The following is a 260,595-nucleotide window of genomic DNA, read 5'->3' as shown; positions in this document are numbered from 1 at the left end:
GGAGGCCACACGCAGGCTAAGAAGATGGCCCAGCAGTCACTGCGTCGCAGGCGATGACAATATACAGGTGGGAACTTGGGCCCACCGGGGTCACTGAGCCACCGAGACTCTGCAGCCCTGAGATCTCTTCCATCCCCACACTTTCACACAGACTCGGAAATGGGGGAAGGGAGGTCATTGTCCTGAGACTTCCTCTCTCTGGCCGGCAGAGCTCTTGGGGACCCCATTGTTCCCACACAAAGGGGCAGTGATAAGTTGGTTGTTTGCAGCTTCTGGTGCCAGTGAGAGAGGCTGCCTCCCTGCCCTATGACCCGCCGCGCGGGGTACCAGATGATGCAAGGCCTTGAGCTGAGCTCCCCGTTGGTGGCGGAGGAGGGGCCGGGTCTTGTACCTGGGTCACGGGTCACAAAAGCGGCATTGACGGGCTGTGGGCAGGCTGGGGAGGCCGCGAGCCAAGCCGGACTGCAGCGGGCTGGCACAGGCCGCTCCCGGGTCCGTGAGTGGCCCATCCCCTTTTCTGTACTCAGTCCCACCCTCCTTGCCTCCCCTTCCTTCCCTGCTGCCCCCGCCTTCCCTCTCTTCCCTCTCCCTTTCTCTCCCTCCATCTTCCCCCCCTCCCCTCCCACTCTCCTTATTCATTATTCATAGACAGCAGCCCGTGTCTACTCCCCACTGCCCTTCCCCTCCCCTCCCCTCAAGAGCCCTGCTCCCCCGGGCTAGCCCCTCTCTGGCCTGTGCTCCCACCCCGGCACCCTGCACCCCTCATCTACAGGTTAGTCCTTGCCTGGTCCGCTTCCCGCACCCCTCCCCTCTCTTCATCCAGACTTACCTGTCCTGGGTCCCAGCGCCCTCCGAACCCTGCAGGGTGTGCGGCTTCCTTTGAGCCCAAACCCTTGTTTAGTGAACTGAGTTCCCTGGTTGATCTGAGCTCATCTGGGCTGATGTATCCACTGGAGTCAGTGACTTAATGTCTTATCCCTCTCATGTCACAACTGGCATTATCGGGGCTCTTCCTGGCTCTGATCTTGTGGTCATGAGTCTCGAAGATGTTCCCAACTTTCTGTCTCCCCCACTTCCTCACTAGCCTAAGCACCCTTGCTCTCCTAGGGACCCAGCAGGTGTTCTGGCCCCGCGAGCCAGGTTGGCCAGGGATGGACATTATACTCTGGCCCAGACCTCCTGTTCTGTGCCCCCTTCTCTTCTGGGCACCTGGTGTATACCTCTGTCTTTGCTGCCACTGCCTTTCTGCTTTCCTGCGTTGACCAGTGGCCTGACAAACTAGTCACGCCAATCCTATGGCTTCTGGCTTCACAGAGCTTCTATAACTTAAATGGCACAGCGCACGGGACAACGCTGGTCTCAGAAAAGTGGCATTTCTGCGAGATGGGCAGGTGGATCGGGTGACTGCCTTGTTCAGATGAGTCTTCGTGTACGGCCTCATGATCACCCTGCATTGCCCACAGAGGGGCCCTGTCTTCTTCCATCGGGCTAGAGGGGTGGCTCCCGAACGTTTGCCTGGTGAAGGTGTGCACAAGGGTAGTGAGTGATGGAGCCTCACGTTGGCACCTGCGTGCCCACTGCTTGTCCCTGGGGTCAGAAGGAACGTTCCATATGGGCAGAGATTTTCATCCATCTTGTTCTGTTTCCACAACAAACACCTACATGGGTGTTTGGCCTAGAACTGGCATCCTCAAAATAGTTTTCGAATCAGTGAATGTATCAGAGCCCCATAGCTCTGATAGTCTCCCCAGGAGGCTGGGGGCTGCACCGAATGGATTCTTGGGGTTCCCCGTGGATCTCCTTTGTGTGGGTTTTCTCCTACAATCAGCAGGCTGCTTCTAGCTCCTTGCCTGACAGCAAACCTACTTTCATGACGGCGCGGGGTGTTTGGGCGGCTTTCGTGGCCCTGTTGGGTTTGTTCTTTACGATCTCCTATGAAGCAGGTAGAACTAACCATTCTCAGCCATTCTAGAGAGGGGACACTGAGGCTTGAGGACATTAAGCGTCTTTCCCAGAGTGACAGAAACAGTGAGTGACTTCAGAAGCCCAGCCGTGGCCTTCTGCCTTGCTTCCTGCATTGGGGGCATCTGTGAACATTGAGGCCGTGACTGGCTCCGGAGGGTCTTGAGAGGGTCTTACAAACCAAAGCCGGGAAGATCTTTCCACCCGAAGGAGACAAATATCCTCTTAGATTTAATGCTTATTTATTTTTGAGACAGAGACAGAGCATGAGTGGGGGAGGGGCAGAGAGAGGGAGACACAGAATCCGAAACAGGCTCCAGGCTCCAGGCTCCGAGCTGTCAGCGGGGCTCGAACTCACAAACCGCGAGATCATGACCTGAGCCTAAGTCGGACGCTTAACCAGCCGAGCCACCCAGGCGCCCCCCTCTTAGATTTAAATGCGTGACCTCTGGGGCCTTAGACTTTTTCACTTCTTTATTGAAGTAAAATACACACAAGAATAATTGTTTTAAAATTTACATTTTGGTAGCATTCACTGTATTCACAGTGTTATGCTTTATCACACCTAGGTAGTGTTCCAGAATATTTTCATCATCCCAGAAGAAAAGCCCTTTCCTGTTAGCCTCCCCCGCCGCCGCCCCCAAGGCCCTGCAACCACTAATCTGCTCTGTCTCTATGGATTTGCCTGTTCTGGGCATGCTCAGTGAACCCAAATGAAACTGGACAGAGAGGCCAATGGGGGGGATGGCCCTGGGAATGAGAGGCAGCCGACCATGCTCTGCAAACCCTGCCTCAAGTTCACTGGCAACCTGCCGGAGGACTCTCCTGGCTGGGCTGTGCAGGTTAGATATAGGTCCCCGGCCCCTCCTGCCTTTCACACCCCAGGCTCCAGTCTGTTCATCCCCGGTGCTGGTCGGCTCCAGGCTTAGCGTCCAGCTCTGGGTTCCCTGCTTGTGTTTTCCCTCCACCTGCCACGTGGAACTTTCTGAAGCTCATTAGAACCTTGCCCAGGTTCTGATCACCGAACTTCCAGCACAAACCGTCCGTGGGGCCACAGGTTCACGAACGAGGGCTCGTGGGGGCGGTTACAAGAGTGAACTGCATACATTTGCGGGCTTTTCAACTTTCAGTAAGTGTAGCTGTGAACCCCATGATAACAATTGCCATTATAATCGAGTGCATTGGAAAAAGCAGTACAAAAATGGGGCTGGCCTGGCTTGTCTGCTGGATAGCTTCCTGTTTCCCTGTGAGTTTCAGGTGGGAACCGTGGGCCTGTCTTACGCGGAGCCCTATCGGGAGCCACAGCGTTCCCAGCCTTCTTGCCCACCCCGCACACGGAGAGGAGTCGGGCTCGGCACCACCCGTGTGTAGTCCGTATTTAACAGGATTCAAACCAAAGACGGCACTTCCTCCTCACCCCCCTCCCCACATCCTGTTTCCAAGTGGCTTTGAGGATAGAGCCAGCTTCGCAAATGATACCACGCCGGGAGCTGGTTGCTACGTCGGATGGTTTGGCTGAAATGCCACGATCTCCGTGAACGCGTGTTTCTTGAGCTCTAATGTGCCTACGAACCACCTGCGACCTTGTCACGTGGAGGTGGCGCGGCAATCTGGACGGAGCCTGAGATTCTGCATTTCTAAGAGCTCCCAGGTGACACTGGGGTTGCTGGTCCCTGGAGCGCCCCAGGGGTAGCAGGGGACATCTGCCTGTCCGGGCCGCGTGCGTGCAATGCTCGGCCGTCTCAGGGGCTTTTTAGGAAATCCCTGACAGGGCTTCTCCGCCGCTGCTGTGCTATGAAAGCAGTTTCTTAATGACATCAGGAGAGAGCATCCGGGAAGCTGTGACCAGCCGGGTTGACGGGAGGAGCCACGCTAATGGCTGATGACCTAGAGCAGAGCTGTGGTCTGTTTGATCCGCTGGTTTGGGCCCGACGTTGCCTCTCTTGCCCACGGGCACTGCCCAGGCTGCAGGGGTGCTCAGCCCCAGGGCATGGGGATCGGGTTGGGGAGGGGGCTCCAGGGGAAGGGTGGGAATCTGAGCCTCTCACCCTGCCGTAGTTTCAGCTCTCAGTCATACGTCAACTGTTGGTGGGATTTGCGGCGTCGTGTTACTGTCACATGGGCCAAGCCATGCCGCAAAGGGCAGGGAGGGGGACTACCTCCCCTTCCTGGGGTCCCCTGGGCCAGATCCTGAACCACCCGATCCCCCAGCTGGTGCTCTAGTGTCTACTGGAGGGGTGGTCACATTGCCGACGCTACGGAGTACCCGAAAGCATCTGGAATGTTCTAAAAACAGAAGAGAATGCACGCTAATCCTGAGAGAATGCAGGGAATGGGCACCCCACTTCCCGCGGGCCCAGCAGTGCCCATGCTCTGCTCTCTATCACTCTGCCCCTTGGGACCATCAGCAGCCACCCGGCCTTGAGACTTAGTATTTTCCTCACAATTTATGGGGCCACGGTTTCCTCTAGGAAATGGTATGGAGAGCCAGAAATCACATATTTTGTTCTTTCCCTTTCTTTCAAGGGGAATAGGAATGTTCTTGGAAAAGGAAACAAGTGTGCGTCTCCATCCGGGTGCCATGAATTTCAGACACACCTTGCAGGGAGAGATGTGACCGAGCCTCAGCTGGAAATTTTAAAGGGAGGGAGTGAGGCAAGTGGCCAGTGCTGGAAAGAACTGTTTGAGGCATCTTTAAATACTCCTGTTCCTCAAATTCAGGGCAGAGAGGTCAAGGCCAGGGGGCTGCCCGGAGAGTCGGGGATATGGAGATTCGGGGCCCGGCAGAGCGGATGTGCTGGGGCACAATGTGGGTCCCACAGATACCTCCTGGTTGGTAGGAAATAGAAAAGGAGGCACCAGAGAGAAGAACCCGCAGAATACTTCTAGAAGGGCATCTTGTGCTATTTTTCTCTATCGAGATTTCATAGATGTTATGTCTCCGTTCTTAAGAGGCCAAGTGGTCCCTTCTGAAGAGCAGCTAGCACCCCACAATCTCAGACACGCAGCCGATGGGGAGCCAAAGGAAGGGTTTCTTTTCAGAGCAAGAGAGGGGGCTGGGGAAAGGCTGAGGAGCGTGAGGAATCACATCTGAGAAAGAACTAGCTGTCCCCAGGAGTCTGCCTTGGAGTGAGTGCTCCACCGGGATGTTCCCTCAGTTAATCCTCAAAGGATTGCACAAGGGTGCCCCTTTTACAGATGGGAAGACTGAGCCTCCTTTAAAGGAGGCAGTCATTTAAACTTGGCCTCTTAAAACCGGAGACATAACGTCTATGAAACCTCAGGAGAGAAAAATAGCACAAGATGCCCTTCTAGAAGTATTCTGTGGGTTCTTCAGGCAAATAAGTTCTGAGCTTGATAGAGGGTGGTGATTCAGGCCCCCGCTGTCTTCCAGCAGAATCAAAACAAGCTTGACAGTTTTGTATTTGCCAACGTTTCCATAAGGTAAGGCCTTGGTCTTGCAAAGGTTTTATTGATTCAGGGCTTTCCAAGATGCCGGTCCCGATTTGTCTCTGGGCAGAACCTGAGCCGGGACATAAGTATGGAATCAGTGGTGGATGTTTATTGAGTGTTTACCATGTGCCAGATGTTTTAGAATGCACCCTACATGTATCGCCTCCTGAATCCTCACTACAAGCCTGTGACGCAGGTACTGTCATTATTCTTATTTTATAGATGATGACAGTGAGGCCCAGAGAGGTTCAGTAACGTTCACTTGGCCACACAGCCAGGGAGTGTTGGAACCAAGATACGAGGCCAGACATGTTTGTTTTTAAAAACTTTCCACTTTGGAAAATGGCAAACATCTACAAAAGTAAAGAGAATTGCATGATGGACCTCCACGTTTCCATCACCTGCTTTCTCAAGGACTGTCAACATTCTGCCATCTTGTTTTTTCTTTCTTCCCCACGTTCGTTGTTGTTTCCCGGAGCATTTTAATCCTGGACACCATATCGTTTCACCTATACTTTAGTAAGTTTATGTAACAGATAAGGACTTTTCCTTTTTTATATAATTGTAACATGATAATTACTCTCCCACGTTATTCCTTCATATCATCTAACGCCTGGTGCGTGTTCAGTTTCCCCTGATCACCCCCAAAATGTCCTTTTGCAGTTGGTGCATTTGAATCAAGGTACAACCACCCGACACTGCACTTGGGTGATGCTTTTAGCCTCTTTATAAATAGTTTCCCACTTTTCCCCATGGGCTGAAATGTTCTAGATTTTGCTGTTTATGCGTCGGTGGTGTCATTTAACGTGTTCCTCTGTCCCCCATATTTCCTTCAACGTGGGAGTTAGAATGAGAGGTGGGATTCCGTTCAGGGTTCATTCTCCAGAAAGAATCCTTCATGGGTCCCACGCTTCCTCTGTCTTATGCGAGCTGTCTGGCGATTCCATTTTTAACGATGTGAAGATTGTTCTGTGGGTCCTGTGGGACCAGGTGTCAGCCTGGTCACTTCACGAGACAGCGCCCCATTGGTCTTTTGTCTGTCTTCACAGCCATCGTGAGCACTGTCAAGGTCCCTTCGGTCGGCAAATGGAGATTTCTCTCATCCTGCCATCCTGACCTGTGCCCTTTAGCTGAGCTGCTTCTCTGAAGCTCTCCCACATCAACCACTTGCTAAGCTAGGCAGCTGGACTTGAAGGTTTGTGCCCTGAATCTGTGCTTCTCAGAGCTTCATGGGTACACAGATCACCTGCGAGTCTTGTTAAGTTGTAGATTCTGACTCAGTAGGTCTGGGAGGGGGCCTAAAATTCTGTATTTGTAATAAGCTCACAGGTGATATGGATGCTGGGTCCTGCTGTTCTGTGAACCACAGTTGGAGTAGCAAAGCCAGTCAATCACCTGGTTTTGCCTCTCAATTACATTTTTCTGACTTGTTCTTTGCCCTACAGAATTATTGGCTTCTTCGAATGCTAAACTGTGGCATCACATTTACCCGCATACAGTCAAGGCTAGTGGTTTTTAAATGTATCCCTCCCATCAAAGCTGCCTCTCCGCTTTAACCTAAGCTCCAGACTCTGTTATTCAGACAATAAAGTGTTGTTATAGCTTGGAATTTGTTGAGACATTGACCCATCAGATAGTATCATATGAAGTCATGTGTGTGTGTGAGAGACATTTTGTTAAAAGCCAAGTTTTTTTTCTTGTTTAAATGCTTATTTATTTTTGAGAAAGAGAGAGAGAGAGCAGGGGAGGGGCAGAGAGAGAGGGAGGGAGAGAAACCCAAGCAGGCTCCACACTGTCAGCACAGAGCAGGATGCGGGGCAGGATGCGATGTCTCACCAACCGTGAGATTATGACCTGAGCCGAAATCAAGAGTCAGATGCTTAACTGACAGGGCCACCCAGACGCCCTCAGGACCCCTTCTTTTAACAGGTGCTTGGTGAACTACCTCCCCAAGGTGCTTTTGCTTAGTCAGGGAGGGATGGAGGTTGGGGTGGGGGGCGGCAAGCAGACCCTCTCTCTGTGAATTTAAGTCTTGAGTAGAGCAACCTTGGGACAGAAGATGGTTGAAGTGGATTTATTTCAAGAGCAGTGCCGAGAAGAAACTGTCCTCTGTGTCCTCCCTCCCAGGTTCCTGGAGCTTCCCTGATCCTGTCTTTTCTAAGTCTGGATACTCAGTCCTTCTTTGAGTAGGGGGGGTATCCCATCATTCCACATGAATTCCTTCCTGCTGCGGTTAGCCTGAGTTGCGGTCTGTGGCTCAGAACCAAGACCCACAGCTGGTAGAGCTTCCATCAGAGTCTCAGAACTTGGGGACTCACCTGCTGGTGCTGTGGCCGCACAGAGTGGGCAAGCTGGCAGGAAGGGCGTTAGTCCCTGGACTCCGTGATGTGACAGCACGGGTCACTCTCTGATAGTGGGCTACACCCGGAGAACAGGAGTGAAGATGGAGATTTGGGGCACCGGGAAGACCCTTGAAATGAGGCTTCTTTCTCCTGGTTTTTCCAATGAATTCGGTTGTAGGGAATTACACGTTTTCCCCACTGGTCAGAAGGGCACGTGGCCTTACCAGTTTAATCTCATGTTTATGAGACAGAGGAAAAGCAGCAAGAAACTACGAGCATCAAGGACTCGATCTTCTCCTAGGATCCCCACCCCCCCGACCTCCTGTAGCAACGTCGTCACCACCTGCAGCTGAAGCCGTATCTAAGGGACATTTCAATTATTAGGGTCTCAGTGAGGTCCCTGAGTCATCACAAAAGTTTTGTTTAGTCCATTCTGCTTAAGAAGATTGGGAGGGATTTCTGGCCGAAGAAAGTAGAAGGATATTCATCCTCCTAACTCCCAACGAAGGAAACAGATTAGTAAATGACAGCAACAATTAAAAAACAACAACAAAAAAAACCCAAAAAGCAAAGAAAGCAAAAAAAGAAAAAAAAAAACCCAAAAAGCAAAGAAAGCAAAAACAAACAAAAAAACCCAAAACCTACAGAAACAAAAACAAAAACAAAACAAACCCAAAGTAGCCAAGCAAGGAATGGTCTTTGTCTAGAAAAGTCGTGACCTTGGAAAGAAACAAAATCCTGATGTCGTGCAGCTTTGGAGCCCAAACCTCTCTCTCCAAGAAAAGAAAGATGGTTGGTGAAACTTAGCATTTTTACAAATTCTCTTCAATTAAGAAGAAACAGGATCTCTAGCAGAGAAGGCAAGAGGCGGTAGCCCTGTGAAAAGATCCCTTGAATTTGCAAGCCCCTAAATGTCCCCTTGAAACCTCAGCCGAGGTTTGCCGGTGCGCAGGAAGCCAAAAGCCGCAGAAGTGTGACACAGACTTGGCTGGATGGGATGGCCCTTGACTTACGACATCTATTGACATCCCCGGAGAGACCAGAGCCCGGGCCTCTGAGAGAAGGCTGCTGGCCCGGCTACCTACCCGCTGACCTGCTCCTTCCCCATCTGGTTTCCCTAATTCTCGTGTGGAGAGTTTGTAACATCGCCACCACGGTGCGGTCTATGAGACAATGAGCCTTCAATAGGGTGAAAAGGGGGTCAGGGAAAATCCCCCCACTATTTCAGAGTAAATTAGGCACATAAAGAGCTGTACTCGTTCAACTTGAATAAGACAAGACATGGTGTGACAGTCTTGCAAATACATGATGGCAACAGCAACGCAGGAAAGAATGGGAATGTAGCTGGCAAAAAACAACAACAACAAAAAAGGAACCTGCCCTGGATGAAAACATATTCCGGGAATGACCTATGAACATGTTGAATAAGAGGCACTTAGTAAGACTATGAATCCAGTAAAACAAGGCCTCACAAGTGAGATGATATAAAATAATAGAATGAGATTTAAAAAAATTTCAGAGCAGGCGCCTGGGTGGCTCAGTCGATGAAGCGTCCGACTTCGGCTCAGGTCACGATCTCGCGGTTTGTGAGTTCGAGTCCCGCGTCAAGCTGACAGCTCAGAGCCTGGAGCCGGCTGCGGCTTCGGTGTCTCCCTCTCTCTCTCTCTCTCTCTCTCTCTGTCTGCCCCTCCCCTGCTCACACTCTGTCTCTCTCTTTCAGGAAATGAATAAACATAAACACATTTAAAAAAAAATAAAGATTTCGGAGGAAAGGACACACAGGGCCAAGTTTTAAAAAACAGCATTGATGACCTCATCAATACACTGGAAGTCAGGAATAAGAAAGACACCACTGAAAGAGCAAATTATTGACAAGGAAGGCTTGCTGGAATTGTTCGTGGTAAACGCACAGGAAGAAGACAAGACCAAGCAGGTTAGAGCTCTTGGGAGCCACAGAGGACAAAGATGGTCCAACACGGTCATGAGCTCTCAGAATTAGGGACCCAGCAAATGAGAGAGGGGTAATAATATGCCCAGAGAGCTGAATCCTCAGAAAGAAAGTACAAACCTTTAGATCGAAAGGGCATCAGGAGAAAAAAATGGTTTAGCTGTGTCCTGGTGACAATATTGAACTTGGAGGACACACAAAGACTTCTCAGACCTTCATGCAGGAGAAACCTACAAGGGGAAAATGCCAGGTTTCCCAGACTCAGTAAGAGAAGACAATGGAGTAATGTCTGGAGTGTTCTGAAGGAGAGAAAGCAAAATCCAAAAAAATACTAGATCGATGTAAGCTGTCACTCCAGCGAAAGAGAAGTGGGCGGACACCTGAGCAGGGAAAACGCAGGACCTCTGGCACCTGCACGCGCTTCTGGAAGGAGCTCCACCAACCAAAGACATGAGTCCAAATGAAGGCCTTGGAGGGTCGTTAACACTCAACAAAAACTCGGAGGTGGGAAGGAAACGAGTCCACATTCTCTCTCTCTCTCTCAAGAATAAGAAATCCATATTAAAACATAAAAATTTGGAAAAAAACGTCGTGACTCCAATCGCTTCATGAATTTTAATCACCGTTTTTTTTTTAAACACTGGAGGAATCTACAAGAATTAATATCTCCTTTGGAAATTCAGCCAACTGCAAACATTTATTTGAAGTTCAGAAGGTTTTTTTTTTTTTTTTTACCTACCATAAAATAAAATAAAATTAATTAGCGGCGCCCGGGTGGTCCAGTCGGTTGAGTGTCTGACTCTTGATTTTGGCTCAGGTCATGGTCCCAGGGTGATGGGACTGAGCCCTGCAGCGGGCTTTGTGCTGACCATGGAGCCCGCTTGGGATTCTCCTCTCTCCCTATGCCTCTCCCCACTTGTGCGCTCTCTCCAAATAAATAAAAGAAACATTAAAAAAAAGATACCTTTCTAAAAAAATAATAAACTTAATTTAAAGTCGTTTTATTTTAATATGGTATTATGATATGATACTATTCAGCTCAAATATTTCCTTAGAGCCTTCTGTGTACCGAACAGTGTTCTGGGCACTGAGGAAACTGAAGAGAGAAAAAAAAGAACAAAATGTTATATATATACATTATATTAATATTATAATATCATATATAGCATTATCTATAATACGGAATATATAACATTATTAATATATTAATAATATATATCATATATATGATATACGTGATGTACAGCATTATTATATATAACATGGCATACATAGCATTATTAATATGTTAGTACTATATGTCATATATATGTGATATAATAGCATTATTATATATATAAACACTATGGAATTATTTCTACTCATGCTTCTGTCTCTCCTTACGGAAATCTAGAATGACATTCATCAAATATTGATGCTGTGGTTTCTGGCTGGTGGGATTTGAGGTATGCCTTTGAAACTTTCATGTTGGTTAAACTCTTTATAAGCACAAGTATGACACTTCTCAATTAAAAACAGGTACGTTTTTTAAAAACTCAAATGCTATAGTTAATTGGAAATGGGGGGATTATTCCCTTTCATTTGTTAATTTTGGAGCTCCCTCATCGTTAATGATGTTGAATGTTTTTCCATATCTTTGTTAACTTGGGAATATATCAACCTTTGTTGAAACGTCTGTTATATAATGTTCCATTGTTACGCATTGGTATATAAATAAGTTGTTTCGGCCTTTGCGATCTCCAACATGTTTCTTCTTTACTGTAGATATTATTCCTAGTCTTGTTTATGTACATGTTTTAATTATTAAAATAATATATTTTTCTTTACAAAAATAAATGAGCATTGCAGAAAAATCAAATAATATAAATAAATAGAGGGGGGACAACTCACACAATTCCATCTATTCAGAAACAAGTTCCATTAGCACCTTGGAGTATATATTTCCAGATGCTTTTCTGTATAAATACCAGTTGGGATTTTTTTATTTTTTAAACAAAAACGTCACAATACCATACTGTTTTGCAATATGCTTTTCTTCACTTAATTTGCTGTGAACATCTTTCCATATCATTAAACTGTACTGTTTTATTATTTGGCTCCTTATTTTTAGTTAATTCCCTCTTGGCTCTTTAGATGTTTTCCTGTCTTTCACTATTATAATCCATAATGCAGTAAATGCCCTTTATAAATACATTTTTGTGTAAACCATGTTTCTTTCCATGTACAGTTTCTGGGACAAAAACTAAATTTATTTATGTATTTATTTAATTGAAAAAATGTTTGGGGCGCCTGGGTGGCTCAGTCGGTTGAGCATCCGACTTCGGCTCAGGTCATGATCTCGTGGTTCGTGAGTTCAAGCCCCACATCGGGCTCTGTGCTGACAGCTCAGAGCCTGGAACCTGCTTCGGATTCTGTGTCTCCCTCTCTCCCTTCCCCTCTCCAACTCTGTCTCTCTGTCTCTTTCTCTCTCTCAAAAATAAATACACATTAAAATTTTTTTTAATTAAAAAATGTTTATTTATTTTGAGAGAGAGAGAGAGAGTGTGTGTGTGTGTGTGTGTGTGTGTGTGTGTGTGTGAGCAGGGGAGGGGTAGAAGGAGAGAGAGAATCTTAAGCAGACTCTATGCTCAGCACAGAGTCTGACTCGGGGCTCATGTGAGATCATGACCTGAGCCAAAACCAAGAATCAGACACTTACCTGACTGAGCCCCCCTGGGTGCTCCTAAACACATTTTAAGGAATATCTGACGCATATCAAAAACTGCCACCCGGGAAGATTGACCCGATTTCAGTGCCACAAGAAGTATATGAGTGTTTTTGTCCCTACAACTTGCTAAAAAGGCATCCTGTTGGTTTCTTAAACCTTCCCATAGGCGAAAAATGGTTTCTGAAAGTTGCTTTAATGTGAAATATTTCGATTACCGGGATGGCTGATCTTTGAAATTCTTATCGTTCATTTCTATTTCTTCCTTAAGAACTGCATCTTCATGAATTTTGCCGTATAAAACAACAAGGGCATGTAGTTCTTCTTGTTTTGGAATAGTTCTTTATGTCACAAGGATAGTAACCCTTTATTATATATTTTATAAATCTGTTTCCTGGTTTGACATTTAATTTTTATGATGATCTTTGTGCAGAAGTTTTGTTTCTGTCGCCAGCTTTGCCGAAATCCTCCTTAAAAACATTAGGCGAGTGTGTAGAGTGTAATATACAGAAGTTTCTATTTAATCTCAGTGGAGGGGACATGCTCAAGCACGTGACCTCGCAAATGGACTCTCTGGCATTGCACGTTCTTCTGAGGTTTACTGATCCCCCTGGTTCCACTGCAGTTTGCCTTCACCTCTCCTCAGGATGCTGGTGACCTGACATGATCCATTTCTCTCTTCTGGGGCACCTGCTACTCACCAGGTCGTGTGGATGGAAAGATCAGGGAGATGAGTTCCATCTCTGTGCTGGTGGAGGTGGCACCAGGCACCAACAGCAGTCCTGAATAGGCAGACTTTTCCCAAGTGGGTGCCTGCCGACATTTGTGCAGATGGAAGGTGTGGGTTTGGGCCCCCGGGGGATATGGCTCTAGGTCTGGACTCCCTCTGTGCGAGATGATGCTCCTCCAGCCACGGAGAATATGGAGGAGTCAGCTGACAGCCCCACCAGTAACAGGTTTGAGGGACCCGGGTCATGAAGAACAATGAAGCCAGGACCAGAAACCAGGGGTGGTCACGGCACAGCAGCTGCCAGAAAGGGGCTCTGAAGACTTTAACACCTGCAGGCTTTAACCTCTCTCTACTTACCCCTCACCCCACCCCACGTTTCAGGCAATCTCCGCCTGCTCCCGGCCCCCAAAACACATTACCCACCTGCTCTGCAGCCTGCTTTGCTTTGTGTTCGGGCAGCTAATGCACAGGTGTTATCTCCCTCCTGGACTGCACCCCTCCGATGCCTTGTGTTTGCATCCCCTTGGGAACCCAACACAGCTCTTGGCCTTTGCATGCGCCTTCCTGCAGAATGAATGCTTTTATGGGGTCGTGTGGTCATATGCACATTTCACTGTCAAAATAGGAAACTGCTTCTCCGCCTTCTCTTGATGATGACGATGACGAGGGTGACGACGGCGATGGTGATGCGGCATTTGCCTCCCCAAAGTTGGCTGCGTTGATCATGTAGTTCATCTGATTTGGGAATTACAGTCAAGCAGAATCGCTGAAGAAATGTGGTTTTCCCGGCCATTCTCCTTTGTCTCAAAGATGAGTTTTGTCGTAAACGAGGTTTCTTTGTTACCAAGTATGAAAAACACACCCAAACTTCCATTTATCTGCAGGCTTTCCTGAGGAGAGAACTCCGGGCAGGAGTTGACAACGGTTCCTAACCAGTTTCCACAGGCCTGGCCAAGACCATGGCCCAAAACAGATGGCAATAGTTCCGTGACGGTGGGAAGCAGGATGGCTTGTGCCCTGCGTGGCTGGAGGCCTGAGGGACACTGTACTCCGGGGAAGCGGCTTACCATGTCGCAGGGGGGGAGGTTACCCCCGAACCACAGAAGCCAAGCCAACCCTCGTGGGAAGAAGCGCCCTGCATTTAGAGAGGTGACATCCCCACTCCTGGGGTGGGACCATCAGAGAGACAAGAGTTGAAGACAGCAATGCTTCTGCTCCTGCCCTGTGGCCTCGGTTTCCAGCTTTTGAAGGATAACTGAGGAAAATGAACCCGAGCTATTTATCTTCCGGCACACAAGCTCCGCTCGCCCTTCTCGCCGGCATTGACCTAGAAGTGTGGGGTGTCGAAATACATTCACAACTCAACTCAAACAACGCTGTGCAGGCCTGGGTAAGGCCACCCTCCACCCTCCACGGGGGCCCCCCCCCTTCCCAGTTCCCCTACGCGGGGTCCCGTCAGCAGCAGTGGCCCGAAGAAAAGCACACGTGTGAACGTTCTGGCCGGTGGGGGAGAAGAAAGCCAGAGCAAGGGTGGGTTTGCTGAGAGCCCGGTGCCGTAAACCCGAGATCCCCTCCACCACCAGGAAGGAACAGAGGGGTGTTTGTTATTCTTTAAAATGTGTCTTTCTAAGCATCCGGCAAGTCACTGGGTATAAAGTAAAGCATGTTCTCCGGCGACGGGAGTGTTTGAGTGATAAAGCTGCCTATTCACCGTCTGGGCCCAGTGTGTTTGACTTGAACGACAGTCAGAAGGATGAGTGTGTACTTGACATTTCTTCTCGAGTAGAGTGTCTAATGCGTTGCCAATCCGTCTCCAGGATGGGAAGCTGGTAGAAACCTCCATGTGTTCACCGGCCACAATGCAGCTTCTGAGTTACCCAGCGTGGAACCACTTCTGGCGAAAAACTCAAGGATCCGAACTTTACCTCTTTGTTCCCCAACGGCTCCGAGGTGTAGATTCCCAGCTTCCCATTTGAGTAAGGCCACTTTTGTGGCTGAGTTACCACGGGAAGGTCGCGTGGCCTCTCTGTGCCTTAGTTTTAACATTGGCACAGAGCAGCGTGTCAGACTTGGCGTTTGCGAAAACGTTCTGTGGATGAGAGTTTGCCAGACGATGGCCCGTGGGTCAAATCTAGCTTTGTATAGCTGGTGAGGTCAGAAAGGTTTTTACGTTTTTGAAACATTGGAAAAGCCAAAAGAAGAATAGTGTCTTGTGACATGCCAAAATCATGTAAAATTCACATCATGCTAAGTGAAATAAGCCAGACACAAAAGGATGAGATAGTGTATGATTCTGCTTCTATGAAGTACCCAGGCTAGACGAGTTCATAGAGACAGAAAATAGAACGGTGGGTGCCAGCGGCTGGGGGAGGGGAGTGGGGACTTGTTGTTTGATTTGTATGGAGTTTCAGTTTGGGAACGTGAAAAAGTCCCAGCGATGGATGGTGGTGGTTGCAAAACAATGTGAATGTGCTTAATGCCGCTGGACTGGACACTCAAAATGGTCAAAATGGTCCATTTCTGGTACGTGTGCTTTATCACAATAAAACCATTATGTGAAATTCAAATTTCAGTGTCTGTGCATCACGTTTTATGGGCACACAAAGTGGCCAGCCACTTACACATCATCTAGGGCTCCTTTTGCTACAATGGCACCTTTCAAGAGTTGTGACAGAGACTGGATGGCCCACAAAGCCAAAATTATGTCCGTCTGACCTAAGAAAAGGTGTGCTGAGCCCTTGAGTCATAATGCACGCCTGGGTGTGTTGGGATGCCTGGGTGGCTCAGTCGGTGAAGCGTCCGACTCTTGATCTCAGCCCAGGTCATGAGCTCACAGTTGGTGAGTCTGAGCCCCGCGTCAGGCTCTGCAAGGACAGCATGGAGCCTGCTTGAGATTCTCTCTCTGTCCCTCTCTCTCTCCCCTTCCCCTGCTCATGCGCTGATGTGCTCTCTCTCACTCTCTCTCTCTCAAAAAAGAATACTATTCTTTGCAAGGGGGGCACAACTGGATGTCAGATCCCTGATTCAGAAACTGTACCCCCACACGGAGGCAGGGGGGTGAGACAGAAAGAGATGGTGAGTGGGGGATTCTGCCCCAAACCATCTGGGTGACTTTGGGCAGGTCCTTTCCCTCTCGGGGCCACGGTCTACTGAGAGGTGTGGGGGTGCGTGTGCACCCCAGATGCACAGTGTGTGTATTTAAATCCAGTCAGAGCCATTCCCGAGCTGTGGGATGTTGGACTAGTTATTGTACCACTCCGTGCCTCAGTTTCCCCATCTGTAAATGGGGATAATAACCTGCCTCGTAGGATGAAAGAGTAGACGCATGTAGTCTGGGATGAGGAGAAAGTTCTGGAGACAGGTGATGCTGATGGTCCCGCAACAATATGAACGAACTTAATGCCACTGAGCTGCACGCTTAACATGTCCCATACAATAAATTTTCCGTGACGGACATTTTACCACAATAATAAAAAAAAGAGGGGATTGCATGCAGTGTTTAGCATTGTGCCTGGCATACAGCAAGCACTCGATAAATGCGAACCCTCTATGCAACGAAGGGTTGAAACCAGAGGCCGGCACCGTCTCCTGGAACAGTCGTTTCTAACAAGAGTCGTGGAACAGGTGGGGAGGGCCGTCGAGTTAAACAAGGCTCCTCTTCCAGGTAAAACTTTACCTCTGGTTTTTAAAACCATCAGAAAGACACGTTCGCGGTGAGAGCCAAGGTGAAGCCCAGCCTCGCCGCGTCATTACCCAGAGCGCCCTCGCGCATGGAAACAGATGAGAAAGGGAGGGCTGAGACCAGCGTTTCCCAGTTCGAGCAGGCTTGCTAGAAATCACAGTCTGTGCTTGCGAAACGGCAGCTCGGGTTTCTGTCTCAGAGGTTTGCCACAGTCTGTGACCGTCCGTTTAAACGGTCAGGTCGTAACTTCATGCTGTAGATCGGCGTTCCTCGAAAGGAGACGTTTCTAGCTGGGGGGCTCTGCCCAGCCTTTTCTTGGTGGCCTCACTTGGAAATGGTGTGTGCCTCTCCCTCTCCTCGGATCCTTAAAGACGGAATTGAGAGCTGAGAAACTTTAGCCCTTTTAAAAGAAACTCAGTCCATGTGTGGACCCCTGACAGGATCCAGGGCACGCTGGACATACAAAAAAATAGGGTCATCACACTTGGCGCTGTGGGAGGGGGCGTGGAGGGGAACTGGATAATTTTTTTTAAAAACTAAAAGTGTGGGTAAGAGATCTGAAAGGAATTCTGTAAACACATCCTTATAAAATTTTTTTAAATATTTATTTTGGAGAGAAGGGGAATGCGCAAGTAGGGGAGGGGCGAAGAGAGAGAGAGCGAGCGAGCGAGCGAGAGAATTCCGAGCAGGCTCCCCTCCGTCAGTGCAGAGCCCGACGCGGGGCTCAAACCCGTGAACCATGAGATCATGATCTGAGCCGAGATTAAGAGTTGCCTGCTTGACCCACTGAGCCTCCCAGGTGCCCCTGTGAACACGTTTTCCCCAGCAGCATACTAAAAGGTCTCGTTTGGGGGGGGGAACTTGGTTATAAAGGACTCTCTTCTAGAGGATGTTTCGGTCCTTTGCACCGGGGGGTGTGTTGACTGCCCACGGTTGCCGGGAAAGGCAGCAGAACTGAGAGAATGGGTATACAGTGGGAGGACTAGACGGATCAAGGACAGCCAGGTGGGGTTCGGTGCCACGAATGCAGCAGCGACGGGTTGGTAAATGTTTACCAACTGGTTCTCCAAGGGGGGGACGCTCTGATTTATAGCATCTGCCAATTTCCATGGTATACAAACTCCCACCACGGCCACGTTCGAGCTATCCACGTGGACTCTCCTGACACGGCCCCAACAGGAGGTGCCCTCAGTGGGCTCCTGTGAGCGAGGAGCCAGCGCTGTCCCACGTAAAAGATAAACAGTGATTCTCCAGGATTTTAAGGGAGGGATAGACATGGGCCCCGAGGAAAACCCACCGGCTGTGAACTAGGCTCAGTGGTTCAAGGGGAGGGCTATCACCCCTCACTTTTTACTGGAGGTAGGACGCGTCAGCAGGGAGGCTTGAGGCCCTTTCCGAGAATGTTCCTGTCTTAACAGGGGACAGTCGGATCGCTGTCAGTTTGTGTTGGATTGTCAGCCGTGATACCGATATTGAGAACTGTTACCTGCAGCAAACTTCAGCGAAGAGGCCGTGATACTCCCTTTGTGCCAGGCCCCAGCCTCTCCTGCAGATTCCAGAAAGAGACATACTATGATGTATCGGTATATTGTTGTATAAGACGTACTCTTATGCACTAGTATGTTAGCATAATTGTGCTATGATACGGAGGGGTATGGCAGCAAGGTGAAGGGGCAGTGACTTCTGACCTGATGTCTGCATCCTGCACCGATGATCTTGACGAATCGGTGAGCCCGAAAACAAGCACACCGAAAGAAGATGCGAGAGGTAAGCTGGAGGGGCGCCTGGGTGGCTCAGTCGGTTGAGCATCAGACTTCGGCTCAGGTCACGATCTCACAGCTTGTGAGTTCGAGCCCCGTGTCGGGCTCTGTGTGGACAGCTCAGAGCCTGGAGCCTGCTTCGGGTTCTGTGTCTCCCTCTCTCTCTGCCCCTCCCTCGCTCTCTCTCTCTCTCCCTTTCAAAAATAAATTTAAAAAACATTAAAAATTTTTTTTTGAAAAAAGGAAGTTGGAATCACAACTGACATCAGCATGCTGGAACTATTAGAAGCCACTGGAGCTGTTAGAAGCCACGCAGTGACATCCCATACTTCAGTGGAAGAGAGTCCCGGAGACCACCTTGAACTTACTGCTGCGTGGCCTTAGGCAAGCTTCTTAACTTCTCTGAGTTTACTGTCATCCTTTGCACAATGGGACTTTGCCGAGCAGCAGTGACAAAGGCCACCTCCTCCCTGGGGCGCTCAACAGTGCTCAGGTTGTTGAGGGCAAGGATCCTAGCACCTGTAGCATGACCCTGAACCCATGTTCTGCTAATTGGCATTGTGACTTCAGGTCACTCTTAACCTGATTCCCCAGGAATCACTAACTTTATGTGCTAAATAAATAGGTTGGACTTGATCATCTCTAAGGATCTCTTGTATTAAACCGTAAGAGCTGGGGTGACCACATGCCCTCACTTACCTGGGACTATCCTGGCTGACACCTGCTGTTCGGGTGTGGTTATTAAAGTACCTTATTTGCTACCAAATGTGTCCCTTTTTGGGTGACAGTGTAAATGGCCACCTTCAATGGCTAACATGTTTCAAGCATTTACTACTTGCCCGATAATATGCTTTATAAACTTGATTTCACTTAATGATTTTACGTTTGTTTAATCATTTAAGCTTAGAGAATGGAAGGTCATGCAGATAATGACAGACGTAATTGAGACATAGACCCAGAGCCTTCTCTCTGAAGCCGACGTCTCTATCCTTTATAGCCACCATGCTTCACTGCCTCAATGTCATTCAGTCACTCAACAAATATTTATAGAGTGCCTGTTATTCTATTCTAGTCCTGTGGTTCGGAGGAGGTTTCCAGAAACAAGTTCCAAAGGCTGTGCACGCGAAGCTGGTTATTGCTAATAAGGAAAAGCATCATTAATCAGGCCCGTGCCCACAGCACATGCTGGAGGCTTTCGCGTACGTGTGGGGCACACACACAGCACAGCTGGGCTTCAAGGAATCTTGGAGTAAACAAGCTTTGCCTTTTCAACTTGATGCTTGGGGGAGGCCGGAATAATGTGAAACATTAGCTTAAGTAAAGCACCAATTATGTAGGTGTGTTTGGTGCAGGGCATGTGTCTGCTTGATAATTGTTCTTTATCGTCCACAGATGTGGGTCAGATTCCCAGAGATGCCCAACCCTGATGTCAAAGACAATCAGGGAGACCTAACGGGGGCTTAAAGAGACAGCATAGCCTTTTCAGGTAAGACTGGTTTTGTGTGATGTTTAGAGAAGGCTTCTCTGTGACTCCTGACTGCTGTCTTTTTCTCTTAACTACTGCAGACTCATTTGTCCTGCACTGAATCCCTACAAGTGCGTGCTGAGGCTGACTCTCGACTTCTTCCTTCAAATCCCTGAGAATCCCCGTCCGTTTGTCTGTTTCAAGGCTGGGTAAATGCCAGGCTTCTAGATCTGACTTATCCTCATATTAATGGCGTCTGTTTCCTCTGATCGCACCATGAAACTGCGAGGAAAGCAGGGCTGCGTTGTTGGCCTCATGCACGGATGGGCCGCCAGGGCCAGGAGGTTACATGCTTGTTAGAAAATGTCGCTGGGGCTTGAGTGCCATCGAGCCCAACCTAGGGCTCTTCCCACAGCACCCGGGGCACCTGGGGACCGAGCACAGCTTTCAGAGACTCGGGAATGCAAAGAGGCAGGTCCATGCAGAGTCAAATGGCTGGGTGCTGAGATGCGTGTTGGGGTGTCTGCTAAGGGCAAGTCACTTGCTCAAGGTCGGCAATGTGTCCCCGGACCAGCAGCATTGACATCACCTGAAAGCCAGTAAGACAGGCACATCTCAAGCCCTGGCCAGAATTAGGGTATCAGACTGCATATATTTTTATAGGGTCCATAGGCACTTGATGTGCACGCTCAAGTTTGAGACCCTCTTGAGAAATGGCTGCCCACCTGCGGACGGGTGGGCTCCAAGCCACGATGATGAAGTCCCTCAGGTACTCTCGATGTCCATCATTTTATTTCCTCTTTCACTCTTGTGATCTGGAATTGTCTTGTTTATTTGCTCACTTATGGTCTGTCCCCTCCAGAGCATAAATTTTATGGGGCCAGCAAATACATTGTCTTATTCAATGCTGAATCCCTGGTGGCTCGCCCAGAGCTCTGCACAAGGCACATGTGCAAAAAATATTGGTAGGTTGGCTGGTTGGTTGGGTGAGAAGGAATGAATGAATGAACAAACGAATAGGGCGAGAGGAGGAAGGAAGGAAGGAGGGAGCTGGATTGGCAGACAAGTGGCCATCTTTTTCTTGAATCCCCTAAAGGCAGCTCTTGTTGCTTGTGAACTATTTGTCACGATTTGTCACAAAGCTGCCATTAGTAGAGACGTGTGACATTTACAGATTGATTGTAAAGGATACAGAGTTGTCGGGGGGGATTCTTCAATTACCGAGCGCTGGGGTTGTCCCATTCATTTTAGCAGGGGAGCTCCTTCGCAGATGAAATCTGCTGCAGAAACCCTGCTTAGATGACACACATGACCAGGGCTTCTGGGGTCCAGATCAGGGACACTGGCATGCCCTGCATGGGGGCCAGGTCTTCCTCTTGGGCCATTCTGGGTGGGTGGCCTGGGCATGTCCTCACTTCCGTCCGTCAGCGTGTTCAGAATGCAGCACAGAGCTCCCCGTTTGCCCCCTCTCACAGCGGGGCTCAGTGATTGGCAGAGTCGTGGCAAAGCTGACCGTGCTCCTCAGCACAGAGCCGTCGGGACAGCAGCCAGCATCTCCCTGGAGCCAGCCATCCTCCCTGGCTGGCACAGGGTGGGCGTTTATCCTGCCAGACGGGGAACAGCAGAAAGGTCTCCGGACAACAGTGTAGTTGGGGACCAGTCCCTCCCCCCTCTTGCCTCCATGTTGCTCAGTGAAAGAGCGTGGCCACCCAGTCCTTTCCACCCACTTTTGCAGATAAGAAAACAAGCCAGAGAAGGGCAGTGGTCTGCCCTTGACCCCCCAGTGGCTGGGATGAGAACTGCCCCCCCCTGGGGTAGGTCCAGTTCTTCCACCTCCCCAGCCTGGGCCTGTCTTTTGGCAGGAAAGGGAGGGAGGGAGGGAGGAAGGGAGGAAGGAAGGGAGGAAGGGAGGGAGGGAGGAAGGAAGGAAGGGAGGGAGGAAGGGAGGAAGGGAGGGAGGGAGGGAGGAAGGGAGGAAGGAAGGAAGGGAGGAAGGGAGGAAGAAAGGGAGGAAGGGAGGAAGGAAGGGAGGAAGGAAGGAAGGGAGGAAGGAAGGAGGAATAAAGGGAGAGAGAGAAAGAGAAAAAGAAAGAAAGAGAAAGAGAAAGAAAGAAGAAAGGAAGGAAGAAGGAAGGAAAGGGAAGGAAGGAAGGAAGGAAAAGAAAGAAAAAGAAAGAGAAAGAAAGAGAGAGAGAAAGAAAGAAAGAAAGGAAGAGAAAGAAAGGAAGGAAGGAAAATAAAGAAAAAGAGAAAGAAAGAAGAAGGGAAGGAAGAAAGAAGGAAAGGAGAGGAAGGAAGGAAAAGAGAAAAAGAGAAAGAGAGAAAGAAAAAGAAAGAAAGAAAGAAAGAAAAGGAAGGGAGGAAGGAAGGAAGAAAGAAGGAAAAAAGAAAAGGAAGGAAGGAAGAGTGAGGGAGGGGAAAGGAGGAAAGAAAGGAAGGAAGGAAAGGAAGGAGAGAAAGAAAAGGCAAAGCAGTAATGGATGTCGTGCACTGAAGGTTTGCATCTCCTCTGCCCCCAACTTCATTTGTTGAAACTGAATCCCCAACGTGATGATATCTGGAGGTGGGGCTTTGGGGAGAGGATTAGGTCACTCGGGTGGAGCCCTCATGAGTGGGATTAGCGCCCTGACTAAGGAAGCCTGAGAGCTCCCTCCTCCTCCCACCACGTGAGGACACAGTGAGAAGATGGTCATTTATGGACCAGAGGGTGGGCTCTCCCTGGACCCCGAATCTGCTAGCACCTCGAACTTGGACTTTCCAGCCTCCAGAACTGTGAGCGGTTACTATTTGTTGTCTAAGTCCCCATCCAGGTATTGGGTTACAGCCGCCTGAATGGACTAAGACAGGGGGTCACTAGAATGAGAGGCTGTAGGGGTGAGTGGCAGAGGGGCGGCTTGTTTTCCTCCACTGTCCAGTGTCCACTGAAGGGTGAGAAATCTAGACAAATCTTTGTGTGATGTTTGGCGGGTTGGGTCATTTTATCACGTCGTAGGACTGCGTCGATCAAAACGCAGCAGCAGACAGCATGACGTCTCAAATCATTTGCTCATAATGGATTACTTTTTCAGGCAGGACTTTGGTCTATGGCTGCAGAACTGAATATGTGGCGACTTTTTATGGATGCACAGGACTAAGGGCGTGATTCGTGTCTGCAGCAAGAAGCTGCCGTGTGGCCCTCTTCTGACTCGGAGTTCCTTACCGAGCACCTGTGTTCCCACCTGAGCTCCGGGACGAAGGGGGCGTCTCACTCCCAGTTGCTTCTGGCTCTAGCGTCCCAGCTGCTCAATAAATGGTGGTCGAATGACTGAATCAACAAATCTGCAGTCAGTAGGAGTTGTCTGGAGTTTCTGGGGTATGCAACTGCAGGGTTTTGTCCGTGCATTTTTTAATTTATTTTTTATTTAAAAAAAATTTTTTTAAACATGTATTTATTTTTGAGAGACAGAGAGAGACAGAGCGCAAGCGGGGGAGGGGCAGAGAGAGGGAGACACAGAATCCGAAGCAGGCTCCAGGCTCTGAGCTGTCAGCGCAGTGCCCAACGCGGGGCTCGAACCTGCGAACCGCGAGATCACGACCCGAGCCGAAGCCGGACGCTTAACTGACTGAGCCCCCCGGGTGCTCCATTGTCCGTGCCTTTTATCAAATGCTCCAATTACCTCCCAGATATGCCTTGACACGGAGACCGACCGTCTTTTTTTGTTTGTTTCATTTTGTTTGCCTTTAGATTGGCTTGGGGAACACCTCGAACAGGAAAGGAGAAGGAGATATCGAGACGGCCGACACCATTAGTCACTGCGGAGCGAGGAGACAGATGCATGAACGTAGCTCTCCCCGTACCTCTGGGCTGCAGTCTGAAGCTTTGTCTTTACGTGCTCTGGAATTGCCTCGCGGACGAGAAATCTAGTGCTGTTTTCCCATTATGGTTTAGGAGTCATTTGAAGCTGTTTCGGACACCCACACCCATTCCCCCACCCCCTCCTGCTTTTCGCAGGAATTGATTAGATTGGCCTTCTGGGTATGCAGACCGTCCTCAGGGGCCCAGCTCAGAGATCCCCCCTGAGCTAACGTAGCATCTGTAGTCTGTGTGTGTGTGAAATCAGGCAGGGATGGGGGATGCGGGTTAAAAAAAGCAAGCGTGTGTCTTAAATTTACTACCCGTGAAGTCAGCCCTCGGCTTAAGCGCCACTTTATTTAGCGTCACGTGAGGACGGTCACCGGGAAATGTGTTTGGAGCTTGGGATCGAGAGGTGTGGAGAAGGAGTGGGCTTTGTGGTCCCCAGGAAACCCAGGTAGGCATTTCCAGTCAGTGAGGGCTCCCTGTTTGCGTCAGGATCGCCCAACCCCAAAGGAGAAGAGAAAAAGTGACAAGGCCGACACACTGTGGCTTCAGAGCCAAGCTATGCTCCCCCTGCCATCTCTCACCCATGGAGGGAAAGGTGGAAAGTATCCTTGTTTTCGTGCCTCCAGTTGCTGGTCTTTGGACCTCCAGCTGCTGGTCTCCCCGCCATTTCAAAGTTGGCCCAGGACAGCAGTGTGACTGGTCCTTCTGCCCAGGCTGCTGTGAGTCCTTAGCCACAGATGGTGTCTTTAGTTCCATAGCAACATGGCCAACGTGGAGTGTCATTCCCCATCCCCCGACAGTGGCCTCCTGGGGTGCAAATTCTCTGCCATCTTTCGTCCTCCAATCAAGGGGCGAAGTCCCTTTCCACACCCTCTTGGAATTGGGCTGGCCTGAGTCGCTTGGACAGAAGGGATGGGATGGAACTTCCGGGGCTGGGCCTTCACAGGCCAGCAGCTCCCGCCCGGAGCCCAGCGCTATGCCCTGTGGAGTGACCGTAGGGAGGGAAACTGAGGCTCTTTGTTGACAGCCCACCTGAGCTCCCGGATGACAGCGGATACACATCGCTGGCTGTGTGAGCGGACGAGAGAGGGGGCGTTCCCACCCAGCGAAGCTTCCGGACGAGCGCACCCCAGGTGACGCCACTGTAGACCGGAAGGACCCCAGCGGCGCCCAGCCAACCCACACGGCTGTGAGGACCACAGCTGGCTGTTGTTTCAGCCACTACGTGCCGGGAGCGTCTGTCACACACAACAACAGATCACTGAGAGACCCGAAGATGGGCTTGCTAGGAGGGTTTCTGAAGGCTGGGAAAGGGTTGCCCCATTTCTTACAAAGTGGAGCGGGTGGCCAGGATATCGACTTCCAATGAAAACCACACCAGGTTGGTGAATTCTTCAAACTGAGAGCCAGGGGGGGCCCTTGCAGACCTCATCGTCCATCTTTCATTTCACAGGCAGTGACATTCCTGGTAGCAGAGTCACTTGGCAACCTCTGCCCTCACTTCGGCATCATGAAGCCTGTCTTTTACTCGGTGATCTTCTCAAGCTATTTTTGTGATTGGATTGTATGGTGTTTTCCCATCTTCCTCGCCCCTACCTCCAACCAGCCAGCAACATCTGGATGCTCCTTCTCAGGGGAAACTTGGTGCCTGCCAGTGACCACAAGATGCCCAAGGTCGTCTTGTTCATCTTTGACATAAGGGAGAGTCGGGGGAGGGCTGGGGTCCCCAGGACCTCCGTGCTGTCTCCTCACTGTCTCACGTCTTGTGGTCAACTTTCAGCAGCAGCCCAGATGGCCCTGCCAATTGAGAGACGCCATAGGGTCCTCAGCGCTAAAGGGACATTAACCCGCTTTTGTACGGAGTAAGCCTGCATGGGAGGCATGGGGGGCAGGACATCTTGGAAGGGGAACAGCAGGCTAGGAACCTTCCCAGACTGCCAAACCAAAATGCAACTTGGCCCATCGTCCTAGGTTGGGTTCCTGGTGACATAGCCGCAGAGGTGCACAGGAAGCTTACTTCGTCGGGGCGTCCTTGGGCCCCACGTGTATGGAGAAGTAAAGGAAACAGGACCCAGGAGAGCAAGTTGTGATGTGGTTGCAGCAAAGCCTTCAGCCAACGGTGCAGGTGACCCTGGAGTGAGCGTGGGTCCTCAGAGGTGTTTCCCACTGGGCGAGGGACCAGACCTTTCCGGGGCCCCACCCCAACAACGAGGGCAGCCAACTGTCGTGGGACTGAGGGGCTCCCAGCCTGTGGGCCTTTCAGTCCCCAAAGGAGTTGCTCCCCTTGCCAAAGACCAGCCGTTGGCTGCGGGTGCCTGGAGGTAGCATGGCTTTGGGAGGAGGAGGGCTTTCTGTCTTCAGCGCCACGAGGGGCCCGGCTGAGGGTCATGGCTGTCAGCACTCACACCTCCCGAGGGAGAACCTGGGTGCCCCCGCAGTGCCTGCCGTGGCCGTTTGCTGCCTCGAGGTGCTCCTGACTGTGTGCGAGGAGCCGGTGGCGGCTGGGCTGGTGGCCCCCTTCCGTGGCCGTGTGTGGAGGGGAGCGGGTCAGGGTCCCGGTTAGCACAGAGGTAAGAATCTCTTTGTTAAAATGACCGTCGGGGATCTCTAGAGAAGGGTTTCTCAGCCTTCCACTGCCGGGCCTTCCTCTGGCTGGAGCTGATCTCCATCCAGTCCTGCAGTGGTCACGTGGCATTTTGGACCCACACTGTCTAAAAACCCAAAAAATGTGAGTGAGGTTCTTCTCAGGGCTGTGAGGTGCCGTGATGGGGCTCAGGAGACTGACGGAGGGAATGGCACTTCCTGTTTCCCACCTTCGGGCCCATCACCTAGAAGGGCGGAGGATGGGGCCTGTGTCATTTAAGCCCTCTCTGCACCGCTCCCCGCCCTCCCCTTTCTCTTCTCTCTCCTTTCTTTCCCCCAACCCCCTTTCCTAAGACAAAATCCTGAACTCTAAGTTAGTATGAGGGTAGGATACAACCCCACAAAATGGTAGGAAGACCCTCCGTCCAGGTGTCAAACGTAGACCTTTCTGGGCTCTTTCTACCACCTACCAGGCGAGACCTTGGCCAACCCCCCCAGGACTTCTCTGGGTTTCTGTTTCCTGAAACCTGCAGTCTCTATCCCCTGGACTGTAAGTCCCTTGAAGGCAGCCACTGCCATCAGCCAAGAGCAGCCAAGAGCAGGGCTCTTACGGGTCCTCAATAACCTGATGGACCCATGAATGAATCATGAATGGACAAACGGTTGCCTTAAAGGGCTCCCAGGGGTCGCTGTGGGAATGTACTTTGTGCACTGTAAGAATAAAAGCACTGTCTTCATGACGGCTCAGGTCAAGGTGATGACGTCTCCAGGTACCTTCTTCCATCCTGAGATTGAGAAGGAGTAAAACCCAAGACTGAATCTCCCCGCTCCTCCTCCTCTGTCTGTGTGCGGGTCCCACGAGGGGACAGAGGCCCAGGAGGCAGGCGGGAGCCGGCGAAGGCACCTCAGAGGCATGACAAAGAGGAGGTCCCGGCTCAAAAGCCCCAGGTGGCCTCTCACCTGCTTTAGGCTGGGCTGAGGCTGTCAGCAGCGGATGCTGGTGGCCACCTCGTGAACCATTTGAAGAGTCACCTGGCTGGTGCTGTGGGCCTGCCTGGATGGCGCCCGAGATGTGCTGGAAGGATCTTCTGCTTGGACTCTCCCTCCACCACGACCGAACAGGGAACATTTCCGCTGAGCGGAACTTTCACACACAGGCCCATAGGAGGGGGATCCATAAACTAGGTTTATTAACCAGCTGAAAGGCAAGTAGCTCGGACCCAGGCCTTTGTCGCAAGATTCCAACATCACCGCATTTGTTTATTTTTTTTAACTTTCTGAGCGAATGTCTATTTCTTTGTGTTTAGAGATTGGCAGTCCTGGAAAATGAAGTTTATTTATCTACCAGATACACATCACATAAACAGCTGCAAACGGCTTCCCTCCACCCCCTGCGGCCGCAGCTCTCAGCTCTGACCTGCGGGGCTGCTTGCCGTGCAGCCGAAAGGTGGTTGCGTTTTCTTGCACGCTCTGCCCTCGGCCAGGCCTTGGGGCGGTGCCTGGGGGAGCTGGAGAGCCTGCGTTCTGGGACCCAGGTGGGGCTGAGGCCAAGTCTCAGCTGCAAGTGGGGGCAGCTTCCAGAATCTTCTCTGGTTGCCTCAAATCATTCCCAGGTCTTCGTGTACTTACTTGTTCATTCAACAAACTGATATCGATCTTTCCCAGGCCCTGTGCCGACCCCCAGGGACATGAAGACCGTCAGCGTGCTCCCTGGGAGACCCTTACCCTGAAGGTGAGAGCCTCGAGGGGCAGGGTCTTGGTGGTGGGGGGGAAGGTGACTTCCCTCGCGAGCATCTTTCAACCCCAAGCGAGCCCACCCGCCTCTTGTATTTCTCCAGCGGCGACAGCTGTCCCTCATCCTCCCAGCCCTGTTGCCATCTGGGCCGGGGGACGTGAGCTTAAGGACGTTTCCGGAAATGAGGAGAGGTCAGGATGCTGGAGTGTTTGGAAGTCATCCCGGGGAACGCCCGCTGAGGCCCTCGCTTGCCACTAAACTCTGCTTGTGGGACTGCTCCGTGTTTGCACGTGTTCCAATTTATTAAATGCGGAGGTGCTCGACAGTGGAGTGACATTCCTGGGCTGCTAATGAGATCCATCAAATCCTTCCCCCCTTGCGTTCGAAGGCAGCCCCGCACCATAAACGCGCAAGGGTGGTGATCAGCCAATACCCAGAGTCTCCTATGTAGCACAGATCCCCAAAGAATTATGGCTCCTGGAAGGCTAACTTGGCGAGAGTGTTTGGACGCTATTGTTTTTCTTTCTAGGAAGAGCAGTTCACGTTTACAAGATGGATTATCATCGGGCCAGGAGAGGCAGAGGGTGTAATTTCTTGCCTGAAAATTGCTCGTCTTTTGAACCTTTCAGCCACTGAGTCAGCACCTTGCTTTATCTTCGTCTCTGCCTGCCAGGCTAGAGGGTTGTTTTTTTTTTTTTTCTATCTGCATTTCCTAATGGGAAGGCTCTGTTTCCAGCCAAGCTGAGCAGTGGGCTTTCCAGGGCGGTACAGCCTCTTCATTCTCTGTCTTTAATCAGCTCGACCTGCCAGTGGGCACAGCACACGACTGGTGGCCTTCCAGAACAGGTGGGGTGGAAAGAGTGGCCCTAATGTGGATTTGGACAGCCCCGGGGGACGGGAGGGGGCATCACAGGCAAGGGGGCAGCCTGCATAAAGGGCCGTAGGGAAAGCTGGACACATGGTAGAAAAGTGACAGTCCGGGAGGCAGGACGGAAGGGGCACGATTCCTCACGCTCTTGCCACATGTGTACCAGCCAGGCCAGTCCACGTCCCCCGGGACCCAGAGTGGGTGAGAGTAGAGTTCCCGAAGCCAGCTGCCCCTGCTGGTTAAACCCTGGCCAGAGGTCGGGCCCCACACTAGGTGCCTTTCAGGCCTTACCTTGTGTTTTGGGTGGAATCATGTCGTGCTGAGGTCCTGACCCCGATATCTACGAAGGTGACTTTATTTGGAAGTAGGATCTTTGCAGATGGGATCAAGTTAAGATGAGGTGGTTAGGGTCGACACTCATTCAGTGCGACTGGTGTCCTCAGAAGAAGAGGGAAGTTTGGACCCAGACACGCACGAGTTATGGCTCGTGACAGAGGCAGAGAGCGGACGGAGAGCTTCGGCCACACGCCCAGGACCCCAGTGACTACCAGCCACCGTCAGGAGCCGGGAGAAAAGAGAAAGGATTCTCCTCCAAGGCTTCAGAGGGGGCATGGCCCTGCTGATGCCTTGACTTGGGACTTGTAGACACCAGAGCCGCGAGACAATAGATCGCTCCTGTTTTAAGTCACCTGGTTTGCGGTACTCGGATAGAGCGCCCTAGGAAACCGATACACCTGGTTTTACCTGACAATGTCATTACCTTCTCTGTGGTTAGCAAATAATGCCCCCCCCCCCCCCGAGATGTCCAATCTCTAATTCCCAGAATCTGGTGAAAGGGCTTGGAGATGACATTAAAGTTACCGAGGTTTAAACAGGGCCACGACCTGGGTGGCCCCAACCCCATCACAGAAGCCCCGGAAAGCAGAGAGCGCTCTCCAGCTGGAGCAGAGGGTGAAGTCACCGAGACCCGGGGTGTGATGGGGGCTTCAGGTGTGGCTGCTGGCTCTGAAAATGGAGCACCGGGACTGAGGGAGGCTCCCAGCTGCCGGCCAGGCCAGGAAACAGCACGCGAGCTCTGCGTCCACAAGGAACCGCCTTCTGCCAATGACCCGAATGTGCCCGGAGCAGATTCTGCCCTGCAGAGTCTCCAGAAAGGAACGCGTCTCTGCCAGTGCCTGGATTTGGACTGAGTCCCGCCTCGACCTCTGATTTACAGAACTGTGACCTAAGAAATGTGTGTTTCAAGCCACAAGGCTTGGGGTCATTTGTTCTAACAGCGCGGGAAACTCACACACCATCTATAACACGGATGTGGCAACTATAGCCCAGGGAGGTTAGCGACTTTGCCCAAGTTCAGACTGAGGCTCAGCGGAGAAGCGGACATGGGGACCCGGGTGTGACTGAAACCAACGCCCATGACTTACGTTGTTGGAAGCTGGAGAAATCTGTGGCAAAGGTGGAGGACAGGTAGAGTGAGTCCAGGCACAGAAAGAGTGTCACCTGATGTGACATGACAGGGGCTGGTGGAGGGGGGCGGTGGGGAGGCAAGGGGCCTTGTGATTCCCACGCTAGTAGGGGGGTAGTACCCACAGCAGGTGGCTGACACTGAAGGGGTCGGGAGAAATTGCTGGGAGCCCAGCAGGTTCGAGCAGAAAGCCGGCCCTGCCAGGTGGAACCAGGTAGAGTGTGCTGGAAAGCAGCTAGAAAAAAGGACCGAGTGTGCGAGGGCACATTTGTAGCAGGAGGTTTATCTGCCTCCATCTTGGACTGAAGTTCTGTTTTCCCCATAAACTAACTCCCCATAGGAAAACTGAGATCAGGCAAGTAACCAATTTCATATACACGCCTGATGACCAAACAATAGCGCCCTCATACCACAGTCAATACCCTGGTTACTCTTTCAGAAGGAAACATGGCGGGTGCCTGGCTGGCCCAGGCAGGAAAGCCCTCTTGATCTCAGGGTTGTGAGTTTGAGCCCTACGTTGGGTGTAGAGAGTACTTAAAAGAAAAAAAAAAATTTAAGAGGCTCCTTTTTTTAAAGTTTATTTATTTTTGAAAGAGAGAGAGAGAGGCAGAGAGAGAGAGAGAATGAAGGGAGGAGAGGCAGATAGAGAGGGAGAGAGAATCCCAAGCACGCTCTATGCTATTCGTGCAGAGCCTGATACGGGGCTTGAACTCACAAACTGCAAGATCATGACCTCAGCTGAAACCAAGAGTCGGACGCTTAACCAACTGAGCCACCCAGGTGCCCCTTAAAACTAAAATCTTTTTTAAAAAATCTCTTTAATTAAACAAATAAATGGAAACATGGCTGTCTATAAGGTTATGATCATTAACACCAGATATTCAAATAGCTCTGTCAATATATAACTTAATCACTTCAAAATAGGCCCAAATCTGCCATAGAATGGCCCCAGAAACCAAGCCGAGGGCAAGCATCTCAGAGTTTCTGATCAGGCCTGACTGACCCCCCGATATTTAATGGGGGCTTTTCCAGGGTAAGCCCAGGATACAAGGAGAAGGTAGGTAATTCCCAGTGGTCTCTGGGAAGAATGCCCACCTCTCTTGGACTTGTCCCATCCAGTCAATCTGTGGGAGTGGCTTCTACATGGCGTAGGCTTGCATATAAAACAAAGAACACAAAGTTCAATCTGGATTTCAGAAAAACAATACTTTTTACTATAAATACATCCCATGGAATATGTGTTCATACAATATTGGGGGATACTTATATTTGGGGCGCCTGGGTGGCTCAGTCAGTTAAGTGCCTGACTCTGGGTTTCAGCTCAGGTCACGATCCCAGGGGCATGGGATCGAGCCCTGCATCAGGCTTGGCACTGAGCGTGGAGACTGCTTGGGGATTCTCTCTCTCTCCCTCTCTCTCTGCCCCTTCCCTGCTTGCACTGTCTCTCTCTCAAAAACAAATAAACATTAAAAACATATCTGTTGCTTCTCTGAAATTCTAATTCAACTAGGTGCCTGCATTTTTATTAGCTGGATTTGCTACCCCAACCCAGCAATGTTCTCAAGTGGTGTCTTGTCTTATATGGAGGAGTTGAGGCTAATAACGGTCTTGATTCCTGTTTTGAAGCACACAGAGGATTTTTTTTTTTTACAAAGAAAATGAATGTATCCCTTCCTCGTCCCCAGAGGACAAGACAAAACAATGTACTGGTACCAGTTGGATAAATGCAGAATCTGCTCACGGTCATGATGAGCTAACACTGGAGTGAATTTGTATGATACTGAGAAGGCCTTTGGAAGAAAGTGAGCAAATGCTCTGCCCTAGACATCTCCAGCTTCTGCCAGAACCAAGACTGAGAGGTGAGTCTGGAATATGGTTACGTCCGATATTCACAACCTACGAGGAAGGTCATAGAGGCTCAGAAACGCTGAGTAACTTGCCCATGGTCACACAGCAAAGGTAAGTAGCAGGAAATAAGGCCAGGGTTAGGACAGGGCTACAAAGAGGGAGGTCTGAGTGCCTCTAGTCTAGAAATAGTAACATCAGCTAACGTGCACTGAACCAAGCACTTGACCCTAAGCCTCCCGTTCAATCCATAAAAACTCTGGTAAGCGTGTTAAGCAGGTGTTAGTATTCCTCCAATCTACGGAGGAGGGGGCGGACACGAGGCCCTCCGCAGGCAGAGCTGGGCTACAGATCCCGTGTTCTTAGCCACTACAGGATAGTAGCGGATGTAGCCTGCAGATGCTCTGGCCAGCTAAAAACAGGAGCTGATGTCTGATAATCGAGACAATGACATAATCTGAATGGGATGGCCAACTTCTCTGGAAGGATCAGAAAAATGCACCCCCCCCCCCTTGGCCTATATTCCCAGTCATCAGCTAAAGCCGCTGGGCCACCCTGAGCCTCACCCTGGCCCACATCACCTGCTCGCAGAATACTGGCAGCATAAGTGAAAAGCATGCACTCCCACGCCGGGCTCCCTCCCTCATCACCCAACGACCGTGGGCGGGCTCTCAGTGTGTCCACTGCCCAATTAGTAAAATTGGGGTCATCGTGGTATCTAACTCACAGAGTCCTTGTAATCAATACGTGATAATTCACTTAAAGGCCATAATCACAGCTGTCAGAACATAATAAGTACCTAATAAATGTCAGCTACCACGCACCCTCTCCGTGCTGACAGATCAGTTGCCATGGCTCTTGCAAATGGAGAGCCACCAAGGCTCTGAGTGACCTGATGGAGGAGCAGCGCAGGGTCCCCACCCAGGGCTGACAAGGAAGAGGGATCAGAGCCAGAAGCTGCCCCAGAATTCTAGATGTCCACAGGGCAGCCCGTCCATAGGGCAGCCAAGACGGCTGCAACCGTACTAGGAAATAAACACACCAAAAAGGATGGGGGCGCATTGCTTTCAAAAGACAGCCTAGATCTAGGTATGGGCCGACCTTGGTGGGAGGGGAGCTGGCAATCCTCAGGCTGGAGGGTGGCGGCCAGGTGGGCACTGGGGCCAGAAGCTCCAACAGGGCACCGGAGGTCGAAGACGGTAAAGGTGGCTCTCTGGCTTGTTGACGATCCAGGTGCAGAGATGCCGCACCATGCTGTGGACAGAGAGGAAGCCCGGGAGGGGACAGCCCCAGGCCAGGCCAGGCCCGGGGTGGGGGGAGGTGGAGACCGCTCCCACCCCAGGGTCCCGGCAGAATCCTGTCTCCCATGTGCTTCAGCAAGCGCCACGATATCTGCTGCAGACACGCCTTGACATCGCTCGCTCATCACCTGCCCAGTCCGAACACTGAGTTCCGGGTGAGGCCGGGTGCACACGGATCGCGCGCCCCTCCTCCCGGCCGCGTCGTCCCCATCGCTCCTCCAGCCCCGGGGTCGCAGCCCCCCGTCCCGCCCCCCTTCCCGGGCGCCTTGTGACCCTGCATCCACCCTGTGCGCGCACCGGACGCCCGCGGCCACACGGGGGCGCTAGCGCCCGCTGCGCGCGTACCTGCGCAGAATCCGGAGAACAAAAGGAGCCCCGGGGACCTTGGCCTCCTTCACCTGGAACCACCTGCTCCACGGGCTGCGGGGCCGAGCGACACCGCCGGCATCTGGCCCCCGCGAAGGAGTTAATTTTTGCTCGACGCTGCTCTCAGAAATCTGTTAAAGAAATCGCTCCTCCCTTGATGGCCTTTCTCCCCAGCTTGGGGACAAAATATAAGAGCTTTGGGACCCTAAAAGGGTTACTGGGTTTGTGGTTTTACGATGCGTCCTGCTCTGTATTCTCCGTCTCCTTCCCGGAGTTTACCAGGATCCTGGCAGCATCATTTTTCTCCCCTTTGGTATATTAAAGTGAACTTCTTTTCACGTTTGGACCAAATAGACACACTCTCGGGAAATGGCAACAAACTAAAGGCAGAAATAAAGGGAAAAGAAGGAGCAAAGTACCCTGGAAATCGGGTCATTGCAAGGAAGGGAAACTTCCACTGCACGGCTGGTCAGCCTTGCCCTAAAATGGCTTTTATTCTCCAACTTCGAAATATACCTCATCGATGAGGTGCAAAACCCCGTGTTAGTGTGCCCGGACGCCTTAATTGGGAACCCCCAAAAGAGGCTAAGTTACAATCACCATCAATCAAGTATCTATTGAGGGCTTGTAGGCACAAAGGCAGCTTAATAAACTGCCAGAGGCTAGCCAGGCAGCATGCCCAGCCCTGGAACCGCGAGAGGGGACAGGCAGGCCGAGCTTTCTGGGTGTTATAATTTAGTGGTCCCCAATTAACCCCTCTCCCCCCAAACTGATGTCCAAGGTCACTTTCCACTGAGCTTTGTCCAAGGTCAATGTCAACGGGGCTTTGGCCAAGGGCATTGCCATCTTGGCACAGCCAGCCTCTCTCCCTCTGGTGGGTTCACGGCTCTGCGTGCACAGCTGTGGGTTCCTGAGGATTTGAGGGAACGGGAGGCCTGCCAGAGAGGAGCTGAGGGTTGACAGAAACTCCCACTGAGACCAGGGACGGTTCCAAGCGGGCCCCAGAACCGGGAGGTCATGCTACAGATATGCCACTGAAATTCAGTCAACAGTAATACTGCCGTTGTCCGACGAAGATGTTTCCTGGGAAACTCCAGCACTCTTCTCAGGCTGAGGAGGGGAGTTCCCGCCCTTAAACCCCCCTGGTGGCATGAGACCACTGAGAGCACCTGGGAGTTGGGGGGTGGGGAGGCAGAAGCAGTTCCTGGGGACTCCCCTGGTTAAGGAGATCTTGGAGGAGGAAAAGGAGGCAGGGGTACTCTCCGGTGACAATTTCCTACACCTGCACCACCCAGTTTGATGGCCCCAGCCACGTGTGGCTATTAAGCATGTGAAATGTGGTTGGCGCTCCTGAAGGGCTGAAGTGTACGTTCTACTCAGTTTTACTTAATTTAACATGAAATAATCATACTGGCTAGTGGCTGCCGTATTGGACGGGGCGGTGCAGCTCTAGGCAGTGATGGTGGGCGGCGGTGGGGAGGGAGTGAAAGTGGGCATCATTGTTAATCTCTTCCGAGTCGCCCCACACCGGCTAAATGCACCTGCATGTTTCCTCTCCAGTCTGCTGGGAGCCATTGTTACGGTGGAGGTGGCGGTTGAGTGCAGGCTGAGGGTGGCGGGAAGGCAGCCTTGCAGCCATGCAGTGACATGTCATAAATTGCCCTTAAGCAGCAACGGGCCGGGGATTAGAGGACTTTTCCGGTAGATACCGTTACCAGTAGACAGGGGTCAACAGCAGGGTTCCTGGACTATGGTTTCAAAATACTTTAGAGAGGATGTTGACTTCCTGCAAACGGGCTCCTCTTCAGTGATGGGTAAATGACCACTTTTCAATTTCTCTGGAGGCAGTGAACGTTCAACGATTGGAGAGTCTGGAGGTCTTAGACACATTTATTTTTGAAGCTCAAAGCCGGAGACCTCACTGATGCCAAAAGAGGGTGAGGCCAAGGGGTGGGGGCCGCGTTCAATGACTTTCTCAGAATCGTACAGTTTGGGGCAATGTTGGGACAGAGACCCAATCTCGGGCGTCCTGCCCTGGTCTGGTGCTGTTTCTACTGCACAGCATTCCCAGTCAAATACCCTGTGACTTCGGGCATTGTGGACTTTACATCTGGCTGGGTTGGCCAGCCAGCAAACTGACCAATCAGTTTTTCTTTATAGATGGGCAGGTGCCTGGTAGGAACTTGCAACATTGGGGGCAGGGGTGGCGGTGGTGATGTGTCCCTGGGGGCAGTGTTGAGGCCAGGGTAAAATTTCCCCAATTATTACCCCCCCACACACACACACACACTATCTTTATAGCATTTCCTGCTTTTCTTGAACTAGAATGCAGTCAGGGTCCCCGAATTGCTTCTTCATTCTCTTTTGAGTAACGGACCTGGTTACCCAGTTGTAAATAGCAGATGTGTGGCAGATTATTAAGCCTTAATTTCTCCAACACATTTCTTCAGAATTTTTCATTTCTATTTATTTTCCATTTCTATTTGTTTTCATAGTATCGCCGATTGGCCCTTACCTCTTCCCCTATTTTGGCCCTTACCTCTTCCCCTATTTTGAAGACTGCAAATTCAGCTGATGAGCTGTAGGTGTGTGAAAGAGGTCTAACAATCTTACGTAGCTGAACATGAAGGTTCTTGGAAACATTAACAGCAATACTGACCCTAACCAAATTCCTGGAGCACTTGAAGAAGTAGGATGAAGCCATGGCAAATGGGTAACTGTTCTCTTGAAATATTAACATTTTGGAGGCAATGAATTCTACTCAAAATATTCCAACTCTGCACTGAGTTGAACTACCTGGAAGGAGCCCTCACTGGGCACGGGTAGGTGAAAACAGTTGACTTGCTCTGGTAGCTACTGGAGTGAACCCCAGCCCGATCGGGAGAGACTGGACTTCTGGTTGACCAGTGGGGTGACCTTGAGCCCATCACTCCCTCTCTTTGCCCTGCTCTTCTGCTCTGTCAACATGATGGTTTAACACACACTTTCTCACCTTTGGTTCTAGTCTCCTTAGGAAAACCTACATGTGTTACTTAAGCCACTTAGAAATCCAATAAACCATAAGAGCAGAACATAGTGGCAATTTTAATTCAGGTGCTCCTCATGTCTATAAAAAAGCTCTTTCTTTGGGGCTGCGTTGTTCACCAGTGTTAAAACGCCTTCTATGTGACCTGACCCCCGCCTTTCTTGAAACCTCCAGGGACTGCTCCCGGGAAGCACTGGGTACCAGTAAGCATTGCATTACTGTAATGGAATTATTATTCCATTTGGATAATAATTTGTATGACTCAGGCTGCCCGCCCAGGCCACATTCTATCCCAGGTGGGTTTGGGTAGGCACCAACAGGTCCTTCAGCTAGGGCAGAGGGTAGGGATGGGGAATTCAGAAGTTATGGCTCCAGACTCTGTTGAAACCAGGTCCCTAATAATATCCAGGTGGTGCCAGTGGGTTCTGGGTTCTTCACCGAAACACTTTAATCCTTCCCATAGACCCAGGAGGTAGGAATATTCAGAACGGCTAATAATAATCACAGACACATTGCATTTCCAGAACCATAAGGAGTATCTGAATTAAAAAAAAGTTTTTTTCACACTTTCATTTACTTACTCTTCTTAGTGACCCTACTAAATAACTACAAGACAGGTACCGCTATTGTCTTCATTTTACCTGCAAACAATGGAAGGCTCAGAGAACTTAAGTAACTTGCCCAAGGTCACACAGCGATGGAGTGAAGAGAGCCAGCCGCACCTTGCCTGTGGGAACCAAAGCCCCCTCACCCTTAAAGCGAGACAGGAATTCCGGAAGGACTTTGTCCCCAGGGAAGTCTAGGCTTTGAGATTCTGTCCTAAGTTTAGCATCATCGCTGACGTTCAGCGCTGGGATTTATGCTTTCGCTTCAGTGAAATGCGGTTAAGTTCCTTGAAGGTGGGACCGAGCTGTCAGGGGATCAGACCCCTCCCCTCATCCCAGGAGTTAACTACACTAACCGCAGTCCTTAGACTCTTCTGTATTTCTCCTCTCGAATGCTTCTTTTATGCCAGGGACATTACTGAGATGGAGCCTAAAGAATGAAATTCATGGGGTGCCTGGGTGGCGCAGTCGGTTAAGCGTCCGACTTCAGCCAGGTCACGATCTCGCGGTCCGTGAGTTTGAGCCCCGCGTGAGGCTCTGGGCTGATGGCTCAGAGCCTGGAGCCTGTTTCCGATTCTGTGTCTCCCTCTCTCTCTGCCCCTCCCCCGTTCATGCTCTGTCTCTCTCTGTCCCAGAAAATAAAGAAATGTTGAAAGAATGAAATTCATAGTTTTGCAGGGAGGACAGAACGGCATCAGACGGGCTCATTAGCGCTGAAACGTCAGCAGCCTGCATTCATCTAACTTTTCTATAGGGTGAAGGAACAGCCACCTAGTAGAAAACAAATTATTAAAAAAAAAAATTCTGCATCTTTAGAGGAGAATGGCCCGTGGCAGTCAGGGTTCCCACCCCTTTCCTGGTCCCTTCCCGCAAGCAATGGTTAGCAGTACACTTTGTTTCTTGAAAGTCATGGGGCATCGGAGTTCTGGTGTCCTCATTTTTCTTCCTTCCATTGATGTATCATTACTAGAGTGAAAAAAAAAAAAAAGAAGGGCGTCTCGAGGGCTTTTGAAAAAAAAAAAAAGGGTGGCTACTCAAGACATTTTGTAAAGGGGGGAAAATTGTGAAGAAAAGGAACCCCAGTGGGGGGCGGAGGGTTGTGAATGTGGCCTTGTCTGGCAGCTCTTTCAGCAGAAACCTGGTGCTGGCGTTAGTATTTCAGTTCAAACTGTCACCTTCAGTTCTTGCTGGCTTTTCTGCCCTCGGCCCTGAACCTCAACAGATTGGGGCTTATTTACCTATTCACACTCAGCTGGGAAAGCTCATTAATAGGCTTATTAGCAACACCATTCACGGGAGGCCAGTGACAAAAGGGGTTCCAGCCACTTGAAGGGGGAAGAGAAAAAAAACAAAACAAAAAAAAAAACGTACAGAGATTATTTTTCTCATTCAGAAGCCTCACTGGTGTGAAAGCTTTCCTAGACCCTCTGAGGTCACTTGAAGCCTAAATATGATGACAGAATTCTGTGTGTGTGTGTGTGTGTGTGTGTGTGTGTGTGTGTTTTAATTCCAAACATGCGTTTGCTTTTCTCAAAACTGAAGAGTTTGCTGTTGTGGGCTGTGGCCTCGCTCCCTTAAAAATGAACACTCTTAAGGGAATAAGGGTCTTGTGATGGATTGGTGTCTTTTCATCCCTAGGAAGAATAAATTCTGCAAACTGCATCTGGACACGAAAGAAGGTGTTCTGATTTGTCATTTTCAGCGGAAGCCTGCCTTTTTATTCAGTGTACATAAAGCTATTGATGAATGGGGTTAGGGATGATGGCTTCCTGCACCAGTAATTTATGTGAGAATGTGTTAACAGCATTTTCAATGGCTAATGGATATGTTGCAGGATGGGAAGGGACTCTGTCCTGAGACACTTGAGTTTCCCATTGATGGGGAGTATAAAGACATAAGTGCCGGTCGCCGCGCTGGTGGACCTTCTGCCGCCTTTTTGTGCCCACAGGTCTGAGAACTTGAAAAGGTATGTTCAGAACAACCCAGCTGTGAGTGGATGGCTGAGGCTCACCTGGCTGAGCTGTCAGTTAATTAAAAGGCTTTAGGACTGATCTGGGTTAAAAAGACTTGACCGAAAACATACCCAAGCCAACGGACCAATCATTTTGCTTGAGAATCAGACCATTACCTTCGCTGTCAAATTTCCAAAATATAATTTCACAGCCATTTGCTGAAGCATCGCAGTGGAGTTGCTCGTCCTGGGTTTTAAGTAATTTACATAAAAAGTTGTCTATTGTGTATTGTGAAGCAAAATGATTTTCTCATGATGTGGCTGGCACCTTCAAAAAATTTTTTCGTGTTATTGAAGTGTGCTATGTCAGTGACCCATGAAGAACTAACTGCGTTTCTAAATGCTGGAAAAGTCGATTTTCCAGGTCAGTTTTGTACTCACTGCTCCATCTATCTTCAGGCCTCAAAAGCATTCTAAAGCACTTCTGGGTTTAATGACCTTTTCCAAGGAAAAATAATTAAGGTTTTTATCTATATTGTCTTGTACTTAAGCAGGAAAGCTTAGGAGCTGGATGAGTGAGGAGGAGAGAAAGTATATTAAAAAAATAAATTACCCCGTAGACACAGCCTAGTGAGAAAAGTAATGGAAAATATGAACTTTAACCAGTTACAGCCTGGCATTCAGTTGGCCAATCTGATTTTGCAGGATAAGAATCTAAGATTCAGAAAGAAGAGTTGCTTTGCTCTAGGTCATACAGCTATTTACAGCAGAGTTGTGCCTTTAGAATCTTTCCAATTTCTTTTTGTTGCTCCAAATATATATTATTAAACAACCCTTTTTTGTTGTTGCAGTTTTTTTTTAAATTTTTTAATGTTTATTTATTTTTGAGAGACAGAGAGCACGAGCGGGAGAACAGGCGAGAAAGAGAGAGCCACAGAATCCAAGGCAGGATCCAGGCTCAGGGTGGTCAGCATAGAGCCGGATGCGGGGCTGGAACTCACGCGCGAGGAGATCATGACCTGAGCTAAAGTCGGACGCTTAACCGACTGAGCCACCCAGGCGCCCCTGTAACAGTTTTTCACTTTTTCTATGAGAGGCCAGATCCAAAGTCAGATCTGCCAATAACCAGCTGTGTGGCCCTGGACAAATTACTTAACCTCTCTCATCCTGTCTCCTTATCGGAAACTGGGATTATTACTCTGCAAGGTGGTTGCACCGATGACAAATAACCGGTTCAGTGTGCCCCGCCCGTGGTGGGGGCTCCATAAGCATCGGTTTCTTCTCTCACTGCTGTAGTTTGGCAGGACAGAAAAGTGCAATGTCCCGCAGACATTTCCAAGCTGCTCTCTCTCTCCTCCAAAAGTTTCAGCTGCATTAAATTTCTCCCCCCTGTTAACAACGTGCGGTCCCTCTAGGGGCAGGGCAGGCAGGCCGTCATTTGTTTTCTGACTTGAACCCAAAACGCAACGCGATCACCCGGCGAACCGTCGGTCTGCGTCCCCTGGGAAGGAAGGGGGCGGTGGCGCGGGTCGAGGCTGTCGCCGCACCTCCGGGTCCCGGCGGCGGCCGGGGTCTCGGGCGGCTCGCGGGCGTCGGGAGCCGCGCGGAGTCCGGGCGGCCGGGCGCGCGGCGCTGATTGGCAGAGAGGGCGCCGCCGTCCAGGAAACGGCTCGGGTTTCAGCGGGGGCGTGACCCGCCGGGAGGGGGCGGCGGCGGCGCGGGCGGCGGCGGCGGCGGAGAGCGCCGCGGAGAGCCGAGCGAGCGGGCGGGCGGCGGGTGCGGAGCGGGCGAGCGAGCGAGCGAGCGCGGCCGCCACAAAGCTCAGGGCGCCGCGGGGTCTGCGCGCGGCGTAGTCGGCCCGGCGCCGCGACTCCTTCCCGGGCTGCCGGGGCCCGGGCGCCCCGAGGCCGCCGCTTTCCTGGGTGCTTCGAGCGTTCGCGAGTCGCGAGCAAAGTTTGGTGGAGACGCCGAGCCGGAGTCCTTTCTTCCTCTCGCTCCCCAAACCCGAGGGCAGCCGGCGGGCGTCATGCCCGCGCTCCTCCGCAGCCTGGGGTGCGCCTGAAGCCTCGGAGTCTTGGCGCCGGCGCGGACCCGAGGACCGCTCTTGTTTGGAGTTTCCCCCCGAGCTCGTCGCTTGCTCCATCCCAACCCACGCCGGGCGCGGGGACAGACCGGCCGCCGGGCAGCGTTGCCATTCAAGGTAATCGCCGTGTCGGGTGCCTCGGGGAGCCTCGCCCGCCGGCAAAGCTGGGGCCGCGGGAGCCCGGGACGCCGGGCGCACTGTCCCCCGAGCGGAGGGCGCGGGGGCACTGGCACGGTGGAGCCTGCTCCCTGTCCTTGACTCCCTGTCTTTGGCTGCATAGGTGATGGGGGAGCGGGATGCGTGCTGACGGCGGCCGTTCGGGAAGGTCTGCGTTTACTCCTTACCCCCCATCCAGATGCTGACATCTGCCTCTGGCACTGACACCCCCCTCCCTGTCAAACTGCGGCCGGCGCCGTCCCACCGGCCGGCGCGATCCTCCGACCCCAGAGCGGGCAGGCGAGTGGCGGGGCTGCCTCGCTGGTGGCTCGGCCCCGCAGGTCCCGGCTTCGGAGGGGCATCTTCGGGGTGGCTCATCCCGGGGTCCGGGGAGCGCCCGCCCTGGTCCCATCCAGGCCGGGCCAGGGTGAGGGGATCCGTCCTTTCCCGGGACGGAGCCGTTGAATGGGGCCCGCGACCTTTCCGTCGGGCTGGCTGTGCTCGGGGGAAGGGGGGTGGCACCTTTGGGGAGGAGGCCGCTCCGGTTCCCCGATTCAGGCACGGGCGCCCTTAGCCCGCTGCCGCCCTCGGTGCTGGAGGAAGCGCAGCGCGCCTGGGGCTAGGGGGCGAACTGGACCGACTTTTTTCTCGCTCGCCGCCTGTTCAGCCGGCAGCAGCTAGGGCATGTCGAAAGCGCAAGCGAGTTCTAACTTGCGCGCTCGTTCTTTCAGCGCCGGGGCCGCGCCGGGGAGTCAGCCGAGGGCCCTGCGAGACGCTGGCTCCCTCTCTCGCGGCCACAGGGCCAGCCTCGGGGGGTCCCGGCCGGGGGCTCCGAGTCTCCGCCGCTCCCCTCCGAGCCCGCTCTCTCCAAACCCTCCTTCGGGCCTGCCTTCCTCTGGCCCAATTCAATAAAACCTACCCTTAAAAGCAAACCTGCTTTCACACTCGGGGCACCCATTATGTGTTTGGTGTGAAACGCTATCAACATTTAAAACCCCATTGTCCCCTGGGTCCCAAATCCCTGTAAATCTTCCACTGGCCACGACTCATTTTCATCTGAAAAGCCTGTTTAGTTTGAATAGAAAAGCAATCAGGCGCCCCTCTCCCTCTCCCTCCTCCCTGGAATGTCAATTAAAATGCAGATTTTTCTGAGCTCTTTAGCGCCCCAAGAAGGGGGAGAAACTCTGGATAAATGAAAGAAGTGGCCACAATGAGCCGGGCTGCTGGTGGTTAGGAGTTCCCCAAAGCTGCTGCAAGTTCTCACTGGCTTGCAGGCGTTCACCAAGGGGTGGATTGCGGTCCTGAGTCAGCCTGTATTTTTTTGAGATTTCAGAATGTTGAGCAGCCCCCGCCCAGATCTGACCCCTTGATAGCTCCCTCCCTTACTCAGCTGGGAAGACGAGGGGAGCAGCAGGGAGGCTTTGAGCTGGGAGATAGGTCTGCCCCCTGGGGGGACCTGGGCATCCCAACCTTACGTGGCCTTGTTGACTTTCCTGATGTAAGATCTCCCGGGAACAAAGCGCCCAAATGCTCGGCCATGGGTGAGCCGGCAGAGGACAGATAACCTAGGAGCTCAATTAAGGCGGGCACTGTGTTGGTTTGCCTCTTGGAGCGTGGGGGCGGGGGTTGGGAATATTCTGGTAAGTTGAGGAGTCCAGGACAAACCTGGCGTAGGGACCACTTGCCGGCCAGGCTCTCTTGCTTGTCACTTTGCGTGTGTTTGGGGGCAGGTTTGTGCTGAGGTGAAAATGGACCAGGGGAGCGGGTGGCCACGAAGAGCCGTCCATCACAGGGAGGGTGACAACGCCTCCCCTGCCCGGGCTGAGAAGAGAGTTCCCTTTCAAGGGGAAAAATAAACACGCCGGGGCTTTCACTGAGGCTCAGACTCCAGGAAGGATTATGGTATTGAAGGCAGGAAGCCGGGATTGTGGCCGCCAGCGGCATGCTGGGCCTGTGTTCCCAACACCGAGCCTCGGGACCTAATTATCCTGCCTAGGAGGTCCCTTCACACTTTTGTCCACTTTGGTGAGGAGTTGTGCAGACCTGCTGCCTTAGGCCTCCGCCTTCCAGAGATGTGAGCAGGGGGCAGCCTGGGGCCTGGACCCGGTAATGGCTAAAATTCAAGTTTCTGGTGCAAGCTGACCGGTATGAATGAATGGTCTGAGATTTAGCTGAGGTCCCTGACCAGCTTTCTCTGCCTGGAGCAAAGGAAGCCCCCCTGGGCTGGGACAGGTGGGCGAGGAGGCCAGGGAAGCAGCCTACGGGGAAACCTGCTAGGATTTAAGGTTGTTTGTGGAGTTGTGTCAGAGGCAGAAAATTCCCATGCATTCTGGAAATGCTTAGTAAATCAATGGGCATGCTTGTGTACTTTCCTCCCACATGTGTGTAGAAATAGATACGGAGTTATCTTTTGAGGCTCTTAACTTCAAGAGGAAAGAAAAGTCAGGGGGAAAAAAAAACATCCTTCAAGCGATCTGAAAATAGAGGGTGTGCTTGCATGCACGCGCTTTTCTTGCTTTTGCTGTGAATCACACCGTTTCACATGTGCTTTCTCTGCAGCAGAGAATTTCTTTTTTCCTTCTCAGGAAATGGTGCAGCAGTCTCTTTTCCCATTTTAATCCTTAGTCAAGGCTAAAAGGAACAGTTTTTCTGATGTAGCTTTGGAGAGACTCACGCCGCGTTGAAATCTGATGGTATAATTTGAAACCTCAAGTTGGCATGCAAAAAGCCCAGGGCTTAGAGATTTTTGTGTGAAAGGTCTCCCCCCCGCCAATCCTTAATATGTGGTTGGTTCATTTATAGAGTTTATGGAATCTGTGATTGTTTCAGATTTTCTCAAGTTTGTGCATTTCGGTTCTACACGTAGTGATTGAGGATAATGAACGCATTTAAAGTCATTGGGAATATTTAAGTTTGGGAAGTTCTCTTTGCCTTTGGGTCAAATGGGTGAATAGACCAGGCAGTTGAGCCCCCCCTCCCCCCCTCCCCCGTAACTTCTACTGTGAAGTTTCAGCCAATAGATTAGCCTATTGAAAGTCATTGTCCCAATCGCATACCATGACAGTAATTTCCACGTCACCATCGTCGTTCATAACACACCTGCCTTATTCCTCCGAGTTTGCCTCTGCTCTGTTCCTTCACCCGCTCTGTATGGGTTGAAGACATTTACGAGGCTGGGGGCTGCCAGTAGTCACAGCGGAAGGGGATTCTTCAGGCTTTGAATCTCGTTTTCTTGGATCAGCTGCTTTGAACGTGTTGCAGGTCCGTTCATTCTTCGTAAGTGGCTGCCTGGCGAAAGATTGAAACACATTTCTGTACTGGGAAATGAATCCTGACAACTGTAAACTGGTGGGGATTTTTGGTAGCCTTCCTGGGGTCCCTTTTATTTTGCTGGTCTCCTTTCTTCCTATGAACAGTGAGGGTGGAGCCAGCCTCTCAGCTGCAGCCCCAGAAATAAGTCTGCAAACAGACGCCTCCACGATCCAGCTGTCTGAAGCCCAGTTGGCCTAAGAGAAGTTAACAAGGCCGGTGATGCCAACCCGAGCATTGTGAACTTGCTTTTGTAGTTGCCCTTCAAACAAAGGTCACGTTGCTTCTGCTTTTTGAGGGCGGCAGTGGTGACGGTGGAGAGCAGAAGAGAGCGCACCCTGATCTGTGTCCCGTCGCTACGCCTCTACTTCTGTTTCTCAAAAGTGTGCTTTTTAAAGATCAGCCCACCCTGCTTCGTGGACCGGGCTGGTGGAAACACCTGGGGCTCTGAGGTGCGGACGCAAGGCATTTGCAGATCATGAAAAGGAACTGTTGGCACATATATTTGGGAAGCTGAGAAGCTGTTTTAGCCCGCTTGGGGTTTCAGCGAATTGGCATCGGGGAGGATTTCACTGACTTCGCCGAATCTCTCTCCTCTAGAGGCTGCAGCAGCTGCAGAAGCAGCAGCAGGACGAGCAGCGGCTGCGGCAGCACCTTGGCTCCTGAGCATCGCAGGCGGTCCATGCGCGCAGAGGAGGTGTGCAGATGGGAGTGACGTCCACATGCAGATATGCAAGAGCTCGGGGGACTGGCACCACCTCACCCATGGTCAGCTGGGGTCGCTTCCTCTGCCTGGTCGTGGTCACCATGGCAACCCTGGCCCTGGCCCGGCCCTCCTTCAATTTAGTGGAGGACACCACGTTAGAGCCGGAAGGTAAGTTCCTTCGTTTCACTCTCAGGGTACCCAAGTTTGTTTGGGGCGTTCGTCCGGGGGAGGTGGCACTGAGGTCAAGGCCTCTTTTAGAATCCGCTGCCCTTGCGTTGTCAGTGAGGCTCTGAGAGCCAGGAGTGGGCTCCCTGCTGCCCCCAAGCCCGAGGTTGCCAGAGAAGGTTCCTTGCTGTAACACCGCAGGCCGGATGGTCGTTTGGTGGTTTCTGGGTGTGTGCGCTTCCCTGCTCTGGGTGAGGGAGCCAGCCTGCACTTCACCTTTCTCCAGTGCCCGGCGGTGCTGTGGGAGGGGGGTGCCTGGAGGTGAACGCCATCTATAGCTCCCTGCAGGAGCTTTCTTACCGGAGGGAGAGTCTTGCTTCTGATGTAAAGGATTGCTGTTTTCTGACAAAAGGAGCCACGAAGGGAAATTGCCAACATCTGAAATGCTGACATTTTATTTTCATTGTCTGAGGAGAAAAAGAAGCTTCTGAAGTTCAGCCCAGAGACGCTAGACGTATTAGTGTTTTTTCGTTTTTTCTTTTTTTTGGCCCTTGTCGTTCATAATACCTGAGCAGTGCGTCGCAGAAACTGCAGATTGTGCTTTAGGTAAATTTGGAAGTGAAGGTACCTGGCTGTCTCCCACATCTCTGAGAACTTACGGATCGAACAGGCCATGCACTCTGTTTCAGCCTTGGAAATTTAATTTTAAAGGCACGAAGCCAGTTGGTGAACACTTCAGTGGGGCTGAATTACTCAGCGGGACAGGGTTGGAACCTCCTTCCCGGGTCCTTCTGAGACGACAGTAGCCAAGCCTCCACTTGGTGCGGCGTTGAAATCTGTCATCAGCAGGGAATATTGGGAGCTGAGTTAGTTTTCCAGTGGTAATCCGAGAATAAAACGGCAGATCCCAGCACTCATCGCCACTTAATGAACCTGTTTGCTGAGAGCCCACCTGGTGCTTGCTAAGCTTTGGGGGCGGTCGTGGTCCCGAGGGGTCTGGGGTCAGCTCAGCTGTTCTGGGAGGGCACCCCGCACCGCAGGCTGGAGAGGCACGGAGAGCCGGTCGGGACGACATGGGAAGGAGGGCTGTGTTCCTGCCAGAGGTGAGAGCACTGAGGGAGGGGGCTCCCACTGAGGCCCACGCATGGGTCATAAGAGGATAAGTAAGGGCAACTGTTTTTCTAAAACGGGCCTTACTGGGAGGCAGTCGGGCATTGGCAACAGTGAGGCCGGTCGGTGCCCCGTCTCACGCAGAGGCATGGGGGCTTTGTGCAGACAGGTGCAGTGACGTCACAGGGGTTTCCACGTCTCTGGGAGGGGGGAGTCTGGTGAGAGTTTGTGTCTGCGACACTCACGGGCTCCAGCCCGGGTGATGATGGCACTGCCTCCTTGTGCTACGTGCTGTGACAGAAGAAGCACACGTGCGATTTGCAGAGGTGATGCCTTTTTAAAGGGCTTAATGCGAGAGAAAAGGTTCCTGGCTTCTGAAAGTCATGCCTGTTCTCTGATTGTGCTGATAATTACAATAGATGTGCTTCCTAATTGCTGATTTTTCCCTGGAGTGCGTGGCTCAGCACTTGCCCACGCAGCTGAGCCGGGGGTTCCCTACCGGGAACGGCCCAGGTTAGGAAAAAACTGGCATTTTTCATTTCGACTTTCAGGGCAGCCTTATTGGGAGTTTATCGCAACATATAAAGTGTAAACGGTCCTGGAGGACCTCTTTTTTTTATCGTATTTAATTATCAAAGAAAGTTTACAATATGTGGGAAGAGGTGGGGGCTGAGAGGGGAAGACACAGAGGGCAGCGATGAGGTTCCCCCCAATGGTTGTGTAACAATTTGTATCCAACAATGAGAGCAGGTCTTTCTAACCTGGGATCTGTGGATGCACTTGGGGGCTGGGGAGGTGTTTGCGAATTCCCCCCCAAGTCGTAGGCAATACTTTGCAAATGTCATTGTCCGCATTTTTCGGGGTTCACAGCTTCCATGAGGTTTGCGTCCAGGATCGTGACAGGTTTAAATTTTTTTTTTTTTTTCAACAGAGAGAGACAGAGCACGAACGGGGGAGGGGCAGAGAGAGAGGGAGACACAGAATCGGAAACAGGCTCCAGGCTCCGAGCCATCAGCCCAGAGCCTGACACGGGGCTCGAACTCACGGACTGCGAGATCGTGACCTGGCTGAAGTCGGACGCTTAACCGACTGCGCCACCCAGGCGCCCCAGATCATGACAGGTTTAAATGGGAAGTGCAGAGGTGCAAAGAAGTGGCTTTGGAAAAGCATTCAACCCCCTCAGCCTCAGTTTCCCTTCCTGTCATCTGACGGTTTGATAAGATGACCTTTAAGGTCTTCTTCGTTAATGCTCAACGAATGGTGATGTCCTCAGGAGCCTTCTGGCAACTCGCCTCAAAAGGTCGCCAGGAGATTTTAGGGTCCCTGGGAGCAGAGAGCAGTAGAGCACACGGCCTGGCATCTCATAAGCACCCAGGATCTGTTCTCATCCTCGTTCCCGATGAGATGGGTGCATGTGTCTGCTCTGTTCTGTGCCCATTGCCACAGGGTCAGGAAACGTGGAGGCTTTTGGAGAGAGTGGGGAAGAAAATGGCTCTCCGACCGAGAAGGCCCTTTGTGGCTCCAGGCAGCTGTGTTTGCTTTCTGTAGGGTCTGTGCTGTCCTGGTGAGTACCGTATTGGCCGTCGATTTGCGTTCTTCCACTCCCAGAGTTTTGTTTTAGCGTCAGAGGTTATTAGCAAGGTAGTCTGATTGTAGATGAAGAAGGGGTTAGCAACTGGAAGCAGACTGACCGACTGGGGACAGCTCCAGTTTAGGGCATGGTCCTGCCGACCTGGGGGGAGAGAGGGAGGATTGGTGGGTGAGTGGGTGTCTGTTGGTTCCAGTGTGTCTTCTGTGGTTCGTCTGACTATAGCTTTGATTAGCATAGGTTCAACCTTAACCTTCTGTTGCACAAGGCCTCATCTTGGAAGAGTTCTTGGTTTGTTAATTTGGAGGCTCAGAGTAGACGCTGTGTATGGGGCTGGACCAGAGGAGAATGTGTCTGGGGCAAAATGTGACTAAGTTCCAGGAAGGGGCCTGTGCCCTAAGACTAGAGAATCCTTCCCAATCTTCTTGGCTCTGTACAATATTATCATATATCATTGTATTGTATCATCTATCGTATATCATTTGTCTTCTGGACACTATGAAATGGTAACAGTAGGGTCGGATCTACCCAACTGATTTACGAAGAAAATAATCTCCAGGAGATGTTAGTTAATATCCCAATTTAAAAAAGAGTATTTTCCGTTGGTCATTCATTGTTGTAGGGGAATGGCTGAAGGCTACAAGCTCAGTTAGTGACTCAAAGGGGGTTAGTCCTCAATGCCAAGTACTGTTCTGTTGATTAATATTCCAATTATTTAAAGTATAATCAACCTTGATTATCCTGGGGAGGAGGTGACTCTTTCAAGTTTTTTCTGACGTTTTGTCACCTACTCTGGTTAATTAAGTCATTGTTGACATTAATGATATCTTTGTTTACACCAGCCCAGTAGGAGCTAAAATAAAAGGGCTTTTCCAACCCCAAACCCCTAATTACTTTCCCACCCTCTACAAAGTGTGATTCTGAAAAGCGACAACCTGAGAAGAAAGTAGTTTGCATTTTTTTTTTCCAAACCAATTTTTTTGGCAACCTTCTAAGAGGCCGTGCTGTCCTGGACCAATGTGTGAGTTGGTCCCAAACTCAAAAGCAGAGTCAGTGAATGAAGAATGCACAAGGAAGTCAGATTTTTCCAGCATGGTTTTAAGTCCTTTGTTACGAGTATTGTAAATGCCGTAATGTCAGCCATACGCATTTAATTGCAAGTTAAGAGAAAAAAGAATAAATCCGCATACCAAGAGTGAATGATTTCAAATAATCTTCTGTTTTGTATTATCTGCATCCTTGCTCCTCAGTACGAGTGTTAATATTTAAGAGTTGACTGGATTGAGAGTTAGCTTAGGAACAAGGACTTATTCCCGGTCAGTTAAACGAAATGCAGGCTTATGCAGTTAAATACACAATGAAGTACACATTCTTTATTAGCATATAAAGTATTTCACAATTCATAGACAAAGAACTGGGCTAAACATTACCTCCGAGAGCAAAAATCGGGCAAGCCGAAAAGAATTGGTGTTTGTATAACTCTCCATGCTCACTCCCTCTGATCCGAATTCAGTGTGTGTGTGTTTTGCCTGTTTATTTTAACCAGTCAAAACACTGAGGACTTTCTCAGGGACAAGCCCCTCACTAGGAACCATAAGTGGTTCTTTTCAAGTCCTTCTGACCCATTTGAGGGTGAGAATTCAGATAACCAGAGCAATCCAATATGAGAGGTTTCCAGTATCAGACTTAATGAATAATTCCGTGGTTATGAAATACCTAGGGTAGTGTTTAAACAGGAAGAGCCTTGTTCAATGTTCACATTCTCCAGAAAATGTATCTAGTGGTGCAGTCTGTTGTTCCCGTGTTTGCTTTTTCCAGGGTAATTGTTAAAAGGCTACCTCCCGCCCTTTTTCATCAGGGTCTGGCTTAATTTCCCATTTCCATGGAAGCCGTCTGATTTTACTCTTTCGAGGGGAAGGGGGGACATTGGTTTTGGGGCGCCAGGTAGGCAACGCGGCTGGTGTGCCCCTCTCCACTCGCTGTCCCGATTGGATTCTTAGCACGGTGACTTGTCTGTGGGCAGGCAATTCAGAGATTATTTTCTGAAAGTTTTCCAGGCTGTCCCACCAATGATTCCGAACCAGTGGGTTGACTGCCACCGTGCAGAAATGCCTGTGATCGTTATCATTCGGGCGCCTCGAGGAACAACTCTAGCCTTAGGTTTTGAGTTCTTTTCATCCGTTTGCTGTATCCGCTTGGGGAGACTGAGCGATGGCTCTGCGTTTCCAGCTCTCCCTTCGTGGTTGCGCCTGATGTCGGTCACTGTGCCACACCTGTGCCCCACGTGCTTCTGACTTGCCTTCTTAGCGTGGTTTCTTTTAACTGATGGTGACTGTGTTCAAGGCTGTATGGGCTGAAGAGGGAGCCTGATGTAGGGGGCTGAACCTTCAGCCTTAGCTGAAGGGGGGGGCGGGTTTACTGAGCAGTGATGTTTCAGCATCATTGTATCCAAGACGAACAAACCCGTAAGAACTCAGCTTTGACTTGTTAGAGGCTCTTGGGCTTCAGATTTTAGTATTTAAAAAATTTTTTTTCCTCTTTTTTTAGTTCATTTTGAGGGAGAGCGAGCGAGCGAGCGCACGAGCAGGGGAGGGGTGGAGAGAGGTAGAGACAGAATCCCACCCAGGCCTCATGCCATCTCTGTGGAGCCTGATGCGGGGCTCAAATTCATGAACCGTGAGATCATGACCTGAGCTGAGATTAAGAGTTGGATACTTAACTGACTGAGCCACCCAGGAACCCCAAGATTTTGTTTTTTTAATTTTTATTTATTTCATTATTTAAAAAAAATTAAAAAAATTTTTTTAATGTTTATTTACTTTTGAGACAGAGAAAGACAGTCTGAACGGGGGAGGGTCAGAGAGAGGGAGGCACAGGATCCAAAGCAGGCTCCAGGCTCTGAGCTGTCAGCACAGAGCCCAATGTGGGGCTCGAACCCACAAACCCTGGGATCATGACCTGAGCCCAAGTCAGATGCTCAACCGACTGAGCCACTCAGGCGCCCCACATTATTTTTTCTCAAGTAAGCTCTGCGTCCAGCATGAGGCTTGAACTCATGACCCTGAGATCAAAAGTCACCTGCTCTACAGACTGAGCCAGCTAAGGGCCTTGGACTTGAGATTTTAAAGCCATGCATAACTCGTGTTCCATTTTGGGGAAAATGTTTATCTTCACACAAAGCCTTAAGGCTTTCTGGCAGCCCTTGAGTCTCCACAAACTGGCCACTTCCTCCTGCTTACCCAGGTAGACCTACAGTGACCCAGCTGATTGAGCTCTGGCCTTCTCGAATTAGGGAATGTGTAAAGAGGAGGTAGGGAAAGGAGCCTGAGGCCAGGCTCTTTAAATAAGTCTGGTTGAACAAGCTGCTGGCCATGTTACTATAATGATTCTGTGTGTGTTGGAGAGGTCGCCTTCTGCAATGAACAAAGATTACACTTGCAATCCCCTCCCCCCCCCCCCCCCCCCCCCCTTGCTCTGATCTATGACTATCCCTTTTTAAAAGGGCATGATAGAGGCGTGGCTGGTGGCTCGGTTGGTTAAGCCTCTGATTCTCGATTTCGGCTCAGGTCAAGATCTCACAGTGGGTGGGATCAAGCCCCACATCGGTCTCTGTGTTGACAGCCTGGAACCTGCTTGGGATTCTCTCTCTCTCCTTCTCTCTCTCTCTGCCCCTCTCCTGCTTGTGTTCCCCTCCTCAAAGTAAATAATAAACATTTTCTTAAAAATGCCTTTTTAAAAGGGCATGATAGAAAATCCAAAATGGCAGCTGCAAATGCAGTGCTTATGGGCTTCATTTATAGAATTTCAAGTTTTTACTGCTTCTGTATTCATACAGAAGGATATTTCATGATTAGGGCCAGACTGTGACCTTGAAGAGTGTACGTCCTGTAAAGGCTTTAGGTTTAAGTCATGCTTTAGGTTTTCAGTAATTTTGGTTTTGGGAAAGTTGCACCATGATGGAGTTGTAAGACTCTGGGTGTGAACTGTTGTCATTTATTCCACTTTGGAATACGTAAGTAATTACGCCCCGTTCTGGACTTTTGCCACTTCATGTGAATATTGAGAATTTCAGATTCTTCTTGTACTGAGTCAGGGAGCTAAGCTGTGGAATATTCTTTACTTTAACCCCTTGTCCAACTAGAGAATGGTAAATTCCATGTCCTGGATGGATGGAATGCACGTATATGGAATTTCAGGTTATGGTGAACATGTTTTATGAGGAGGTCAAAACCCAGCTTATAAGGAAAGTTCTGATATGTTCAGGAATGAGGACATGGGACATATTTATTTGTGTGATTTATATATCACCTTTCCTGGAAGAGAAAGAACTCCATTTTGGGCTCTGACACTGATCAATTCTACATAAATTGTCATGGTCCTTTCCTAACTGTAGAACTCCTTCTTTGTCATTCTATGTGGTCTCTTTTTACACATGACTGTTTACTGTTAAGGTTGTCCATACCTGACCAGTTGTAATGTTTTAAAAATATATCGACATCATAAAGGCCAGTTTTGTGTGTTGGGTGGGGAGCAGGGTGGGAGGGACTATAAAATGAAAATAAAGATCTTTGTGGTGACAAATTTAGGGTTTAAACTTTTTTGAAAGCCCTCAAACTTGAGATTCTTAGTTGACAGTGAGATTGCTCTATAGGAAGGCATGTGGCTGCCTTTAAGGGTCTCCCTCCTTGTCCACCACGCTTCCTGGGTTTCCACCAAATGTGTTGCATTCTTAGCTGATAAAAGGGGGGGGGTGCCCAATTGAATCTGTATCCTAAACATTATAAATGTTTCAAACTTAAAACACATCTTGAAAAGACCAAATATCCCCTATAAAATTAACTTAAATTCTTCATCTGAATCCATAAAGATGAATAAAATACTGTTTTTAATGTTCATTTATTTTTGAGAGAGAAAGCATGAGCGGGCAAGGGGCAGAGAGAGAATGGGAGACAGGCTTTGAAGCAGGCTCTGGGCTGAGAGCAGAGAGCCTGATGTGGGGCTCAAACCCACAAACTGGGAGATCATGACCTGAGCCAGAGTTCGACGCTTAGCCCACTGAGCCACCCAGGCGCCCTGAATAAAATAAGTTTGAGTGGCATGCGATGTGCTGTCTGGGGACAAAAGCACAGAAGGAACTTGGCCTTGGGCTTAGGCAAGACCGACTTGAATCACTCCCCTATCTACTGCTGCTGTGACTTCCTATAAGGTAGATAATCACTTTGAGCCTGCCTTTCTTTATCTGAAACTGGCCAATGATATCTATGTGAGGGGGCGGGGATGTGAATATGAGGCAAATGGGTGTAGAACTCTCTCTCTCCATCCCCATCCTCACTTTCTTGTCAATGTAAAAACCTGATACAGGATTTAAAACCAAGATTTCAGGGGCACCTGGGTGGCGACTCAGTTGGTTAAGTATCCGACTCTTGATCTCAGCCCCGCTCTTGGTCTCAGGGGTGTGAGTTCAAGCCCTGCATTGGGCTCTGTGTGGGCGTGAAGGCTCCTTTTTAAAAAGGAAAAAGAAAAAGCCAGTGTTTCAGGCATATTTACTAGATCTTCTGATGGGAAGCGTTTGCATTAATCAAAATAGAAAGCGTGCTGTAGGCCGTTTATCCATCCCTCCGTATCGTCTTGGGCCTTTTTGTAAGTTTGGACTTCACCAATGTGATCATCTTGCTGCTTGCAGTCCAAATGGTTCAGGGTTGACCTATTTTCCCCGTAGGAAAAAAAAAACGTGTTTGCCGCTTTGTAATAATTGTAGGACACGCTCTTCATGGAGAGCAATATATTTTGGCAAGGAATGAGTTTTCTGTTTGAGGCTTCCAAAGGATTGCCATTAGGCCCTGTGAAGAAGGATGGAGACAGGGTTGGGGGGGTGGGGGTGGGGTGTAGCGTGCTCTGCTTTTGTCCAGGCCACTGAGGGGAGCGCCGGAGCAAGTTACTGTCGTTCCTGCCAAGTTTAACTACAGCGACTCCCCTGGGCAGCCTGCTGGGTGTTCCTACCTGGGCAGGTAGCTGGGCTTCCGGACTTTATGGAAGGGAAGGAAATTGTCAGGGGACCTACACTACTGAGGGGGAGGAGCTGAGCAATCATTTGCTTGTTATACCCCTGTGGGGTCGTTTGATTGGACAAGCAGGGGTGTGAGGGGGAGTGGTCAGTGTGGATGCATGCATGGAGTCATTTTTTTTTTAGCCCATTCCTTGAGAGGGTGAAGAGGGCAATGATAACGGTAGCTCTCATGACCATTTATTGAGTGCCTGCTGTGTGTCAGCCGCAGTGCTAGGTTCCTTGACATCTATCCTCTCTAATCTTTTCTCCCCCTGTTTTATTGAGATACGATAGACTCACAGCACGGCGTAAGTATAAGGTGTACGGCAGGATGATTGGCCTTACGTAAATCATTTCGTGATTATCGTAAGTAGTTTAAGATCTCCTACAGATGAAAAAAGAAAAAGAAAAAAGAATATTTTTCCTTGTGATGAGAACTCTCAGGATCTATTCCCTGGAAAACTTTCACATACGCCACACGGCCATGGTGATGATAGTCATTGTGTTGTGCATTACATCCCTAGAACTGTTCTTTTTTTTTTTAAGTTTATTTATTTATTTATTTTGAGACACAGAGAGCGTGAGCAGGGGAGGGGCAGAGAGAGAGGGGAAGAGAGGGAGTCCCAAGCAGGTGTTTAGCGTGGAGCCCGATGCGGGGCTTGATTTCACCACCACGAGATTGTGACCTGAGCTGAATTCAAGAGTCGGATGCTTAACTGACTGAGCCCCCCGGGTGCCCCGGCCTAGTCCTTGTTTATGTCACAACAAAAAAAAGTTTGTACTTTTTGACCACCTTCCTGCAGTTCCTCTGCCCCCATCTCTAATCTTAATCATCCAGCTGACCCCCGGGTAATTCATGTTCCCATTTTATGGACGAGACTCTTGACTGATACCCTTGGAGATGAAATGTTTCCTCCAAGACTCCACAGCAGGCGTGGGCCCCGGCCTTGGGGTGAATTTCTTGGCATAAGGAAGGTTTATCGATTGATTCCTTTCCTTTCCCCGAGCAGGAGGGTCCTCTGTGGCATATGGTAGGACGGCCTTGTCATTCTTTCCGAAATATGTCATTTGACTGTTAAACATGTAAGGACGCTGCTGGGTGATTCTGTCTCTTCCCCACATACCCACACCTATTTTCCTAAAGCTGTTTGAAGAAAAGTCCTGGGCAATTAAACCACTGCAATAATTACCACTTTGTGATTCTCTGAGAACGGCCTCTGATGATAATGCAGCTTACTAGTAAGAAGCCAACCCTTTTCCTGCCCAGGAGACTGGAGAGAGATGCCTTGAGGCCCAGTTAGTGACCCCCGGCTCAGTCACCCAGCAGGAGCTCAGGCAGGTAGGCCTGACTGGTCTGGTATTTGCCCATTTGCTCAGAAGCCAACTCAGCGGAGTGGGAGCAGACCATCCCGTTTTTCCTTGTCCCAGATGCTTCTGGCCGTTTGCCCTGGCACTGCTAAATATTTGCCTTTTTGCTTGTCACTTTAATAGTATGTCAGACTTCTCTCCAGCGTGTCTGATTCTCAGTTGGGTCAAGGCCCACCTGCGCAGACGGGGGCTCCTACCACCTATGGTCATGGAAACGACAAATGGCAGGGCCTCCCTGGCCCTTGACGATGCCGGGGCAAAAGTGGGGAACAAAGAGAACATCTAAGAATGGAAAGGCAGAAGCAGCAATCCCCACACCTCCTCTTGGCCAGGAGGGGCGTCCCAAGGGGAGGAAGAGGCTGAGCAGTAGAGCCATTTTTAAAGCAAACAAAAGTTCATTTTGGGTGGTTAAAAAAAAGGTGGCTTCTGAGGGGAGCTTGCTAGACCTGGAGGTGACCTGGGCCTGGTTTAGTCCTCTGGACCTTGCACTGAACTTGCACGGTGAATGCGGAGCGTCCGGGGTCGCAGGTGTTCAGAAGGGGGGCTCAGCGTTGGAGAGAAGGTGTTGAATGCTTGGTGGGGGGAAACCTGCAGCTTCCTCTCTTAGCCTTGCAGCCCTGGTGGGGGGACAACTGCCAGAGCTTGGCAGACACAGGTCATCAACCCTTTACAGACTGTGGCGTAAATTTTTAAATGTTTATTTTTGAGAGAGAGAGAGAGAGATTGAGAGAGAGAGACAGACAGAGAACGAGGGAGACACAGAATCTGAAGCAGGCTCCAGGCTCTGAGCTGTCAGCACAGAGCCCGACGCGGGGCTCGAACCCACAGACCGCGAGATCATGACCTGAGTGGAAGTCAGGTGCTTAACCGGCTGAGCCACCCAGGTGCCCCCCAGATACATTTTTTGAAACCCTACCATGTGTTGAGCTCTGTGGGGATAGAATGGCAAGCCAAAAACAGTCTCAAGTCCTATGAATGGGGGGCGGGGGGGGGGGCCATAGATCTTTGTCAAATAACTGCCAAAACGAGGCCCTGGTTCCAATCCTGGGTGCAGGTGCTCTGAAGAAGAAGCATGGTGGGTCTCAAAGGGTTGCAGGAACCCTGAGGAAGCCGGGGTGCCGCTTGAAGGAGACTAGAGTAGTTAGGCCAGGTCAGGCGGGGGACCTGTGGGCCACGGTGAGGATTTTTCTGGGTACTCGAACTATGTGACTTCCCGAGGCTGAACTTCTCAGGGAGGTGAGCACCCACCTTGATTCTTCAGCAGACCCCCCTGCATCGGCCCCAGTCAGTCCCAGCCACATGTGCCTGCCAGCTCTTTCCCTGCCCAGTTTGGGAACCATCCAGGGCCTGGCTCCTCCGCTGTCCCCCGTCAGGTTCCACTTGTTGCCGAGAGGTGCCCATCTTTGCAGGTAGGGCCTGTGAACAGGTGGTCAAGGGTAGCTCTCAGCCACGTCCTTGACAAGTCTCTTTTCTGCCGCTGCAGTTTCTTACCAGGCTAACATGGAGGCCGGAGGTGGTGGAAGGCAGGGGAGCCTGGGTAGTGAACTCCGATAGTGGGGCCTCAGCCGAGGACCTGGGCATTTAAATAAGGCTCCCTCCTTTCCCCGGAGCAGGGTGGGGCACAGTCTTGCTTAAAAGGGGCAGGTGTGCCAAGATGCTTGGGGGCCCAGCATAGCCCCTCCCGAGGTGAACTTGCTCTGATGGGTTTTGAAAGGGGCTGGGCTCCGCGTGGAGAAGTGGAAACTCTTCAAAGTTTGCTTTCCAGAAGGTTTGACCTCTTTGCAGATACACGGCTTACGGCCTAGGAGAAAGGCTAACCCTGGTGGCACCCTTCTAGATTTGGAATTTCCTGAGTGAACGAACGTGCTTCCAGTCCTGGGGCACAGGATTCCCCACGGGGATTTTTCCTTTTTTTCTGTAAGTCACTGGAGAAAAGCGGGCAAGGGGCAAAGCCAGCTGGGGACGTGCCCCACCCGCCGCAGAGGCTCCCTGCCCCTGCTGACTTTAGGGGAAACCCCTCCAAGAGGTCATTCCGACCCAGCTGCTTGCTAAAGACCCCTCGGGCTATGAATCTGTGCCTTCAGCCTCAACAAGATTTCTGCACCAGGCTGGCCCGAACTTGCTGAGGCCTGAGTTGCCTGATCAAGCCATTCAAAGGAGGAGGGCCATCTGTTTCCCAGTTTCCAGCTGCTGGCCCTTCATTTGTAAATGGCCGGGATGCTGCTGGGGGGGTGGGGGGGAAACCGGTCTGGGGACACAGCTGCAGGCTCTGAACAAGTGTTGGAACTGGGGTCCTGCTGAGAGGAGAAAGGTCCAGCCCTTTAAGTAAACTTGCTCAAAGGTACTGCACAAGGCCCGGAGTTGAAGATCAGGAGGCCAAGAGGCGTGCCCTTGCCTTCCTGGAGTAACTCTTACCCCGCCCCCTTATCCTTTTCTTTGGTCCCTGGGGCGCTTTAAAAATATTCACTTATTCTGAAAGTACGTATTGAGGGAAGGGCTGGGGGAAAATGTCACCTAGGATTTCGACACGATCTGACCTTTGGGGGACTTGCAGGCCACATGTACCCACTTAGTATGCACTGTGGACTGTTTATGTCCGTGTCAGGGGGGTGAGCGGGTCCCGGAAGCAGGTTCTAGGAGCCAGGAGTAACCCCAAGTGCGGAATGGTGACTGTCCCTGAAAACTTGCTTCTGGAATGTCGTCACAGTGCTGGCTTAGGGCATGCTGTCTGGAAAGCAGGCCCATCAGCCCCGTGCTGTTACAGGCTCCTGATGCTTGGGTGCCATGCAGGGCACAGGTGGGCGCCTTGCCGGAGGGGTTTGGTGTTCAGGGCTCCTCCCGGCATGCTCTGGGGTTGTGATAAGGCATCTGGTCCGGGCAACTCTGCAGGGCTTTCTGTGGTCCGCATGTAAATATCTGGTATCCCCGATTTGTTGGATAGGTGAACCGTAGATGCTGTTTTAATAAGCCAAGGCCTCTTCCCTCACTGAAGTCATCAAACAGGTGTCATTGGCATTGATAACAACTCTCTCCCAAGATCCTTGGATGTTTAGTTCCATTTGCAGGAAATCTACACTTAGGTAACTTACATAGTTACGACCTGACAGATTTACGCATTTGAAAGAAAACCTTGTTTTAAAGTCAGAGTAAGGCAAATCAGCCTTACCATGAGGTGGGGGGAAAGAATCTGCTGATCACTTAGGGGTCAAGCTATAACCCACACAGGCGCCCAGGCCCGCCCTGGCCGGAACTGGGGTGAGGGGTGCTTTTTCTCAGATGAGTCCCCACCACCCACCTTAGGGGTTACAAAGACCTTCCCAGGCAGCCTCTTGGTTTGTCCTTGTGATGACCTTGACCAGCAGCAGGCTAGCCCGGAGGTGTTTCCCTGTTCTGTAAACTGGGGCTCAGACTCAGGTGATGGGAAGGGGCTGTCCAAGTTGATGTGGGTTCATCCCTGCAAAACTAGGTCTCCGACTCTCTCGTCCTTGGACACTGGTGCTGAACTTCTCACAGTATGGTCTTTGGACCAGCATCATTAGCATTATCTGGGAGCTGGTGGGAAGCTCAGAAGCTCAGACCCTACTCCACAACTACTGACCCAGAAACGTTGGAGCTGTGTTTTAATAGGCTGTCCAGGTGGTCTTTATGCAGAAGAAAGTCTGAGAAGCACTGCTGATCCCCCCCACCGAAGAAGGTCATTCGGAGAGAGCGGGTCGGGTCGGGTCGGTGGGGGAGGCGGCTGTATTTTGCTCTGTAGGTTCGAGGTGAATAAACAAAGGCTGTAGTGTCTTGGAGATGAGAACAGCGTGGGCTGTGTTGACGGGAAGCAGGGATTTTCGCAGAGGAGATGATATTTGAGCTGGGCTCTGAAGGCTGAATAGGAGCTTGCCGGGCAGAGTAGTGGGGCAAGGTCACGGGCAGAGGAAACAGTGCCCACGAGAACAGACAAGTCTAGGGCATGAGGGAGAAGACGATGGAGGGGGGATGTGGGGCCTCACGCAACCGTGGCCTTAATGTGGGGAATATTCTTTGGGTTTTACCCTGTCAGTGTGTGGAGTGGTCTGTCTTTTATTTATTTATTTAATTTCATTTCATTCGTTCATTCATTCATTCATTCATTCATTCAATTAAAGGTCAGTTTTGTTTCCCAGGTTGCTCTGGGGGTCCGCGGTGGATACATGGGGTGGACTGGGCGGGGGGGGGGGGGCGAGGCAGAGGTCTTTTGGAGAGAAGGTGGGGACCTGCAGGGGTGAGGTCTTGCCCTTGTTCTCTTTTCAGAGAACTAACAGGAGTGCAGATGTGGGGCCTGGTGGGTGGGAGGCAGGAGGGAGAAGCAGGGGGCTTCAGGGCCGAGTTGGAGCTGAGTTGATGTCAGCCAGGGGCTGCGGGAGGGGAAGAGGGGGAAGGGCACTTGCTTGCTTTGGTAGGCACCTCCGAAGACAAGGCCAGGCGATGTGCTCCCTCAGGCAGGTGGAAGGAGGAACCTTCCAGCAGGGACTTGAGCGGCGTTGACGTGGAGGGGGCAGGGAAAGCTGCAGAGGTGGGCCAAGCAGAGCATAGGGAAGGGACCACAAGAGCCAGGGGCGGGCTTCTGAGCATATTCGCAGATACGGGGGAGTGCGGAAGGAGGAGGTCCCAGAGAGGCAAGACCTCCGCCACCCCTCTCTGTTCTTAGGAACACTCACCACGTGCACAAGCAGAAGACAGAACAACACGACGGATGATTAACACTAAGCTATGTGTTAGGGGCTCTAGAAACAGAACAGAAGGTTCCCCTTTGTCTTCTTACATCCCCAGGCTTCCGTGTTGAGAACACCTGGTTAGGTGGCTTTTCTGTCTCTCACGCGTAGTCTGCTGCAGCTGAGGAGTAATGATTTCAGCTAGAAGGTCTTCCCGCTGGTACATTCGAGGTCCTGCCGAGTGGCAGCGGCCCCGAGCTAGGTGCTTTCCATGCGCGTGCTCGTTATCATCAGTCCTGGTTTGCAGGCGAAGACACAGGAAGCGATCACACCATTTGTCAGTGGCAGAGTTGGAACTTAGGTCGGTTCTCAGCCGGTTCTTGCCTTTTCTTTTCTTTATTTTTAACGTGTGTGTGTTTTGAGAGAGAGAGAGAGAGAGAGAGAGAACGAGAGCGGGGGAGGGGCAGAGAGCACGAGAATCCCAAGCAGGCTCTGCGCCTACAGCGAGGAGCCCGATGGCCGGGCTCGAACTCCCCAACCGTGAGATCGTGACCTGAGCTGACACCAAGAGAGGTGGACGCGTAACCGTCTGAGCCACCCAGGCGCCCCTGTTCTTGCCTTTTTCTGAAGAGCGCCCAGTGAGGGGACAGAGATGGGACCAGAGCCTTAATGCTAGGGTACCAGGAAGAGCTCAGGGACCAGCTGTGGGAATTGAAGCAGCCTCTGATGAGCAAGGTGGCTTTTTACCACGTTCAGAACCAGAGATGACGCGTTCGTTTTACAGGCGACACCTCAGCAGGGTCACTCGTGATCTCAACGATGGTGATATAGGTCCTGTGATACAGGTCCGGCAAATCGCGTTCATTCCTTCATTCCATGACCTCCTTGGGAGGCCCTCCCCACCTCCCAGTTCCCTTCCTGATACAGGGAGTACGAAACCTTCCCTCTGGGAGATTCGTGGACACTAGATAATCTGATGGCATGTTTGGGAAATGCTTTTGAACAGAGGGCCCGGTGTGGAAGTTTTTGCTCAAGCAGAGCTGCTGATGTCCAGGGACTTTATGCAGTTGGCACTGATCCCGTACCTGCATCCCGGTGGTCCAGTGGAAATTTTGCTGTCGTGAACATAAGAGTTTGGTGCGGGTGTTGGGACCAGGGAGAAAACCTTCCTTTTTATGCCCCCTCCCCCCCCCCCCTTTTGGAGAACATGATTCACTGACAGCCTGAAACATCAGGATCAAAAGGAGAGAGGGGTTGCTGGCAGAATAGGGAGTGAATATTGCCACTTGGGGTCCAAATCTTGGGTGATCACCGTGACTCCTGCTTCCCCGAGGGCATTCTTCGGCACGTCACGATTTCTACGTTAGTATTTTCTCATGGGCAGCTGCATCATTTCTTTCCAGACTTGGAAAGCTGTTCCCCACGCATCTCAAAGATAGGCCTAAATTGTATGAGGGGTGTGCCTAAATATATAATTTTTAATGGTTGCCATATTGGAAACATATGCCATTATCCCATCTGATCATGAGGAATGTGAGCCAGTCCAGAATTTCTGGAACAGGCAGGCTACTGTGGCAGAGGTAGCTATTAGTGGTTGTTACAGCCCCCGTGGAGCCGACGGGGAGGTTTTAAGTGCTGACGTGTGTCTGTAAGACACCCCAACAATTGGCCGGGAAGAGAACTACAGCCTCTCGGCCTGTTTACGTATCCGCGGCTCATTGCTCTGACTTCTTTGTGTCCCCCGTTTGTAGGTTGGCTGTATTTCTCGAGGCAGAGGACTTTCATCCTTATATTGCACAGAGTGTTTGTCTCTCCCTCCTGCCTCTTAAAGTACGAGTAGTACCTATGCCTTATAAGGCCTCCGTTTCATGACAGGATTTTTGTCTTCTGCAAGTCCCTTCTTGCAAAGGGGAAGCTCTCAGGATGTCTGAGATGGAACAGCCCGCTCTCTGCCGCCCCTGCCTTCACTGTCTGTGCGTCTGCGGGACCCCCCTCACCGCCCCCCTCCGTGGGTAGGGCCCACGGGGCGGGGGCGGTCATTTCTGACTTCCTTGTGGGGACCCCGGTACCTTTGTGTCTTTCTGTTGGTGAGATTTGGTGCCGGGCAGAATGATCTGGGCCTTCGGCCCCTCCGGGTTACTGAAAAGCTGTGCTGTAAATGCCCGACGTCTCGACCGCCCAGCCTCCCCCAAGTCCAGCTTGTAAAAATGCTTCAGGACAGCGGTGTGTATGAGGGGGGTTGGTATTCCAATTCCCATGGACAGAAAATTGGGTATCGGCCAGTTAAAACTTCGTACTGGGACCGTGGCGTGGCCGCTTCAGGCCATCTTAAAGAGCGGGAGGGTGAGTCGAGGCTAACCGGAACAGACAGGCTCAGCCGCCACTTACCGCCCTGTGTGTCGCGCACTGTGACATTGCAGTGACATTTGCAGCTTTATTTTGTGCGCTGCTGTCTCAGGACCTTGGCAGGCCCACAGCAGTGATATCTGTTCCTCTGGTACAGGGTGGCGGAGGGAGGGCAGCACCAGGAAGCCCGAGGCTGGTTGACTGCTCTGCTCCCAGTGCTGGCGTGACGGTTCCCGTGGGAGCGCCCAGCTGCGACAAGAGGCACACGTTTGTGTCCCCGCAGCCCGCGCCCAGCCACCCACCCGGCCTCTCCTCCAGCTCCAGGCCCCGGGTGGGGGGGATGATCTGTTTCCCGAGTTCTCTCTCTCTCTCTCTCTCCCTTTCTGATCCTTTCTGGAGGAATGCGTTTGGGGCTCGGATGCCCCTGACTTTCTGACCGGGAGCATCTTCGGGGGCCGCGTCGCAGGGGCCCCGCCACACTGCATCCTCGAAGCCAGGGTTCCTGCCTCTTAGCTGCGAGCATCTTGACATTTGGAAAGGTGCCGTCCCGAGGAAACCCCAGAAAAGGCTTTACCTTGTGAAGTGCGACGTCACCATCCCGCCGGCCTTCGCCGCTTTGTTGGCCCCGGACCGTGTCAACCTGCCGTCCACCCTCCAGCAGGCGATCGGACGGGGCGAGCCGCGGGCTTCCCATCTGTTCCCTGTTTGCATTTGGGCGCCATTTCAAAAACCACACGGGAAAGTTTATAGGCAAACATTATAAAAAGTGACAGTGTGCAGTGCTGCTATGGCTGGTCTGGCAACATAAAGCGTTACCTGAAATAGCTTACTGTTCCAAACTCCCTCCCTGCTTCAGCTGTCCCGGGACGGCCCTGCTGGTGACACGGGGGAGGGACCCAGGGACGTGTGCGTTGAAGTCGCATAAGTCACGGCCCTTCTGGACTTTGACAGGCTGTCCCCTCCCCGGGCTCTGGGAGCATACAGGCCAGGGTTTGCTTCCCTGTGCTTGTTTACCCGGAGGTGAACACCTGCGGCTTGCAGCCAGTGACGTTGGCATGACGTCACTCTGAGAGGTCATGATCCCCGCCCTCACCTGCTGAGGGCTGTCCCCCCGCCTCAGTGTCCTCCTCTTCCCAGATGAGGCCCCTCTGCTGCCCACGGCAGGGACTGCACAGGCTGCATGCCAGGGACGGGCTACAGGAGTGCCCGTTCTCTCGTTCTTTTAATATCCACGTAGTCACTTGGATATTAAGGAAAAAAGCTGTGTGATCACTCTCTGCTGGTACTTCTCGGGCTTCGAAACCTCCGGGGAGCAAGTCGAAGTTGATGCACCTACCGTGTGCATGTGACGCGTAGAAACCAGCACAGTGAGCCCTCCAGGGGACCGGGGTCACCTCGCCCGCCTCTCCCCTTGGCCGTTTTAGGTCTCCGTGACAATGTCGGACGCTGGCGTGTGTGTGTGTGTGTGTGTGTGTGTGTGTGTGTGTGTGTGTTTTCCCACTTTGAATTACTGTTATGAAAGATGGACGGAATTTTGTGTCTGTGTGTGGACGTCTCTGAAAGAATATCTGGTGTGGAGCAGAGTGGCTTCTGGAACCTTCCCCCGTTGTGTTTTGGCAGGATCAGATGAGGGACAAGGTTGGACTGGGCGCTCCCTGTGGATTTCTCCCCCGCTCTGCGTAAGAAAGGTTAAAAGTAAGCTGTAGCACCAGAAAACAAAACAAAACAAAACAAATCCAGGAAACATTAATATGACTATAAAAGGTATTGTTTAAATCTCCCGGGGAATACTTTGCCCTGTGTCAACGGTCCTGCTTTACAGAGCGGGCCGCGCAGCCTGCTGGAGCAGGGGTGGGGGTAGGGAGGGGGTGGAGGCACCGGGCCCTGTCAGTGGAAGCAGATCCTCGTCGGGGAGCATCGCCGGTGCGTCATCGCTGGTGTCAGAGGACTTAGCAGATCTTCTTGGCTCCCCACCGAACGGTGTGAGGGAGATACCTGTGCAGGTGTGTGCGCGGCACTCACGGAGCATGTTTGCAGGGCGCGGGCAAGACAGTCACCTGTCACCTGTAGCATTCAGACACAGAAGAGAAACCCAAGCCAGGAGTGGCCTCCTGGGGACGGGCGGGGACAGGGTGGCCTCCGCTGAGCCAGATGTTTGGGTTCCAGGCAAAGCGCCCATGTCCTTGGCAACTTGTGCCCAGGTATGTTTGATGCAGGAACCCACAGGCTGGGCGGGGGTGTGCCTGGGCGGTGTGGCATCCCTTCCCCCTGCCCCCAACGGTCTTCCTTCTCTAGGCACTGTTTTTCCCCAAAGGCTTCCTCAGTCCTCTCCTTGTTTTCAAAAAAATTTTAACGTAGGCTTGTTTACTTGGAGGGTGCAAGCAGGGGAGGGGCAGAGATAGGGCTCTGTGCTGACAGGCTGACAGCAGCGAGCTGGACGTGGGGCTTGAACCCATGACCTGAGCTGAAGTCGGATGCTCAACTCACTGAGCCGCCCAGGTGCCCCTATTTATTTTTGAGAAAGAGGGAGAGAGCACATGAGCGTGGGAGCGAGGGAGGGGCAGAGACAGAGAGACAAAGAGACAGAGAGAGAGAGAGAGAGAGAGAGAGAGAGAGAGAGAGAGAGAATATCCCAGTCAGGCTCCATGCTGTCAGTGTAGAGCTCGACACGGGACTCGAACTCTCCAACTGCGTGATCATGACTGGAGCCGAAATCAAGAGTCAGGTGCTTAAGTCCCTGGGCCACCAAGGCACCCCCTCTCCTTTTTTTCGTTGACCCATTCGCTCTTCTCCCTGAGCCACACCTACAGTCTGACTGTGAACACCGCATTGCTGGGCTTTGCTGAAGTTGCCACAAACCCCCAGTGACCCGGTGAGCCTTTTGTGAACCGATCCGTCAGGTGCGGGTTCGTTCAGGCTTGAAGTCAGGTGGCCTAATTGTAATGGATGAACACCATTAGTGATGTTTTCTGGAGAGTTCTTTTACTGTCCTTGAAGCTTATCCTCTAACTGGAAAACGGGGTGACAGTTTTGAGCTGGTTTTACCAGAGAGAAGGACCACGTTGAGCCGAAGTCCTCTTACGGGCCGGGTGAGATGGGAGCCTGTCCGTAACATTGACCTGCGTCTGTGGAGACACTGATCCAGACGCTCTCTGAGTATCCTCTGAAGATAGTGGTGCCGGAGGCGTGGTGAGCATCGTCAGCCTCGAAGGACAGCGGAAGTGATGGTCACGGGCCCGACAGGTTATAGATTGGACGCCGAGGTTCCTGTTGGTTGGCTCATCGGATCCTCACAACCAATGCCGTGTCATTTCGGCATTCCTGCTCCTCAGTGGGGGAGGGACCGGGGTGGAGAGATGAAGCAGGAACGGAGTGGAGTGGGGCTCAGGGGACCATCCTTTTCTTGCGCACGACGGCACATTTATCGTCAGCTCCCGTGTGTCCGGCCCCACGCGAGACGTGGTCCCTGCTCTTGAGGCCTCAGTGGGCCACGTTCCTCCTTTACCACCAACCAGCAGGTGGTGGTGTCTTTGTGACGTTGGTCCGGGCACCCCTGGATTCCGCGAGACCCAGTGGTTTACCTATTTGAGGTGAAGCCAGATATTCTCAGCGAAAACGCATCCTTTAAGAACAGGGAAATCGTAACTCTACCTTTGTTGGGAGAGAGAGGTTTCTGCGTCCTAATTGCAAGTATCTTGCTTATCTTTTTTTTTTTTTTTTTTTTTTTTTAAAGCAGTCTCCATACATTCTCCTGCCTGCACGAAATAGGGACATGGCTCTCCTGATGGGAGGGGCCAGGGCAGAGGCAGGCTGGCTACGCATCTCCCCGAGAGGGTGAAGATTCGCCGTTCGGGGGCCAGCCACTCCTGCGTAGACCTCTCTTGATGTCCGGTCCTGGCTCAGAGGAAAGCAGATTCTGTAGTATTCTTGGTACCTTGCTGACGATGCCGTGTGGTCCTGATAAATATTATTTTATGACCCAGGCTAATCCACGATAAATTCACTCTTAACATTGTGGGTGCTGTTTCGGCAATTACTGGTTGGTTATATGGGACCCAAATGCCATCTGATCCTTGCTTTAACCAGCTGTGAAAGGGACTCGGCCGGGTGTCCTGTGGGGCACCATCACTTCCGATGGGACTCCAAGCCGCTGGAAATGGGGCAAGGTCCCCGATCTGGGGTCACGCTGAATTCCTTTTTTCTCTTCCTTCCCCTCTTTCCCACATTTTTCTTCCTTTTCTCTGTCCTGCTCAGGCTTCAGAGTTCAAGATATTAAGTCCCTCAATTCAGGTGCATTCGGGCCTCAGCAAGCTCAGGAGGCGTGTGGCCTGAGGAACCTTCCAGCTGAGGTCCCGGCGACATCTTTCAGACATCACTTTGCCCTTCAACTCCTCAGAGCAGCCTTCTCTGAACATCCCGTACAACGGGGGTTGGCAAACTTTTCGTAAAGGGCGAGGCTTTGCAGAGGACGTAGGGTGTCCGTTCCAGCCGCTCAGCCCGGCCATTGTGACACAACAGCAGCCCCAGACAACACTTAAGGAGTAAATGTGGCTGCGTGCCAGAACACGGTGTTTACAAAAACGGGCAATGGCTGGGTTTGGCCCGGGGGCCGTGGTTTGCCAGCTCCTGCTCTAGAGAGAGCCCTCCCCCTCTGTCTTGTTTGTACCCCTGTCTTGCTGTATTTGGCTTCCTGACAAGACCGCCTCCCGTACTTTATATATTTTTTGTAGGCTTTTTGTTTATTGTCGGTCATCTCCACCGTAATTAAAGTTCCACCAGCGAGGCAGGGATTTTACTGTTCCCTGTTGCTCCCTGAGCATCTAGAACAAAGCATGGCCCGTAGGAGGGGTCTCGTAGATGTCGAATGAGAAAGACAAAACTTGGGAAGCGTAGCCTGCGAATTGGGGTTTTCTGCCCTCGTTTCAGGGTGTGTGTGTGTCCATGTCTATTTTGTTGTTGTTGTTGTTGCTGTTGTTGTGGTGGTTCTCTGTGTCCCGTTCAACGTCTGGGCTCTTCTTGGCATGTATGCCTTTGAAGGTGCCCCTTTGGGGAGCCCTGGCCCTCCCATGTTGGCTGGTGGTGGTGGTGGTGAGGATTTCTAGAACCAGATGCACACGGTCCTCACTGTTCCTTCAGCAGTGGGACTAAGGCACGGAGTGACTTTATTCCATTGTCATGTGGGAGATTTGTCCAGACTACACTCAGAAGGACAAAACAGTTGCCTTGTGATGCTGCCCAGATTTGGAGCTATCCCAGCGCTGGGAAGCTTGATGTTTCCTGGGCCTGGGACTCTGGGTCCCATTCACAGTTCCCATTGTGATGGATGAAAGCCCATTCATGGGTCCTCGTGGGTCCCGGCCAGCGGCTCCGGGTGCTCCCCTTGTAGGCCTGTGGCTCCCTCTCGCTGTGCTTGTACAGGTTGCCTGAGTCCTCTCTTGCCCTGAGGATTTGGGGACCGCAGTCACGTTCAGCATGGGCCCCTGCCATGTGTGTGTTGCTTGGGGCAAGAGGGACACCCAAGGAGACCTGAGCCCTCCATCTACACCTTTGCTGTTCCCCTGGGCGACAGGACACGTCCATGAGCTACGTGCTGCTTCCCCAGAAGCTGGCTCAGCGGACAGGTGAACGAGGAGGGGAGATCCGCTCCACCCCCAGGCCCGGGGGACCGATGGCAAGCTCATATCCAGCTGGATGATTTGGGCCTTGAAGGATGAGTTGGGTTAACGGGGAGGCGAGGGAGGGAGGAGTACCTCTCAAGGAGTTAAAGGCCAAGGCCCCGAGGAGGCTGGAGTGCAGGGTGTGCGGTGGGTGCTGGTGGGCAGGGAGGGACCCAGCTGTGAACGTGTCAGAGGGTCAGGTGCTCAGCTGCCTCATTTCCAGATCTGTCTAGCTACGATACGGAGACCTCCTCTTGGTTTTCTGGGGCATTTTGTTCTTTTTGGTGTTAAGAAAAACAGCGTGTTCCAGCTTACCCAGCACAGTATTCAGTCTCCAGGCCAGCAAAGCGATCTGAGCCTGAGAGTTTTGTACAAGGACCCATTAGCGTCCTTGAGTTTGGGCATTTCATCTTAAGAAGCTCGGCATTGTGACCACAGGCAAAGTCTAGCGCAAATGGGGTGTGTGTGTGTGTGTGTGTGTGTGTGTAAAGGTGTAGACACGGCCATGCAGTCGCATTGAATAAAAAAATTGTAAAACACACGTCCTTACAGATCAAAAATGCCACAAGAATAGAATTCCCCACGTGTGACCCTTGCAAGCAGGCTTTGGATTGGTAACAGACTGCAAAGTTTTCTCACATTATCCTTCCACGCTGGGTTTTGGGTGTGTGTTTACGGCCCTACAGCTTGTGGAGACAAAGTGGGGCCGCTTCTATTGGGCACTTCCTCTGGTCGATGTCTCAGACACTCCGTCTGCTCCGTGCACGGCTTCCTGGGTGCAGGCGGAAGCTGACGCCTGCCGGGGCCCTTTGCAGACCGAGAACCGCCTGTCCCAGGAATAAACGGGCCGCCACTGACCTTTGTTGGACGTTCTCTCCTTTTCCTCCTTCCCATCTGTCTCCATCTTCTCTCTCCCACCTTTCTGCAGAGCCGCCAACCAAATACCAAATCTCCCAACCTGAAGTTTACGTGGCCGCGCCCGGGGAGTCACTAGAATTGCGCTGTCCGTTGAGAGATGCCACCATGATCAGTTGGACTAAGGATGGGGTACACTTGGGGCCCAACAATAGGACAGTGCTTATTGGGGAGTACTTGCAGATAAAAGGTGCCACGCCTAGAGACTCCGGCCTCTATGCTTGCACGGCGGCTAGGCCGGTAGACAGCGAGGCTGTCTACTTCATGGTCAATGTCACAGGTGAGTCGGCCTGCGCGCCCTCTGCTCTCTCTTCTCTGTAGCCGTTTTCTGGGTGAAATTGTACTGGACAAGGGAACTCCTAGTGGGATCTGCTAATTGGATGCCACGCACAGAGCTCCCTAATTTGTTATTGATCTGTTTTTGAAGTTCTTCCACGGGGACCGGCTCTTTCAGAGGGGCTGGTCGTTAAAAATGACAGGATTCTCATGTGCAAGGTAGCATTTTTCTTTTAAGACAGCATGCTTTTATAGAAGTAGAAAACACATCTCCTCACCGCCCCCCCCCCCCCCCCCCCCCCCCGCCGCATACTGTTTGCATCTTTGGCCGTTAGAATACAGGATTGCAGTTTGATATGGAAGATTTCGGGTTCCTTTTATTAAAACTCGAGTTTCTCTCCTTGATTTTTGTCCCATGCAGCGAGGGGGAACTAGATGGAGGCCCCCTTTCTGGCCAAGTTTAAAGATTTGCTTTCAGAAGTTAGTAAATTCTGCCGGGGACTAATTCCCTTCTTGAAGGGGACCCTGACAACTGAAAGGTGGTGTCAGAAAGAATCTTTGGATAATAACGCAATCAGCAAATTTGCCGGGGCCTTGAATACTGTTGGAAGCTTAAAATCCAGTTTTAATGTATCCAACTTGACAGTATGTTTAAAAAACGTGAAAGCAGAAAGCACTGGGAATCCTAATACAGACCAACTGTCCTCACGGAGAGAAAATTGAAGCCCTTAAAGCCATCTTCACTAAACAAGACCTCAGACTTTTTGCGGGGGCTCCTGGGTTGTGGCATTCCCTGTCCAGAAGGACTAAGTTGTACGTGATTACAGCCTTTTGCTTTGCAAAAACACAACCATGGATATATTCTTTTGAATACAGATGCCATCTCATCCGGAGATGATGAGGACGACACGGAAGGCTCCGAGGATTTTGTCAGTGAGAACAATAACAAGAGTAAGTAATGGCCGTCTCGGAAGGTCCCCGAGAGAGCAGAGCCTGGTGGGAAGTCCGGACTCTAACCTGCCACCTGCCGTCTTGTCCACTCTTCAGAACGCTGTGCCCTGCGGCCCTTGACTTTTCTCTGCTGTGTCTCCTCTCCTGGCTTTCTAATCTGAGAATAAACCAGTGTTCCTGTGTACCCTTCTCTACCGTTTGTCCTTTCTTACTGTGTCACAAGTCACTCTTTCTCGAAAGCAGTTCCCAGTTTTCTGTCCTCGAATTTCGTTTTCTCTCCGGTTTCTCACTGTTCGGAGGGAGGCGTGATGCGAGTAGAAAACACATACCACCCTGGTCTTCTTCGTAACCTTTGATGGTGCTTGGCTTAACTCCGTGGTTCTCAGCCGGGGTGGGGGGCGGGGGGATTCTCCTGCTTCTGACTCCCCTGGGGGACATTGGGCAACACTTGGTGGTCTCAGTAGGGGGAGGAAGAATGCCAGTGACCTCCAGTGGGCAGAAGCGAGGGGTACTGCTAGTAAACATCCTGCAATGTACAGGACAGCCCTTAACAAAGAAGGATCTGGTCTAAAATGTCAGTAGGGCTGAGGTTGAGAAACTGGGGCCTTTTTTTTTTTTTAACATTTATTTATTTTTGAGAGATAGAGAGACAGAGCGTGAGTGGAGGAGGGGCAGAGAGGGGGAGACACAGGATCCGAAGCAGGCTCCAGGCTCCGAGCTGTCGGCACAGAGCCCGAGGCGGGGCTCGAACTCACGGACCACGCGATCACAACCTAAGCCGAAGTTGGACGCTTAACCCACTGAGCCCCCCAGGCGCCTCGAGAAACCGTGACCTTTTCAGACATTGCTGCATGCTGAGAGGAAATAAGGGAAGGGGGCCTTGCTTTGTAGACAGTGACAGAGCAGGGAGCCAGCAAGTACTGTTTGCTTTTCAAAGGCTATTAACACGGAGCAGTGACACGTGGGAGAACCTGGGTGAAGAAGAACTCGGCTTCTCTTACTCTGACACCTCTAAGTGGGGGTGACCCTGGGCAAGTAATTTAACTTCTCTGCCTCGGCTTTCTTCAACTGTAAAATGGGAATAATAACATCCCGTGGGGTTGTTACGAGGATCAGACAAGTTTGTGTTTGTAGGGTGCTCAGAAAAGTGTGGGTCGCGACGTTCAATACAAAAGATAAAATGTAGCATTAGTTCTATTTCCAGTAACATGGCTTGAATGTTCCCCAAGTGCTTGTACATTAGTTGCTGGCGTTCTTTGCTTAGGTGTTCTGTTCTGCATGTTTTCAAAAGGACCTTAGTTTAATAAATTCTTACAAGGCTTAAATAATAAGAAAGTTAGTTATGAAAATAGGCAGGGCTTTTGAAGACAAGAAGAGAAAATGGATACTGTTAGGGACCTGGGATAATGTGTCAAATGGGGAGTTGCATTTGTTCCAGTCTCCTAGCAGCTTAGGTAAAAAGGGAAACATTTATAGTTTTCATTGTTTTGGCAAGAGGAGGCTTGGGTTCTGGACCACGAGCATCAGCATCGTCTAAGAACTTATTAGAAATGAAAAGGCCAAAGCCCCACCCCAGACCCCGGACTGGAAACTCCGGGGATGATTCTCATGTGCGCTGAAGAATGAAAAGCACCGACTTAGGGATTCACACCTTGAGATCTGCCTTGAGCTGTGTGCGCTCTTGTTTATAAAACTGTGGGTGAGTGAAACTGTCTTCTGCTGTGATTTGTACCAACCTTCTTGGGAAGTTATTATGGTTATTTTTTTAATAACGCATCACTGGGACATCAGAAGACATCACTCCTTGTTAGTTCTTTGGCTCTGGCCGGGAAGGCAGTGAATGACCCTGCTTTGGAGGTGTGGCTTTGGGCAGGTTCGGTGCCGGTTGCTGGCTCGGGCAGTGCCCCCAACGACCCCATAAGGTGGAGGGAGCTATTATTCCTGTTTTCTTGATTGGAAACTCACGATTTGGTGAGCAAAAGGCAAAGCCGCCATTTGCTTGCAGGCCTGTGGCGTGTTGAATCACGGCACCCCCCCTGCCAGTCCCCAGGGTGACGATATGGGGGTGGGGGTGCAGGGAGGATGCCGGCACTGTTGTTGACGGCTCTCAGGTGGGGCCCACGTGTGGGATGTCCAAATCTGGCAGCACCCGGGTTGGGTTGTGCTGACCGGCCTGGAACCTGCCTCGTCCTGGTGAACAGAACCACGTCTGAGAGCCTGTTCCCAGGAATACTTGGGAAGCCGTAAAATGTAACAGCAAGGTATGGGTTATGTAACAAGTAGACTGAGTGAACTGAGTGAACTTTCTGGTGATTGCGAGGGATTACCTGCCATAGACCTCCAGGGTTTCGTCCCGAACACGGGTCCCAACCGCCCGGTGCCTGCGCAGATGGGCCAGGGAGTGGAGCGCACTTGACGAATGCCATGCCTTCACCCTGTGGCCAGCGTTCTTTGTAATTAGCTCTCGAATGACACCATGTCTGCCCTGCAGTGGGTGCTCCGCGGTGATTAAGGGCTGGTGTTAGCTGTACCAGGGAGACACTGCTGTCGGGAGCTGCCTCTGTTTGGTGCCTGTGAAACATTAGACACGATTTAAAGTGATAGCAGCTCTTAGCTGGCTACTTGGCCTCTGCCATCTGTTAGTGTGATTAGGCTGGTCTGATTCACAGGTGCAGCCTGGGGCAGTGGAGATTAAGCAGCTGTGGCCTGTGTGGACAGAGGAATGCCACGGCCGGGGTAATTGGCAAGGCGGGGAAGGGGATGTTGCCGTTAAAACAATTTTTTGCCACCTCCAGTGTCAAATGCCTGACCTGATTAATAGGAAAAATTATAGAAGCGCCGAATTCCATGCGTTTTCAGGCACCTAGAAAACACCCGTGGGTCCAGATTGATTCCTTCGGTGCCTTCTGATTGTCTGGAGACATCACTGGGGTGTGTTTGAAAGCTCCTCTTCAGTGAAGTTAACAGATGATGCTCCGGTGACCCTGTGCTGACAGTGACATTTCTGGACTTTTCTAAGTTTTGTTTTTTTGTTTTTTTTTTTTTTTAATTTTGGTGGTTAGCTGTGAGAAGGCAAGCTTTTATCTGCCTCGTAGAGTTCCGAAAATATGTACAGACTACAGAAAGCATGGCAGTCCAATACAGGGGCAAAAATAAGTCCAAAATTAAGGCAGGATCGTTGGCTATGGGCCATGAAAGTAGGTCTGGTCTGACTTTTAGAGGGCTGTTTTGCCGTATTCGGGTTGACCTTAACGCTTACACCATTGGTACACGACCCAGCTCAAAGGTGGGCTCCCCCATAAGGGGTTTCCTTATCGCTTCACGTGTTCTATTCCCTCGCATCTCAGCATCACGATGCATCTCAGACCCGCCTTTCCTGGTAGACCACCGTTGGAGGCAAGGACTGGCCTCGATGCTGAGCGAATGTTTTTTGGAATTACAGTCCTCCTCTACATCTTTTACTGGCGCTTTACAAACAGAGTAATGCTCAGGTCTGGCCTGTACCTTAAGAGAAGAAGCTGGTGCTTCTCAAAGTATATCCCGTGGAACCCTAGTCCGAGGGCTCTGTGCCAAGAATGAGTTGTATTTTGAAATGAGTTTGAAAAATACCTCTTACTCTCTGACCCTTTCTTAGAGACTTACCCGGTGCACCAGCAGAATACGTTCTCTCCAACGTTCTGTAGTAAAACATCTGTTTAATTTTGGCTTTTCCCAGGGTTTTCCAAACGCATTGACTGTAAGACCCTTTTTAAAATACAGCACTTTACTAACATCCTGTTGCACATGCTTTGAAAATCCCTGCAATGGGCTGATTTGATTGACCTGACTTTGCTTTTGCCTTTTAAGTCAAGCCCTTCCATCACAGATGTCAAGGGCATTCTCGGGTCATATTTTAGCAGCTGACTAACTGATGACCTCACACCTTACCCGCGCTTGACTGTTTCCCTGAGCGGAACAATTCTGTGATGTCATCACAAGCCTAGCTGCCAGGAAATAATGCTTCTTACATATGCCCTTTAGTGAAACAGACTTTCTCCGGACAGAAAGTTGCAATTTCAAATGCTAATTTTTGAAATGCATCCAGGTTGAAGGTTTTGAAGGCTTCAGAGTTTATACTTCAGCATCAGAAAGCATAACTTAATTAGCCCTTGCCTCCCCTCGGTACGAGGTACCTTTACGGGTTATCTGGCAGCAGATGAGTAGACCTGCGTGTCCCTTTTTTTCCCAGGTGATTTTTATTACCTCAAGCTTGTGTTTCAGCGATTCATGTTTCTGAAGAGTTTCTTGGGAAACCATGATTGACAAAGTTCAGGTTGCCTGCTGAACTAGAAGGAATTGATAGCGAGGCAGCTTTATCAAGATCTGTGCTTCAGGAGTGGTTCTTTCTCTTGAGTGAGGAGGAGAGAGACAAGGCAATTTTCCATTTTGGTTTTCATTCCTGTTGAGACCTGCAGGTGCCCGTACTCCTGTGTCAGGGAGAAAGGCAGTTGGCAATTTTCTTTGGAACTGGCCAGGGAAAATGAAGGGACTTGGCCTGGGATTCCACGCTCCTTTCGTTGCTTAACCTGCTGATAATAACAGTTTATAGTCACCTTTGGTCTAATTGGGCCTTTTACTTGGTAGGGGTTATAGCTATGTTGGTAAATGTGTTGGTTTCTTAGTTGGGTTATGCAGTTTCCAGGAATTGAAAGTTATAGTAACAGTAATAATAATAATAATAATAATAATAATAATAATAATAATAAAAACCCAAAGCACACAGGCTTCCTGAACTTTTTTTTTTTTTTTTTTTTTTTTTTTTGGACATTTCTTTGTAATGGAAACCTCATCCTAAATTGGTTTGGGTGTTTTTTTTTTTCGCAAAAGCCAGGGATGGTGTTCTATCTGGAAGGTTGGATTGAATTCTCTCTTTCTTGGCCTCCCGTGTGGGCAACCAGCATAACCAACAACTGGAGAGTTTTCTTTTGAAGGCAGATCCTAGGAGCTCCCACGGGGCAACTGGTTGCCCAGTGGACTCAGGCATTTCAAAGGTGGGTCATTTGTCTGTTTGCTTTAATGGGTTTCTTATCAGTGCTTCAACCGATCGGCAAGGTGTTGTTTTTAATGAGATTCTCAAATAAAACCCGCTGCCCCCATAATCACACATTCACTCACATCTCCATATTTTGTTGGATTTGTTTTCTCTTAGCTTATGCAAAACTGAAAACACGAACCTCAGTCTACTGTATGGTTGAGCTCAGAGACCTCTTCCCACCCCCACCCAGTCAGGGTCAAAGCATTCAAATGTCCTGATTAGTGATATTTTTAAAGGCCCTAATTATAGACTTAAGACAGAGGCCTTAGTGGGGCTTTAGGGAGTTTGTGAGACTTAATCTAGGAGCTGAAACAGGCTCTGTTTTTTTATTTTTGCATCAATAAAAATACAGTTGGCAGTCATTAGCGTCCGCAGCTCACATAAATCTTGAACTTTTGACTTAATTACCATGGGAGAGTTCAAAGGGCAGCCTGGAGTGGTTGAAAGAGCACAGCCCAGGGAGCTGGAGTCCTGGGTCTAGCCTCAGCCTGGCCTTGGCCATGCAGCCTTGATCAGATCACTTAACCTTTCTGGATGACATTGATCACGTCAGCCGTTGGACCAGATGGTCACCGAGGCCTTTTGGTACAGTGGTAATAGGATTCCGTGTTTTTCCTTTAAACTGTTGGGCTGTGTTCTCTTTTTGATTTCAGAAAGAGAGGAGACTATAGACCTTAGCCATCTGTATTGAGATACATAGTGGGGCATGGAAGGGCTTCTGTGGGGGCAGCCCATGTTTTTTCATTATGTTATCATAGAAACCCTCTAATCCTACCATTTGTTGACACAATCAATATCTGCCTGGAATACCTGGACAGAATGTTAGAATAGGGAGGGCCCTTATCAGAACACTCAGTTCACCTCCCTCATTTTATAGCTCAAGCTTTTAACACTTGTTCATCTGGTACATTCTTCCATCCATCCATCCATCCATCCATCCATGTAATAAACACTTGAGTGCCTACCCCATAGGCTAAAGATGACTTACACTGTCCCCTTCAGATGCTCTACTCTTACTGGTCAGCAGACATCGAATGGAATAAATTTCAGTATGGGGACACCTTGGTGATGGAAACATATGTAAATGACAAGCCCAGTGAAGGAATTTGATCAGTCTGTGCTGTGGGATGGAGGTGGCATGTTGAAGGAACTTTGAGGGAAGTTTTTGTGGGGTTATACATCTCTTTTTAACCAGCACATCTTAAGAGACTACTGCTGAATTAAAAGTGTAATTCTACTTACTTAGACCCATCACTGGTATATAATAACTGTCTCAGTATAGAAAATGATAATGAGTAGGTACCCCGTTACGATGGATTTTTCTTATTTTTTAAATTTGGCTGGGTTTTACTGTTCTTACCGTTTAATGACTCAGCATCATTCTTTAGCTACATGTTACATCAGAAGGTCTGAGAATGTCCTAGCAGACGGGACGAACCTGTCACGAAGGTCACCTTGTTTACTTCCAATTTAGTCTATTTCATTTTTTTTATGCCATCCAAGATTTCCACAGTTCCTTTTCTATTAATTGACTTGAAACTCACTCCTCCTGCCTCCCTAAGATTATGCTAGGGAAGATACATTAAGTGGATACTCAGACCCTTCTTTGAAACAACATGATGGAGACTTGGCTTATAGTTTTCCTCTTTTATAAAGTTGTTGAGGAAACATTTGTACTGAGCACCTACTATGTGTTCTCTTTTGTAGATCGTTAATTTGTTAAGTGAGTTCCTCCTCTGCGTGTTCACCAGCCATGGTATGAAAAGAGGCCTCCTTAGGTAGAAAAGCTTGCTTCAGAGCCTGGTCCTGGTCTCTCACCAGCTGCACTGTCGTTCTTGGGGTGGGGGGCGGGGATGGTGGCTGGCATTTCCATGTGTCCAGACTGCAAAAATGGCAGGAGATAACAAATAGAGTTTGCAGAAGACATGAGGCCACCGATGAAGGAAGCGCAACGGGGCTAGTCCTACAGTACCATTATTTTTCTAGACCTTCCAGGTTCTCCCGTCTTCACGTAAAACTAGTTTCTTTCAGGAGAAGCCATGATAAAATACCAAAAGAATCCCTCCCCTCTAGCGTCATGCTCGTTAAAACAATTCATGAGCTCAAAATCTTAAAGAAAAGCCTAGTCACAGAAGGGTGTTGTCCTGTATGATGTTAGCACTCACTCAGAGTGAGACTGGGCAGAGCACTGGGGTGGCCCATCGCTGCCACACAGAGGACCTTGAAAACTTGGCTCGATGGCCTTTCTGTGGAGTCACTATTTACAGGTATTCAGGAAAAGGGAAAGTTGCAAATGTGGGTTTCCAGTGATAGCCACATAGGCCATCTGTTTCTGCTTTGTTGATAAGATTTTACGGTGCTCCGCCCACCTGGGATACCAGTGACTTCAGGTGACCAGTATGGTGCCCATAACCCTGCCTCATGGCTGTGTGTCTATTTCACACGAGCAGGTTTTATAGGTGCAGTTTTGACGATTGAAATTTTACCCCAGGGAAGTAAGTGGCTTCCTGCCAGAAATTCCAGCAAAATTCTTCCACCCTTGTCCTTAAATCATCCCTTAGGTGCCAAGACGAAGGTGCTGGTTGCCAGTGTGCTGTTGCCACAGGCCATGACCGTACAGACTCATGTGGTTTGGGGTGATCCCTGCGTGGGTTACGGTCTCCCTGACAGCTTAGCCCAGTGAGAGAGGAACAGAGCAACATTCCTAGTTCCTTAAACTAGGAATCCTCCCCCCCCCCTTTTTTTTTTTAACATTTTAGGGAACGTAAAAATCATGCCTAATGGAATGTAAGCACGTATCTGGTGATTTCTTTTCTGTAAAAAAGAAAAGACATTCCAGAGGATCAGCTCAGCCGTAATCGATGCTATCTGAAAGAGTCACTACATTAATATTTAGCTAATTCGTATGAATAGGCTATTGTGTTTACTTACACAAATGACATGAGTACGGACACCTGACAGCATGAGGTATGCTTTTCATTTAGGTCAGATTTATAAAAGTCTTTGTGTAGCAACAAAGCTCATTATTTATTTTGTGCTCTTAATGGTTTCTTTTCAGTGGCTGTGGCTGTGGCTGGATTTTTCTAAGTAGAAGCTTTTAGAGTGAAAGATTATTGAAATTGTTCCAGTGTATGCCAGGCCCTGGGAGTCTTGTGATGAATGGTAATCAGATACTCCCTGGTGAACCCTCAGAAGACTGGGTGTGTTTAGGGGCATTTGACACCCAAAGCCACATGGCTACCAAATTGTCTACTCATTGCAAATACAGCTGATTTCAGAGGAAAGAGTGGAGCCCCGTTCTTTCACCCTTGGCTCTCCCTCCCCGCCCCCCCCCCCCCGCCCCAACCCTCAGGCCTTTCTTTCCCTGGCATGCAGGACTGACCACCTCAGCTTTGCCTTGCTTGCACCATCTTCTTGGCACATCGTGTAGACTCCCGTCTGTATCCCACCACCTTGACGCTTAGATAAACAAGGACAAAGAAGGTACAGCATGCCCTTGTTAAGAAATCTGCGCTCCACCCTTCATAGCCAGGTTTCAAGAGCAAGGGTGAGGCAAACAGGGGTAGGTAGTTTACCCAAATTCCTAATTGTGCCACAAAAATCCGGCTAAGTGAAGGGGTTTGTTGTCACCCCTTAGGAGCGAGCTGTGTCATCCACAGAATAGAGGGAGGGGGCTTGTAAATCTGTGTCAGAGACCAACCCCCTGCCTGGGCCCTTCTGCCTCTGGTTTGTGGAGTGGGTGTGCTCCTTCTCAGCCTAACCCTCAGCAGCAGTAAACACAGTTAGGAATCAGTCTTGTAGAATTTCAGTGTTCTAGGATGTTCTAGAATGTCCAAGGCCCCGCGGATGGATGCTTCGGGAGAATTTTGGCTACCAGTTTGCGAAGACAGAAACTTACGTGTGAAACGTGAAATAGCTGTACAAGGTTTCAGTGGAACTTTTGGGCAGTGACGTAGAAGGCAGTGTGCCTTCGGGCCAGCCTGGCTATCCTGGACTCTGGTCTTCAACATCAGAGTGGTTGAAAAGGATGGATTCCAACCCCTTGGAGAAGCTGGTTCTTAACTAGCCATGGACAGTAGGGGCAAAGATTCTGGAATCAGACTGCCTCGGCTCAAATCGGCCTGTATCTCTCTCTAGCTTTGTAGCTTTTCTGTGCCTCAGTTTCTTCATCTCTAAACAGGGATCGTGATAATGCCTCTCTCGTTGGATTGGTGTCAGGATTAATAGGTTAAACACGGAAGAGCTTTTAGAGCTCTGTTTGGTAAACACAAAGCACTCAGTCAGTGCTCGGTAGCTGTTGTTGTTGGCCGGCATGAAGAATTATGGCGGTATCCTGGATTGATGCTGTGGTTCTGATTTAGATCAAATGCCCCTCATTTGGCAACTTAAAAAGTTGTGTCTTCTTTTGAGTTTAAAGGGTCGCTTGTTTGTATCCATGACTTTGAGGGCCATTCAGAGGGCTTAATTTTACATAGCATATAATCCGTAGCCTCCTAGTAAGTTTTTTTCTGCTCAGACATGGTAGTAGAATTATGGCATTCACAACCACCAAAAACTCTTTCCTCCATTTAAAAAATTAAAACAACAGGGGCGCCTGGGTGGCTCAGTCGGTTGAGCGTCCGACTTCAACTCAGGTCACGATCTCACCGCTCGTGAGTTCGAGCACCGCATCGGGCTCTGTGCGGACAGCTTGGGGCCTGGAGCCTCCTTCGAATCTGTGTCTCCTTCTCTCTCTGCCCCTCCCCTGTGTGCGCGCGCTCTCTCTCTCTCTCTCTCTCTCTCTCTCTCTCTCTCTCTCAAATATAAAAATAAATAAAAATTTTTAATAAAAAAATAAAAACAAAAATTAAAACATAGTGCGAGGGCTTTTTGATTTGTCACATAAAGTGCTGTGAAGTTAATGCTGCGTCCCTGAAAAATTTACCCTATTAGGATGGTAAGTTATCTCCTTGCTGAGCCTTTAAAGCTTCGGTGGGTAAGTTGACGTGGCTTCGAGCACAACTTGCTTGTGTGTGTATGCGATCGTTTGCTAGGTACGGTGATCTAAAAGGATCTATTCTGGAGGACTCAGCTGCTGCGGCTGTATGCGTTGTCGCTGTCTATATAAAGTAGCATTTAAAAGCATGATTCAACATGAATTTATATCCTGGCACTAAGAACAAGGGAGAGAAGGTACCTCAAACACTTTTTCCCCCCCATTAAGAAAGAGAAACTAACAAGAAGTTCATCTCCAGGGACCTTCTGCTAGGCCATCTGCTAGACTTCAGAACAGTTTTCTCCTCATGGACATATTACCCAGAGATTTTGAAAATGTCAGATCGTCCACCTACAAAGTAAAATTCTCTTCCGTGTCATGGAAATGAAGCTCTCCCTTTCCATACGTTATAACATTGTTTTCCACAACAGGAGCGCCATACTGGACGAACACAGAAAAGATGGAAAAGCGACTGCACGCGGTCCCTGCAGCCAACACAGTCAAGTTTCGCTGTCCAGCTGGGGGGAATCCAACACCAACAATGAGGTGGCTGAAAAACGGAAGGGAATTTAAGCAGGAACATCGCATTGGAGGCTATAAGGTAAAATCAGGTTTCCAAAATGCTCTGTTTCTTACATTTTTGTTAATCCATTTTTAAGTAGTTGAAAGGTAGGAACCTTCAGAAGGGATATTTAAAAAAAAAAATGAAAAATCAGTAATTATCATAATCAGTCATTTCCGCACTTGACATTTGAAAAAGTTTTCCTGGGCTTACAGGTTACTTTATTTATCTATCTTTTAATGTTTATTTATCTTTGAGAGAGAGAGAGAGCGCAAGCAGGGGAGGAGCAGAAAGAGAGGGAGACACAGAATCTGAAACAGGCTCCAGGCTCTGAGCTGTCCGCACAGAGCCCGACGCGGGGCTCAAAACCACGAACCTCAAGATCATGACCTGAACTGAAGTCGGACACTTAACCTTAAGACTGAGCCGTCCAGGCGTCCCTGGGCTCACGTGTGCTTTCAAAGCATAATTCCCATTTCTATTGTTCTTTTTTTTTAATGTTTATTTATTTTTGAGACAGAGAGAGACAGAGCATGAACAGGGGAGGGTCAGAGAGAGAGGGGGACACAGAATCGGAAGCAGGCTCCAGGCTCAGAGCTGTCAGCACAGAGCCCGCTGTGAGGCTCAAACTCACAGACCGTGAGATCATGACCTGAGCCAAAGTCGGAAGCTCAACCGACTGAGCCACCCAGGCGCCCCATTTTTTTTTTTAATGTTTATCTTGAGAGAGAGCATGAGTGGGGAAGAGGGGCAGAGAGGGAGAGTGACCATCCCAAGCAGGCTCCGAGCTGTCAGCACAAAGCCCAACGCAGGGCTCGATCTCATGAACCGTGAGATCATGACCTGAGCCAAAATCAAGAGTCGGACACTCAACCGATTGAGCCACCCAGTCACCCTTACATTGTTCTTTATGTGAGAAGAGTTTGTTTTTTTTTTTAATTTTTTTTCAACGTTTTTTATTTATTTTTGGGACAGAGAGAGACAGAGCATGAACGGGGGAGGGGCAGAGAGAGAGGGAGACACAGAATCGGAAACAGGCTCCAGGCTCCGAGCCATCAGCCCAGAGCCTGACGCGGGGCTCGAACTCACGGACCGCGAGATCGTGACCTGGCTGAAGTTGGACGCTCAACCGACTGCGCCACCCAGGCGCCCCTGTGAGAAGAGTTTAATAACAGAAGGGTGGGAAGTTGAGAGTCTGTTTCCTATATGCTTTATTGTCTGGAACACTAGAACTGGAGCAGCATTGGAGAAGCAAACTTGTACTTGCCCTGTTTGGGCAGGATTGTAGGATAGGGGGTGGACTTGGCTTAGACGCTGGAGTATGAAATAGTACTTATTAAGAGAGAATGCTTCCGTGGTGAGAGAGGCAATCTGTCCATCCTCTGTCTTCACGGCCCTGGAGAGCCCATCACAGAATGTGGTGATGAGTAATCTCATCACTCAGGCAGGGGTGAGGAGTGGAGGGGGAGGTGGAAATTGACCACCCTCTCCCTGAAAAGGCCTGTAGATGCCTATTCGGGCTTTTGTTCGTCCATTCAGCAGACGCCGATGAGCACAGTCTTTGGCAGGCACCGTCCTAGGCGCTGGACAGAGCACGGCCCTAGCTCACGGGGGTTCCTCGTCTGGCAGGGAAGGTGGATGAGAAAGCCACAGCCTGGATGGGCTGAAGTCAGAAGAGCATGTTGTCGTGTGGATGTGCAGGGGGAGATGATGTGGGCTCTTTGGGAGGCTAGGGATAATGGAGGTCAGGAAAAGATTCTGGGCTGAGTTTGAAGGAAGGGTGTCTCAGGAAGAGAGACATGGGATGTCTAAGTTATTTAGTCTGGAAGGGGAGGCCTGGAGGAATTTAATTTAGTATATGAGGAAGACTTGGGGAACCTTACTGTGACATTCTTTGGTGTGTTTGGAAAGCATGAACGGGTGCATTAGTTACCTATTACCGTGTAACAAATTATCCCAAGACCAGTGACTTTAAACAACATTTTTATTAAAAAAAATTTTTTTAATGTTACATTTATTTTTGAGGGGAGGCGGAGAGAGACACAGAATCCGAAGCAGGCTCCAGGCTCCGAGCCACCAGTACAGAGCCAACACAGGGCTTGGACTCATGAACCACGAGTCATGACCTGAGCCAAAGTCGGACGCTTAACCGACTGAGCCACCCAGGCACCTCTACACAGCATGTATTATTTCACGGTTTCTGTGGGTCAGGAATCCAGGTGTGGCTTAGCCGGGCCTTTCACCTCAAGGCCTCTCACAGGATTGCAACTAAGGCTTGAGTCTGGAAGTCTGATTTGTAGGGTCAGCTGGGGAAGGACCTGCTTCCAGACTCATTCCCGTGGTTCTTGGATTCACTTCTTTGCAGGTTGTTGGGCCAGAAGCCTCAGTTCCTTGCTGGCTGTGGGCTGGAGGCTGCCCTCAGTTCCTCACTCGCCCCATGGGCCTCTTAGTACGGCAGCTCTTCCTCAGGGAGAGCGGAAAGGAAGAGGTAGCATGTGAAGAAGATAGAAGTCACAGCCTTTTGTAACCTAATCATGGAAGTGACATCCTACCACTTTGGCTGTTTTCTGTTATTAAGTAAATCATTAGGGGAGGAGATTAAATCCCCAAGGGCATGAATATCAGGAGACCTGGGGAATCACTGGGAGCCATCTTGGAAACCTGCAAGGGGGATAAATCAGAGGATGCTCTAGCCTGCATCCCAGCTTGTTAAGAACCAGGTAGAAGAGGACTTCCTGGTGGCAGGAGTGAGATACCAGGAAAAGTCAGGACTTCCTGCTGTATACCTGTGTCTAACACACCAGTGTCACTTGAGAGGGTACTTGAGTCCTGACCCGTCACTGCTGTGGTTAAGTGGACCTCCTCTCCCCACAAAGTGCTCTGGGGGCCTCTTCTGAAATACCATACACAATTCTCACCTTTAAAGGATTGTCTTCTTCAAAAATTTGTGACTTTTAACATTTAGACATAGCTGGAAGCCTGGGCGGCTCAGTTGGTTGAGTGTCCAACTGTGGCTTGGGTCATGATCGTGAGCCCCGCATCGGGTTCTCGGCTCTCGGTGCAGAGCCTGCTTTGGATCCTACGGCGCCCCGTCTGACTCTGCTCCTCCCCTGCTCACGCACACTCTCTCTCTCTCTCTCTCAAATATAAACAAACATTTAAAAAAAAAAAAAGGAACTAGATGCTCAGTCCCAGAGGATAATAGGGAAAAGCCTATGAATAGATTCCTAGCATGTGTGGGGCAGTTTGTGTGTGAAACAGATGTGAGATACACCTGCTGGGAGGTGGGTGCCTCTGAAGTTCTGGAAGCAGACGCACCTCGCTGAGCTTCTGTGATTCCTGCTTGTTGGTGGGACTAGTAGGCAGGAGGGTGGTTTTTCTCTTCACCCTTAGGTCAGCCCTCACACCAGGCACAAGGAGATTGGAAGGTCGGCTTGCTTTCTTTGTAAAGGACGAATTGACAAAGATTTCATTGGGTGATGCTGCTTGGAAAGAAAGAGTTAAAACCGCCACACTCGTGGCCCCTGGGGATCATTCTAACCACCAAATGCTCTCCAAAAACATAATTGATGCAGTTCCAGTGATACATTTCAGTACGACTAAAGTATAAGGCTGGTGGTCAAAATCCTGGTGGTTAACTAATTTCCTCACTTACGACAGCCGTGGAAAGAAGTTAAAAGAATTAATGAGCCTCCAGAAACTCCTGGTCTCAAAATAAATAGGCCCAACATCATTATTCTGGGTAAGGAGGTTTTTGCGAATCTGAATTAGTGATTATAAATGTGCCAGAAGGCTAAGGGTGCCTGATGAGGAAATGCTGCTTGATTTTTAACAGGTGTAGTTCAGTTTTAATTATTGAGGACAACATTCTACTAACTGGAGAGCACCTGCACCCTAAAAACAACGTGGGGAACCTTTAGCAGAATACCTTTAACCTGTTCCCATGGAGGCACAGATGACCAAGAGTTTTTTTGTTGTTTCATGTTTGAGCCGTTTCTGGAGCGAAAGAATGGGAATTTGAGCGCATGGGAACAAAAATCTAAAGTATATTTTGCTCTAGGGACGCCTGGCTGGCTCAGTCGGCAGAGCGTGCAACTCTCGGTCTTGGTATTGTGGGTTCGAGCCCCACACTGAGTGTAGAGATGACTTAAGAAATAAAATCTTAAAAAACTTATATTTTGCTATTAAAAAAAAAAAGGCAAGGAGGGGAGAGAACTGTACCTTTGGAACATGGTGTGCTGGCCGGAGGTGATGCGGGCACATTTCTGGCCCCGCTGGACTTTCTCTGGAGAAGAGTCCATGGCAATGCCTGAGCGCCCTGGGCTGTGGGGGGTTGGTGGGGGGGTTGGTGGGGGGATCACCCCATCAAACGCAAAGATGGTCAATCTGGATTTAGTAAGGAGTTTTCGCAACAGTTGTGGCACTGGACGTTGATTTGGGGGATACTGGTTCTCTCAGAAATTCCATGGACTCAATCCAGGTCCCCAGGTCACGAAGTCCTTGGTGGTCGCAGAGGCCGGCATGCCCCAACTCCCATCGGTCTAAGCTCTCCGGCTGGTGCTGGCGTCTTCAGGGCTCGAACAGGGTAGAGGCAGGAGCACGGGGTTCCCGCCAGGTTTGCAAACACTGTCTACAGACACTTTTAAGGAATTCTGCTTCTCCAGCGTTCGCCCCGAGGGAACCCGTGCATACAATGCACTCCCCCTAAAGCAGAGACCTTACTGACACATGGACAGCCCCATGTCCAAACACCCTTCTCCTCTGACTCCTATCCCTTTGCCACTTTAGTTAACGAAGAAGCAAAGCGTCAAGTTTTCCAAGATGTATTTTTCCAGAAGGCAAGACCTGAAAGTTTCCGCAAACAAATGTGTGTTATTTCTGTGATTTTTTTTTTTTCTTCATAAATCTCCTTCTATAAACCATGGTGACTCTGTCTAGCTCAACTGCCTGTCGAGTTCTTTCTACCTGTTTATGGATCCGGCACCTTGGCCCTCACCCATGGCGTTCCAGCTTGTTCTGAAGTGGTCTGCCTATGTGGCCAGTGAAGGGAGAAGGGAACACAAAAAGCCAAAACAAAATCAAAGAGAATTATGAAATGGGACAGGAAGCTCATTTTAATTAAAATGACCAGTAGAGCTCTTTGGTATGGCTCAGTCTTGTTTACCAAAGAACTCATGCTGAGCCTTCCTTAGGTGATTAAGAGTCATATTGTTTTTCTTAGTATGTGGGCAAAGGCTGGTTGGATGTTATTATTTATGGTGGTAGAGGTCGATTTGAAGCATAACTGTATCTCCCTAATTGTGCTTATGCCCGGGCTTTTTCATCAGTCTTGACGGTGGGCAAGTTGTTTAAGCTCTTGGTGTTTAAGGCCACCTGTCCTTAAAATGACAAGTTTGGACAGATGATCTTGAACGTCTAACCCCCTCCCAACTGTGATTTAGTAGCATAACCATCAACCATTTTTTATCATCAACAATAGCACAGAATTTTTTTTTTAAGAAAGAGGTTACCTTTAAGGCTAGATATTTCATAGGGCTCTGAACAATAATTACAATTTAATGCAGAAAAGCCACAGCACCGGGGTAATTAATAGACCACCTCAGTTCCCAAGTCGTGCCCAGGTAATGACTGAAACATAGAGGGGAAGAGTATTCTTAAAAATTGCATTTCATGCCACCTAGTAACTATAAGAACCAAGAGAGATCACAGGACAAAGCCCTCCCTCAACCTGGCCGTGAAACTGGCACACGAGCATTGGCTTCAGGCATCTGGAGGTTGGAACTCCCATGGAGCCCCTGAGCAGAGTGAAGCATGACACAGTTTGGACTGTCCATTTCCTAGTCTATTTCAGATCCAAGAAAAGACAGGGGAAAACCTCTTTTCTTATAATCACAATGAAAACCTGATGGTTTTGATGGGTAGGTTAATTAGATTTACGTTTTCTGGGTTACTTAGAAGTCACATTAGAGACCTTTGCTTAAATGGTATGCTTAATCCCAAAATCTGTTTATTTGGAAAAATCACTACCCTTGCCCTTATTAATATATTTACACTTTGTTGAGCTCTTTCTCAGCCAAGACAGTTCAGCTTTAATCCCAGAGCAGGCAGTCTGTGATGAGGAAGCAGGTGTATGTTGCCATCAGCCAGCATGCGCTGACCGCTCCCATGTGTCCTGACCGTGCAAAGTGCCCCCCACTGTCTGCCATGGCGCTGGGTCCCCTGCGCAGCCCAAACCGGGGAGCGCTTTTGTTTTACCCCTTTTCCAGATGAGGCTGGCCATGTGACTCCTCAGTGGCAGGGCTGACATTTGGACCCAAGTGGTTTTCTTCCACAGTTGATGCTCTGGCTTAACTTTCTTCAGATGTGGTTCCATGTTTTTGTAAGGAACACTGGTGGTAAATTAGAAATCTGGAAACAGTGCTGGCATCCCAGGGACATGTGAGGATCCGTTGGCCCAAAGGTGTTCTGTTGAGAGCAAGGCCGGGCATCTGATGCTGCTGTTCCCACTTCCCTGACCTGTATGGGATTTTTACAAATTGTGCTGAAATACACGTAACGTGAAACTTGTTATGTATTTTTCATCACCCTAAACAGAAACTCTGTATCCGTTAAGAGGCAGTTCTCTATTTCTCTAATCTTTCTGTCTGCATTTGCCTGTTGCAGGTAATGCAGGTAAGTGGAATCATAGGCTATTTGTCCTTCTGTCTGTTGTGTGTATCTGTCCTTCTGTGTGTGGTAGCAACAATCAGACCTCGACTCCTTTTTCACGGCTGGATAATACTCCATTATATGGATGAGACCCCAGTTTGTTTATCCGTTCATCTGTTGACAGGCACTGGGGACGTTTCCACCTCTTGACTCTTGCGGTTGGTGTAGCTGTGTGAACGTGGCTGTGCACGTACCTGTTCGAGTCCTTGCTTTCAGTTCGTTTGGTATCTACGTAGCAATGCTATGCTGGGTCATCTGGTGATTCTTCATTGAGCTTTTTTGAGGAAGGTCGTGAGATTTTTAAAGAGTTTATTTCAAAAGGCAGCAAGTGCCCTGCTGGCAGTCTCGGCCCGCCCTCCCACTCCCACTCGCTTTTCTTGCCTTGTATAATTCTCTTCCCACTTCTCTGGGAGATCCATGCTTTGTGTAGTGAGCTGGGGGGAAGAGTTTCTGCAGCTGTGTCCTAGAGGATCAGAGCTCGCCTCGCCCTGCTCTCTGGACACCTCCTGAGAAGCAGACTTGGGCAACTTAAGCATTAATCGGGCTTTTGCCTCCACATCTGCCTGGTGATAAGCACCAGGGAGTGCCACAGCCCTTGACACATGTACTCAGTTTGTGCACACCTCCAGGGACGTGGTTTCGAGATCCCAGGAGCCTGTCGAAGATGGGGGTCTGGCCTGGGACAGCAAGACTTCATGCATCATAATGCCACCTGGTTGATGTTGAGCTGTAGGTCATGGGCTGCCTTTATGAAGGCCAGCGGTCCAAGGGATTGCTGCCTTTCTCCATAAATTGCACCCTGATACCGGTGGAAGGAAGTGTTGGGAGTATTTGCCGTCACACGGACACAGTATTCTTTGACTTGGCACGGAGCAAAACTTTCTATCTAGCTTCTGGATGTTTATTCTGCTTGTTATTGAACACCTAGGTATTTGGAAATGTCCAGTTTTTTTTTTTTTTTTTTTGGTTTCACTGTGGAAACCAAACATCCAGGTGACAGCCTGGGTCTTTGACCTGGCTTCACCTTTCACTTAGGTGTTTTGGTATCATACAAACTAAATCTACATTCCCAGTTGTCTCCTGAAGGTAGCTGGGTGTTTAACATGCACCTCGGGAGATTTAGGTAGCAGAGGAATTCTGAAAAAACCCGTCTGGCCCACCTCTTCGTTGTCTTTGTGACCACGGTGTGGAATGTTCGTGGAATCCACTTTTTGTGTTAGGAGGGAAAGAGTTGAGGCCATGACCTTCAGTCTGCTTTGTTTCAGTATTGCAATGTTGTTTTTTAAAAGCCTTCAGCGAACATCGTCTTGAAGCCTCACGCTCTCTAATTCTGTTCATTGGCAGATGAAAACTAATGGTGAATTTTCTACAGGGGTTTGGCCACAGGCAGGGGTGAGAAGGAAGGATGGCACGGGTGTCATTGGGTGCAGGACATCTCTGTGCCCCCAGCTCTCGCGCTCAGGCTGCCAGCAAATTCCAAATGCGGTGGTCCTGCAGCAGGGGACGCCGGCGGAGAGGTTTTATTTGACTTTTTGGTCAAATGTGTGCGATTCCTGTTTGAATTTGAAAGGGTGAAAATAGGAAACAAGCAAACAACATGCACAATCACACCACGAAATTATATAAAATGTACTGCTGATAATTTAGTACATTTCCTTTCCGACTTTAGCTTTCCTTCTGACTATACAGTCAGGCTTATAGATTCAGGGCTATAGGCATCTGTGTGGGGTGTGTGTGTGTGTGTGTGTGTGTGTGTGTGTTTATACAGTGGCATCCTGAATGCACATTTTTATCCAACCTCCTTTTTTTTCATTTATCAATAACTATTTAAAAAAATTGTTTTTAATGCTTATGTGTTTTTGAGAGAGAGAGAGGAGAGAGAGGGGGACAGAGCACATGTGGGGGAGGGGCAGAGAGAAATGGAGACACAGAATCCGAAGCAGGCTTCAGGCTCTGAGCGGTCAGCATAGAGCCTGACTCGGGGCTTGAACTTCACAAGCCACGTGAGAACATGACCTGAGCCCAAGTCGGACGCTTAACCAACTGAGCCACCCAGGCGCCCCTCATTTATCGGTAACTACAAATAACACCTTACCAGGTCTGAACTTAAGAATACCTCCTCCTTTTTAATGACTGTGTGCTATTTTGTTGGAATGAATTAAGTCCTGTAGGATGAGCTGTGTGTTGTTAATGGCTCTCTTCCTGATGGATTCGGTTTTGCTGTCACAAGCAGTGCTCGAAGCAATCATCTTGTTCATGTGCCTTGAAGTAATCCTCCTGGTTCTCTGTGTAGCCTAGATTTCTAGAAGTGGAATTAACTGGGTTAAAAAAAAATGTGTTGCTAATTTTAACAGGCCCTGCGAAATTATTCTACAGAAAGGTTTTTTCCTACCCTATGTTCCTATTCTCAATTGGAGTCTCTTTTTCCTTACACTCTTAAGTACTCAATGGCATGGATCTTCCTAATTTTTGTTAATCAGCCGGTGAATAACCGCGTCTCATTATTGTTTTAATTTGCATTTCCCTGATTGTTAATGAGGTTAAGCATCTTTTCATATGTTTATTGGGTATTTACATTCTCTCTTCGGCGAGTGCAAAGATGGGACTCTGACCTAACTGGCGGAGGAGTTGTAGCACTTAAAAAGATGAGGAATTAAAAAAGAAAAACACACAACAACAACAAAAAACCACACTGAAAAGGACGTCTTACATTTTTGTTGGAAGGGTAGTGTCTGTAGGTTTACACTGAATCGTGGTTTGGAAACGGAGTGTTCAGAAAAGGGACACAAGAAGTCTTTGTGCCTTTGTTTCCTCATCTTGATAGAGTTGCTGCTGTCTGTACTCTCTCGGCTTGTCATTAAGCGACCACTAATTAATGGTAGGATATCCCCTGCAAAAGCGTCAAGCCTTCCCACCGTTGGCAGCTTCTAAGGGCGTCCCTTTGGAAAATGCCACAGCTCATAACATTTGGGATTGGTCGTATGTCCAGGAATCAAATACTAGGGCAATGGTGTAAGAAAGCAAATATTAACAGCACTGCATGGGGCGATATTGATTGAGTACCAAGGTCTCCAAAGGGGCAGAAACCCCTTGTTTGGTAACTGTGTTTCCCATTGTGAAAGCATTCGATAAATGGTAACTTATTAATAATTGTAGTGCATCTCCAGGAAGTAAATATTCAGGGAGCACACGCTCTTGAAGGAGGCTCTCCCGTGGAATGCCGTGGCCCCAACGAGAGACTGGAGCTGCCCTAGGGTTACCAACGGCAGCGGTATGCTGAGCTGCGTATGCCAAGATTTAATGTCTTGGGCAGAAGCAGATGATGCCCTCCCCGTGCAGTTCACGTTCAGCCCCATTTGGACTGCGCCCCGTGCCAAATCTGGATCCAGGCGCGAGAAAGACATTGACAGTTTGGATGGGGTCCAGAGACAGGCACTAGTCGTGATTAAGGGCTTATGGGCATGACATTTGAGTGGGGGCTCAAAGAACTGAATATTTACAGCAGGGCTAAATGCTGGATTACGTGGCTTGGTGACGTTAGGGCCTCTGGCTTCATCCCTAAGTTACCCTCTGTGTGATTAGCTCTTTCAGAGTCCAGGAAAGTCCCGCTTCTGATAACCCCTGCACGCTTGGGGGGAGGGCGGGTCTCTGCATGGGCCCACCTGCCTCAAGTTGAATCAAGGAGTTTGTTAGCACCCAGCTCCAGGGTAGCACCCGGAGGGGGCGGGGAGATTTGGGTAGAGAAGTCTCACTGCCCTGGGACATTTAGCAACCGCCTCCGCTCCTTCACAACATTCCTTGTATAGGCTGTGCACCTAAGGTGCTTACCCCTCCTTCGCAGGACCCTGGCCTCTTGTTTGGCTCTCCTACAAGTGCGTGGCCCAGCCAGGAGCAGGAAGCGGGGCTTCTCCCAAGCAGAGTACAGATTTCTCTCCGTTGTGGGGTCTGATGCCCGCAGCGTCCTCTTACCGCCAGACTTTTCACCTGTGACAGCGAGAATGAACGTCCCCCCGCCAGCTCCACGACATTAAGACCGGGACAGTCTTGATGGTGATACAGGGGGGAGCTGGTGGGCTGCCGCGGCTGGAGCAAAGGGACCGTCTGCCCAGAGCTCACTCTTCAGCGCTTGTGCTTGGTGAGGAGAGGAGTCCAGCCCTCACCCCCGTGATCCTGCATAAGACCGTCCGTGATGAGCAGTGGTCTCGTGTGTGACCTCTGCATCGGTGGCTGCTCTTGCGGTGCTGGCCTGCCTGCACAGAGCTGAACATCTGACATGACACGCCTCGAGTCGTAACAGGCTCTGATAACCCCTTACCTCTGTTGGCGCCGCTTTTCAAAGCGGACAGCTGCTCTGCCCTCCCGTTTTTGTAATGGAGCATTCATGAGATGATCTTTATTCTCTAGTTCCTTGACTCACTCATGTGCTTGCAGAGGCTCGGCTGGTATTAGCAGTTTTTATGTGATTAAGGCAGAAAACACTTGCAGCGCTCAGGGAATCATGCAGAAGGTCAGTTGGAATTCCTGAAATCATAGTTAAGACCACGAGGGCCCTGGCTTTTTTTTTTTTTTTCTCTTTCCCCCTTCTCCGTTTCTCTAGAGTGCCTCGTCCAAAATGCCTTTAAAACATGATTTGGATTTGGGGGAAAACCTTAAAGCCTTAAACCTGCAAGGTGAAATCTGCATTTTGGCTCTTTGTAAGGAAAAGTCACGCTTGCTTGAAAGTTTGAGTCTATTAAAATATTTTAAAAGCCAGGTGCGAATGTTGGAGTCTAGTCTGTTCGCATGTTGACAGAACGGTGGGTGGGAATCACAATAACTTATTTTCACACGTGCCGCTTATCTCTCTGAAAAGTCTCAAGGAGTTTGTAAGCAGACGGATATACAACTTAGGTTTCCTAAGGATTCATTGCTCCCATATTTGGCATTCTGAGTATATCTCTCGGGAACATGTAGCATCTATTTAGGCATTGCCAGAGATGGGAGGGGCAGGCCTGTGTTCCCAGGTGAAACTTCTTGAGACTTCCAGACAGCATCTGGGGGTGATGGGGGAAGAAATGGCAGGTTTTCAGACTGGAAGGCTCCAGGAGCAGTACAGTACCTAGCTTGTGGGCTCCTTGGGAGAATTCACATTAGCTGAGGCCGAACAGAATATGCACAGTAATCCTGGCATACAGCAGGTGCTCATTGGTGCTGGCTCTAAATGGTTCCTTGGCGCTGTGGGGCCTGAGGCTCCCCTGCTCTGGGGCACTGATACCTTTGCAGGCCAATGGTCTGGCCATTTGGCAGCTCCTGGAGGAACCCATCCTTCATTGACAGCCTCGCTCCATACACTTGCATATCTGAACATGTCAGTATCCCCCTTGCTCGACATTCACCATGACGATAATGATTGTTTTCGTTTGGCTCCATTCTGTGTGCTTAGTACGAGGGAAATTGACAATTCAGGTGATTCTTCTCTACCTTCCTTGTCTCCTCCAACTTCTTTTTAAATCAAGATGGCAGAGTACCTGGTAATTTATGCTAAGATTGCTAAATAACCACCTTTCCTTTGATCTTCTCAGGTACGGAACCAGCACTGGAGTCTTATTATGGAGAGCGTGGTCCCATCTGACAAAGGCAATTATACCTGTGTGGTGGAGAACGAGTATGGCTCTATCAATCACACGTACCACCTTGATGTTGTTGGTGAGTTTGCTTCTCCCTGAGGGACAGCTCTACGCCCGCCTGCTACAGCGTGACTCATTTAACCCCGTGAAAGTGAGTCTGGTTTCTCCCCATCGTTTAAGGAGAGAAACCGTTGGTTCGTTTTCCTTCTTTCTGAATGTAAGCTGTTGTTTGAGAAGGATTCTTCCATCATTTGACGATGTTCCTGTTTCCCGATTAGCCATGTTTTACGTATTTTGTGTGATCCTCTTGGTTCCCTGGCACCATTTTGGGTGAAATGGACGTGGTGTGAAATGTGTTGACACTCTGAAAGCCGGCATTACTCTTAAGAACGTTCGTGTGTTCAGGGAAAGGGTACAGATACGCGCTAGGAGAACTTGGTTTTTCAAAGGGAGGCAGCATTATCCAACGAAGGGCAATTGGGCAATGCTGGCTAAAGAGTAAAGGAAAAGGTATTGTGATGACTGAACTTCTAGCTGGCTGGAGGAAGGATAGTGTCCAGGGGCCCTTTACTTCCATCAGAAGAAGGTCATTCAGTGCTCTACTGTGGGTTCAGCTCCCGTGGAAAGGGAACTGTGTATACGGGCTTGTAAATTCCTTTTTATCTAAGTGCTCAGATAGGTAGGCTACTTTAATTAGATGTCTTAAGATCGATAGGCTGTTGTCCAGGAATTCAGATGTCTTCCTATCTTGCCCTTTATGATGGGTTTTGTTGTAACTGATAAAGGAAGGGTGTTTCTCTGTCTTGTTGGAGGACTGGAGATACCTAGGATGTGTCTCCTTGTTGCAGGGATGGTGGGCTAAGATCCCTTCTTTGGCACGACCCATCTTTTGCTCTGCCTTGTCCTCCACCCTGACTCACGGCATCACCACCTGACCTGGCTGGGGGGTCAGCTAACCAGTTCGCCTTCTCCACTTGCAGATTGCCAGCTCCCAAGGCCTCAAGTCCAAGCTCACCTTGATTGATTTTTGCCTTAATGTGACCCTTTGTTTCTCCACAGACTCCTGCCCCGCCACCGTGTCTATGAACGAAGGCTTTCCTCCATCATTTTCTAGGCATGTGTCCCTAGTATTATTTCATATGTGGGTATTTCTTCTCCTTCAGTAAACTATAAACTCTTTGAAGAGAGGCCCCACAGATACCTGAATTGCCCAAAGAACCATTAAGAAACCTTCCAAAAGCTTGACTAACCACATTTCATAGATTTTGGCTAATGGAAGTTTTAGGTTAACTGAAAATGAAACAGAAGCCATTTAGATTTTCTATCAAGTTAAATTAAATCCAGAAGGAACTCCCCCTAGGAAAGCATGAGATCGTCTTTATTTCCATGTGTACGTAAGGATTCAGTGAAAAAAGTTCTTGTCCTTCAGAAGCCTTACTGTGAAATTTGGTTGCTTTCACATAATGTTGCTCCTGTGGGCATTCATAAAAGACTGAGCTCCAGAACCCTCTTTTCTCACACAGAGACTCGTGGAAGCTTTCTTAGTGGGAGTTACTACGTACAGATATTTTACAAATCAAACACAAAGAAGTAACGCTCAAATATGGGACGAACATGGTGAACATTTATTTTGGCATCGATGTGCCGTAAATCTGTTGGTTAAGCACACAACGTGGAATTCACATCGGGCCTCACATCTCCTGAATTCGACACGAAAGTGTTTCTATTTAAGGAAAGAAGGTTCGGGGGCTAAAAGTTCTCAATGCCTAATTTTGAAACAAGCAGTTTATTGTGCGAATAAAATAATTGTGCTGTAGCAATCCGCAGGGCTCATGGCTGTGTAGGCCTACAGACTGTTCATTGGGATTGGTCGGGGACCATTCCAGGAATCCCCCCCCCTCCCCCTCCCCACCGTCAGCTTGGCCACCCCAGCCACGGGCTCTGGCTCCTAGCAGGTTTTAGGTTGAGTTGTTATGTAAAACATTCAAAAGCCCCCTCCCCCCCCCCACCTCTCCTTTGAGCTTTCTGGCAGCTCATCTCTGTGAAGCCCTGAAATCTCTCTTACAGTTTTAGGGTTGGATTTGAACTGGGCTGCTGAATAATGGAATTGTGCTGTCTAATGTTAATCCCCTGGCAGGTCAGTCTTGTTGAAAAGAGCGTATGATTCAGTGGTGTGATGTAGAGAGGAGCATAGAGCGTATGGAGTAATGAATGCAGAGAAAGGCCCGATTATGTCACAAATTTGGGAGATTGCCCAGCCAAACGTGGGCCAATAATGACACAATGCTGGTTGGGAATATCCATTAAAGCTCAACCCCTAATAATTTTCCAAGCCTTGAACCTTCTTTATAAATAGAAGCCAAAAGTCAGTGGAGTATAAGACATTTTCAGGAAAGACGGAGGTGTGAAATACTCTCATCTTTGCTCAAAACCCCAGTAATTGCTTTGAGAAGCACTCATAAAATAAGAAGTGAGTCAGCTCGAGAGTCTCATGTAGACTTACAGGGTTGGCAGGCGGTCGTTCTGAACGTCTCCACGAGTGGCGACAAAAGGGAATTCAGGCCCGAACAACGAGTTTCTGGTGGCCCCTCGGCCCAAGTGCAGGATTCCACTCCGTGATCACCGCTTCTCGGCCACGTCCGCGTCTCCTGGAAAAACTGGAGCCTCTTTCCCAGCGAAAGTCAAGTCCTGTTCTCGTTCACATCCTCCGAGGGTTTACTTTTGTTGCTATGCTACATAGGGTTGCGGTTCAGATATTACGAAGCATCAAAATGGGTGAGATCTTTTTATTGAAATCCTTCCTTGGAACGGCATTCCCCATAAGGACTTCCACGTAAAAGCCGTGTAATTTAAGTGACATTCTTGTGTCTCGGGCACGAAGTGGCCAGCCATTGTCGTGTGTGAGGGAAGGGCTCTCGTTTATGGGCGCTCTTTTGGGAGCCTTGCTTGATCCTCACTAAAATTGACACCATTATTTTTCAGCCATTTACTTGCAGGGGAAAATTAGCGTGAAGCACCGCTTCTGGGTAATTGTGCCGATAGTAAAACAGGCCCTCCTCAGAGAGCCGGCGGGTCTTGGCCATCGCGCCTCCGAGGACGCCGCAGTCCTGGATTCTGGCGGGGCCTCTGTCCCCAGGAAGCTGTGGCCTCGGACTCATCCTGAACCTTTGGTTTCAGCGGGGTTGGGTCCTTCTGGAGACTGTGCAGGGGGGGCGGTGGGGGGGGGGATCTGTTTCACGCCTCTCTCCAGCTTCTGGTGGCCTTCTGGTGGCCGTCAGCAGCTCTCCGCTTGTGACTTGTCATTCCGGCGTCTGCCTCTGCCTTCCGGTGGCCTTCCTCTCTGTGGCTCACAGGTGTCACCTGTCACTGGATTTCAGGCCTTGCCCTCGGAACTGGGTAGTGTCATCTCAAGATCCCTCAGTTAATTACAAGGACCTTGTTTCCAAGTAGGGTCAGAGTCACAGGCTCCAGGGGTTAGGACACGGACTCCTCTTTTTGGAGGGGTGGGGGTGGGGCATAGTTCAACCCACGACAGTGGTTATGAGGCATCAGTTGGGTTAACAGATGAAAACACCGAATTGGCATCCTGGGGCCAACAACAAATGCTGGTTTTCTCCCCTCAAACCGGGACTCTTTGGAGGGTTAGAGGGCATTTTGGGGGCATCTGGTGGCTCAGTCAGTTGAGTGTCTGACTTCAGCTCAGGCCGTGATCTCGCAGCCCATGAGTTCGAGCCCCGCATCCGGCTCTCTGCTGTCAGGGCAGAGCCTGCTTGGGAGTCTCTGTTCCCCCTCTCTCTGCACTTCCCTCTCTGTCTTTCAAAGTTAACTTTAAAAAAAGGGCATTTTTAATAGGTTTAATTAGACCCCATCAGACCTTCTGGTAAATAAACCGAATGCCGTGCTGGGACCAACAGGTGGGGCCCCTGCTGGGTTACACCTTTGGTTAACATGGTCGTCAGGGCTGTCCCAGGACTGATCAGGATGCAGAGGAAGATCGTGGTGTTTGAGAACCCCGGGTTCTTCAAGCTGGCCTCTGCCTTCACCTGTCAGCCCTCTTACAGTTGAGGAACATCAAATTGGGGAGTGGGGGGGGGGCGGTGAGGCATTTATTTGCCGAGAACTGAACCCTAGATCTGGGGTCTCCATCCGGTGTCCTCAAAGCCTAGGTTAATGCTCCAAGCACCACACATGGAGGTCTCTGTTTTTGGTGTCCTGTGGTGTGGACCAGCAGGGACCACTGCAGGACTCTGAAAAGGTACTGCTGTTATCCCCACCCCACGTTCAGCTCTGTTGCAAAATAACAGAGAGAGAGAGAGAGAGAGAGAGAGAGAGAGAGAGAGAGAGAGATGAAGGTATTAAATGGGTGAGTTGCTCGTCCTTCCTCAGACTCCCTTTGGCTTTGAGTTATGAACTTTTTCTCCCTTTGGGTGTCCCAGTTCTGCAATCCCAGAGACCGTAAGTTTTGAGCTTTTCACCTGGCATTGGGCATTTGGGGGGTAGAGGTTGGAAACAGTGAGTGCCTCTGGATTTGCTGATTACCCTCTATCTGACTTTCCAGAGATTTCTCCTCCCCTAGGACAAGAGCACTATAACCGCTAGATAGTGTCTCAGTAGACAGTTGGGAGCCAGTCAGCGGCCAAGCATCCCTCTGGCTGGGTGGAGGGTCACTGAGGCCACCTCACCAGCCCTGACTTGCTCAGCGGGAGACCAGAAGGCTGCTGTCGACTAGTCCGTGACATAAATCTGCTGTAACTGGGCTCTGGGCGTGATGGGACGGGGCCTGAAAGCCGAAGGAATCTGTCCCAGTGCTAACCTCCCCCCTCCGGTGTGTACTCGGGAGGAATGAAGAGTCTGTTATTCCAGGCACTGACTGATAAGCCTGGCTCTGAGGCTGACACCTGGCACTCTGAGCCTTTGGCGGCCCATCCCCAGTGGGAGAAGGAGAAATTGCGTAAATTGTTTACTGCTTGGGGCAGCCTCTGTCCTGGGAAGACAAAGCCTCCAGTGTGATCCCTGAGCAGAAGAAGGGCGACCGAGGCAGGTTCGAGTCCCTCAGGGGACCCTTACACTTGTCTGGGATGAACTGTGGAATCTCTCTCAGGTTGGGAACAAAGTAGCGTCTACGTAAATGAAATGGTGGCCTCGTTGATTAACTGGTTGGTGTTATTACCGAAACTGTCAAAATTAGGATCGTTCCTGCTCACTTGTTCCTGACAGAAGACCACACTCTGTCTGTGTTTTCTGCCACACCGTGGCTCCTAGACAAAAGCTTTTGTTTCTCTGTTTGATGAGGGGTGACCCTAGGTGGCATTAACCACACAAAACAGCGCACCCAGAGATTTTAGCGCCTTGAACGCCGGGCTGTCACTTTCTGAGTTGCCACGTGTGTGCGTTTCCCTGGCGTCCACCAGCCTCAGTCCCACAGAGCCCCGGGGGGTTCTGAACTTGAAGCATCTTGACCTAGACGCTTCCTGGCCAGGCCTCATTTGATTTTCCGTATTCATCTTGCCGCCAACCGATTCTTTCCTTTTCTTGCTCTGGGTTTAAGACGCAGTGTCTACCCTGACTTTGGTCCTGCGTGCCAGCTCTAGAGTTGTGAAATCTCGCCGGAGGGGGATAGAAAGCCCCCTGTTGACAGGGGGCTGGGGTGCCATGCTAGGTAATACGTCACAGCGAGCGCTGTACTTATAAGTAGGCTTGTTTCGTTAATGTAGAATCATGGAGCCCAGCAGGGTTGAGTAGGAAGCACAGTCCTTTTGCCGCATTTCCTTCTCTTCTTCCTGCCCATTGCCACTCAGCCCTCATGACGCTCCAGCCCTTGCTGGACGCACCTCGGCGGGGAATGACACGGTGGAGACGTTCACATTCGTTTCCAGCTTCGGTAGCTCTATGGCGTCAGAAGTCCAGGAGCCTCTGAGCCTCAGTTCCATTGTCTGTAAAGTGGGGGTGGAAACCTAGCCCCCCTGGAGGGGGATGAGGTAGTAGGGGGCAGTGCTTTATTTTTTTAATTTTTTTTATGTTTATTTACTTTGGGGGGGGGGGGAGAGCACAGCGCGAGTGGGGAGGGGCAGAGAGAAAGGAGAGAGAATCCCAGGCAGGCTCCCCACTGTCAACGCAGAGTTGAGTGGGGCTCGACTCCAGAAACTGTGAGATCATGACCTGAGCTGAGCTCAAGAGTCAGAAGCTTCACCGACCGAACCACCCAGGCGCCCTGGAGCAGTGCTTTTAAATAATTGGACCATAGGATTTGACTCTTAGTCGCTATCGTGAGGTGGTCCACACTCCTCTTGGATCTCTGGGCCGAGACAGGTGTATTCCGTGCAGCCCTGGTTGAAGGAGTGGTCCCTCCTCCCCTCTCCTTTCCTCCAGGGCGGAGATTTCAAAACTTCTTTTGAGCTACTGTTCAATGAGCTTTTGGTTACTACGGAGCAGATGTTTATACCGCTTCACAACCGGGATTTCAGGGGGCAAAAGCTGGTCGGCGGGCAGCTGCCTCACTCCCAACGAACCGGCCAGCAAATAAGTGCGTTCCTGCTGCACCACTACCGGGAAGAAGTTGCTCGTCCTAGGCACCGTGGGCGGTGATGTCAGTGTTTTCGCCATGCTCTTCGCAAGCCATCAGTTGCCCTCTGCCCCATAGTTGAGGAAGGAAGCCTTGTGGATTGCTTTCGGTTCTGGCAGGGGTCCCAGCTGAGGTGGCTGGGGAGAAGGTTAATATTTGATCTCCTGCCTCACCTTTGGCGTTGGGTCTATGGTGTGGGCAAAGAGGATGTGGAAGCGTTACAGACAAGTTACCGTCTTACAGAGTTTTGTGAGAAGAGGGATCTCTCGACGGTACCCGGAGGGAAGTGTAGGGCAGGGCAGGGCGTGGGGAGAAAGCTGCTGCTGTCCCAGCGTCAGCGAGGAGTCCCAGCCCGAAGACGTAAGTCCACAGATGCCAGTCACGGTGCCCAGTATGAGCTCGAACTGTGCCGCCAGTGTGTGCCGAATTAGAATAATGGAAAAAACAGCTTATCGAGTTACTTAACATTTGGAGTTTGTGGTTCTTGACACGGCAGGTTCTTTTCTTTTTTAATTTTAATTTTGAAAATTTATTTTGAGAGAGAAAGAGAGGGAGGGGCAGAGAGAGAGAATCCCAAGCAGGCTCCGTGCTGTCGGCGCAGATCCGGACGCAGGGCTCGATCTCCCGAACCGCCAGATCGTGACCTGAGCCGAAATCGAGAGTTGGACACTTGACCGACGGAGCCACCCAGGCGCCCCAACGCAGCAAGTTCTGAAGCAGGACCTCTTCAGGGTTTCTCTCCAAACTCCGTACGGCCTCCATTTCCAGTCACCTTTTTAAACCAGGAGACCCCCGTTGGGAAGTATTACAGTCAACTCTCATTAAAATGTAAATCTGGCAATATCAGATTTCTTCCTGTTTTAAATGCTGCCTCCACCAGAGTGCCTCTCTGGACTCCCCTTCCTTGAGAAGAGCCCACTGCTGTGTGTGCTGAGTTTGTGTTTGGTGTGCTTTCACAGTCAGGGGCGGGCAGGGCAGAAATGACCCCGTGTTGTAAGAAGAAGGGGCTCCCAACCTAGAGGGCAGGCTCCACGGGGACAGGCGGCTTCCAGAGCTCCTGTCGCATCTTTCCACCATTAGTGACATCAAACGCAGGTGGGAGGTGGGGAAGAGATGGCTGGGTGGGGGGGTATTGGTGTTGTGAGGGGGAAGATTTCCTGCTTCTCCTTCTGAGAAGAGAGAGGTTGAGGAGGCGAGAACCTCATGGGTTTGAGCAGAGCCCTCTAGATTGGTTAATCCTGTCTGGGAAAGCAGCCTGTGGCTGGCCTTCGGGGTGACCGTCAGTTGACGGTCACAGCACAGAAGATCACAGAGTGCCACAGTGAGGTGGTAGGTATCGATGGAGATTCCTGGATCTTGATAGAAACACTTTTTCTTTCTTTCTCGCAGAGCCTCCTCCTTCTAGGGTTCTCTCACACAAACTTCTATCCCAAAGAAGTATGCAAATCGATGGGCCACATTGTGCCCCGGACATAGTTCCCCTCAAAAAGAAAAAGTGGTATTTCGCTAGACAGGCATCGGATGGTATTCTGGAAGGATCATTGGGCAGTTGTGCTTTCTCTGAAAAAGGAAGTCCTTCCTCATTTTATTGGGTTCAGTCTACGCTCTGGACCGGGGCAGAAAAGTCAAGGATTTAGTCCTTTACATTTTACCTTCTGGCCAACAGAATGTATGACACTATCCCCGAACGTTTGGTAGGGAGGGTTGCAGGCTGCCTTGGGGCATCTCATCTGGCTCAGAAAGTGAGAAGCGGAACCTTCCATGAGCTCGGTGACCCTTTGGAAGCTTCTCTTTTGGTGATGCTTCCGGCAAGGAGTATCCAGAATCCCTTCTATTTTCAGTGTCTGAGTTTGCCTCTAAGAAGACCAGTGAGGTTTTATCATTTCGTGTACTTTGTACCAAAGGGAGGCATTTCTTGTTTGCTCAGATGGGCTGAAAGCTTTTACTTCTGTTTGAACCACCCCAGGAGCAAAATAAAACATCTAAGAGGTAAGTGTGGTAGAGTTTTCTTGACTTCCTCTAGAATTAAGGCCTTTTGAATGAGGAAAGTTGATGAAGCCTGCGAACGTTATTTTTGTAGACATCTTCTCGTGTCTGTACATATCGATTATTTCATTATTATCAGTGACCCGCATGCTCTTCTGTCTTGGATAGAGTGTAATTTACTTAATCATTTCCCCCCTGGGTGGAGACTTAGGCTGTTTTCCCGTTACAGAAGAGGCCACCGTGACAAGCTTTGCACACATCCATTTGTTGGCCACCCGGGTGACCATTTTTCTGGGACAGATTTCCAGAGGTAGACTAACCGGGCCCTCTTTGGTGTCGACAGAAATAGCTTCGACATAAAAAGCTTCACTGTGAGCGCGGCTGTATTTGGGGGACTCCCCAGTGATTTGATTTTTAGCTTCTTTGCAAACTGTTTGAGAGAAGATACTCTGATTTTGGGAGTTCAGCAAAAGTTATGTTTAATTCCGGGACTTTGAAAAAACATCTCCGTCATACTCTTCCCAGGGAGGAAACCCAGCTATGCAGACTCCGGCTGATAATCTTGGCATTCCTGAAAGATGTTGCAGCCCCCTGCCCCCCATGGCTCGTGGCGTGGTGCTGAGGCTCTGTGATGTGGCTCCCAGCGTGACCGCGCTCAGCTGTGTTTACCCCAGCGCCACTGGAGCGAGCCTGGGGAGACTGACGTCTGAGTTTTGCATCAGCATGAAAACCAAGCGCGAGATGGGGAGGGACCTTGCGCGGAGTCCTTTGTGTCAGGGCAGAGAAAAGCTGTCAGTAAACGGGACAAGATAAATACACTTAACTAATTGAGAAGGTAGGTTTTCCGTGACCCTAGAAATCGATCTTGTTCACTCTGTGATCACGTCACCTTTGCCGCTTCTCTCTTTTTTAAAAAAAATTGTGGCAAGGTGTGCATAACAACAAAATGGACCATTTTAGCCACTTTTGAAGGTACAGTCGAGTGGCATTAAATACAGTCACGTGGTTACACAACCATCGCCACCGTCTACTCCCCAGAATTTTTCATCATCCCAGAGCCACGTCTCCTTTTAACTAAAGAAAAGGCATTTTTGAATTTTTTTTAGTTTATTTATTTTGAGGGAGAGAGAGCAGGGGAGGGGCAGAGAGAGAGGGAGAGAGAGAGAATCCGAAGCAGGCGGTGCAGAGCCTGGTGCGGGACTCAAACTCACGAACCGCGAGGTAAGGACCTGAGTCGAAATCGAGAGTCGGACGCTTAACCGACTGAGCCGCCCAGGAAGGCCGCTTTTGAATCTAACTTTGACATAACTTTATGGTCACCTGAGCGTCTACCGTTCCGGTTTCACTCTGGAAGGCACAGAGCTCAGGGTAACATTTGGGGTGTAAATGACACACAGCCCTCCTCCTGTAATTCGCCCAAGAAGACCTAAATTGACACCCAGCTGGTAGAAGCCACTCAGCCCCCAGCCACATAATACCGTCTGTGACATAAATTAGGGAAGGTGCTTTGCCTCCACCTGCTTTGGTCTTCCCAGGCCGCCCAGCCTCGGCCAGAACTTCACTCCGCCGTCCACCTCATCGAGCAAGCACAAAGGAATTAGTGGTGTTTTGCTTCTAGCATTTCACGTGGTGCGGCCCCCAGAAGTCACCGAGGGACTTCGGCGCTGGAGGGGAGACACTCGGGCTTTCCCTGGACGAGCTTGGTCTGCAGACTTTGGTGTCTCTGTAGGAGAAATGCGTATGTTTTGGAGGAAGCTAGATCCCCACCCAGCCCAGTTCTGCGAGACTTCCAGAATCAGGCAAGAGGCAAATGAGGCTAAGCTAAGCTGAGGACAGAGAAAGAGCAACAAACTGGTGACCTCCTACAAACGTGCATTTTTTTTTTTCTTTTTTAAAAAGTTATTCTGGGTGCTCCGTCTCCCAGGCCACTCCTGTGTTCTGGAAGGTGACGGAAGAGCTACAGGTACTTGGACTGTTTCTAAAAGTGTGCTCCTTCCTTCCTGTTGCCTTGCCTCCAAACCTGGCCTTTTCCTCCTGATCAGTTTTAGTTCTGACCTCCCTTTGTGCTGATTTCGAGAGGCTGGAGAAAAGTTCGGGGACACAAAGCTCGGAACCCTACTAGATCTGTCCCGTCTGGGATGAGTGCATCAGGTAGAGTCTTGACAAGGCAATGCGCTCCTTCTGCTAATTGTAATTGGCACGAGGTCTTTAGCAGGCTAATGGGCGCCTCAGACTTCAGAGGGCTTTGATCACCTCATGCCAACTGGTATAGTGTGTTTTTATGCAACAAAAGCGACCACTGCCTACTCGTCAGAGAATAAGCGAGGCTGAGCTTTAGGAAAAGCATTCTCTGGTGTTTTCACTTGTCCTCCAAGTTGTAGAACGTTCTTTCCCCATCCAGACCCCTTGGAGTGGCTCAGAAACTGCCATTTTAGACGAAGGGTAGCTACGTTTTGATTTCAATTTTAAGACGGAGCAGGCAAGGTTCTCCACACCCTGCGAGTGAGTGGGTGCCCCAGAGCAGGAGACGTGCTATTTCCAGATCAATACGGGGCACTCCGTGTGATTTGAGCCTCTTGGCATTTTGCTGCTGAGAGAGCAGCTTCGAAACGGTTCTTTGTGGCAAGCGCGGCTGCACTTTTGGGGAGAAATGCTCAGGAGACCAATGTGTGCTGGGAAACCAGCAGCTCTGGGCTTGATTAATTTATAGGTGTAATTTAAGAACCTGGTCTCCTTCTGATCCCCGGGATGCGTATTTACTGAGCCTGTAGACATGCTCGCTGGACATTTTTTATGGCCTTTGCTATGTCAGAGCAAAAGTTGTAGATCTCTTACGAGCCAACATATTATTATGTCCAGAGGAGGGACTGGCATGTTATAAAGTTTCAGTGGTCAATTAACAAAGATTTATTCTTTGTCACTCAGGTATTTTTCTCTCTTTCGCCGTAATTACCTCGTGGAGCGAAGCAGGCTGTTTTTCCGCCCGCTCTTTCTGGTTGTGGCTCCGAGCTTTGGAGCAGGACTTGAGAAGGTCAGTCTCGAAGTGGAGACTCCTAGCCGCTGGGCCTTCTGCTTTGGGAAAGTGGACTCACTCGGAGCTCTTGACACGGGGGGGAGCGAAAACGCGGAGGAGAGAATGTGTTTTTTAAAGTGCATCAGCCTGTGTTTACTATGCACTGATTTGATGGGACCTCGTTCCAGTAGTGCAGCCAGCTACCTTCTCGGCACCCTGTGGGGTGCTTTCCATCCTGTCTCAAGTCGGAATTCACGCAGGGGCCTTAGAGTTGCTCTTTTGAAGGTTCTCGACCCCGTTCCAGGTCCGGGCACCGTCTTTGTGCAACCTGCTCAACTCAGAATGGATATTTTTTTAAAAACCTCCCTAAGGGCACAGGGGTGAGCTGCTCATCAGCTTCTCTGTTTTCTGTATATTTATTTCACTGCCCCTGCAAAGAGAGGAAAAAAAAGAATCTGTTTTATATAAGATCAGAGAGTTAAACATGCTGTAAGAGAACCTTGCCCAAAACTGTAAATCCTTCCTGGTGGAGAAGCTGTGATTTTTGTTATCATGTAGAAGAACAAGAGATGGGCCAGGGGCGCCTGGGTGGCTCAGGGGATTGAGCGTCTGACTTCGGCCCAGGTTGTGATCTCACGGTTCGTGGGTTCGAGCCCCGTGTCGGGCTCTGTGCTGACAGCTCGGAGCCTGGAGCCCGCTTCGGATTCTGTGTCTCTCCCTCTCTCTTTTCCCCTCCCCTGCTCGTGCACCGTCTGTCTTCCTCAAAAATAAGTAAACATTACAAAATATAATAAAACAGATGGGCCAGCTCTGAGTTTTATTCTCTAATCCAGAGATAATTCATTGACTTATTTATTATTATTATTTTTTTACATTGGCTTGCTGTGCAAAGCTCTGGGAACCTGAGGAGTTTGCTCTGCCCAGGGCCTGCTGAGGTTGGGGGAGAGCACACTGGCTGTGGAGGGTCCTTATGCCACCATCACTGTCCTGTTCCTGTGGTATTTCCCAGGTGCCCACTGGGGCCTGGCCACGGAGGTCTCGCCTCTGCGGGAGCCACTGGCCGTGTCCCGCTCTCACCCCAGGGTGAGAACTCCTGTTCTAATTTCTGTCCTCCCCCCTACTGCTGACCACCGCTCGGACGGGTCTGACAGACACCAGGGAAGAGTGATGGCTGCAGGATCTGAGATGAGCCGTACTGTGCTTTGCAGATGCTGGCATCCGGGGACCTTTTCCAAGATGTTTGGGGCCTGCTCTCTGACTTGTTTAAGGGCAGAGAATAAGGTTGCAAAGGAAATCAAAGCCTGATGTGGAGAAACGAAACATGAGGCCTACTGACTTTTTAAAAACATTTTAAATAACATTCTCTAAGGTTTCATTTTATACCGAAGGCAGCTGTAATAAGTTTTGGAAGACGGTGTAAGGTTTCGATTACAGAGCGATCCCGCTTGCCGGTTTTTGTACCCAAAGTGAGAAAGGGCGGAGGGAGCCGGCGCGGGGGGTGGGGGGGGGGGGGGGTGGGGTGGGGGGGGGGGTGGGAGGGGTGGTTAAGGGGTTATTTTGTATAAGGTGAGAAAATTCGAGAGGATAAATTCGAGACTGCAAGCCGGCAACTTTGGCGTGTTGTAATTTGCAAATGCAATAACATTAAGGCATTGCAGAGGCTTTTTTTTTTTTTTGGTGAAAATAGTCAAGATAGCAATGGAATAACTTAATAACTGGAACGCAGCGGCACGTCGACCGCAAGTAAAACAAGGCTGCAGGTCTGTAGCGGGCCCTGCCAGTGTTGCCCCAGTGACTACATTCCCTGCTGAAGGCTGGCGCAGGCCAGAGATGCCGGGCGGTCTGAAAGCAACCATTGTTCACAGGACATCATTATTTGGTATTACGTGCACAATGTTTGCTTGTGAAACGATTTATTAGAAACAAGTATGTTTAAGACGGAGAACTCGGTTTGAAATTCAGCTGATCTGGCTCATGACATTTAAGATTTTACAGTACCTTTGTTTCCGAGAATAAATATTTCGGTCCACTGTAAATATTTATCTTGAAAACACACAAGCACATGTACACAAAACTGGAACGCCGAGCCAGAGCATGAATTGATACCTAAAAGTCACTTCTCTCTGGGAACGAGGAAACCTCCTCAACATTCGGTATGTAGAAAAGGAGCGTATTTCGTGAGCTTGGCTGGCAGCATCCGGCCCGGAGGACAGATCCCCTCCCGCTGCGTCTCTTGGGAGGAGGCCTGGCGAGGACAGTGCACGTGTGGACTTCACTCTGTTCTTCTCACGTGGATGGGGCTAGCCGGGATTTAAACCAGACCTGTCCCTGCCAGCTGCAAGCTGGGTCCCCGTGGCATCCAGCTGGCCGCCAGACCTGACCGGGAGGCTTGCTGTGGCCCATTCCTGGGATGACATATCAGCCGAAGAGGGAGGGTTTCTGGTGATTGAAGGGATCCCAGCTTTGAGATTTTCTGCCCACAAAACTAGGACTTCTGGGTTCTTTGCGTAGCCTACAGGGTAATGTCAGGCAAATGAATGACTTCTTTGGAGGCTCTGCAATCCTTATCTTTTTAATGTGAAAACGTAGGTGTCTGTGAAGTGATGCGAGACTCTGGAATGAAATGTGCTAAGAGTAACCCACTAGCATTTTTTCTTTCTCTATTCTTTTTCTTTTCCTTACGTTTTTAAAGACCAACAGGCTTGTGCAGTAAAATCAATTTGCACATGGTCTGGCTCGTGTCCAACAAATTCCACTAAATGATATTTTCATCTGAAAGGCCCAAATATAGAAGCACTTAGATATCTATCCTTCTAACTTGCTATTTCCAGCCCAGTGCACAGGGATACCCAGGTGCAGGGTGGAGGCATCCTTGGTGTGGCGGGTCGGCTGGGATCTCCTTATTTCCCTTGGCCATTTTTTAAGCTGGGGTTCAACACGGTGGTATCTGCGGTGTGGACAGAGATAAGGAGGCTGACTCACACGTGCACGTACACGTGGTGAGGTGTACGGGGTAATATGTTTGTGGGTCGACAGATGGGGGATTGGGTACGTGTGGCTCTTGCCCAAACTGCCGCGTAGGAGGATTCCAGCCACTTTGTGATCCTAGGGCCTTTGTGGACAGGATCACACAGCAGGCTGGTCTGTTACTACCAGATTCTTGGGGACTCTTGTGTACAACGTCTCACGAACCTTGACACGGTTGCCTCTGTGGGACTTGCGCACGGACCACCTCTAAGCCGGAGAGGAACTTTGCCAGGTGTAAGACGAGGGATGTCTTTTGTTGAGAACTCTCTTCCTAGAGAGAGAGGCAAGGCACGTGAGGGTGGCAAGCATACCCTCGATGGGGCTTTCTCGAACGTGGCCTAGCACATCACCAGGATTGGGGAACTGATGTCTGTCTGTTTCTTTGGGTGCCGCGTCTGAATAAAGGATGTCTATTTATGGGGTGTTTCGGCAGCTCAGTCGGTTACACGTCCGACTTCGGCTCACGTCGTGATCTCGCGTTCCATCCGTGAGTTTTGAGCCCCGCATCGGGCTCTGTGCTGACAGCTCGGAGCCTGGAGCTCGCTTCGGATTCTGTCTCTCTCTTTCTCTCTCTCTCTCTCTCTCTCTCTCTCTCTCTGCCCCTCCCCCACGTATGGGTGAATAAAGAGTAAAATGGAGTAAATCCGTTGAAAAGAGATGAATCTGGTTGTTCATTCAGGAGTTCATGACTTGGAGCTTGAGCGTTCAGTTTTTCTTTTCAAAACAAGAAATTGGGGCACCTGGGTGGCGCAGTCGGTTAAGCGTCCGACTTCAGCCAGGTCACGATCTCGCGGTCTGTGAGTTCGAGCCCCGCGTCAGGCTCTGGGCTGATGGCTTGGAGCCTGGAGCCTGTTTCCGATTCTGTGTCTCCCTCTCTCTCTCTGCCCCTCCCCCGTTCATGCTCTGTCTCTCTCTGTCCCAAAAATAAACGTTGAAAAAAAAAAATTAAAAAAAAAAAAACAACAACAAGAAATGAAGTCTTCTCAGAGCATCTTAGAGACGTTTCAGAAGCTACCGTGTCTGGGAGCCATTTGGGTGTCCAGGGCGCCTCTGTCTTGTCCCTTGCCTGCGACGTGAAGCTTATGGTCAGCGTGAGTCTCCGATATGATCCCAAGCGGGACCCGCGAAGGGGCCCCCGTTCCCCTGCCGTTGTCTTTCGATTGTCAGAACCTTCTCCCTTGTTGGGTAGGTGGCCACGGACAACCAATAACTTGAGATACATGCAGTTCTTCTCTCTGTTTTCTAAATAAGTATTCTTTTTACAAGGGTCGTGCTCCAGCAGGCTCCTTTGAAGTCGTTTTTGTTATGCATTGGGCCGCGGTGTTATTTCAAAGGAGTCAGCCAGCAGACTTGAGGCCTTTTTGGCTTGTGTTCACGAGCAGCCTTCTGGACAACACAACTCATTTATCCGTCTTCCCCCACCTCCCCCTGCCCCGTCCCCGCTCCCCCTTCCCTCCCTCTCTCCCTCAGAGCGATCACCACACCGGCCCATCCTCCAGGCTGGACTGCCTGCCAATGCCTCCACCGTGGTCGGAGGCGACGTGGAGTTTGTCTGCAAAGTTTACAGCGATGCCCAGCCCCACATTCAGTGGATCAAACACGTGGAAAAGAACGGCAGCAAATACGGACCCGACGGGCTACCCTACCTCAAGGTTCTGAAGGTGAGGACTTTCTGAATCTGAAGGGACTCCACTCCTGGGGTCTCCGTCGTGGACTCGGGGACCGGTTCTTTGATTTCCTGTTGGTGTCAGAAAATGATGCTCTTATTGGACCGGCCAGGAGAGAGTGTGTTTCGGGAATGAGCAGATTATTAGACTTGCTAGTAAAATTGCAGAAGAGACCCCACGGGGTGCTGGCAGGGCTATTCTAGTTGGAGTCAGAATAATTCATCTATTTATCAGCCCTGAGATCTCAGACGAGACATTTAGGCTCGGCCGCACATCCATAAAAGCGGGGATTGTGCTGCTAGGTCCCCGACAGGGTGGTTGTGCAGGGTCTACGCCATGGCGTGCACGGAACGAGCTTTGTAACCTCTAGGCATTGTACCAATGTGCATCGTTAACGCCGATGTTGTTCTCTCTTAGCACGACGTTAGGGTCCGGTGGTAGTAGCCATCTTTTAGAAACCATTTACATTTTGCTTTAAAAAGAAAACTCCTTCCCCTTTGAAATCCATCCAAATGTGGTTTAGACACTAACCTTCAGAAAGTGGTTTTGCATTAGTGAGGTGCTGAACAAGGAAACTTTCTCCTTGTATTTCGTAATTTGGTTCCTTGCAAGTCCCCGTGTTAATGGCATCAGCCTCTTTATTTTTTAGATCTGTCTTACTCTGCAGGATGGTGATAGCCAGCGGCAGCTAAGTCTGTACACCCTCTTCTCAGCCACTGCCTCCCGTGTCTCCCGCATTTGGGTGCCCATAAGAGAACGTCCTTAAAAAGAACAGTCTTCCAGTAGAACCATAGGTAGCTCCACTGAGACCTCCCAACCAGTGAGAATACCAGTGCTCAAAAGAGCTAGAAAACGACCAACCCGGAACTACCAGTCCATTCTGCTGGGTATCCATCACACCCTTCCATCCCTCTCCACGGGGTCACTTCCATTTGTCCACCCGTTGGCTTACTTTGACCTTTCTGAACCCACAACCCGTCGAGGCAGCTGTTTAGACCTAACGGAGGCTGTTTTCTTGTGGTGCATTGGTGGTGGGACCCTAGACGGTACAAAGTTCCTCCTGGTTGGCCGTTATATTGTTCTCCTGTGTCTGTTCCAGCACTCGGGGATAAATAGTTCCAATGCAGAAGTACTTGCTCTGTTCAATGTGACGGAGGCGGATGCTGGGGAGTATATATGTAAGGTCTCCAATTATATAGGGCAGGCCAACCAGTCTGCCTGGCTCACTGTCCTGCCCAAACAGCAAGGTAACAACGTTCTGTGTTTTTTTGTTTTTTTTTTTGTTTTTTGTTTTTTTTTGTTTTTTTGTTTTGTTTTTTAAAGAAGGCTGGATATAGAAGCTGAAAAGACTTGGTGCTTTGAGAGACTGCAGGCAGCTTATAGGATACTCTGTGGCCTTGGTATATTCATAATAATCTTTCTCTGGTGATGCAGCTGGTATGATGCCAGTAGCCATGGAAAAATGCCCACAATGTTCAAAATGTTGCTCTAATTTCTTCCCAAGATTGCCTTCCACCCCCCACCCCCCCACCCAGTTTTTAAGTCGTTCCTTCTGGTTAACCTTGTCCGGGCTGCACATTCCCCATCGCTGTACATCTTCTGCATTTTAAATACACACCGGCATGCCTGGTTGAATTTGTGACGTTTGCATATCAGCCGAATTCCTACCTTCTCCTGCCGCAGATTTGTAGAGAAATATCGGCACTGTGTGATTTTTTTCCAGCAGAATATTACTTCTTGGTGGCGTGACTGGTGCTCGTGAGATACTGCCCTTGATCTCGCCGTCCCATCGTCGAGCATAGTCCATTTTAATCGGTGCACTGCTGGACCCTGTCAAAGGCAACAACAGGTTGCCTTCCTTAGTTTGTCACGACCCACACTTGAATGTTGATATTAATGAAAAAAAAAAAAAAAAACCCACCCCGTTTTTCCGCTACCAAGATCCTACTTCTGTTGCTTTCCATGCGACATAAGTCAAAATGGTTACGCAGGAGTGAAAATTGGGGTCTGGTAGCTGACACGCAATTCCACCCTGGTTGGTTCCCACCGGGCCGGAAGGGTAGGCCAGGTGTCCACCTGGGCTCGTGTCCAGTATTTTGTTTTATAACACGGTCACTGAGACAGAACCATCCCTTTGTCAAGGTGGGAGTCTGCAGCCAACAGGACCAGAACCCAGCTTGGACTTTTGGGCGCCATACTTCTGGAAAACCATCCCTAAATCCAAAGCAAAACAAAGGCTAAGAGAATGGATCTCTGTGGGTTGATTTTTCCATGCGTTTGATTGCATGCATGTCTAGGTGGTGAAGCCGGTGTGGTGACGGGGCCTGTGGAGGTGAGCTGCTCAGTGTCGTTCCGTGTCTCTCGGTTGTGGGCTCTGTGGACGGGCTGCAGTCGGAATCTTCTGGTGGCCAGCACCTGCCGGAGCCCCCGGTGTGATGCCTCATGGTTCCACGGCCCCCTCCACAATCATTCCTGGGTCGTCTAGCCTTTTCTCTTGCTTCCCTTGTTTTCTAGGCCGCCGGTGTTAATACCACGGACAAAGAGATTGAGGTTCTCTATATTCGGAATGTAACTTTTGAGGATGCTGGGGAGTATACGTGCTTGGCGGGTAATTCTATTGGGATATCCTTTCACTCAGCATGGTTGACAGTCCTGCCAGGTACATCCTGCTCTTTCTCTCCACGGTTGTTGCCCTTTTCTTGGTTGATTGCTACAAAATTAACACCGCTTCTGTTCGCAGAAAATGGCCCCTTTTATCCCGGCATAGAGATTTTTTTAAAAATGTCTAAAATGATCCCCCAGGGATAAGACAGTTGCCTTTGGAAATTTCACTCACAATGAGATCCCACCCTCACGTGAATGATCAGGTAAAATTTCATCCTTAAAAAACCCAAAGGGATCTTAACATTTATCGTGAGTCACGGAGTCAACGTACAAATTCTCACCCGTCCCTGTTTCCCTTAAGGAAGACGTTGAAATTACTTTGTAACATACAAAGTAGTTTTTTCTCATCTCAGATTCCATTTCGCTGAAATCCCATGTGTACTTTTGTTACTTTGCTCCACTCTCTCTTTTTTAATGATATGTAAATAGATGGATGTCTGCCGAGGTGCCGGGGGAGCCCCACCTCTGCTCAGAGGGTGTACAGAAGCAGTGTGTTACCTACCTCGGGAATCGGTGGCTTGCCGTGTGTTACAATAAAGTGGACCCTCGGCTTGCTTTTCCTGCAAAGCATGCTCTTGCCATCTCGGGCTTGATGTTATTTCTGCCCTGCGGAGAAATCAACATCGGTGAAGCCCCGTTGCCTACATATTGCTGCTGCCTGGATCTTTAACCGACATCTCTGTCCTGGTCGAACTTTTCCTGATAATCCCTACCTACTGCCTCTGTGCCTTTGTCATTGCCTTCGTGAAACTGCATAGACTGACTGGTTTGCCAGCTCGTGATGTCCCACGGCAGTTATTAATCGCTTATGTTTAGAGTGCCGTGCCTACCTGCATGCTTATTGTATATCCCGTCAAAATAAGTCGATCGTTTCATTTTGTGCTGTGTTGCTGGAGGTTTTGACGGTCATGCAAGTATTTTTCTGGTTACAACGCATAAGCTTTAAATAATACCATTTGTATCCATTCTGCCTTTTGTCATGAGTCTGCTCTGTGAATATTTGCTTTGAAACAATGAGATGCCTCTTACGTTGAGCTTGCTTTTTTACCTGTAGTACTGCATTCCGCAGGTGCGTAGTTGGCCCCCCTTAACCAATTTGCCCGACGGTACTAGCACATTAACTGTAAGAACACAGTTTGAGAAAAGTACTGTTCGGAAATACCCTGCCTGTAGCTTGATGAGCCTTGAGGGCGAAGGAGGGAGCGGATATCATTTATTGGAAGTTGGTAGACGAACGTGCTACCCACGTGGAACACCATTTCTGTGTTCAAGAGAAACACTGTAGTGACATCAGTATAACCAGAGACACAAATTTCAAATGGTAATCGATGAGGGAATATTACCAGCTTTTCATGGTATGGGCATAGCGATTCTATACTAAAAGCAATTTGGTCTTTAAATGAAATGCATTTATTTGTTGAGTGGAATACAGGCTGGACTGTATTAAGAAATTTGAAACTTTTCCGGGCCAGCCCTACTAGATGAATATTTATTTCATTTCATATGAAAGTGTCTTCGTCTGGGGTAAATTACCCTGTCACATCTTCCTTTGGAAGAGCTTTATCCAAATAAGAGTGATCCCTTCAGATGCAAAAGTGGGCACTGTTTGTATTTAAGAATTTTAAATTTGATTGGCCTCAGAGACCACCGTGGTAGACAGTCCGTTTTTTCGTAGGTGTGGTTAACTGTCGCATTGTGCCCGAATGCCTAACAGAATGTAGCCTTGTAGCCTGCTCTTTGTGCCTTGGTGGGAGCTAGTCCACCGTGATCTCTGCATTGCAGAGGCCCCTTGAGGCTAGAGAGAGTGGCCGTGTGGGCCCTGGTGGTAAAACGAGGAGCCCTTGGTTGCTCGCCTTCATGGGGAGAGGTGCACGGCAGGCCCGTAGCCCGGGCCTTTCTGCAGCCTCGAGTCATTAGGGAAACCTGTCCTTGGGAATGGTCGTCACCTTGTGTGTCGTTTAACTGTGCCAGGGCGCATCAAGCCCGTGTCCTAACTCTGTGGCCTGCTTATCTGTTCCTCCCCTGTGGTCTGCACTCCAGCTCCTGTAAGAGAAAAGGAGATTACGGCTTCCCCAGACTACCTGGAGATAGCCATTTACTGCATAGGGGTCTTCCTAATTGCCTGTATGGTGGTGACGGTCATCCTGTGCCGAATGAAGACCACGACCAAGAAGCCGGACTTCAGCAGCCAGCCCGCTGTGCACAAGCTGACCAAGCGCATCCCCTTGCGGAGACAGGTAACAGAAAGTAGATAAAGAGTTTGAAGAAATTTACTCCAACCCTGTGTCCCAGCCAGCCCTTGGGTCTTTTTCTCTGCTTCGATGCCATCTGCTCCTGTGAGCTTTCACTGTGTGAGTGGCCCCAACGTGCCTCTTAGTGGCCGTCCAGTTAGTATTTGGGGCTTGGAGAGTCAAGTCCTGGTGCCCCGGGGCGGGGCGGGGTGGGGGGGAGGTCAGTCGAGTCAAGTTCCAAGGGCAGGAGAGCATGATGGTGGGAGACTCTCGGAGCTAATCAGCAGAACTGGAAATAACGCAGGGAGGCAACGCCCTTGTGTCTTTGAGGCTCAGGTGTAGCGGTCTTTTTGAACCACAGGCCACTTGTGTCCCCTGCGATCTAATGCTTTTTTTTGAGACCGGCTTATGCCACGAGTTAGAAAGACAGGGGCGTTAGTTCTCTTTGACTTATTTTTTTTTTTTAAATCAAGGTCAGAAACTTACGCCCTAAAGATGGATGTGAACTACCGCTTGATTTAAACCAGACTGCGATGTCTGTCTTGACTGGGTTTTGGCTCGACCTCTCTGATTCTTAAAATAGAAATGTATGCATATATTATGTTATTGTTAATCGTTCACAAGTGTGGCTGTGGATTTGGTGGTAGAATGATTGTTGTATTGAACGAGCAACAGATTGTCTTCAGCCTCGTGTCTGGTCTTTGGCGGTCACCTTTTGCTCTTGTGTGCGTCCTGATTGGTTTAATTTTGCTTTGGGGAGACAGGGCAAGAGAGCCCCTGCACCTCTGCTTTAAACCAAGGCTCCAAAGGTGAGTGGGACAGGATACGCTTTGACCCTTTCCTCTGTGTTCATGAAGACAGAAGGGGAAGGCAGATGTGAACGGAAAGTGTCTACAAGCAAAGCATTTGGGGCGGTGTTGTTTCTTTTCAAACAGCAAGTAAAATGGCCAACTCACTGGCTCTGTTTCAGTGCACGCTTTAGTAGAATTTACAGGGCATTTGTTAAAATTGCAGATTCCTTCGTCTCAGCCCCAGAGATTCGAGCTCGGTAGGTCTTGAATGGGGCCAGGGATCTGTATCGCGTGTAAGCAGGTCCTTCGGTGATTTTGAACCGCACTCCGAGAAACTCTGGGTTAATCCCAGCTCTGCCCCTCCCGGGACTTCAGGTGGCGATGACATTTTCTGGATCAGGCATTAGGACGGATTAGGAACCAGTTGGCCAGCCGAGGTTTTGGCATGGCACCGGCTGTTCTCGACCCAGCTCCGGGCTCCGGGCTGAATGGGTCCTTGTTGACTCGTTGGAAGCCACGTATCAAGCAGTTCTTTATTCTTCCTAGAGGCCGAGGATAGCATTTGGAGGGTGTGTCAAGTGCAGGTGATTGCCCAAATTGTGTTAAGAGCAAGGGAAATCAAGGTGCCCATTGGGTCCCTCCTGCCACCAAGAATGCTGTTGTTACTGAAACCACACCACTGTCATTCTTGGGGCTAGGGAAATAATGATGGGGCTGCTTGTCCGACTTTGGGAGAGGCCTGTTGGAAGGTGACTCTCACATGGCCAGGTGGCGCCTTCAGTGACATTCAGGTGCTGTGACCACCCGTTCCCCTCCCTCCTCCTTTCCAGTTAACCTCCGGGCCATTCTTACAGCCACCGTCTTGAGAACCTGACCTCAGGGAGTTGAAGAAGGGAGTGGTGTTCCCATCTCTATGATTTGTTGTTTTTTCCTACCAGGGGAAAATGCTACCTTCTGGAGGAAACCTGCAATTTGGTGTAGCTAGACGATTGTCCCATAATGATTTCATCATCTTTTTCTCTGCAGCTGTTACAGTGCTCTTTTTACTTCCATATAAAAGAGACAGCTGCCCTTAAAATCTCCTTGACTCAACCCTAGTCATCGTATTTTCGTTTCTCTTCGGCTGACTGGCCTTTCGTCTTTGTCTGTCTCCACCTCGGTTGATCATGCTTCCTTCATGTCCCTGTGTGATCGAAGGGAACATTAGGTCGGCTCCTTTTTTCTCCCCCCGCCCTCGCCTGCTTCCTTTCTTTATCATAATTTCCTGAGGGCTTGGTCCGACCCAGGTTCTGTGCAAGATACGGCCTGTCACCTTCACCAGTGCTTCCAAGGTGATTTGGGGGCCATCATATGTAGTGGTCTTGGGTTTTAGTAAGGTCAAGTAGAATAAAGAAGCAGAGGAAAGCGCACAAATCTCTGGGAGATTAATTTATTTGGGGGGATGCTGACACACCTTAGCTCCTCATAGATGTCGAAATGGGTTGTGCGATTCTTTACGAAGAATGCGCCGTCAGGAAGCACGGCCCCTTTGGTAGAGGAGGAGGTGCCTGTCAGGTATCTGGGTACAAGAGGGTTATTGGAGTGTAGCTGGAGTGAAAGGCCCCATAAAGGCCGGCAGAGATGTTGATGACAGAGAAAATGCCACGGAGATGCCAAGCATACTTTCCCCTGGCGACAGGTGAGCCTGTAACCAGATGTCTTAAGGATGGGCTGTTCCTAGTTACTTGCGAGGCCACTTTTCATGCTGTATTAGCCCAGCCTCCTCTATGACGCAGGTAACACCGAGAGTCTTCATGATGGAGACCAAGTATTTGCTTCTTGGCCCTGACCCTCCCCCCTCCACCAGCGCACACGTGCACACACACACACACACACACACACACCGCATCTCACTCAACCCCATCAATCACTGTCCTCCTTTTAGAACGAGAGGAGTCATGTTTTTCCTTTTCCTTTTTTTCTCTTTCTTTTTCTTCTTCTTCTAATCCTACTGTGAGTGTTTCCTTCTTGACATTTACTGATTTGGACCGGCCTTAACGGTTACAGGATGTCTCCGTTTGTTATTTTTTTTTTTTTTTTGAGTCAAAAATACTTCGCTCCAGTAGCTAAGAAGTTCCTTGTGTTCATTTTCCAGTAATTGTGAGTTTTTTGAGGCTCTTTATGCATTTTGATGCTTGAGGAAAGAGAGAACTTTTTAGTCGGAGGAGGCAGGTGGCAGCCGGCGTCTCCCCGTGTCCCTTGACAGGGGCTCATGCTGTTTTCAGTGCCGGGGTTCGGACACCAGGCCGGCCACTTGCTCACCTGCTCCCGTTCCTTTGGCATCAGCGTGATCAAGGGGGCCAGCCCAGAGGGGGTGTCTTCATGAGCTTGTCAGCTCTCGAGCAGGTGCCCAGGCTGCCAGGGGACAGCCACAGTCATTGTGAAGCAGCCTTTATACACCCACGAGTTCAAGAGAGGGCTTCCCTTTCTGTGAGCTGCACACATCAGCGGGGCGTTCGTGGGGAGGGGTGCAGAGGAAACGGAGGGTGTTTGTTCAGGAGGCATGTGGTATTGCTGGGTTTGGTGAATCAGTTTTTCGGTGAGTACGTAAGTTTCCTTCTCTGGAGCCAGAAGTTTCCATAGGGCAGGATGGACATTTCACTTTTGCCATAAGCAGATGAAACCGTCTCCTGGGTAGGGGCACACATGTGCATGCAGGGCACACTTCCGCCACCACTCACCTCTGAGAAGGGCCCCCGGGGTCTTCTTCTGAGGCTTTGCTTTCACCCTCTTGGTTGCTGATATGGGTAGATCAGGGTCCTCTTGTTTTTAATGTTTTATTTATTTTTGAGAGAGAAACAGAGTACAAGCAGGGGAGAGGCAGAGAGAGAGGGAGACATAGAATCTAAAGTAGTCTCCAGGGGGGCCTGGGTGGCTCGGTCGGTTGAGCATCCGACTTCGGCTCAGGTCATGATCTCGCGGTTTGTGAGTTCGAGCCCCGCGTTGGGCTCTGTGCTGACAGCTCGGAGCCTGGAGCCTGCTTCGGATCTCGCGTCTCCCTCTCTGTCCTGTCCCTCCCCTGCTCACATTCTGTCTCTCTCCATCTCAAAAATAAATAAACATTAAAAAAAAAAGTAGTCTCCAGGCTCTGAGCTGTCAGCACAGAGCCCGATGCAGGGCTCGAACTGAGGAGCCATGAGATCATGACCTGAGCTGAAGTCAGACCACCCACGTGCCCCAAGGTCATCTTTTTTTTTTTTAACAATATCTTTGAGATAAGTGGCATGTTCCCAGGGACCTCACGAACGGGACAGAAGCTGTGGGGGGACCGGCTGGGTGCATGTGTTTCAGGAGCCAGTTCTTGGGGGCTGTGCCTTCGTGGGTATTAAACACGCTGAACTCTGTGAAGGAGGGTTCCACTTCTAGAAGCTCATTCATTGTCTAGCAGCTAAATGTCATGATATTGGAAGATTCTCCACCTTTTGGTTAGTCAGATGGTCTAATGAAATCTCCCTGGTTCCAGAAAACGCTTGGGTTATTAGGGTAGTCATGGATGGCTAGCTGGAACCTTCCCTTCCATGTGGGTGCCTCGCCCTCCCTGGTTCCCACTGGGCTGTTAGCTCCTCTCAGCCTCTGAAAGATAGGACAGTTTGAGATCTGATTTGGATTTTGGCTGATGGGATCTTCTAAGAAGCACCAGCCCATCCAGGACCAGTGAGTCATTGCTTTGATGGGTTTACTCATGGAATCCGGGGCTGCAGAGACCTGGTGAGGGAGAAAACTGATAAACCGCCTGGCCTGATGACTTAAATATTGTTATGGAGGGAAACAGAATCCAACCCCAGAAACCCCTCAAACCTTTATCCCAGCCGCCTGGTTTGAGGTGGTGAAAACATTTTGTTTGGCCATTGGGGAGGGGTGGACAGGGCTTAGAGCACAAGTATGTTAACTCGGGGCCTTAATGTTCTGGTTTAGGGGATCCCCAGCTTCAGAGTCAGGAATTAGTGACACCCGTGTGTCACCCCTCTCCTCCTTGCTTCTATCTGCCCTGTTTTCTGTGAGTCCCCCTACCCTCCCTTTGTTCAGTCTACTCTGGTGTACAGAAATGACTCTTTCTTGGTGGCCCTTTAAAAGGAAAAGAAGAAAGCCACTTCCTTGCTTAGTTTCCCGTATATACCAGGGAAATACGCGAAACGCACCTTTTGTTAGAAGTTTGATTTATGGCACGTGTTATAGAGAGTCCGGAAAGGGGGGAACTGAATGGAGACAGAAAACAACATACATGCTAGAATCGTGCCTGCCAGGATTGAGGAGTGAGAAGGCGGTTTATTTGAGAGTGTTAGCGTGTATTGTTCGCCAGTAACTTAATTATCGCCATTGGTGGACTACTTTTAAATTAGATAGAATATCCAATGGGATAGATAATGATTTTGTGCAAAAAAAAAAAAAAGCGATAGTCTTCTAGTCCTGAATTAGTCCAGGGATTCACAGGTGGACAGTGGGGATTACTTGAGGGTCCCGAAGGAAAGACACTCTAGCGAAACGCAGTATTTCGTGGAGGAATCAGTCGCCTGCAGAAGATTGTACCCAGCCCCGGAAACACATTCGCTCTCAGCAGAAGCAGAGTGAAGAGAAAGCCAGCCCGAGTTTACAGTCCCAGAGGGGATTTTAAAAGCTCAGTAAAAAACGCGTGGAGGTCAAATTAAGATAGACCTTCACAGACAGAGTGATCAGATTCTGTAGTTTCTTATATACCTCTGGCATTTTCTTACCTTTCTTCCCCTTTGTGCTTTTTACAAGAGTATTTTCCAGATTTGCACATTGAATGTGAACCTCTACCCTTAATCGGCACAAAACCTCCATAAATAACCCTTTCTGTAAACACAGTTTTAAAGTTTGAACAGTAGTGATAGCAACAAAGTTCGTAGAGGGCTTCAGTTTTAAAAGCTTTGACACGAAAACCTTGTGGAGATCGTTCGGAGGAAGCTGCATATGTACGTGAACTTTTGCCATGGGTCTGTGGGCAAAGATTCCTTACGCGTCATAGGTTAGCCGCAGAGCAGTTAACTTCTGACCGGTAAGTTTTTCTTTTCTTCAGCAGCCCCTAAGCCATATTTGTCATTAGGATGTTCTTACACTTTCCCCCTGCCCCGGGACCGACCCCTGACTCCTGGATCCTTTATTTCTTGGGTTTGCTCTTTGACTTGCTGGAGCCCCGGCCCATCCCGGCTGTGAGCAGAGGGTCTCATCTTCCAAACTAGGAAGGCACGTCCTGTCCTGCAGTCAGCCTTCCCTGCCGGTGGGGTTCCGGTCTTCCCAGAGCACACAGTGTGACAGCATCTCCCACACAAAACGCCCGCAAGCTGCAGGTCTTCCAGGTTCCCTGGAGGGGCTGCCGGTCCTGATCTCCCTTGGATCTGGGCAGCCAAGGATTCTGAAAAGGCTCTAGGAGAAACAGTCGCGACGTTGGTAGCAAATATCAACCGAACTCTTCACCAGTGCCAGGCTCAGCACTAAATGCTTTATGGGTGTGACCTCATTTTCCCCTCATGGTAAGTCTGTGGGGTGGGAACTTTCCTGGTTTCCTTTCAACGGGTAGGAAACTCTAGTCTAGGAAGGTTACACGACTTCCAAGGCGCTCACAGTTGGCCAACGTTGGAACCGGCACGTAGCCCCCCCGGGTGCCGTTGGTCAGAAAGCCACCACCTGAGTGGAGCCCCGTGTCGTAAGCAGTTAGCAGAGGAAGGGTACCAACCAGGGTTGGCTGCTAGGCCAAGCCCGGTCACTGGGGTGCCCACATGGGAGGATGCAAAGATGCCACAAAACCCAGCCCGGTAGTGCTGGGAAAGGTTGCAAAAGCAATGCTCTCGTTGTTTTGGTTTTTGTTTTGTTTTGTTTTTTAAGTGTATTTATTTTGAGAGAAGGAAAAACAGAGAGAGAACACGAGCAGGGGAGGGGCGGAGAGAATCTCAGCACAGAGCCTGACACGGACTCGATCCCATGACCATGAGATCATGACCTGAGCCGAGATCAGGAGTCAGTTGCTCAACTGACCGAGCCACCCAGGCGGCCCATGTGATCTGGTCATTTCTAACTCCTTTAGAAGTCACTGTATGTCAAGCACGTGTGCTCTGCTGTTTTCAGATCCCTACCATTCTAAAAAATATTTTTATTGTTAAAGAAAGTGCTTCTTCTGGGGGCGCCTGGGTGGCTCAGTCGGTTGAGCGTCCCGACTTCGGCTCAGGTCATGATCTCACAGTTCGTGGGTTCGAGCCCCGCATCGGGCTCTGTGCTCTGACAGCTCAGAGCCTGGAACCTGCTTCAGATCCTGTGTCTCCCTCTCTCTCTGCCCCTTCCCCGCTCATGCTCTGTCTCTTTCTGTCTCTCAAAAATGAATAAACGTTAAAAAAAAAAAAGTGCTTTTTCTAAAACATAAAAAGAAATACATATGCCTGGTGATAAAACTCAAACGACTTGGAAAGTTCTGAGGTAAGATGAGTTCTGCCCCTTCCCTCAACTGTGAGTCCTCTCTCTCTCTCTCCCCCCGAAGGTTAGCCGCTATTCAATCTCTTCTATATCATTCCTGAAAGTTAAAAAAAAAAAAAAAAGGTTGTGTTCTCACGCCCCACATGGGGAGGCCGCTCTCCTATGCCATACCCTGTACTCCTTGCTGCTGCTAAAAGCAGAGTTTTGAGGACATGCCTCTTTACCCAGAACTGTGCCCCCTCTTACTTCTCCGTGGGGTTTCCCCTCATCGTCATCGATGGCAGCACACCAGATACAGCGATAGTGGAATGGTGGAATTCCTGCGGGTCTGATGATGACAGACTACACGGCTGGCCTCGCAGAGAGAGTCCTGGCTGCAGGATTTGCCAGACCGCGGCCGTTGGGGGCCTGTATCGTCTCGTCCCGAGACTGACTTTTCCAAGTCTGGTTGGTTCTTGTTGCCTGTGACCCTCAGGGACAAGTTCCCATTGCCGTGAATGGTGACCTTTGCCTCTTTGTGTGGGAGAACGTTCCGGCAGACCATTTTGTCTTTGACAACACCAGCCTCCTTCTGTATCCATAGCACATGGCCTTGGTGCAGGGTGCTAGGGTTTGGGGAAGCATCTTTGGCCAAACCCAGTCCTGAATCTTTCTGATTCCTTCTCCGCGGATGGAGCTCAGGATGTTTGTGTGGTCGCTGAAAACTGTGTACATCTTGATGTTTTTTGAGAGACCCTGGTTTCTGAGAGCGCTGTACTGAGGCCGTGTAGCGCAGTGAGTTGGGGCCCATGTGGAGTCTGGAGGGGGTGTTCCCGGTTGTCTGTTTGGCCAGGGTGCCGTCCCTGCCTAGTCCCTGGCATTAGTGGGGAGCAGGACTGGATTCCACGGGAGTTCACACAGTTACCTTTTGTCCTTTCCTCCTCCTGCCATTTGAGTGCTTAGACACTTGGGTGTGAGGCCTCAGCCTCTTGGAGCCGAGTCTATCCGTGAGGTCTTTCTCAGCTCCAAAAGTTACGATTCTTCAGCTCCTTTTTAAAAAGTTATTTTTAAATTGCTTCCAGCGAATAACTTTGCTCATACTCTGCATGTAAAGCTTAAGAGTAAATGCCCCTGTCAAAAGACCGCTCAGAAGGGCTCAGAAGTGTTCTCTTGTACGTTTTAAAAGATGATAGAAATTCTGGGTTAAAAATCCCATACGTCTTCATTTTATTTTTTATTTATTTTATTTATTTTTGAGAGAGAGAGAGAGGGTGAGCTATGAGCAGGGGAGGGGCAGAGAGAGAGGGTGAAAGAATCCCAAGGAAGCTCTGAGCTGTTAGCACAAAGCCCGATGTGGGGATCGATCCCTGGAACCGTGAGATCATGACCTGAAATCTAGAGTCGGATGCTTAACTGACTGAGCCAAACAGGCACTCCATACATCTTTATTTTAATACCGAAACCAACTTCCTATTCCTAAAATGACTCCACCTCAAACCCCCACCTCAGTCCATTCTTGGGCTCTTCTTGGATTTCTCCCTGCCTTCAGGGCACTTTGGGCTTACAAAGGAGAGAATGAAGATTTTTGTCTCAGGAAAGTATGGGTCTTCCTGTTCCCGGCGGGAATGGTTCAAACTCTACCTTGCGAAAGGTCATCGCAACTAAGTATGTTTATCTGCCCTCGGTCTTTGCCACCTTAACTTCAAAGGTATGTTTGGGGGCGCCGGGGTGGTTCAGTTGGTTATGTGTCTGGCCTCAGCTCTGGTCATGGTCTCATAGTTTGTGAGTTTGAGCCCCACATCAGGCTCTCTGCTGTCAGCACAAAGCCTGCTTCGGATCTTCTGTCCCCCTCTCTCTGCCCTTCCCCCGCTCATTCTCTCTCTCAAAAAATAAATAAATACAACTTAAAAAAAAAAAAAGAAAAGGTGTGTTTGTAAGCGTAGCTGGAGAGTCCTGTTGACCTGGGCAGTCTTGCAGGGGACAGAACCAGAGAGGAACTGCGGGCTGCTTTGATGGACCACGTTAAGCCTCATGTTCCAACTTTCTTGAGCCAAAGTCTTGTTCATGGTTTAGAGTGAGGTGGTGGTCAAGCAGCCCACAGTTGTACCAGGATGGTGTAGTCATCCTCGGGATTGGCCTTCAAGTGGGCTCCACATGTGTTTTCCTTATAGAAACTAGCCCAGGAAAGACACCGTATTTAAGAAGTAACCGTTTTGTCAGACGCAGACTGAAATGGTTGGGGGGTGAATGAGAAAACTCGGTGTAGCCCTTGCAGTCTTCAGATGGAAGAGGAGATTTCCCACATGATTATGAATACAAGGATGCATTTTTTTTTTTCTCCTTGACTCTTCGCCCCATGCTTTCAATCCATCAGTCTCTACAAAGAGGCAGTTGATTTCCGTCGAATGGCCTGGGCGTCACCGGTTCCCAGAAGGACTAGGGGGGAAGCAGAGAATGGCCCTCAGTGCCTGGGTCTCTGGTTACCTTGAATTAAGACCCTTGGAGCTATGGGATGCCCTTCACATTCAAATCCTAGAGCTAGTTCCTTGAGACGCTTGGCTTTTCGTTCCAAAAGACAGACGCCGTATCGGAGAGCTGATTGTCTAACAAAAAATTTTTACGGAATTTCACAGGCACAGAATTGATTCATGATATGAGCTGGTGTATGGGGAGATTGGTCACGTGGGGCTCCGGGGCTCCAGGTAACAAGGCAGTAATGAAGCTCATGGGGTTGTTGTTGTGTCCTCAGGTGGCTGTTGTGAGGAATTCGGACAGAAAGATGACTTCTATTTTGACCGGGTGCTGTCTAAAGATGTTTGCAAACCCGGTCTTGGGAGCATGGGAGGTGGGTGAGATGTGGTGCTGCCGAGATAGGAAGACAGAGGAGCTGGAATCTGATTCTTGACTTTGGCCGGCCCTCCCACCTTTCTTCCTAAGAATCGACCATCTGGCTGGGCCCTGGCCGGCTGCCAGCCTTCTCAGGTGGAGCCAGGATTACATCTGTGTCTTTGCATTTTGTATCCAGGTTTCTGCCGAGTCCAGCTCCTCCATGAACTCCAACACCCCGCTGGTGAGGATAACCACACGCCTCTCCTCAACGGCAGACACCCCCATGCTGGCAGGGGTCTCCGAGTATGAACTTCCAGAAGACCCAAAGTGGGAGTTTCCAAGAGATAAGTGAGTATTTCCATTGGACACATCCCCAGATGGAGACTTAGGTCTAAATGGGGATGTTGGATTGACATTTTCTTTTTATGGTCCTTAACTGCAAAGGTCATGTCTGACGATGTCAACAGGAGTGAGTGAGGTTGTATTTCTAACCACCTCCTGAAAAAGAAAAGAATTGATTCTCTCACTTTTAATCGTTCTTTAAAAACAGCTACTAGGCATGGCTGGTCTCCAAACAAGATGGTACCTTGTTAGCATTTTTTTTTTTTTTTTTACTGTTTAGATCATTCATACCCAGTCACATGGACTAAATATCCCACTTATAAAAACACATGTGACCTTCCAGCCGCTGGTGATTAGAACATGACTGTTCTGTAGTCCATTTCTTCGGAGCAATTAGATGTAAAATGCAAATTGCCCTAGGAGTCTTCACTCAGTGTTGGCTGTTTTTAATGGTTATTCATGTAATATGGGGCTGAAATGGTTCAAATATGGTATCTGACATCAAATTTCCCGTGGTCCATAGTATTTTCCTTAGTGGATGGTGTGGAGGTGTTCTGATCAGATGTTTGTTCTAATCAGCATGCCCACCCGGGCTCTGTGGAAGGCATTACCGGGAGCTGTTTATCTCTTGATCTGGCTTGATGTCCACGTATTTGGGCTCTCTTGGACCGGATCTGAATCCTGGTTCAGCTAGCCAGTGGCTAGGCAACCTTGATTTTCTGAACTTCCATTTTTATAAACTAAAGATCATAGTATTGACCTCCCAGGACTGAGCACAATTCTTGGCTTCTGAGTTTCCCTGCCTTGTGTTTCCCTTCCTGTACGGGTAGGCTGAGAGCTCTGAACCACAAACATCAAGAAGATGGTGGGGCCAGGCAGAGAGTCTGTGAGGCAGATCTTGTGCTCCCAGCCCTCTGTTTCTGGTCCTGCCCAGAAGACGAAGTATGACGGTCCTTGAAGACCGTCAGCTCACTTGTTGTAGTCGTTCGAATCTGAACATTGGGAATAGTAGAAGGTGGACATCCCAGACTATACGTCTACATTCCCTCACCTGCCGTAACCTCTTGCCTGGCTTGGATACAGCTTTCACTCCCTGTCTGTCTTGGCATTTGCAGTTATCTCCCTAAAGTTAAGTCAGAGAAGTGTTTAATTACAATCAAAGAAACTCCTACACAAACTTGGAGGTACCAAGATAAGCTTTTCTAGAGACTGGGTATGATGAGCTCTCTTTGGGAAGAGAGGTAGCTTACGTGGCACCCGTGATTTCGATTCACCCAACTCCACACCAGTTTTGTTTCCCAGCAGCCAATTTCGAGATACTAATGTGTGCCATAAGCTAGGACCAAAAATAATTATACAGGTGTCACTCTGTCAAGAGAGCTAATGGAGGTAATTTCCAGTGTGTTTGTGTCCTGTAGCGAAAAGACCATTCTTCATTCGGGACTTGTTTCTTGAACAATAACCGGGGAGGCATCAGAGAAAACACAAGGTGTGGTTCCCTTCCCTGGAGAAGGTGGAACGAGAACGGGGTTGTTTCTCACCAAGCCACTTCACTCCCTCGTTTGAGTGTACCAGTCGGAGGGCATGCACATTCCTGCACGAATAGGACTGAACTAGGGGGCTGTGATCGTATCGTAAGAAATCCCAGCTCTCAGGTTCAGTGCACAGTTTTTGTCGCCTGTGACGCTGCAGCCAACAGTGGAAGTCTGTGTGTGCCTGACCGTTAGCTCCCACCTTGGGGGAGGACCCTCGGTGCGGAAAATCTGAGCGCTAGGCATTTCAAAACGGAGTTTAGCACAAACGTAGGTGGAGCAGACTTCCAGTGAATGAAGGCTATTTAGAAGCAGTTTATTAGATTGGAGGCAGAAGTTATACAAAGAAAGGATTGTTACGCTTGTCGTAGCGGGGCAATAGGACATAAATTAGCCATTTTTCCAATGCAAATGTTTATTTTCTGCCAAGATATTAAATTTAATTTTAGTTCAGGATAGAAACAGAATGACCTCAGCATAGCATACGCCTCCCTCAGTCTTTGCTTAGCTTTTGCAAACTATTGTGTGCTTATCATAAATAGTGTTTATTTACTAAAGGCAGCTTAATACTTCACTGTGTTGTGCTTAAGTGAAAAAACCACATTCATAAGTATCCGAAAGATTTCTCTGTTCTCTTGGCTTCGAGAATGCCCAGAGACAAATCTATGGCTATTAGTATGGTGTGCACCGAGCTTCTGAGCTTAGAAATCCAGTTCCTTGTGTTCACTCTGGATTTTCTTCATTATTAATTTTGGGTAGTTAAGGATTTTCTAAACTGTGAGGTCAAAAGAGAGTCCCCTCAATTTCTAGAATTTTCTTTTTCCTTTAGGGAAAAATTAGAGATTCCTTGAAATGCGTTTAAGATTCATATCATGTAACTTGGCCAGGAATGTGACCGTAAAATCCATTGGTATTTGAATAATAGTGATTTTAAAGACCTCACTTCACAGAGACAAAAAAAAAAATAAGAACAGCTTTAACATTTTTTCTTTGAGACATTCTAAATTACAAATATTCAATTGGCTCAAGATCAAAAGCTCCGCATTGTTAGCACTTAGGCAAGCTGACCACCTCACTAGCGAGGATACCTTCCACAAAGAAAATAAATCGTGAACACAAATGTGAAATTTAATAGCTGTTCCACCCGTAATTGACATTCTCTAAAACGTCACTAAGAAAATACTCAAGCGCGTGTGTACCCCAGGTCTCATTAGTTCCATATGATAAATGCTCCATGCTTTTGCAAGCCGCTGAAAGATTTTTATATTTAGTTCTGGAATTTCCCTCGCTACACCCCTTCACCAGATGCCGTGTGCTAATCCCCTATTTACACATTTAGGCTGACGCTGGGCAAACCTCTGGGGGAAGGTTGCTTTGGGCAAGTGGTCATGGCTGAAGCAGTGGGGATTGACAAAGAGAAGCCCAAGGAAGCAGTCACCGTGGCAGTGAAGATGTTGAAAGGTGAGTGGGGTGAGGGGGATGGGTGGGGGTGGGAAAGGGGTGGAAAGTCTTATCAAGAATGTTCCTTTTGTGGCATGTGAACTCTATCATGGCAGGGGTCAGAGAGCACATAGTTGACCTAGGGGTTGAGAAGTTTTCCATATAAATCAGCATCCCGGACAGACGATTTATCTTGAGCTGTGTGCACTTACAAGAAAGAAAAGCCAGTTTTGTTAGAAAGTGGTAGCCTCCCAGATTGTTCTTCATCAGCTCCTAGGTGATGACCGTGATTTCCTATTCCCTCTATTTTTGTAGATGCTTAGAAAGTAGCAACTCACGTATGATTGATTAATTTAGAGGAGCATCGGCCTCTTGGATTTGGGTCCCAAACCTTCCCTTACAAATAAAGGAAGGTTGACCCTTTTGGAGGGAGTGAGGGGGTGCAGGGAGAGGAGGTCACACCTTCTGTTTTGTAAGAGAAACAAAACAGAATTGACACCAGTCTGGGAGAATCCCTTAGAAAGCTAAACGACACCAGCAGGATCAGTGGCTGGGCAGAACCTTCTGGGCCATGTGAGCAGTTACCCCGGGACGTGAACGTCACATGTCGCTGTGCACTGACCTTCTAGCCCTGCTTCATGCCTATGTCCAAGGAGCTTACGGCGTTTCAAACATTAACTTCTTCCTCCACAGTATTCTTTTATGAGACGAGTTATAGGGAACGGTTACATTATAAATCCTGTTGTAGGGATCTTAGAAAGGACGGTTTTTCCCACGTGTCTGGGCAGAGACACCTGTTCTTGAATATGGGTGCCTGACCCATTTGTGGATGCTTCCTGAATTAGGCTCTTTCTTTCTTTCATGGGCTGTCGTGGGATGATCCTGTCCCTCCCTGTGTGGGGAGGTAGCAGGTGGAAGGAGTAAGAAAGATGATTTTTTTTTTAAGTTGTTGATCTGCATGGCTCCCAAGAAAACTGGGGCGTTTTGAGGTCCTCACGTTGGAGTTTGATGCCTGGGAAGACTGTGCTCCCCCACCCCACGTGTCTCAGCTCCACCAAGAGAGGTGGCCCTCTGGCTTTCGTCTTGTGTGGCCGGGGCCTGTCTCGTGCGCCCTGGCCCTCTTGCGTGGCAGGTGTGGTGGGCTGCATGCCCCACAACAGCCAACCTTGGCACCCCCTGGCCACGTGCCAGGGCACATGTGGGGAGGGCCCAGGCTTCCCGCCTCCTTTGGCAGAACTTCTGTTTGGCGTCTGGAGTTCAGAAGTGGAGGTCTGGGGGGATTATTTCTTTGGATGTACCCAGGTTGGTCCTCCCTTTCAGGATGGAGGAAGACGTTAGCCCCAGAGCCCTGTCAAGCGTCCTTTTTTTACAGCCAGTGGGTGGCTCACAGCAACATCCCAGCCCTATCTGTGCTCTGTGTGTCTGTCTTACCCTCCAGTCAGTTAATTGCATTGCTCCTCCTTTTGTGAAGCTGAAAAGCTTTTTGCAGTGAGGCTGCTACGTATTTCCTTATCTCATTGTTTTAGTAAATGCAGATTGTTCCATATTGAATTAGCTCAGAGAGGTTCATGTGGAAGAGGCTTGCCACTTTCTAGAAGCTGTGAGCCTGTGACTGTAGGACCTAAGACGCTTTTCTTGAAATTATAGAGCAGAAGTTTAGAAAACTTTAATTCTTTTATGTTGAGAATCACAGCCCCCTTTGAGAAACCCATTATAGAAGGCATGGGCCTTTGCCCACTCAGAATGCACACACACACACACACACACACACACACACACACACACACACACAGTTATGAGGTGCCCCCTGAACCTGTCTGTGAATTTTCTAAGGGCTACAAGGGCTTGGATTAGCAGCACTTGGTCTAGAGAAAGTCTGTAGTGATTTGACATACCTCATCCGGGTCCCTCTCCCCACCCCTGATGCGCTCACAGTTGTTTTCAGACATCTTGAAGTTTGATAAGGTTTTTTCTGAGGCCCCTTAGATCTGCCAGAGGATGGAATTATTTCATGATGAATTTAAACACCTCCCCCCACCCCGCTCCCGCAATTTGTGAGGTTTGCTGGAAAAGAATTGGCCTTTAGCAGAAGAAGGTCTATATTTCTAGTCCTGACTTTTGACCTCATTGACCCCAAATTAGCTATTTGACACGGATCAGGGCAGTTCCCCGTCCGGGCCTTTGCCCCCTTCCCAGTAAAATGAAGGAGATGATTTGGAAAGTCTTTTCTGGTTCTAAAATTCAATTTCATGCTGTTTCAACTACGTTTTTGGCAATGACTTACAGCAGCAGCTGACGGGTTAAGAGAAAAGAAACTGGTTTTTAATTTACCGAATGTTTGTAGATGATGCCACAGAGAAGGATCTTTCTGATCTTGTGTCAGAGATGGAGATGATGAAGATGATTGGAAAACACAAAAATATCATAAATCTCCTTGGAGCCTGCACTCAGGATGGTGAGTAGGAGGAAAAAATGCTTTCATCCAAATAATTTACGCTTCAATGTTAGCATCATTTTAGAAACGGTTGGACTTTTGGATCTTGCTCCTAGGGCACCTCAAGTGCATGTTGAAAGTTCTCTTTAAAAATCCCCTTAGGAAGATGTTCCTGGCCATGAACACAAAGGGGACTTTGTGACCGTACTGGGGGACTGGGGAATGGTAGGCGTTGGGTGGCTTTGGATGGGAGGGCCTTATAGAGTCCTGCTGTTCTGAGGCCATAACCTGGAGGGTGTTCGGAAAGGACAGGCTCCTTGTGGTTTTGTCTGATGGTGCTAAGAGGGATTTCTCAAAAGAAGACCCTATGTTTGGGTTGACAAATGCCTTAAAATGGGGATTGAGGAAGCCATGTCTTGCTATGGGCAGCGGATGGCTGAGCTCCCGAGACTAGCTTAGAAGAGGAGAGAGTAGAAGGAAGGGACACGTTATCTGCCTCGGGGGAGACAGAGCCCTGGCTTCTCCCATTGGGGAGCTGACTAGCACTTTGGGACTCCGATTGAGGATAATTAATAGACTTGAAAATCCTATCTTTGCCTCAGCAGCTTCTCTTTTAGGTCGATACCGGGAGTCGGGAGACTTTCCGTGGAGGGTGATGGTAGATATTTTTGGTTTGGTGGCCTTTAGCGTGGGTCTCGGTGGCCACGACTCGTGTTTGCCCAGTAGTGAGAAAGCAGCCACAGATGATGCAGATGTGAATGGGCCTGGCTGCGTGCCAATACGATTTAATTGCAAAAACAGGCAGTGGGCAGGATTTGGCCTGCGGGCTGTCATTTGCCAACCTCCGATCTGTGCCTCGGAGAAAGGATCGCACGTGTGCGTAAGGAGGCGTACCCAGAAGCGTTTGTTTATTACCAACCTGGAAGCAACGTAAATGCCCATAAGTATAGAGAAATAAATAAAGTGTGGCCTATTTATATGGTAGAATGTATATATAGCTATTGAAAGGAATGATCTAGATTTTTTTTTTATCAGCCCGACTGGGTTCCTTCCTCAAGGATAATACGTAGGGGGAAAATGTTGCAAAGCCGTATCTTCACGACGCATTTATGTGCTGAAAACCAGTGCATTGCTTATCGGTACATATATGTGTGTAAAATAATTTAAAATGAACGGGCAGAGACAGGTCTCTGATAGCCATTGCTCTCCAGGAGGGCCAGGAGGGGGGCACTCGCCGTACCTCTGTTTCTTTCTGGAAGACTTTGGAGGCTCTCTTGACCAAGTGTCGATTGGCATTTTGGGGAAGAGGAGAGGTGCCGTTGTCCTGTTTTTGTGTGTGCTTTTCCGTGTGTTCAAATTCAACAAAAAAAGCGCCGGCTTGTGAGAGCTCACACTGTGCTGAGGTTCCCGGGGGGGCAGATCTGGGAAGGGTAGTCGCCTTCCTGAGCTGCTTTCTCTACTCCGTCCGCAGGGCCGCTCTATGTCATAGTTGAGTACGCCTCGAAGGGCAACCTCCGGGAATACCTCCGAGCCCGCAGGCCCCCCGGGATGGAGTACTCCTATGACATTAACCGCGTCCCCGAGGAGCAGATGACCTTCAAGGACTTGGTGTCCTGCACCTACCAGCTGGCGAGAGGCATGGAATACCTGGCTTCCCAGAAAGTGAGTCCTTCACATTCTCCTCAGTTGGGTAGATTCCAGTTTAAAAAAAAAAAAAAAGAAAAAGAAAAAAGAAAAAGCCTGTGAAGAAAACAGGCTCTTTGGACGTGCTCGTTTGCTGAGTCAGGCCCTTGCATGTCTTGTACAACCTGGAAAATACTTACTGCATTATTCACACAGGGGCTTAGTGAACTCTTTTCAAAGCCAGAGCAGCCTCAGAAACGTCAAGGGACTGCATAGATGAGCAGAAAAGGTGTCTCCTCTCCTGAGATTCAGCTCTCGGTAGAGAGCCGCGGGCGTCGAGGGGGCGCGGGTGATTGTTTTTGGCTGTATTCGTTCTGTGCCGAGTTGGTGGACGGAGACTTTGGGTGTTGGGTTTATGGTTGCAAGTTTGAAAGGGCATTAAATATTCTAAGAACAGAGATCAGGCGAGGGGATATTTTAGTAACACTGAGTCCTGGATGTCATCTGGGTTTATTTTGTCTCCTCTCGCGGGGTGACCCTCTGGTTAGAAGTTGGCCAGGTCCCCTGAGGTGAACCGTCTGCATTCCAAGCATGCCCCTGGCAGTGGAACTTTAAACATCTGAGTTATTTTGAAAGCAGTTTGACAGGTGCCCTGATGTCCTCTGGGGCGTTTTGGATAACCCAAGACACCCTTCCTTAGCTCACCCTTTGCAGGGAGAGTTGTAGGACTTTGTCCTTGGGCAGAGGTGGGGTCACTGCCTACCTGTGCTGGAGCTTGAAGCCCATCTTCGGGTCCCCAAAGAAGCGAGGTTCTCTCGTGGGCGTGGGCCCACTGTCACCGTGGACCTGGGCTGGGTCACGGCCATGCCAAGTCCTGTGAGTGAGCGAGGCAGCCCGCGCCTGGCCCCATGGCGTTAGGGATCCGGGGGAGGGGTGGCCACATCTCCGCCCCCGCTCCTGTGGCCACATCGGAACCCGGCCAGAGCTACCACGTGTTCTGTTGTTGTTGTTGTCGTTGTTGTTTCAAGAGAGTCCAGACTTGAAGACTTTTTCAGATCTTTTTCTTCCCCCCTAAGAAAGCGCTCACCGTGTAGGTTTTAGGAGACAGTTTGGTGCCTGCCTCTGTGTGCAGGTGCACGAACCCAGGGGAGTTTGTCACCTGAAAAGCCTTTGACGTGAGGAAACGGTCAGCTCCGGAATGTGGGACATTTCACAAGACATCGCTTCACAATGTCAGCATCACGAAAGACAAAAAGTACTGGGGAGATGGTTCCAGATTAAAGGCAACTTAAGAGACAGGACAGCTCCATGTAATCGCGTGACCCTGGACTGGGTCTTGTTCAGGATGGGAGGGGGGAGGGGCAGCTTTTATCAAGAACATTTATGAACTGAAATTTGAATGTGGGCCGTATTAGGTAGTATGGCCAGATGGATCCGTGTTAAATCTGGAGGTGGTGATAGTGGCCTCGTGTTAAAGGTAGATCTTTGCTCAGGTATTAAGGTGTGAAGTATCAGTGGGGTCTGTAACTCACTTTTCGTTTTTTGTTTTTTAACGTTTGTTTATTTTTGAGAGAGAGACGGCGCAAGCAGGGGAGGGGCAGAGAGAGAGGGAAACCCAGAATCCGAAGCAGGCTCCAGGCTCCGAGCTGCCGGCCCAGAGCCCGACACGGGGCTCGAGCCCACAAACCGCGAGATCGTGACCTGAGCCAAAGTCAGCCGCTTAACCAACTGAGCCACCCAGGTGCCCCTGCAACTCACTTTTGAATGGTTCAGGCATAAATAGTGTGTTCGCGCAGGGGGGATTGCGTGTGGAGAGGAAGACCAGCGCGACAGGTGAACCTGGCAAACGTCGGTATCCGTTGTTGTAGTTCACCTTTGCTGTAGCTTCCAGATAGTCCTAACTAAAACCCTGGGGAGTATGACCTGCCTGCAGGCTGCCAGTTGTGACCCTCAGGTCTTGGTCACTCTGGACCCTCCCTGTGTGGGAGAGGGGGAAGCATTCCCATAGCGGGTGGTGGAGTGGCTCCAGGCCTGGACCTCTTGGAGCAGGAACCTCGGGCGGCAGCAGGAGAGATTAACAAGAAATGTGGGACTAAAAGTAAGTATGTAAAAGACTGAGAAGCATGCTGTGCAGGAAACAGGCAGTGTGAGGTCAGTGGGGGGCCCGGGGCCGGGTGTGGGCGCTCATAGGGAGGGAGAGCTGTGCGGCTTCTGGGGAGGGACGTTGAGAGCAGGGTGTGAGATGCGGCTGGAGACGGGCGGGCCCTGCTGATTCAGGGCCTCCCAGACCCGGGCCGGGCGCTCCCGGCACATGGCGAGCCACGGAGGGGCCTGACGGGGTCGGGTTTGTGCTGCGAAGCTCGCTCCTTCTCGCGCTGCTCGTGACCGCTGGGTTAGAAGCTTGGGGTCCTGCGGAAGGTGATGGTGGTTTGTGTTAGGGTTTCTTGGCTCCCGGAGGCACTGGAGGAGACCACTGATGTGGGATCTGTTTTGCTGTCGGGGTACTGAGTAGATTTCCGGTCGGAGAGACTGGATGGCGGTGCCGCTGATCGGGACGAGGAGGACTAGGGAGTGGGAATAGATTCTGGTGGGCCATCCAGGATGCACCTTGAACATGCGCGGGCGCCCTTCAAGGGCCGCTGTCGAGCAGGAAGTTGCAGGCCAGAGCTTAGTTCTGGGGACTGGGCTGGGACCTCGGCAGCCAGCAAAGGACGTGTAGTTTCAAGGCACGGGTGGGCATCTAGGCAGGGAGAGGCGGAGCAGAGGGGCAGTAGAAAAAACTCTCAAATCTGGAGCTTGGCTCAAAGCACCCGATGGCAGTAGAGGCTGAGGGGACTCAGGTCGGGAGGAAAGGCAGGGTGTGGTGTACAGAGGTCACAGGAGGGGTTTCAGAAAGGTGGGGTGTTCTTCTGCTTGGAACAGGAGAGGAGGATGCGCCTTGCACCAGGCTCATGGAGCCCGCGGGGATCCGCCCCTGCTCCCAGCTGAGGACTCGGACATCCTTCCTCCTCTGTTCAGTGTAGTAGAGAAGGAACCAAGAGTCAGGTGAACTTTGTGAAAGGGGGCAAGTGAATACATTTTAGGATGAAGACCGAAAATGCCCTTGTCAATGGGGTTGTGATAATAGCGATTCTCGCCGTGATTAATTACTACCTGTTTTTGAGAACTTAACATCTGCCAGGCACAGGACAAGCCTTTTACATACAGTATCATCCATAACCTCAGAACAGCTCTGGGATAGGTGTGATTTTAGGATAAGCGAGGACTGTTAGGAGGTACCAGGAAGCCTTTGGGCAGGCAGGTATGTCTAAGTCATTTTCTGTATTTCCAACATGGGGACGCCTAGGTCCACAGAGAAAAGTGGCTGGTCCCAGACCTGGCCCTGTGGTTCATTCCTCACCCACCCCGCTCCCCAGACTCCCCTGCTCTCTCAGGGAATCCCTGCTTCACTCTGGATGGAGGGGAGGACCACTCGAACAGGGTGGGCTAGAAGGGACAGAGCTGTGTCCTGATAGGGCCTTGCGGGGTTCCCTTAGCTGAGGATCCTCTGCAGTTAAAGCCCTAGAACCGATATGAAGCTGGTGGTCGATGAAGATCTTAAGAATGGTCCCCTTGAGGGGCGCCTGGGTGGTTCAGTCGGTTAATCGTCCGACTTCGGCTCAGGTCACGATCTCGCGGTGCGTGAGTTCGAGCCCCGTGTCGGGCTCTGTGCTGACAGCTCAGAGCCTGGACCCTGCTTCAGATTCTGTGTCTCCCTCTCTCTCTGACCCTCCTCTGTTCATGCTCTGTCTCTCTCTGTCTCAAAAATAAATAAATGTTAAAAAAAAAAAAAAAAAAAAAGAATGGTCCCCTTGAGCAGAGACTGCTTCCAGAAATGGAGGGCTTTTTCCTGACAGTGGAGGGGAAGAAGCAGGGAAAGGGCCAGATCCTGGCCTGCCCATACGCATGCCTCATGGCCGCTAGCAGTGAGCTTACTGGAGGCCAGCTTAAGGAACTGTTGAGTGAGCTCTCTGGCTCATTACTGATGGAATGCAATTATGAATTCGCCTCAGTAAACATTTACTGGGTCAGGCCCTGTGCTCAGTGCTGGGGATACAGAGATGAACTTGTAGGGCCTGTCCTTGAGCCGCTTTCCGATGTGTGTGCGTGTGTGTGTGTGTGTGTGTGTGTGTGTGTGTGTGTTGGTGGGGAACTAGGCAGTTGGCAGGTAAAGAAGCACCGTGATGTACACGGAATACAACTAGGTAATATGGGGTATTTGAGCCTTGTACAAATTATGAAAGTTGTGCTGTTTCTAGTTCAGAGGCCACTAACTTTTCTTCTTACCAAATCCCCAAACCAGTTAAACTTACTCCCATGTGTTAAGCCTGAGTGGGTGTTTGCTTTTGGTTTTTTAATTTTTAAAAAATTTTTTTCTTTTTTAACATTTATTTATTTTTGAGAGACAGAGAGAGACAGAGCATGAGCAGGGGAGGGGCAAAGAGAGGGGGAGACACAGAATCCGGAGCAGGCTACAGGCTCTGAGCTGTCAGCACAGAGCCCGATGTGGGGCTCGAACCCACGAACCACAAGATCATGACGTGAGCCGAAGTCAGACGCTGAACCAACTGAGCCACCCAGACGCCCCGGTTTTGTTTTTTTTAAAGCAAGCACCAGCTTTCCCATCTGTAAAATGGGTGTAATCATACCCATCTCCTAGGTTGCCACGGGCATTTAATTAGGTCAGCCGTGCAGAGGCACCCATTACGCAGGCTGGGTCGTAAGGATGTTAGTCTTTCTTCCCTTAGTGACCCGTTGATCTCTGCTTACTTAAGAAATGGAATACCAAATGGTCTGAGGGCCCTAGTTACGTAAATGATCAGCGCTGCACTGGAAAACAACTCCCGATTTCTGCAGATGATGGGAATTTGGCTCGATGTTAATTATTTTCTTTTCCTGGCGTGTTGGTTCCAAGTCTCTTACTGTTCAGCCCAGAGGGTGGGCGTTACAGCCCAGAGGGTGGCCGGGAGTGTTTGGTAGCATCGTGGGATGTGGGAGATAGGTGCTAGGTTCTGGCTCTCGCCCAGATGATGATGGAGGCCACTGTCGTGGCGTCTCTGAGTCGAACCCTAATGTGTGGTGGGAGCCCAGCGTGTGGGAATCCAGATTCTTCTGGCCGCACGGCTTGCCAAATGCACAGAGCTTGTGTCGGCGGGGAGCACGCCGCCGGGAGAGTTTGGCCAAGGGCTTGGAAGTTCAATCTGAAGAGGCCTCCAAACTAGGAACATGGCTCCCACCCCGGCCTGGTCCCCAGACGGCTTCTGCGAGCTCTCACGTTTCCTGCTTCCATTCTGGCCAGGCACAGGCATACTAACTTGTGGGGTTTTTCTGCTTTCCCTTTTCTGGTGTTTGCGCATCTAGGGGGCCACAGAAGCATCTAAAAACCAGGAATTGTCGGGCGGTGGGCAGGAAAAGAGAATTCCCGATTTATTCTTCAGAGAGAGCTTGGCTGGCTTCTCTATACTGGCCATTTCGCGGAGCACCTGTCTGCAAAGAGCCCCATTTCGCCTTTGTCAAGTGGCCTGATAGGACCCTCCTTCTTCTGGTCATTAACTTTGCCAGGAGCCCGTGTAAAAGCGTTTGAAAGGGATATTTGTTCACCTCTTTATACCTTGCCTTTTCCAAAAAATAGGGGGTGATGATTTGGGATTCTAATTACCATGTATCATGATGAAATCTTACTATGCTGAAGTGTAATTGAAATGTTTAGAACAGCTTGCAAAAGTATATCATTTGTAGAAAGGAAAAATGGGAATTAATGATCTCTAGACCCAAGACCGAAGAGCGAGTTTGTTTCAGAACTAGAAATTAGCCGCCCTGTATAGCGAGCATTTCAACATTCCGCCCTGCCGCCAGGCAGGTGACAGGCATAGGTTGGACCCTTTGTGTGGGCTGGTGTCTTCTGGGACATGGACAGACAGGCGTTAGTCATGATCTACGCCGGGAAAGGACGTGGTTAGTACTTTGAGAAATGCAACTTGTGGGAAGCTTAGCAGGTGTGTAAGGCTGAGTTTGGAAGCTTGGAGACCCGTCAGGGGCAGTGTGGCATCCACGGGGATGGAGTGAGCAGTGGTGACGTCCTGGGCTAAGTGGTTAGTAGTGGGGATAGAGCAGAGTGAACAAAGGGCAGAGGCATTTGGGGGTCGATGTCAATAGAACTTGGGAGGAGGGTGCAAAGAATTCTGGGGTGTATCTCTGAGAGAGAGCCGAGACCTTGAATTGGAGGTACCAGAGAGATGTTAGTGCGGAAATGTTGCATAGCCTGTGGAAGATAACAAGGAGGGTCCCAGGAGAGAGAGGTCAGGAAAGAGGTAGGAATTTGCAAATCTTTTGTATGTATCTAACAATAGAAGCCCTGGGGTATGTGGAAATACACAAAATTAATGGGACATTTCCCCAGTTTTCAGGGACCTGGGGAAGAGAGGAAGCTAGGTTAAGAGAGTGAGCCAAGGGAGGGATGGGGTCGCACTCAAGGGGGGTGGGGGTGCGTTTCTGAAAGGAGCATGAAATCAACAGTGTCCAGAGCTGCAGAGGGAAGAATTGAGGGGTTAGAAGAACTCACTTTGGTCTGACAAAAGGTTCCTCCATCGACTTTCAGAGGTGTGGGGATGGAAACAATGTTTGCGGACTGACCAGGAGGTAAGGATGATGTGGTTTTGGAGGTTAACTAGCTCTTCTGAGTTTGTCTGTAAAGGGAGGGAGAGCAAGTGTTGAGATAAAAGATTTCAGAATAATCTAGTTACAGATCTCGTATGAAGGACACCAGTGTTGGTCCTTGGTGTATCTTTACTCTTCAAAATGACTGGGGCCTTGGTTTTTTAGTTTTGTTTTTAATTTTTTTTTAATGTTTGCTTATTTTTGAGAGATAGAGCTCGAGCAGGGGAGAGACAGGGAGACACAGAATCTGAAACAGCTGTCCGCACAGAGCCTGACGCAGGGCTCGAACCCACGAACCACGAGATCGTGACCTGAGCCCAAGTCAGACGCTTAACCGACTGAGCCACCCAGGTGCCCCTAGTTATTTTAATTAGAAAAGAAATAACCAATTTTTGATTTATGATGTATTTCCTCTCTGCATCCTAAGAAGTATGTTTTCTCTTTATTCTTGAAACATTTTGAAATGAGTTCTTTCTTGGTTTCAGTGCATTCATCGAGATTTAGCCGCCAGAAATGTTTTGGTAACAGAAAACAATGTGATGAAAATAGCAGACTTTGGACTGGCCAGAGATATCAACAATATAGACTATTACAAAAAGACCACAAACGTAAGTCAGTGGCAATGATGTGGTGGAAGGAAGGGGGGCGTGGGGGTGGCACGGAATGTTCTAGATGAAAGATGATAGATGCTCATTCCTCTGCCCTTCATCCCTGTTCTTTTGCTTTACTCTTTTTTTTTTAATGTTTATTTATTTTTGAGAGAGAGCGAGCGAGCGAGCAAGTAGGGGTATGGCAGAGAGAGAGAGGGAGACACAGATTCTGAAGCAAGCAGGGGTATGGCAGAGAGAGAGAGGGAGACACAGATTCTGAAGCAGGCTCCAGACTCTGAGCTGTCAGCCCAGAGCCCGATGTGGGGCTCGAACTCACAGACCTCAGGATCATGACCTGAGCTGAACTCAGACACTTAACCGACCGAGCCACTCAGGCACCCCATCTTTTGCTTTACTCTTGACCAATTTCTCAAGAAGTAAATTTAAGCTATATTTAAGATACCTTTAGTAAAGGTGAATAACCAGCAGCTTCTTGGGTCAAGAACTTCCCTAGCAAAGACTAGAGCTTGGGAGTTTCTAGGTTAATTTTTGCCTAGAAGGTGGTCAGGATGTGTCTGTGTGCTAGGGAGAGAGATGGTCATGAGAATCCAGAGAAATGGCATTTTATTCATGCTCCCAAATCTGCACCTTGCACGTTCTATCCAGGCCCTGTTGGAGCGGATTCCTTCTGCTCTCCTGACTGACCAGTGAAAATCATTAGCATCCGCTCTTCAGTGAGGCACAGCCTGCTGAGCTTGCTAAAGTAAATTGGGTTTAAGAGAGTGGCTCTTACATTTTTTTTCCTACACTTGCAGGGGCGACTTCCAGTCAAGTGGATGGCTCCAGAAGCCCTTTTCGATCGAGTGTACACCCACCAGAGTGACGTGTAAGTAACTCCTTTTCTCTGGCTTCTCGCCATTGGGTTGCGTTGCAAAAAACACTGTGTTCACCTCTCTTGAGTCTTTGGTGCCTGCCGTATCTCACACGTTTCTGGAAGGTACAGGAGCCGGCCTTAGAAAGGACGGATTTTATGGTAGGCTGGTGACCAATGCCGTGTTACTAATCTGCCCAGCTTCAAAGCGCACACGGGAGGCGCACCGCAAAGCCACCTCTGGCCAGAGCGGAAGTGCCCCCTGCCCCCCAACTTATTCACGGATGTGCGGCCTCAAAGCCGCTATCGAATTTGCCAAACTGGTGGCATGTTCTTTGCTCCCTGAAAGAAGGAATTTTGAAACTTTTCCTACTCGATGGTCATCTACCATACTTCCCCCCCCCATCCCAGCTTTGCCCCGACAGAGAAATGCTGAGTGGGGCACGGTCTGCTCTGGTGATTTCCACGGGGCCTGATGGCTCTGTGTACCCTTTGAAAAAAAAATCAGACCTTGTCTTAGCACCCTTGAGAACGTTAGAGAAACAGAGTGAACGTTCTATACTATGTCCGTGATGGTAACACCTAAAAGTACTGTCAGGGTCGGGCTCCCAACTGATGTTGTCGACTTTTAGGTTTGGAAATGAGGTCGAACGATGTTCCCGTGGTGGGACGCTGGGTGGAAGGTTACAGAGCATCTCTCGGTACTGTTTTCCCCAAGGTCCCGTGAGTCTAGAATTCGTCCAAAATAAAAAGCTGGAATCAGTGGAGTTCTTTTTATTTGTGGGAGCAGGAAGACCCCCGGGGTGGGTGTTGATTCCCTGCCAGCACAGTCCCAGAAAGAAGGTGCCGGGGGCCCGTGTTTGCAGGGAGCCAGCTGCCTGCGTGGGGGTGCCACTCTTGCTCTGCACAGAACCGGGGAGAGTTTTCGTTTCTCACCCCAAACCTGAAACTCCTCCGGATAGAGTCAGTAGGGGTGTGTTTCCAGAGCCACAGTGACAAAGGTAAATGCAGGAATCTCAGCTCGATTCTGCCAGGAATTGTCAACATCCTGAAGGGGGCCCAGAAAGTCCAGCCGTGGGTCTCCGCAAGGTCAGGTGCACATGGTACCTTGCGAGTTGTTTTCAGATTCTCTTGTGGGAAACTCGTCTCGGGCCTAGGATTCCTCCAACCTTTTTTTTTTATTCAAGTTTTTTTTTTTTAATGTTTCTTTAGTTTTGAGAGCGAGAGAGAGAGAGAGAGAGAGAGCGAGCGCACAAGCAGGGGAGGGGCAGAGAGAGAGGGAGACACAGAATCTGAAGCAGCCTCCAGGCTCTGAGCTGTCAGCACAGAGCCCCATGTGGGGCTCGAACTCAGGAACGGTGAGATCATGACCTGAGCTGAAGTCAGAGGCTTAACCGACTGAGCCACCCAGGCGCCCCCCTCCCCTTTATTTTCTTTAAATGTTTATGTATTTTGAGAGCGAGCAAGAGAGAGGGGGAGGAGCAGAAAGAGAGAGAGAGAGCGAAAATCCCAAGCAGTCTCCGAGCCGGCAGCCTGGAGCCTGATGGGGGGCTAGATCTCATGAACTGCGAGATCATGACCTGAGCTGAAATCAAGAACCAGGCGCTTCACCACCTGAGCCACCCAGACACCCCAGGATTCCTGCATCCTAACCCCAGCCTGATGCTAACTTCCTTTCATGACCTTAGTAAATCAGGAACCGTTTGTGCCCTCAGATGCCCCACTGGCTGCGCTGGGCAGCTGTTACCTCCAGCATTGGCTTGCTGGCCTTATTCTGTCAACTGCTCCTGCTGGGGGGTCAGGCACATGGGCTGACGGAAGAGCCGGACGGCAGCATGAAGAGCTTTGCCGCTTCCGAGTCGAGATCCTCACATGCGAACACCGCATTTAACATGAACAACTTCACTTGAGAGGGATGGAATCAAAACCCAACCACCCCAAAGCTCCACCAAAAAGAAAAAAAAAAAGTGATGGTTTACCATCACTCGCGTGTTGTCTGTTGATGGAAAATTCCTTGAGAACATCCCTCACATCATCATCACTTGGGGATGCTTCTTCGGGGCAGGAAGGAACATGTAGGATGAACTTCAGGAGGGCTCGGGTCATTTGTCTTTGAACATGAGAAGTGAGTGGGTGTTTATTTTCTTAACCGGGCACGTTGAGGGTTTTTGCGATTCAGGTGGGTTAGTAATAACCGTGTTTTCTCTCTCCTTTGCAGTTGGTCCTTCGGGGTGTTAATGTGGGAGATCTTCACTTTGGGAGGTTCACCCTACCCAGGGATTCCGGTGGAGGAACTTTTTAAGCTGCTGAAGGAAGGACACAGGATGGACAAGCCGGCAAACTGCACCAATGAACTGTAAGAGCCATTGTCTCTCTTGACGCTGTGTCGACCCGCCCCCCTCCATGCCAGGAACCCTTCTCCTGACTTACTTCAGGTTTTCTAAGGCCCCTGGTTTTCTGTACATACTCTAAGAAGAGTTACTGCTGGAACTTTCTGGGCTCAACCCCAGAACTGCAGTAGATAGCCACACTGACAGCCATGACTGTCCCAAAGAAAGCACATTGACGTGTATGGAGTGAGCTTTAAATCACAGAGGGCATCAGGCTTGCGGGCCGAGGGCTCCTACCTTTGTAGAGTGATCTTCCTGGACCACTGTGCTATGTCCTGTCGTTGTCTCTCAGAGAGACAGGGAGAGATACGCCTGGCCTTTTCTCATATACAAGCTGGAAAGCCGTGGGGCTGCCCACACGGAGTGGGGGATTAAAGGCCAGGATAGCTTTTCTTCACTGCGTGCGCCGGCCTCCAGCACAGCCAGGGGGAATGGGTGTTTCCACAGCTTTGTGACTGCTGGAGATTGCCCTTACGATTGACATGGGCCCCCATTTCCTTGGAGCAGACTCGTGTCTGGTGACCTGTGTCCCACCCACGGTTTAGCACAGAGAATTAAAAATTTGTCCAGGTGCCACCCTTGGAGCCCCAGGTCTGACTGGAAAACCATGAGCTGGTTTCTAGAAAAACCTAGCCCACACTTCAAGTGGAATTATGTTGTGTTTGTGACATGTGTCCTGTGCAGTAGAATCAGTGCTTTGAAAAGGAGGCTCTCTCTTCCCAACCCCCCAGGGTTAACTGAGAAGAGTGATTGTCCCAGAGACTGTGGTCTATTGTGTATCGTTTCATGGGGATTTTATATCCGTAATCCCATGAGTACTTTTCACTGCACAGTGGACATCTGATGAATGGCCACATTTTATAGTATATTATATAAAGGTATTTATTGTGCTGCCTGTCATTCCTATTGCTTTTTCTACTATAGAGGGTCTGTCGAAACCCATAATCAAGATAAGGCCTGGGACCCTGGGCCTGTCCAAGAGTTAATCAGGAAGTTAACGTGCAGCCCAGTGATGGCAGATTAATTCATAAAAACCTTACCTTAAAGTTGTGGTTTTCAGACTTCATTTAAAACAAACAAACAAACAAAATCTGAGGAAGCTTTGTCCTCGACAGTCATTAAAACCCGAAGCGTGAGAGAGAAGATTCTCCGTGTAGTTGCTCTGGTCCAGGCAGGGGGTGGGGGCGGGAGGGGGTTGCCGGGGACAGACTGGAGACCTGGTCCCATAATAAGGCTTTTCCTGCCACGTCCCAAAGTGCCCTTGAAGGTGTGATACGCCCATGGGGTGTCACCGTCACAGGAGCGCAGAACCCGGCAGTGAAGGCATCTCGACAGAGGTCTGTCTTCGTGGCATAGACACTGTTCTGAGACATTTTGGGTAAAGTGATGTTTTTGTAGCTCAGAGCGCTTGGTTTCAGAGGAACCAAGAGGTGAATTTGGTGGGGGCGGGGGGGGGGGAGTGCAGAGAATTGCCTTCTCATCTGGAAAGTTCTGATCCATTGTCATCACTTCGGACGTGTCTCCATAGCGCCTCTTAAAGCTGGCTTCTAGCCGGGCGCCTAGTACGTACAGAATGCATTCACCAGGAAATCCGTTTCCCCAGGTATATGATGATGAGGGATTGTTGGCACGCCGTGCCCTCACAGAGGCCGACGTTCAAACAGTTGGTGGAAGACTTGGACCGAATTCTCACTCTCACCACCAACGAGGTAAGAACCCCCTTCCAGGAGCCCGCAGCCCTTTCTTGGGAGGCCGGTGAGGCGCTTTCAACGCAACCTCGCCCGCAGGAGGCTGCGCTGTGGTCGATCGTTTTCCCACGGGGCTCAGACAGAGTCAAAATCTCTGTGCCTCCTGAGTCCTGAGTTTTCTCAGAGCGGACTCACGCAACCGGACCCTCCGCGAGGCTGTGCCTCTCTGGCTCTGGGGTGGTGGGTAGGAGAGGGGGGAGGGGAGAGAAACGTCCGGCGACGGCCTTTGGGCTTGCATGGGAGGGTGCGTGGGCCAGTTGGACTCCGCACCCTAGTCGTTAGTGGAGGAGCCGCCGATGGGCTCCCTTGGAAGCAGTGGACTGCCATCTGAGTTCCCGCACAACACACGCCCCTGTCCCTGTCCGCCGTGACCCTGTCCGCCAATGGCCTGTGGCCTCTATCCCCGGGTGTGTGAATGCCCACACAGTTTTCCTATAACGGGCGACTTGTGATTTTTTTTTTTAATTTTTTTAACGTTTATTTATTATTGAGAGACAGAGAGACATAGAGCATGGGAAGGGGAGGGGCCGAGAGATGGAGAGACACAGAACCCAAAGCAGGCTCCAGGCCCTGAGCCGTCAGCACAGAGCCGGACGCAGGGCTCGAACTCACGGACCGTGAGATCATGACCTGAGCCGAAGGCGGATGCTTGACCGACTGAGCCACCCAGGCGCCCCTTCGGTTTGCAATTTTTTTTAAGTGAAAACTTGTATTTTTTGTCAAAATATTTTTTCTATAAAATATTTCTAGTCTGTACCAGTAAAAGAAACACCCCTCACTGTCCGAATCCAGTCCGGGCAGTGCCTGCTTCAGCATGCAGACAGAGAGTGATCTGTATGGTTGTGGAAAATGTATGATCTGAGCAGGAGAGAGCATAAAACCCAGCCAGGCCAGAAAACCCCCCACGAAAAAACTGTTCATGAACAAATTGGAGACATTCAGTGAGGGTACAGAGAGCAGTCTTCCCTCCGAACGAGAAAAAAAACCTCCCCCAAACCCACAGTTGTCTTACCAGCAGCAACGAAAGCTTAAAATTGCTTAAATAAAAATAATACATTTAACGTATTTTTAAATAATACATTTAATAGTATGGGAATGATTTTTTCAAAAAAGAAATAATCCGAAGCCTTAAGCCAGCAACATTATCTTGTGCGTCTAACTGTAGCTGATAAAAGGAGAGATTGCATTTAAATGAACACAGCTGACCTTCAGAAGTTGAAAGGAAAGGAATAGTTCAAGGGGGGGAAAAAAAAGCAACTTTCTTCTCCTGCCAAAATTGTTGTTTCTAGTGTAAGTTCCTTTAACCCTAGACTTGGATTCCACTGATATTCCTATTTTTTTCCCTATCAGATCTGAACATTTATGGCTGCATGTAGCAACTGGGACAGCACTAATGTTCCATTTTAATGGTCCTGCGTCCATGCTCCGTGCTACTTTATTTATATATTTATATTTAAAGCGGGCCCATTCATGCTGAAATTTACATCTAGCATCCTAAAATAAAGCAGAATGCCATATTGTCTAACGGATATAAAAATCGAAGTTTCTTTCCTTCTGAAAATCATTACCATATGCTGGAGAAAAATGGTTCCATTTAGGACAAAATTTCATTTTTATCATTGTAAGCAAAAAGTTCTCTTTTGATGTGGTGGGTGTGTTTGTTTCCAGTTGTGCGGTTAATGCTGATGTTGTTGGAACTTACACATCCCCCACTCTCGGATGGGGGTTCTTTTCTTGCCAACCCTGGTGATGAATTATAGCGGTTTATTTTTTTTTTTTAATTTAAAATTTTTTTTTTTTTTTTGTCTTTTAAAATGTATAGTCACCAACATTCTGTGGGCTCTTTTCTGATAACACGGGGGCTGGTTGTGCTGTGGTCTGCACTTTTTGTCTCCCCTCAGCAAAACCGCCTGTCCTGGAATGTCACTGGCTTGGGGGGTGTGAGCACAACGGCCCCAGTGTGTGAGCCAAGCGGGGGCAGCGAGGCCCGGCTGTTTTCCCCGTTTAGAAATCTTCCCATAGTTCGTAGAACAGGGGTCTGCAAACCTCGTCAGTAAAGGGCCAGATAGTAAATATTGTCATCATCGTGAGCCAGACGGTCTCTGTTGGCAATATTCAGTCCTACCATCAGGGTGAGAAAGCACTTACGGACGATGCGTAAATGAGTGTCTGTCTTCCGGATAAAACTTGATGGACCCTAACATTGAAATTTTAGGTGAATTTTATGTCATTTTATATCATTTTAATGCTGTGAGATACTATTCGTCTTTTGATTTCCGCCGCCCCCTCCCCCCCCCCCCCCACCATTGAAAAATGTTAAAAAGCCATTTTTCGCTCATGGGCCATACAAGACCAGGCAGTGGACTCAGAGCCTACCATAAGTCGGAGGAAATGTTATCCTGGCTCGCCCGGGGAGCTCAGAAGAGCCCTTTTTGAATTTCAAACTTTTCTTTAACAGTCCATTATGGACTGAACATGCACGAGTCTATCCGAGCCTTTTCTGAACCTGTTTACATTTTCAACTCAGAGGGCTTCTGAGAGTGATGATTACATCTGTGAAATTACCCGCTGAAGGGAGACATATTCCCCTCAAATGATCCTAGAAACTGCAGTAGTGAAATGTAATTCGTAAAATAAATATTCATGGTCTCAGCTATTTAAAGGGGTCCCAGGAGTCCACAGCACATTATGTTTTTGTCATTTTGCCGGGGCTCGAATTTGACCCGGGTGCTCTGTCTCGAGGAGGCACATAGCCAGCCGCTCGCCTGGGGTCTGTGCGAGTGGAATTGACCGGTCGGCACCTCCTTCTTATCAGCTGGGTTTGGACGTTCCCTGCTGGCCCATAGTTCAGTCACGATGGGTTGTGAGAGAAAAGTCGAGGGCAGCCTGGAGTAAACCTAGTTGGGGTCTCGAGGAGGTCTTGGTGGGACCCGGGTGGGGGCTGGATCTCTGGAATCTTCAAGGGGCACCCCTGTCCTGTCCCCGCTATCGCGTCTCGAGAGACTGCGTGTGAAATAAAAGTCTTCTCTTCCCTTCTTTCAGGAATACTTGGACCTCAGTCAACCTCTCGAACCGTATTCACCTTGTTATCCTGACCCAAGATGAAATAAAACGTCTCTCTTCCCTTCTTTCAGGAATACTTGGACCTCAGTCAGCCTCTCGAACAGTATTCACCTAGTTACCCTGACACAAGGAGTTCTTGTTCTTCAGGAGACGATTCTGTTTTCTCTCCGGACCCCATGCCTTACGAACCATGCCTTCCTCAGTATCCACATGTAAACGGCAGTGTTAAAACATGAACGGGCTTGTCCTTCTGTCCCCAGACAGGACGGCACCGAGAACCTAGCCACGCTGAGCAGGGAGGCCACGCCCCCGGGAGCTTGCTGTCTCCACTTGTATATATGGATCAGAGGAGTAAATAATTAGAAAAGTAATCGGCACACGTGTAAAGAGTGTATACAGTTGAAAACTTGTAACCTTCACCAGGAGAAGAAGAATGTTTCTGGGGCAATCGACTTGTCCATGGGCCACCACGCGCCCATGACCCACTGTGGGTACTGGCTGTGGACCAGTTGGACTCAAGGCAAACGTATGTTCTGCCTGCCTTGTGAATTTTGTAATAATTGGAGAAAATATATGTCAGCACACACTTACAGAGCACAATTGCAGTATATAGGTGCTGGGTGTATGTAAATATATTCAAATTATGTATAAATATATATTATATATTTACAAGGAATTATTTTTTGTATTGATTTTAAATGGATGTCCCAATGCACCTAGAAAAATTGGTCTCTTTTTTTAATAGCTATTTGCTAAATAAATGCTGTTCTTACACAGAATTTCTTAATTTTCACCGAGCAGAGGTGGAAGGATACTTTTGCTTTCAGGGAAAATGGTATAGCATTAATTTATTAATGAATTGGTAATATACAAAACAATTAATCATTTATAGTTTTGTGTTTTTGTTTCTTTGTAATTTAAGTGGCATTTCTATGCAGGCAGCGCATCGGACTAGTTAATCTCTTGCTTGGACTTAACTAGTTGTCAGATTCTCTGACAAGAGAAATATTTACCGAATATGACTAATTTGGGGAAAATGAAGTTTTGATTTATTTGTTTAAACTCTGCTGTCAGATGATTGTTCTTAAACCACCAAAATGCCGATAGTAAGCGAACCCCATTAATAGGAAAGTATTTTGTTTTGCTGTGCAGCCCTGTCACTGGGCCCGTGGATCATGTAACTGGACTTCCCAAGACAAATGGTACCAGCGCTCTCTTAAAAAGATGCCTTAATCCATCCCTCAAGGATGGACCTTAGTCGAGCTGATAGCAGAATGTACTTCTCTCCGGCAGCTGGACTTCTGCCTGAGTCGCACGTTAATCAGATTAGCCTGTATTCTCTTCGGTGAATTTTGATAATGGCTTCCAGATTCATTGGCGTTAGAGCAGCCTTTTAGAGTCTTAACATCTCATCGTAGAAATTGAACATTGAGTTGTTCTGCTGATAGTTTGGGGGATACTTCCATCTTTTTAAGGGATTGCTTCCGTGTAGTTCTGGCAGGACCTCGCGGAAAGATCCAGCCTGATACCCGTGTCAAGACACGATGTCGCCGTGTTGTTGGTTCTGTCTTCAAGTATCGTGTTTTGCTTTGGAAACACCTACTCACTTTGCTATAACCATGCAACATGAATGCAGATTACACTGATTCTATTTGTTACGGAATTGGAGAAAGTATTTAATAAAGCCTGTTAATTTTTATACTGACAATAAAAATGTTTCTACAGATATTAATGTTAACAAGACAAAATAAATGTCATGCAGCTTATTTTTTTAATACTCTTGTCTCACCAAATGGTTTCCTGTGCTTGGAGGGGTGTCGACTCGGTGCTGTTCGGTGGGATTGCACGAAAGCCAGAGCCGGGAAGGCTCGTTGTTGGCTACAAAGCGGTGATGAATTATCAGAGGGGTTGGCTGAGACCAGCAGAACCTGGGACCCTGAGACCGGTGGATCCCGTGGAAAATCAGGGGAAGTTGGTTTATGTTCTGGCTCTGTTGCTTCTTAGGGCCCCAAAGATGTCCTTGTAGCTTTGTGGGCCCTAGTTTCTCCCAGAAGAGCAAACGGGGGATGGCATGGGTGAGAGCTTTGCAAACAGGGACGTGGTGTTGTAAGGATGACAGGTGCTGAAAGACGTATTCAGAAGATAGGGACCCTGGGGAGGGACCTTGAAACCTCTTAGGCTGGCTTCCCCACGATGTACGGAGAGGAGAATTTGCTTCAGCATTTCAAAAAGATAGCCTGAACAAATCTTAAAATGATTTGACCTATTTCCATGCCACCAAGAATCTGAAGAGGGAAATGGTGTTCTTCCTGCTAATAACGTGCAAATTCTATGACTCAAGCTCTCATTACACCTGCCTGCCAGCCTCCGTAGCAGGAAAGGGAGACAAAACTAGTCTGACTTCTCCCAAACTTCAGCCATGCTCTCGGAGCCTTATGGTGGAAAAGTGCCATGTTTGGGGCCTTCATTGTGTTTGAGGCCATTAGTGGACCGAGGGTCTTACCGGCTATCTGGAGGGTGGCCTACCGGCCTGGTTCTGCGTTTGCCAATCTCCCGTGCTCCCCACCATCGATCAGCAGCAGAGCAGAGTTGTAATCCCACCCAAGAGAATGGGACTTCAGAAACTAATTGGAAGCAGCTTTTAATTACGTGTGTACAGGAGGATTATTCTGCAGCCCACTGGGCATTGTCACGGGGGTGGGGGGGACCCCCTTGGCCCGGGCTGAGGGCTAACTTACTGGTGCGGCATGCGTGTTTGAAGCTGGGTGCTGCATCCGTGAGAGTCCTTCTCTGTGAAGATCGATGGTGTGCATTTTATGCCTTTGGGACTAAAGGGGCAGTTTATGGCTTCTTAGTCGACAGTGGAGATTCGAATCTCATACTGGCTGTTGGCCATTTTGATTTTTGAATTATTTCGAGAGATTTGTCATCAAGGGAAAGATGGCAGAATGGTCCATGAGAAGGATGAGAAATACTTCTTTTTTTGAGCCCTGCCCCAAGTAAACAGATGGAAGCAGGGTATGATAGCAATCCTGGAGCTTCTGGTCCCCCGCACCCACCGCCGCCCCCCACCAGACCCAAGGAAAGCAATGGAAATTAGTTGAACCACAGTGTGATTGCCATCATGATGTGAGATCAGTTCATTTACAAAGAAACAAAAGTCTCGGACACCTCCGTGAGAGGTGGGTCGTCCCTGGGCCCGCCATCTCCAACTGGGAAGGGTGTAGTCAAGAGGCTGCCTCGGAAAGTAGCTGGTGGTGGGGTCAGGCAGGGTGGGGAGGATAGAGTGGGGCAGAGAAATGGGGCCTTCCGGAGGGTTCTGTGGATTCCCTTGGGACTGAGTACCCTTCTGCCCTGTTAAGCCTCTCAATCCCTTACCTCAGGGAGCTTCCCTCCACACAGGAACCTAAAACACGCAGTTACAAACCTCTGGCAAAGTTGCACAGCCATGCATTGAGGACCCAGCCACCATTCTGGAAACAGGAAGTTGGTCCACTAGCTTGAACCGTACAGTTAAGCCTCCGGAAGGGTGGCATACAGAGGACCCCGCAATTACAGATTAGGAACTGGAGGTTCCTGAGCGTGGCATGGCTGGGAATGGTCTAAATAAGGCTGCAGCCTTGCACAGTACTGGAGAGAGACGGTGGTAGACTGAGACAATGAATTCATTTATTTCTTAAAGCCGGGTGATGTTGGGCAAGTCTTGGATTCTATGTGGACTTTGATTTCCTCGACCGTAGGACTAGTTAACCACCAGCCTCGCGGTCCCGCAGTGAGGGCTGCCTAGAGGAACTTAGCTCAGCTCCGGCACGCCAACCTCAATAAATAGTGTCCTTCTAAGAATTTGTTTTTGTACCTTTGTGATTTTTTTTCCTAGTGTATTCACAGGGTTGTGCAACCATCGCCCCCTAATTCCAGAACATTTTCATCACTTCAAAAGGAAGCCCTGCCCCAATGAGCAGTCGCTTGCCATTACCCCTTTCCCCTGAGCCCTGCAACCCTCAATCTGCTTCCTGTCTATGGATTTGCCTATCCTAACCATTTCACAGAAACGGGATCGTAGTTTGTGTTTGCCTTCCTTCACTTAGCGTGGTATTTTCAAGATTCACCCATTTTGTAGCATCTATCTGTAATTCCTTTTTATTACTAAATCCTATTCCACTGTGTGGATATATACACATTTCGTTTATCCGTCCGTTGGTTGATGGACATTTGGTTTCCGCTGTTTGCCTATCAGAAAAAGTGCCGCTACGAACATTGGCGTACAAGTGTTTGTGTGGACATAAGTTTGCATTTCTCTTGGGTGTATACCTAGCGGTGGGATCCCTGGGTCACACGGTAACTCTGCGTTTAACCTTTCGAGGAACTGCCAGAGTGTTTCCACAGTGGTTGCACTATTTTACATGCTCGCCAGCAATGTATGAGGGTTCTCGCTTCTGCATATCCTTGCCAACATTTGCTATTGTCCGTATTTTTTATTATAGCCATCCTAGTGGGTGTCAAGTGTCTTCCTAAGAATGTAATAGCCGAGGAGATCCCCCTCAGATCATGAGTGAAAGATACAGAATACCTTACTGGGTTCTCTAGAACAAAATAATTGGCCTGGCTTTCGCACTTCTAAAATGGCCGAGATCGGTGAGAGGGCTTCAGTGGAGGCTCATGGAGCAGAGGGTGCTGAGAAATCGATCCTTCTCTTTTTCCTCTTGGCCGAGAAAGGAAGGAAGCTCGGCCACGGGCTGCAGAAGGAGAGACCTGCTTCCTGGCCAGAATCCTTGAGTGCGTCTCGCGTCCCCAGTTTTACGCCAAACGAAGTCTGGGGGACTTGAGCGATCCATTGGGACTGATTCATGCACCATTACTTATGTATGCGCATTGGAGCCCTCCTTCTCTAGCCAGCGTTTTGATGTTATTTATTTTTTGATGTTTTTAAAGATGAAAGCAAAGTTTATCTTTTCTCACATTTCATCCCCAGGAAGCCTTGAAATGACTTGGCCGGGCACAGACTGCAGGAGCCCTTCCACGTCTTAAGTGACGTTCTGGAATGGGGCCCTTCTTGTGTCCTTTTTGCCTCAGGGTTCAGGGGGTTTTGATGGGCTGCTCCAAATTGCCTCTCAGTCCTGGCTCAGAGGTCACACAAGGTGCTGTGGAAAGAAGACAGTGGATAGGACAACGATCCGCGTTGACCACCTTGCCACTATCTCCCATTAGCTCAGGACCTTTGAAATAAAAGGCAGTGGGTTTCTTCTAATTTGCAAATCTGAATCCTAGAGTATGTAGCAGTTGAGTGGCAGAATTGGGTTTAAAATACGTATGCAGGTGAGTGATCTTTCCTCCTGTGGCTCAGAACACTGCCTCCTTCCGGGCTGTGTCTTTTTAGTTTCTTTCTCTCTTTTTAATTCCTTAGTTGGGGTCATTTAACCTAATCCTGCCTGTATCCCTTTCAAGTCAAAGTCTGTAGCACGATGTATTTGGAAAGGGACAGAGAACCTCGATGGATTTATAAATTAAGAATAGAGGAGGAAACGTATTCTTCTTCCGGAAAGGGATGATAAGTGATCTCTCTCAAATGATTGTTGAATTAAATAAGACTTTACCTGGGAAGCACTGAACACAGTGCCTGCTGTGTGGCCTTCAAATATTAGCAGCAGTTTATGCTTATATTTATCATCTTTCTACAGATACAGATGTAAACATACACACAGATGTAGATACAAGGTCAGAAAAGTATAAATATGTATATGTATTTACAATTACTACTGAAGAAACTGATTCATGAAGTTGCTAGACAGTTGTGAATTTCATGACGTCTCCCCCCACTTCCCTGAACAAACATCATTTAACTTTTACGTTTGTAAAAATGACCAAAAATTCTAAAAATGAAATTATGCTTACAACACTCAACCTGTTATGGTCCGCTTTTTAGTTTGATTTTTTTTTAAGTTAGTATTTATTTTTCAGACAGAGAGGGCGGGGGAGGGGCAGAGAGAGAGGGAGACACAGAATCCCAAGCAGGCTCCAGGCTCTGAGTCGTCAGCCCAGAGCCCGACGCGGGGCTCGAACTCACTGTGAGATCATGACCTGAGCCGAAGTTGGACGCTTAACCGACTGAGCCACCTAGGCGCCCCTATGCTCCCCTTTTTAAACAAGAATTTGCTCTCTAAACCTTGCCAGGCAATGCCCTGTATGAGCTTTAAGGGACGAGTCAACGTGTTAGGAACTGTAGGGACCAAGCTGGTGAATGGTTTGAGTACCACGGTCTGAAAGACCAGAAGCAAAAGTTTGGGAGGGTTTTTGCAAGGGAAGCTCCTTTCTAGCCTCGTATGTGATGTTGTTACAAGCAAATCAAAATGGGTCCTGTGACAAAAGGAAATATCCTGTGGACGAAACAGGGAAGGCCTGATGCGTGTTCTACCGGGGTTGGGATTGTATCATTTAAGGGCTGTCCCCCTAAATCTACGGGAATGATGAAATTAACGTTGTTACCCAACAGGTTTGGAGAGATTGAAATACGCGCTGTTCCATGGGGGAACTTCATTAAGAGTTCTGGTTGACTCCAACATATCTCCTTCCTACAGCGCGTACTGGGAGAATGGAAATGAGAGAGGACGGCTGGATAGTTTGCTCTGCAGACCGAGAGCCTCCCTTTAGTTATGCTGTGACTTGATCGGCCGCCTCTTCTGGAAAAAGGCTAAGTGTATCTTTGCATACACTAACCCAGCGGGAGAGGAAGAAAGAACCTAGTTTCCTTCCTGGCATCATCCTTACCCCCCATGAGACTAGCCCTTCGGTTGCTTTGTATTGGATTTAGATCTGACCAAAATGCAGATGCTCCTGGTTTATTGCTGGCCATCACCCAGTAGCTGCCAGAGCTGTGAAGGAAGAGGGCAAAGGCAAAACACTAAATCACCAAAGGGCAGCGGTGTCGCTGGGGCTGCAGGTGTGGTTAGTGGGAGAGCTTTCCTGCTCTCGAGTGGATCCGGTGGGGGGCGGGGGGGACAAACTGTGGCCCACAGACCAAATCGGGCCTACCAGCTGCTTTTTGTACCACTTGTGAGCTGTAAGGGAGTTTTATGTTTTTAAATGGTTGAGAGAAAATAAAAAAGACGTATCTCGTGACGTGTGAAAATTATATACAACTCAAATTTCAGGCCATAAAGTTTTATTGGAACACAGACACGCACGTTCATTTATGCATCGTGGACAGCCGCCGTAGCTCTGTAACAGCAGTTGGATCGTTTCGACAAAAACCCCACGGCCCAACAAGGCTTGTGGGCAGGGACAGTAGCAGGTAACAAGGTCCTGAAATTGGGTGATGCATTTGAGAATAGGGTCCACTTGAAAGAGGCCCGGGGGTGGGGATGAAAGTCATGAAAAACACCCTTTGGCGAAGCAGGGTGTTTTAAGATCTTTGGAGACAGTGAGTGGCCAACGTGATGTGTCTAAACGAGCCTTCCTGGCGCCCTTTCTTCCCAGGAGCTCCATGTAGCAACATGCCCAGTGTTGCCACAGAGATCCGCAGACCGAAGGCTAAATAGCGTGGCTCTTCCAGAAGGAGGGAAGGTGAGAGGTTGACATTTGGATTTGAATGAGGCTTGTCTGGCGGGAAGTAAATCTGATCTCTTCCCGCTAAGGAGCACCTTTGTGCCTCGGCAGGACCGGTTTGAGGGGGCAGGATGGCCCTCTTTACAATCCTGTGAGAAGGCCTTATTAGCCATCACTCTGGGGTTCTTGTGTGCATTCAGATTTTCATGGGAGAGCTGGTGGGCACACGTCCTCATCCAAACTCCTCTCTGAACACAAAGGCAATCCCAGGACAGACCATGTTGGGTCTGCCTTGGCTCACCTGCACACATAATTATGACTTTTGCTTCCCAAGAACCGGAAGGTCAGATGGCTGAAGGCTTGACGTGACAGGGTCACTTGCCCCGAACATCAGCACACAACTCCCCCACGTGAAAAATCTGGGCGAAAAAATCTACCTATGCAATAAATGCGTACAGGTAACGGAGACTGGTAGTAACAATGCGGACATCTGGTTTCAGCTTTCCCCTTGTCTTCCGAATGAAGGTGAAAGCGACTCAAACACTAAGCCCTTATTTTTCTGACCCCAAAGCAGGTGAGCTTAGTCAAGTGCAGGCGTACCTTGCTGCTTTGGGCAAGCTGAGCCTCTGGCAGATCCCCAGGATGAAAGCCTAGACCCTTTTCAAAGACTGGGGCGAGTGTGAGGGAGAATGCAAGGGTGTAAGTGTGGTGCCTTGAAAGGTACACCTTGTTGGCCTGGCCTGATTTACATGGCACCCGTAGACCCAAGGAAAACCCGAGAAGGGGCCCCCGGGCAGCGGCCGGGCGGGTATGTGTGGTTGAATGTGCGGACATGCACCGTGGTAGACCGGGCTTTCAGGGCTTTTCAGGACAATAAAAACATTCAGAATTCCCCCTGGTTATTTAAGATCTCCAACATGACTCAAGGGCATCTTCAAGACTTTGGGGCAGCTCCACACCTACAGGAGAGAACACGAGCTATTAAGAAGGGGCTGGCCGGGGTGGCTCCAGAATTTCTTCATTGGATGAGTTGAGGGTCTAAGAGTTGGCACGGGAGGGGGTTTGGGGACTCGGGGAAGTGATTCGGAGCCACTTGTGCGTAGCAAGTGCGCTGCTTTTATGCAAATCCAGTGGTTCTGTTGTTTTTGCTGCCTCTGAGGGGTTGGAGATCGGGAGGGTCACAAGCTCCCCAAGCCACCCCACCCTGGCCCCCACTACCGAGAGTTCTCGCTAGCCCGAGCTGTTTCCTTTGCAAGCCCTTCTCCCCAGCAGTCCACCAGAACCGCGTTCTGACCTCTCCTGACCACCCCGCCTCCCCCACCCTCGCAGGCAGGAAGGGACGCAGAGTATGACGGGCCACCCGGAGCCATGGCTGCTGGGTCCAGCTCCACGCGATGAACGCGGAGCAGTGTGTGTCCTGGAAGGTGAAACGCTATCAGAGTTTGTGCAAAGGGAGGCTCCGGCGGAGTGTTTAACTTAGCTCCCATGAGGCAGGTGCTTTGACATTTGGTGGAGCCAAGGGTCAAGGTGCATTCTGGAAACTCGTAGCCACACCCTGCTTCTGGGGGAGGAAAGGCTGGTTGGGTAGAGTTGGCATTTAGGTAAGAAGAAAAGGGGACCGTGCCTTCCAGAACGGCTTGGGGTGCCTGGGTGGCTCAGTTGGCTAAGCGTCCACCTCTTGATCTCAGTTTTGGCCTTGATCTTGGAGTCGTGAGTTCAAGCCCCACGCTGGGTGGGCTCTGTGCTGGGCACCAAGCCAGCAAGCAATGGCCCTTTAAGCCAGTTTGTCAAGTTGCTTTGTCAGGGGATGACCTCGGAACAATTTCTAGGCTCATCCTACTGCCTTCCACCAAACTGGCCAGCTGCAAGTTATGTACGATGGGCCCAGTCCCCCACTAGGGATTGGAGGGTATATTAGTTCCTATCCATTGTTAAAATAGTCCTGTAGGGTGTTATATATTCCTATGGCTGCTGTAAAAAATTGTCACAAACTTGGTGGCTTAACACAACAGAAGTTTATCCTGTGGCCGTTCTGAGGGCCAGGGTCCCAAATCAAGGTCTCAGCAAGGGAAGAATCTGCCTTTGCCCCTTTCTGCTTCTGTTGGCTCCTGGAATTCCTTGGCTTGTGGCTGTGTCGCCGTCTCTGTCATCACGCGGCCCTCTTCACTCCTCTTCACGTGTATCTCTTCTCTGTGTGTCTCCGATAACGTCACTTGTCATCAGATGTAGGGACACCACGTGATTCAGGACGATCTCATCTTGAGACCCTTGATTTCACGATACCTGCACAGGCCCTATCTCCCCAAAAGTTCACACTCGTGGGCTTCAGGGGTTGGGACGTGGACGTATTTTTGGGGGGGCGGCAGGCACCATGCAACATGTTTCACGAGCGGGGCCTTGGTGGCTTCTTCACATAATTTTACAATCAGGTTGGCAGGGAACAAGGCTGGCACTCATTAAATCATTTGCTGGGAGCTTCCATTTTATCTAAGAGCTTTCTGGTATGCTGGGCACTGGCTATGAGAGAGCAGTAAAACCCATTCTCTCCCTGGCCCCGCTGAGAAGGGAACGAAGCTGGGAGGGAGGAGGGTTCACAACGCTCCTCTGAGGCAGGTGCGGGGGTCAGTCAGCTCGTTCACAGTCACACCGTTGCCCCAGGGAGAGCGGGGGTCCATATCCAGCAGGCTGGACGCCAGAACTGGGAGTCTTCTCGACGCCTGCACCTCTGGCAACCACCCCCCCCAGTCAGTCCCTCCCTGATGGGTGAGATTTGGGTCAGGGGGCCGACCCACACCTGACCTTCTTGAAGGATAGAGCACGCTGAGGAAGGTGAGTGACCCGGGTCAAAGGAACACTTGAGGGTCATTCTCTGGTGGACAATGGCAATAGGAACAACCCCCCCCCTCCCTTCCCCCCCCCCCCCCCGCCCCCGGGCCAAGGGAGGGAAGCAGAGAGCAAATATGTCCGTGTGAAAGTCAGGATTTTAAAAAAAAACATCTTTTTAACATTTATTTATTTTTGAGAGACAGAGAGAGAGCAGGAGGAGGGGAAGGGCAGAGAGAGAGGGAGACACAGAATCCAAAGCAGGTTCCATGCTCCAAGCTGTCGGCACAGAGCCTGACGCGGGGCTTGAACTCGCGAACCGTGAGATCATGAGCTGAGCCGAAGTCAGACGCTTAACCGACGGAGCCACCCAGGCACCCCTGAAAGTCAGTTTATAAGGGAAAAAAATGGTTCCCTGAGCTGACGGGGGCAGCCCTCAGCCCTGGTCTCTGTGGAATGGGAACAGGATCCCTTGAGGGCACCCTGGAGATGGAAGAGATTTGGGGTGGGGGGCGGTTGGGCCTGAAAACTGAGGGGTAAGGGCGACGCGATGAAGCACCCTGGCTGGTGACCGGCCACGGTGAGGTTGCTCTCTCTCCCTATTCTCCCGAGTTGATGTCTGTCTTAGCTCCGGCGGCCACAACAAAACACCACAGACTGGGCGGCTTAAAACGCCGAGATTCATTTCACACAAGTTGTGGGGTCTGGAACTCCAAAATCGGGGCTTACAGCTGATTCGGTTTCTGGTAAGAGCTCTCTTCCTGGCTTGTAGCTGGGCGCCTTCTCACTCCGTCCTCCTATGGCCTTTCCTCAGCGCCTGGGCAGAGAGGGGCGGGGTGGGGAAACAGAGAGAGACAGGGGGAGAGAGAGGGGCGAAGGAGTTGGGGGGAGAGAGAGGGGCAGGGGAGGTGGATGCACTCTCTTCCTCTTCATATGAGGCCACCACAGCCATGGGATGAGGTCCTTACCCTCATGACTCTATTTACCTTTAATTAACCCCCCCCCAAAGGCCCCATCCTCCAAATACAGTCATTTTGGGGAACAGGGCATCAACATGGGAGTCTGGGAGGGACGCAATTCTGTCCACGGCAGCTCTTTTCTCCCCCTTTCTCTCCTTGTCTTCCTGGCCTCCCGTGCAGCCCCCGGAAACTGTCCAGCAGAGACACAAGGGCTGGATTTGTGTACAGACCACAGCCAGGGCCGTAGGCTCGACTTTGTCTCTCCAAGCCGGTGGAGCGGCCTCTGAGTGGCCATGGGCTTCAAGGCCAAAGCTGGCATCTCTGGCCCACCGTCACTGTCCAGAGCACAGGGAGATCCCTGACCTTCAGGTGGAGTGGGGAGAGGTCATAAGTCATAGTGTGCCCAGGCAGCCCGGCCCAGCGGAGTTGAGAAGCCACACGTCAAGCCCAGCTCGGCCCTCCCCAGCCTTATGGCCCTGGGGAAGCCACCTGGTCCCGTGGAGTCTCAGGTTGTCATCTATAGCATCGGGGCAGCCTTCTAAGCCGTGGCCCCGCCTCCCCGACACAACTGTTGTCAGATAACTTTGGGAAAACTCTGGCAAGAGGCAAAACACGGTATGGGTCTAAAGGGTAACTGTCAGCATGTATATAAATAAGAACCCCCTGGGCCTGGGCCTGGGCCGCAGAGAAGATGCCTCTGCCCAGACCCAGGTTCACGGTTGAGCTTCAGGCACAAGGGAGCTGAGTCTTGGGGCCCTGTCAGCGCACACGCCTTGGGAAGTGGCTCTCAGTGTAGACACGGCATTGGCAGTTTCTCCGTGTTCTGGCTGTTCGAGGCGGATGGTTCTGGAGAAGCCCAGTTATCTCAGGGCACAGGGGATTTTCATGTTCTCTGGAGACAAAGGCGTGCTTGCTGTGTCTTCTCTGATGCCAGGGTGCCCCAGGGATGAAGGTGGCCCCCTGCAGATGTCAAACAGACCGTATTCCGTCTTTTTCCGTGTCTGGGCTTCTGAGAGAAAATACCATCAAAGAGGAGGGAGAAAAACCCACTTTGTTTCCGGGTGGTGAATCTGGTTTGTTTTTAAACTGACGTATGTAGGAGGGTGTGCTATTTGGCTGAAGAAAGTCTTTTATTTATTTATTTTTTTTAATTTTTTTTTCAACGTTTTTATTTATTTTTGGGACAGAGAGAGACAGAGCATGAACGGGGGAGGGGCAGAGAGAGAGGGAGACACAGAATCGGAAACAGGCTCCAGGCTCCGAGCCATCAGCCCAGAGCCCGACGCGGGGCTCGAACTCATGGACCGTGAGATCGTGACCTGGCTGAAGTCGGACGCTTAACCGACTGCGCCACCCAGGCGCCCCTGAAGAAAGTCTTTTAAAACTAGAGAGTGTGGTCCAGGACTGGGTTGAGTGCCCGCCACTGTCTTTACGTGCCAGGGAAGGTATAGAAGACACAGGTGACGGCCCGTCTTTTAACAGAGATGCTCACCCTTGGACTCTTATTGCCTAGCAAAAATACTCTTTCCTTACAGAGACCAGCCTCAGTTTACCATGGCCTTCTACTTGCTGTGTGACCTTGGGGAAGACGCTTAACACTTCTGAGCCTCCATTTCCTCATCTTCGAAACATAGACCAAGAACTGGACGAGGGCACTAGCTTACAGGCTTCTTGTAAGGATGGGGAGCAGAGAGTCTCAGTGCCTTCAAAACCCCTGAGGGGTCCACGAGGTGGGAAAACAGGTCACGGTGTCCCTGACACCTCAGTGTGACTTCGGTGTGTCAGTTTTTCCCTTCCTCGTAAGAAATCTCCAGAAGCCAGAGGACCTCATCTACCTGAAGTCACCATTAGCTCAAGGTTGCCTCTGCGTTCCAGGAAATCCCTCTTACTCATTGAATGGTGTCTATGAGCCAAGGGCCCAGAATCCCAGGCTCCAGAAGGACGAACCTTGAGAATTCACGTTGTCTGATCCCCTCTTTTCAGAGAAGGGGGAATCGAGGCCCAGTAAAGCGGGGCAGGTGGCTGGCCCGATGACAGAGGCGTTGGCCAGAGATCTAAGATGGGGACCCACGTCTCCTGACTTCGGCTCTCAAGATAGTGAATAACAAGCGTGTCCTCTCTCTTCTTTCCTTCTCTCGATGTTGATTTTCTGCCTTGTAATGATCAAGCACAGCACAGCACATATCTCAAATGGTGCCAGTGAGCCGTGCTGTGTCTGGCCTATGCTGTGTTTAAAATGTTTTGGAATTGTTTCTCAACATTAAAATTCAGAAGATTTCGCATAAACATGCACATTTCAAGCTTCTCTCAGAAATTCAGAGATGGGCGACTTTGGCGTTGCACGACCACCGCCGCCAGAACAGATTTGCATTTGCTCCCTTCAGACCAGGTACACGAGGTCCACTTGGCCAGCCTCGCTCCTGGATGCACCTGCCTGGGCCCCGTGGGGACCCGAGGCTGTGACATCTAGATAGATGTTGCTTAACCAGGATCATTAATTCTCCCCGCTCTTCAGAAATCACATCGGGGGGTGGGGGGGGGGCATCTGGGTGGCTCAGTTGGTTGAGCGTCCAACTCCGGCTCAGATCATGATCTCACGGTTTGTGAGTTCCAACCCCACCTCGGGTTTGCTGCTGTCAGCACCAAAGCCCGCTTTGGATCCCCTGTCCCCCTCTCTCTCTGCCCCTCCCCTGCTTGCGCTCTCTCAAAAAATAAATTAGAAAACATGAAAGAAAGAAAGAGAGAAGGAAGAAAGAAAGAAATCACGTCCAGACAAGAGATGGTTCCTGTTTTTCTGCTGCTCCATTCTCTCGACCTGTTAACCTGGCTTCAGGTAAAATGAAGCCAGTAAGACGTCCCATTCCATCATGGACTTATTTCTCTCGTGTCCATTTGAAAACTGCAGACTTTCCAGAGGAAATTCTTGCTTTCTTTCCCAGTTGACCTAGTTGCAAAGGAAAGTCTTGTTTTCTTAAAGAGCCGAGATCTTGCCGGTGTGGTGTGTGGACAGGCCGGTCAGCGTTTCCATTAGGAACACTTTCCTGGGCTTTAAAACCCAGCCATAAAGATGTGTTTTGGACCAAATTGGTTCTCTCCCGCTGGAACCTGGGAATCTTTATTTCAAGGACTCTTTCAAAAGATCTTTCACTCTTGAAGTACAAATAGGGGCAGTTTGCGGCTCGCTAGACCGCATTCGGGGCTTGGGTTTTGCCGTGTGACATTTTTGCAACTTTTAAGTTGAAAGCCATTACGTCCTCTATTTATTTCCATGGTTAAACATGGTATTTTCTCTCTCTCTCTCTCTCTCTTTTTTTTTTCCTAGTGGAGGAGGGTTACATAAAAGGGGACTTTGTCTCTCATTCCCAGTTGGGGTGAACACTGACACGAGGCCTTGGCGGAGTCCTAGGGTGGATGTTTCCTAAGTGTGTTCATTTATGTTAACCGACAGAAGTAAGTGGACGTAAGTGGACATGATTCAATTAGGAATTAAGAGGAGGGTTGGATTCCCAGCGGGGCTGTTCTCGTTCCTCTTGATGCTTGCCCAGCCTTTGCAGGTAATTGGGGGGGTGATCTTGAGTGTTTTAATGATCGGTAAACAGAGCTCCAGCCTTAGTGTGATTGTTCTCAGGAAAAATGTGAAACTCCTCTCTGTGTCACCTGTTCACTTTCTTTTTTCGAGAACCACTTGGCATTTTAAGTACGGAGAGTGCCAACACATAACCCAGCCAATATGCATCCATCGCTCCATTCGTGCTGACCTACTCAAGCCTGCTCCCCTTCGAGGCTCCCTAACTTGGTCAAGACCATCCACCCAGTGTCCCAAGCTGGAGACTTTCTAGATGCTGCCTTGATTCCTCCCTCCTCTCCTTTCCAACATCCGCTGAGACACCCCTTCCTGTCCCCGTCGCGATGAAAAGGCCCTGATTTTGTCTCCCTCCTTCCCACTTCCACCTTATTCATGGCCTCACCGTCTCTTGCCTGGGCTCAGCCTCCCGATGGCCCGGTTATCCCAGTCTCCTACACCCGTCTCTCGCCAGCCAGCCCGCCCTCCGCCCTGCTACTGGTTGTAGTCCCAAAAGAGATACGTTTCATCCCGTTCCATCCTCTTGCTTAAAAAGTTTCGTTGGCTCCTGCAGTTACAATTCCAGTGTGTTGTACTATCCAACTTTCCAGGCCTGTCATGCATGACTCCCTCCTTAGGGAACCTTATGCTCCTATCACCCTGAACCCATGATTCCGTGGACAACCAGGCCCTTTCCTAAAATCAACATTCTGTTCTCTGTATCTAGAATGGCTTCCCCCAGACACCTTTCCCTGGCCGACTCATTCAAGGCCCAAGTCAAATGTCACATCCCTCGGGAAACTCTCTGGTCCCTTCCAGGTCGAGTCAGTACTTTATTCGAAGCTCAGCCACAGTATTCGTCATAACGTGTTGTGGTTTATCTTTCTTTGGGTCTTATCGTCCCCTGGATTGTGAACACTTTGAAGGTACTGTTCCGGATGTTTATTGATCTCTGAATTTCTGTCGCTTAATACAGTCTCTGACCTAAAAGAGGTGCCCCAACAACGTCTTGTGAATCGAATAATCATCGTTAATATTTATAAAGTGCTTAGTACCAGGTACCATTTCAAGGCTTTACACAGTTTAATTTTCACAACCACCTTTGAGAGAGCCGCACTTCGAGAATTCTGAGGCGCGGAGAGGTTATGTGAGTTACCCAAGGTCACCCAGCCTGGACTGAATTTAGGCTAGCTGAGCACAGAGGCTGTCTGCTGGCTGACTCCTGACATTATCCTGTTTTCTAGTAAATGAGTCCCAGGTCAAGCGCCCCTGATCAACCACTGGATAGATTTGAGGTGAAGACAAGTTGACCTGCCCGGAGTCCTAGCTCGTGAGGATACAAGCCCAGGACTAGAACTCTGGCTGTGCTTCTTCCCACATCATTGAAGAGGCATGTGGGATTTTAATCAGTGGGGAAAGCTATTGCAGCAACAGAAAGCACTCCTCACCTTTGGAAGGTCCTCCCCTCCCCGGCCCTTCGCTGCCGAGATGAAAATAAATTTCGTGCCCTCCGAGGTTACGTGGGGTGAAGCCTCCCTATTACTCCCATGTTTACGTGGCATATCGCAGCCTCAACGTTGGCTTCGCTTAGGAGACAGTAGAGCTGGCAAGGACCACGTCCTGCCCAGAGAGACAGGTTCACCTTTGGCCCAAGACCAAGGGCACGCTGGGAGAAAGGCAGTTGCTGTCATTTCTGGGGTCAAGCTGCTGGTTTCCTGGCTGGTTCCTGCCGGCTTGATCTGGCCTCCCCTGCTGCCTTGCCCCCCCAAGGCCCCGCTCCATGTGTGTGTGAGGGTAGGTGGGGGGTGGGGGCACGGCTGGTCCCAGGCCAGCGTCGTGGCTCCGGTCGGGAAGTCCAGGCATACCTAAGTCGTCTCTCATGGCTCCCCGATGCCATATTAGGCTGCCCCCTCTGAAGGGCGGAATCTCTGACTCATCCTCCCCCTCCCCCACACCCCCTCACTCTTGCCAGTTTTGGCCAAGATTAGAATTCACTCAAATCTGCGGGTTCTAAGGTTTATGTGCTATTTCAGTTTGGCAAGTGACTCTTTCTCGTTTCAAGTCAGAGAGAGAAGCTCTTTCCCGAAAGGGGGCTTGGAAAGGCTTTTCTTGGTGCTCCACGGTTTGGTGCAACCAAAAATGTGATGATTTCAGCGCCCGTGAATCGGAAAGAAGCCGACTGTATTTACATCCGGGGGTTAAGGGATGAGGCGCGGGGAGGGTTTCTCATCAGAACGACAGCAATGACAACAATCTACCCTCCCTGCGTGGCCTGAAGGTCTCTCTGGTCCTGTGATAGGCACTGCGTGCTTTTTATTAACCCACTCCCCGCTCCCACCAGGTAGGCGAACTTCCCCATTGTAGAGACGAGAAAGAAGTCAAGCCTGGGGCTTGAGGCCACACAGCCGAGAGGCGCCATCAGGCCTGGAGCTCTGGTCTCCCCTGTGGTTTTGCCACACCGGCGGTCCTGGTTCTCAGAAGAGGCAGGGGTCTTGCTCTGCTGCTTTGGGATACTTGGAGGTGTGTGGCCTCTGTCCCTTTGCCTTGGGATCTGGAGGGTGAAGCAGGCAGGGCCGTTTGGATGTGGGCATCAGAACAGGACGTTGAGAATGAGGAGACAGGACCAGAGAGAAGACTCCGGAGTTAGCACACAGGACCGGACCCCGGGCCTGCCCCAAGAGTCTCCGTGCAAGGTGCTGGGAGATCTGTCTCTGCGCTGTCACTGGGACAAGGGCGCCGCCTTTCCTGCTTTGCGTCTCTCTGCTCGTGGTTCCGATTCTGGGGAACACGTGTGCGGGGGGCTCTGCTGGGCTCAGGCGCCCGTCTCTTGGCGGGGGCAGGGCAGGGTGTCTTGAGTGAGGTCCCATCAGACTGCATCCACATTTCCAAAAGGAAGTCAGGACACTGCTCCTGGAGGAAAGGGGAGCGGGCGGGTGTTGGGCTGGGTGCCGGAAAGGCAGAAGGGCACACGGCCTTGGGTGCTGGGGAGCCCCGAAGGCCTCCAGCCCCTGACTGTGGGGTGGGCCTTTCTCCTCTTCTTCTGGGAGGCCCACGTGCATTAAAAAAAAAAACAAAATGGTTTTTAATGCTTATTTATTTTTGAGAGAGAGAGAGAGAGAGAGAGAGAGAGAGGACTAGTGGGGGAGGGGCAGAGACAGAGGGAGACCCAGAATCTGAAAGCAGGTTCCAGGCTCTGAGCTGTCAGCCCAGAGCCCGCCATGGGGCTGGAACTCACAAGCCTGAGATCATGACCCGAGCTGAAGCCGGACGCTCGACCGGCACTGGGTGCCTTATAACGTGCATTTTGAAGTAGGCAGACCTGCAGGCCTGGGTCTGTTGTCACCCTGGAAGGTGGCACGGAGAGACAGGTCGGTGGTGGTGACAAGGCTGAGAGAGGACAGCCTCCCGGAGCTCAGGCCCCTCCTTCAGCGCACGGTCCCCGCCCTGCTGCATCACGGCCTGTGGCGGGGGGCGGAAGGGTGTCCGAGGGCCCCCCTGCTCACCATCCAAACGCTCTGGGATGAAGCGGTGAGCAGACCACCCGAGGGTCTGAGCCGAGCTGGGTCTTGGAGGTGGCCGAAGCCACATTTTTACTTTAAGAGAGAAATTGAGGGGCGCCTGGGTGGCTCAGTGGGTTGAGCCTCCGACTTCGGCTCAGGTCATGATCTCGCGGTCCGTGAGTTCAAGCCCCGCGTCGGGCTCTGTGCTGCCGGCTGGGAGCCTGGAGCCTGCTTCGGATTCTGTGTCTCCCTCTCTCTGCCCCTCCCCCACTCCTGCTCGGTCTCTCTCTGTCTCAAAAATAAATAAACATTAAAATTTTTTTTTTTTTAAAAAAGAGAGAAATTGAGGCCAGACAGGGAAAGACAGCGTCCCGGGCGGTTCCATCAACTGACCCACGGTCTCCTCCCGCCCTCCCGTTTAGCCGCCAGCCTCCATCTGTTAAGCAGTTACTACATGCTAGCTCTGTGGGCAAGTCGGGCCTCAGGAAGCTGCTCCCTGTCCCCGGGAGTTTATAGCGAACAGGGAGGGGACAAGGAAACAAAATGGCACAATGAAAGGCTGTAGCTGAAGCATTTCACGTCCGGACTCAGGTGGGCACTTCTCTGGCCTCTGATGGACCCAGGAGCTTGCACCTTTGAAGAGAAAGACTCAAGCTGGAATATGCAAAAGAGACAGGAACCGCAGAGGACGGCCGGGCGAGGTGGGGGGGGGGGGGGTGTGTGTGTGTGCGCGCACGCACGTGTGCAAGCGTGGCTGAGGCCTCTAGTCCTTTCTTTCTCTTCCTCCCCGTCAGGTGTTGCCGGCCGCTGGGGTTATGCGGTGAGTGCCCGCTTCCAGGCTGGGCACTGGATATTCGCGGTGCTTTCTGGGGTTGTATGTTCTCATGTTTTTGGCTTGGCCAAAGTTTTTGAAGAATGAGGAGTTTAGAAATTCGCTGGCAAAGCCCTTCCCGCCTGGGCCTTGGCTGCTGTCTGCCCAGCAGGTCAGTTGTCTTCCTTTACGCCTGTTCAAACCTTCATCCTGCCCCTGCAAAGTCCCAGCTCAAAGGTCTGACCGCCCTGCTCCCTTCCTGCATCCCTGTCCCAGGATCCCTCTCTCTGCTGATCCAGAGAGAAGTACCCAGGGCCCAGTCAGGGGGTTAGCTCTTCAGGAGGGCCCCTGTGTATACCGTAAGCATAAATAGTGAATGCACCCTCTCTCCATTGGACCCCTTGGTTTGCCCACCCACTTTCCCTTACTAGACTCCCCCCCAAAGAGCACTGGGCCAGAAACGCTTTGTCTACTTGTTGAACAAACATCCTGCTTCCATGTAGCGCCACAAAATTATCCAAAGTGGAAAGGATGCTTCCTAGAAGTCGGATTGGCCAACACGTAATGACCGTGGCATCATGGTAGGTTCGAACTCGAGGTTCAAGCCCCAGCTCTCCCATTTAAAGGCTGTGTGACCTTGTGCCGGCTACTGAACTTCCCCGAGCCTTAGCTAACCGATCTGTACAATGGATAGAATTCTGATGCTTATCTCCCTGGGAGGATGTGAGGGTAAAATAAATGGGTGTAAATATAAATATATAAATATAAGTATAAATATATACATTTAAAAGGGTGAGGCAAACCTCAGAGCACTGAGCAAATATAGCCATTGTGATTACATGGCCCCTTGACACGGTCCAGTTGAGAAAAGATAGAATAATTCAAATCTTAGTGCCTGGGCCTAATCGTCATGATAAAAAGGTAAGGGGGGAAAGAAAGGAAAAGAAAAGGAAGATATTTAGTACCCTGTGGTCCCTGGCTGTTTTCTCTTAGGATGAAGTCACAACACAACAAGAAAGACTTGGCAGACTGGAACTGATTAGATAATTCCCGGAGTGGGGTCTGCAATCCTTTTCCAGGAGGGTGGGCATACGTTATCACGGGGCTCAAACAAAGATGTTGACCTTTCCAAATGCGTATTCCCCCGCCCACAGAAAAACGTGGCCGGGAGGGGTCGCCCGTCTGATGTCATCTATGGGGGGTGGCTGCCGCAAAGGACACAAGTGGGGACTGGGTCGATGGGCATCCGGGACAGTGGAGGCAGAAGCGGTGGGGAGGCAGCCCCACAAAGGACAGGCTGGGGAAATGCCAGAATTTTCTCTCCTTGACAGAAACTCATTCTTTCCAGGAGCAGGATGGGGCATTCAAAACCTTGTCCTCCAGTCTGATTCTTATCCAAAGAACATGGGAACGCTTTCCAGGAAGGGGAGACCAAAGGCTCAATGCTATGGACCCCTGAACTACCCCCTGGGAGAAAAGAAATATTGACTCAGAGGCTGCTGGGCCCCCAAGGAGGAGGAGGGGCTGCTGCGGACAGCCCCCTCCCCCCCAAATGGAATGAAGATGAAATAGAGGGGCAGTTAGATTTGGGTTCATTTTTTTCCAGCTTTGAGATTTGGGGTTAAAACCAGCACAGGGACTTTGGCTCTCTGGACCTCCACTGGGTCCTCAGTTCCTCCCACACAGGCCCCCGCACAAATAATCAGTAATAGGGTGATCAATAAACAATCAGAGTCCAGTGGTCAAGTGTGCTGGGTGGGGGGAGACGCCTGGGTGGCTCAGTCGGTTAAAAACGTCTGACTTCGGCTCAGGTCATGATCTCGTGGTGTGTGAGCTCGAGCCCCATGTGGGGCTCTGTGTTGACTGCTCAGAGCCTGGAGCCGGCTTTGGATTCTGTGTCTCCCTCTCTCTCTGCCCCTCCCCTGCTCACGCTCTGTCTCCGTCTCAGAAATAAATAAAACATCAAAAAAAAAAAATTTTTAAAAAGCGTGCTGGACTGCTTGGATGCAAATTCAAATTTCCTGCCGTATGACCTCGGCAAGTTATTTAACTTCTCTGTGCCTCGTGAAGCGGGGCTAGAAATACACTCTACCTCCTAGATGGTGGTGTTCAAATCACATGAGACGTGCAAACTGCTCAGCACAATGCCGGCACGTGGTAAGAACCCCCAAGTTAACGTGGAGGCCATTAGGACTCTGTACCTGGGAGGATAGCACTTCCCCACCTATGAAGTTCAGTAGGGCCATGTGACTCGCTCTGGCCAATAAAATATGTGGAGATGTGATGCGTGGAACTTGGCCGGTAAGACGTCTTCGGAGCTAGATTCCCTCCCCCTTTCCGTCACAGCTGTGGACGCACCTGCTGAGGTGGATCCCTGTGTTCTCCAGTGGTTGCAACGAGCAGAGGCCCCTGCTTCCCTGGACCAGGCACCTGACGGGCGTGAGAATTAAGCTTTTGGGAGTAAAGCCTCTAGAATGCTTGGTGTGCTTCTTTTACTGCATCCAGAGCCTGACTACTCCTGGTTAACACAATCACTTATAACCAGTTGACTCTTGACCAACACAGGTTTGAACTGTGCGGGCCCACGTACATGTGGATTTTTTACAGCACGGTACCATCAGTGTGTTTTCTCTTCCCTGTGATTTTCCAAGAACGTTTTCCTCTCTCTAGCTTACTTTATTGTAAGAATATAGCATCGAATACATATGATATGCAAAATGTGTGTCAACGGTTAAGCTATTTGCATTTACGTTTTGGGGAAATCCAAAATTGATAGGCACGTTTTTGACTCTTCGGGGGGAGGGTCAGTGCCCCTAATCCCCATGTTGTTCGTGGATCGAATGTATTTTAGCTTTAGGATGCGGTGCCCGAGGAGACTTCTTCTTATTCCATACTCACGTACCTTCTCTTCTGGGAAGAGGCAGGTGATGGGACGGACAGAGCCCAAGCTCTCGCTCCACAGATCTGGGTTTGAATCCTGCCTGGTGGTTGTCTAGCCCTGCATTTTCAGGCAGACTATTTAATTTCTCAGAGCCTCAGGGTCCACACGTGACAATTCCCGCTTGGGGGTTGGGGTTGTGGGGGCTCCAGGTGCTGTGGGAGAAGTGGCCGGCACAGGCTGGCAAGTCGTGCCCGTCGTGTGACCAGGGTTGCTGATAGACCTTTCGGTGTGGACCGCAGCACATCACCTCCTCCAGAGCTAGGCAGATGTGTAATAGTTGCTCACAGTCCTTCTCCGACCATTGGAACTGGGCTGGCATCTCCCATTTTCTCCCCAGGAACCACTCCCCACCCTCTCCACCTCTTCCTGCCCCAAGGGCTGACCTGTATGGACACACAAGTAGATCGTTGGTTTCCATTAGATTTGGGACCAGTGGAAGGGAAGAAAGAATTGGGGATATCTATGCCTCCCATTTACATCCCTAGCTACCACCCTGTGAGGTCACCTCAGGCTGCCATTGCCCCTTGATCCCAGGCTTCTGCTCCTCTCAAGATCGCCTTACCACATGAGGCTCCCCGGGGGTACAGTAACTGCACCCGGGGGTAGTAAGGGCCATGCTGTTGCCGTGCTCCGGCACCATCCTTGGGGCTCCCACAGCCCTTCTGGAATGATCCTATCTTAAGTGTGCCATCTCATTCCTGCTGAGATCCCAGTGATGCCTCAGCACACTCTCTTCTCTCTCTCATTTCCTGGGATTTTTCTTGCCGGTCTTGCTTCCCGCGGCCAGAGCCTTCTGCACGCATAGCAGAGTGGCCTGGCCACCTCTCCCTATGCCTCATCTGTCCAGTTATGTTACCGACATGCTCCTAAAGCAGAAACTCTCAAATCTTTGTTGGGTACCTGCCCGGATTGCGCAGGAGGACTCTCCTCTGGGTGCACATCTGGAACGGGTGTAAAAGTACAGAAGTCTGGATTCTGCCTCAGACCCGTTATATCCAGATCTCTGGGTGGGACCTGGGATTTGGGTAAGCAGACAAGGGTTGAGAAGCAACCGAGGAAAAAGGTTGGCAACTGCGTGTTCACGAGGCCGCGATGCACCGAGTTCCTGTTAATTATGTTATGATTGTGCAAGAAGCTTGAATTTGGATGTGATCACGTTCATGGCTATCTGCTCATTCAACACGGACATGTGTGCACAGATGTGCCTGGGTGTGCGCGTGAGCTGGCTGGCCCGTCCGCTCAATGTCCCATGAGGCGGCCCTACCCACTGCTCCTCCCCAGCCTTCATCATGCTATTCCCTCCCCGACAAGAGCAGAAGAGGAATACCCTTCCCTTCTGCTCATGGAAACCCTCCTGTCCCGCAAGTCCCCCCAGCTTCAGCCTACCATTGCTCGTAGCACACAGAGGGGGAGAGGGCCCCTTTGGTCATGTACTGTTTCACGCACAGCCTGAGCGGTATGGGAACAGCCCCGCTGTGCGTACATTGTGAGAATGAGGACTAAGTTTTGAACTTTCTTCCTCCTCCTTCTCTTCCTGCCTATTGACTGTCTCATCTATGCCAGGGACCACGCAGAGCGCTCCTTCACACGTCAGGTCATTAATCTTTGCAGCCTCCCCATGAAATAAACATTATTATCACCATTTACAGATAAAGCAGCCAAGGCTCTAGGTGGGTGGGTGGCTGGGGCGGTGGGGGGGTTGTTGGTGGTGAATAACTCATCCAAATGGCAGAATTGGGTTTTTAGCCCAGGTCTGTCTGACTCCAGATCCTTTGCTGTATATGAGTGGTTGTCAAACTCCGATCTCAGGCTCCTTCACACTCTTAAAAATGATTGAGGATTCTAAAAAAGCTCTTGTTGGCATGGGTTATAGCTGTCAATATTTATCATATTAGAAATTAAAGCTGAGAAAGACATAAACGTATGTATTTCACATAAAGTAGCAATAATAAACCCATCACATATATAACACCCGTGACTCTGAAAATGAAAATTAATGATGTTTTCCAGAACAAAAAGACAGTGAAAAGTGGCATTATTTAGCATTTTACAACTCTTTATTATCGGCTTTCATAGAAGACAGTTGGATTCTTCTAGCTGCTTCTGCATTTGACCTGTCCCAATACCACAGATCACCTAGCCTCTGGAAAACACCATCCACTTCTGAGACAGTGAGAGTGAAGAAGGCAAATCACTCCTTAGCGTTGTCAGGGACATTGTTTTGAACCCACGAACCCCTGGAAAGATCTCAGGGACCCCCGCAGGGGTGCCTGGGCAATACTTTGAGAACCGCTGTTCTAAGTCGGTCAGCTCTGTCTTCTCTTGGCTTTCTCACAGTCTCTGGGTACTACTCGTCTTCAGCACGGTCTGGACGGCTTGGGCTCCCACCTGTTGTTGGGTAACATGAGGGTTGGAACGTGGGCAGCCACTGAGCTTGGTTCTGCCACCGAGTCATGGAGAGAGGCTGCTATGGTCCGGTGAGTAGCCTACGTTCTCCATGCTGTACAGGGGACACGGGAGGTGCCATGTATTCTTGCCCAGTCTTCGCAAGAATTTGTGAGCTCAGCTTTCTAATGATCCTATGACCCGAGCGAATCACCGACGTTTATTTTCAAGGGAAAATACAGAAAAACACACAAGTTTCTCTCGTAAATTGGGCATCAGAAAGTATCCCCGTTGGCGTGGGGAGGTGGGAGGATGAGTAAGTGGAACACAGGGGATTTTTAGGACAGTAAAACTGTTCTGTATGATTCTGCGTAATGGTGGACACAAGTCATCACACGTTTGCCAAAACCCACAGAATCTCCGGCCCCAAGAGTGAGCCCTAATGCGAACTAGGACTTTAGTTAATAATAATGTATCAATATCAGTGCATCGATTAGAACAAATGAGCCACATGAATGCAAGATGTTAATAATAGGGGGGAATATAGAGGGAGGGTCAGTGGTTCTGTGGAACTCTGTACTTTCCGACCATTTTTCCGTAAAGCTAAGACACTAAACAAGACAAAAACAATACAAAACAGCCCTGCCAGTCTGGATGTTAGCCAGAGGCCCTGTGGTTTTGGGGGCTGGGGTGGTCCAACGGAAACCCCTGAATTGCTGTCCCGGCTGTGCCACCAGACTGGGAAACTGTACCCACTCCCACATCATGACTGCAGACGCGATGTTCTCTTGGGATCTTTCTCCCATTCTCTGTAGCTCCCAAGAGTCTACAGTAGCATCAGCTAGGCTTTGTAGGGTGTAATTCTGGTGGTAAGACTAGTCATTAGAGGATTGTGTAAAAGACTCCTAGTGTTGTTTAATTACTTGGGAACTATCAGCGCATCATCACGGGGATGATGGGCCCTCTAAACCACAATGAAGCAGGGACACTCTATCTATGGCTGGGGAGCCTCCTGGAGTCGGGGAGAGCGTCTGGGTGAGAGCCCCAGCTCTTCTCTCCGGGCCACTTGGGGTGGGAATCAACAGGGAGGCGTTTGGTGATTGCGGGATGGGTTGGAGGACGTGCCTAGCTGAGGTGTGTGAACTGCTAGTTCATTGCCAAGTCGGGCGGACAGGCCTGGGCTTGCTGTGACGCGCCAGCCCGCCCCACCCCAAGTCTTGTTTTAAACAAGCCCTGTTGGAGAATGGAATCTGTTCTTGCTCTCCTTGGTCCCTGGGCATCTGTGGATCCAGGGCCAGGACTAGGGTGAGGCCAGAGAGGCACCCTAGTCCTGGCCTTGCCCCTACCATATGCCTGACCTCGATGGCCATTTTACTCTCCAGAGCTGTCCCCTGACTTCACCGCACCTGAGTTACATGCATTAGGAATCCTTCTCAATGTGATCGCCTCAATTTCTCCCGCCCCCGCCCCCAGGGCCCGTTTTCTTCCCCAGCTCCTTCCAGGCTGGCAGTCTCAAGAAATGCGCTTGACTCTGGAAAGTTCCTTCCACAGTCCAATGAGCACACAGGCTCTAAGAAAAAAAAAAAAAGTGCTTCGGAGACAATAAGTGGTTGTTCTGAGATTGAAAGCGGAGACCCTAGTGACAAGGCACGGGGGAGGCCTTCTCAAAGGCTTTCCTGAGACTTTCTGCTTTCGGGTGGGGGCATAGAGGGGGTACCGTTTGGGAGCACAGGTGCCGCGGCGACCCTCTCAAAGAACCTGTTTATTTGTTTGTTTGTTTGGGGGTTTGCCTTTCGGTTTTCTCTTTGCTCGCACTTAATTAGTGATATTATAACTTTCAATTTAATCATTGACCTAAATGAGTTGTATTTCTGTCTCAGCAGGAGGCTGGCCGGGCTGAAAGAAGCAGCCGTGGCCCCCGAGTGAGCAGGGAAACTGTTACTGAGAACATTTGGGCTGGCAAATGACACTGCTTCTGCTCCGAGATAAAATGGAGACATTTTCAAGCTATGTTTTGAAATCATAAAAAAAAAAAAAAAAAAAAACAACAGAAGTGTCCTGCTGGAGATAAGATAGATGCTGGTGTGGAGCATCTGGGAGCAGTGAAAGAGGAAGGTTAGACCAGCATTGCTGAGATTATTACTGAAACCAAGATTATAAGTAATTAAGGTTTTGAAAGTTTGGTCCAGGTGCACAATAGACTACTCAGTATCTTGGATTCCTGAGCTGGGGTCAGGTTAACTATTAAAAGAGGACCAAACATATTTCTAACAAAACCCGCAGTTTACTTAAAGCCCACGCAATTCCTGCTGCTGCTTTAGAACGCCTTGCTTTGAGCCTTCTCTTCTGGGCTCTCGGGAGATCTAATGTTGACCCCCTTGCGGGCCTAGATTAACGATGTCTTGCTTCGGTGTGGTGTTAAATCGGCCTGCGCACGTTCCACCCGGGATGGATGTCCCTCACCGCAACGTTCGCTGCGATCAAACGGACGCACGGCCCCAGGATTAATGGGGACCCGCTATCACTGCATTTCTTCTTCACCCTGAACTCCCTCTGCAAAGACTAAGTGCTGGGCCTGCACGCAGATGCTTGCTGGCTGGCTTCCTCAGAAAGAACAGATTGCAGAAGCACGCAAGCCGTAACTGCCATGTACCTAGAATCTACTTTATCGGGCCTCCTTTTGCAGGAGCTTTGATCTGGAGGATGCGGTCACATTTTGCTTGGAGGTACGAATTGTCTAGAAAAACCCAAAAAAGAAGAACACGCCCTTAAATAACTCCTCAAACTGAATTTAAAAAGTAAGTTAACTACTTTGAATGATCCCCTAACCCTCCCTTCTCTATCTCCTGTTCTCATCTTGTCTTTGAATGAGAAGGCTCCAGAGCTGTAAAAGGGGTCTTAGCATCATCCGTGCTGGGCACTCTGTATCTCAGATGAGATACTTCCTTCACAAAGGAAAACTTTGCGTTTGGTTTAAATTGGCATGGAATGCCTTTTCCCGGGATCAGAGGGTTTAAATATGTTTTTAATTTTCTAAATGTCTGTTGACAAGTGGATAAAGAAAATGTGATACACACACACACACACACACACACACACAGAGAGGAATATTATTCAGCCTTATAAAAGGAAATCTTAAGGCACCTGGGTGGCTCAGTCAGTTAAGTGTCCGACTTCAGCTCAGGTCATGATCTCACAGTTCGTGGGTTCAAGCCCCACATCGGGCTCTGCGCTGACAGCTCAGAGCCTGGAGCCTGTTTCAGATTCTGTGTCTCCTTCTCTCTCTGCCCCTCCCCTACTCACACTCTGTCTCTCTCTTTGTCTCTCTCTCCCTCACAAAAATAAAAATAAAAACATTAAAAAAAACCCACTACCTGTTAAAAAAATAAAGGGAAATCTTGCCATTTGTGACAACATGGATGAATCTGGAGGACATTATGCTAAGTGACATCAGCCAAATACAGAACAACAATTGTTACATGACTTCACTCATATGTGGAATCCAAGGTAGTCAAACTCACAGAAAACACAGAGCTAAATGGCGGTTGCCACGGGCTGTGCAGTGGGGATAATGGGGAGACGTCGTTCAAAGCGCACAAACTTTTAGTTGCGCGAGAAGCGTAAGTTGCAGGGATCTAATGCAGATCACAGTGACCATAGTCAATAATATGTTTTTAAAAATTTGCATTTTCGAAGAGGGGAGATCCTAAGTGTTCTCATCACACACGTGCCCACACACAAAGGTAACCGTGTAAGGTGACGAATATTTTAATTAGCTTGATTGTGGTGACCATTTCACAATGTGTATATATATATATATATATCAAACATCAAGTTGTACATCTTATATATATAAATAAATGTATATAATTTTTATTTGTCAATTATATCTCAAGCTAAATTTTTTTTTTTTTTACACAGTTTTTAACAATCATTTAATCAAACATGTGCAGGGGCACCTGGGTGGCTCAGTTGGGAAGCATCCGACTTCGGCTCAGGTCATGATCTCATGGTGTGTGAGTTCAAGCCCCATGTCAGGCTCTGTGCTGACAGCTCAGAGCCTGGAGCCGGCTTCAGATTCTATCTCCTTCTCTCTCTGCCCCTCCCCTGCTCATGCTCTGTCTCTCTCTCAAAAATAAACATTTTTAAAAATTTTTTAAAAAAGAGTTAAATGTTTAACTGACTTCTGGGGCACCTAGGTGGCTCAGTGGATTGGCCGTCTGATTTCAGCTCAGGTCACGATCTCACAGCTCGTGAGTTCGAGCCCCGCGTCGGCTCTGTGCTGACAGCTCAGAGCCTGGAGCCTGCTTCGGATTCTGTGTCTCCCTCTCTCTCTGCCCCTCTCCCACTCATGCTCTGTCTCTTTCTCTCAAAAATAGATAAATATTTTAAAAAATGTGTGCCATGGTCGTCAGGAATCCTTGTGTGGCAGGGGCCATAAATTTCCTCGAAAAATGGACCCTATTAAAAGGGGGGGGGGCAACCCCAAGAACCGAAGGGGAGATCCCTGGGGCCAAGCAGCTGCAGGGTCTCAGGAACAGGCTAACTTTATCCCCTGCCCACCAAAATGCTCCCTCCCTTTCTTCGTCTCGGGAAAAATGCACTAAGAGTAACATACAGTGATGCGATGATGAAATGGAGATCTCAATTAACCAGAAATACGGTTTTCATTCAACTTTAGGGGCGACTGGAAGAAAGTCTCTGAGGCTTACTTCATAGCCCCACTCTTCTTGTTTTTAATTTTTTTTTAATGTTTGTTTATTTCAGGGAGACAGACAGAGGACAAGCAGGGGAGGGGCAGAGAGAGAAGGAGACACAGAATCCGAAGCAGGCTCTGCTTTTTTATTGTGGTAAGACACACAGAACACAAATTTTACCATTTTAACCATTTTTAAGTGTGAAATTCAGGAGCATGAAGTACATTCACAATGTTGCATAACCATCACCACCATTCGCGACTCTAAACAGAAACTCTGCCCATTAAGCAGTAACTCTCCCTGTCCCCGCTAACCTCTAGTCCCTTTCTGTCTCTATGAATCTGCCTATTCTGGGCACTTCATAGGAGCAGAATCATAGGATATTGGAACTTTTGTGTCTGACTTATTTCCCTTAGCATAAGTTTTCAAGGTTCATCCATGTTGTAACATATATCAGAATTTTATTCATTTTTATGGAGGAATTATATATATATTATATATATGATATAAAATATAAAACAATATAATAATATACAATATATTATTTTGTATTATAAACAATACATATATTATATATGATATAAAATATAAAACAATATAATAATAATGTAAAATATATTATTTTGCATTATAAATAATACATATAATATTATATAAATGATATAAAATATAAAACAATATAATAATATAAAATATATTATTTTGCATTATAAATAATACATATAATATATATGATATAAAATATACAACAACATAATAATATAAAATATATGATCTTGTATTCTAAATAATACATATAATATGATATAAAATATAAAACAATATAATAATATAAAATATATGATTTTGTATTATAAATAATACATATATTATATCTGATATAAAATATAAAACAATATAATAATATAAAATATATGATCTTGTATTATAAATAATACATGGAATATTATATATGATATAAAACATAAAGCAATATAATAATAATATAAAATATATGATCTTGTATTATAAATAATACATATAATATTATATGATATAAAATATAAAACAATATAATAATATAAAATATATGATCTTGTATTATAAATAATACATGTAATATTATGTATATGATATAAAATATAATTAGTATAATAATATAAAATATATTATCTTGTATTATAAATATAATATTACAAAAAATTTATATATATTCCATTCATCTCCCGATCATCCCATTCATCTTCCATCCATTCCAACCACTTGGGTGATTTTGCATTTTGGCTATTGTGAATAATGCAGCTATGCACATTAGTGTCCACGACATGTCTTTGGCAGTGCTGAATATTCACTTTCATAAAAATGAGGCTGTGGTATCTCCTATTACAACAACAAAGAATTAAATTTCCCATCAAAATGGAGGCTGTATGGAATCACGGAGCGAAGATGGGTCCCAGAGTCCTATGGACTCATCTTTGATGTTGGGCTTTCACGTCCCTCTCTCTGATGCCGGGCAAATGATTTAAGCTCTCTGCATGTTAGCCTCCTCATCCAACAAATGACTGACAATAAAGGTTGAAATGGACATTTCTGGGCCACTTTGAGAATTCGGTGCTTCCCCAGTTCACTTTGTAATCAGGAAAGCTTTTCACTTTTGAAAAACAGATTCCTGGGCCTCAGCCCAGAGCTACTGACTGAGAAAATCTGGGAGCGAGTCTGGAAGCCGCCTCTTTACCAATATCTTCAGGTGATGCCGATGAAGCTACATTGAAAACATCACTGAGATCAAGCGTAGGAAGCCAACCCCTCGCTCAGGACTTGATACACAGGAAGAGCTTAAGAAATGCCAACCTTCCTTCCTGCCCCCTCCACCTCTTTGCACGGGACCCGTGAAGAAAGAAACAGAGGACGACCGATTGCATTTGATGCAACAATGACCATTTCATGTGACAACAGCAAAAAAATCAAGTGGTAAGTTGTTTTCTACACTGAAGAACTCACCAGTCACCTCCGGCTGTAAGTGATGTTGGCTGTTCGGGTTATAAAACTGTCTGCTTTATTGATTTATCTCCTTCGTTATGCATTTGGGCACAACTGCATTGTGCGTGATTCAGATCTGCTAATGCGTGTGCCGGGGCAGAGAGGGGCTGGAGGGAGACACATCGTGCTATGTGACAGAGGGAACTCCCTAGAGATAGTCATGCAAACCTGAGACTTCAATGAACAGAAAGAACCAGTGACTTTGTAGCAAACGCACCAGACTGATGTTCTTTTTTTTTCTTCTTCTTTCTTCCAATTATAAAGGGAGTGGACAGAGGGAATGTACTAGATGTAATTTGTTCCAGGTTCAAAAAAGCGTATTTGTGCCTTATGAAATCTTATGAGAAAAGTGGAATTCAAATTGGCTTGGAGATGAGAGCTGTCAAATAGATTGAAAGCTGGATTATAAACCAAGACTAATGAGAGCCTACGATGTGCGCAAAGTTAGGGATGGAGTCCAAGAGGATCGCTACAAGGTCTTACAGGGGAGGTAAACAGCCTATTAAGGTAGCAGATGGTGGTAAATTGGGAGATGTTTCAGATTCCAAGGACAAAAAAAAAAAAAAAAGAAAAAGAAAAGAAATGAAAGCATGGGATCTGTATTGGGTAGTTAGAAACCCCAGCACGAAATCAATGACAGGAAAATAGTAAGAGCCGCAGGTAGTCTTGGAAGAGAGCGGTGTTTGGAGTACCATGGGAGTTAAAAAGAGACGAGAAATGTTAGTGGAATGGCTTAGAAGCTGCTGGAGAGAGTGATCCATGATGCAGTAGCATAGTTTCAGGGACCCAGCAGGTTGGCTTGGGTATGTGTGGTAACGAGTTTCTGGGTAAGGTTGGTCTTAAGATCTCCCCAGTGAGCATTTGCAGACAAGGAAGTTGCCTGAGTAGAAGGAGCGAAGTTGCATGTAAACTGCAGGAGTTGTGAAGTTGCATCGTGAAGTAAATTAGTGTAGGGGGAAAAAGTAGGCGGGTGAGATAACCAGTGTGATTTGACCAGGATAAGAAGGCGAAGGGATCAAGGAGAATAAGGGTTTTGGACCGCGCAGATTGGGGACCATCACTGACTCTTCTATTTACCTTCAGGTAATTGCTTAGCCTTTCGGAGTCTTTTCTCCACTAATAAAGCGAGGACAAGATTTCTTACCTTCCATAAGTATTGTCATTCGGGTGAGATTTGTGTACCGATCAGCAGGAACATGGTAAGTTTTGAACCCAGGCAGGCTCGTCCTTCCATAACGAATGCGATCTGTACCTACTTTTAGAAGGAGGTGGTGAGAGGTGGTAGGGGAAACTTTGGGAAGCAAATAAATGTTCCCATTTCTCATCTTCTAGAAGTTGGTTGTACTCTGTTCTTATTACAATGGAGTCTCATCTGACTCAGGGGTTAGATTCAAAAGCCATCCCGTGAGGCGAGGATCACGTATGGTCAAAACTATCCTTGAAAATGCCTGAAGGTGCCCATAAAATATACTACTGTGCTGTCTCTCAAAGAGTTCTCTCCAGCCAGTTCTTCTTCCAGTGTCGGGACGGATTAAATTTCTTCTTTTGCAGCCGAGCACCAGGCGACGTCGTTGGCTTGCGCTTTGGGCCACGCTCTACGAAAAATGCTTAACTTTTGACATGAAGACGGCACCTGGCCTGGAGGGCCGCTCACACCAGAGGGGCGCCCTGGAAGGCAGGGCAGGGGCTGGGGCTCCCACGTCATGCTGACTCCACACCCCTGCCGGGCAGGTAGAGCTTTGCACATTTTGCTCTCCCTCTGGGCCACTCTTAGAGATTGTCTTGGTCCGTTCAGGCTGATGTGCAAAATGCCATAGACTGGGTGGCTTAAACTGCATTTGTTTGTCCCTGAGCTGGAATGTAGCAGTCCAAGAACAAGGGGATGGCAGATTCTGTATCTAGCGTGGGCCTGCTTCCTGTGGCGTCTTCTGGCTGTGTCCTCACATGGTGGAGAGAGCAGCTCTAGGAATTTCCTCTTTATAAGGACACTAATCTCTTCATGGGCCCCCGTCCTCATGACCTCATCTAAACCTAATCGCCTCCCAAAGGCCCCACATCCTAAAATCATCCGATTGTGGATGAGGGCTTCGACACATGAACTTGGGGGCTGGTACCAATATGCGGTCCGTTACAGGCTGCCTTTGCACCTGTCCTGGGCTGAAACGACCACGCCGGATCAGACCGGCTGGCTGGTGGTCGGCCTTGGTTGCGGAGAAAGAAAATGTACACAACGAGGCTCCACGTTGGTCCGCTTGCCAGGTCCCCCCCGCTCGGCTGCTTATGATGGGTTCTCTGCAGCTGCATCAGAGGGTGTGAGCCCCAGCCAGGGGCTGCCGGCTGCGGCCCAGCACGAGTGTGGGGAAGCAGTGGCAGTCTGACAGATTGGGCACCCTGGGTAAACATGGCCGGCCGGCCTTGGCAAGGCCTCCAGGAGCGGCTACGCTGCCCTTGTGGGAGGGTGTGTTTCTCCCCCCAGCCTGGAGATGGTCGGGGTGTGGGTCTGTTTCTCTGCTGCTAGTCCTGGGGAAGTAAGTTCTAGTAAAACTTGGTCAGTTAGGAGCACCTGGCTGGCTCAGTTGGTAGAGGAAGCGACTCTTGGTCTAGGGGTAGTGAGTTCAAGCCCCATGCTTGGCGTAGTGTAGAGCCTAGTTAAAACAAAAACAAAAACAAACAAACAAAAAACCCACCAAAAACCCAAACAAACAAACACAAGTACAATTTTGGTCAATTAATGCATTTAAGAGAAAACCTATGATACCATGTATAGCCACAGTTCCATAGTAGTCTACTTGTCTTTTTCTTTTTCCTTAAAAACGTATCTTAGGGACTTTTTGTTCCCTCCCCTCCCCTCCTTCCCTTCTCTTTCTTTTCTTCTCTTTCCTTTTCCTTCCTTCCTTCCTTCCTTCCAGAGAGAGAGAGAGAGAGCACACAAGTGGAGGAGAGGGGCAGAGGGAGAATCTTAAGCAGGCTCCATGCTTGGTGCAGAGCCCAACACGGGTTCTATCCCACAACCCTGGGATCTTGACCCGAGCCAAAATCAAGAGTCAGACACGCAACTGACTGAGCCACCCGGGTGCCCCAGGGATTATTTCTATTGATACACAGAAGACTTCCTCATCCTTGTGTTAGTTGATGTAAAATTTACGTAACATAAAATTTACTGCTTTAACCACCTAACAATGTACAATTCAGTGGCGACTGGCACATTCACAGGGCTCTGCAACCATCACCACCATCTAATTCCAGAACGTTTTCACCACCTCAGAGTGAAACTCCATAACCATTAAGGGGCCACTACCCAGCCCTGCCCTTCCCAGTGCCCAACGACCCTTGATCTTCCTTCCTTCTCCATGGATCTGTTTCGGCCATTTCATATACATGACATCATACACCAGCTGGTCCTTTGTGTCTGGCTTCTTCAGTTGCATAATGTTTTCAAGCTTCGCCTGCATTGTAACAGGTATCAGAACTCCATTCCCTTTTAATACCGAATCCTATGCCATTGTATGGACAGAGCACATTTGGTTTCTCCATTCACCTACTGATCGACATTGGGTTGTTTTCACTTTTTTGGCTAGTATGAGTAATGCCGTTATGGACATTCAGGTACAAAAGTTCATTTGAACACCCATTTTCAACTCTCTTGGGTATGTACCTAGGAGTGGAATTGCTGAGTTGTATAATAATTCTATGTTTTACTTTTTGAGAAACCATCACACTGTTTTCCAAAGCAGTTGTATGATTTCACATTTCCACTAGCAATGTATGAGGGTTCCAAATGTTCCACGTCCTTGCTAACTTTTTTCCATTTTTAAATTATTATTGTTATTATAGCCATCCTAGTAGGGATGTGACGTGGATTCTTGTGGCTTTGATTTGCATTTTCCTAATGATTAATGATGCTGAGAGTATCTTTTTGTGTGCTTATTGGCCATCCGTGTTTCTTGGAAGAAACGTCTTCAGATTCTTGCCCATGTTTTTCATCGGGTTGTTGTTTTTGTTGTTGTTGAGTTGTGTTCTTCTATATATTCTGCATACTGCTCTCTTATCAGATAGAGGACTTGCAAATATTTTCTCCCATTCTGTGGGCTGTCTTTTCACTTTCTTGATAATGCCCTTTGATACAGAAAAACTTTTAACTTTGGTGAAGTCCAATTGATCCAGTTTTGTTATCATTGTCATTTGGGCTTTCAGTGCCACAACTAAGAATCCATCACCAAATCCAAGCTCATGAAAATTGGCTCCTATGTTTTCTTTTAAGAGATCATGTTAGCTCTTACATTTAGGCCTTTGATCCATTTTGAGATAATTTTTTGTATACAGTGTGAGGTAAGGATCCCACTTTCATTCTCTTACATCCTTTAAAATATCTACACAGCAATCTGCTCCGTAGTTCAATTAACTAGGCTTCTCCTCAGATATTTGGGTTACTTCCAATCTTTTACCACTAAAAACAATAATACAATAAACATTCTTGTATATAATCACTTCCTACATACGTGGGCATATTTATAGGCTAAATTCCTAAAAGTGGAATTGTAGGATCAAAGGTTTGTTGCCTTATTGCTTGTCCCTAGAGGCTGAGTGGATGCCTTCCAGCACTGGGCGAGGATATGTTTCCCTACATCCTTGCTAATCTTTGTAGATCTTTGCCAACCAGATGGGTAGTTTTAATTTGGAATGTTCTTATTATGAGCAAGGTTGTACACTGTTTAATATATTTTGTAATTTCTTTGCTATGAACTTTTCATACCCTTTGCCTTTTTTTTCCTGTTGGATTATTGGTCTTTGTTTTGTAAGAGATACTTACAAAGCAAAGGAGGCTAATGTCTGTAATATGCTCATCACTTGCTTTTTAGCTTTATTAATGATGTTGCGTTTCTCCTCCAGAGAAAGTGCTTCCCTCTTCCTTTTTAAGATTTTTGAGCTAAGTGACTATTTATAATAGTGTCCCCTATTCTGATATTGTAATATTATTTTATGGTCTTTTCCTGGTATTTTTATGATTTCAATATATTGTTCACTCTTTGGTATAGCTGGAATTTATTTTGCTTATATGGTGTGAGGTAGGGATTCATCTTCCCCCTCTAGAAAATTGAGATTGTTGCTTTTGAAGTCAGATATCCTCAGTTTCCTACCGCAAACAAAGCAGTAAAAGTTCAGTCATGACCTGAGGGAGGCCCCAATTCACTTCATTGTTCAGTCCAGGCTGAGGAGGGCATCTCTGTGCCCTGGAACCAGAGGGCGGCTCGTTCTTGGCTTTCCCTGCTTGAGGAAGCACAGAGCAGCAGTTAAGAACAGGCTCTCGAGGCAGGCAGTATAAAATCACTGCTCAAACTTTTAATCTCTCTGTTGTGTTTTTTCCTTATCTGCAAAATAAGGATAGTAACAGTTCCTCTCTCATAGTTGAATGGTGCTGAGAGTAAACAGAGCTCTGCATGAGGTAGCTCAGAACTGTGCTCGCACGGCAAGCACAGCGAAGTTGCTGCTGTCACTATGGCCACTGTGGGCATCATCACCCGAGCCAAACTCGGGGCTGCCCTTCCTGGCAGAGAGGGCGCTGGTCGTGGGCTCCTCCACCTGGACTGATGCCATCATTTCTCCAGTCTTCTCCCAGGGGAGCAAGTGGTGATTCTTGAGTGTCTGGCCTAGGCCACCCTAGGGGGGGTTCTGAGCTCTTTTGTGCCCTAATTAATTTCTCAGTCCTTTTTTAAATGTTTATTTATTTATTTTAAGGGAGAGAGAGAGAGAGAGAGAGAGAGAGAGAGAGAGAGAGAGAGAAAGAGCAGGGGACGGGCAGCGAGAGTGGGAGACAGAGAATCCCGAGCAGCCTCCATACTGTCAGCACAGAGCCCGACGCGGGGCTTGAACCCACAAACCACGAGATCATGACCTGAGCCGAAACCAAGAGTCGGACGCTTAACCAACTGAGCCACTCAGGCGCCCCAATTTCTCAGTCTTTAAAATCAGATAAAATGAAATAAAAACATAAATCAAGTGTATCCCTGAAGGGAGAGGAGATCTCACAAAGGGTTAGCGCCAAAGCTTGTTGACTTCTGGACAGTAAACTGAGAAAGTGAGATAAGTGAATAAATAACCCCGAATGAATGATTTTCCTGGTAGGCCAGGACCCAGGGCCCTGATGCCCCAAGTAGGGCTCGGAGCTCACAGGCACGGCCCTTGGCCCCACTGTCCTCAGATTGTGGTGGCAAGGAGACAGGGTCCCAGGCCTTCAGTCACCCACCTCCCCCAATTTTAAAGGGAGATAATAAAGCCACCTCCTTATCTGGGGAGATGGCACCATGCTCAAGGAAGGTCCCCGCTGTCAGGCCACTTGGCCTCACCCTTGGCACTCCTCTGAGAAGTGTAGGGGCAGTGACCTTCAAGCTCTTAAAGACCAGGGCTGTGTGTTTCCTGTGCATCAGGCCAGTTGTTGGATGAATGAACCCTGGTGGGTTCTGGTAACCACTGCTTTGCGTTATTTTGTGACCTTTGGTGAGGCAGTTACTGCTTTCTCTTCCCAGCCTTGGGGGAAGGGAGACACAATTCAGAGAACAAAAGAAGCAAATTCTTGCCTTTTGAGTTTAAGAGAAGAAATAGGTGAGCAGATAGGGCCCAGGGTTCTCAGGACTGGGAAGAGCCCCCAGGGAAGAAAAGAGAGTTTGGCCTCAGGTGGGTCCTTCAGAAGGGGACTCCAGCCTCCCAAGGCCCCGGGGAAGGTGTGGCAAACCCTGGAAACCTCTGCTTTCTAAGCGAGGGCAGGTGGGGGCATCTGAGTTCTCTGTCCCGCCTCACGCGGTGGATCTGGTTCTGGAGTAGAGATTGCTGCCCGCAGGAGGCTGGCCTGAGGCTGCTTTGCAGGTTTCCGATCTAGGGGTGGGTTTAATTTCTACGGCGATTGAGGCTTAAGCCATTTGGGACCCTCTTTAGAACACAGAATGCAAAAGGATGAGTTCAAAATTAGGTATAGACGGGGTTTCTTTTGGAGGTGATGATGAAATGTTCTGGAATTCAATAGTGGTGATGGTTGCACAACTTTGCAAATATAACCCCAACCCACTGAATCCTATCCTTTCAACGGGTGGATTTTATGGTATGCAAATTAGATCACAATTAAAAAAAAAAATGCTAAAAAAATGAGGCACAGGGTTCTAGGAGGAGCCGAACAAGGGAGGGCCCGAGCAAAGTTTTGTTTCCCTTTGCGTCTCTGCAGCCCAGTATGGCCAAGAGTGGTGCGGATGGGGGGCAGCCAAAGTCCGTCTTACTGGGAGCTGTGGTCTGCAGAGATGGCCCCCTTGCACATCAGATCCCCCCCTCCTCCCTGGCCTGCCTCCTATACCCAGGCCTGGGTGAGCTTCCAGGAACTTTGATGTGATCCTGGAGGAAGAGTGGGAATTAATGGTGACAAGGCTTCAACTTTGTGGGATGGCACCAGGAAAATAAAGAAGTCGTATTTCCTGTACTCCTGACTATAAAAACTGAAGTTAGAGCTGTGTGTGTGTGTGTGTGTGTGTGTGTGTGTGCGCGCGCGTGTAAACTCTGGCTTAGAGGAGCTCGACCAGGAGGACTGCCTCAGGCAGCATAGGTGTGGTCGAACTGGGAGGGCTTATAACCCACAGCTCCCGTTGTGGGGCGGGGTGCGGGGGTTAGCCAGAGGGGACCCTGCTTCTCGCCCCCACAGTTTTGGACAGAGAAGCGACTGCAGTCTGGGCAAGCAGACGAGGCCCTTTGGAGGCCAGGGATATGCCACTGTCATATTCATAATCGGATCCTTGTTTATCTTGAATCAGACCCGGGGCTCTCTGCATAACCTCTGTTCCTCCCATTTTGAAGATTCGGGCCCAAAACACATTTCAGGGAATAAGGGGAAAGCTCATGTTTGAAAATGAACCAGCGAAATAAATCATTGTGCTTCTGACATGATGCCCATTGAATACTTTTCAATTCTTAGCTTTGGCAGCAGCATTTTAAAAAAGCACACACACACACATACACACACACACAACCTATCACATAATTCTTTCTCAAAGGCTCATTCAGCAGGTCTGCCTCTCTCGGTTCCCAGCCGCCCCCCCCCCCCTTCCTTTTCCTTCTCTCTCTTTTTTTCTTTTAAATCAGCCCTTCTGGTGAGAGGGCAAGGGTACATACAGTCTTCCTTTGTGTTTGTAAAACAGAGCCGTATCAGTTGAGCAGTAATGATAACATTTGTAGTTATGCAAGCAGAGATAACAGTAATCAGATCTCCTGCTCTTGGCAAAAACCAATGGCCACAACCTCACCAGGGGCTGGGGTGTTACGCTGAAAGGGGAGGGGAATGCGTATGGGTTTTATCTATTTATTTATTTTAATCAAAGCCCCCAGCACACTTTTCTTTTTCCTGCCAGAGGCTGTCCAGTTAAGGCCCTCCAGAAGTTGTCCAGTTAAAGAGACCCTACCCTAAAAGGAGATCTGAAGGTCCCCTCCTTGCTCAGCGTCTCCTGGCTAATTTTTTTCCCCTGCATCCAATGATTTAGGGCTTCCTTTGCTCTCCAGCAGGTAATCTGACCTCTCTATATTGGAAGGAGCGAAGGCTAACGTACTCACTCAAGCAGAGGCCGGTGGAGTGATTGCATCAGTTTGCAATGCCATTTGGAATTTTTAAAAGAAAGGTGTTGTTCTGGAGCCGCCCTTATTCCTTCCAAATCTGATTTCCCTCAGGGGGTTTCTGTTGCATTGTTACCCAAACAACATGCAAATATATTGATTGCTGGGACTTTAGTCGCAGGGACTGCAGGCTGCAATTGCCAAGGAATGCCAGGGCCCAAAACAGAGCCCCGGGCATGTGCGGGGTTTCCTGCAGTGGAGACCGAGATCCTCAACATGTGAGCTGTGTTTAGGGATCCTGAAGTGACCTCCTTAGTAGGGATTGGGAGTCTCAGTTTCTCCGCTAGTTGGTGTCTCTGATTTCATTTTGGGGTGGTAAGGCAGCTCTCCTGGGGAGAAGAAAACAGTGTTGAGCTCCCCAGGTGCGGTCCCAAACGTCTTTGCGTAGCCCCAAGGCCCCACCATCGGGTAGGGGTTGTCAAGAGACATATCCTAATTTCTTACCTGACTTGGGCGGAGACGTGGATCCACGACCGTAATTTGCAATAAAATGGAGACCAAACTATCTTCCTCTTCTGCGCTGAGGCGTTCCTAATTCTGTTTAAAACGGAAGGCACGTTGCCCCCCTCTTCTTCTGGCTACCTAGGAGCCGCCCCACTTTCTTCCCCCTTTCTACTCACCTCTACCCCCAAAGGGAACCGGAAATAGGAAGGTCGACGGGGGGGGGGAGGGGTTGTGAAAAGCAGCATCATAAACCATGACTCGCGTGTGGGGTGGGCGCGGGGGGGGGATCGTAGCAAGAAATCAGTGTTGGTTTAGTTTCCAAAGACACACTTTCTTGCCCGTCTCCAGACCTAAGTGTCCGAATTAAAAATTAGACTCGAAATGCTGGGCAGATGTTGGCATTTTCGAGCCAGATGCCATTGGCCTGCGGGTTGCTAGGCAACCCGTGCGGCCCAATCAGCGTGGGTTTCGAAATGGCATCTGCTCCAAGAGACGAAAGGAAGCCCCCCGTCCCTGCCGTCTGGTGCCCTGGGCCCAGGCGGGACGCGCTCCCCATGTGCTGGCTCCAGGGAGGGGTGCGGCCCTCTTGGCTTTCTTTGCCTGGACACGCATTTTAATTTCACTGTGTCAACTCTCATTATCTGTCTCCGCAGAATCCCCCTTTTTGGTTTTCAGAAATAATTAAGTAAAAAGCCCTTTTTCACTCACTGCATTTTTGGCATTGATAAAGACATTTGAGGCATTTCAGACGAGGCGGGGGCCGGAATCCGAGCGGCCTTTGAAGATGTTCGTTAAAGACAGTTCTGACAAACAGTGGCAAACAGACCAATTAACCCTAGCATCGAAGTCCTGGCGGCTTGAAACTCCCTTCAAAAGAAATTAGCCCTGATGTTAATAAAGTGGGTGTTAGACCATTTCAAAATATCCAGTTCAGCAGCCTGAGTCGATTGGAATGGAATGGCTATGGTGCCTTGCCAAAAGAGGAGTCTTGTGCTGGTGTGAATTTTTGTTACAGTGGCTGTCTGAAAGTTAGAAAAAAAAAATATATATATATACATATATATATATATATATATATATCCCAACCGTGGTTGGAGCGAAACTTCCAAGCGGACTAGTCCAGGTTTGTTAAATAAGTAAGTTGCTCGCCGTGAAAAAGAAAAAGACCCAGAGAAGGACGTGTCCGGGAGTGGGTCCTCTAACGTGGGGGTTGGTGGCTGGACTCAGGATTGCCACCCAGGCTCCAGCTTCCCAGCGATAAGCCTCGCTAACACTCCTCTGCTTGCCCAGGAAGGACTGGGAGCTCAGCTGTTGCTTCCTTATTGATTTTTCAGGTGACGCGGGAGACAGACCCACAGCTTCAGGCTGGGAAGGTAGCGCTAATGAATTGCCAAGACCCAGCGTGTATGCATTTGTGGGGTGATGCTTCCTCGTAAGAGGAGAAGGAAATGATCCGCCTGGGGAACTGTTTGCATCTGCCGGGACCGTACAAGTCGATTTTGTAGCGCTTGGGTTACATTTCCACGCGCGGTGCTGGTGTCTTACCCTTAGTCTCCGTCGCAGAAGAGAGAAATAAACCTAATCAATGTATTGTCTGAGAAAAGATATTTTCAGACTTGCCCTGCCCGTGTGTCTGTGTGACAACGCAGGGTAGGGAGCAAAGAAAACAGCAGCCCCGGCGTGGGACGAGGCTGGGACCCCTAGCAAAGCCTTTCCTCCTCGAGGTGTGGGTGGACGAGGCTGGGGCCTGGCTTGACGGGTCTGAAATGGAATCAGAATTCAGCTCTCGAAAGTGGCCTTGAGAATCTATGCTCGCCCTTGTGCCGCTCTCCCTACTGTCCCTGGCAGTTTCCAGAGGGGAAACGGAGGCAGGGAGAAGTGACTTGCTCCGAGTCACGTGACTGTCGAGGGCCCCACTCTCCTGCCTCAACTAATCCTGCTTCCTCCTGCTGCACCGGGACCCCACGTGTCGACCTGCTCAGACTCAGGATTTCGTTTGAGGTTGGCCGTGGGAGGGTCGGGCTCCTGCCTTGGTGACGGACGCTTTTTGTTCTGCCCTGTATGCCGTTCTGTCCTCACACGGGCTGTAGGGGAGGGCTGGGATCCCTCCTGGGGATCTGGGATCCCTGGGGATCCCTCCAGGGCCCTGGATCCCGCCGGGGTGGGGTAAGGCTGTGGCCGAGGCCAGAGCAGACGGTAGAGGCATCTGTCTCCACACTGTCTCCAGCTTCCTTCTATCTCCACTTTCTCAGGCTGAGCCTTATCTCTCCCAGATAATTGACTCCTCTCCGGCCACCACATTCTCTGGCACCCAATAAGGCTGAAGCACTGACTTGGGGTGTGGCGGGGTGGGGGGGAGGAAAAACCCTCAGTGCTGAGCACTGACTCTCTTTGTCGCTTTAAGAGGCTCCTATGTTTTTTCTCCGTGTTAATCTAGGAAAAACAAAGTTCCTGGTCGGTTAATTCACTTGGGAGAGCTGGGACAGTTGTCTCATTTCAGTCTCCTACTCTTGGCTTACCCCACGGGTGCTGCCTCACTCAATTCTCCGCCTAGAGGCGCCGCAACTCAAAGTTCAAAGGTGAATTCCTCTATTTTGCTCAATTCTCAATTGGATGTCTAGTTTGAACCTCAGAATGGCAGAAACCGAATCTGCCAACACAGGGCAACTTTCCTCTTTCCCTGGGGTTGGGTCTGAAAATCTGGAGGCTGATGGGACACCAAGGTTATGAAGCTGCAGGGGCCAGGCTCTTACTCGCCACCTGTTCGTGCTGATGTCTGCTGCACTGTCCATTGTCCTCATTCCCTCCACGTGTGATGCTTCTCTGTGGCCCTTCAGGGCACCTGGAAACTTCTGCTGCTCTCACACCACGATAGGGAAAGGGGAACTTTCTGGGGGGCTGACACTCTGTCTGCCTAGACATAGTGCAGCCATTTTTTGCTAGAGCTTAGCCACATTCTTCAGGGCTCCACCCAGGATGGGGGCATAGGCCCCTCCCCTCCAGGGTTCCAGAAATCGTTCTTAAATTTTCTCATTTGCCTGCTACACTCAAATCTTGGGGTGTGGAGGGAGGGTAACATGGGACTCCTTCTTAGGAACCCGCTACTATCTGAATTACTTTGCTTCTGACTCTCCCTTTCTCCCAACTTGGGAATTCTTTTTCATAATTGAAGTGTGATTGACATACAATCGTGTATTAGTTTCTGGTGTACGACATAGTGCTTCAACTTTTGTATGGATTGTGAAATGATTGTCTCAGTAGGTCTAGTTACCAGCCATCACCATACAAAGTTTTAATGCCATGTTTTTGACTGTATTCCCCATGCTGTGTGTGACACCTCCATGACTTAGTTATTTTTTAACTGGAAGTTTGTACCCCTTGGTCCCCTTCAACCATTTTGCTCCACCCACTTGGGAATCTTTTATCCAGGATGAAGGGCGGGGCTCACCTTCTTTCCATGCAAACCCCCTGTGTCTGCCATAGCCTGGTCTCCTCAGACCTGAGCTTTCGAGGTTCTTTTTCCTTCTGCCTTCTGAGTGAAAAAATTGCACACACACGCACACACACACACACACACGCTTGACTAAGATATAATTTACAGATCATAGAATTCAACCATTTTAAGTATAGAGTTTGCTGAACATTCGTAAATTTGTATAGTGCAGACATCACTACAACCAGGTTTAGAACATTTCCGTCACCCCCAAAAAGTTTCCTTGCCCATTCACAGTTAATCTCTGCTCACCCATGGCCCCAGGCAACCACTGATCTACTTTTTCTTTCTATAGTTTTGCCTTTTCTGGAAATCTCATATAAGTGGAATCATATAATATATAGCCTTCAGTATCTGGCTTCTTTATATCTCTATCTCTATCTCTCTATCTCTCTGTCTCTAACTCTATTATCTATATATAACTTAAACTTCCCTGATGACTATGATTCACATGGTCCGCTGATGAGGGTTGGGAAACATGGATTCCCATTCAAGAAATCTGGCCGTGCGTGGAGGCTACGGGTATGGGGGCAGCTGGCCGTGACACGGGGCTAGGGAAGGGCTTGTTCAATCTAAGGTATAAGAGGCTTGAGAAGCTTAAATGTTGATGGAAGCGTCATTAGCGAAGGAGAGGTTGAAGATGCAGGCAGGTGTTGGGCAGTGGGCTGAACTGAGAGCATGGGGTCTTTAAGATGGGGAGGAGCCTGGGGCCTTGAACTTGGGGGAAGGGGCGCCCCTTGGGCGGGAGGAGGGAAGGTGGGAAGGACAGGCAGGGTAGGGGGTTTGGTGGGCACTGAGGACATTCTCCTCTTGCTTCTCATCCTCCTTCTTGTTTCTCCGTCACCCACTGCGAGTGAGGAGCGTGGAGTGTAGACAGGAAATTTGAGCAGAACGTAAGTCTAAAATCGTGCTTGCGCAGGATGGGAGGGTGACGTGATCAAGGAGACACCGTTGGATGCCAGGCAGAGCGAGAGGCCCAGACAGTGCTGGCGAGCATGACTTCATGATGGCACCACTCTGGATATGCCATTTGCTCCAACACTCTTAGTAGCCTGGGTGCACGTGGGAAGAAGATAGCATTGGGTGGATTTGGCATTTAAGTTTCACCTGGTGACAGAGATGGAAGAAGGGGCAAGGAGTTTAGGGTGTTGGTAGGAGAAGGTTTGAATAACGTGTTAAACCCAAGTTGAGTATAGAGGGCGGTGGAGTGATGGAGAAAGGTGTGTGTGTGTGGGGGGGGTCAGTAGATAATGGGAACTGCGAGGGCACTTCAGTAGGGTGCTGGGAGTCATTGAAAGAGAAAGCTGAAGGGAAGAGAAGCCCTCATCCCATCTGAGAGAGGAAGGTCTGAATTTGGGATCAGAGGGAGCACCCTCTGTGGTGAAGGCACCCGGTGGCGGAATGCGAGTGAGGAAAAATGATGGAGACGAGAGGTCAAGGATTTGGGAAGGCCGGTGTAGGAGGGCCTGTCCACAGACACCGCGGAGCTTCTTCCTGGTGACAGGGGGCTGCTGGAGAGAGGGAAAGTGGTGGAACGACCAGGTGGGCTGTTTGATGGGAAGAGGCAGCAGAGGTGGTAACCTCTTTACCCAGGACCCCTCAGGTAAGGTGGTCTGAGCACCTCGAGAGGGTCAAGGAGGTCTCAAGAAAGCTGCATGGGGCGTGGGAGATGACCAGACTTCATTGACGATGAGGCTTTTGGGGGAGTGGTTTCAGTGGAGACTAGGTTTCTGAGAGGGCCAGCAGGTCAAAGCTGGGGATGCTGACACCCCCTCACCTGTTCAGGAACACCGAAGAACAAAAACCAACCCAAGATGTAAACTGCCCTCACAATCTCTGTAAAAGGAGCGGCTCATCCATGTTTTAAATAGCTGAGGGGGATTGCCTCATTCCCCAGCTACCGTAAGGAAAGGAACTAAAATCGTCCGTGATGCTTTTCTGGTCCAACCTGCATCCCGCTATTTATGCTTCCTCTTTGTCGTCCTGAATCCCTGCTGGGTGTGCCGCTGCCCAAAGGGCCGGAGACAGGAATGAATGATGTGCCTTCATCCAGCAAAATGGGCTTTCTGCTGTCCCTACTGTTGTATAGGTTATTGGCGGTGGTCAGTTCTGAGGAATAATATAAAAGTGTCAGTGGAGATTGTTCTTTATGAAAAAAGTAAAAAACCCAAACGAACAAACACTGCAAACACCTCTTTGTTTTATGGAAGATAAATGCGCCATTTCATCCACCTAATGATTTTTGATTTCTGAAGGTTGGGTGCTGTTTAATGCTTCTGTTTGTCCCTCTCAGGTCCTAGACGCTTAATCTTTTCAGGACATCTCATCACCTTCCAGCATCTGAAATCACCATGTTTGCCTGCAACGTGTGGACTAGGGAGAAATGACTGTTTCAGTTGTGCAGGCTAGTCCACCACCTTTCATCCAAGAAATCCGTGTCCCAAAGTGACTTTCTGACAGTTGGTAAGAGCCTGTTCTTCCTCAGGTGGCCCCAATTTCAGCTCGCTTCTCTTAAGGGAGCGCTGTACCATGCTGAGTGAGATCACAAGGCTTAGAGGTGGATGACTATTTTGACTCCGTGTGATTTTTACCTTATGCTCTGACTTTGGATTTCCATTGTAAACCTATTGCATTTTGGATTTTGCAATTTGCAGATCCATTGTATTTTTTGGGGGGGGTCAAAAGTTTCTGTTGAGTTCCTTAGTCTTGTCTTAGAGACATTCCTAAATGGGGCTATTGTAATGCGTGGCGAATGAAAGACTATAGGACCCTTCATTGAATCCCTACCCTGGGTCCATGGTAGATCATTACAGGATCCTCTGTCTGTTGCCCCCTCCCTTAACATCCTAGGGGACATCTTGCCCCCCAAACTCTTATGGCTTGTCGCAGGGACTAACGTGTTCTAGCGTGACCTGCACTGTTGGCCTCTGTCAGGTGATATTGGGTGGCTGCTGACCCGAGCTGGGCCAACCAGTCCCTTACTTTTGGATTTGGGAATGGAGGAGGGTGGCCAACTTGTCCCAGTTTGCCCAGGACTTTCCCAGTTGGGGCACAAAAATTTCCATGTCCTGGGAAACCCTGCTGTCCCCAGCAAAGGGAGGCAGTTGGCCACCCTAAGCGGGACAGAACATTAAAGCCAGTGTTTCTCTGTCACCGAAGCTGTGAGTGAGTCTCTAGTGAGAGAGGTTGTGCTGACATGGTAGCCCTGACAGAGAAGAGAAACTGAGAAAGAGACACTAGCCTTATCTTTGTACTTCCCCACGCTCTGCGTATGGACCCTCCTCACAATCCACCAATCAGGGCATTGCATTTTCTGCTCATTTATGTTAAATAGAGCTTTGCCATCTCAACCAAAAGAAGCCTGACCAAAATGTGCCAGGTCTTTCCTTCCCATTTAACCTGAGAACAACCCAGGAGCTATATGGTAATGTGAAATTTTACAAACAAAGAGGCAAAGGCTCAAAGATTTTAAAGGACTGAGGGTCAAGGTCGCCAAAGTAGAAAGATACAGAACTGGGAGTGACATCCACCCAGGCCCAGAGACGTCAAGTTTGGGGTCTTATTGTCACACTGCAGCTGTCTCTGATGCCAATATTGGAATCCATTAACATTGGCAAAGTTCTGGTCAGTCTGACATCTTATTCTGAACATCAGCATGTCTGGAAAGGGTCAGGGGACTAGCTTATGCTCACTTCTTGAAGTCCAACTTGCCCCCTTTGATGGGGGGATATCTTTAATGGCAGCCAATGATTCTCTCACATTTGCCACACACCTGCATTCTCCGTGTATTAGCCAATTTAACCTTTGCAGCAATCCTATAGGTTATGGACCATTTTATCCTCACCTTATAGGTAAGGAAACCAAGCTACAAAGAAGTTAAGTAGTTCACTAATCAGTGGTAGGGTTGGGAGTAGGGGTCCAGGCGATGTTGCTCGGCGTCCCCACACTCATTGCTTCCGGGCATTCAATGATTATCCCAGTCCTGAAACCAGGCTGGGGATCAGGTGCGTCTCACTTCCTCTGGCACCAGCTGCTGTGGACTTTGGGAGGTTATTCACCCCTTTGACCTCCAGTTTTATTTTCCATTTGTGAAGACTCAACGAGAGAGTTATGCAGGCTGCCAACTTAAGTTCCTGGCACGTGGTGAGTGTTCAATAGCGAGGGGCATACCAGTCTAGACCCCTCTCTTGATGTATTGTTTACATTTCAGTTACAGAGAATAGAATCAATTTATGTTGTTTAAGCAAGAAGTGGTGTTTTTTTTTGTTTGTTTGTTTGCTATGTTTCTCCTAAGGTATTCAATGCCTTACGGCATTGTTGAGAATGCTGAAGAAGCAGACTAGGTTGTCCATTCAAGAAAGAGTCCCACATCTGGAGTGCAGAACTGACTGAAATATGGGCTCTTCGATGGAAAGGAAGCCAGTGGTTCCTGCCATCCAGAAGCCATTCTATGCAGGAGGCCACTGCTGCTCCCGCCGGGTCCAGAAGCAGCCCATATCTGCTGTAATCCACACCAGCAAAGCAGATGCCCTGACACCCGTGGAGCTTGAGACCCTAGCACTGCTACAAGGGAGCTAAATGGCTCCACGGATAAGCTTAGCCGTTGAGAGAGACGACAAAAGGACTACTTCTACCTTCTTCCACCTTCCCAAGCATACACACTTGCATCTGATGGGCTGAGGCTAAGTGACATCAGTAACCCTAGTTGCAGAGGAGTCTGGGAAATGTAGTTTTTAGCTTTCTAGCCTCTACAACTCAAGTGGGCATCCAAGAAGGAGAGTGGAATTGTGTCGGGTGCCAATGGTTGTTGGGAACCAACCTACCACATTAGGGCTGCCCCGTTGGCAGAGCTAGCTGCAGGATGGTGAGTGGAGCTTCTGGGTAGAACAGTTAATGCTCAGGTGAGGAGTAGGGTGTGGACGTGGCTGAAAGCCAAACTCTCCCATCCTCTGCCTTTACAGAACCGTGAGCACACCTGCTGTGCAACCCCTCCCTGCCCCAGGAAGCAGCCTTCTTTGCATGTCCTGTGCTAGGTGGAGTGGGCAGCGCGGCATGGTTCAAGGCACTGTGGGCAAAGGTTCTGGTTACCCTTTGCCACTGACAACGTGCAATGAAGCACGCTTCTTCTTCAGTAAACAAGGGTCTGGCCGAGGCCTCTCGTCGCACTTAACAACCTCTAAATTTATAAGAAACAGACTCACTTGTGGTCACTTCATTCCAGAGCTACATTGGAGAAATAACATATTTCTTTTCAATATCAACGTTGTCAAAACCACAGTAGCTGGGTTTGCATGGTTTCTGGTAAAACGGTGGCTGTTAAAACTATGTCAGTGCAAACGTGGACATAAATAGATAATAAATCCTGATAGGTCTATAGGACTGCTATATTTAGATTCAAACCTGTTCACCCTCACAAGATAAAGCTCCGTTTGATGGCTCAGCTTCCCAAACCGGGCAAAGGTTCAGAAATGGAAGGTTTGTGGATTTCATTGTGAAGTAAACAGAAAGTAGAGGCAGTAATCTAGAGTGTCAGTGTTGATGCTGAATTTTACTGTTGGAGCCCGGGTCTGCCCCCGCCCCTTCCCCAGTCTTTGGCCCTGTAGAGGTCAGGTGTAACTTCCTGAATTCTGTTAGCCTGACATTTCAAGGGCTTAGAGCCATTTAAAAAAGGTGAATATGCATGCAATGACCAACGTGTCGGGGCCAACATTTAGCTTCTGTTTAAGAACTCCTAGGGGCTGAAGTGATTTTCCTAAGCATAGGCAAGCCTGGTTGAAGAAACCCAAACGTACAAATGTTTGATCAGGGGCTTTAAATGAGAGTATTTACATGGAAAAATATCTAGTATCATAGCAGGTGGCTTCCTTCTGCATTTTACATGAATAAGCCTCTCTTGGCTCTCCAGAAATCCACCCTTTATAGGGCGTGAAGCCCCCCAGAGCAGGCAAAGCTCTCCTCTGGGAATGTGTATTTTCTTGGTTGCTTGTGGTATTTGCTGTTTGTTTTAGGTTCTCAGTTAAGAAGCCATTGAGAACAAGAGGGGAACTTCAAGTTCATGTAGCTCAACTCCCCAGTTGGAAAGAGCCAGTGGGAGAATGAAGTCAAAGCAGGAAAGCCTTGTGGGAGATCCTGACTGTCATCTGATCGTCAGCCGTGCGTGGTCCCCCTCTTGCCCTCGGCCACCTGTGCCTTCAGCTCACCTCTTGGACCTTGAGTTTCTGCAAGTCAGTCAATTCCTTCCCACTCCCATTTCACTCCCCCCCCCAGTTTTTTCTTTCTTTGAAGCAACCTGTGTTATGTTTTCCCAGTGGGTCAGCATCCTGGACATTTTACCCAAGTGGCTTGGAGGTAGTCCTGCTTATCTTAGCTTCTGAATCTAACCAGTCCTTAATTATTATCATCACTTGACCAAATCCCCTTCTCTCTTCTCTCTACCTTCATCCACACCCACTCCCAGAAATGGATAGGTCTTGGCTGGGCCAGGGGTGAGGACCCCTAGGCCAGTGTGAGCACTTTCTCATCCAGGGCAGCAAGGATGCCCAGAGAAGCCAGTGGCGGAGGGGTCACAGCAGGAAGCTGTAGGTCCTCCAACCAAAGGAGTCACTGGCAGGTGTTGGAGACAGGAGATTGGACTTTGAGACAGCAGAGAACAACCTCAAGGGCAGGGCCAGGGAGCTTGGCTTGAGCAGGGTCGCTCCTTCATGCCATCAGAGCCAGTGGGGGACTCAGCACGGTGTGCAGTCCAGGATGAACATTTGGCACCTGCTGCGATTTTAGCACTGTGTATGTGTGCGTATGTGTGTGCACACGCCTGCAAAAATGCAAGTGTGTGTGCAGGGACCTACGAGTGACATGAGGCTCAAGACCCAGTCCTTAGCGATGGTTTCCAATCCGTTTGGAAATACGCGAGACCCATCTTACACAGCAGGCCGTGTATTAAGCGCCACATTATGGTGGACAGAGAGCTAAACTGGTAATGAGGGTGCCGCCCAGTTCTAACCCTCTATCTGTTCCTTAACTTGGCTATGTGGGCCTCCATTCGCTCTCCTGTAATGTGGAGGGATGGGAGTGAACAGTGACAAACAAAACGAATCTGAAAAGAAAGGTGACACAGATGGGGGAGGGTGCACAGAGCATGTGAATTTCCACAGAGCAAACATGGGAATTTGTGGTATCGATACCACCCAAGTCAAGCAATGGATCAATACCAGTGTCCAGAGGCCACTTTCAATCCCCCTCCAGATCACTGCATGCTCTTCTCTCCAGAGGCCGCCACGGTGGTCTCAATGGTCTGGAAGTCCCTTTCAGCTATAACATTGAGTAACCCTACACATAATAGGTATAGACAGAAGACCACCGCGGCACCGGCCAAAGCTGTTAAAAACTGGAACTCTGTTGCATAAGTTCCTTGACATAGTTTTACAACAATGAGTATGTAGGGCCCAGATTGTTTCTTTGGCCATCAGAATCCTACTTTTTTTTTTTTTTGAACAACTGAGCATGATCAACCAAGTTCCTATATCTGCGCTCTCCCCTGTGTCCTTGGCTCTGTGGTTCTGAGGTTGTACTCTGGGTCAGAAAATTCCTGCCTTCATCCCAAAGTTCAGTACCAAGTACAGAGCTATTTTTTTCTGGTGGTGCAAAATTGAGCTGGGTGGGTACATCATGGTGCTAAGCTATTCCTCAGGGCTGCCAAATTGTGACTTGGCGTGTGTACTTATGCCCGTAAAAGGTTGCCTTAAGCACAGAGGAAGGGCAAGCATCGTGATTACACACACACACACACACACACACACACACACAGAAAGCATGGCCACCAGTATGATACCCACACGATGCACCCATTCAAACGATGTTTGCAAAAGGAAATGGATTTGAAAATTCTTTGAATGGAAAAAATGGGGCTGGATACTGTTCAGAGACAAATTTGTACACGAGGTTTTACTGAAAAGCTGGTTTCCAGCAAGGCTTAGGATCGTTTCGCTGTGGCTTTCACTGTATTAGAGCTTCCTAACCTCTTCCAGTTAGTGACGCAGTTGGAACTTCTGATCACTCACGAGGGAGCGAGTGACCTTCTTTGTCTCTTTCAATCTACCCAGCAGGTCGGCCTTGTTGGATCGCGTCTCCCCTTATGCTCCCTGCCTTGGTGCTAGAGCACATCTGGCCACACGTACACACACGTACACGTGCGCGCACACAGACCCCAGCCGCCTTCACTATCTCTCCGTTCCAGCCCTGGCTACTTCTGCCCAGCAACCAAGCCTGGCCTGTCCCGCGGCCTGCTGGTTGGAAAAATGTTGAAGAAGACGGTCCTAGGGGTTTCCTTCTGACCCCGAAGCACGGAGACACGGTGCCGGTAATGTGCTGAAGCTCACACTCCATGTCTTCCCTGCAAGGACAGAAGTAATTGTCACCATATGGGGCCTTTCATGCGGGGGGGGGGGGGGTATCACATGTGGAGCTGGAGAAGGTGGTAGTTATATTGCGTAGTTCGAGGACTAGGGAGTTTCCCAGCTCCTAAACCTCTTCCCTCTTCTCTATCCCACCTGCCCGTCACAGCAACCAATGTGCACCTGCTCAGCTCCGCTCCTATGCACTGTGAATGATTTTTGGTCATCAGGAGTTTCCTACTAAAAGGTGTGCATTCCAGCCTTTACGGCCAATACCTCGAAGGGATCAGACTAGTGAGGATCTGTGGAGGGGGGCGGCCAGGGGCTAGGGACGGCTTTGCTTCATAAGAGTTGATGGAAGGCTGAACGCCAGTATTGCGACAGGCAGAGGGGGACATCCTTCTTCCAGGTAAGCACCAGGTACAGATTGGTATGGTCTCCCAGCTGGTAGTGGGACTGAGGCTTTCTGGAGCCACGATCAGGTGCTAATCCCAGCCAGTTGAAGGCCTGCCATAGGTGACTTCCTGCCTGTTTGTTACTTGGTGCTTCTATTTCTCCGTGGCGAGAAAGAAGGCACCCTTCTGGATTTATGTGGGTATAGAGGACGACCTTTGGGGACACACTCAAGCTTGTTCAGTGTCCTCGATCTGCATGAAGGAGAGTGCCTCCCCAATGCAACCTCCTGATGGGCTCGACGCAAGCCCTTACAAAAACACGAACGTGTTTAAGAGAAGTAAAGCAAAGTCATTTTTGAATGTGAGTCCATGCAAGACTGCAAATGAAAATATAGAGCGAAACTCGATCAAACCTGGCCCCTCTCTCGCAGGCTTCCTCGGGGGTGGAGGAGATGTCTGCAGACTGGAAAATGTAATTTCAAGGGGGCCTGGAGAGAGACAGCAATAAAGACCCGTGTGTTTTATTGCACATTCTGAGGGGGAAAGGCTTAGGAAGTGCCTTAATGGAGGAAATGAGAGATGGTTCTAGAGGACAGAGCTTGATAAAAGGAAGGCGGCCCAAGCTCTCAACAGGAGAGGTCATGCCTCTTTAATTTGTTGGAATTCATGAAGGGTTTGTTGTAGCTGCAGCAAAGCAAAAGTCGTGGGCTGTTCGAGTTTCTATCTATCAGTGTTGATGAAGCAGAGATGGAAAGACGCTGTAGCTAGTTATCAAGTAAACAGCGGTGAGCTGATGAATGTTTACCGGCTGGCTCCAGGGACGGGGTGGCCCGGAGCCCTGATCTGTAGTTTTGCCGATTTCCGTGGTGTAAATACTCCCACTGTGGCTGACCTCAGGCTGCCCACGTGACGTCACTGAACACAGACCTGGGAAGAGATACACAGAATGCGCTCTGGTGAGCTGGTGCGGGCCAGCTCCAGCCCGGCCCGGCCCTGCCCTGCCTGAACAACCCGGTCAGTGGTCAGCTTTTTTTTTCCTTTGGCGTTGATGTGGGGTCAGGGAGCCAGGAGCCGCCGGTCCGCTTGTCCTTCCTCAGACAGGAGCTGACAGCCTGCTTCAGGATGGCAGGCCCGGCTGTTTTAGGTAGCACGAGACTTGGGCTGGGGAGGAGAGCCAGATATAGGTCCCCCAATCCAACGCCCCACCCGTGTCTCCTGAAGCTGTGATTTAAATTTGTAATGTTTTAAAATTATTCCTGAAGAATCCGAAATGCTTCGGAGAAATTCCGGTAAGCCCAGAGGATTCTGAGCACAGCATGGGACGCGCACAGCAAGGGCATATTGGGCCTTCAGGGAAAGCTCCCCTTTACTTGAAATGAACTCTTTTCAGTGACGTGTGAGCTGACCGTGGGTAACAGGACCAACAGGGGTCGTGGGGTCATCCCCCTCCTAGTCGTGGTCAGTGAAGGTTGTTTAGAAAGGACGGACTCTGGCTTCCCTTGGAACTCCTATTTGCGTTCCATATGTCTTGCATTTTAAAAAAGTGCAGACCTGAATTAGAATGTTCTGTCCTGTTACCCCGAAAGTACAATCATACTTGTCAGACCAAACGGGCTCTGTTTAGACCACTTGCGAGGCACCTTTCCTTTGAGTGTAGGGTTTTACTTCTCCAGGCTTTGGAGTACTGGGCAGTTCCCCTCACAGAAGCCATGAGAAAGGGGAGGTCACATGCGAGCCCCTTGACCTTTGCAGGGAGAAGCCCTACGTTTTGGGCGTCAGAGAGAAATTCTGATTGGACAAAGGCTTCTGTAGCTAATGAAACATAAACAACAAAAAACCTAAGCCACCCTCCCCCGGCAAAAAAAAAAAAAAAAAAACCTAAAAACAAACCTATAAAAAGGAAAATCTGCTGTTTAATGGCTTATTCCTGTTTGGTATTTTCTCTAATTTATCCCATGCTTACGGGACACTTGTGTCTTTTCAACCTAAAGACTGGAGAGCTAGGAGGTCCATTATGCAATTTATTCTACATGTATTTATTGCTAAGTGCTGGAAAAATAAATAAGACCCAGCGACTCTGTCCTTAAGCTATTCACTATTTAGAAAGGCATGCAGAACCTTGGAGAAATTGGCACTTAGGTCAGGAGGCAGAGGGGAGCCATGGGCAGGGTGTGGTCAGGGGCATGACACAGGCAGAGCTACCTTCTTAGAAACGGGTGTGGGAAGGTGGGTTGGGACCACAGACCAGGAGCAGTGCCCACCCAAGTTTCAGGATGGAGGTCATAACAGTCCATGCTGGTGGAGATAGTGGGAAGGGAGAGAAGAAGTGAATAGGGTGTGAGTAGTTTCATAGAGAGAAACACCAGTGTTAGAGGAAGTATTCAGAAGGGCAGGATGACGAGCCCAATTGAATGGTCTAGCTTGAGAGGAGACAGGGAGAAATGGGTATATTTTCCATGAGTGTCTGGTGTTTCTGAACATCCGTGAGCATGGGCACCGACAGCTTTTGTTCCAGACTATCTTTTCAAGGACATTTGTCTAGCCAACAGCCTTGGAGGATAGAGAGTGTTGTCCTCTGGAGCAGAAGGTAAGTCTGTTTGCTCTCCAGGACACTCAAGATAATGTCTACGTCAAAGGTCAGGCAGCTTTGCCGGCAGCCCATCATCAAAATGAAGCTCACACTGCATGCTGTGCCCGGAACAATGACATCTTTGGTCTCTGAGCCGGGAGTCTCGTGTCTCCTTCCAACATTCATGAACCAGTGGCAGGTTAATGAGTCAGCTTGCAAGTAGGGTGACATCTCAGACAATCAACAATTCTTGACACATGGCAATAGGCAATTAGGTCTAGGTGGGCTTTAGATAGCATTTATTTTAATTAAAAAAATTTTTTAATGCTTATTTATTTTTGAGACAGAGACAGTATATATGGGGGAAGGGAAGAGAGAGAGGGAGATGCAGGGTCCGGAACAGGCTCCAGGCTCTGAGCTGTCAGCACAGAGCCCGACGCGGGGCTCAAACGCACAAACCGTGAGATCACGACCTGAGCCCAGGTCAGACACTCAACTGACTGAGCCTCCCAGGCACCCCATTAATTTTTATGTTAGAGATGAGGAAATTGAAGGCCAAGGTGATTTGCTCCAGGACACAGAGCAAGCTGGTAACCAAGAAAAGACTTTGTCCCAGGTGCTCCCAACTCCTCTAGAACTTTCTCCACTATTGCAGGCTGTGCTTTGGCTTAACTGTAGGAGGAGTTTCAGTAGATGATGATGGCAGCGGGATTTATGGAGTGCTATGCCATGCCAGCCAGGCGCACCTCCAGGAGTTCCACGAGCACTTGAATCTCATTTAAACCTCTTCTTCTATCGTTATCTCGAGTTTGCAGACGAGGAAACTGAGGCACATAGAGGCGAAGTGCTGGGTCTGAACCCAGGCAGCCTCGTTCCAGCATCTGTGGTCTTAATCGCCATCCTGTACTGTTGCAGGCTCATTAAAGTCGGAGAGCCGTGTTGTTGGAAGTGAGCGTGGAAACCTTTCGAAGTTTCTATTTGTATTGGACGGGACAGTAAATCATTTCTGATTTACTGCGGAACTGAAAAAAAAAATGCACCTCAGTAAGATGACAAAAAACGCTATCTGTTGAGAGACAGAAGGGGAAAGGAGAGGTTCAGGAACTCGGGCCAGCGGTGACAATTCCCTCAAGCGAAATGGAGTAGACATTCACTTTTGACTTTTCTTTTGAGTAATACTCAACATGTCCTGGGCTCGTACTACCTTTGGGTGACCGTGCTGAGCGTTTCACATGTACTGTCTCATATGAACCCCCACCACTCTGTGGTGAGGTGTTTCCAGCACGTCCGTTGTACAGGTGACGAGACTAAAGGCAGAGAGGGAACACGTCAGATAGCAGGTATACGTTATCAGCCAGGATTTAACTCCAGGCAGCCCCTCTTCAGACTCTTGTGTTCTTGACACTGCCCTGGCTGTGCGATCAGGGAAGGCCCCGTGGCAGAGGTGGCATCCTAAGGCTAAGCAGACTTCTGGTACCAAAGTGGGGAAGGCATCCCGGGTAGAGGGAATGATGACAACAATGGCATAGGCAGCGTCTGATGGACGCGGGGGTAGTGGGAGGTAGAGTTGGAAAGACAGGACTGGATCCGACTGGGGAGAGTCTTGAATGAGAAGCTAAAGGGGGTTTTGAGATGGTTTTCGAGGTGGGGAGAGCGCATGATGAATGCTGCTGTTCAAGGCATCAGGAAGCGGCGAGAAGATGAGGACCTCAGCTAGGCTCCAGGGTGGTCACAGAGTCCTGCCTCCTGCTTTGTCCTGTCCCCCACCCTGCTTACTGGCAGTCATGTGCTTATTATCTAGTTATCCTTCCCACTTGCGGTCTTCAACATGCCTTACAATACTTCAGCCTAGACTATTAGATACGAACGTGCGGGCCAGACAGACGCAACCTGCCCCGGAGGGGGCCATCGACCGCTCCACTTGGGAAGGTGCCCCCACAGGTGATCAGCTGGTATTTGAAACGTGATTCGAAGGGGCAGTCTGCACAGGTAGCTACCGCAGGGCCTTAGCTGTCTTTACCAACAGTAAAAACCAGGGGTTTTTGTCATCGGCATAACACATCAGGGAAATCACCTTCCATTCTACCCCCGCCCCCCCCCCCGCCCATCCCAGGGTGTGGGGATTGGCCTGCAGTGTTAAACCAACATCTCCCCACTGTGTGAGCTGGCGGAAGGATATACAGGGGGTCCAACGGTCTATGCCCTTTAGAACAATGCCCCGGGACTGATGTGAACCAGCCCAGCCCAGCCGGTTCTTCAGAGGATCCTTGCTGCCAGTGTCAGAGGCTTGAACATTTGTCACATTGACCTTGAGTGCCATCAGCCCTTCATGCAAGTGGGATCGAAGCACCTTAAAAGCGTGATGGCTGAGACTTCCTCATGTCCACGGAACAGGAGATCATTTTTGTGCCAGTTTGCTAATAAATGTATGTGAAGCAGAATGTGGCCTGGAATTAGTTTCCATCGTCAGCTGGAAGGGAATCTGTGGGGAGGGGATCATAGCCTTGTCTACATCTAATCCTTGGAGGCTCCTGATTTTTGCCCCAAAGATCCTACGAATTGGGAAGGACCAGGCAGACTTGTGTCTATCTGCCACCCTCACATATGAGGCAGACATGCCTAATACCTTCATCTTACAGATGAGGAAACTGAGGCACAGAGGAGCGGGCCAGCTTGCCCAGGGCCACGCAGCTAGGAAGTGCTAGCTCTAAGATTCAAAATGTCACCTTCACTTGTCCTGCTAAAGCAAAATGTATCTGTCATTCCTTCCTCGTCATGAAAAATTAATTTGTAGCAAGGCAAGAGTGGAGATTATATATGTGGAGTTTGCTATTTAAAATACTTGACTGTCAAAGGTCTATATTTTTAGAATTCATCGCCAGGGGCAGATGAAAATGTGCACAGGCCAGGCCCAGCCCTATAGCTTTCACTCACCCCTTCCAGCTCTAGGGGGGGATTTAAATATAGTTTTTAAACATTGGTGCCTTTCCCTCTGGCTTATTCTGATCTGATTTTAAGGGCAAAGAAAAACACTGAGCTCGGCTCGGGCAAAATTGGAACTCACCTGCCTGGTATTTTTTTCTTCTTATAATCTAATGTTAGTCTTGGTTTGGAGAAGGTAGATTAATGAGGCCGGTGCGGTAGGGGTTTCCAAAGAACGGATCTTCCTTTTTCCTCCATAAGGCTCAGTTAGACCAGTTCAGATCCATCCATGGAAATTCCTCCTTTGCTGATGAGTCGCTCATGGGGGGCCGTATAGCCCCATCCTAGCCAATAATGGGGTGTTTAGTGAGCAATCTGGGAGAAGATTTCCTTCCTGATAAAAGGTAGGGAGGATTATGAGAAGAAAATGCTTTGCTCCCACTCTCTTCCTTCTTGCTTGGATGGGATACATGTGAGGACATGATGTCTGGTGCTGCAGCAATCATCTTGTGACCATGAGTGGAGGCCCACCAACACGTGCGGATGGCAGGGCAGAAGGACAGAAAGAACTGGGGTCTTGAGGGCATTGTTGAGCCACCTAACTAACCCCGGGGGAGGCTAACTTCCAGCCTAACTGGTATGGGAACCTAATAGTTTAAGCCACTTTCAGTAGGACATTCTGTTAGTGTGGCTGAAAACTTTCCTAACTGAGGGATTGTTAATTTGGAAAGAACAAAACAAGGGAAGAGTGACTAATTCTCTGAAGGAAGAGTCAACCCTGATGTTCATGAAAGGTATCCCGAGATCTTGACTAACCCTATCTTCAAAAATCTGTGATAGGATTTTTTTTTCAACATTTATTTATTTTTGAGACAGAGAGAGACAGAGCATGAGCAGGGGAGGGGCAGAGAGAGAGGGAGACACAGAATCGGAAACAGGCTCCAGGCTTTGAGCCATCAGCCCAGAGCCTGACACGGGGCTCAAACTCACGGACCGCGAGATCATGACCTGGCTGAAGTCGGACGCTTAACCGACTGCGCCACCCAGGCGCCCCTGTGATAGGATTTTTGACCCTATCTGTGATAGGACCCAGAACATGTAACAAAGTATTACTAAAAAACTGAAAAGCCTCCCTGGCCTACCTAATGAGGAATGTTCTGGTTGTAAGTAATTGAAAAATTAGTGAAAGGAATCTACTGGCCCCTTAACTGAAAGGCAGGAAGGTGACTACACGGTGAGGGGTGCAGGAATCTGGGGGCCGTTTTGGAATGCTGCCTCCTGTAGCATTGCATTTCTCCACGTGGTGGTCAATTTTTCGTGGCCGACTCGATGGGGCTGTGGGGTGCCCACATGTTTGGTTAAGCATTAATTCTGGGAGGGGTGCCTGAGTGGCTCAGTTGGTTGAGCGTCGACTCTCGATTTCGGCTCAGGGCATGATCTTGGGGTCGTGGGATCAAGCCCCACGTCGGGTTCCATGCTCAGCATGGGGCCTGCTTGGGACTCTCTCTCTCCCTCTCTCTCTTTGCCCCTCCCCCTGCTCGTGTGCTCTCTCTCTCTCAAAATAAAAAAATAAGCATTATTTCTGGGATTGTCTGTGAGGTGTTTCTGGCTGATCTATGTGTACATCTGTGTCTCTAGGTATGAGCATCCTACTGGTGCTCCTGTAATCATGGAGGCTGAGGAATCCAGACTCGGGAAAGCTGGCGGCACAAGTCCGGTCCAGGTGTGAGTCCGAAGGGCAAGACAGACGTCCCAGCTCCAAATCGGTCATGTTCATGTCGAGGGAGAAAATTCTTTCTTACTCAGCCTTTCATTCTATTCAGGCCTTAATGGCTGGATGAGGACCAGCCACATTGGGGAGGGCAAGCGGCTTTACTCGGGCTACCAACTCCAGTGTTAACCTCATCCCGAAGCCCCCTCACAGACACACCCAGAATAATGTTTAACCTGATACGTTGGCACCCCATGGACAATATAAAATCCACCATCACAGAGAAAAATATCTCTCTGTACTCTCTCTCTCTCTCTCTCTCTCTCTCTCTCTCTCGGTTCCGTTTTTCTGGAGGATGCTGACTCTTTTTCCTTTTCATGCCCTCTATCTTGCTTACAGTCATGGGGCCGAGCTGCAGGGCAGCGTCCGACGAGTGCCAGAGACGCAGGGCGCGTATGTTGCGCGCCTGGAGGGGCTGGGGGCTGGAGATGGCTTTCCACTGAGGTTATGGTGGGAAGGGGGCATCCGAGCTGGGCGGTGGGGCCTCCAATATTCCGACGTAGGAGGGCCTCAAGGGGCAGTCGCATGCAAAGGGGTCCCGGGGGACTTGTCGGGACGTATGGGCAGAGTCCCCGTGGGGGGTCCTGCTTTGATTTTATGTAGCAGATACACAGGAACAGAACTGTCTTGCAGAGGTGGTCTTCCATTTTGTGTGAGCTTGAGAAGGATGTCGGTTGTCTACCTCCTAGCGTGAGGGCCACACGAGGAGACGTTTCCGGGCATTGCTGTCGCCGAGGCCGGTGGGCAAAGCCCCCTTGGAGGCTCTCTCGGCACTGCCCGCTAGCCCTGGAGGAGGAGGCAGCCTGATGGGCACAGAGGGCAGGAGAGAGGCCATCTCTTGGAGACACAGTTCATGAGTTCTCCTGACTCGCCACCTTCCCGAATCAGGGTCTGTACGTGATGACCCGAGACCAAGTCCATCCGGAGAATTTAAAAGGCCTGACTCGCAAATCTATGCCCAGTTCCAATGTGTAGACACTCGGGGAGGGTAGATGGTTTTGACCAGAATGGAGGCATTGGCTCTGGGCCAAGGTCGGGGAGGAGAGGAACAGGTGGAGAGGGTGAGAGAGAGGAGGAGACACAGAATCCGAAGCAGGCTCCAGGCTCTGGGCTGTCGGCAGAGAGCCCCACGCGGGGCTCGAACTCACGAACCGTGAGATCCTGACCCGAGCCGAAGTCAGACGCTTAACCGACCGAGCCACCCAGGCGCCCCTTCCTTTCCTCTTTATTATTGAGGCGTAACTGTCATGTGAGTTTCTGGTGTACAACGTGATTCGGTATTTGTACATGTTGGGAACTGATCGCCACGACTAGTTACCATCCATCACCATCCTTGGTTACTCTCTCAGCCACTTTCACATAAACAGCACAGTATTTTTAACCACGGTCGCCGTGCGCCACGCTGTAGGTTACATCCCCGTGACTTCCTTATTCCGCAAGGGGAAGGTTGTACCTTCAGATGCCCTTCATCCATTCTGCCCACTCCTCCCCTCTTCCCTCTGACAACCATCCATCTCTTCTCTGTATCTACGAGCTTGGCTTTTGTTGTTATCGTTGATGGGATTTTTGAGCTCAGTTCTTGGTGGTATTTAAAATCTAAGCAAGAGACTCTTCCTGCCCCACGGGCTCTGAAGGGAGCTGAGCTTGGGACCAGGTGTTCTTCTAGGACTGGACGTCTTCTCTGGGAGGGCCCTGCTGGCCTCTCTCTCTCTCTCTCTCTCTGGTCCTTGTCAGCTCCACTCCAGGTACTGGAAGAAGAAAAGGCATTAGAGCCAGATGATCTGAGTTTAAACTCCATCTCAGCGATTCACTAATAATGTCTGAGTGACCTTGGCTAGTTGGTCACATGCGTTGAGCCCGTCTTTCTGTCCATGGGGGTTGTTTGAAGACTGAGTGAGACCGTGAGCCCCGAAGTGACAATTATACTGTCGGCTGCACCGACGGCCAGCCCCTCCTGCTCTTCTGCAAGGCTGAGAACGGCGCATTTTGGATCTTTTCAAAAGGAGCATCAGTGCCGCGTGGTTGGCCAATGCCCTTTGGGCAGCTACTAGATATCGTTTCATCTTAGGATCAGAACACTCTCCAGCACCTTCCAGCTTGTTGCTTGGCAGGGGGTGTTGGTAGTGGGAAACGGAGTCATCCCTTTCTGACAGTGACTTCTGGTTGGCAGAACATACACGGCTTGAGAGCAGAATGTCTGCGGTGGCGGTGGGTGATGTCCACCCACACACGTGTGTGACACAAGTGTTACGCCTCAGAGTGTGGGCTGTGGGCTGCCTCTCAGGCTCGGTTCAGGATGATCGGGGCCGAGCTGGGGTGTGGGCAGAGGTTTACTCTGACTCTCTGAGGGTAATACCCATTCTATTTTACCCTCTATCTCAAACTGTAAAGTGCTTTGTTTTGTTTTGTTTTTCGGATTGCTTTCCTCTCCTGGTCCTTAAATATGGAGTTAGGTTTTGCTTGTCTGCTGCCTCGGGCCCACGTCGGGGGAGGGGATGGGGATTCTGTTTCAGTAAAAGCAGCCGGTGAGGGCTTTCTGTCCCTTTGCCTTCTACCACTGCGTTTCTACCGGACCGTGTCTTTTGTCCAATAGACTTGAAACTGTTGACCATAGCGTTTCGCCTCTCTCTAATCCCCATCCAAACACTAGTTCAGAGCTCATTCCGTGTGAATCCCTGGATAAGGTCTCAATAATGGCCCACGGGAGGTTGGGACAGGCAGGTCCCAGAGATTTCTGTGCCTCGGTGGAGAGGCTGGAGGCTGAGCGCTGTAGACCTTGGGTACATCACACCTCGAGGAGCCCCTTGAGGCAGGACTGAGAAAACGTGGCCTCAGGCTGGCTTAGTGAGTCTGTGGCCTGTGCCATTGCCCAGGGTCCCATGCTTAGAAAATGCTAGCCCTTGGTTTCATTCTCTAGCTTCATCATCTTGAAATTCTTGAAAATGTTCGATTAAGGAGCCCCGTATTTTCATTTTGCATGGGGATGTGCACATTTTATAGCCTGTCCTACAGAGATTTGTATTTGGTGGCTTCTAGTGTGTAGGCAAATAGAATGGGGAAAAAATGGGAGAAATGCGTGAAGTAGAGTGAGTTTCTTTCTTTTTTTTAATTTTATTTTTATTTTTTAAAATTTACATCCAAATTAGCATATCGTGCAACAATGATTTCAGGAGTAGATTCCTGAATGCCCCTGACCCATGTAGCCCATCCCCCCTCCCACAACCCCTCCAGCAACCCCCAGTTTGTTCTCCATATTTAGGAGTCTCTTCTGTTTTGACCCCTCCTTGTTTTTATATTCTTTTTGTTTCCCTTCCCTTATGTTCATGTTTTGTCTCTTAAAGTCCTCGTATGAGTGAAGTCATATGATTTTTGTCTTTCTCTGACTAATTTCACTTAGCACAATACCCTCCAGTTCCATCCACGTAGTTGCAAATGGCAAGATTTCATTCTTTTTGATTGCCGAGTAATACTCCATTGTATATATATACCACATCTTCTTTATCCATTCATCCATCGATGGACATTTGGGCTCTTTCCATCCTTTGGCTATTGTCGATAGTGCTGCTATAAACATGGGGGTGCATGTGTCCCTTCGAAACAGCACACCCATATCCCATGGATCAATGCCTAGTAGTGCCATTGCTGGGTCATAGGGTAGTTCTATTTTTAGCTTTTTGAGGAACCTCCATACTGTTTTCCAGAGTGGCTGCACCAGCTGGCATCCCCATAGAGTGAGTTTCTTTATAAGCTGGAAGCTGAGCGCATGTCTCATGGCAGAGGCCCCTGGAATGTTCCGCTGGGCTTGGGGGACTAGCCACTGAGGTCTCCTACCCAGGGAAGCTGATTCTGGATGAAGCCAAGGGAACCCGCATTTGTTAGGTGCCATCACACACAAACACTGGGCTGGCAATAAAAAGATGGGTAGGACCAAGGAGCCTATGGCCCCGTGGGGTGTGTAGAACCCCTCAAAAGAAGAGTAAAGTACAATGTGGTGAGTGCAGGGGTTGCGGGAGAGTGGAGGAGCTAGCTCTAACCCTCTCTGGGCCAGGGGGGTGCAAGAGTGAAGTTAGGGAAGACTTCTTGAAGGCACTGGTACCAGAACCAAGTTTTTTTTTTTTTTTCCCAGTGTTTATTTACTTTTGAGTGAGACAGAGCATGAGCAGGGGAGGGGCAGAGAGAGAGGGAGACAGAGACCCCGAAGCAGGCTCCGGGCTCCGAGCCGTCAACACAGAGCCCGACGTGGGGCGCGAACCCACGGGTCGCGAGATCATGACCTGAGCCGAAGTCGGACGCTCAACTGACTGAGCCACGCAGGTTCTCCGTTGCCGGAACCAAGTCTTACAGGGGTGAGTCAGCCTCCAAAGGGTGGGAGTGTGTGTGTGTGCATGTGCACTGGGATAGGGAGAATACTCTAAGCAAACGTAACCACAGGAACAAAAAAGCACAGAGGTGAGAGAACACGGTGTGTGAGGGGCTCCTTAGGCACCTTGTCGCTACCCTTCTAGAAGGTATGAGGTAGCAACAGGTGCAGCTGGAGGGACTGATTACGGGGACCCTCCTTTATCTTGATGAGCGGGTCCTTACCCTGTAGGTGGTGGGGAATTATCCAGTCTCACAGCAAAGGAAACAGATTCTCAGAGAGGTGAAATATCAAGTTTGCATGGTTAATTAATTAGTAGCAGAACGGGCACGCAAATCAGTTCTGGCGGGCTCCCAGCTAGGGTTGCCAGAATGGGCAAAGAAAAAAAAATACAGGATGGCCAGTCAAATTTGAATGTCAGACAAACAACAGATAAGTTTCGAAGCATAAGTATGCCCCATGTGCTATTTGGGATATCCTTATCCTTAAAATTCCTTGACGTTTATATGAAATTCAAATTTAAGCGGGCATCCTGTATTTTTATGTGCTAAACCTGGCAACCCCCCTCCCAATCCCCTATTCCTCCTATTCCATGGTGGTCCACCACTTAATAATGCTCCTCCACCCAAGGAAGGTTCCATGAAAAAGGTGGGAGATAGTATAAAACGTGGGATGAGGGGAAAGGAATGTCCAGAATTTAGAGTTGTCATTTCAATAGATATTCAAAAATAAAAGTCCCGGGGCACGTGGGTGGCTTAATCCGTTAAGGGTCTGACTTCGGCTCAGGTCATGATCTCACGGTTCGTGAGTTCGAGCCCCGTGTCGGGCTCTGTGCTGACAGCTCAGAGCCTGGAGCCTGCTTCGGATTCTGTGTCTTCCTCGCTCTCTGCCCCTCCCCCGCTCGCGCTCCGTCTCTCTCTCTCTCTCTCTCTGTCAAAAATAAGTAAACATTAAAAAAAATTTAAAAATAAATAAATAAAAGTCCCTTCTGGTTCTCTACGTCATCGAGCTGGGATTTAAAGTAACCAGTGCTATGCTTCACCGCCCCATTATCCTGAATGCTAAATGGGGGATTCTCTGATTTCACGCCCAGATGGGGAGACAGAGAAGCAGGTTCCTTGACAGCCAGGATTATTTTGTCGTTTTTAATCTATTACATTTCAGGAGCTTAAAAGTCTTTAAAGAGAACTTCAGAGGCAAGTAGGGATGTCACTTACGGTTTTAAGCATTTTCTATTGTGTAACAGAAAAAGAGGAATTCCAAATATGGAAGACCATATTTTCCAGTGGACCAGCCACTTTAAATCCGCTTCAAAGAAAGTGCCAACAAGAACGAGAATGAGGAAAAGGTCTGGGTGTTTTTTTTTTTTTTTTTTTGATGTCTCCCTTATTATATTTTTGCCTTCTTAAGATCTTAACATGCCTATGTCAGATGCAAGTAGCTTTTTACTATCATCTTGAAACAGAATCACGAGACATTTACTCTAGAAAAATGTAGACTATTTTTCTTCTTCTCTAAGTAGAAATAGCACATTATGGTTAGCATATGTGTCTCCCCCTTTCATGTGCTCTTTTTGATTACGTGTCCTGTCTCTCTGGGTCTTTGTAGTTGAAAAGGTGAGGCTCTCCTTATAAACACTGGAGCCCTGCAGACACGTCTTGGGCGGCGTCACCCCAAGAAGCGTGTCTGCCTGCTCTACCTGGGTTTCTAATGGTCAGGGCTGCGCAAGTTGGGCCGCTGTCTAGGGCGCTCCCATCTCCAGGCTGTGTCCCATCCGTCTGCCTTGCTGCAATGCCCTGATGTTTCCCCCCTTGTTCGGAGTTGTCTTTTTCTAGGGCGGGAAAGCCATGACTCTTGGATTCCTGTCCCTTGTTAAGTCAACTCGAGTGACACTCTTCGCTGCCCTCAGGACTCCTTTCCTTTCCCGGAAACCAGGGGTGCTGATATCTACCACGCACGTATGGCTTGTGCTGGTTTTCTAGGGCCACTAGCTGCCAATTCAGGGGCTTTCAACAACGGAAGTTTATTCTCTCGCAGATCATGAGGCTGGAAGTTCGAAATCAAGGCGTCGGCAGACCCAGGCTTCCCGAAGGGTCTGGGAAAGAAGACTCTTGCCTTGCCTCTTCCAGCTTCTGGAGGCGCTGCCTTGAGACATCATCGCTTCGATCTCTCTCCCCTCGTCACATGGCCTTCTCTCTGTGTCTCTGGGTGCCCTTTTCTTATGAGGACACCCTCTTTGGGTTGGAACCCACCCAAATCCTGGATGATCTCATCTCGATCCTGACCTTATTTACGTCGGCAAAGACCCCATTTCCAAATCAGGTCCCATTCTGAGGTGACCGTGAATTGCTGGAGGAAACTATCCATCCCACTGCACAGCTTTATAGCGCAGGGCCGGGCTTTCAGAGAATGGAAGTTCCCTCTTCTAACCTCTGCCAGGCGGGCACATGTTGATTTCACCAGGATTTTATGTAACTTTCTCAATCCCTTCTAAAGAATAGGCTATTTACATAAGGCCTCAGAGAACGTCTTAGAGTCACTGGCCGGGTGGTGCCTGCCAGCTGGTCTGTGCCAGATGCTGGGAGCCAGGGGCTAGGTGACAGCAGTCCCAGCCCTCCAGGAGCCCACGGTCCAGAGGAGGGGAGTGACACATAAATGAGTAATTACAATACCCCTATTTACCAGGCTGCTGCTGGCTCCCCGGGCCCCACCCCCGCTGCCTCTGCTCTGGGGCTGGCAGGTTACTCACAGGTTAATTGCAATCACTGCATTCATCTAAATCCTTGTCTGCTTTTGGCCTTTATCGTTGCTGGAAGCATCTCAGCTGGCTTACTGCGATTTCATTTTTTTTTCCCCTGGTGATGAATTTCTACACCTCTTTTCAAAAGACAAAACAAATTGTTTGTTTAACCTCCCTAGGAATAAGTGGGCCAGGGGTGGCGTGGGAAGGGAAACATACTTATTATTCTCGTGGGCAGAACTTCTTGGGTATTTCCAAAGAGATTCCTGATTGACTCACCTTATTTCATTTTTTTTTTCCTTTTGGTAGATTTATATGTATATACACATTTCCCCCACCTCCCCCCCCCCCCCCCCCCCGCCCAGTCTCTCATTATGCAATGTGGCCAACAGGTAGTTTCGTATCGCTTATTTCTGTATTGTTTAGAGTTCAGTTCATGGGGCACCGTGAGCGCTCGAGATGTCACTTGTTGAGTGACAAATAACCGTTAGCGTTGGTTGAATGGGGTCGGGAGCTATGTTAGAAATTTAGGTCTGTTGGGCAAGGCTTGGAATTTGGGCAAATTCCCGACGTCAGGGCTCTCAAAACCAGTGAGTACATTGGAATCACATGGGTAGAAGGCACTTGCTAGACATGGGAACGCTCTTCCCTCCCCAACGGATATTCTGCTGCCTTATGACCGAGAGGCGGGCCCAGGGATGGTATGTTCTAGAAGCTCCCAGCTTCTTGACATGTCACGAGGCTTGAAATTCAGATGCCTGGGGAGCACCCCAGACCTGTCAAATCAGAATCTCTGATGTGAGAGGCAGGTGTCACCTATTGGGTTCTAAAGCTCCCCAGGTGATACCAATGCGCAGCCGAGGCTGAGAACAACCACTGCCCATGCGCTCAGACCTGAGAGGGCCGTTTAAAAACAGATGGTGGGCGACATCCTCAGACTAGAACGCAGCCGCAGGGCTGCAGTGAGAGATTACAGCTCTAACACATTTCCTGGTGTCCCTACCACCACCGCTTGGCCGAGATCACACCCTGGGTGGGGGGGACTCTGGTCCTGAAGCGAAGTCGCCTTCCCCAGGTGAGTCGCTTTTCTCCTTTTCTCACTCGCCGCTTCCTTCCCTTCGCGTCTTCCTTCCTCATCAACTCAGGGACAACCACTCTTCCTGCCTTCGCTGGCTCCCTGCTGTTGTCGGGCATCTGGATCAAGGGGAAATGCAGGCTGGATTTGCAGAGGAAGAGAGGCCTGCTTTTACAGCACGCCTGGCTTTTGGGCTTCTCTCTCTGGACATCACGCTGCGTGTGGGTACGATGACAGGAGCCAAATTCCTCTTACGTCTGCTCCCCCTCCCCAGGGGAGGCTGGCAGAGGCTGAGCTCTGTCCCCAGGGCCCAGTGGGGACAGCTCAGAGATCCAGTCAGACTGGATGCCCGGGAGCATCTGAGGTGGTGGCAGGTTCAGGGTGCTGATGGCAATTGGGGATAAGTGGTGGGGGGAAGGTGGGGTGCTCTGGGCTGCAGAGGCTACAAACCCGGGACTTCAGGAGCCCAGCATTCAGTGGTGCTTTGCAGGTTTTAAGGCAGGTATAGAGCAATGCAATCTGGAAAAGAGACTGGGTCAAGAGTCTGGTAGGACTTGCTTGCCATAGAAAGGAGTTCTCTCTCTCCTTCCCCCCTCCCCCTGCCTCCCCCCCTTTTGTCTCTCTCCTCCCAAGAGCAGGTAATTTGCCATCCAGGTCCTTGGCCCAGGAGCCACTTCATTTAATGGATCTGATCCTGTAGTAATCATAGTGCCTTCTGGTATCCACCCCACTCAGCCTATGGGGCAAAAGCAGTAAATGTCAAAAGCCACCCTCCCAGTGGGACAAAAGGCCTTCTTTGTTAAGTGCCAGGCTTATCTGCGAGCACTTTACAATCTTAAGGCAACACTCCCACTCCTCCTGACTGTTTTTCTTGGGCCGGGTAAGCCTGAGCCCTGAAACCCCGGGGGCAGTTATCTGTTCAGAAGGTGGGCTCTCCTTGAGGCGGGGAGGGACACCTGAGGGGCAAGCCAAGGAAGTGAGCTGTTCCCCTAGAGGGACAGGTAAGGACATTGGGGTGTCTCTGGGCTCCCAGGCCACGGTGCATTCGAGGACGTTTTGCTCGGTTTTGTATCCTGTCGGGATCTCCGTGTCCGTCGAGGTCGCCGTGGCCAGCATATGGCAGTCTGGGCCGGCTTGGGCAGAGGGTCTGGCTTTGCTGTAGGAGAGTGCACGCATCCCGAGCGAGCAGGGAGAACTTTCCAGAAATCAGGCCCATATTCCCTTCCAGGAGGAGGGCTGGTGTTTGAGGGCAATGGCTTTAAAGAGCACCTCTTCTTTGCTGTGAGAGGAGATCGGGCTCGCTGCTTTTCTAAACCGTCGCGCCCGTGAGCCAGTGAAGAACTGGAAGGATTACAAACAACTGAACACATCGACTTAGTCCCCCTGCAGACACCCATGGGGGCTGCCGGGGGCCCAGTGTTGGGTCTGCTGCCGGTGATGCCCAGGGAGATGGGAACAACAAGGTCTCTTGCCTCTAGGATGGCAGTTCTCAAACCTTTTGGTCCGAGGGCACCTTTATACTCTTAAGAATTTTTGTTTGAGGGGTGTATCTACCAGTACTTACCACATTAGAAATAAAAATGGAGAAGTGTTTGACAATTTTTTAATTTTTTGTTAAAGTTTATTTTGAGAGAGACTGAGACTGTGTGTGTGGTGCGGGGAGACAGAGAGAGAGAGAAAATCCCAGGCAGGCTCCACACTGTCAGCACAGAGCCCGAGGTGGGGCTCGAGCTCACAAAACCGTGAGATCATGAACTGAGCTGAAACCTAAAGTCGGATGCTTAACCGACTGAACCACCCAGGCGCCCCTGACAATGATTTTGTTTTTAGTATTCTTAACATTCATTCCTTTCTGAGAGCCCGAGCGCAAGTGGGGAAGGGGCAGAGAGAGGGAGACACAGAATCCGCAGCAGGCTCCAGGCTCCCAGCTGTCAGCACAGAGCTTGACGTGGGGCTCGAACCCATGAACCGGGAAATCATGACCTGAGCCGAAGTTGGATGCTCAACCGACTGAGCCACCCAGGCACCCCTGATCGTTATTTTTTAAATTCATTTTAAAAAGCCCCATATGGGAACCTACCCTCCAAACCAAGAGCACACTGTATACGCTGTATGGTAGCCAACTTAACAATAAATTATATTTAAGAAAAAAACCCCTGTATGTGTTAACACAAATAACATCTTAAGGAGAAAATTGCATTGGCTTTATTCTAAACAGGCTTATTAATTTCCTCTTCATTATGTCACATCCTGCAAACACTCTTAGGCAGGTGTGCTCACCTCCTTTATGTCCTGTTTCTGGGAGGTCCCTGTTGTTCATTGTCTAATGCTTAGTGTCATGGTAACCGTTGTCCCAGATATTTTGTCTGGATTTTTTTGTTGTTTTGGATGAGACCAGAAATCCAGTGCCTGGTTACTCCATCTTGACTGGAATATCTGTAGAGGTTTAAAAAAAAAAAAAAGTCCACGTTTCGATCCTAGACGTGGGGATTCTGATTCACCAATAGGTTTGAGGTGAGCGGTGAGCATTCTTGTTTCTGAGTCTAGAAAACAAAAATTTGTAACAATGTCGGGGTGCCCGGTCAGCCCAGTCAGCAGAGCATGTGACTCTCGAGGTTGTGAGTTCAAGCCCCACACTGGGGGGTAGAGATGACTTAAAAATAAAACCTTTGGAGAAAAATTGTGTAGCGACAAACCAGCATTTGTGGTTCTTCCGTACTGCCTCCCCCCAACTCAGAACTCTGCCACAGCACGAGAGTAAATAGTTCTTATTTAGGATGCATTTCCCCTGCAGCATGTACCGTGCGAGCTAGTTACGCATTGTGTGTAATTTCATTTTGCTACGAACCATTGGTCCAGGTGTTCTTCTCTGCATATCACAGAAGAGCACACAGACACTGAGAATAAGGGCGGGGGGAGCCCCTAGTCTCTAGTTACCTCTGGCCAGTTTTCTAATCCCGCTGAAGTGTGGGTTCCGACTGTCACCCATCTGCGAAGTGCACACTCTGATATTTGACCAAGCAGGCAGCTGCTTTCAGAATCATTTTTATTCATTACGATGATTTACGGGGCTTCACTAACTCTGCCCTGACGCAACTGCTTTGCCATGGAGAGATCTCTTTTCCTTTCTTGGTTATTCTTATTGTTCTTGCAGTCCTTTTAAAGCAAAATTAAAAGAACAAACATGAAGCACAAACAAAACAGTTGCGACATGTGTAAGAAACACAGTATGACCATGAACCCACCCGCCAGCTTTGAGAGTTGCATGCCTTTCAACAGACACTTCAAGCGAGACTAAGGTGCTTTGACTCCGTGCACGGGCCTCGAGCTGCGCAACCTCGATCTCTGCTTGTTCTCTCTCTCCCGACCGGTCTCTCCAAGATGTTTTATTTTAATAAGGTTCAGAGATCAGGGCCCCTTGTGAATCGGGCACACTACCTCCCACGTCCCAGGGAACTGATGCTCTCAAAGGAATCATTTAGCTGTTTGCGAAAGAAGGAACAGTCCTGGCGATCGTGTAGCAAAACGCACAGTTAATAAAAATGGAAATGCCCCTGAGGGAAGAATGGAGCATGTGTTATGGTCTCGGGGAAGCAATATCTCATTTTCTTTGCCAGAACTCAAAAACTGCTTAGGAATTGCATCAGGGGCTTCTCTTCTCTGGTGTTCCGGCCAAAATCCAGACTGCCCTTGACCACCTCGCTCACGGGGGGTGAAACGTGGCATCGGTTTTCTTGATGTCTGTCTCCGGAGAGACCTGCGGGCATCGTGGTGTAACGACAGCCGTGTTACATTCCGGGTGACACTTACTCTCACGCCCTCATGGAGTGAGCTGTGTTGAGTCCTGTCTTGAAGATCTGTGGTTCCCGTGTGGGGCACCTCTGACATCCCGGAGGCCGCGTGGGAGCGGGTCTTGGAGTAAAAATGATCTTCGAATTCCTACCGATACCAAAGTTCAAGCGTACGTATACTGTTAGTTATCGGCCATACGTAGATGCCTTTAGAATTAGAAGCACAAATCAATTCAGTTTCTGAATGAATGGCAACTTTTTGTCACACTCCCCGCGCCCCCCCTCCACCCCCAGCACAAGAGATAAATAACATTAGAAAGGGGATTTGTAAAGTTTTCTGTCCCTGAAAATGGGGCTGTTACACAAAGCTGAGGATGATTGGACTAGATCACATCTCACCTTTCTTGTCCCAAATCCCATGATTTTGTGACCTGGGGCCATGGCCACTGTATGTCCTGGGCTTTTCATACTCCCAGTTCCTAGGATTCTATCTCCTACATGGGAATGAGTCTTGATTTTAGTTTTTGAGCAGACCATTTCCACAGATTGCAGGCTGAGGCGCTCTCCCCAAGTTCTCTGCGGGCCTTTGTGTGCTTCTTAACCCTCTTGGGGGTTTCTATGTTCTTCTACTCCATAGTTTCCTAATCTCCTAATTTCCTGACTGCAGCATTTTATCCTTCCTTGCCTAGTCCCCCGACTGGCCTCCGAACTAAAATTATTACATCACTTCTTCTCCCATCACATATTAAAAGTCCTCATGGTGCAAATGATCTCAATTAGCTAGGGGTTAGGAAGGATGTAATCTGATTTAATAAATTCATACAAAGTCATGCAGACATGACTGAGAGGCCCCTATGAGACTAACCACCCCCCACCCCCCATTCAGTCGCATTGTCTTTTTAAAAGAGGTTGCTCATCAAAAGAGGGTGATCCTTTAGTTGGTAACTGTCAATAGTAAGACCATGAACAGAGTGTGAAAGAGTACAGACACCCAGGAAGAGGAGATAATTTGGGGGGTGGGGAGGGGTGGATGAACTCCACAGACAGGTGGACCGGTCTTGGCCGGGGGGCGGGGGGTGGGGATCTATTCTCACAGTCAGCATCCCTCTTTCCCCAACCCCTTCCTTCTCCAAACCCCCTCAAGGGTGCACAGGTGGCAATATTTTCACAGTGGCTCACCTATCAGGGAGGGCAGAGAAGGAGAGAAACTGATAGGTGTCGAGAGTAGTAGCAAAAACTTATTATATAATTTGCGTGAGTCCAGGACTTCCTTATGGTGGGCGGGAGCAAAGCAGTCATGCATAATGATGAACAATTAACATTAAAGCCTGCTTGGAAGTGTGACTTGTGTAGCACTTCTATATATTTTTAGAAGATTTGTAGAGTCCGGAGCTCTTTCCTACTCTGTGTGCGGAACGGGGAACTGGGTGAACTTGGGTAACGAAGCCTGATTACTAGATCATGTTTATCCAAGAAGAAGGGGGGTGGGGTGGGGGAGAGATTGGGTTCAGGGGGGAAGGCGTGCTGTGCAGCAAGGAGCTGAGTCGGAGAGGCTGAGGGCCCCTGGGCATCGTGCATTCTCATCCACAAGCAAACAAGCAAGCAAACAAGGCTGCAGCTTCCATCAGAGGCTTGGGGCCACGATTCTAGTTCCCAGGCGGTGGATGGGGTATGACAGACCAGAATCTCCATGGTTTTAGAATAAAGACTTGGAAAACTGAAGCAGCTTGGGCTGAGGAGCAAAGCAAAGTCTCCATGATCGGAAGGGAGGTGCCGTGGAGGGGGCAGGGGCAGGGATGGGGCTGTTCGAAGCCTAAGCCTCCCCGACTCACGAACTCCATATCCCAGGTCAGCCTGATGGTAAGCTTGATCCAATGCCTAGACCCTCGTGCACGTGGGGCTAGGGACTGTTGGAGTTTCTTGTCACAACTCCGGTTTGGTTTGAAAAGATTCCAGTCTCTACAGAGCTTTGCCTAAGGAGCCAGGAGCGGGAGACCTTTTGAATGCAACATGGTATATAACACAATTATAGAATCGGTATGAGCAAGTTCTGGGGGAATTGTGTGAGACCAGGAAAGGGTACGTCTCACCCTGCCTGGAGGCTGTTGGGAGAGGTTTTCATGAGGAAAATCTCTGCCAAGCGTCGAAGAATAAGGGAAAGCAGGTGGAAGAAAAGGCCTTTACGACAAAGGTTTGGGGAGAGAGATCGCTCTGGTCATGCCAGGGAGTGATGGAGAGCAGGGTGTGGTGGGAACTGGGAGGGTAAGTCTGGGGGTTCCACTGGGGGTGGGCAGAAATTCCTGGGCGGCAGTTATAGCTGTTCGTATTGATTTAGGAATTGGTATCCTTTCCTACTCTGAGTGACGGTAAGGAGCCTGGATCTGAGGAACGAAAGCTTCATTTGTGCAGAAAATTCTTGCTGAGCTCCATCGTTTCTTCAAGGAGCTCTTGTCCTTTTAATTGGAGAACAACCGTCAGAAACCAGTATCTGAGGGCTAAGTGCGCTGATTGCCACTGGAGTGTCCACGTGTGGACGGAGCTGGGAAATACATGTGTGATCCTAACCCATGCGTATTCACGCATCCATCCTCTTGTGTGCACATTGTATGTAATGCCGTGGGTTCTGTGATCTGTTTATTACAATGCCTCTGAGATCAAATCTATGGCTGATTCCCACCCCCCTCAATGAATAACCCAACTCTCCAGACACCAAGTGGGTGTCCTCCAATTCAATTAAATTCTGACACCAACAATCTGGAGTTTGTGCAGACCCTACAGGTTAAGGGTTCAGCCCCATAAAACTGCCCCCACTTCAGATGCCAGACCCAGGTCCGGGTCTTCGGTATTTTGATGGACCGGCTATAAATTAGGAGTTCCTGTGACCACCTCCTCAGGTCCCATAATTTTTTAGAATGGTTCACAGGACTCAGGAAAGCGCTATTTCCAGTGTATTATTATAAAGGCTACAGTTTAGGAAGAGCCAAATGGAAGCGATGAATGGGACAAGTATGGGAGGTGGGGAGTGGGCTTGGAGCTTCCATACCCTCCTGGGCATACCACCCTCCTGGCACCTGCATGTGCTCAGCAACACAGCCACTCTCCAAACCCCACCTTTTAGGGTTTTCTAAAGGTCTCGTGGTGGTGGCATGGCTGATTAAATCATTGACTGTTGGTGGTAAACTCAACCTCCAGCCTCTCTCCCCTCCCCATAGGTTGGGGGTGGGGCTGAAAATACCTACCCACTAATCACATGGCTGGTTCCTCTGGCAACCAGCCCCATCCAGAAACTATCTAGGGCCCCACCAAGAGTCCTCCAGCTAATATAAGCTCAGGTGGTTAAAAGGGGCTTGTTATGAACAACAAAAGATGTTCCCCTCACCCGTAACGCTCAGGGAATTTCAAGCGTTTCAGACAATCTCATTCTAGGAACCAGGGAATATATATTCCCAAATATGTGTTATTATGTCACAATCTCACAGTTCTTACTAATACCTCTGACTCCAGCCCAACACCCTGGGGTTTATTCTCGCCTTCCCTCTCTCCTTTGTAACTTTTTTCTCCAGCAACGAGAAACTGCCTCTCCTCTGTTACGTGCTTTTTTGCTCTGTTCTAGTATGCCACATGAAGTTGTTCGAAATTGCTAACCCCCACCCCTCTGAGAAACACACTTACTAACTAGATTATAGCATTTCTGCACAGTTCTTTTTGTCTTTAGCCTTACAAGATCCAGTCAAGATACTTGTTTTCCAAAGTGACTTAGATTTGTTCTGTCCCTCTCCATCCCGTCAGTGTGGTTATGTGGTTTTATTTGTAATATGTTAGGCTTGTTTGTTACTGTTTGTATTCACTTTGGGTTCCTAGCACATCTTGGCTGGTCTTAATTATTATTTTTTCAGGATGCAAAGGGCATTTGAGATATTACTGTGGCTCTCACATTGTTATGCCCCCCAGCCCCGCCAAAATCCAAACGTATCACTCTGTCCTTGTCCCTGGTACCCCATGCCCCTCCCTCCATGTTTCCCACATCTTTCCCACCCACCCTTGGTTACTAGGCTCCTTGGTTTCTGGTTTAACCCCCTCCCCCTCATTTTCCCCCCCACAAATGAGCAGGTACCTGAATGTATATTTTATTTTATGGGTTGAATTGTGTCCCCAGCTCCTCCCTAATATGTTGATGTCCCAGTGTTCCGCACCCCCCCACTTCGGAATGTAACCTTATTTGGAAACAGGGTCACTGTATATATAATTACTTAAGATGAGGTCATTAAGAGTAATCCGTCATCCAATAGAACTGGTGTCCTTACATAAAGGGGAAAATATGGGGATATAGACACACAGGGAGAAGACCACGTGGCTATAACTGGGGCACAGGGGCCCAAGAGCACCCAGCTTTGGGGGTCCCAAGCGGACCAGGTTTGGCTACTCACCACTGACATAATCCTAAGGCAGAGAGACCAGTGGAAGTGGTGGGGGAACAAGAAAGGAATTTATCTCAGGCCGATGTGGGGAAGGCAGCAAACCCAATGTCTCAAAGACCGTCTCCAAAGTGCTGAAAATATTTCTAGGTTGATATAAGGAAAATGTGAGACAAGGGTCGGTAGACACGCAGGTGGGCAGTAAAGGTGAAATTGACCATTGTCTTGGGGTCAGTCACGCTGGGACTTGCAGCCCTTCTTGCTTGAGGGGGTAGTTTCCTATCCTGTCATGGGATGCTTTGTCCACAGGGTCTTCTGCCTGAGTTAAGGGATAAGCTGGAAAGAAGGACTTAACCAGTTAGAACATGCAGACTGCAGTCAGAATTGAGGTGGTTGCAGTCTCTTCCTTGGAGATGAAGGCAAAGGTCAGGATGATGCTTCTATGAGCCAACGAAAACCAAAGATGGCCACCAACCTACAGATGCGAGGGGAGGGGCAAGAAATAGGTTCTCGCTCCCAGTCCTGAGAAGGAACAAACCTTGCCCACACCTTGATCTTGGACTTCCGGCTTCCAGAACTATGAGACCATTGATTTCTTTTGTTTAAAAGCTACCCAGTTTGAGATATCTTGTTAGAGCAGCTCTAGAAAACTCATGCCCCACCCCTCCACCCCCGCTCCGCCTTTAAATACAGTGGGTGCCTTAATACTCTTGTACTTTGCCTACATCCTGGGAATCAGCCCATATAGAAGCTGCCTACACGCTTCTTAAAAAATAGCTGCATAAGCCTCCGGTGTGAGGATGTACCAAGTTTTTTCAACAACTCTCCTGTGTAGAAGAAGCATTTAGGTTGCTTCCAAGATCTTGCAATTACAAATGATGCTGTGACACATGCCCCTGTACGTCTGCATTTTTAGAGACTTTTAAAAAAGCTTATTTATGTATTTTGAGACAGAGCAGGGGAGGGGCAGAGAGAGCGGAGGAGAGAGTAAATCTCAAGCAGGCTCTTCCCTGACAGCGTGGAGCCCCATGCGGGCTCAGACTCACAAACTGTGAGATCGTGCCCTGAGCTGAAATCAAGAGTCTGATGCTTAGCTGACGGAGCCACCCAGGCGCCCCTGTGCATATGCATTTTTGTAGTGTTGGAAGTGTATCTCAAGGTGGATCACTAGCAGGGGGTCCGCGGGGTGGGAAGGGCATAGGCACTTTTGTTAGGTATTGACGAGTTTCCCTCCGGGAGAGTCCTGCCAATTTGCATTCCCACCGGAAGGGTGGGAGAGTGCTGATTTTCCCACAGCCTCACATACAGGCCACGTCGTCATATTTTGAAATCTTTGCCAGGCTGCCAGGTGAGAAATGGTATCTCAAGGAATGTTTTCATTTGGATTTCTCTAATTATGAGTGAGCTTGGACATTTTTTTTTTTTCATTTGAGGGTCATTGTTAGATCCTTTTTTGTGAATTGTCTGTTCATGTCTTTTTCCTTTTTTTTTTTTTTCTGTTGGGTTTCATTCCTTTCCCCCACAGATGTTAAGAGGTCTTTGTAAGAGTATTAGTCCTTTGTCTGTGCTGTATATTGTGAATATTTCTCTCAGTTTGTCAGCTGACTTTGCATAACACATATCACCATAGACAACCGTAACTTGTATTTATCCAAATCTGTCAAGTTTTTTTTTTTTAATTGCATCTAGGTGTGGACCATCGGTAGAAAGCCTTTTCCTGTGCCAAGACTAACCTTGTTTAATGTCAGTTTAGATGTTCAGGGAGAGCATCGACAGAATGGATTAGGCCATTGATTAGAAGCAGATTGCACACAGGTTCATGGGGTCCATACAATAGTCTGGCCAGCCAGGTGGAGCACACCCTCAATTATTTATAATGAATTTTTGTAACAGTTTCCTATTTACACACCGAGTGAACAATTGCATATGATCCACAGATGTTCATTTATCAAGAGTCTCCAAGGCAGGACACCAAGCCCCAAGGGACCACAGTTGCCAGAACTGGAAGACACATTAGGCTTTTGGTAGGACTTGTTCTTAGGGCGTAGATGAATCAAGTCTCCTCTGTACAGGCAAGAAACTGAGGCAAAGTGTGTGTGTGTGTGTGTGTGTGTGTGTGTGAGGATTAGTTGTCTTAAAACAGGGAGGATTTAAAGATTTTTTTTAAGCTTTCAGTCTGTAAGTCTGGGGTTATAACTCTGAGAATATATGTGGAGATTTTCTTTCTTAAAAAAATTTTTTTTGATCTCAGCCTTTGAAAGCCAGTGTTCCTTAAAGCCGTCCTCAATCTCCTAATCATTTTCTGCTTCCTCCCTCGTCCAATTAGGGAAGCCAGACAGAGGCAAGGTTTCAGTGTTGGAATGCATTGTTCAATTAGGTAATTTGTGTAATTCATTCAGCAAATATTCATCTGGACTTATCTTCCAGGCAGAGTGAGTGAGTGAGTGTGTGTGTGTGTGTGTGTGTGTGTGTGTGTGTGTGTGTGTGAACTGATGCCTGTACCTTACCAAGTCCAGTGAGAACCTCTGGGACTGGAAGCTGGGCATCAATATTAAGTAATCCCCACCAACATTTCCCAGGTGATTCTCATATGCAGCTGGTGGTGAGAATAGCCGTCCTGCATCATGTTTCGCAAAGTCTAACGTATCTGCAAAATGCCCAGGAATGTTGTCAACATGCAGCTCATGACTCAGTAGATCCGAGTCGGAGGAGAGGGGAGATCTGAGATTCTGCATCTCTAATAGGCTCCCAAATGAAGCAGATGCTGCCGATCCGTGACCACACTGAGGAGCAGGCCCAGACCACACCAGAAAGCAAGTTTGTGGATGTGTTTGTTGAATAGTTTCAGCTGTTTGACTGACTGAAGGGTGGTCACGAGGCTGGAGGACCCTTCTCTGGAGGCATGCCTTTTTTTCTGTGTGTGTGTGTGTGTGTGTGTGTGTGTGTGTGTGTGTGTGTTTTAATCCCCAAAGCTGAGAAAGCCTTTGCCCATGAGGCTTGGGGCTACGGCTCCAGGGTGTGAAACCCAACCCCATCGCAAGGTATAACTCAGCTGTGTAATTCATACTGGTGCAGCCAGAAAGCTCTTTTCAGGAATGATCTCTCTCCTGTTTCCCTTTGTTGTTGCTCTCTGTGGAGTCTGCCCCGTTATGAGCCGTGTAATTGCCGGTTGGAATGAAGCTCTCCAGGCCACAACACGGAGCACTTGGGTAGGCCCTCTACAAGATTCTCCACTTCCCCCCAGCCAGCAACCAAAACAATGGAGGTTCCTCCAACATGAAACAAACACAGGACGCCCCCATCTGATTCTCTGGATGAGCCCGATGGCATCTTCTTCAAACAGCCCGGAGCTGCTCTGCTAGTTTGGATCCAAGATGTGATTAGTGGTTAATGGGCCTTGAAAGACATCTTTATTTATTACTGTTGCAGAGCGCTGTTGCCTTGATATTGATCTTTTCCAATTTTCTATTTTGTCCTTTGAAATGCTAAGAACACAGCAGGGCAACCCATGGCCTGCAGCACTCACTTTGTTTAAAGCTCATTTCCTTTTGCAATGAATGTAGTGACATTTCATTGTAATTGTTATTTGGTTCACTTTTTGTTTAGACCAGAGGCTTGAAGTGAGTGAGGCCTTGCCCTTTTAAAGGCAGGTGGCGCCTAGAGGGGAACCCAGTTGGAAAATAAGTTCACTTTAAAAAAAAAGTTTTTATTCACTTATTTATTTTGAGAGAGAGCACGAGAGCGAGTGGCAGAGAGAGAGAGAGAGAGAGAGAGAGAAAGAATCCCAAGCAGGCTCCGCGTTGGTAGCGCGGAGCCCGATGCGGGGCTTGAACTCATGAAACACAAAATGATGACCTGAGCGGAAATCAAGATTCGGACATGCAACCAACTGAGCCACCCATGCGCCCCTAAGTTCAAACTTCCGAGGCATCAGCGCGAGGCTTAAATCAGTGTGCTTATCAAGAAATTGTTATTCTTCAGAGAACACTGGGTGGAGGTAGGGGGAGCTCAGTGTCCGAGGTGGGAATTTTAGAAAGTTGATGATTTTGTTGGTCAGAATGTATAGTATCCAAAGGATTTTATAGGAAGGGTGATATTCAGGTTCAGAAAAAAGGAGTTAAATAATATTATGGTTTATTCAATGAATAGTGTTTCTAGCTTTGATCCCTTTGGTCAGTGTGCGGCATTCAGCACCTTTGGTCAAGGTGCTGAGTCCTACAGGGGACGTGTGAATGGATGCCACATGGCTGTGCTCTAGGGACTGAGTCTAGGGGAGGAAGACAATAGGTGAGAGAGGGAGCCGCACTGCAGACACAGGTGAGGTTCTAAAGTTAGTCTGCAGACAAAAACTGCATAAAGCCAAAGCATGACAGAACTAGGTGTCATTTCAACAAAATCCTCAAACTCCCGAGGAGATTCCACTCTTTCGTTCACGCTCCAGCTGGGGAAGTTGGCGTGTGTTTGGTTCTTTCCAACCAGGAGACTGGAGGGAAGCCTTTTTGGAACAGTGGAGACGGAAAGTCGGGCTTTGGAGGCAGGTGTGACTTTGACGGGCAGCGCGTAGGGGACTTGACGCCCAGGGGGAAAAGGCACAGAGGATGTGGAGTCTGGACCCTGGGAAACAGATATGGGCAAGTGTGGGTGCACACGGAGGGTGATGCTCTGTGACTTCCGGGAGGCCTTCCTCCCATCAAGAGCAGTCTCTGTTCTGTAGGCGGTGTTAGAGTGAGATCGTAGGAGACCAAGGTCACTGGTGGAAAGGAGGGGTAAGCTGGAGCAGTAGAGCCCCTCAGGCCTGCAGGGGAAGCAGACGGAGACTCAGGGAGGAGGTAGGGATGACCAGAAGGGGCAGCCTGGTGTGGGTGGGGTGTGGTAGGTTTGGAAGGACCTGAAGATAATAGTGAAACAGGGGGCAGGGGGCTGTACCGGAATCTCCGGGGGGTAGAGGTGCCCATGCGGGTTTAAAAAAAAAAGCACACTCTGTATTCTATTTTATGTTCGGAAAATTTAAAAAAAAAATAGATTTTTTAAATGACACCAACAATAGGGAACAAAACGTGAGAATCCTTTTGGGGTCAGACGGGGAGGGGAGTAGCGAGTCTTAGTGGCTAGGCAGGGGACTCTGCAGAGGCACAGGGCAAGTCTGAGAGTAGGGGAGAGGCCAGAGAGAATTGATTTTTCCCAGTGAATCCGGTGGGGCTAAGCAGGAATCCTAAAACATGCGTGATGCCTGCATGGCGGAGTTGAGCCTGGGGGTCTGCTCGATGTGGGGGTTCCTGGCCCAGTTTTGTGCCTGGACCCCCTTTGGCAGCCTCAGAATAATGTTCTTAAATGCATGAAACAAAGTGCATAGGATCACAAGGGAAACGGATTGTACCGAAGTAAAATCACCAAAATAACTTAAAAAAATATATATGTACTTTTAATTAAGGCATTGAATAATAACTAGAGACAGGCCTACCCATTGATGTAATTGATGTAATTTTGTGATGCTGATGCGTGCAAATAAAATTTTGAGACCTGAACAGCTTTAATGCAATGTGAAATATTTTTGATATCTACTCTTTTTTAAATGTTTGAGAAAGTGAGAAATGAGTGGGGGAGGGACAGAGAGCGAGAGGAGAGAGAGACTCCCAAGCAGCCTTGCATTGTCGTGCAGAGCTCAACGCGGGGCTCGAACTCACGAACCGTGGGATCATGACCTGAGCTGCAATGAAGAGTCGGATGCTCAACTGACCGAACCACCCAGGCGCCCCATCTAATGTTAACTAGTATTACGATGATGTGTGACCTACTTCCATAATTACAGGAAAGGCCAAATCTCGGTTAGACGTCAGGGTAGTTAGAGATGTATTATTTTGTCGCATCTTAGTTCACAGACCCTGTGAATTCTGTGAAGTCAGGTGAAGAGCTCCGGGACTCCCACAGCTAGCCCATGCCTTTTCTCTGGACTTGGAGTGTGGGGGTGGGGACGGAGAGGTAGTGAACCATCACTGCTCACGGCATTAATCAGATGAACCAAGAAAAGTAACCGTACCCTCTTGGTGGATTCTAGATGGTGGGAAGATGAATTCAGCAGAGGTTTGTGTGGCGACGCGGGAGGGCCCTGAGGAAGACGGTGCTGGGCTTTAAATAGAATTAGTCTGGGCCACTCAGGGCCACTGTGCAAGCCTGAATGGCTGTAGAACGAGGGGGAGCCCTAGGTGTGTCCAAATATGTGCAGAGCCTTCTAGAAGGCCATACACCCCCCACCACAAGGATCCGTCTCACGTTTGGTAGAGAAAAATTATTGTAGTGGAGTTTCAGAGAAAAGCATTGCATCTCTGGGTATTTGAGATGTAAGTGAAATATTTCTTTGATAACAATGTTCTCATTTGGTAAACCTCCCCCGAAGTTCTACTTGGGGTGCCGAAACATTGCCCACAGCGTGGATGTTGTTAAAGTTTCCCTCACTTAATGGCTCAACACCTCCTGAAGGATGAAGAAAATGTCAAGACAAGAAGGCACTAATTTTAAAAGTGTGTCGACTACAGAAACGTAATCTGCTGTTACGACAAGTGACAGTGGCCACCACCGAGCCCGTTCCTGTGCTTGTTTGAGCTGGCTGGCCCCACAAGGCCCTTATTCCACAACAGGATGAGGGTTGTCACTGTGGAGGTAACTCGGGCCCCAGTGGAAGAAAAGCTTGGGGTGACTTGAACAGTTTTCTCAGGAGCTAATTCCAAGCGGGCCGCTCGGTCCAACCACGGAAATCAGACTCCTTTTGCATTTTCTTTTTCTTTTTCTTTTTTTTTTGTTTGACAGCATGAAGCTCACCACAAAGCCATGGCGTTTAACCATGTGGATTTGCTGGAATTCAAAAGCCGTCTGAAAGTATTGCAAATATGACTGAAAATTTCAGAACGTGGCACGAGGAAACGGTGTCCTAGTGCTTACAAATCAATGGCTTTCCCCCTCTTTTGGAGTGGGTTGGAGGCGGCCAGAGAGAGCTGTGCCCGTCGCTGTTCTACCCTAGCAAATGGCCTCCAAAGTCAGACTCTCCCCGGGGCAGTTTTCTGGTCTTTCAAAACCGAGCCCCAAACTCTACCAAAGCATAACTCTCTTGTGCAGAGATCGCAAGCTCTTTGAGAAACGTGAACTTTCTGTTGCGGTCTCCCTTGCCTTCTAGAGTCTAAGGAGCGAAACGATTGGTGTTCCTAGGAAGGGCCAGCTGGGACTCAAAGTGTGGAGCTGCTCGCTTCTTTCAGTCGTTGTTGGCAGGGTTTTGTGTTGAAACTTACAAGGTTCCAGGCTGTGACCGTTTGGTGGTAGTTTCCCGGGGCTGCTGCAAGAAATCACCGCAATTTGCCATTTTTGTGGCTTTAAACAACAGAAATTCATTCTCTGGCAGTTTTAGGACCCAGGCATCCACAATCAAGATGTCGGGAGGGTTGGCATCTTCAGAAGGCTCTGGAAGACGGTTGCATGTGTCTCTCCCAGATTCTGGTGGCCCCGGTGTTCTTGCCTTATGGCAGCATGACTCCAGTCTGTTTCGATCATCACATGGCTGCCTCCCTGTGTCTGTGTCAGGTATCCCTCTTTTTTCTCTGATAGGGACACCAGTCATTGTAGTTCATTGCATTTGGACACCCTAAACCTGGGTATGAGTTCATCTGAAGATCCTTAACTTGATTACAGCCGCAAAGACTATTTCCGAATAAGGTCACATTCATAGGTACCAGAAGTTGAGACTTGGCTGTATCTTTTTGGGGGGATACCATTTGATCCAGTCCCACACAGAGACGAGGCAGTTAGGTGTTGGGGAAGAAGCATGGATTTGGAATTAGAGCAACTGGTTCCAAGCCCAGTTCTGGCACCTTGAGGCTCTGCTAATTATTTAAACTTCTGAGCTGTAGTTTTTCATCTGTGACATGAAGATAATGATGACAAACGTGTAGGGTTTCTATGGTTAAGGGAGCTGAGGTAAGGCAAATACCTAGTACAGTGCCTGAGACCTATCAGCGGGGGGGGGGGGGGGGGGGGCAAAATGTTTTTAAGACCAGAGTGTGGGGCAGCCCAGGTTTGGTTCCTTACCCGGTCCTCATGTGGAGCCATGGTATTCGGATGTGATACAGCTACTATTCGGACATTTCCAGTGGGTTATAGACCCCACAATTTGGCATCATCTGGACTGAAAGTTGGAACCCCTTCCAGTCCTGTTTCTGCTCCCCCTTCTGGTGTTTAGGAGTGGAGTCACCATCTTGTCTTGCCCTGTACCGAGCCACAGAGCCTAACCCTTGTGTCCATCTAGACCCATGTGTGGAGAGGATTGTGGGAAAAATGAACATGCCCACCAAACACTCGCAGGGCAGACAGGTCGGCATCAGTATGCTAAAACTCAAATCCTCAGTTATGGCTCACTTTCGACAATATACTGATAGCTAAAACATAAAGAACACAGTCAACAGTTGGACCAATTTGGTTCTAGCTGAGTGAATGGAAGGAATGAGGGATCTTGATAGAATCATCAATACGATTTTGCCACTGTGACCAGCTGTGTGACCCTGGACGAGTAACTTATCCTCTCTGTGCCTCATTCCCCGCCTTGTGATAGAAGGATATTCTAGGACCATCCCCAGCTGACACGTGGCTCACATGCTTAATGAAGCCAAAGCATTTGGGGCACACAGCAAGGGCTCACCGTGGTGGTGGTGGTTATTAATACGGCTGTTGGGGTTATTATTCACCACGGTGTCGGGACCAAAGTCTTACATCTTTGGAGAGAGTTTTTGCTCACTTTGGTCTTAAAAAGTTGAAAGGAAATCTAGGTTTTGTGTTTTCTCAGACCCCTTTCCCATGAGTCACTTATTTTATAGGCCGAGCATCTTCAGAACTGATAACGAAGTTGTCTAGATTAGTTTTCAGGTAGAACTGATAGGCTGGGGGTGAATGTGATAAGGTATGGAATCTGGGTCAGAGGGGACTAGGAAAGTAGAAATTCTAGTCAGGGGAGATATTGTCATTGTTCTAGGATGGTAAAACAACAGCCTTTAACTTTCGAACTTGGCTTTAGTTGGAGTTCTAAAACCCTTGAAAACTTTATTGTTCCCTTCAGGAGATAAAAGAACACAGAAAACAACAAAATAGTTACTCCTCTGTCCACATCAAAAGTAAATGTTATCAAATTAGCTTCAGATCCCATTAAAAAGGACTAAAGAAGGACAGATCACAGATGTAGCTGAAGTTTGGACCTTTCTCCATCTACCCTCACAATTGACATGTTACATAAATGTCAGCTGTTTCTTAGTAGGAACATGGTCACTCTTATTCCTGCTTCCAGACTACAGTTACATCTTGGACTCGATGTAGGTCATCCTTGTGTCCGTTTTTGCGTGTTCTTAACCGTGTATGCATGTATCTGTAACAATATTTATGTGCTTTAAAATTGTATCGGAATGGTGTTGATCTCTGTGAATCGTGTTCGGAATGGTGTTGATTTCTGTGAATCGTGTTCGTTTTGGTTGCTCAATGGCATTCTGTTACATGATTAAAGCATAGGTTATTTCCCCACCTGCTTCCTGAGGGATAGTTCGGTTGTCTTCACTCACGTGGGGTGTGGCAGACAGCCTCGAACATGGCACATGGCCGTGCCCTGCGTGAGACTGTCTGTATGGCTGGAATTCTGGCATGCAGAGCGTGTAAGGAAGCACATCTTCACCTTTAATAGGTATTCGCGAATTGTTCTCAAATAGCTTTCCCATAGTTTGCACCTTCAGACTGGGAGTGTGGTAGCATTCAAAAGTAGCCTTACACATTTCTGTGAAATGGATGGAATGAGTTGAGGAAACCTACATTTAGCAAAATTTGAACAGAAACATTACAAGTCTTGCATTCTCGACTTGGAGATAGCATCCTAACTTCCTGTCCAGTGTAATGTATGTCTGCCCCTATTTTTACACCAGACCTTCAACATTGCTGGACCTGTAATCCAAATCCATTGCTATGAGTTTTGAATGTGTTTTTCATTTATTGCGAAGATGCTAAATACCCCACACGCCTTAGTAAATTCTTCCAGTGTTTGACTTCAAAGAGAGAAGTACTTCATATTAACAAAACAAATCTGGACTATACAAAGAGTTTAACCCTTTCAGAGCAAAGCTGGAAGAAAAGGGAGGGTATGGGGAACACAACCAGGTAGAAAGCATTTCAATGATGGCCAGATATTGTTCTCACTTCTAAGGAATCTGTAATCTAATTGTGGGTGATAGATTATTGAACATAAAATGATTAAGCAGAGGCATCGTAACAATATATTAGCAAGTACATGGAGGACATGTATTCTATATTTTATGATGAAGGAAATAAGGAATACAAGAGGCAGGGCAGAGCAGAGTCATCTTGGAAGGATCTGGTAGGAAATTAACAGCCAGAGAAGGAAATTCACATAGCATGATGGAAAATGCCATTTATTATCCTCACCACGGTTGATTAATAAGTCCTGGTGACATTGAGCCATTCTAAATCATTCATCTCAATGAAGAAAGGAATAGAGCATCGTGGGTGCTGACTGCATTTCAGAGGGACTCTTGCTGCCTTTTACTAAGTGGAATCAATGGGGTGGCCATAGCCAGAGTTTTTAACTCCCCTTTCAACCCCGGAGACAGACTTCCTGCTTGTGAATTACTGCCAGAGCATCTGAGTCCATCCCAGAACCAAGTTGTAAACCTGAAAGAGTATCTTGCCATTTTCGTTTTCAATGGTTTTAGACAACTTGTGTGGAGCTCAAATGTCACTTAGACTTGAGAACACAATCCACATTTGCCAGAGGAACATGGCCAGTGGGGCCAAGAAATGAAATGATGCCAAGCTGGCTGCCGCCCCAGGAAGTTTGGTCTTTGGTGGTGCCTGTGCTTGGGGACTTTTTGGGAGTGGGAATGTGGCACTGAGATGCTTATAGGCTTTCTTCCAGATTGAGAACAAATGTTCTCTTCAGCAAGTTAACATTTCAAGGTGATCGGCGATAAGTTTCATATCACGTTTTGCTTTCCAGAATTTTCCTTATGCAATATCATGCCACTTCTCTGATTGAATCTTCCCATTGCTTTCCCACCACACTTCTGGCAGGGTTTCTGAATGTCAGTACTTATTGACATTTTGGGCTAGAAAATTTTTTGTCGTGGGGGCTGTCCTGTACGTTGTAGGATGTTTAGCAGCATTCTTGCTCCCTACCTACTATGGATGCCAGTGGTGGCAACCTCTCCTCCTCTGCCCAATAGTTGTGGCAACCAAAATTGTTTCCAGATATTGCCACATGTCCCGTGGGGGACAAAATTGCCTCCTGTTGAGAACCACTGATTTAGATGAGCCTCTGAACTCCTTTCCGTGACCAAACAAAGCCCTTAGCTTCCTCTTTGACCTCTCCTCTAGCTGTCTTCTCTGGTTCATTATGTCCCCCTGTTCTTTGAGCCAAGATCATTCCCCCCTTAGGGTTTCTGCTTGAGGCAAACAGCTCAGCTTGAATGGCTCTTTGCTGGGATCTTTGCGTGGCTGCCTGGCTCCTTATTGAGACTTGAGTCTGAGGCCTTCCCTGCCTTTCCTAGCTGAAACCACCCACTTTACAATCCTATTTATTATATCCCTCTATTTTCTTCATTATACTTATCCTTATCAGAACACACTAGTATATTCCTGTTTTCTTGTTTCTTACCTCTCTCCTACTAGACCATGAGCTTCCAAGAATAGAAACCACGACTGTCCTGCTGGTCACCATATCTTACGAGTGCCAGCTAGGCGTTAGGCTCCAGATTTTAGTTGAATGAAATGATGAAAAACGGTTGGCTGAAGAGGTAGACCAGATGACCGCTTCCGGACCCGGTTGGGACCTCACTTGAAAATGGTTCCTGAAACTAGGTTGAATGGGGTAGACTTGGCTGAATGATTTTTGGGAAGTGACTGTGAGCTTTACAGCCCCCTAGATTCCAGCAGACCTCTTCCTGGCTCCCCACCCGCATCGCATTGGTTTTTGTTGGCAGCTCCCTTAACAGACTGTTGTCCTGCTGAAGGTCAGAGGTCACTCCCGGGGCCTGACTCCTAAAGTCAACTGGTGAAAGACTGGCCACGTGGGCGGGTTCCAGTTCCTTCCCCAGCTCCCCCTCGCTCACTGGTTCTTTTCCACGGATCATCTCCCCACTGAGCTTGAAGCTTCTAGCGCGAAGACTGGTGAGGTCATCGGAGTCCCGCTTGGAGCTCCCAGTTGCTCCGGGCACAGCCAGCGTGCGGAGGCCGTGGGGCGGGCTTCCTGGTGGCAGGCCCAGAACGTTCGCCCGTTGGTTTCAGGTCGATGTGCAGAAGTGGGGCAGGCAGAGCGCTGTGTTAATAAAAGCAGCGAAAATGAAACTTCAGGGCGGGCGGTGAAAGGGCTCGCTTTTATTTTGTTTTCACACATTAGGTTCTGCTTAGAGCAGACAAGTACGAGTGGAAATGTTCTGAAAAGGGCCTTTGTGTAGGAGCTGGACGTTACTCCATCAGAGTTGTCATTTCAGGAATGTCGCCAGATGTATTGACTTACTAGCATTGCTCTGGTGCCATCTGGCCTCACGGAGGCTGTGCTTGGGATGGAAAAAGCTGAACAGAAGAGATGAAATTTGTTCATCATGCCATTACCCTTGCTGCTTATTTAAAGAAGGGAAAAAATGTAACTTCTTGGCAGGGGGGGAATGCCATTTGAAAATAAAATATAAGGTTTTTAGGAGTAAGAGTTCCAGAACTCCAAAGTCAGCCCTGATGTTTACACAGAGACTTGAAAGCTGGCCCCCCGTGCTGTCATATTGTATATATATGTTTTGTTCAATGTAAAACTTCTTTGCGACCCTACTGTTCTGTAGGTAAAAAAGTTAACCCCTTGCGTGCTGCTCGTTTGGGTGACCTTCCTTTTAATGCTTCTTGGAATGTTGCCAATAGACGGTGGCCCCGTGGCTTTTGTCCTATGACAGGGATTTCTGCCTTATCCCGGCTTACAATAAATAGCTTGGTTGCCACCTGGTATAAACCATTTTCCTGCATAAAGGGGGGCCTCTCCAGGAAAGTCAGATTCAAACTGCTGGTTCTCCGCTTGTCCGTGATCCCTCTTCCCTTCATAGTTGAAGGTTTCATTTCTGAGCATTGCTTCCATCAGTTACTCAAGCTGGGGGTGACTAGACTGATTAAGATCTCAGATGTTTGGATCAACCTGTTTTTCTGAGGTAGGTGGTAAAAACACTGTTGTATATTCACAGCCATCTACATAATCTACCGGTTCAGTGTAAAAGGACAACGTGGGACCCTTTATTCAGAAAGTACTAAGAATTTCAAGATGGCGACGGCAAAGTGTTAAAGCAAGCATGGGGCCCTTCCCAGCATGAGGTCTGGTGTGAATGCATAGATTGCATATTCACGAAGCCTGTATATATTTTCATTACCCACCCGTACCCTTGTGGGAAGAAGTTTCTAGAACCCATCCCTGCGACTTCAGCTATTTTTTTCATTCCCCCCTGCATGCCTATTATCCTTACCATGTTGACTCAGGATAGTGCTATCTGTCCAAGGGGAGGCCATCTGAAGGCAGGGACGGAACCAGGATTACAAATAAACAGCTGAGAAATTAAAGGCAGCTGTCCCCATGCTGGTGTGATTTGTGTATGGGCCGTTAGCTAAGTAGGAACATAATCCGCTGGAGGGAATCACATGAACACTCAATGAATTTTGGATTTGCTAGTCTGATTCTTAACAGTTATCCTCTCCAGTATCTAGATGAGAAAACCAAGTCTTAGGGAATGTGTTCTAGGTCCTATAACTACTAAGATTGAAATCCAGGTCCGATTGACTCCAACACTGCTCAGGCATTTGATCTAAATCCTATAATCTGAATATGTGAAAATGGATGGCTAAGAGGAGAGTGTTCTGGGTGTAAGCGCTCAGTGAGAGGAGCAGCTGAACAGTCAGGTACGGGGAATGTTTCTTGCTTCCAATTTTAAGTGTGTGTGTGTGTGTGTGTGTGTGTGTGTGTATTGTTTATTAGGGAGCGCACGCTCCCGTGCTCAAGTGTGAGCAGGGGAGGGGCAGAGAGAGAGGGGGACACCCCTCTCCAGGCTCTGAGTGTTCAGCACAGAGCCCGAAGCGGGGTTCGAACCCACGGACTGCGAGATCATGACCTGAGCTGAAGTTGGACGCTTAACCAACTGAGCCACCTAGGTGCCCCTCTTGCTTCCAATTTTATCTCACCTTTCTTGCACGTATACCGATCCTTTGAGGTATGTAGGGAAGATACAGTTTACTGTCTTATTCCTACAGCATGAGTGCATATCCTACGTTATTTGGAAGAATTACAGTGTCAAATATTCTACATGCTCACTCCTATCTGTCCATGTGCCCCTGCTTTTGGTTCAAGATTTATGGTCATCATAGGTACACAGGAAAATTCTATACCAAATGCCATATAAAATTCTGGACCAATGCCATTTTTATTGATGAAAAGGCAATAGGAGGTATAGAAAAAAGCCTGGGCCTGGGAGCCGGGGGCCTGGATTCTGTTCTCAGCTTTGCTGACTCCTGAGGGTGTGACTTTGGACAAGATAATTGGTGTCTGTGCCTCAGTATCCCCTCCCTGTAAAATGGGCTCTATGATCTCTCCTAGATCTGACATTCCAGCCTTCAAAAGGAATGTATTGATGGGCTACAGAAGAATTCAAACAGAAACACAAGTAGATAAGACACTGGCAAGTCTTGTTATTCTGGATTCTATAGGAGAATAGGGTGAGTGATTTGTGGTAGATAAATGAGTGCTTTTTCTTCCTCAATAGTTTATTTAGAAAACTGTCCCTCTGATTTGAAGCGCAGATGTCTCTGAAGCCAACCGAGTAGGCTTCACCAGGGAAGACAGAGACCAAGGGCTGTCATCTTGACAGAGGGCCCAAACTTCTTTACTTAACTATGATGCCAAAGGCTAAAACCAGGATAAGTGGGTAGAAGCTATAGAGAGACCAATTCCAACTCCGTAAAGGGTGAGATGCCTCCCAGATAGCAGCCTCTGACCATGGAAGTCACCTGAGGTATGCTAGCAGAAGCAGGCCAATTACGGTGGCCTGTGTGTGTGTGTGTGTGTGTGTGTGTGTGTGTGCGCTTTAACATCAGATAAGGAGCTATTTTTAAGGCTTGAGAATTTTGGGGCTTTTTTTTCTTTTCTGAAGAGCTCCAAGAAAGCCCTAGGGACAAGAAGATCTCCCTCCTCCCCCTCAGCCCTGCTAGGAGCTCTAGCAATCTCCCAGTATTACAAACTCCAGTAAGCAAAGAGCCCTTGCTGAGCCCTCCACAGCATAAACACCAACAATCAAGACAGACGTTGGAAAAAGATGACCGGAGAGTCCAGGTGGACGAAAAACCCCATTCCGTCCAGTTCCAGGTTGATCCATTCTCCCCCTACAAGCCGCGGCCCATCTTGTGCTGTCACTGCCGTGGTGCGGATAGTTTGGGAAAGGGCCGAACGAGGTTTTACCTTCGAATCTTTCCCTGCCTGCAGCCCTGTCAGCTCCGTGGGTGTTGTCTCCTGGTGCCCTGTACCTGTCTGGGGCTTGTCATTAGGCTGGGAAGCGATCCGTGCTCCTGGCAGGGATGCAGGGCCAGATTTCCTGGACTCCCCAGCTCAGCCTCTCAAAATGACACCAGGCCATCGCATGCTGGATCATATGAGAAAAACGCGGTGGCCTGGAAACACTGGGCCTTACGTTTCGGGTCCAATAAAATGGAAAATCCTCTCATGTGTTTATACTCTGGGTAATCCCATTTGAGGTGCTTCTGCTGGAGAGCTAATGGTTAGGGAAAAAGTCCTCCTCTGGTGCCAGGGTCAGATGACTCTTGTTGGCTGGCGTGTGAAGTTCGGTCACGTGGAAATGCCCAACGCGACGGGGGATGGTCACCGAGAAGGTTTGTGATAGACGTGAATCCCCGTGGCAGGGGGAGGGCTTGGGACATGGGGGCTCCCTGTAACCTAGCCTGCTAACCTGGAAGGATTCAAAACCTTCGCTCTTGTGGGAAAGTTGTTTGTGGGTGGTTGGATCTTTCCTGATAGCCTGGTGTAATGAGCACGGTGACTAACAAAAACAAGACAAAAGCCCCCGAAAACCTGTGGCCCACGTGTGACCTCATGGACATCAGGCCCTGCTGGAGTCGTGCAAATGTGGACAGCGTGGGACGCGAAGTGGGTGTACCTGGAAGGTGCTGTCTGAACACAAGCTTGCTACACCCCCACTGTGGACCAAAGTCCGGGATAAAGGGCTTGGGAGCCTGGCTTCTCCACTTACTAATTATTTGCAAGCTCTTTACACTTCAGATTCCTTGTTTGTAACATGGCAAGAATAATCGTAGCAGCCTCAAAGGGCGGTGTGAGCATTAACTCTACGTGTGGCATCGTCCGGGCCAGGTCCAGGGTTGGGTACGGGCTAAGAGCTCAAACACCTTCAGGTTTTTATTGTTAGTGTGAGGCTGTTTGTCACACTCAACCCCTCTTTTTACAATTTGTCTGTTTGTTTGTTTGTTTTCAGTGCAAAAAGGTGATTTTTATTAAAGCGCAGCGACAGGACCCATGGAAGCAGTATGTAGGCAGAAAATCTGGCAAATTGAGAATTTGGCAGTTGGGTTCTAATGAGTCCAAATTGTGGGTCCGTTCGGGACCATATTAAGGCCCTGTTGATGCTGCTGGGGGGAAGGGGCGGGGGGGGGGGAGGAGGAAATCCAGGGCTGCGTCCAGAGGAGGGCTCTAGGGATGGCCCTTACTTCAATCAGTCTTTAGTTGTAAGACTGGGTTTCCGTGAAGCACCTAAAACTTGAGGACATCACATGACCTTTATCTAAATCTCTTGGGTTTGCAAATGGAGCTTTGATTTCATAAGAAGTCTTTCTGGAACTTCCTGCTCTTCGTCCAGCAGCACCGTGAGAACAGGCTTCCCTGTGTATTTTGGCAGGGGTTGGCCGGAACAGGGAAACGGAGTGATGTGCAGAACTCAAGAATAATATAAAATAGGAGTGAAGGGATACTTCATGAATCTCAAAATTTTTTGCTTGGGGTCATTTCAAATTTTGGGCAAAGAATCGTGGGGCTGGTTCCCCTGTATACAGGGAGGTTTCTGCTGCTTCTGTCTGGGGAGTTATGCGACCCTCTCCCTCATGTGCTAAGCCCACTTTTCTACACAGTGGTTTTTGAAACATTCTCGTTCTCTCTTCCTCCTCTCTCTCATTTTTTCCAAGTAAAATTGCGTGTTTCCCAGTTCTCTTAGGACATCCAACGGGGGCTCCCAAGGAGATCTGCATAGGGCTCAGGTACCATGTTGGTCTTCTGGAGAGACTGACTCTTGGCTTTATTCTTTCCCTTCACCGAGCACACAGTGAGCCGCCATGTTGTGTCACGTGGGCCTTGTCTAAGTTTGGCTGATACAACAGTTATGAAATGCTTTCTGGGGTCTGAAGACACGCTTTCACTGATATACATTCAGATCAAATCTATGACCGAACAGCCACGAAGTGTAAGCTAAATTCAGTTTCTTCTTCTGGTATAAAGCTTTTTGGAGAAAGTTGAAATGAGTCCGATATTGATTTATCATTTTCAATGAACATTCTGGGTTTTCTCAGCATTGAAACATTGGGCGCTTCCCCTGGTGATAAGAGAAGAACGTTCTCTTTGACATTTATTCAACACAGATGTCTTGAGTGCCCACCGTGCGCTACGAGGAGTGTTTACTGTTTCTTCTGTGTAGAATATCTTCCCTTAACTACCCAGAAGCCTTAAGTTATAGATGAATTTCTTCCTGTCCCCGAAGGCGCAGTTTTTAGAACCTTACTCTCTCTGAGAAGGTCTCACACGTTGGTTTCCTCCTCGTGTGTTTCTCTGAGACCATTCGTACCTTAGGTTCTAGCACGTACAGCCTTCCCTGTCTGGTGTTCCCTAGAACTGGGGACTTTTGTAGAGCAGGAAACTTCTCTTTTCCTCCCTCCTCCTCCTTGTCTTCACCTTGGACTTCTGAGGTGCTCAGAAAATAGTTACTGAACGCATGGGGAACGATCTCCAAATAGGAGTTGGATAAAAGGATTGCCATCTCCTGAGAGGAAGGGTCCTCTTAATGACTGAGGAGACAAAGACTCAGCCAGGACCAGGTGCTTCAGTTGCCTGTGAGGAGTGGTCTTTTCCCGCGGATTTTGTGGCTCTACTGAGGCAGCGAGTCAACCATCGTGCCGCTCGGCGCACACACTGCCTCTCTGCTTGCCGTAACTTTTGGCGTTGCTCCGTCTGGCTCTGTGTTGGAAGCATTAGTGGCTGAGTTTGGCTTCATCTTGGATGGTCTGAAACACAGACCACCACAATCCGTAAGGCCCACCGGTGAGATCAGTGAAAGCCCTAGCAGTGGCACGAAGTATGGACCCAGTAGCGTTTCCTGCATTTGGTTACCATGGTCTCCTTCCAGTGGGTTTGAGCCCCACTGGAGCTCCATTCCAGTCCCATTTCTTTCAGAATGATCCTGAACTCACAGTGAGTCTGATCCGAAGCAGTGACCTTTGACATAACAAATGAACGAAACCAATAGGCAAGGGGCTGGGGGAGGGGGCTGGGGGGCGGGGAATTATGCTCTTAAAAATCTGGGAATTTTTCCCCCATTTTTTTAACCTAAACTTTTAATTTGACTTTTGTTCTCTGTTTATATGATATTGAAGAACGAATGAGAAAGAAGGATGGTATGGCTTCTTCCAGGGGTTGTGTTGACCACCTCTGAGATCAAAGCCGTCTCCACCCCAAACCACCCCCACAGCTGGTTTTCTAAGCCTGCCAGGAAATTCCTCAGACACCTTACATGAGGACTGCCTGACCCTGGGACTGTCCTCACTGGGGGTGACAGGCTGATTCAAGGCTTACCCGGAAGCCCTCTGTGGTCAGTTGTGACCTGGACAGTGGTTTTTAGAAAGGAGGTCGACCATCCTTCCGATCTCTCCAGGCACGTTGGCTCACGGGCTCCAGGACAGAAGTCACATCCTTCACCGGCGTCTGTGGGAGCTCCAGGGATGACAGAGGGCATTGGGCCAAGTGGGTACTCCTGCAGAACTTTCCTGCGTTGGCCAGATCAGGGCCCATGTGGCACCCCTCGGGTCAGCCCTGCATCCTAAGCACTTTTGGGCCTTGGTGGATGGTGGTCCAGGGTTTCTTCAGACAGACCTCAGCCTGAAGGTTTGCCCAGAGCCAGCGCCATAACTGAACGAACTATGCCTTCATCTGGCAAAAATGAGTGAAATCTCAGTACCGTAGAAGCATATACACCATATCCACTTTTAATAATTGTAAAGATCTTTCTTATATATATGTGTGTGTGTGTGTGTGTGTGTGTGTGTGTGTGTGTGTGTGTATCGTGTGTATATGGCTTCGGTGTAAGATTTTATTAAAAAAAATAATTCTTTAGCAGAGAAAAATTTTAAAGCCCGGTTTTATCTATCTAATTATTTAATTTTTTTCATGTTTATTTAGTTTTGAGAGAGAGAAAGAGAAAGGGTGAGCAGGGGAGGGGCAGAGAGAGAGAGAGAGAGAGAGAGAGAGAGAGACAGAATCTGAAGCAGGCTCCAGGCTCTGAGCTGTCAGCACAGAGCCGGACGTGGGGCTCAAACCCACAAACTGTGAGATCATGACCTGAGCTGAAGTCAGACGCTTAACTGACTGAGCCACCCAGGTGCCTCCCGGTTCTATTTAAAAGGACCTTTTCTTTATCCATCCACCCATCCATCCATCCATCCATCCACCCGTCGGTCTGTCCGTCCCTAGCACTTCCAAGGTGCTGGGCTCTACCCTAAGGGTGTCACACATATAAAGGTGTTCAACCTTCCCAACCGTCCTAAGTGTTAGCGGCTGTGCTGGTCTCCATGTTGCTAACGAGGAAACAGAGGTTCGGAGGAGTTAGGGTGCCCCAGCCCAAGCTTTCAGGCTGTGTCTGCACTCCCACCCCCGGACTTCACAGCCCTCCCCTAGGACAAGCCCCTCCTGTCCCTCCCACCTCCCCCCGCATGCCTGGAGCCCTGGGACAAATGGCTTCGTCCCTCCTGTCTGCATCAGAAGCAGCTCCGCCCTGTGACCTCCCAGGTTCCCGTCAGTCCCGCGGCCCGAGACTCTGAAGTCAGACGATCGGCTGCCTGACGTGCTGTGCCTTTGACGCTGTGGCAGCCAGAAAGATCCGGAGACCCGCGGCAGAGGTGGGTGTCAGGCCTCAAGCTGGACTCGAGGCAGCCCTGACAAAGGCCAAGTGCTTATTAGATGGTCTTGTACGTGGACCGTTAGCACCCTGAACCAGATGTGGCCCAGCTCTCAGAAACGGGTCCTGTGCTCCATTGCGCGTGAGCTGGGACGGGAGAGACGACCGCAGTTATGTGTCCATAGAATTTTCACTTACATGGAACAACCCCTAGACATACATGATTTAGTAACGGCTTCGTCAGTTGTGCTCATAAGCCGCCTGAATTTTTATTAAGAATTATAGCAGGTTTTATGAACATACTGAAAAAGAGAGCCAGTAAGTGTCTCACCCATTTTCCTATATCAGGGGTCACTTATATTGTTGCAGTCAGCTGTCTTACTGGTGGGGGAGAAGATTATCCCTGTAAGAGGGGAGAAAAGCTTTTAAGTGACTGTATTTTCTAAAGGCTCTAGTGATCAGAAATGTCTTAGGGTGACTTCTGCGCATGAGCCAGGTTTTGCGATGTTGTAGTCCAGAGCCCCGCAGAGCATGGCTTTTACTGTAGACGGGCGCAGTGCCCCTTTCCCTGTGACTCCAGAGAGTTCCCAGCTGTCTTCCAGGGGGATTTAGGGGAAAGGGTTGCGGGGCTCCACAGAAGGGAACTTGGGGAAAGGGAAAGTTGGGGTTCGCTCTTTTAGGCGAACGTCTCCTTACAGGCACTGCGTGGGGCTGGGCTTGTCCCCAGAGGAGTTGCTCACATGGCTTCGGAGATCTTATGCGCCGGCCCCGCCTGGGACCTGGCTTGGAGCCTGGGCTTAGGGAGGGAGCAGATTGGGGGCCGGGAAGGCCCTGTAGGGCTGGCCCAGAGGGCTGGCAGACGGGGAGGGGGCCAGCAGAGGTCTGCATGTGGAGAAGGCCTCACAGTATTTGAGATCACCTCCCAGTTCTTCTGGGGCGTGCTTCATGGCCATCCGAGAGCTGAGGCTTGGGGCAGGGTATTTAATAAGGGGACAAAACCCCAAACCCCGACAATTACAATTGGCTATAAAAAGTGCCACAGAAGGGTATGGAGATGGGGAGGGCAGAGACCAACTGGAATATGGTGAGCCAGGAAATTGTTCACAGATGGGGTGTGAGACGTTTGAGCTGGACCTGAGGGGTGAGCAGGGTTTGAAGGACGCGGGTAGTTGGGAAAAGGCGTTCCATCTCCGGTCTCAGCGCCAAAGACTCATTTCTTGCAGAGAAGTGGGGGAAGGGCCACGTGACCCATCAGGCAGCTTTTAGGTGTGGGAAATAGAGTCAGATTAAGGGAACTCCATGATTCCCCTCCTACCTGTGTTCCCCCCCCCCACTTGGCTCCAAAATAACCTACTGAGTAGCTTCTCTGGATCAAAGCCGGTTGCCCAAATCCTCATCTGATGGGAGTGGGAGCACCTTGCTGCCACTGTGCCTGCCTCCTGGTATGCCCATCTGTGGGTAGTCCCTTCCCACACTGTGCCGTGGTTGGTCTGTGTGACCAGTAGCATATGGCAGAAGTGATCGATAGCGTGTCACTTCCAAGATTAGATTGTAGGAAGACCAAGGGTCCACCTTGGGTATGTTCTCCTCTTCCTGGACCACTTGCCCTGGGGAGCCACCTGCTACGTCATGAGACTGCTCATGATGCAGGCTTGTGGAGAGGTCTATGTGGTAAGGAATACAAGCTTCTAGAAAAAAGTTTATGAGGGACTGAGGTCTGCTAACTACGTAAGTGAGCCTGGAGGCAGAGTTCACCCCCTCCCTTGAGCCTTCGGATGAAATTGCAGCCCTAGTCAAGAGCTTGACTGAAGCCTCATGAGAGTCCTCCACTCAAACCACCCGGCTCAGCTGCTTCTGTTTCCTGACCCGGAGAAATCTGATCTAATAAATGGCTGTTGTTTTAATCTGCTAAATATTGGGCTAACTAGTTATATAGCAATAGGGAACTCTTCTAATGAAATCCAAATATTAAGTGGACTTTCTTTTGAAAAAAAATTTTAATGTTTATTTAGTTTTGAGAGAGACAGAGCGTGAGCAGGGGAGCACAGAGCCTGATGTGGGGCTTGAACTCACGAACCATGAGATCCTGACCTGAGCCAAAGATGGATGCCTAACTGACTGAGCCACCCAGGCACCCTAAGTTTACTTTCTTATGTTACCATTCACTTTCCTGTTTCTGCTCTCTAAAGTCTATACTAGCTAATCAGGAATATGGCTGTGGGGAGTATCAGTCTTCAATTTGGGCAAGAGATGCCTTGGACCGGTGCGTTAGTGGGCCATACTTTGGACCCCTAGTCCTGCCTCCTTCCTTGGGCTAAGAACCTGTAGGGCCCAGAGGATGACAGCCCGTATTGGCTGATTTCCCCACATGGCAACCATCTAGGTACCTGAGATTCTTTGCCCAAAGGTACCCAAACCTGCCTCCAGATTCTCAAGGCAGCAACCCTGGGTGGACCTCCTGAGGGTGAACTATGCTGTTGGAAATAAACACAGGTCTGTGGGTTGCAAAGGGCCGACTGTTCTTGAGGACGTGGCTAGATCTTGGATGTGTGGGTCAGAATGTCTATATGTGTGCTCACGGGGATCCCCCCGTGGCTCCTCTTCAACATTCTGGCAAGAAACTCAGAGAATTCTAAACCTGAACCCAGCCTTCTAAGTCACTGTGAGGGTCTATTTGTCAGGAGGACAGAATGGGTTTTATTCAGCAGCTTGTGGCTGCGATCTATAACTTTTAAGTATTTAGATATAGGTAACTATGTCTCCATTTTATTCTTGTTCTGGGCCCTATAAATGTTAAAGTCAATTATGGTCACTTGATTTCAAAAGGGATTTGTAGGAAATACTTGCTTGGAACCAGAGCTGGTCAACCTACAGGTAGGAAAACTTTTCTAGCTCTTAGAATCTGAAACGAAATGGAAATGAATCAAGCTTCCATTTTTATCTTCAGCTCTGTTTATCTAGATAGATAGATGGGTTACCTAGCTACTGTCTATCGACTGGATACCCATCTACCTACCTAAATACCTAAAAATACCTTTCCCTTTTAGGACATTTTTCTCCTCTAAGAATGTTTTCTGCTCTATTCAACCCTTCTTATTTCCCTTGTAGCCACCTCATCTATTTCCTTTGGGGCATTCTTCTCAAGGATTGCTTTTTACCATTGGGCTGGTTGGCCCAAGCTATTAGACACACTGGTGAATTGGTGGGATTATTAGATTTCTGAATTCCGTATCTCTGCCATTCCCAATTAGAAGAAGACTTTGGCTTCTGCCATTTCTCACGCTGAAAAACACTCCCTTCTGGACTTGTTCTTTCATGACGCTCTCTTGGTACTCGTTCAGGAGTTGATACATTTTAGTGGCAGAAGAAAGCGATGGGATCTCTGTATCTGTTTATATTTTGTTGACTTGTGAAGCTCCTAGTCTATATTATTTGTGTGTAGGAATTGTAGCCACTGGGGGAAAGATCTAGAAAGGGAGCCCTTTTCTGTTCCAGCTGGAACTGGGACCTTAAACATAAACCATATTGCATTTGAAAATGGCCTTGTAGCTTTATCGTGCTCCCAGGAATCTTATCGCATTCTTGTGTTCTAATGAAATCCAAAAGAAACTGGCTGGCCATTAGTAGACTCAGTGACCATTACACAATGCTCAGGTTACCCGACCCATATCTTTCCTTCCCCAAAGTATGCGATAGCACCATTTTAGTAAATATGATACAGGAAAGCAATTTTCAAGTTATTTCCTGGTATCTAAGTGCATTTAATAATGTACAAGTTCAAGATTATTGGGGGGATAGTTTTCTTAATCAGTGTATACGTATTTGTGTGTGTGTGCATGCACCCATGGCCGTATTAATTTTCTGAAAACCTGATTTTATTTCGAGGTTGTCCCATAAGCCTTCTGGCCAGGTGAGAATGGGCTTGTCTATGAGAAATGCTGGTTCTCTCAGCATTGTGTAGCATCGAACAGCACAGACAGAGTGTTCCTAGTTATCAGTGTAACTCTAAAAGACACGTTTATTTAATCCTGACTCGTAGGACTTCGGCCATCAAGACCCTCCTTCTCCTTTGCCAGCAAAGTAATTGCTACCACATTTAACTTTATGAATGTGGTGCCATTTCCCTGCAATTGTGGTTAACTAAGGAGAAATCCTGAGACACATAAACCTTGGTTTCTATGAGACATATACGTATGTCATTGAAATATGAGAGCTCCCCTTTACAATGGTATCCTTTTAGAGAGCCAGAGTGGTCCGAGGCTCCTTGGAATGGTTCTTAAAAGACTTTGGCAGTCTTGCAATCTTTTCTTTCTTTTTCTCTCTCTCTCTTTTTCCTTTTCTTTCTTTCTTTCTTTTTTTTTTTTTTTGAAGAGTAGGGGTACAGATTGGGGAAGGAGGGAGGCAAGTGGTCGGGGGATGTTCCCCCCCCCCCCCCGTTGGTTAGGAATCTGGCATTATTCAGTGAAAGCCATTTAGGCCCATTTTTAGGCAGGGGCCTTAGAGTCTGACCACATTTGAAACACTCACCCTGTAAATTTTCCAATTTGTTGATGGGCTTCCAAGGGGAACATCTCCAAAGTGCAGTGACTGATGACAGTCTCTGCGTTGAGATCAAAGCTTCGGTGTTCTGTCTGTTGACACCTGAGAACATTATCAGAGGGAATATTGAACTGTCAGCGGCAGATGTAAAGGAATTATTTACCAGAGATCTAGCGAATCCTCGGGGACTAGAAACGCAGTCATCTGTAGAAAACACAACATTTGAAAACTAGCTTCTAACCTTCTAGCAGCTTCGGTCTGGCCCTCGCTGTGGCAACCATCTTGAATTTGTAGTTACAGGGAGGGCGTTGACTCGCCTCCACTCATGGCTCCGTGGCACGCCATTTCTTGAGTGAATGCCAGGGGAGCAGCCACGTCCACATTCGATTTGCTACTGCTTTGAGTTTCCCAAAAGAACCATAACATTCAGGAAATAAACAGACACCAGGGAGAGCATTTCTGCTCCAACATACACACGTGTATGACCTCACATCCGTGTGAGCGTGTGTTTGGAAAGTTGGTCGGCACATTCATAATAACTGTGCCCTTCTGCACGTCTCCGCGTTTCTCAGTCATCATGCCCAAGTCCCCACAACGCTCAGGTGAGGTGAGTTTGTCCTCCCTCTAAACGTGTGGGTTAGGAAATGGAAATAACAGCTGGGTAAGATGGCAGATAAAATGGCAGGAGAAGCTCAGGGTGTCTGAGCCGGGTGTGGGGGGCTGTCACCAACTCTTCCACGCTGCACATATTTACTGAGCGCCTTTTGCTTGCCAGCCCCCAGGACGGACAAAACAGAAGCCCTCCCCATCCTAGTGGGGGTGTCATGCTTCAAACACACAATCACACAGACATAATTGTGACTGGTGAGAACCGCTCCTACAGCTAAGGACGGGACGCTCAACGGGAGTGAAGCTGGGGAACCTTGTTTAGATTGTCAGGGCTGTGGGGGGGGGGGGGACACTTAGGGATGTCCCTGTCCCAGGAAGTAACATTTCAATTGAGACCCGGAGCCACGGTTGGTCGGGGAAGAGCTAGGAAAGAACTTTGGAGGCTGAGGGAAGGGCATGTGCAGAGGCCATGATGGAAGGAAGGTCTTGACCCGTTGAAAGTCTTGGCTGGATCCCAAGGGAAGAGGTGGGAGGTGGGGAAGTCAGAGGGGTCAGGCCAGGGTAGTAGGAAAGTACCCCACCTCCACAAGGAAAAAGATAGGGCCGCCTTTCAGTTCCTGGGAAGGTTGTGATTCAACTTCGGAAAATTAAAACATCCATAAGGCAATTTGATAAAAAAAATATCCCCCACTCTACTGAACTCCGACAGGAATTCTAAACCTATTGCTGATATAAATCACTCTGCAGAGTGTGTGGGTGGGGAACTTCTGTCTGATCGTTTCAGGAATCCCAGATCTATCATTGACTTGCGCAGGAAGAGCCCGCAGAAGAATGAGACTTGTGTTTGAGTTGATCTTCCGAGAAGATTTGCAACATAACTCTTTCAGCTTTGTTTGGATACACTGGCTCATGTCAATATATTCTACAAATGTTCCTTTAGTGATTTTGAAATACACGGATTTCAGGGCAACAAAAAGTGTTCTTCTTGTTTAAATGCTAGAGCCAAATACCATTCTCAAACTTTTCAGACCGAAGCCTTCACCAGGGCCATTATCAGAGAGACTCCAAGTGGGGAACTAGGAATAAAATGCAGCTTCACATAGCTCTCCATCTCTTCCACCCATGTGGCCAGGCCTACTCGGAACTTGGCCAGATCTCCCCCCTTGAGAAGAAATCACTGAGAAGTTGAGTCTCTGCCTTATCGACTCTATGATAGGATAAGAGAAAATTTTACTCTGCCAGATTTCCAAGATGATTTAAAAAGGTACACAAAATGGGCTGTGAAGAACTTTCCGTGTGTCCGTTCGACAAGTAGGTAGCGAAGGTTTGCCGTGTGCCACATCCTGGGCTCAGGTTTTCTAAGGGACTCCCCCCTCCCCAAGAAAACAGTCCAACCTGTCTTTGCAGAACTTACAATTTGATGAGGACCTAAAACCAAAGGTCTTCTCCCCAAAAGTTGTGTCGGGAAGTATTACGTGGCTAGTTCCAACAGAAAAGGCGATCGGAGTTCAGAGGATGCAGTGATTTGGGTGCGTAGGGGGATCTGGAAATGGGGGTGGGAAGGGATGGGGAGAGGCAAGCTTGGAATGTGAGGTGAGCATTCACAGGGAGACACGAATGAAGGAAGGGACCATGGTTGGGTGAGGGGAGTACGGAAGCCACGTGTGGGGGAAACCATGGCTTCTTGAGGAAGAGAGATTGCCTGCCGTAGATACGATGAGGGGACTGCTATAAAGGAAAAGCTTGCAGGTCCCCAGTAGAGCTCTGGATGGGGGAGGGAGGGATTGGTACCTCCAGGGCCATGTCTTCGTTGGTTTCATACCCATCTATTGACTTTTCTTTCGCCCCCAATTCTAAACCTCATGCATATGCAATGTTAGAACAGGGAAAACACAGAAAACTATAAAGAATAAGAATAGCCCACAATCCTGCTGTACAGAGATGACCTCTGTTAGCATAGCAGCGTGTATTTATTTATACAGGCGTGTGTGTATTTACACATAGACACGCACGTATTTTTAGAAAAAAAAACGTGTTCAGAGCACTAACAAAAGTTATGGGTTTTGCTTAATTGTGTATCAGGATTGTGGTGTTGTGGTCTCTGAGAATTCTATCTTAATGGCTGCAGACTATGCTATGGAGAGGACCTGCGGGCATTTCCTCGCCTTCTCATTTTTATGAGGCACTTATGTAACTTTGAAATCTTTGCTGTGTCAATAACCATGTGAGAAACCCTCTGGAAACCTAACGTGTAACATTTGTTTTCATTTCTTGTTATTTCCTTAGGATGAATTTCTAGATGGGTAACACTGGGTCAAGCAGGATAAACGTGTTCTGTGCTTTTGGCACAGTTTCAAATGGTGAGGGGGCCCGCTCATAACCTGTTTGCTCTTTGATGGGAGCAAACATTGTCTCATTTGGCTTGCTTCTGCCCCAGGGTTATCACTTTTGTGCCTGTCTCCGCAATTTTTCCAAACCAGGGATGGATTCCAGTGCCCAAGAGGGTGAGGGCTTCGCAGTGTTAAAGATCACAGAGGAAAACTGCCTGGGGTGGCGGATAAACAAAATGTGGCAAATCCACACAGTGGAATATGAATCAGCCATAAAGAGGAATGAAGTTCTGGTACACGCTACAGGGTTTGTGGACTTCAAAACATTGTGCTAAGTGAAAGAAGCAGGACACAAAGGATCCCATGTTGCATGATTCCATTTATATAAAATACACAGAATAAGCAAGGGAGTGGGTGAATGGGGGGAGCGACTGCCCAATGGGTACGGAGTGTCCTTTAGGGGTGATGAACATGTCTTGGAACTAGGTGGGGGTGATGACGGCATAGCCTTGTGAATTACCTAATGCCACCGGGTTGTATGCTCTAAATTAGTTAAGATGATGCATTTTATGTTATGTGACTTTGCCTCAATGAAAAAAAAAAAGGTACCTGGTGTGTATAATTGCTCAGGAAAACAGAAAACAGAACTTACTAGGGATCTCAAGGGTCCTCTTCATCTGTTTTAGCAAATCTGGTCCAGACCAGCTGAGAAGCAAAGTATATTCCTTTTGGAAATAGAAGAAACTAGATCAAAGCTTTGATTCCAGTAGACAACTTTTCTAGTAATTATCCAGGTAAATTTAGATACAGCCCGTTTCTCCTAGCTTTTAATTTCCTTCAGACAGTCTTTCTAATAGGACAAGATCTAGTTTTCTCAATGTTTTTTAAAGACCGCGGGGAGTGCCAACATTTCAATATGGCGGTGGGGTGCTGTTTAATGTAAAGATGATCCCCAGAGCCCACGTTACAGACTTGCTTGCAGAAGTTCATCTTTGTAAGACCTCTCTCTGGTTCTTTAATTACTCATTTCGTGAGGGAATGAGTTATTAACTCTAAAGTTGGCCAGAGAGAGTCTCTGGGAATTAAAGGCTGAATTTAAATTAATAATTAGCTCACCTGGCCTCAATTTTCAGAAGCAAAGTATATTCACATATCTCTGTAAAAGTTGCCAAATAGCTAGCTCATTGGAGTCTCCTAATTATGGGGAAATGGCATTAATCTCTTCCTCTCACTATCTCCGAGATTTAAGATTATTTTTTTTTTTTTATGACAGCTTTGGCTTTGGTTATGCATTAGAATCAGTGTTTCCGAATGTTTAAAGTTATTGATATAAAATAAAAATAGTATTTTGTCTGAAAAAGTGAAGAAGGATAGAGAATGTTTAGAAAATTCCATTTAGAAAGTTAGCGGTGATGGAAATGAAGTTTCCATTAGTCTTATTAACAAAGCCTAGGGGACTTTTGAAAGGTATTTTAATAGAAAAACCTAGCTCAAGAGACTTACAATTAAACCCCAAAGATGAAGAAAAATTAACTCTCTCATCTTTACAGTTACTAGACTCGTGACGGAGAAAAACCTGTGTCAAAGATGAGCCCTCCCAAACAAAGACTGAGTCCCCCCCCCCCCTTCCTTCTTTTCTTCCATGAACATTTGTTCTGCAGTGTCTACCTGCCTTGCGTAATGCTAAGCCCCATTGACACAAAGGCTATGAGAGTTTTTGACGCCAGGGTTCTTACTGAGAGTCCAAGACATGTAGATAAATAATATCGGTGCAAAGCAGATAGAAATATGCCCTATAATTAGTGCAACCAATTCTATACAGAGGGAAACTACGCTTACTTGCTAGGAGATTTGAGATTTCATAGAGTTGCCCTTGAAAGGCAGATGATCTTTCAAGAGGCAAAGGTGAGAGAGGACATGGCGGGCGGTGGGGGCGGGGAGGGGGGAACAGCCAAGTATGCAAGTAGCGGGGTGAGCGGGCAGGGGGGTCATGGTCTGCTCGAGGCACAAGGGCTGCTTATTTGGCTGAAGCATGGTTCCCGAAAGAGGAGAGTGGAGTGTGAGACCGTATAGACAGGGGCACACGGGCAGGTGAGAACCGAAAGTCAGGTGGAGCTGGATGCCAGAGAATCATGGAGCAGAAATGGAGAATGGACATTGGAAGGGGCCCATCTGGTTGGGTGTTCCGGGCCTTCTCTTGTGAGGTCCTTCGAGGACACTAACTGTTCCCTTGGTCAAGCCACTTTGCTATACTTGTCTCTCCTTCCCCTCTAACAAAAGCCCTTACGTGGAGGGAGAAATATGCCATGTTCTAAGAGCACTTAGAAATCTTGGACTTAAAAGGCACTTTTTTTTTTTTTAATTTAAAAATAAAACAAAGCACTTCTCATTTTATTTGGGGCCGTGATTCTGTGGTGCGTTGAAAGAAGTAAACTATTCTCTGGCAGCAAATTCCCCTCCAGCATCTGAGGACTTACAGCCAAGTGCGGGAGGGATACATTGACTCCTGGGGAGTTTCATCTCAAACACCTTATTCTGGGGGGAGGGGGTGGTGAACATACACATTGGACACTAGAGAGGGTCCTGGGATAGAGGGGAGGGGACTTCTTGAGTATAGGGAGTAGGAGGAAGCTCCCGGAAGATGTGCTGGAGGCCATAACGAGCCTGGGCAGGGAGACCAGCAAAGCAGGCAGTTATCAAGACCAGGGCACGTTTCTTTCCCAAAAGGCTTTTGTACAACGAAAGCCTTTAAAGACGCCGGCATTGCAAATAGTTGATGGTTCAGTTTGCTCGAGTGGGATTGCTGCCCGGTCCTTTTCTACACTTGATTCAGAAATTCCTATTTGGGGCACCTGGGTGGCCCACGGGTCGAGTACCCGACTCTTGATTTCGACTCAGCTCAAGATCCCAGGGTTGTGGGATCAAGCCCCATGTTGGGCTCTGTGCTGAGTGTGGAGCCTGCTTGGGATTCTCTCTCTCCCCGTCTCTTTCTCTCTCTCTCTCTCTTTTTCCCTCTGCCTCTTTTCCCCGCTTGCGTGTGCTCTCTAAAAAAATGAAACAGGCAGTTAAGCATCCAACTTCAGCTCAGGTCACGATCTCGCAGTTTGGGGGTTCCAGCCCCACATCAGGCTTTGTGCTGATAGCTCGGAGTCTGGAGCCTGCTTCAGATTCTATGTCTCCCTCTCTCTCTGCCCTTCCTCCGCTCGTGCTCTGTCTCTCTCTCTCAAAAATAAATAGACACTAAAAAATTTTTTTAATGTGAAAGCGATTCCTATTTGCCACCCATCCATCAAGATTGTATATTATTATGCCCTCCCCAAGTGAAGGTGTCCTTGTATGATTGCTGACCCACTGTCCTTACCCACCCTCTTACGCATCCCATAGACTTTAACTTGCACGACAGTACATGGTATCTCTATCTTATTCGCCTAGGAAGCTGCCTGGCACATGGTGGGTGCTAAGTAAATATCAAATAAATTCATTAACTCCTTATCATGCTTTAATTCATTTCTCCCATATTATGTACCTACTGTTCTAGGCCTTCTGCTAATTGTGGACATACAAAAAGGAATAAACGACATGCCCTTTGCACCCAAGAAGCTAACATTGGGTAGCAGGTAAAAGAACACAGTAGGACATTTGTTTGGTAATAGTTCTACAGCGAGAAGGGAAGGAGAAACTACCTTTATCAAATACCCCGCATGTACCTGTCACTTGATGTTTTCCATGCGGTGTGTTTTTCTTGCGTCACTTCCGTAAGGAAGGATCTCATCCCACTGGTGAAGAAACCGAGGCTCTGAGAGAGAGTTACTTATTTACTGACAATAAAAAGTGCTGTCAGAGTCCCAGAGGAGGCGGGGTGGTTCATTCTTTGGGGAGAAAGGAGGTAGAACTGGTCAAGGGCGACGAGTGCATTGAGACTTGAAACGAGCAGGATCGTACCCTGCGGAAGGAGAGGGGAGGTGGGATGGGAGGGTCTTTCTGGTGTTGCTTTCGAGTGGCGACACGAGAGGGCAACACCAATTTCGAATAGGAAAGGCAGTAAAATATAGATCGTCAATAAACATGGCCCACAGACTTGCGCACCTGGAAATGAAAAATACGGTGACTGTTCCCTACATAGCTAACATTCTGTTTCCATGGAGTCCCTCGCCAAATCAAGAAATGACCTACTTGCTGTTCAGCTTCTTTTTTAGGACAGTAGTGACGAGGAGGAGACCCGTTTGTCTTCCCAGAAGTGGATGATGGTCTTAAAATTAGTAGGCTGAGTCAACATTTTCAAGTGCTGATGCCTACCATCAACAGATTCTATTTCCCTTAAAGAATTCCTTATCTTTCAGAAGAGAAGGATGCACAAAATGTTATTAATTCCTAAGTTTCCAGTTGCTCCCTTCTGCTTTGGACAGTAGAAGGGACAACAGCCTTTGTTTGGTGTTTAGCCATAAAATACGCCTCCAAACAATCTTCTTCCCACCCCCTCCCCTGCCATCTCTAAATTATATGGGTCATCGCCTCGCCCTCACTCCCAATTTGACAATCCCACTCTGGTGTGAGAAGAAACGAACAGTATCATGTTCCTTTGCCCTAAACAGTTAATTCATCTCACATGGTTGAGTGGCTCATTCCCAGGAAGTGCCTGCCCAGGGTCAGCCCCAACTGTCACCGGGGGTGAAGGCTCTGGGTGGCAACAGATACCCCTCCTTCCTGCCTCCTCCCACCCCACCCCACCCCCGCCTCCAGAGAACGCCAGTTATTCCGATAATGAAAAATAAAAACAATGTTTCATGTGTCCATCTTTCCTAATTCAAATACCCGACGCGTTATACTGTTATCAGTTAAAAACGTGGAACCGATATCAGGAATTTGGAGAAGCTTGAAGAAGTTCTATTTGTTGGATGATTCCCCCAAATTTAAGAGAGATGACTCAAAGAAAAGAAATGAATCCGTGTAGAATTAAAATGTGTTTTCACTGCCAGATTGAAAATCCCCCCGCCCTCCCCCCCCCGCAAAGCCGTCTTTATGGCCCGGTCTCAGGATTCTAGGTCTGGGTATGAACACAGATCCTTGGATATCTCTGTGCTCCTGGCAGTGGCTCAAATTTTACAATTGTTTTACTGAGGTGTCCGTTGGTATTAGGGCCTCCTGCTTTTGATCACTCTGACTTGCTTTCTCCTTCTGAACTGTGTTTCTGTAACCAATTTACGGGGCTCGGTATTCAATTTCAGCTGCCCCATGGCAGCTGACGAGGACGGCGCGGCCTGACGTTTGAGTTCCTTTTGGCTCTTGCTCCCTCTTAACCATCTTGCTGGCTTTCGTGTCATTGGTAGGCTCGCTGATGACAGGCAGCCGAAGGCCCAGATAAAAGGCCCCTGGGGTGGGGGTGGGGGGCGGGTCTCTCGGCCTCTCGCACACTCATGTCTGTCCACCTCCCAGAAAACCCTGAGTCCCCCCCCGGCGTGGCTCTCTTGGGGTCTGTCCCAAACAAAGAGGAGGGTGCGGGTCGCCCTTGAAGAACATCCAGCTAAGGGAGCGGGCCCACCTTGGATCAGCTCTACAACGAGCTCTCCCTTTGCCCTCAATTTTCTGGGCAATCAGACAAAGCAAGTCGACTATTTTTCTCTTGGAATCAGCGGAAATTTTGTAACCTGACGAGTGATAAATATATATATCTATACATCTGATCAAGACTTCTTTGCCAGGAGAGAAAGTCCTGAAAATCAATAATGCGTTTATTCCTGGTTGACAACGGGGCTGTGGAGTGCTTTCGGGACTTCTTGACCATTTCCAACTTTAAAATTTATAAAACCCCAAGTGCCAGCATCTGTCTCAAATCCAACACCGACCTTCAAAAAGCCCCTTCCAAGAAGACCCACAAATGTACCCTCTTTTTATGACGTGTACCCCCAGAGAAGGGTTTATGGCTCTGCGGTGGGCTGGTCTCCCCTTCTGATGCGGGGCCTCACCCCGTTCACACTCGTCGCCACCTCTCTGTCCTACACCTCTGTCCACAAGGGCCTCGAGACACAGAGGGGGATCTGCCCCTCCTCCACTTGTCTCTTCCCCTGTTGGGATTTGCAGCTCTGGGCAAGGGGACGGGGGTGTAAGTGCAGTGATGTCTTGTGTCCCCTCCCCGCTGCCCTCCAAGCTGCCGCCTGGGGAGAGAGCAAGGCGGTAATGAAGATGCCACGAACGTTTAGCCCCCTTGACCAACCAAGTCCAAAGGGAGGCGGGCAACCGGAGGACTTTATTTAGAAGTCTGCCCCCAGGACAAGGGCTTCAGGACAGGCTGGCTCTTTTCTTGTCTGGTGTTCAGTCCTGCAGAGGGGGCGTTGAGCTGCTCAGACCTTTGTCCCAGAGAGCCTGAACATCCCTCCCCCAGCATTATGTGCAGCGGATGCCCGCGCCTTTCGGACACAGAGGCGTGTGGGGCAGTGGGGCTCGGCCAGTTCAGAGGGGGAAGGGCAGGAGCTGACGCTGGGAACAACGGGGGACCGGGGGCTTGGTGACTCAGGACCCTGTCCACCTCTCAGCTCTTCTCTGACCTCTGCAAACCGGACCAAACAGTGGAATCGCAGGAACACCAAATCTAAGCAGCTTTTCCGGGGCCTTTGTGTTTCTGCTCGAAGCCTTGTTTCCAGATGGAAGGAGTTGTTGAGCGGGGGAGGGTGTCTTCACGTAGAGTACAGTCCGCATTAGGCCGCATGAAATGGGTAATGGTTTTGTCAGTGAGCGGTGGCCACGATCCTGGGTCTCTGATTTTCTTCTAAAGACTGGCTAGAGCCCGGGCTGATACCCAATCGCCCCAGCAGGCTAGGAAAGACGTTGCTTTGAAGCCGACTTAAGTCTGAGATCAAAAACACTTTTAGTCATCACTCAATGTGGGCAAAATTAAAGGGGTGTTGGATAGCCCCAAATCATCCTTATTAAAGAGCAGACGCTCAGACTTCTCCCGACCAAAGTATTCGGGAGGGTGGGAGGGGCCTATTGGGTTATCCGTGTTTCGGTTTTCAGTGAGTTTAGCTTTTCTCTCTTCACATCCATTTTTGATTTGAGCAATGTAGCGAACTGAAGTGTCCGATTAATTCCATTCATGCGCTGTGCTGGTTCATGATGGAAGAACCACCGAGGTCTGACTTTATTTGGAGAAGTAGACCCGAGACGTTCAAGGTCTCTGCCTGCGCGAAAGTACCCAACCACAGTGGAAATTGGGATGAAACACATAACCCTGCTTCTGATGTGTTTCCATGGCTTTGGGGTTTGGATTGAACAGAAAACCTAGAGCAAATAGTCTTGCTGAGGACATCCACTTCTCAACTTTTTTCCGAGCTAGAGAAATGCCAAAATTTTCCAGCCTCAAAAGAATATTCTAATTCAGATCTGGTCCGAATTTGCTCGAGGACCATGAATGTCTTCTCTTTGGGGGTTTTGCCATTGCCGGTGAATATACAAGTTTATTTGCGAGATCTCCGCGGGGATCACACTGACGGCAAGTTACCTACAGCAAGATGTTTAGTCCCAGTTGACGTAAATTTTCGGCTTCTGGGTAGCACATGTCAGTCAGTGCATGCTCTGAGGCTCGAGAAAGAAATTTCCTTCTGCTAGCCTAAACCAGGTGGGATTCGGAGGAGAAATCACGTCGAAAAATAAACCAGACGGTACTTTCTGTCCCCCCTCCCATCATTGATTGAAAGAAAAAACTACTAACCTGCTGTTCTTGATTTGTGTCTGTTCTAATTCTTTAGCGCTCTGATTAAAATTTGATTTATAATTCCAGTTGCATTTTCTGAAGGAAGGGGGCTGTTTTACAGGCAAATTGGAAACCAGATCCAACTGGGTGGTTAGTGGGATATTTGCCGATGATGAGACACAGTCAGTGAAAACAAAACAAAACAAAACCAAAACCCCCCAAACCAGGAGAGTGCCGGGCTCTGGGCCTGCCAGGCCCCACCTGACTCGGCAGGTAACGCACTAGAAACTCCCCAGGGTTGGAGCAGGTGACTGTTGACACCCCTCCAAATAGGATTCTGCAACTGGCTGGAGGGCCAGAGGCCGGCTGGCCACCTTAACTGGACGGGAGTATTGTGGCTGCAAGCTGGTGTGAACAGAGAAAGGAGGGTATGGAGGGGGGGTAGATGGGGCGCCCCGGTGACTCAGCAAGGCAGGGGGCAGCACCTGAACTAAAGCCCCACCGCCCTGCCTCCCCTCGATGCGCGCTCCCGGCATCGCCTCATTATTATTCACTTAAGTGGGTGTGATCTGAAAGGGAGTATTGTTTCGGAATCAATAAGGGGCTGAGTCCCCCAAGTACAGTGAGTGTCTGAGCTTCAAGTACCTCCTTATCACCAGAGCGCAGCAGAGGATAGGTCCAAATAAAACACATTATCAGCCTTTGTTGACTTCCCAGACCCAGCGGCTGTATTAATGGAGCTCTTTATATCCATTCCCTTTATGAACTGGGTTTTCTCACTCTTACTTCTCTGGGAACTTCTAAATAAAGCTCCTGCTGAAGAATGCCAAGGGTGTTTGAGTTGGATAGTTGCACAGAACCCATTTGCTCAATGGAATTCGTACTTGCAAAAGGGAGGGCGGCGGGGGTGGGGGTGGGGGGAATGTCGGAAAAGACCACCGCCGTTCTAAGAAGGCAGGGAGGGGTTTAATGATTTACTTGGTGGCATTCCATATCATGTTTAAGTTTACGACGCTAGACGGAGACACTTAGCTTGGATTTCATACCAACGTTTTCTCTGAATCTGCGATGTCTACAATTAGAAACTCGAAAGAAACC

General features: G+C 49.2%; 1 protein-coding gene and 3 long non-coding RNA genes across 16 annotated transcripts; 2 read left to right on the top strand and 2 right to left on the bottom strand.

Moving 5' to 3' along the window:
* Window positions 1-41,689: 41,689 nt before the first annotated feature.
* On the top strand, window positions 41,690-149,631 carry FGFR2 (fibroblast growth factor receptor 2). 10 transcript variants are annotated; one of them, XM_027063261.2, is made up of 18 exons: window positions 41,690-41,831; window positions 45,780-46,053; window positions 69,773-70,039; window positions 70,912-70,986; window positions 81,467-81,636; window positions 93,867-93,990; window positions 109,970-110,160; window positions 112,681-112,825; window positions 114,871-115,067; window positions 125,322-125,473; window positions 128,339-128,460; window positions 130,784-130,894; window positions 132,345-132,535; window positions 139,678-139,800; window positions 140,598-140,668; window positions 142,872-143,009; window positions 144,647-144,752; window positions 147,926-149,631. In XM_027063261.2, the coding sequence occupies exons 2-18, from the start codon at window positions 45,885-45,887 to the stop codon at window positions 148,088-148,090; spliced, it is 2,517 nt and encodes an 838-aa protein (XP_026919062.1). In that variant the 5' UTR covers window positions 41,690-41,831; window positions 45,780-45,884; the 3' UTR covers window positions 148,091-149,631. The 10 variants fall into 10 exon arrangements, with proteins under 10 accessions (XP_026919062.1, XP_053063769.1, XP_026919061.1 ...); XM_053207794.1 differs by having other exon boundaries at window positions 114,871-115,074; window positions 125,323-125,473; XM_027063260.2 differs by lacking the exon at window positions 112,681-112,825 and adding an exon at window positions 111,266-111,413.
* Window positions 62,300-64,562, bottom strand: LOC128312715 (uncharacterized). The gene is made up of 2 exons (XR_008292384.1): window positions 63,762-64,562; window positions 62,300-63,436 (listed from the first exon to the last, which is right to left on the bottom strand). It is a non-coding gene; the product is annotated as an uncharacterized LOC128312715 (long non-coding RNA).
* A 24,763-nt stretch (window positions 149,632-174,394) lies between the features above and the next one.
* On the top strand, window positions 174,395-206,349 carry LOC113600322 (uncharacterized). 4 transcript variants are annotated; one of them, XR_008292069.1, is made up of 5 exons: window positions 174,396-175,175; window positions 178,719-180,824; window positions 193,967-194,136; window positions 195,968-201,472; window positions 205,141-206,349. It is a non-coding gene; the product is annotated as an uncharacterized LOC113600322 (long non-coding RNA). The 4 variants fall into 4 exon arrangements; XR_008292067.1 differs by lacking the exon at window positions 205,141-206,349 and having other exon boundaries at window positions 174,395-175,175; window positions 195,968-204,016; XR_003421329.2 differs by lacking the exon at window positions 205,141-206,349 and having other exon boundaries at window positions 174,399-175,175; window positions 178,719-179,024; window positions 195,968-204,016.
* A 38,235-nt stretch (window positions 206,350-244,584) lies between these two features.
* Window positions 244,585-252,729, bottom strand: LOC128312666 (uncharacterized). The gene is made up of 3 exons (XR_008292248.1): window positions 252,463-252,729; window positions 248,860-248,973; window positions 244,585-244,735 (listed from the first exon to the last, which is right to left on the bottom strand). It is a non-coding gene; the product is annotated as an uncharacterized LOC128312666 (long non-coding RNA).
* Between the last annotated feature and the right edge of the window lie 7,866 nt (window positions 252,730-260,595).

This window comes from Acinonyx jubatus, chromosome D2, assembly GCF_027475565.1.
Source record: "Acinonyx jubatus isolate Ajub_Pintada_27869175 chromosome D2, VMU_Ajub_asm_v1.0, whole genome shotgun sequence".
NCBI classification, from domain to species: domain Eukaryota; kingdom Metazoa; phylum Chordata; class Mammalia; order Carnivora; family Felidae; genus Acinonyx; species Acinonyx jubatus.
This window is presented reverse-complemented; position numbering and strand designations above follow the sequence as displayed.

What these genes read in the sequence shown, in the direction of transcription:
- FGFR2 (XM_053207791.1), top strand. Translation starts at nt 45,885, where the DNA reads ATGGGAGTGACGTCCACATGCAGATATGCAAGAGCTCGGGGGACTGGC. An exon ending in CTTCATGGTCAATGTCACAG is followed by an intron (nt 70,040 to 70,911) that starts GTGAGTCGGCCT and finishes TTTTGAATACAG; the next exon opens with ATGCCATCTCATCCGGAGAT. An exon ending in AATACCTGGCTTCCCAGAAA is followed by an intron (nt 132,536 to 139,677) that starts GTGAGTCCTTCA and finishes TCTTGGTTTCAG; the next exon opens with TGCATTCATCGAGATTTAGC.